The sequence below is a fragment of the Papio anubis genome, chromosome 15 (genome assembly GCF_008728515.1).
Source record: "Papio anubis isolate 15944 chromosome 15, Panubis1.0, whole genome shotgun sequence".
Taxonomy (NCBI): domain Eukaryota; kingdom Metazoa; phylum Chordata; class Mammalia; order Primates; family Cercopithecidae; genus Papio; species Papio anubis.
In genome coordinates, this window is record NC_044990.1 from 19,386,977 (window position 1) to 19,642,665 (window position 255,689).

Sequence of the window (255,689 nt, forward strand, 5' to 3'; positions counted from 1 at the left end):
TAAAAAATCTACCAACAAAGAAAAGCCCAGATGGAGCCACAGCTGAATTCTACCAGATGTAGAAATAACTGGTACCGGTTCTAGTGAAACTATTCCAAAGAATTGAGAATGAGGGGCTCCTCCCTAATTCACTCTATGAAGCCAGTATCAGCCTAATACCAAAATCTGGCAAAGACACACACAGAAATAAAACTTCAGGCCAATTACTCTGATGAACACAGACACAAAAATTCTTTTTTTTTTTTTTTTTTTTGAGACGGAGTCTCGCGCTGTCGCCCAGGCTGGAGTGCAGTGGCGCGATCTCGGCTCACTGCAAGCTCCGCCTCCCGGGTTCACGCCATTCTCCTGCCTCAGCCTCCTGAGTAGCTGGGACTACAGGCGCCCACCACCGCGCCCGGCTAATTTTTTTTTGTATTTTTAGTAGAGACGGGGTTTCACTGTGGTCTCGATCTCCTGACCTTGTGATCCGCCCGCCTCGGCCTCCCAAAGTGCTGGGATTACAGGCGTGAGCCACCGCGCCCGGCCACAAAAATTCTTAATACTAGGAAACAGAATCCAGCACATCAGTAAGTTAATACACCACAATCAAGAAGGCTTCAGTCCAGGGATGCAAGGCTGGTTCAACATATGCAAATAGGCTGGGCACGGTGGCTCAGACCTGTAATCCAAGCACTCTGGGAGGCCAAGGCGGGCAGATCACGAGGTCAGGAGATCGAGACCATCCTGGCTAACACAGTGAAACCCCATCTCTACCAAATATACAAAAAAAAAAAAAAAAAATTAGCCAGGCGTGGTGGCAGGCACCTGTAGTCCCAGCTACTCGGGAGGCTGAGGCAGGAGAATGGCGTGGACCCAGGAGGCGGAGCTTGCAGTGAGCCGAGATCGCACTACTGCACTCCAGCCTGGGTGACAGAGCGAGACTCCGTGTCAAAAAAAAAAAAAAAAAAGCAAATAAATAAATGTGATTCACCACATAAACAGGACTAAAAGCCGAAACCACATGATCATCTCGATAGATGCGGAAACAGCTTTTGATAAAATCCAACATCCCTTCACATTAAAAACCTCAACGGATTAGGTATCAAAGGAACATACCTCAAAATAGTAAGAGCCATCTATGACAAAGCCACAGCCACCAACCTACTGAATGAGCAAAAGCTGGAACCAATCCCCATGGGAAATGAAACAAGACAATGATGCCCACTCTCACCACTCCTATTCAACATAGTACTGGAAGTCCTACCCAGAGCACTCAGTCAGGAGAAAGAAAGAAAGGCATCCAAATAGCAAAAAGAAAAAGTCAAACTATCTCTCTTTGCTGATGATATTATCTATATTCAGAAAACCCTGAAGACTGCCAAAAGGCTACTAGAACTGGTAAACAACTTTAGCAAAGTTTCAGGATAAAAAAAAATCAATGTACAAAAATCAACAGCATTTCTATACACCAATAATGTCCAGGCTGAGAGTCAAATCAAGAACAGAATCCCATTTACAGTAGCCACAAAGAAAACGAAATACCTAGGAATACAGCTAACAAAGGATGTGAAAGATCTCTACAAGAACCACAAAACACTGCTGAAAGAAATCAGAGATAACAATTAAATGGAAAAACATTCCATGCTCATGGACTGGAAGAATCAGTATCACTCAAATGGCCATACTGCCCAAAGCAGTTTACAGATTCAGTGCTATTTCTATCAAACTACCAATGTCATTCTTCACAGAATTAGAAAAATGTATTCTAAAATTCATATGAAAGCAAAAGAGAGCCTGAATAGCCAAAGCAAATCTGAGCAAAAAGGGCAAAGCCAGAGGCTTCAAACTATAACACTATAGTAGCCCAAACAGCAATGGTACTGGTACAAAAGCAGACACAGACCAATGGAACAGGATAGAAAACCCAGAATCAAGCCTTACACTTACAACCATCTGATCTTTGACAAGGCTGACAAAAACAAGCAATGGGGGAAGGACTCCCTAGTCAATAAATGGTGCTGGGGTAACTGGCTGGCTATATGCAGAATAATGACACTGGACCCATACCTTTCATCATATACAGAAATAAACTGGAGATAGATTAAAGATTTAAATGTAAGACCTCAAATGATAAAAATCCTAGAAGAAAACCTCAGAAATACCCTTCTTGACATTGGCCTTGGCAAATAATTTTCAACTAAGTCCCCAAAAGCAATTGCAATAAAAACAGATTGACAAGTGGGACCTAATAAAACTAAAGATTTTCTGCACAGCAAGATAAATGATTGACAGAGTAAACAGACAACCTACAGAACAGGAGAAAACATTTGCAAACTATGCATCCAACAAAGGTCTAATATCCATATAAGGAACTTACAGAAAATCAACATGCAGAAACCAAATAACTCCATTTAAAAAATGGGTAAAGAACATGAACACATACTTCCCAAAAGAAGACATACAAGTGACCAATGAACATATGAAAAAATGCTTCATGTCACTAATCGTCAGAGAAATGCAAATCAAAACCACAATGAGATACCCTCTCACACTAGTCAGAATGGCTATTAATAAAAAGTCAAAAACAACAGATGCTGGCAAGGCTACAGAGAAAAGGGAATGTTTATGCATTGTTGGTGGGCATCTAAATTAGTTCAGCCACTGTGGAAAGCAGTCTGGAGACTTCTCAAAGAACTTAACAGAGCTACCATTTGACCCAGTAATCTCATTATTGGGTATATACCCAATGGAAAAAAGATCATTCTACCGAAAGACACGCACACTGATATGTTCATTGCTGTGCTATTTACAATAGCAAAGATGTGGAAGCTGTGCTATTCACAATAGCAAAGATACGGAATCAACCTACGTGCCCATCAGTGGTGGACTGGATAAAGAAAATGTGGTACATATACACGATGGAATTCTACGCAGCCACAAAAATGAGCGAAATCATGTCTTTTGCAGCAGCATAGCTGGAGCTGGAGGCCATTATCCTAAGCAAATTAATAAAGGGACAGAAAACCACATAACACATGTTCTCACTCATAAGAGCTAAATAACAGGTACTCTTGGACATAAATATGGGAACAATAGACACTGTGGACTACTCGAGGGGGATGGAGAGGAGTGCAGGTTGAAAAACTACCTATTGGGTACTATGCTTACTACCAGGGTATGATATACTGATGTGACAAACTTGCACACATACCCCCATGTTTAAAATTAAAGTCTTAAAACATAAGTATCATTCTGATATGTTTCTTGAGTTGTTCAAATAATCATTCATTTTGCATTCTAAGAAAGCAATACCCAAAGAGGTCTTAAACAAGTTTTCTTTGAGTAAGCAAAAGCAGAATAGTGTAACAACTCATGATTTCCAGAAATTTTGGTGGGTCTTGGAGGTTTGGGGAAGAGAAACCTTAATGGTAATCTTATTTCAGAAAGCGAAATTCTTAAAATAAAAAAGGGGGTTTCTTTTCTTCCTGTATTGCTAGTATTCAAAGACAGATCTTACTCTTCCCTGAGCCAGCTAAGTATTTTCCTCCCTATTCACCTAAACCCAGGACATAATCTGCCCTCTGTAGATTACTGCTGTGTGAATTTTAAATGAAATAGTCCTATGTTGTGCCTACACATGTTTCTGTAATATGAATGGCAGGGTATAATAATAATAATAACATGAAGGGAATTTGAAAGCATGTTATATGATCTTTTTTTTTTTTTTTTTCCTCAAAGTGGGAACCAGATTAGCAGGAGTAAGAACATAAGCCTTTAGTTGGGCTGCTGCCCTGGCAGTTGGAACCTTTCTTGGAATATTTAGAGGAGAAAAAATCACCTGCAGCTAGGCTGCGCACCAGCCTCGTGGGGCTCTTGGCTCCTGGCAGGTTGCTGCCTTCCATGCCCACCATGGCTCGGGGCTCTACTTTTTTTTTTTTTTTGAGACGGAGTCTCGCTGTGTCTCCCAGGCTGGAGTGCAGTGGTGTGATCTCGGCTCACTGCAAGCTCCGCCTCCCGGGTTCACGCCATTCTCCCGCCTCAGCCTCCCAAGTAGCTGGGACTACAGGCGCCCGCTACCACGCCCGGCTAATTTTTTGTATTTTTAGTAGAGACGGGGTTTCACCGTGTTAGCCAGGATAGTCTCGATCTCCTGACCTCGTGATCCACCCGCCTCGGCCTCCCAAAGTGCTGGGATTACAGGCTTGAGCCACCGCGCCCGGCGAGGCTCTACTCTCATCTGCGCCACTCTGGTACCCGCAGCCCTTATATATTCTATTTCCACTCAAAAATAAAAAAGCTCCTATGGCAAACTCCAGATATTGAGCTGCTGAGGTGGGTGGTCCGAATGGTTAGTGTGTTGGTTACAAAGTTGTTATGCTGGAGTGGTTTGCCTTGAACTCTCAAACCCTATATTTTTGTGAACTGCTTCTTTTTTTAGTGCCTTCTGTAGAGTGCAAAGTTTTTCAGGAATGAGTATATCGTGTTTTAGCAGTGACCCTTGTCTTATTAGTTGCTACCTTTCATTTCCTGATGAATTCATCTTGGTCTAGATTGTTGAGAGCCTTGTCCATAAAAGGAAAATCATTCAAATAAGATTAATTTCAATAAAGCCAAAATAGAACTTTTTCAAGGACAATCATGGCCTGAAGATACAGTGGCAATGAAGGTACTTTGAATAAAGTAACACCCACAGGCTGGGCATGGTGGTTCATGCCTGTAATCCCAACACTTTGGGAGACTGAGGCAGGCAGATTGCTTGAGTTCAGGAATTCGAGACCAGCCTGGGCAACAGGACGAAACTTCATCTCTACTAAAAATACAAAAATTAGCCGGGTGTGGTGACGTGTGCCTATAGTCCCAGCTACTCGGGAGGCTGGAGGTGGGAGAATCACCTGAGCCTGGGAGGTCGAGGCTGCAGTGAACCAAGATCACACCACTGCACTCCAATCTTGACAACCAGAGTGAGACCTTGTCTCAAAAATAAAAAATAAAAATAAAAAATGTGTTTTAAAAAAGTAGCACCCAGCACCAAAGAGGAAATAATAATGATTTCCCATAGACATAAGGCTAACCAGTGTTTATAATGAAAAGATTACCTCCCTTCAGAGTTCCCCCATTCCCCCAAGCTCAGGTGAAGTTAGTTGTGAGCAGGAGTAGTGGATTTCAAAATAATACACCTAGATTACTCTAAGAACAAATATTTCTTTTGATTCACTTACAATTTTATACAAAAGCAGAAGTTACCGAAGATTATTTATCCTTCATATTTTTTACCACGATCTTCTTACCCCAACCCCCATGTCTGTGTATAATTAAAGGAAGCTTGTTAAGTAAGCTACTCATTTCGGGCTTGGAATGAGAGAAAAGAGTGTGCGCTGGGAGTTGGGGGACTGCCTGTGTGAAGCATTTCTCTCTTCTGGATTTAAAACTTAGTCTTTGCTGCCAATCTGTTAACAGACAGTTTGTAAATGAAGTAGAAGAAAAAAATATAAATTAGCTTTCTAATAAATGTGAAATTACGAATGTGAAACAAAGCAGGGAATAAATACTTGACCAAAAGTATGTAAGTGGGTGTTGGGGAATCACAATTTTTAAATATCTCAATTATTTTGATATGAAAGTTCTATTTCAACGTTCTTCAGAATGATGCCTAATGTTCCTGCATACTGTGTTCCAGATTTATATAAATACAAGATAGAAACTGTGAAGTATATGCCTTCAAAAAAGAAAAAAAAAAGACATTTTATCTATATATATTTAATAGCTTTATCAAGAACATATGTAAACCTATATAAATATAGATATACCATCAAGGAAGATTTAGAACATATAACTATGTGGCAGGGGTTGGAAAGAACATAATTCTTTCCCAGAAGGGGAAGGGGGAACTACACTTAATCAGATACCAGCTACAACATAACTATAAGTCATTTCTAATAAAAAAAAAAATCTCTACTGCAAATTCTGGTGGGTAAATTTTCCATGTCTTTTGTTCATGTGGATTATCCAATTCCTTTCTTTGTGGTTTAAGCCTAAGAATAGAAAAAAAAATTATTACATTTTTATATTGGGGCTAACTGAAAAGCCATGCAGTTGGGTGCTCTTGTTACAGCTTGAAGAAATAAGAAAAGAACCTTACCATGAATAGAACCTCAGCCCCTTTTTTGTGTCTCATTTGGCTCCAGCAACACATCAGTAACTGACTCTTTTTTTTTCTTTTGAGACCGAGTCTTGCTTTCTTGCCAGGCTGGAGTGCAGTGGCCTGATCTCAGCTCACTGCAACCTCCTACTCCCTGGTTCAAGAGATTCTGCCTCAGCCTCCTGAGTAGCTGGGAGTACAGGCACTCGCCACCACACCCAGCTAATTTTTGTATTTTTTAGCAGAGACAGGATTTCACCATGCTGGCCAGGATGGTCTTGATCTCCTGACCTCATGATCCACCTGCCTCAGCCTCCCAAAGTGCTGGGATTACAGGCGTGAGTCACCGTGCCCGGCTGCTGATTCTTTTTCTTTTTTTTGAGATGGAGTCTCCCTCTGTCGCCCAGGCTGGAGTGCAGTGCCGTGATCTCGGCTCACTGCAAGCTTCGCCTCCCGGGTTCAGGCCATTCTCCTGCCTCAGCCTCCTGAGTAGCTGGGACTACAGGTGCCCGCCACCACGCCCAGCTAATTTTGTTTTTGCATTTTTACTAGAGACGGGGTTTCACCATGTTAGCCAGGATGGTCTCGATCTCCTGACCTCGTGATCTGCCTGCCTTGGACTCCCAAAGTGCTGGGATTACAGGTGTGAGCCACCGCGCCTGGCCGCCTGGTCTCTGATTCTCTTAACATTGCTTTTTATGGAATTAATGACATTCAGGTTTAATAAAATATCTAAATTTCAAAAATCAGTCAGGCTAGGTATGAATGAAAACCCAGTAATAAAATACTATATCCCTTTAAATTTATGTGTGAGGTTGCAATTTTTTGAATTTTTACGATCAGACCTTGGAGATGACCTTGAGCAGTAGTATATAACTCCTACATGCTTAGCGTTCCAATAATAGAACACTAGGCATAAATTTGTTAACCCATTTATGCCTAATATTCTAAATGATAGAAGTTGGCATTTTTGGCTATAACAATCTCATAACAAAAACAGCTTTGCCAAGTAGTATGTAAATTTAAACGTTACAGAAATCTTTAGAAATTTATATAAAAGTGAGAATAAAAGTGATCTAACTTATTGCTGCTTCAAAATGAAAATGGTGTTTTAAAGGAAAAAAGCTATCCTTTAGCAAGAACCACTTTTGAGGAACAGCATCAAATGAAGCTCCACCCAGCTCTCCAGCATCAAACGAAGCTCCACCCAGCTCTCATTATTTGAGGGACTTTGCTCATGTTAGAAGAAAAAGTTTATTGTTTGTATACATTCAAGAAAAAAAATTGTAAAAAATTTCCATCAAATCCAAAGTTCACTCTATCAAAATCCATTAAACATATACACATTACAGGTGTGTAGACCACAGGTTTAATTTACCGCTGCCTTGCTGGACTTAAGGAGTTATTAGATCCAGTCCACATCTGAAGAAAAGATTAGCACTGGATGTAACAATAACTATCAATTCATGCCGCATATAATCATAGCCACTTCTTCAACTCTCACCTAAATCATTTAAAAAATATTTTCTCCTTTTGTATTGAAGAGTATGGTTGATTAGAAAAAAATCTCAATTTTTCACCACCACAGAACAAATGCTACTTATAGTGGATAACTTCTAGACTGAAAAATGAGTTTCCAAATATGGCAGAAGGTTTTTTTGGAACAATAATCTCCAAATCCAATTAATAATTTTTCAGAAAGTTTTCCCAATTCAGTTATTAGAAAGCCACATTTAAATGGGAGGTTATTACTTAATGATATTTTTTTAGCTGTAGTCCTTAATACTTATTGTGTCTTATAACTTCTCCTAGATATAAGTGTGTCAGTCAGCTTTTCAGCTAGCTGAAGCCTCCCTAGGTCCTGCCTTACTTTAGCACAAAATTTGGTGGTGGTGTGTCATTGGTAAATCAGCACCTACTAAGGACCTGACATATTGAAAGTACTGAGCAGACTCATATTGAACTTCTCTGGGAAGAATTTGCTATCACACTTAAGATCTGGTTATAATATTTTTGAACTCATAACACAGTCCTATGGCATGGACCTTGAGGATACTGCAACAGTGGGTCTCAAGAACAACTAACTGTATTTTTAAAATAACCAAATTAAGAGGAGTAAGGCAATGGTCAATGGTGGCTTGAGGAGTTTTTGCTTTCTATAAAGTTCTTGACAACCAGGAAAAGACTTGCCATTACACCTTATACATAGACATTGAAGATTAGGCTGTTTCTATAGGTTTACATTATATCCATATCTGTTATTTTGTATAAAAGATGTGTTAAACCAGAAGAAAAAAGGACAGTTGTCATAGTATTTAGGAAGATCCTAAAAAGAAAAAAAAAAAAATTTTTTTTTCAAAGTAAAACTGATACCAAGAACTAATCATTCCAAAGAAATTAAACTTCATTCCTTTATATATTTACCAAACAATTATAACCATTAAACACATAGCACTCTGCAGTCTATAACAATAAACTCAAAACACAAAGGAGGAGGCTTAAGAAAATGCTATTGCATTCTCTTGCTGTTTCTATCAAAATTTTCAATGCTAGATATTTAATTTAATATTAAATTAAAATGTAAATGCTGATATTTGAATCTAGTTTAGATAGTGCTAAACAGAATCTACTAAGGACCTATGCCTAAGGACCCAAGTATATTGTAGTGAATTCTTACAATTTTTTTGTTGCCTCAGCATCCCTTTTAAATATAAATTGGACTTTCTGATATCGGAAGCAGGGTTCAGTCACCCTCAGCAGTTTCCAGTTCACCTCCTCCCAGTTTCTCAATGTGACTGATCCTGTTAGCTACCTTATTCAACCTTCTCCTGGGGACTGCTTCATTATGGGACAGCTAGATATAACCTACTTGACTTACCCCACAGACCCCCATACTCCACATGAACCATGTGGATATAACAGTGACCACCTCTCAGTTACAACAGAGACTCATGGCTGCTTGCATTAAACCAAATTGGACCTCCCTGTAGGAAACCTGCTCAGATAGCACCTTACATCCTAATAAAGAATTCCACTCCCAGGCCCCTTCCTCTCTCTCGCTATTGATCCCCATTGAGCACAGGTCTCCTGGATGGCTCTCCCTTCCAGTTAGCCCTGCGAAGTGTGCTGCCCTCTTCTCTCTGGAATAAAAAAAACTGCTTCAGTTATTTGATGTGTTTTATTGTGCTGCCTTCTCTGTGTTTCACCCAACGGAGTCACCCAAACTTAATTCTCTTTCCAGTCAGTGCTCCGAGCTACTTGGGAGGCTGAAGTGGGAAGACTGCTTGAGTCCAGGAGGTTAAAGCTGCAGTTAGCTATGATCACGCCACTGCACTCCAGCCTGGGTGATAGAGTGAGACCCTGTCTCTTTTTTTTTTTTTTTTTTTTTTTTTTTTGAGACAGGGTCTCTTGTTGCCCAGGCTGGAGTGCAGTGGTGCAATCTCAGCTCACTGCAACCTCCGCCTCCCAGGTTCAAGCGAGTCTCCTGCCTCCGCCTCCCGAGTAGCTGAGATTACAGGCATGCGCCACCATGCCCAGCTGCTTTTGTATTTTTAGTAGAGACAGGGTTTCTCCATGTTGGTCAGGCTGGTCTTGAACCCCCGACCTCATGTGATCCGCCCGCCTCGGCCTCCCAAATTGCTGGGATTACAGGCATGATTACTTTTTTAATTTAAAAAAAGATGCAAAACAAAATGTAATCATTGCTATGCAGTAAAACATAACTTTGGTTTTTTTTTAGCATCTTGGCTTTTTGTGTGTGTATTTTGTATTTTTTGTATTTGATAATTAACATATGTAAATTTAGACATTTAGAAAATTTACAATTTAGAAAAAACAAATGAACAAAAATTATTCAAATTACATATGTTCTTTTAAAAAATTTTATTATAAATCTGATTTATTGTTTTTCTCCCCCTCCCTCTGTGGGATGACATCTATCATCTCCCTTTTTGGGAATTGTGGTAAAGCAAATCTTAAATAAAATCATTCAAAAGACCAGACAAGAACAATGGCAGAGGCTGTTTCTTGATTACTCACCAAAGAGAAAAATTGCACTTTCACATCATCATGCAGAGGCGGATAGTTGAATACATCAATTATTGCTCTATTTCAGTGTCATGAAATACCTGTGAATGAACACATGGAATTTAGAACTATAAACCTAACTAACGATAACAATGAAGTTTCTTTTCACTTATTATGACTTCCAATATTTATCAAGTACTTTTGGTCTCACAGCCCAATCACTACATGTATAAATAATTATTAATCTTTTCTAGTTGTAATACTGTTGTTTATGTGTGTGTGGGTGTGTTTGAGATAGAGTCTTACTGTCACCCAGGCTGAAGTGCAGGGGCATGATCTCAGCTCATTGCAACCTCTGCCTCCCAGGTTCGAGTGATTCCTGTGCCTCAGCCTCCTGAGTAGCTGGGACTATAGGCACATGCCACCACACCCAGCTAATTTTTGTATTTTTAGTAGACATGGGGTTTCACTATATTGGCCAGGCTGGTCTTGAACTCCTGGCCTCAAGTGATTTGCCCACCTGGGCCTCCCAAAGTGCTGGGATTACAGGCATGAGCCACTGCACTGGGCCTGTTGTTCACGTTTTTTAAATGCCAACATGTTTGAGGGTTATCATGAGGCACTTTTCTTTTTTTTTTTTTTTTTTTTTTGAGACAGAGTCTCGCTCTATCACCATGCTGAGTGCAATGGTGGGATCTCGGCTCACTGCAACCTCCACCTCCTGGGTTCAAGCCACTTTCCTGCCTCCACTTCGCGAGTAGCTGAGACTACAGGCATGCACCACCAGGCCGAACTAAGTTTTGTATTTTAAGTAGAGACCAGGTTTCACCATGTTGGCCAGGATGGTCTCGATCTCTTGACCTTGTGATCTGCCCATCTCGGCCTCCCAAAGTGCTGGGATTAGAGGCATGAGCCACCATGCTTGCCCATGAGGCACTGTTAAAAAGTGCCTCACTTTTAAAAAATATTGAATTTTCTATTAGACTTTAATCAATTAATTATTATAATTTAATGTGTGTCATTTGATGTTCATGCGTTAGGGCCTCTTTTGAGAATACATTAAGAAGCTCAACTTTAAAGCTAGCATTGACATTCAAAAAGCAATGTGTAACTCACCAAGGTTTTTTATTTTCTAAATTTAAAAAATAACAACAGGGGCCTGTAACACTTGGGCGGTGGGTCCACCCGCCCCTCCCGAGGGAGGGGGAGAGCGGGGTCCCTCTACTCATCATGTTTTATCAGAACTCTTGTGTTTGTCAATGGGATCTTTGGACTTGACCATTGCAGGTTGGTAGATGAAGTGACCAAAGATAGGTCAACTTTTGGAATGAATGACTTTGAAGCTATACTATTTCTTTGACTCACTCTCCTGTAAATAATGGCACCCACAATAAGAAAGGTCGAGGTCCTGTGAAAAACACAAAAGGAGGTACAGACTCCGTAGGTTTCTTCAGGGAGCTGTACACATAAGAAACAATAGTAGAATGGTATATAACTCAATCTGTATAATGAAGACTGGGTGTGCTGTTATGCACTATTGGGGGCTAGTTAACACGAGGTGCAGAATGCAAAAATTTCACTGAGGAGGTAAAAATTGAATTGGACATGAAACAGTTTAGATAGAGGAAGAAGGGCTCTGAAAATAGAATCTAGTCCATACAGAGGGAAAAAGACCAGCAATAATTCAAAATAGAAATTAGAAAAATAGGCTGGGCATGGTGGCTCACGTCTATAATCCCAACACTTTGGGAGGCCAAGACGGGCAGATCACCTGAGGTCGGCAGTTCGAGATCAGCCTGACCAACATGGAGAAACCCTGTCTCTACTAAAAATACAAAAATGAGCCAGACGTGGTGGCGCATGCCTGTAATCCCAGCTACTTGGGAGGCTGAGGCAGGAGAATCACTTGAACCCACGAGGTGGAGGTTGCAGTGAGCTGAGATTGCACCATTGTACTCCAGCCTGGGCAACAAGAGTGAAACTTCATCTCAAAAAAAGAAAAAGAAAAAAAGAAATCAGAAAAACAACAACAAAAAAGGTCAGGCAGTGTGGCTCATGCCAATAATCCTGGCACGTTGCAAGGCTGAGGTGGAAAGGCTGCTTGAGCCCAGGAGTTTGAGACCAGCCTGGGCAACATAGCAAGATCTGGGCTCTACAAAAAATAAAAGAATTGGGGGATTGCTTGAGTTTAGGAGGTCGAGGCTGCAGTGAGCCATGATCACACCACTGTGCTACAGCCTGGGTGACAGAATGAGACCCTGACTCAAGAAAAGAAAAAGAAAAGGAAGAAAGGAAGGAAAGAAAGAAATAACCAACTAACTAACTAAATAAATTAGAGTTGTGTTCCAAGAGCCAAAGAGGATGACCCAGTTTATTTGGAATGAAGTCTGTTGGTCAAACTACTGATGGAAAAAGCTCAGGTATTACATTAGGGCTATTACATCTTAAGAGCTCAAGAGTCAAAGAAATAAGAGTGAAGTTGTTGAAGAATATGGTGGGGCATTTCCTACGTGACAAAGATGCCTGATAATTATCACATATAACACTTATTTAGTGATTTATAGTTTACAAAGAAACTTCATATATATTATCTAATTTAATTCCCATAACACTTGAGATATGATATTTATTTTACAGATAAGGATGTTGGGCCAAAGGTGTGAACTGGCTCTGATCACGGGCACACAGTGTGTCTTCTGCTCTACCTACAACTTTTCACAATGAGAGAATATTCCAGGATGCATATTTGAGGATTCTATACATTGCATTATATAAGGAGAAAGAAAAGGTAAGGAGACCATTGTAGAAATCTAAGCATGAGCAAATGAGGTTCTGGACAGTTAGTGGCAGTGAGAACAGAAAGGAAGGAGAACACAGAAAAATTTCAAAGGCATAATCAGCAGGAATTGATAACTAACTGGATTTAGGGAGCCGAGGCAAAGAGAATCAAAGCACAAGGCCTGAGTCGGAGAATGCTGGTGCCATTTGCAGAAGCAGAGAAAGCTCATTGACAATTCAGACTGGCTAATGCATTTGAGTTGGAGTGGAAACTGTTCATGTTGTAGCTCCTGCATCTACAACTCAGTGGGTTCTCATAAACATCTGACCAGTAAATGAACAAATAATAGTTTAAGTAAGGGGAATGGGTCATTCTTCAACCAAGAATGAAGCATTTGCTAAGAACAGAAAGCCAAGGGTCAGGCCTGGGTGAATGCCCTCAGTTGAGAGAGGCCAAAAAAAGAGCAGGAGAGAGGGGGCGATGCAGAGAGGGAAGGAATAGGGTAACAGGAGAATCTGAGACAAAGGCCTGGGTAGGAAAAGTTTATGGTTATTAGACCCATGAAGGAAGCTTTCTTATTGTTTCAGAAAAGGTATATAGTTTTAGGCATTTCTTCATTGCAGCAAAACATTGACTACCAGATCCTTTTTGCTTTGGATAAAGAGACTCCTCCCCAGTTCATTCACTCTTGCATTATTTCTCATAGGGTCGTCCCACAGAACGTCTGACTTAGAATCACCTGGGACATTGCTAAGTCTGTAGATTCCTGGCCCCCATTCCAGATTTCCCGAATCACACTTTGGGGGTACAACCTAAGAATGTAAATCTTTACAAGCTCCTTGGTGGTTTTCATGCACACTAAAATTTTAGAATCAGTACTGTATAATTAAAGATAAAATGAACAACAAGAGAATATGGCTGTAAAGACCAGATATGTAAATTAAAATCCTTAACACATTCCTGGGAACATGCTCAGCATTTATGGAAAAGTGAAAGGCAAAGCAACACTGAACAGAAATAAATTCTGGAAAGGACCCTGAAAAAACTGTTTTGAACAAACAGGTTAATTTATCTCTGGTTTGCAACCAAACCCAGTGACACCAAGTTGGATGGTAACCAGAAAGCGTTATGGACTCTCTATGGTGAGTGATAGTTTAGGGAGGTGAATATTGCTGCTTTGACATTCAGCCTTAAAACAAACATCAGATTTTTTTCAATTCACATGCTTTCTCTTACCTAACAATTTCTTAAATAAGTACAGGAAAAGACAACCTTTTTCTCTATTACTATTTTGACTTTTAGATCATATCCATCATCTGCTCCAACACCTAAATGAAATTTAAAAGTTAGGTTGGTTAGCACGAAGATCAAAATGTCTCACCAATTAACATCATGGATGAAAAAGAGAAAAAGTTATCCAAGCTAACAATGTATCAGTAGTTACTATTTGGTCTTGCATGGATTTTGTCCTTGAAAGACAAGGCTTCAAGCCCAGTTCTGTCTCCTAAAGCAGATTTTATAAGTCTAGAGAGGAGAAAAAAAATTACATATAGTTCAGCTTTAAAGACTTAGAATCCCATCACTATATCTTTCCAGAAAAAATATCTAGGGAAGGTGGGCCGGGCACGGTGGCTCACACCACCATAATCCCAGTACTTTGGGAGGCCGAGGTGGATGGATTAGTTGAGGTCAGGAGTTCGAGACCAGCCTGGTCAACATGGTGAAACCCCATCTCTACTAAAAATAACAAAAATTAGCTGGGCATGGTGGCACGTGCCTGTAATCCCAGCTACTCAGGAGGCTGAGATAGGAGAATCACTTCAACCTAGGAGGTGGAGGTTGCAGTGAACCAAGACTGCACCACTGCACTCCAGCCTGGGTGACAGAGCAAGAGTCTGTCTCCAAAAAAAAAAAAAAAAAGGAAGGAAGGTGACTTGCAACCTTTCTTGCTAATATGTTGCTTTCTTCAGACTTCTAATCATGATTCTTAATAATAAATACTGTAGTCTAAACTACTTTGGCCCTACTTTTAGTTCCTATTGTAATCCCTATAAAAATATGTGATAGTTATATCCAAAAATTCCTGTGGTGTTCAGCATATATTTACAGAAAAAGGCTCTTTTGCCTTTCTTTTCAATTCAAATGACTCACTTCCTTTAGCATTTCCTCAAAGACTTGGTTTCTCAGCCAATTAACTCTTTATTGCTTTACTCTCAATTCTACATTTTTAATTTAAATATGCACAAAATTAAAGGTAGAGAATTAAAACAAATATTTTAATAAACTAGTGTATTAATTATTCTTGATTGCTCATTGTATGCTGTTTGTTTTCTTTTCATTTAATTTTGTTTTCACTAACACTATGCTATTAATTTGTCATTAGAAATCACAGTTTCTTGCCTCAGTTCCCTCTTTCCCATTCCAGGTGCAGAACTTCTTTCTATTGATGTCTACCAGAAATCAGTGAAATGTAGAACTAAATTCAGAAAGCTAAAAATACTAGGCTGTCTGTGTGGAAACCAGCATCCTGGCACCATGGCACCTATAACACCCAGCACTGGCACCACCTCAGGTCCACTAGCTGGCTGCTAGAAGAGGTTTGTTTTAGGGGTTCAGAAGCATCGCCTTCTCCCTGCTACCTCTCTGGCAGCGGGAGTGGTGAGACCCCCATCCCTTCCACACAGACACATCCTGCTTTTCCACCTCCCCTGAGTGTAAGCTGGGAGTGAGAGGGTTACAGATGGACGAGACAGGGGAAAGGGAGAGCCCAGGGTGATAAGAAAAAAATATGCCTCTGAAAGAAGGTGAGAAAATGATATGGTATGGAGACACCTGCACCAAGACAAGCTCTGAACTAGAGGTGGTTATGAGAAATAACTAGTCTTGAGGGCACATGGGTCCTCCTCCTCCCTCATCAGAGGCTCACTCTGCCCTGAAAAGTCCACCCTGGGTTGAGACCAGAGGAGCAACAAGAACAGGAGAGATGGGAAGGGGATGAAGTCCCCCAAAAGAAAAAGTGAAGAACATCTAAGGGCTGGCAATCAATGGACAATTGCAGGAGGAGGGGCATACATAAGGAGTTCATGTGTGAGGATATGTAAAAAGACAGATATGAGTTAGGATCATCTGTATATGTAACTATGAGCAAAAGCCTCCCAGAGCGGGAACATTGGCCCTCCTGCCCAATTCTCCAATTATACATAAAGCACTTACCATGAATTGAATAAATAATGAATGCTTTTATAAAAAGTATCCTTCTTGGAGGGAGATTCCAGTTGTAGATATGTTTCACTTGTGCAAAATATCCAACATATCTATTCTGAAAAGCAACAGAAGCCTCACTTGAAGTGGAGATGAAAAGTCTAAAGTCAGCATTCCTATATATATATATATATAAATATATATATATATATTTTTGTTTTGCATAAAGCTTTTTAAGGGAAGTAAGTAATTAAGGAAACATTTAATGGATGACATTATATAACTAGACATTTTGAGGGATGCTGCCTCACAACTATATACCTTGGGGGTAAAATACTGAATTAAGTTCTATGGGGAATTAAGAAGGATGGAGCCAGGTCTTGTTTATAGGCTGCTTACAGTTAAGAGGGCAACTAATCAGAACCAACAACAAAACAGTTACAGCATTATCAGTGTACAGATAGAAGCTTGGTTGTGACTGAGTTAGAGGAAGGTTTGTGGTTTGGTGAAGAGCAGCTTGCTGGGCATGAGAGAATGGTATATGTGAAAACTCAAGAGGAATACCTCCATATCTCAGTAGCAAATTTCATGTCATTCTCTTGTTCCTGACAGCTACAACTTCTTCACTTTCCATTTCCCCAATTCTGTTTTCACAAGTAAGCCCTGGAATTCTCTTAGCTTGGTCCTTTCCCTGGGGCAGGCCATTCACAACTGCTCTCCTTGAATCTTTCTTCAAGGTGTTGAAGAGCTCTGGTACTGAATCAACTGGTTCAGAATTCAAAAGTTGGCTGGGTGCTGTGGCTCACACCTGTAATTCCAATACTTTGGGAGGCTGACATGGGTAGATCACTTGAGGACAGGAGTTTGAGACCAGCCTGGCCAACAGGGTGAGACCCTATCTATACTAAAAATACAAAAATTAGCTGTGCGTGGTGATGGGCACCCGTAATCCCAACCACTTGGGAGGCTGAGGCAGGAGAATCGCTTAAACCCAAGAGGTCGAGATTGCAGTGAGCTGAGATTGCACCACTGCACACCAGTCTGGGCGACAGAGCAAGACTCTGTCTCAAAAAAAAAAAAAAAAGAATAAGTTCACAGACTATTCCTTACCCATTGGGAAATGCTCATTAAAGTAACTAACTGACATACTTTCCTTTAGAAAGGGCCAGTCATGAGGAAGGCTCATGAAAGTTCTTAAGAGTAGATGTAAGGCTGGGCACGGTGGCTCACGCCTGTAATCCCAGCACTTTGGGAGGCTGAGGCGGGCGGATAACAAGGTCAGGAGATCGAGACCACGGTGAAACCCCGTCTCTACTAAAAATACAAAAAATTAGCCGGGCACAGTGGTGGAGGCCTGTAGTCCCAGCTACTCAGGAGGCTGAGGCAAGAGAATGGCGTGAACCCGGGAGGCGGAGCTTACAGTGAGCCGAGATCGCGCCACTGCACTCCAGCCTGGGGGACAGAGCGAGACTCCATGTCAAAAAAAAAAAAGAGTAGATATAGTCAGTAGAATAGCCCCCAATGCAGGATCAGAATTTGATGGTGTCTGAGAATCACCAGCAGACACAGAGGGTACTCTGTCCTGAGGTCTTGCCAACACAGCTCTCAAACATGCAGCTGAGTCCCTGTGTTGCTTTCTCAGTGATTCAGAAGAGACTCAGTTGCAGCCTTTGGTGTGCTAGTTCTGGACTCAAGTTTGGGAAACTATGCATGACTGCAGAAGAAATGGGGATGGGGAGATGTGTGGGGAGAGGTGTTGAAGGAGCTCCATCTAGCATCCCCTTAGCTCCTGCCACCAGATTCTCCACCTTCCCCTAAAGGCTGTAGCCTACCAGGGCCCTCAAGCTGCTTGTGCTCCCATGCTTCCTTCTCCTAAACTTAAAACAACATGGACGTGTAGTAGAAATTAATACAATCAACACACAGGAGCCACTCACTAACAAACAAAGAAGATATTATGAGAAAAAGGTGGAAAGACGGGTAAGCCATGGACTTTGCCTTTAAAGGCGATACAGAAGTCACCACTTCAAATACCTAGAGAATAATGAAAAGTAATGTAGTCCCTAAGAGAAACACAAAGGGCTTAAAGAATTGAAAAAGCAAGACTACTTCAGGCTGAGAAGGGAAAGAGACTCCAGGAAAAGGGGCATGAGCAATGGCACAAGGGAATCACGTGTCCACAGGCTGGGAAACAGCACACAGCCTAAATGTGTTCAAGTGTGGGATGTGTGCATGCACACAGTGGAAGAAAAGGTTGGAAAAGTCAAACTGCGGCTTCTGAGTGCCAGGTTGAAACATTTAGCTTATTGCCATTGGCAGTGGGGACATAGTATGGATTCTGAGCATGGAAGTGGCATGATTAGGGCTGCACTTCAGTAAATTCACCTATTACTTTTAGCTTAGGGTCTATGACTGTCTTTGTTTTGCTTTGTGTTTGGCTGGGGCGTGGGAGAAAAGTATCAGTGGATAAGGTTGAGTTCTTTTGACCCAAACTAAGGGTTTAGGGCCAGTAGTTACAGTGTTCTTCTGACGGGGCCAAGAGTACTTACTCAGCTCCCACCACTGAAAGAAAAACTCATTTACAGCCACATCCAAATCTATTTAAGAATTCCCAACCCACTCTCACTTCGGTTTTAGGGGCAATACAGAAAAGGCACTATAAATGAGAAGCAGTGCACAGCAATGGCTTCAGGGTCTGACATCTAGATTTCAGTCCTTGGTTCAAAAGTTACTTTCTCTGAACCTCAGTTTTCTAATTTATAAGATGAGAATCATAGTAGTGGCTACTCATAGAGTTACTGAGAATACTAAACAAGCTGGTGAATATGTAACTCTTAGAATAGCTCAGCAAAGTCTAGAATGTTGTAAATGCTATAGGATAAACATCCTGGTTTCTTCAATAAACAAATTACAAGTAATAAAAAATGGTGAGAAATCCATGAACTTAGATTCTTAAAAGAGACTTAGGAGACAGAGCAACCAAATGAAATGTGTGGACCTTGTTTGAATTCTGGTTGAAACAAACTAAATTTTTAAAGATTTTAAGACAATTTTGGAAACAAACATGGACTACAAATTTGATATTAAGGATTTTTAAGGTGTAATATTTTTATATATGATAAAGAGTATTCAGGGGTTTTTGTTGTTGTTGTTAAGAGTCCTTAAATGTCATACTGAAATACCTGTGGGATAAAATGATCTGAGGACTGAAATTTCCTTTAAAACAACCCAGGTTTAGGGAAAGCAAGAGTAGAGAGTGGGGTTAGGGGTGTGAGTAGAGTGGGAAAAGAAAGGATGAAATGTGGCTGGTTGCAGGCTGAAATGACTTGCAGCAATGTGATGACTATATGGGGATATACTGTATGCTTCTCTGGACTTTTGTATATGATTAAACTTTTCCATAACAAATGTTTTTCTTTTTTCTTTTTTTTTAAAGGAGTTTCACTCTGTCACCCGGGTTGGAGTGCAGTGGCGCTATCTCAGCTCACTGCAACCTCTGCCTCCTGGGTTCAAGGGATTCTCCTGCCTCAGCCTCCTGAGTAGCTGGGATTACAGGCACCCGCCACTACGCCCAGCTAATTTTTGTATTTTCAGTAGAGACAGGGTTTCACCATGTTGGCCAGGATGGTCTCAAACTCCTGACCTCGTGATTCGCCCCACCTCGGCCTCCCAAACTGTTGGGATTACAGGCATGAGCCACTGTGCCCAGCCAACAAATGTTTTCAAAAAATAGAGTAACAGTGTATATTTCACATAGGTGTTATGGGTATTAAATGAGATATGTAAAGGTGCAATATTGTCTGATATATAAAGAGTTTTTGTAAAGTTTATTTCCCCTTTACTTTCTCTTTTAACATACACCTCCCCTACAACACACAGAAAAGACACACACACACACACACACACACACACACACACACACACACACACACAGAGGAGTCACCCAAAACAGTCTTTGTGATGTTCTGCAGGGTTGAACTGCCCAAGTAAGGGTTTGTGAAAGACTTGGATCTTTTTTATATTGAAATCAAAGGCTGGTGATTTTAGATAAACTTCAGGGTCCTGGAGCCTTAGGTATTGGACCTTCCTACTTTGGGAAAATAATCACCTCCTGAGCTCTGTAAACAATAACCAGTATAGCATAGAATTCAGGATGCTCTGAGGAGAAGCCAGAGCCCCCAGCCTGGGAAGCATGGCCCTCAGCCTCAGGGAGGGACAGAGGCCTGTCACAAGGTGCCCAAATGCTGCTGCCTGATCACCAAAGGAGAAGAGTCTAAAATGAAATCAAATAACAGGTGGCAATCTTAACCCACTGCCCTAAAAACACTCCCCTTTTAAAAAGGAAAACTTACCTGAGAAGGAGTTTCTACTCCCTGAAATTCAGTGCTGTTGGTTTTATCTGTTTGCCTTTCTCTAAAATAACACAGGCTTTCCTACAAAAAAGGGTCTAATCCAACCATGGTTCATCTACACTCTTTCCTTTCATATATTAGGTACCCTTAGTGTTTCTATGGCCACCTTCTTTCCTAAAGTCAGTGATTTTTTTTTTTTTTTGGTAGATTCTTGCTCTGTCACCCAGGCTGGAATGCGGTGGTAGGATCTTAGCTCACTACAACCTCTGCCTCCCAGGTTCAAGTGATTTTACTGCCTCAGTCTCCTGAGTAGCTGGGACTACCACCATGCCCAGTTAATTTTTTGTATTTTTAATAGAGATAGAGATTTTGCCGTGTTGGCCAGGCTGCTCTCGATCTTCTGACCTCAAGAGATCCGCCTGCCTCAGCCTCCCAAAGTGCTGTGATTACAGGCATGAGCCACCGTTCCCAGCTGCAGTGATCTTTGGGCAGAGGCTACCCAAAATAACAAATTTAACAAAGCCACATCAAGGACTTATCTCATTCAAGGATTCATAAATTCATAAAATTTTAGAGCTGGAAAGACCTTAGAAATCACTTGGTCCAACCCTTCTTTCCATATTACAAATGAGAACACTGAGACCAAAAGAAAACCAAGCAATCTGCCATGGAGATGCTGCAGCCAGTTAGAGGCAGGTCCCTGGTTCTCACTCTAGGGCTCTGGATCAATGGCTGTCAATGACTTTCAAAACCTTTATTTTTTAAGCTGCAATCCACATTAATAAACCTAGGAGACACACACACACACACACACACACACACACACACACACACACACACCCCTAATACTTAAACCTTTTGATATTTTCCATTCTGCTCTATTTACTTTTATTTTTAAAAGATGCTAGTCACAACCCAGTCACTTTATTTTACAACTCACTGATAAGTCATGATCCATAGCTTAAAAAACACCATCCTAGAACATCCATTTTCTAAATCTGTGTGTCTCAAATTAGAAAAATCAAAGATGGTGGAATTAGAGTGCTGGGCATTGTGCATAACCACCACTTCTTCCCTAGACTGTAGGCCAAACAACTCGAGCGGAGCTGCTGGAATGGTAGCATCTCAGCAAGAAAATGACAGAAAGAAAAATGACCGAGAACTCTACTTTAAGTAGAAACAGCCCACCTTGTCTTATCTGAAATTTCTAGAGGTCAGACTCCACATGTATTGACTAAGCAAAGATATTTACATTCAGGGGATGCTTTGAGTTGCAAAATGTTGCTTTTATCTATCTAAGAGTTGTGAGGATGGCCAAGGCTCTTTGGAGAATTTATCTAATTAAGCCTGATAATATTCTCACCAGGAAGGAAGAAGTCATGGTGAGAGACACGACTAGCTGGATTTCCTAAGTTGACTAAGAATTCCTAAGCGTAGCTGGGGAAGGTGACAGCGCCCACCTTTAAACATGGGGCTGGTAACTCAGCTCACATCCAACCCATCAGGTAGTAAAGGGAGCTCACTAAAATACCAATTAGACTAAAAGCAGGAGATAAAGAAATAGTCAATCATCTATCCCCTGAGAGCACAGCGGGAGGGACAATGATCGGGCTATAAACCAGGCATTCGAGCCAGCAGTGGCAACCCCCTTTGGGTCCCCTCCTATTGTATGGGAGCTCTGTTTTCACTCTATTAAATCTTGCAACTGCACACTCTTCTGGTTCGTGTTTGTTCCGGCTTGAGCTGAGCTTTCACTCACCATCTACCACTGCTGATTGCCCTCGTCCCAGACCCATTGCTGACTCCCACCTCTCTGGATCTGGCAGGGTGTCCTCTGCACTTCTGATCCATCCAGGTGCCCATTGCTGCTCCTGATTGGGCTAGAGGCTCGCCATTGTTCCTGCGCGGCTAAGTGCCCGGGTTCGTCCTAATCGAGTAGAACACTAGTCACTGGGTTCCATGGTTCTCTGTGACCCATGGCTTCTATAGCTATAACACTCACTGCATAGCCCAAGGTTCCATTACTTGGAATCCCTGAGGCCAAGAACCCCAGGTCAGAGAACAAAAGGCTTGCTGCCATCTTGGGAGTGGCCCGCCACCATCTTGGGAGTGGCCATCTTGAGAGTGGGCTGCCACCATCTTGGGAGCTCTAAGAACAAAGACCCACTGGTAACAATGGTACTAGCAGGAGTAAGAGCAGGGCCAGGTGAGGTGAGGGAAGCACTATGATTACTGAATGTTTTTGTATCTGTGTAACATGGCTTTACTCCCCTCACCTTAATCCGGCCCCATCAGGTCTTGTCTTTATTTAAAATGTTGATATTATATACATCACAGATTTTAGCATTAATTTTTATTGTTAAAATATTGCATTAAAAATTATTTATTTTAATGCAATTTTTAGCATTCCCTTAAATTTTGCACTTCATTGACCTTACTCTAGTCTTGGCCCAAAGAGATTCTTAAGTCAGCTACTAACTACTGCATGTTAAATAAGAAAATATCAAAAACAGGCTTTCTAAAAACTGCTTCTCCAATTAGTTTCACTAAGCACCATGACTAAATCATCTTAACATCCTACCAGTGATGTTTCAGAACTGGCAAACTCAGTCATCATAAGACAAAGTTTGTAGTAACATCCTTCATACCTTTGCAGTTAAAAATAGTTCAGAGGCAATAAGGAAGGCACAAACCACAGTTCCAGTTCTTCCTAGAAAAGAAATTAGTTCAAGGAACATACGTGGTATAAAAACACACTCAAAAATATTCAAGGAGTTCATTTTAAATTGATTTTCCTTCTTTTTTTGAGACAGAGTCTTGCTGTGTCACCCAGGCCAAAGTGCAGTGGTACAATCTCGGTTCACTGCAACCTCCACCTCACAGGTTAAAAATACGCAAATTACATTTACAGTAAAAATATTTCTCACCACCTCTCTACAAAAGGACACGATGAAGTTTTTACTAAATCTATAAGAAAGCAATAATTCATGTGTTTATAAGTTTTTTTGGATAATAGTAAAAAAGAAAAATTCCTTTAGTCAACTTGTTTAGTACACTAATATAACTGATTCCAAACTTGCACAAATATAGAAGAAGAAAAGATAACTTTATACCAGTCTATACACATGAATGTAGATTTAAAAATATACATATTTTCAAAATGAATTCAGCAATGTAGAAACACCATGTATCAACACCAAGTGCCATTTCTCTTAAAAATGCAACGATTTTTTTTCCAAGATGGCAGATTACAGGCTTTTAGCATGCCTCAGTCATTTGGAAATAGCAAGTTAGTACATAAAGATAAACTCTGTGAACTTTAATTTAAGAAAGAAAATGGCAATTCCCTGGAATTATGAAGGACACCCCAGATCCTGGGGAGGACAATGCAGCCCAAACAGCCCTCATTAGAGCATTCGACTGATAAAAGAGAGTGAAGCCTCAGTATGTGAGAGAGGCAGACAACATCCTTCTGTCTTACCTTTCCACTGGGGATTCAAGCAACTCGGGGATTCAAGCAACCTGGGGCTTCTCCCAAGCCCTGGAACTAATTTGAGGAGAGAGTTGGAGACTTTGTGAGGGAAAGACACACGGAAAAGCTGCAGGCATTTTCCCAAATCTGAACTGAGAGAAGGACAACATTGGGGGACTTTCCCCATCTGGCTCCACCCATGTTGTACCCCCAACGCCCCTACCCCTAAGGCTGAGGAGGGAGCTCAGATTAATGTATACTCTGGGAATCAAACCATTGCCTGAGGCAACAGAAAGCTCCACTCCATAAACAAGGATCAAGCATATAGCCAGCAGTACTGGCCACAGCCAGCTCTTACCCATGGTGCCATCTACTGGCTTGTAGGTCAAACCACACACCCAATATAAAACTTCGTGCATAGGGCTACAGAAGCAAAGCCAAAACATGCCATCTAGCATGCTCTATAGTCACACCCCCTAGGGAGGAGGGAAAGGGAAAGAAGAAGAAAGAAGGAGAAGAAGGAGCAGGAGGAGGAGGAAGAGGAAGAGGAGGAGGAGGAGGAAGAGGAGGAGGAGGAAGAAGAGGAGGAGGAAGAAGAAGAAGAAGAAGAAGAAGAAGAAGAAGAAGAAGAAGAAGAAGAAGAAGAAGAAATATAATAATAATATCATCATAGGAAAGGAAAGAAAAAAATTATACTCAAAGAAAAATAATTACAAAAACTAGAAGTGCTAGCATCTCCAGATGAGAAGGACGAGTGCAAGAATTCTGGCACCATGAGAAATCTGAATGTAGTGACACCACCAAAGGATCACACTAGCTCTCTGGCAATGCTTTCTACCAAAATGAAAACTCAGAAATGACAAAGAATTCAAAGCATGGGTTGCAAGAAAGCGCAATGAGATTCAAGGTTTAAATCAACAAAAAGAAACTTCTAAATCAACCCAGGAAATGAAGGAAGAGATAAACATCTTAATAAGAAATTAATCAGAACTTCTGGAATTAAAAAAACTCACTTAAGGAATTTCAAAATACAATTGAAAGCTTTTATCAATAGACTGGACCAAGTAGAAAACATAATTTCAGAGCTTGAAAACTGATCTATTGAACTAATGCAGTCAGACAAAAATAAAGAAAAAGATTTTTTAAAAGTGAAGAAAGGCTTTCAGAGATATGACATTATGTAAAGTGATCAAACCTACAAATTACTGGCATTCCGTAGAGAAAAGGAGAAAAAGAAAACAACCTGGAAAACATATTTGATGGAATAATTCAAGAAAATTTATTGACTCTTGCTAGAAAGGTAGACATCTAGGCACAATAAAGCCAGAGAGCACCTGCAAGATACTATAAAAAAATGAACATTACCAAGGCATATACCAGACTGTCCAAGGTCACCATTAAAGAAAAAATCCTAAAAGGCACTAGAGAAAAAGGCCACTTCACATACAAAGGGAGCCCCATCAGGATAAGAGCAGACTTCTCAGCAGAAACCTTACAAGCCAGGAGAGATTGGGGGGTCTATTTTCAGAATTCTTAAAGAAAATAAATTATAATCAAAAGATTCATATCCTTCCAAACTAGCTTCAGGAGTGAAGGAGAAAAAAAAACAAAAACAGTTTTCCAGAGAAGCAAGTGCCAAGAGAATTCATTACCACTAGACCACTCTTACAAGAGATGCCTAAGGGAGTTCTAAACATGGAAATGAAGGAATGATACCTGCTATATAACATACTTAAGTACATAGCACACAGACCCTATAAAACAACCACACAATAGAAAGTACAAAATACCAGCTAACAATTTCACGATAGGGTGAAAAGCTCACAGGTCAATATTAGCCTTGAATGGCAAATGGTTTAAAGACACCACTTAAAAGTCACAGAGTGGCAAGTTGGATTACAAAAACAAAAAAAAATAAAAAACAAAACCCATCTGTCTGCTGTCTTCAAGAGACCCATTTCACATGTAACAACACCATTACATTCAAAGTAAAGGGTTGAAGAAAGATCTATCACACAAACAAAACACAAAAAAGAGCAGGGGTCACTATTCCTAAAACCGATAAAACAGGCTTTAAGCCAACAATAGTAAAAAAGGACAAAAAAGGGCATTACATAATGATAAGGAATTCAATTCAACAAGAAGCCTTAACTCTCCTAAATATATATGCACCCAACATTGGCTCACCCAGGTTAATAAAACAGACACTTCTAGACCTGTGAAAACACTTAGCCACACAACAATAGTTAGGAAACTTCAACACCTACTGATAACATTACACAGATCATTAAGGCAGAAAACTAAAAAAGAAATTAACTTTGGACTTAAATTCAATACTTGACCAATTGTACCTAATAGAAACCTAAAGAACACTCCACCCATCAACCACAGAATATACATTCTTCTCATTTGCATACCAAACGTATTTCAAGATCAACCACATGTTCCACCATGAAGCAGGACTCAATAAATTTAAAAAAAAATTGAAATCATACCGATCATTCTTTTGGACCACAGTTGAATAAAAATAGAAACCAATACCAAGAAGATCTCTAAAAACAACACAATTACATGGAAATTAAACAACTTGCTCCTGAATGACTTTTGGGTAAACAATAAAATTAAGGCAGAAATAAAAAAATTCTTTGAGGAAGTTGGTTCTAAGATGGCCAAATAGGAACAGCTCCACTCTGCAGCTCCCAGCGTGACTGATACAGCAGACAGGTGAATTCTGCATTTCCAACTGAGGTACCTGGTTCATCTCACTAGGACTTGTCAGACAGTGAGTGCAGCCCACAGAGGGTGAGCCAAAACAGGGTTGGACATCACCTCACCTGGAAAGCACAAGGGGTCGGGGGATTTCCCTTTCCTAGCCAAGGGAAGCCGTGACAGACTGTACTGGGAAAATCGGGACACTGCCACCTAAATACTGCTTGCACTTTTCCAGTGGTTTTAGCAAACGGCACACCAGAAGATTATATCCCGCGTCTAGCTCAGCAGGTCCCATGCCCATGGAGACTTGCTCACTGCTAGCGCAGCAGTCTGAGATTGAACTGTGAGGCGGTATGCCTGGCTGAGGGAGGGGCGTCCACCATTGCTAAGGATTGAGTAGGTAAACAAAGCAAGTGGGAAACTCGAACTGGGTGGAACCCACCGCAGCTCAAGGAGGACCACCTGCCTCTGTAGACTTGACCTCTGGGGGAAGGGCATAGCTGAACAAAAGGCAGCAGAAGCTTCTGCAGACTTAAATGTCCCTATCTGACACCTCTGAAGACAGCAGTGGTTCTCCCAGAATAGTGTTTGAGCTCTGAGAATGAACAGACTGCCTCCTCAAGTGGGTCCCTGACCCCTGTGTAGCCTAATTTGGAGACAACTCCCAGTAGGGGCGAACTGACACCTCATACAGCTGGGTGCCCCTCCGAGATGAAGCTTCCAGAGGAAGGATGAGGCAGCAATATTTACTGTTCTGCAATATTTGCTGTTCTGCAGCCTCCACTGGTGATACCCAGGCAAACAGGGTCTGGAGTGGACCTCCAGCAAACTCCAACAGACCTGCAGCTGAGGGACCTGACTGTTAGGAGGAAAACTAACAAACAGAAAGGAATAGCATCAATATCAACAAAAAGGGCATCCACACCAAAACCCCATCTGTAGGTCACCATCATCAAAGACCAAAGGTAGCTAAAACCACAAAGATGAGGAGAATCCAGAGCAGAAAAGCTGAAAATTCTAAAAACCAGAGCACTCCTTCTCCTCCAAAGGATTGCAGCTCCTCACCAGCAACGGAACAAAGCTGGACGGAAAATGACTTTGATGAATTGACAGAAGTAGGCTTCAGAACGTTGGTAATAACAAAGTTCTCCAAAGTAAAGGAAGATGTTCACACCCATCGCAAGGAAGCTAAAAACCTTAAAAAAAGATTAGATGAATGGCTAACTAGAATAAACAGTGTAGAGAAGACCTTAAATGACCTGATGGAGCTGAAAACCATGGCGCGAGAACTATGTGACGCATGCACAAGCGTCAGCAGCCAATTCGATCAAGTGGAAGAAAGGGTATCAGTGATTGAAGATCAAATGAATGAAGAGAAGTTTAGAGAAAAAAAGAGTAAAAAGAAATGAACAAAGCCTCCAAGAAATATGGGACTATGTGAAAAGACAAAATCTAAGTTTGATTGGTGTACCTGAAAGTGAAAGGGAGAATGGAACCAAGTAAGAAAACACTTCAGGATATTATCCAGGAGAACTTCCCCAACTAGCAAGGCAGGCCAACATTCAAATTCAGGAAATACAGAGAACACCACAAAGATACTCCTCGAGAAGAGCAACCCCAAGAAACATAATTGTCAGATTCACCAAGGTTGAAATGAAGGAAAAAATGTTAAGGGCAGCCAGAGAGAAAGGTCAGGTTACCCACAAAGGGAAGCCCATCAGACTAGCAGCAGATTGCTTGGCGGAAACTCTATTAGCCAGAAGAGAGTGGGGGCCAATATTCAACATTCTTAAAGAAAAGAATTTTCAACCCAGAATTTCACATCCAGCCAAACTAAGCTTCATAAGTGAAGGACAGATAAAATCCTTTACAGATAAGCAAATGCTGACAGATTTTGTCACCACCAGGCCTGCCTTACAAGAGCTCCTGGAGGAAGCACTAAACACAGAAAGGAACAACTGGTACCAGCCACTACAAAAACATGCCAAACTGTAAAGACCATCAATACTAGGAAGAAACTGCATCAACTAATGGGCAAAATAATCAGCTAACGTCATAATGACAGGATAAAATTCACACATAACAATATTAACCTTAAATGTAAATGGGTTAAATGCCCCAGTTAAAAGACACAGATTGACAAACTGGATAAAGAGTCAAGACCCATCAGTGTGCTGTATTCAGGAGACCCATCTCACATGCAGAGACACACATAGGCTCAAAATAAAGGGGTGAAGGAAGATCTACCAAGCAAATGGAAAACAAAAAAAAAGCAGGGGTTGCAATCCTAGTCTCTGGTAAAACAGACTTTAAACTAACAAAGATCAAAAGAGACAAAGAAGGGCATTACATAATGGTAAAGGGATCAATTCAACAAGAAAAGCTAACTATCCTAAATATATATGCACTCAACATAGGAGCACCCAGATTAATAAAGCAAGTCCTTAGAGATCTACAAAGAGACTTAGACTCCCACACAATAATAATAGGAAAATTTAACATCCCACTGTCAATATTAGACACATCAGTGAGACAGAAGGTTAACAAGGATATCCAGGACTTGAACTCAGCTCTGGACCAAGCAGACTTAATAGACATCTACAGAACTCTCCACCCCATATCAACAGAATATACATTATTCTCAGCACAACATCGCGTTTATTCCAAAATTGACCACATAGTTGCAAGTAAAGTACTCCTCAGCAAACGTAAAAGAACAGAAATCACAACGAACTGTCTCTCAGACCACAGTGCAATCAAATTAGAATGCAGGGTTAAGAAACTCACTCAAAACTGCACAACTACATGGAAACTGAACAACCTGCTCCTGAATGACTACTGGGTAAATAACGAAATGAAGGCAGAAATACCAATGGTCTTTGAAACCAATGAGAACAAAGACACAACATACCAGAATCTCTGGGACATATTTAAAGCAGCATGTAGAGGGAAATTTATAGGACTAAATGCCCACAAGAGAAAGCAGGAAAGATATAAAATTGATACCCTAACATCACAATTAAAAGAACTAGAGAAGCAAGAGCAAACACATTCAAAAGCTAGCAGAAGGGAAGAAATAACTAAGATCAGAGCAAAACTGAAGGAGATAGAGACACAAAAAACCCTTCAAAAAAATCAATGAATCCAGGAGCTGGTTTTTTGAAAAGATCAACAAAATTGATAGACCACTAGCAAGACTAATAAAGAAGAAAAGAGAGAAGAATCAAATAGACGCAATAAAAAATGATTATCAAGGGGTTATCACCACCTCTCCCACAGAAATACAAATTACCATCAGAAAATACTATAAACACCTCTATGCAAATAAACTAGAAGATCTAGAAGAAATGGATAAATTCCTGGACACATACACCCTCCAAGACTAAACAGGAAGATGTCGAATTCCTGAATAGACTGATAACAGGCACTGAAATTGAGGCAATAATTAATAGCTTACCAACCAAAAAAAGTTCAGGACCAGACGGATTCACAGCCGAATTCTCAAGAGGTACAAAGAGGAGCTGGTACCATTCTTTCTGAAATTATTCCAATCAACAAAAAAAGAGGGAATCCTCCCCAACTCATTTTATGAGGCCAGCATCATACTGATACCAAAGCCTGGCAGAGACACACACACACAAAAAAGAGAATTTTAGACCAATATCCCGGATGAACATCGATGAGAAAATCCTCAATAAAATACTGGCAAACCGAATCCAGCAGCACATCAAAAAGCTTATCCACCATGATCAAGTGGGCTTCATCCCTGGGATGCAAGGCTGGTTCAACATACACAAATCAATAAACACAATCCATCATATAAACAGAATCAAAGACAAAAACCACATGATTATCTCAATAGATGCAGGAAATGCCTTCGACAAAATTCAACAGCCCTTCATGCTAAAAACTATAAACTAGGTATTGATGGACCTTATCTTAAAATAACAAAAGTTATTTATGACAAACCCACAGCCAATATCGCACTGAATGGGCAAAAACTGGAAGCATTCCCTTTGAAAACTGGCACAAGACAGGGATGCCCTCTCTCACCACTCCTATTCAACACAGTGTTGGAAGTTCTGACCAGGGCAATCAGGCAGGAGAAAGAAATAAAGGGTATTCAATTAGGAAAAGAGGAAGTCAAATTGTCCCTGTTCGCAGATGACATGATTGTATATTTAGAAAACCCCATCGTCTCAGCCCAAAATCTCCTTAAGCTGATAAGCAACTTCAGCAAAGTCTCAGGATACAAAATCAATGTGCAAAAATCACAAGCATTCTTATACACCAGTAACAGAGAAACAGAGAGCCAAATCATGAGTGAACTCCCATTCACAATAGCTTCAAAGAGAATAAAATACCTAGGAATCCAACTTACAAGGGATGTAAAGGACCTCTTCAAGGAGAACTACAAACCACTGCCCAGTGAAATAAAAGAGGACACAAACAAATGAAAGAACATACCATGCTCATGGATAGGAAGAATCAATATTGTGAAAATGGCCATACTGCCCAAGGTAATTTATAGATTCAATGCCGTCTCCATTAAGCTACCAATGACTTTCTTCACAGAATTGGAAAAAACTGCTTTAAAGTTCATATGGAACCAAAAAAGAGCCCGCATTGCCAAGACAATCCTAAGCCAAAAGAACAAAGCTGGAGGCATCACACTACCTGACTTCAAACTATACTACAAGGCTACAGTAACCAAAACAGCATGGTACTGGTACCAAAACAAAGATATAGACCAACGGAACAGAACAGAGCCCTCAGAAATCATACCACACATCTACAACCATCTGATCTTTGACAAACCTGACAAAAACAAGAAATGGGGAAAGGATTCCCTATTTAATAAATGGTGCTGGGTAAGTTGGCTAGCCATAAGTAGAAAGCTGAAACTGGATCCTTTCCTTACTCCTAATACGAAAATTAATTCAAGATGGATTAGAGACTTAAATATTAGACTTAAAACCATAAAAACCCTAGAAGAAAACCTAGGTAATACCATTCAGGACTTAGGCATGGGCAAGAACTTCATGTCTAAAACACCAAAAGCAACAGCTACAAAAGCCAAAATTGACAAATGGGATCTAATTAAACTAAAGAGCTTCTGCACAGCAAAAGAAACTACCATCAGAGTCAACAGGCAACCTACAGAATGGGAGAAAATTTTTGCAATCTGCTCATCTGACAAAGGGCTAATATCCAGAACCTACAAAGAACTTAAACAAATTTACAAGAAAAAAACAAACAACCCCATCAAAAAGTGGGCAAAGGATATGAACAGACACTTCTCAAAAGAAGACATTCATACAGCCAACAGACACATGAAAAAATGCTCATCATCACTCGCCATCAGAGAAATGCAAATCAAAACCACAATGAGATACCATCTCACACCAGTTAGAATGGCAATCATTAAAAAAATCAGGAAACGACAGGTGCTGGAGAGGATGTGGAGAAATAGGAACACTTTTACACTGTTGGTGGGACTGTAAACTAGTTCAACCATTGTGGAAAACAGTGTGGCGATTCCTCAAGGATCTAGAACTAGAAATACCATTTGACCCAGGCATCCCATTACTGGGTATATACCCAAAGGATTATAAACCATGCTGCTATAAGGACACATGCACATGTATGTTTATTGCAGTACTATTCACAATAGCAAAGACTTGGAATCAACCCAAATGTCCACCAGTGACAGACTGGATTAGGAAAACGTGGCACACGTTTCCACACCATGGAATACTATGCAGCCATAAAAAAGGGATGAGTTTGTGTCCTCTGTAGGGACATGGATGCAGCTGGAAACCATCATTCTCAGCAAACTATCTCAAGAACAAAAAACCAAACACCACATGTTCTCACTCATAGGTGGGAATAGAACAATGAGATCACTTGGACACAGGAAGGGGAACATCACACACCAGGGCCTATTGTGGGGCGGGGCCGGGGGGGAGGGATAGCATTAGGAGATATACCTAATGTAAATGATGAGTTAATGGGTGCAGCACTCCAACATGGCACATGTATACATATGTAACAAACCTGCACGTTGTGCACATGTACCCTAGAACTTAAAGTGTAATAATAATTTTTAAAATCCTCAACAAAATACTAACCAATTGAATCCAAAAGCATATCAAAAAGATATGATAGCAGGATCAAGTGGGATTTGTCCCAGAAATGCAAAGGTAGTTCAACATACACAAATCCACAAAGAGGACACATCACATCAACCGAATGAAGGACAAAAACCATATCATCATTTCAAGAGATCTAGAAAAAGCATTTGATAAAATTCAAAGTCTCTTCATGATAAAAACTCTCAACAAACTAGGTATTGAAGGAGCATATTAATACCTCAACATAATAAAGGCTACATATGACAAACCCACAGTTAACATCATACTAGCATAGCATTCAGCTTTTCCTCTAGGAACTGGAACAAGGCAAGGATGTCTATTTTCACCACTCATATTCAACACAGTACTGGAAGTCTTAGCCAGAGCAATCAGGCAATAGAAACAAGTAAAAGACATCCAAATTGGAAGAGAGGAAGTAGAACTGTCCCTCTTTGCAGATGACATGATCTTGTATCTAGAAAAACCTAAAGACTCCACAAAAAACTCCTAGATCTGATAAATAAGTTCAGTAAAGTTGTAGGATACAGCCGGGTGTGGTGGTTCACGCCTGTAATCCCAGCACTTTGGGAGTCCTAGGCAGGAAGATCACCTAAGGTCAGGAGTTCAAGACCAGCCTGACCAATACAGTGAAACCCCGTCTTAACTAAAAACATAAAAATTAGCCAGGCATGGTAGCATGTGTTTGTAGTCCCAGCTACTCAGGAGGCTGAGACAGGAGAAGCACTTGAACCCAGGAGGCGGAGGTTGCAATGGCAAAGAACAAAACCAGCCCACCCAACCCCGACCAAAGGGAAAAAAAAAAGACAAAAAAAAAAAAAAAAAAAAAAAAAAAGAAAAGAAAAAAGAAAAAAGTTGTAGTATGCAAAATCAACATACAAAAATCAGTCGCATTTCTATACACCAATAATAAACTAGCTGAGAAAGAAATCAAGAAGGAAATCCCACTTATAAGAGCTGAAAGAAAATAAAATACGTAGGAAATAAATTTAACCAAGTAGGTGAAAACCTCTACAAGGAAAACTACAGAACACTGATGAAAGAAATTGAAAAAGACTTAAAGAAATGGAAAGACAATCCATGCTCATGGATCAGAAAAAATTAATGCTGTTAAAATGACCATACAACCCAAAGCAATCTACAGATTCAATAAAATCTCTATCAAAATATCAACGTCATTTTTCACAGAAGTAGAAAAAATAATCCTAAAATTCATATGGAACCAAAAAAAAAATAGCTCAAATAGCCAAAGCAATCCTAAGTAAAAAGAAAGCTGGAGACATTATACTATCTGGCTTCAACATATATTACAATGCTCTAGTGATCAAAATAGCATGGTATTGGTATAAAAACAGGTATAACATGAAACAGAATAGAAAACTCAGAAATAGATCCATACATTTACAGCCAATTGATTTTCAACAAAGGTGTCAAGGACATTCATTGGGGAAAGGATATCTTCTTCAATAAATGGTGCTGGGAAAATTGGATGTCCATATGCAAAATAACATGACTAACCTCCTACCTTTCACTATATACAAAAATCAACTCAAGATGGATTAAAGACTTAAACACAAGGCCTGAAATCATAAAACTACTAGAAAAAAACAGGGGAAGTACTTAAGGACACTGGTCTAGGAAAAGATTTTATGGCTAAGACTTCAAAAGCACAGGCAACAAAAACAAAAGTAGACAAACTGAACTATATTAAACTAAAAAGCTTCTGCACATCAGAGGAAACAACACAGTGAAGAGACAACCTGTTGAATGGGAGAAAATACTTGCAAACTATTCATCCAACAAGGAATTAACATCCAGAATATACAAGGAACTCAAACACCTCAACAGTAAAAAATAATAATTCCATTTAAAAGTGGGCAAAGGGTCAGGCATGATGACTCTTTGGGAGGCTGATGCAGGTGGACCGCTTGAGCCCAGGAATTTGAGACCAGCCTGGGCAACAGAGCGAAACTCCATCTCTACCAAAAAAAAAAAAAAAGAAAATTAGGCTGGGACTGGTGGTTCATGCCTGTAATCTCAGCACTTGGGGAGGCCAAGATGGTATGATCGCTTGAGCCCAAGAGTTCAAGACCAGCCTGGGCAACATAGTGAGACCTCATCTCTACAAAAAATCAAAAAATGAGGTGGGAGGATCACTTGAGCCGAGGAGGTTGAGGCTACAATGAGCAGTGATTGTACCACTACACTCCCATCCCCTGTCTCAAAAACACACACACACACACACATACATAAATAAATAAAAACTTAGCTGGGCATAGTGGCACATGCCTGTGGTCTCAACTACTCTGGAGTTGAGGCAGGAGAATCATCTGAGCCCAGGAAGTGGAAGCTGCAATGACTCATGATTGCACCACTGCACTCCAGCCTGGGCAACAGAGCAAAACCCTGACTCCAATAAATAAATACATAAATAGTGGGCAAAGGACATAAATAGATATTTCTCCAAAGAAGACATACAGGTATATGAAAACATGCTCAATGTCATTAATCATAAGGGAAATGCACAATAAGGTATCATCTTCACACAGTGAGAATGGCTATGATTAAAAAGACAAAATAATAATGGATGTGGGTAAGGATGCAGAGAAAAGGGAACTCTTATGCACTGCTGGGTGGGAATGTAAATTAGTACAGTCACTGTGGAAAACAGTATGGAGATTTCTCAGGAAAATGAAAATAGAACTACCATACATTCCAGCAATGTCACTACTGGGTGTTTATCCAAAGGAAAGAAAACTAGTATATCGAAGGGATACCTGTACTTCCATGTTTACCACAGCACTATTCACAATAGCAAAAATATAGAATCAACTTAATGTCCATCAACAGACCAATAAATAAAGAAAATGTGGGCTGGGTGTGGTGGCTTACCCCTGCAATCCCAGCACTTTGGGTACTCAGGAGGCTGAGGCAGAGAATTGCTTGAACCTGGGAGGCAGAGACTGCCGGGAGCCGAGATCGCACCACTGCACTCCAGCCTGGCCAACAGAGCGAGTGAGACTCTGTCTTTAAAAAAAAAAAAAAAAAGGAAAATAAAACAAAATGCGGTATGTACACATACACACACACACACACACACACACACACACACACACAAAATCAAGTACTATTCAGCCATACATAAAAAAGAATGCAATCACGTCATTTGCAACAACGTGGATGGAACTGGAAGTCACTGTTACATGAAGTAAGCCTGGCACAGACAGACAAATATTGCATGTTATCACATACGTAGGAGCTAAAAAAGTTGATGATGGATACAGAGATACCAGAGGCTGGGAAGGGTGTGTGGGTTGGTATGGAAAAGTGGTTGGTTAATGCGGTTAGATAGAAAGAATAAGTTCTAATGTTCTATAGTAGACTAGGGTGCCTACAGTTAACAATGTATTGTGTATTTCAAAATGGCTATAAGACTTGAAATGTTCCCAACATATAGAAATGACAAACACTTAAAGTGACAGATACATTAAATACCTTGACTGATCATTACACATTCTATGCATGTAACAATATATCATGTGTACCCCATAAATACGTACAAATATTTGTTGTGTACCAATTAAAAATAAACAAAATTTAAAAAATAAAAATATGGTATCTCTACACAATGGAATATTATTCAGCATTAATACACTGCAAGTTGGATGAATCTTGAAAACATGCTACATGAAAGAAACAGTGCATAAAAGATCACAAATCGGGCTGAGCATGGTGGCTCACGCCTGTAATCTCAGCACTTTGGGAGATCGAGGCAGGCACATTGCTTGAGCTCAGGAGTTCCAGACCAGCCTGGGCAACTTGATGAAACCTGTCTCTACAAAAAATAATTAGGCAGGCGTGGCGGTGCACGCCTGTGGTCCCAGCTACTGGCTACTTACGAGGCTGATATAGGAGGATCACTTGAGCCTCTCCTGCTTGCTTCACTGAAGGCATCAGGCAGTTTCATGTCTGGGAAAAACTTCTCGAAGCAGCTCCTAGTAGGACTGGGTGCCCACATCCAGGATATGGCTCCTGTAGAGAGTTTGGAATACTTACCCCTCAATCTTGGGGGAGGAGCAGGGGCTGGCGCCATGAGGACTTACTGTCCTTCTGACCAGTCCTGATGTTTCCAAGGTATTGGGGTTTTCAGGACAGGATAAGACTGTTCTAAGGCCACAGTGTGGCAACTGCAGCAAGTCACAGGCCAAATCCTCAACTCTGGCACTGTCTAAAGCACCTTTCTTGGCCAGGTGCAGCATCTCATGCCTGTAATCCCAGCACTTTGCGTGGCTGCGGTGGGTGAATTACTGGAGGTTAGGAGTTCAAGAGTAGCCTGGCCAACATGGTGAAACCCTGTCTCTACTAAAAATACAAAAATTAGCTGAGTGTGTTGGCACATGCTTGTAATCCCAGCTACTTGGGAGGTTGATGCAGGAGAATAGCTTGAAACTGGGAGGCAGAGGTTGTAGTGAGCCAAGATTGCACCAGTACACTCCAGCCTAGGCGACACAGCAAGACTCCATCTCAAAAATAATAATAACAATAGTAATTTTAAAAATAAATAAATAAAAATAAAGTGCCTTTCTTGCCCATTCCACGTCTCACCACAACTCTATTAGGCAAGTATTAATGGCTCTCCATGGCTATAATAGAGGAAATCTGGGCCTTAGATTCCACCCTTCGCCCAAGGGCCTAGTGGAGGTTCAATATAACAGTAGTCAGTATTATTACTATCTTATTACCACTCTCTCTGTGAAATTCCAGCAAGGAGGGTTTCCGCATCTTGCTGGGGGCCAGTTCCTGAGCAGGGCTTCGAGCACCCACTCGAGGCAGTGGCGCAAGGGCCCGCGGGGGCTCTGAGGCTCTTCCTGGGTCTTGTGGGCCCTCACAAAAATGGCAGGGCATTGGAGCAAGCTCCTCAGGCTGTGCAGGCTGAAAGGTCCCTCGGACATCCAGAAAGCTCACCTGACCCTCACCAGTGAGGTTGGACCCCTACTCATATCTTGGGGAAACCATGGAGGTGGAATTCAGTTTCAACCAGTGAAGTCAACCAAAACGGCCATGCTGAAGCCTGAGCAGAGCTCCCGCCAGGCCCTGCTCTTGGTGCCAGGCTCACTGGGCAGTGCCTCCTCCCATAAGTCTCTCCTGTGGTTCCTTCATTCTGCTAAATGGTTAGTGAGCATCAAGCACATGCTGAACTGGGGACAGACAGTGAGCTGATACACATGGACTCTGACCTCCAAGAAGACAGATAAGCTAGCGAAAGTCACTATACAGTGTGAAAACTGCTAGAATGAAGAAAGGAAAGGACAAGGAGAGTCTCCTAGAGAGACACCTTTTTCAAAATAAAAGGGAGGGGCTGGGCACAATGTCTCACGCCTGTATTCCAGCAGTGGCGAGATTACTTGAGGTCAGGAGTTCGAAACCAGCCTGGCCAACATGGTGAAATACCGTCTCTACTAAAAATACAAAAATTGGGCATGGTGGCATGTGCCTGTAGTACCAGCTACTCAGAAGACTGACGCAGGAGAATCGCTTGAACCCAGAGGCAGAAGTTGCAGTGAGCAGAGATCACACTATTGTACTTCAGCCTGGGTGACAAGAGCGAAACTCCGTCTCAGATAAAAAGCTTTTTAAAAAACTAGTTTTAAAACATAAATCATTTTTATTGAAGTGTATTATATCATGCCCATAGTATTTAATTATTAAATTTGACTTTTATTTAAAAAAAGTATCACACTTAGATAAGCATATATAAGTAGAACATACATGGAGCTTATATTGTTGCGGGAATCAGGAGGATGAGAGACCTCAGGGAAAAGCAGGAGGATCTTTATTGAGTGCACTCAGACCCAGTGGATTAACATCCAAAAACTGGGCCTAAAACAAAGACAGGTCTTGGCTTTTATATACACTTCAAAAAGGGGGTGTGCTAGCTTGAACCAGGCTTACAGTGGCATGAAAGGAAGGATAGAGAGGCAGAACAACAGCAGTTAATCAAATTGTGACAGGTGAATCACTCAGGATTATACATGACCATTGCCAAGCAACCCACATGGCCGCTACCTAGGTTTTGCTCAAGAGCCTTGCACTGATTTCTCTCATGACCTTCGCTGTGGTGCCCAGACGGCTATAGTTCAGGCCTGCTCAGGCTTCTCATGACCTTCACTCCCCTGATTAGATAAAACAATACTTGAAGTCACTAGTTGCAGATAACAGGAATCTATAAACTCATACCATAAGAGAAAGGAAAATTTGTTTTTCTTCTCCCTATGTTAAGGGAGTGCTGGGAGAGTCTCCAGACTCCAGACAAACATTCCTTTGTGTCCTGGCTTCTTAGATAGTATTATCAAGACTTTTCCTGGGTGGGCTGTGCCTGTTGCTGCCTCTGGGATAAGTCAGCCTAATACAGGAAAGCTTATTTCTTTTTCTTTTTAATTTTATTTTTCTTTCTTTAATTTCCCACCTCAATATAGTAATTATATTTCTTTTTCTCTTTTTTCTTACACATTCTTAAATACAAGTCCTTTGTTTCTATAGGAGATATTCTCAAAGTGGGATGTGCATCTACGTCATGAAGCATAACAATTAAATAACATCCATACACCCATCACCTCATGCATAATGAAATATTTCTAGTCCTGTCAAAGCTACAGGACTGCTGGAATTTCTTCTTTGATTCGGTCCCCTTGCTTCACCACAGAGGTGACTACTCTTCTGAAGGTTATATTCATAACCCCTGTGCTTTTCTTTATAGTCTACATATATATCTATGTATAGAGAGGGGAGGTGTAGGTATAAATATACACATATCTAAAAATATATTATTTTGTCATATTTATTTTTAAGCTTTATAAAAATGGGTATCATGCTGAAGTGGTATTTACCTTGAAGCACACTGTGATCAAAAAAAAACAAAAAAAACAAAAAAAAAACAAACCACCATCACGCCCAGTGGTATAAGCATGGCTCACATAGCTCATTCTGGCATTTTGGGAGGCCGTGGCAGGAAGAGTTCAAGACTAGTTCTATAAAAAATGGGACCAGGAGTTCAAGACAAGCTCTACAAAAAATGAGACCCAGTCCCTACAAAAAATTTTAAAAATTAGCCAGGCACAGTAGCATATGCCTGTAGTCCCAGCTACTCAGGAGGCTAGGGGAGGATAATTGTGTGAGTACAGGAATTCAAGGCTGCAGTGAGTTGTGATCAGACTACTTTACTCCAGCCTAAGTGACAGAACGAGACCCTATCTTAAAGGACAGAAAAAGGGAGAGAGGCAAAGATGGCTGATTCAGAGCTGCTGTGGTCCATGGCGCTGATGGAAAAGAATGAAAACAGTGAGTGAATTCAGCACCTTCAACTGAAATATCCGGGTTCTCACATTGGGACTGACTAGGGAGATGGCTTGACCCACAGAGAATGAAGAAAAGCAGGGTGGGGCGATGGCCCACCTGGGAGCAGCATGGAGTCAAAGGAATCCTATCATGGTTAATACTGACTGTCTACTTTATTGGATTGAGGGATACAAAGTATTAATCCTGGGTGTGTCTGTGTGCGTGCTGCCAAAAGACATTAACATTTGAGTCAGTGGGCTGGGGAAGTCAGATCCACCCTTAATCTTGTGGTCACAATCTAATCAGCTTCCAGCAAATATAAAGCAGGCAGAAAAACATGAAAAAGACGAGATTAGCCTAGCCTCCCAGCCTACATCTTTCTCCCATGCTGGATGCTTCCTGCCGTTGAATGTTAGACTCCAAGTTCTTCAGTTTTGAGACTTGGACTGGCTCTCCTTGCTCCTCAGCTTGCAGATAGCCTAATATAGGACCTTGTGATTGTGTAAGTTAATACTTAATAAACTCATATATATATATATATATATATATATATATATATATATATAGTGAAACTTTCTATTCTGTTTTATCTTAATTACTGATTGCATGCAGCTAGCCTGTACCATGCTTGCTCAGCTTCAGTCACAACCTTTCAAGGTAAGACCCCCTTAGAGTGCAAAGTATAAAGGGACAGGGTTTTCCTCTCTTAGAGACTTGGTTTTAGGAGGCAAGTCTGCCAGCTCTGGCCAAATAAATCTATCCCCATTCTCAGCCTGGTGTCAGGGTTTTTTTTGTCCATGGCTCATCCTGCTACAGATCCAACTCTATGTTCCAGCTACCCCACTATCCCATACCCCTTAATATCCATTTCCAGCTGCCTGTTCTCCCAGATTTAACTGTTTATATAAATTAGAGAACTCAAACAGTTCAAGTATAGCATACCTCCTCATGGGTCACTCTCAACCTCATCCTTAGGGGCCCACTAGGACTTTAGTTATAGGTTTAGATGCAAACAGAGGTGTTGAGGGTGGCCTCTGAGGAGACTCAACATTATCTTGCCTGGCAACTGGCTCAGGGGAGGCCGTCACTGTTGCTGCAGGCAGCATAGGGTTCTATTATATATATAATAGAAAATATATATATTTTCTATTCTGTCCCTCTAAGAGAACCCTAATACAGATTAGATTCTGGTACTGGGAAGTATGGTTCAGAGGAACAGAGATATAAAAGGATGGAGTTCTTTTTATTTGGTTTGGGGGTCTCGGGGTTGTTGATTAATATAGTGGAGCCAAAATGCTAAAGGTCCTCTCTTCTAATAGTATGGAGAACACTGATAGTTTTTGGCGAAACTGTTTAGAGAGTTATACAAAATAAATGCATTTAATTCTCCTGATTCACCACTCGTGAGAGGCAAGGAGTTTAGTGACTCTATACATATCTTTGATGACCATATGTGGAGAATCCAAGAGACATAATGAAGCTGGTTGGTTGCTCCTAAGTTCAATGGACAAAGTGACAAAGACAGTAGTAGACTCAGAGTTCACCTCTCCTGGGTTCCAAGAAGCAGATAGAACCCCTCAAATCTGCTAAGACTGCCTGAATGAGAGTCTTATCTCACCCTTAGAGAAAGAGCTGAAATTGTGGAAAAGTGAATTGAAGCTCTTGTAGAGTGGCTGACCAGCAATGAAGATGCATGCAAGCCTCACAAATTAATCTACTATTAAAGTAGAGTCCATTGATCAGAAAAAGAATGGGACCGGCAACTTGGGGTGGGACATGTGGGGAAAGGACCCTGGTAAAGGGGGTTACGGGGACACTGGAGTTTATAAACTCTGATAAACCTTTTTGCCAGAAGGAACGGCTTACATCCCAGTGGTGGCAACAAAGCCTCCCCAATATACTACTATCAGCCTTTTCCACCTTTATCCGGGGAAAAGACCCTATGCCTGCAGCAACAGTGGCAAGCCTCCCTGAGCCAGTTGCCAGGCAAGAGATAATGTGGAGTCCTCCTCAGAGGCCACCCTCAACACCTCTGTTTGCATCTAAACCTATAACTAAAGTCCTAGTGGGCCCCTAAGGATGAGGGAGTTAAGAAGTGACATGAGAATTATACTGCTACTTAGACTATTTTGGGATTCTCTAATTTATAAGCAGCAATCCTATGGAGAACAGGCATGGAATGAATGTAAGGGTATAGGATAGTGGGCCTTTGAGTTGGATCATGGCAGGATGAGCCATGGACAAAACCCCTCAGACACCAAGGATTTAGGGAAGAATGCATTCTTTAGCCAGGAGGCGTCCAGCCAGACACTTCAAAACCAAAGCTCCCAAGAGAGAAAACCCTGTCCCTTTTAAGGGCTTACAATTCTAAGGGGGTCTACCTGAAAGGGTTGTGATCAATTGAGCAAGCATGGGGTACAGGCTGGGGCTGCATGCATCAGTAATTAAGACAAAACAGAACAGAAAGTTTCACAATGCTTCCTCATACAATGTCTAGAATCTATAGATAATACAAGCAGTTAGGTCAGGGGTTGAAATTTAACTACCAGACCAGGCCTGGTGTGCGGGGCCAGGCTGCCTGACTATTGATCTCATTTTTGCCTTTCTTTAACTTTTATTTCCTCTTTCTTTTTCTGAGGTATGAGACAATAAGAGGTGGTCTCCTTCCTCATTCCCCTCTTTGAGAATCTCACTTACTAGTGGGAGTTCTCACTTTCATCTTCACTACCTAGGTCTTCCTGCAAGACAGACTGATAATGATTCATGTAATACATTTGAGCCTTATCTGTACTTGCTAGTTTCACATTCCTTGAGGCTCAGCAAGTTCCTCCTTCACCTCCCTAGTGCAGCTGCAAAGTTACAAGGTTTATACAGAAACATGGTTTCCCAAGGATGTGGAATATGTAGTATAGATAAATGGAAAAGACTGATCAACTGCCTTTGTTCTTGCTTCTGTAAGTACGCTTCCTGCATCATGTAGCTTCCAGCCACTGACTGCTTAAAAGGTGGCTGCTTTCTTTGTCTGGGGCTCAGACTTTCCTGGACACTAGTCCTACTGAGTTAGGTGATCACCTTTTAATAAAGACCTTTCCTGAACTCACTCTGTTCGGTCTCTCCCATCTTTGATTGTCCCGCAACAATAATAACTATAAAACAGAAAGACTGCTTTAACTTGTTGCCCTATCCCAGTGACCTGATGAATACACTGGGAACAGTCCTCCATGCAGGGAAAATCAGTGAAAGTCCTTATTATATAAGACCAAATTTTAAGGAGAATAAGTCCCATGATAAGTTTCCTCATGCTTCAGCCATGCGTAGACGAGTCAGCTTCTGGGTGTAACAGGAGCAGGGCTTGTCGTCCTTCTCAGAGTCACTTTGCAGGGGTTATCTGGGCTTGGTCTCACCTCCCAGGTCTCAGAGGCTGCAGGTTTCACATGGCTGTGGTGGATCCAGGCTGGGATTCCTTCTATCTTTACAGCTGTGGGGGTGATCAAGATGACGGTCTGGGGTCTTTCCACCGTGGTTGCAAGGGGACTACATTCCAATCCTTGATCCACACTTGATCCCCTGGGGAAAAAGGATGAACTGGGGAGAATAAGCTGATGGGGCATCTCTCATTTACCCAGGATGAAATTGTTTGAGCAATTTCTCCTCAGGCCTGTAGCTGTCATTGTAACTCAATTTCACCTAGCTCTTGTGGAGTGTCTGGGAGTCCCTGTAGTATGGGAGGGGGTCTATGATACAATATTTTATAAGGGGAATATCCTATCCTTTTAGAAGGGGTACAGCTTATTTCAAACAATACCATCGGGAGAGCCTGTATCTATTTTAATCCTGTTTCCTGACACACTTTCCCTAAGCTATTCTTGATAGTCCGATTCATTTGCTCCACCTTTCCAGAACTTTGAGGTCAGGAGGCAGCATGCAGTTTCCATGTGATCCCTAATACCTTTGCTGTCTTCTGTACCAAGTCAGCCACAAATGCCTGCCCATTATCTGAGCCAATTCCTAAGAGCAGTTCAAATCTAGGAATAAGATCTCGAAGAAGCATACAGGTTGCTTCACAAGCTTTCTCAGTTCGTGTTGGATAAGCCTCCACTCACCCAGAGTAGATACACATGAGAACTAGTAAATACTTGTTACCTCCACACTCGGGCATTTCTGTGAAGTCCACCTGGAGATCTTCAACGGGAGCTGCTCCAAAAACTTGTATGCTGGGCAGAATGGCTGGACCCTGCCTCGTATTGAACTGTCGGCAGGTTACACACCACTGCGCCACTATTTTGGCAAGGGCTGACAAATGCGAGATGTAGAAGTACTGGTCTAACAACTTTTCAAGTGACTCCTGACCTAGACAGGTGGTTTCATGCACAGCCAGTACAACTGCTGCTCCCAGCAGCTGTGGCACAGCTACTTTCCTATCTGGTAACCAGATCCATCCTTCTTCCATCACCTGTCCTCCCTCTGCCTGTAGAAAGTCCTTTTCTTCTTTAGAATAAGTAGGTACAAGGTCAGGTGCTTGAGGGGGACTGTGACTGATGCCCAGTAGGGGGCAGATGCTGCTTTTTGAGCCTCTGAGTCACCTTGGGAGTTTCCCAAGGCAACTGAGGTGGAAGCTGGCTGGTGTCCTCTGCAGTGCATGACTGCCACCTTTTGAGGTTTCCACACTGCTTCTAATAATTCCAAGATTTCTTGCTGATATTTTATGTCCTTTCCCCTAGAGTTCAACAGGCCCTTTTCTTTATATAATGCTCCATGTACTTGGAGGATTAAAAAGGCATACCGGAAGTCAGTGTAAATGTTTACAGCCTTACCTTCACTGAGTGCTAAGGCCGGAATTAAAGCAATGAGCTCGGCTTTCTGGGCTGAGGTACCTTGAGGCAATGAGTTGGCCTGAATGACAGCGTCCAGGGTTACCACTGCCTATCCCGCACACCTTTCTCCTTGTGGTTTGACGAAGCTGCTCCTGTCCATGTACGGCTCCCAGTCCATTGATGCCCAAGGTGGGCCCCAGAGGTCAAGTCTGCTAGAGTAAACTGAGCCTAACACCTCTACACAGTTATGCTCGACAGGGCTCTCTGATACCGGGAGCAAGGTGGTGGGGTTCAGGGTGTTACAAACTTCAATGGTTATGCAGGGATTTTCACAGAGCAAGCTTTGGTACATTGTTAGTCTAGCATTCATTAGCCAATGATGTCCTTTGGTATTCATTAAAGTCACCACAGCATGGGGGGGCCTTCATGTTCAGGTTTTGCCCAAGAGTTAGTTTATCTGCTTCTTGTGCTAGCAGGGCAGTTACTGCTAAGGCCCTCAAACCCGGGGGTCAACCTTTAGAAACCCTCTCTAGTTGTTTAGAGAGGTGAGCCACTGGCCTTGGCCAGGGCCCCACAGTCTTGGTCAAAACCCTAACTGCCATTTTTTCTCTCTCTGACACATATAGTGTAAATGGCTTTGTCAGGTCAGGCAGACGCAGGGCTGGGGTTGACACAAGTTTTTCTTTTAACTCATGAAAAGCCTGTTGCTGTTGGGACCCCCATTCAAAAGGTTCCGTGTCACCCCCCTTTGTAACTTGGTACAGAGGTTTGGCCAGTACTGCAAAATTTGGGATCCATAACCTGCAGAACCCCACACAGCTCCTAAGAATTCTCTCACCTGCCTTCTGGTCTTAGGCTCTGGTAGGTTGCAAATGACCTGCTTTCTTTCTGATCCTAGGCTATGCTCCCCCTGTTGGATAGTAAATCCTAGGTAGCGTACCTGCTGTCTGCAGATCTGAGCTTTCTTCTTGGACACCTTATACTCACAGTCCTCCAGGTGCCAGAGCAGGGCATCTGTTCCTTTGGCGCACCCAGCTGCTGTGGGGTGTCCCAGCAGGAGGTCGTTGACATACTGGAGCAACACACAGCCTAGGTCTCTGGTGGGAAACTTTTGCAGGTCTCGAGCCAGGGTCTCCCTGAAGATAGTGAGGGAGTTCCCGAACCCTTGGGAAGCCGGGTCCAAGTGTACTAAGTGGTGACACCTGACCCCGGATCTTCCCACTGGAAAGCAAACAGTTTCTGGCTCTCAGGAGCTAGTCTGGTGCTAAAGAAAGTGTCCTTCAAGTCCAGGCAGGTGAACCAGCTGTCCTCAGCTGGTAGTAACCCTAACAACATGTATGGGTGAGGTACTGTTGGGTGCAAAGTCATTGTAGCTTGGTTAACCAAGTGCAAGTCCAGTACTGGTCTGTAATCCTTGGTTTATGGATAGAAAACAGGCAGCAGGGGCGTGCTGCAGGGAGACTTGACAGGGGGCTATAATTCCATAGGTCTTCAGGCGCTGGAGATGGATCTGGATACCTTCAAGAGCTTCTCTGGGTACTGGGTACTGTTTCTGCCTGACCGGCTGGGCCCCAGGCTTAACTTCTATGAGTACAGGGGCTTGGTTGACTGCTAGCCCTGGAGGATTATCTTCCACCCACACCCTTGGCCACTGCTTAGCTGGTACTTCAGGCATGTGCTACTATGCCCTGCTAATTTTTGTATTTGTGGTAGAGATGGGGTTTGACCATGTTGGCTAGGCTGGTCTTGAACTCTTTACCTCAAGTGATTGGCCCACTTTGGCCTCCCAAAGTGCTGGGATTACAAGAGTCAGCCACCATGCCTGGCCCTCTTTTCTTTATGAATTACCCAGTGTCTGGTATTCCTTTACAGCAAGGCAAGAACTAACACAATCCCACAGGACAAAATAAAGACCCATAAATCCATATGGACATAAATAAATGATTCAATAAATAAATGTATGAGAGAAGAGACACTTCTTCCTTACAGAATTCCAGTTAATCAATGTAGAAGGAATGAGTAAAATAAAAAATCCCCACTAGAACACCACAGTAGTAACTGTTGACAAGATCCACCAATGAATGCGAAAATCAGCAGGCAAAAGTTTGAGAAGAAACAGGATGCTAGCAGTCTCAAAGCATCACTCCAAGATGTCTGTCATTTACAGAGGGAGAAAAGTAACTTTACAGTAATGAAACGTGGGAGAGTCCACCTTAACCAAGTGATCGTGGTAAATATCACTAATAAGCCACGTTGTCATCCTGTACCCCTGATAGGAAATAACAAGAGCATTTCACCTTGTGATCTTCTTCCCCAAACCCCATCACTGTAGTCTAATCATGAGGAAAACATGGACAAATCCAAACTGAGGATCATTCTACAAAACACCTGGCCAGTACTCATCAAGAGTCCATGAAAGACAAGGAAATACAGAACAACTGTCACAGATTGAAGGAAACTGAGGGGACATAGAAACAAATGCAACATGGGATCTTAGATTATATCCTGGAATATTAAAAAGGCATGGTAGAGGGTGGGAGGGGATGGTGAAAATCAAAAGGCTATAGTTTAATTCATAGTATCGTATCATAGTTTAATTCATAGTATCATATCAAAGTTAATTTCCTCATTTTGATTATTGAACTACAGTTATATAAGTTTTTAACATCAGGGGAAACAAAGTGGTAGATATATGTGAACTCTGTAGTATTTCTTCAAATTTTCTGTGAGTCTAAAATTATTTCAGAAATAAAATAAATACACACGCATCCACAAAATACTAACTATGGAGAGGTGATAATGTGTTGATTAGCTTGATTTTGATGGTCATTTCACAATGCATGTGTATATCAACCATCGAATTGTACACCATATATAATTTTTATGTCAATAAATCTGTTAAAATATATAAAAATGAATGAATAAAATAAACAATAAATTAAAAATAAGAATAAGCTCCACCTGAAGCGCTACTTGCATAGTGCACATGGAAAACCACATCCTGCTGCTGCTGGCTGGAGGACTTGAACACCGTCCAGAATTTCCCCTAGCCCTGTGCAGCTCTTCATCTAAAATCATAACTACAAAATTGCTGGCAAGGTACTCTCCCTGGTCCTCAATTTTCCACACCTATAAAATGAAAGTGTTAGGAAAAAAGATATTATTCTTTCTCTTTTTTTTTTTTGAGATGGAGTCTCACTCTGTTGCCCAGGCTGGAGTACAGTGGCGCAGTCTCAGCTCACTGCAAGCTCTGCCTCCCGGGTTCATGCCATTCTCCTGCCTCAGCCTCCTGAGTAGCTGGGACTACAGGTGTCCGCCACCATGCCTGGCGTAGTTTTTGTAAAGACAGGGTTTCACTGTGTTAGCCAGGATGGTCTCGATCTCCTGACTTCGTGATCTGCCTGCCTCGGCCTCCCAAAGTGCTGGGATTACAAGTGTGAGCCACCGTGCCTGGCCTTTTTCTCAGTTTTGAAATTCTGTGCTTCGTGCTTCATAATTCTCAACTCTTCTTAGCTTCGCCTTCATTGGCAAGTTAAGCTAACAGCTTTGGTGTAGAAGTGACAGAGATTATATATACCAGTTTGGGGCTTAGTATGTCACCACATTAACCAAAGACAGTCAATGTATGTGGCAGAGGTAATTTGGTTCTTAGTTTTCTTTTTTGTTTTCCTTTTTTCTTTTTGAGACACAGTCTCACTCTGCCACCCAGGCTGGAGTGCAGTGATGTGATCCTGGCTCACTGCATCCTCCGCCTCTGCTTCAAGTGATTCTCCTGCCTCAGCCTCCCAAGTAGCCAGGATTACAGGCATGTGCCACCATGCCTGGCTAATTTTTGTATTTTTGGTAGAGACAGAGTTTCACCATGTTAGCCAGGCTGGTCTCGAACTCCTGACCTCAGGTGATCTGCCCGCCTCAGCCTCCCAAAGTGCAGAGATTACAGGTGTGAGCCACCGCACCTGGCCAGGTTCTTAGGTTTCAGTATCTCAAAAAGCTAATTAACGATCTTAATCTCATTTAAATCTCTTGATTTTATACACAGTAATAACAGTGAACACATGGTGAAATTCGGCTCATCTAACTCAGAAACTTCATTTCAGGACAATATTTCAAACGCCTTTCCCATCTAGGCACTTTTCAGTAGCAGATATGTGGCACACCTGACTCCCTTCACCTCCCTCTTAGTGAAGGTTTAGGGATTAGAGATGTCCTCAGAGCCAGAACTCATGGCCTAAATCACCAGTCCTTGCATTACTACAAACTCACCTAGAGCATAAAAGATCAATTCTCCTTATGCCCATTGTGATGCTGGAAACATTACTTCTCTCCTCAGTTGCTGTTTTTCACTTAGCATCTCATTTTGAAAATCTTTGTTTCTCTGTGGCCACTATGACATTTGCTCCACTGAGCTTTCTGGCTTTAATTTTTGTCCCCTCAATCAGTTCCAAACAGCCCTACTGAAGTAGTCCCAGAAACTCGCATTGCAATTCCACTCTTTAATGATTTCTCATCGAAATATTAACCAGCATCCAACATTCCTGCATTTGTGGTCATCTTGTCATTACATCTCGCTGACCTAAATGAAGAAATTCCTATTCCTTTTACTCCAGATTATCCATATAATTCTTCTTCAAAGCTATTCTTGGGATATACTGAGGAAAGTACTTCACTTTTGGAGTCTGCTGATCTAGGGTTTAAGTGCTGGCTGCACCACTGAGCAAATTTCAGAAAGGTGTTAAATTCCTATAAATGGGAATAATGTCTACTTTATAAGATGTTTCAAAAATTCAGTGATAATGTATGTGATATTCACAGCACAGAGTCAGTCTGTCCAGCAGGACCCTGCTACTGGTGGCTAAGAAGATGATGATAAGTACCTATGGGATGCCATGAACAGAGCAGTCACCTCTACTGACCTCAGCCACAAAACACTAGCCCTTCTAGCTTCCCTGGATCCTTTGTTAACTGTGCTTTTTTCTGGGATAGTATGTTTTCTCTATTTGGCTTGAGAACTGAACAATCCTTCAAAGGGTTGAAGTATCGTTATTATATGTATGGTCTGTGCTTTATCATACTAATTTTTTTTGGAGGCAGGGTCTCCCTGTCTTGTCCAGGCTGGAATGCAGTGGCATGATCACAGATCACCGTAGCCTTGAACTCATGGGCTCAAGTGATCCTCCTGTCTCAGCCTCCTGAGTATCTGGGACTATAGGCACACACCACCAGGTCTGGCTAATTTTTTTTTTAGAGATAGGGTCTCACTATGTTGCCCAGGCTGGTCTCAAACTCCTGGGCTCAAGTGATCCTCCCGTCTCGGCCTCTCAATGTGTTGAGATTACAGATGTAAGCCACCTTGCCCAGCCCTAAATTTTTTTTTCTTATGGTAAAATACACAAAAATGTACCATCCTAACCATGTTTAAGTGTGCAATTCAGTGGTGTGAAGTACATTCACATTGTTATGTAGCCATCACTACTATCCATCCCCTGAACTTTTAAAAAATCATCCCAACAGAAAGTCTATACCCATTAAACACTAACTCTCTATTCTCCCCTACCCGCAGCCCCTGGAAACTACTTTCTGTCTCTATGAATTTGCCTATTCTAGGTTCCTCACATACGTGGAATCATATATTTGTCCTTCTGTGACTGGCTTATTTCACTTAGTATAATGTTCTCAAGGTTTACCTATGTTGTAGCATATATAAGAATTGCACTTCTTTTTAAAGCTGAATCATAGTCCATTGTAAATATATACCTCATTTTGTTTATCCATTCATCCACAGATGAACATTTGGGTTGTTACCACATTTTGGCTATTGTGACTTTATCCTATTTTACATTCTGCAGCAATTTACATCTTTATTTTCAGAACTATTAAGTTTCCTCATATTAACAGTCACAGGAAGAGAGTCATGAAAGACTTTTATTTGATTTCATTTTTTGGCCATTTATTCTTTTTTTTTCTTTTGGCAGTCACAAAGACTGGGATTTCTAATTCTAGTTATGATAAGTAGACAATTTAAGCCATTTATTCTTTTTTCTGTTTCCTTTTCAAAAGAAGAATATAGTATTTTTATAAAATATGATGTCAGTTTGGTCTATTTTTATGTGTGTTAAGGAGAGCAATAATAGACAAAAGAACAACATTATAACGATTAGGTATTTCGTTTTTTTTAAAGAGTAGAAGATGGGGCAATAGATAGCCTGCCTCTTCTTTAACCAATCTGTTAACTGTTTAAGAAACTGACAACAAAGAATATGGCATATGGAGGCCAGAATGTTATTATTATTATGAACAAAGCTGATTTGGGAGAATGCAGCTTATCTCTACTTGCAGGCAGACGGCCATCTTAATTCTACACCCCGGAATTAAACAGGTCTCCCAGCCACTCACAGACAGGTCTCCTGCAGGGAAGGAAAGATTATCAACTGACAAACAGTCTGATTAAATTGCTTGTCTTTTATACCTGCTATGGTTTGAATGTGTCTCCTCCAAAACTTAGGTGTTGCTAATGTGATGGTATTAACAGGTGGGGCCTTTAAAAGGTGATTAGGCGACGAGGGCTCCTATCTTGTGAATGGGATTAGATGCCCTTATAAAAGGGCTTGAAAGAGGGAGTTCCTCCCTTTTTGTCTTTCTGCCTTCTGTTATGAGGACACAGCATTCTTCCCCCACTCCTCAAGATGCAACAGTCAAGCCGCCATCTTGGAAGCAAAAAGACCAGATAACTGAACCTGCCAGTGCCTTCATCTTGGACTTTCTGACTTCCAGACCTGTGAGGAAACAAATTCCTGTTCTTTATAAATTACCCAATCTGTGGTATTCTGTTACAGCATCTCAAAACAGACTAACACTTGCCCTCAACCCACCTCTCTGCCTTGGCACCCATCACACTGTGTAGCAATGAATCTTGGCCCATCTCTTCCCTATGAGCATGTTGCCTTCATTCATTCTTTCACTCACTCAACTGGTTTTATTGAGTGCCTATTTTGGGCCTAGCAATATGCTAAGTCTTACATTCAAGACCTCACAGAGGTGACAGAAACTGACACAACCCCTACCCTTGAGGAAAGCAGTATAGAAAATATCATAAAGGAGACAGAGTGTGGCATTAGACAATAAGAAGGGCGGAGTGACTTCACAAAGTGGGAGAAGGCTTTTCTTGGGAAGTCACATTTTTGATGATGCCTCAAGGTTAAGGAGAACTTCACCAATATATTATACTCTAGTGTCCAGTAGAGGCATTGTATGTAGCAGAGCTCAGTAAATGCTTAACAAATGAATGAATGAGTGATATATGTGAAAACACTTTATATGCAGTCAAAGTACCACACAGATGTTAACCATTATCAAATAGTTAATATGGAGAGATCTACTTTTATTCAGCTTCTCTGGAACACCCAAAAAGATATATGGCAGTGTCTGGAGACATTGTGAGTTGTCACAACTGGAGTTGAGGGGAGATGTGGTAATGGCATCTAGTGAGTAGAGACCATAGTTGCTACTAAACATCCTACAATATACACAGCAATCCCTCAAAATGTCAATAATGCCACTATTAAGAAATCTGATTCTAAAATAATTACTGCATTTACATGTGCATTCATCTGTTTTACAGTGGAGAAACATTTCACTGTATAAACATAATACAAAGAATGCTAACATTTTTGTATTCATTCATTCAACAAATAATTACTAAACACCTACTATAAGATGTCATAGTCCTCAAGACTGTGGCGGATTTTTATTTTATTTGTAGAGAAAAGGGGCTTGCTCTGTCTCCCAGGTTGGAGGGCGGTGGAAGGATCATAGCTCACTGCAGCCTTGAACTTCTAGACTCAAGTGATTCTCCAGTCTCAGCTTCCCAAGTAGCTGGGACTACAGACATGTGCCACCACTCCCAGCTAATTTTTCTAATTTTTGTAGAGACAGGGTCTCACTATGTTGCCCACGCTGGTCTGAAATTCCTGGCCTCAAGCCATTCTCCCACCTCGGCCTCCCAAAGTGCTAGGATTACAGGCATGAGCCACCACATGGATTTTTAAAATATTAAAGACACATCTTCGACCATCTGGAAGTATGTGAGATACTTTAAGAAAGTTACTAAGGTTCTATATAAATAAATGTGCTAAAAGCTCAGGAGAGACCACACCTGACTGTGAAGAGGAAAGGCTTTATACACCCCTAAGGGCTTTAGAGGGTAGAAGCATTTACAAGAGTGAAGGGGTGGGTCTCCAGAGGCACAGGGAATGGCAGAACTGGAGCACTGGGGTATGAAGACACTGCATCAGGGAGTATGGAGAAGCCCAATTTGCCTCACGTCCAGGACTTGACTTGAAAATAAAATCAAAGCAGTGAAAAATACAGATAAAAACAAGCAGAGCTAGGCACAGTAGCTCCACATGCAATCTATGCCTTTAGGAGGCCGAGGTGGGCTGATCACCTGAGGTGAGTTCCAGAGATAGCCCTGACCAGCATGGAGAAACCCCATCTCTACTAAAATACAAATTAGCTGGAAGCGTGGTGGGGCATGCCTGTAATCCCAGCTTCCTCAGGGAGCTAAGGAACCCAGGAGAATCCGCCCAGACCCGGGAGGTGGAGGTGCGGTGAGCCAAGATCTTGCCATTGCTCCAGCTAGGGCAACAAAGAGGCAAAACACTGTCTCAAAAAAAAAAAAAAAAAAAAAGAAGTTAAGAACTTCCAAATGCTAGACTAAGTTCACTTATTAAAATTAAAAATTAATAGTATCCTAATAGCATCTTTTACTCTAAAATCAGAACAGTCCCTAAGGTCTATCCTTACCCCTATACACACAATCACACAGCATTTATATCTCCCTTTTGTTTTCTTTATTCAAATAATGCTCTCACCTCTATTTTTAAGTGGCTAAAATCAGCATTTTTAATGCAAATATTAAAGTAAGCACTGTAACATTATATAAAACAGTTTAAGTGAATAATCGAATTAGAATGTTATATTCTAGTTTTTTCTATGAAAAGGATCATTAGTTTTGCAAAAAGAATTTAAAAAGCAAAAGGCAGACTTAACAAAAAGAGAAGCCCATTTACCCCTAGGTTCTTTGACTTCTTTTTATCAGATGATTATACCATCTGCCTTTAGCAAAAAAAAACTTTCAAAATTTGCACCTTAAAATACGCTAACAAAGTGCTAACATAGGGAAAACTGCCAACATTTTTAATCAGACATCAAGTGATGGTATATGTACATGGGGTACGTGGTCTCGAGTGTTTATTTTCTTTAGGAGCAAAGAAATGTAATTAACAATTGTTTTCATAATAAGAAAAATATGAAACCATGTCACTGGTATAAGGGTGGAGTATAGCATCTTTAGTGTAACTTACATGTTTAAACTCTACATACATAAAAACAAATATTTCATAAGAATCTCTAGAATTCCCTAACTATGATTTTTTTTTTGTTTTTTTTTTTTGAGACAGAGTCTCTGTCACCCAGGCTGGAGGGCAGTGGTGTGATCTCGGCTTACTGCAACCTCTGCCTCCCGGGTTCAAGTGATTCTCCTGCCTCAGTCTCCTGAGTAGCTAGGATTACAGGCATGAGCCACTATGCCCAGCTAATTTTTTATAAAACAATATACCACCAATATTTTCTCATACACGGTATTAAGTGATAGTACTCTGGTTACTTTGAAGTGTCACTTCTGGTATATTCATCAAAAGGAGACAGAAATCCAACAGCTGGCAATAACACAGCAACAGTTACTGAAAAGGACTGTTAATGTTATCTGAAAGATTAAAATTGCATCTTGCTCCTTTAATTTTCAACTCATCTAAAAGATGAGGGCCTGGAAAGTACTGTGTTCATCACCACACTAAACCTGGCCACAGGGCACCCTATATTCACACTTCATGTTCCTGTAACTATGTACACATTGTCTATAAAAAGTTCCTTGTTTCACCCGAAAAGCTGCACAGACTAGCATTCATATCTACTGAGAGCCTTCCTGACCTATGTAATTGTGTAGTATGAACAAAGACGCCTTTATAAAGCCAAAGGCCAAGCTAACAACAACCTGTTTCAGCTGAGACAAGCTGACCTCCACTTCTGAAATTATACTTAATCATTCACCAAAATAGCTGCATGTAATAAACCACTTAAAGCAGCGTTTTTTAAAAAAGGTAAAGGGGGCTGGGTGCAGTGGCTCACACCTGTAATCCTGGTACTTTGGGAGGCTGAAGTGGAAGGATCACTTGAGCCCAGGCAGTTGAGACTGCAATGAGCCATGACAGTGCCACTGTACTCCAGCATAGCCAACAGAGTAAGACCCCCAGCAAAAAAAAAAAAAAAAAAAAAAGGAAAAAAAGGAAAAGAAGGGAGGGGCTAATTTTCTATTAATTCCCTTTTACACTTAATTCACGTTCACTGCTTGTACTTTCAAATGTTTCAATGTTTTTAAAAATGAAGTTTTAAGTCTTGATTCTGGCAGATAGTTCTAGAATTGGCACTAGTACAATTCAGAGGTTTTTATTGCAACCATTAAGAAACGATCCTGTTTTCCTTTAACTCAAACACTTTAAAAGTTAACTTAAAACTTTGGTAGTTTGCTTGAATATTGTTCTCATATGTACCGGGAAGGCTCTCAAGATGTTAATATCCCAAAAGAGGATTCACAGATTATCAATAAGAATCCCTACTGTGGGGTCATTAGTTCCCAACATCATATGTATTACCATCCACCTCTGAAGTCTCCTCTGCATAGCACAGTTTACTTTTTTCCAATGAAAGAAACTTCAAAATTAAAGAGATGTCATTACTCTTAAGCAATCATGATATCCAGACACCACCATCTTAAATGGTAAGTAAGATCTCACTTACCACTACAGCTAACATGAAGGATCTTTCCCAGAGACTAAAGAGCTGGGGCAATTTATCGGCAAACTTTTGAGAACCATATACTTCAAGACTGTACTCATTAAATAATTGCTTCCCTGAGATTCAGAATGCAACCTTCCCAACATACTCTTACTGAGCTCTTTGCACATTTAATTGTTACATCAAATTCCTTTGTCTGATAATAGCTCAGTCTTCCTGAGCTCAATTGTTACATCTACCTTTGTTTTTAAACTAAAATCTTTTTATAATCATTTTTTAAACGCAAAAAATGGCAATGAAAGGAGAAGACCTCAGAGGTCTTCTCCCAAGTTTCTAACAGCTCATTTCAAATGTTTGTTGAGTACCTACTCTGAGCCAGAAACAGTGCTGGTACATAAGGACACAGCCTCTGATCTTCTTAAAGAAATTAATCAGAAGAGACATTCCCATAAGTAAAAACACTCCAATATGTGTCATGTGTAGTGATTGACCTGTGTATCAGGAAATAATGAGTTATCCTGAGGGAAACACGCTAAAATGTCATCAATGGTGAGTCTGAGTGATTACTTCCTAAGCTCCTTTATCTCTTCCAGATTTTCTATGATATGTTATAATATGCATTTACTGCTTTTACAGCCTGAATAAAAATCTAAATAACCAAAATAAAACAATAGGAATAGTACTAGTAACATTTATCGACTTTTATTATATACCCTGTGTGCTACATGCTTCACATACATTATCTCACTTAATAGAATCACCCTATTAAAAAAAGACTATTATTGATATTTTAGAGAAGAGGGAGCCAAAATATGAAATAATTTGCTGGAAATGTCTTTTCAGCTAGAATTTTTACTTATTTCCTCAGAAATAAGCAGGGGTTGAGACAAAAACAATCAGTTGCATAAACAGAAAGAATCGGAAATAGGTGCCATTTGTTGGATGTATAACCATAAGCAAGCAACTTAATCTCAGTGAGCCTCAGTTTCTCCTACTGTATTGTATTGTAAATGATTTAGTAGGCCCTAACTCATTTAGGGTTCTCAAGAATAAATGATATTATGTATAAAAAAAATCAAGAACCCTGTCTGGCAAATAACTGACGAGAGAATGCTAGTATCAGTATCTTCATCAGTATAATCAGCCAAAAAACCTGGACAAATTATTTAACATCTCTGGGTTCAGTTTCTCTACCTGTAAACTGGGGATAAAAATACCTACACCATGCAGTAACTATGAGAATTACATGAGATAATACACAGTACAGCGAAAAATTATGTAGAGTAAAATTCTTCTTTTAAAAATATATGAATATATATTACAAAATATATGAAAAGTAACAAGAATACATTCCAAGATCTACAATTTGTGGATCTTTATTTTTAACTAACCCAGTTAAAAAAAAATAAACAATTCTCACTGTTATTACCACCACTGTATGAAGCAAGACATTAAAACAACAATTTTGGCCGGGCGCAGTGGCTCACGCCTGTAATCCCAGCACTTTGGGAGGCCGAGGCGGGCGGATCACAAGGTCAGGAGATCAAGACCATCCTGGCTAACACGGTGAAACCCCATCTCTACTAAAAATACAAAAAATTAGCCAGGCATGGTGGCAGGTGCCTGTAGACCCAGCTACTTGGGAGGCTGAGGCAGGAGAATGGCATGAACCTGGGAGGTGGAGCTTGCAGTGAGCTGAGATCGCGCCACTGCACTCCAGTCTGGGAGACAGAGCAAGACTCAATCTCAAAAAAAAACAAAAAACCAGGAGCATCATGCCCAGATACCCCATTCCATTCCATTATCACCAGGATTCTCTAACATATATATAATCTTCTCTGAACATTAAAAAAAGGGATCCACTTTCAAACTTCAAAGTGAAGGGAAAAGGAGGGTATTTTGTTTCTAAGACATATATTTTTATTTCCCACAATTCCAGGCTTTCACATTTTGTATTGTTTAATACAGAAAAATTATTCTGACTAAAAATAGGAATACAACAACATTTCCACAAGGGCAAATTCACCCCAAAAGACTGAGAATTCTAATTCTTAAAGGGAATAAAAATTAATGCCAGGCACGGTGGCTCACGCCTGTAATCCCAAAATTTTGGGAGGCTGAGGCAGGTGGATCATGAGGTCAGGAGTTCGAGACCAGCCTGGTCAGCATGGTGAAACCCCATCTCTACTAAAAATATAAAAAATTAGCCGGGCATGGTGGCGGGCACCTGTAGTCCCAGCTACTCGGGAAGCTGAGGCAGGAGAATTGCTTGAACCCAGCAGGCAGAGGTTGCAGTGAGTCGAGATCACGCCACTGTTCTCCAGCCTGGAAAACAGAGTGTGACTCCGTCTCAAAAAAAAAATTTAATTTTTAAAATGACTATTTCACAATATAGGTGACACTAAAGTCACAATTCTGAGACTGTGACCAGAGAATAGTGTCATTAAATTAATAAAATGAAATAAAAATATTATAGTTTCTTAATTTCTAAAAAATTAATAGGCTAACATGAAAGGTGATATTCAGTAAAAGGTAGAAATAACTATCAGAGATACTGAAAAAATATGAATCCTGGCTTGGAAAAAGCATATTAAATACTATATTGTAAAATAGTTAAGAAATGCTATTTCATTAATTTCAAGGTTTTACCTCTTTCTCTTCCTACTTTCATTGCAAATTATACATCACTCAAATTAATAACACTTAACCACTGACTACACATGGATATGCAACATTCATTCAACCTTGAAGGTGGGAAAGAAGAGAATTCTCAAAAGCATAGAAATCACCCTTAATCACCCTTGTAGCTTAAAAGCTGCAAATTTTACAGAATCTCTAATACTAAGCAGATTCTCCCCAGCAAAATGCATCTTCTCTCAATTTACAAAGATTCAAGATATCTGAACAGTGAAATACAATCAAGATATCTGAATATATGCAAAACAAAATATTTTAGTACTGTTCTCTCTTAGTGTCCACAAAGTGAGCCTCAGTAACTCACAGATTTTATTTTCAGTATTCTAATACTGTCTCCCTCTACTGTATTAAAAAGGAAATTGAAAGATTTTTATCATTTATTTCCCTTCAGACATAATTAAGAAAAACTTCTTTCAATTTTTTCCCCAAATAGTTTTTAGAGTTAGTAATCTAACAAGAATATATTTGTGTGTGTGTGTGTGTATGTGTGTGTGTATATATATCTATAGATATATAGATATATATATGGAGATTCCAGGGTCAAGACAAGAAAAATAATCATCCTTTAGAACAAATCCTTAGAATCTAAGTTCTTCGATTCAAAACTTAGAAAAAACTAAGCAAAGATGCACTAGTTTGGCTGGGAGTCAGAAATGTATGTATGTCTCCTGGGCCAGGCTGAGCAATTTAGTTAACTAGGTAAACTTGGGGAAAGATTTAGAGTCCATTAATTTCAGATTTTTTCCACCTGCAAAACTAGGACTAAAAATACTCTGCCAATGTCTAACAGGACTAAAACTAGAACCCAATTTTGATTCATTCACTGAACTAAGCACCTGCTGCACAATACACACGGCAAGGGCTACCAAGTTTAGCAAACAAAAATACAATACAGAACATACTTATAAAATAAAAAATTAGGCCAGGTGTAATGGCTCATGCCCATAATCCCAACACTTTAGGAGGCCAAAGCGGGCAGATCACTTGAGGTCAGGAGTTCGAGTCCAGCCTGGCCAACATAGTGAAAACCCATCTCTACTAAAAATACAAAAATTAGCTGGGTGTGGTAGCGCATGCCTGTAATCCCAACTACTCAGGAGGCTGAGACAGGAGAATCGCTTGAACCAGAGAGGCAGAGGTTGCAGTGAGCCAAGATTGGGTCACTGCACTCCAGCCTGGGCGACATAGTGAGACTCTGTCTCAAAAAAAAAAATAAAATAAAAAAATAAAACATTCATTGTTTATCAGAAATACAAACTTAATTGAGCATGCTGTACTTTATCTGGGAACCCTAACTGGGGCACATACAAAAATACAAATAAGACATGCTTCTTATCCTCAAAGACTTACATAGGCATGAGGGATATGAAATGTATACATGAACTGCTATACAAGGAAGAAAAGTAGTTACTTAGCATTTAAAGAGGAAAGGGAAGAAAAGACAAATTGAGAACATAGTAAGTAGGATTGAAGAATAGTTAAAATCAACAAATGCAAGATTCAAAACAGAAAAAACAATGGGAGATGAGAGTGCTTAATTACATCCTCAATTCTAGCGACACAGACCTGTGTATTTACCGCACATGCTATTCTTCCACCAGTATATGAGATGGCTCAGTAATACAAGTTCTTAAGTCATTTATCATTTATTCACACTCAATGTGAATTACTTCCAATGGACCTGCATTAGCAATCTCTTGACAGACATACACCAAAAAAATCAAATTCATAAATTTCAGAACTACATCCCTTTCAAATCTACCTAGAGTTTTGTGCTTGATTACTCAAAACTATTTTATTAAGCAAATTCTACACTATGTGGATAGGACCAGAGACAGACCAAAATCCTGATAAGGGCTGGGCATGGTGGCTCACACCTATCATCTCAGCACTTTGGGAGGCCAAGGTGGGTGGATCACCTGAGGTCAGGACTTCGAGACCAGCTTGGCCAACATGGAGAAACCCCATCTCTACTAAAAATACAAAAATTAGCCAGGCGTGGTGGCATGTACCTATAACCCCAGCTACTCAGGAGGCTGAGGCAAGAGAATTACTTGAACCCGGGAGGTGGAGGTTGCAGTGAGCTGAGATCGTGCCACTGCACTCCAGCTTGGGCAACAAGAACGAAACTCTGTCTCAAAACAAACAAACAAACAAACAAAAATCTTGACAAGATTTCATCCCTTTTCTCACTTTCTATTGTCCCAAGCAGCTTTTCATAAATCTGCCTCATAATTAAACAGCTCTGTTCCTGACAATCTTTAAATAAATAAATAGGCAGATCCTTTTTAGCTAGATGCAAAAAACTACTTTACTTTACACTTCCTGCTCCAACCCTCTGAACCTGTCTCCTTTCTGAAGGCCCAGTTACCATTCTCCACGACACAGGCCAACCCTGATCCTATTCCACAATAGGAAACTTCACATGTCCTTAGAACTTCAAGTTAATAAATAGTAGTAACACAGTATGCTACAGGACTTTGTATAAAAGGTGCTTAGTAAGCCAGAGCCTGTAATCTGAAAGTGCTTTGGGAGACCAAGGCAGTGAGATCATAAAGTCAGAGTTTTTGAGACCAGTCCATTATGTGGTGAATCCATCTCTGCTGAAATATACTCTAAATCAATGGCCGGAGGGCATGGTGGTGGGCTCCTGTAGTCCCAGCTACTCAGAAGGCTGAGGCAGGAGAATCACTTGAACCCAGGAGGTGGAGGTTGCAGTGAGCTGGGGTTGCACCACTGTACTCCAGCCTGGACAACAGAGCAAGACTCTGTCTCAAAAATAAATAAATAAATAAAATATAAAAGGAGTAGTAATGGAAAAAGCCTGTCTATATCATGTATTCGCATTAACATCATTATACCTTCATATAATTTTACAGCTGAAAGGGTTCCAGAGCTCATTTGGTCCACGGACTTCCTTTCAAAGGCACTGAAAATTTAGTCATAGTCATTTGTACTTTCAGACTAAATTCACAGAGACAACAAAGATCAGAGTCAGATTTCTTGGGTTTTCAGTTTCTTTTCTGCTTTCTTACTAAAGCCACACACTATTATCTATCTATATATTTTTTAACTGAGGCAGAGTCTCACTCTGTTACCCAGGCTGGAGTGCACTGGTATAGGTCTGTGGCTGCAACCTGTTTCCCTGGAGGCTCGTGAGGATTTCTTCTGCTTCAGCCTCCCTAGACAAAGCGCTGGGATTACAGGTCACCACCACACCCGGCTAATTCTGTATTTTTAGTAGAATCTTGGTTTCACCATGTGGCCAGTGGTCTCTGGCTCCCTGACATAAGGTGATCCGGCAGCTAAAACCTCCCAAAGTGGGTTGGGGCATGAGCTACCGCGCCTGGCTATTATCTACATATTTTGAGTAACAGTTAAATATTATCTGAATATTAATTCTATTGTATATCTTTCTTTTTGAAAATATAAAGGAATCTAAAACTTAGTTACTTAAAGTGTAATTTAAATTATTCACTGTTCCCTCATAATAAAGTAACATAAAATTCAGCTTAATTAAAAAACAAAACAAAAAAGCAGATTCATCTTAATAGTAGTTTGTACTTTTTTTTTTTTTTTTTTTTTGAGATGGAGTCTCGCTCTGTCGCCCAGACTGGAGTGCAGTGGCATGATTTTGGGTCACTGCCACCTCCACCTCCCAGGCTCCAGGGATTCTCCCACCTCAGCTTCGTGAGTAGCTGGGATTGCAGGCACCCACCACCACACCTGGCTAATTTTTGTATTTTTAGTAGAGACAGGGTTTCACTATGTTGCCCAGCCTGGTCTTGAACTCCTGACCTCAACTGATCCTCCTGCGTCAGCCTCCCAAAGTGTTGGGATTACAGGTGTAAGTCACTGCACCCAGCCTAAAAAGCGTTTTAAAGAAATAGAACATATATTAGTAGGCTTGGTGCAGTGACAAGCAGCTGTAGTCCCAGCTACTTGGGAGGCTGAGATAGGAAAACTGCTTGAGCCCAGGAGTTCGAGGCTGCAGTGAGCTATGATGGCGCCACTGCACTCCAGCCTGCATAATAGAGCAAGACCCTGTCTTTAAAAAAAAAAAAAAAAAATTAAAAGTTACTCTATTCAATTCCACCGTAATTTTTAATAATTGAAAAGACTTGAAGGCCTTCATGTCCAAAACAATAAACATTACACTGAATTAGAGATAAACATTTCCAATTTTCCTTAACTTTTGTCTTAGCCTATCATAAAAAGCCCTACAAGTGATTCAAACTGTTGGACCTAAATAAATGTAATAAGGTTTTAGTAAGGAACAGATAAAATAATCATTTTGTTCATACTAAAATATACCAAATCAATTTTAACCACACAATAAATTCATTGAAATAGCCCAATAAATTTCATGACTAGAAACTTCTGTATCTATCAAAAATGATTTTATTTCACTTCCTAGAGGAACCGGTGCTTAAATGGAATTGCTTAATATTTAACTGACAGAGAGCTCATCCTGAGTCCTGACTTAAGTATATTTGGTACTTGAAATTTAACATAAGTAAATAAAAACATGAAGAATGAAAACTCTGGACGTACCATCTCAGATACTGAGCCTATTAAAACATAAAAAGGAAGCATTTTCAGGTGACAGTACATTTATAGGCAGTATATTTATATGATTTTTATTGTACAAACATACGGATTAAGCAAGCCAATTCTTCATACCTTTCAACTAAAGAAAAGTAGTTTCATTTTGCCTCCTGAATTCATTTTAGACTCCTTAGTCGTTTATTTTTTTGAGCTGGAGTCTCGTTCTGTCACCCAGGCTGGAGTGCAGTGGCATGATCTCGGCTCACTGCAGCCTCCGCCTCCGAGGTTCAAGCCATTCTCCTGCCTCAGCCTCCCGTGTACCTGGGACTATAGGCACGCACCACCACACCCAGCTAATTTTTGTATTTTTTTTTTTAGTAGAGATGGGGTTTTACGATGTTGGCCAGGATGGTCTTCACCTCCTGACCTCGTGATCCACCTGCCTCAACCTCCCAAAGTGATTACAGGTGTGAGCCACCGTGCCCAGCCTAGACTCCTTAGTAATTTCTTACTAAGAATATTAATTCTATTGTATATCTTTCTTTTTGAAAATATAAAGGAATCTAAAACTTAGTTACTTAAACTGTAATTTAAATTATTTACTGTTCCCTCATAATAAAGTAACATAAAATTCAGCTTAATTAAAAAAACAAAACAAAAAGCAGAGTCATCTTAATAGTAGTTTGTACTTTTTTTTTTTTTTGAGATAGAGTCTCGCTCTGTTGCCCATACAAGTAAATCCACCCAAATCTCCTTTTCAACATAAGAAGCTAGGCAAAACCAGTGTAATTTTGGAAGTCTATATTTAAGGAAACATGTATTATTTAAAATAAATTATAAAGGTAAAAACAAATTTGTTTAAACCAAAAAATTTCAAATGTTTACTTCTTTTTAAATTGAAATATCATGGGAGACCTACATACCATTCTGAGCTTCTCAACACCTTTTAATTCAGTCACTGACATTAAAATCTGCACCTAGAAAGAAAAAAAGATCACATCACTCATCTGCACAACCTATTAATTAGCAAATAATTATCAAATACTTACTGCATCCCAGGCACTGTTCTTGGCACTGGGGAGTCCGCAGTGAATAAAACCTGTCTTAACAGAAGTTAATGGCAAACTGTTATAGCTATAAATATACCCATAGTTTAACATTTAATTGTTCACCCTGAAACATTTTGGTTTTTTTAAATTAATTTTAACTACAGTCAACCTTACTAATTTCACAGATATAAATAATGTACATTTCCCTCAACCCCTCTGCCCTTAGAGAAGCTTCCTCATACACACAACAAAGTCAGAACTAAATCAGACTCCCAATATGCCATTAGTTAGGTTAGGGAGGAGGCTTGGTAACTGGGAGCTGAGTTGAGGCCCATAAGCCTGTCCCAGCCCCAGCTTGCTCTTCAATGCAGCTACCTATTCAGTCTACTATTCTCTCAGTGGCTTTATCTGTTACCATGCCTTTCCTACCAACAACGAGAAGCATCTTTAAATTCTGTAAAGTTTTGTCATATCTCCAAGCTACATGGCAGTCGAGAGGCTACAGGTGATAAATTATATACTTACAGATAATAGTGTAAATATATCCATAAACAACTTTTTCATCTCTGGGGATACAGAACAATGATTACATTTAAACACAGTGCATAGTAAAATAAGTTAAAAATATTGAAAGTACTCTAAATAAAAGCTTACTAATTCAAGATAACTGCAGGCAAGAGCAATCTAGAAATTTTAAATTAAAAATTTCTTAAAACAAAATTTTCCAATTTACTAATTTATAAAAGAAATACAACTACATGGGCCTTAATAAAAATTTTAAATACACTCTCACACACACACTATATTCTAGAGAAGAACTATTCCATCAAAATCCTAGCTTTGAATAACTTATTATTTTAAATAATTAGTAACTAAAACCAAGCAATCTGTCACACAGAGAGGGGAAAAGGTAATATTCTGAGTTACAAATTTTTTACCCTGTCTGATAAAACTAGAAGCATAAAAGTTTAACTTAAATTTTTCCTGGATTTAAATTTATAGATAAATTTGCTTTTCAGTGAAATATCCTCAATACCAATTTTACCAGGAGGCCTTCTTCTGAAGGCCACCTCTGAAATAATTAGAGAATAAATGTCAATGGCATGATATTAAGATTTTATTCGGCTGGGCGCAGTGGTTCATGTCTGTAATCCCAGCACTTTGGGAGCAGAGGCGGGCAGATCACGAGGTCAGGAGTTTGAGACCAGCCTGGCTAACATGGTAAAACTCCGTCTCTACTAAAGATACAAAAAATTAGCTGGGTGTGGTGCTGTGCACCTGTAATCCCAGCTACTCGGGAGGCTGAGGCAAGAGGATCACTTGAACCCAGGAGGCAGAGGTTGCAGTGAGCCAAGATTGTGCCATTGCACTCCAGCCTGGGCGACAGGGTGAGACTCCATGGAGAAAGAAAGAAAAGAAAGGAAAGAAAAGAAAAAAGAAAAGAGAGAGAGAGAAAGAAAGAAAACAAAAGACAAGGCAAGACAAGACAGATTATTCAAGAAAAGCATTTCGGGGCCAGGTGCAGTGGCTCATGTCTGTAATGCCAGCACTTTGGGAGGCCAAGGCAGTAGGATCACTTGAGGCCAGGAGTTCAGAGGCCAGTTTGGGCAGTGTAGCAAGACCTCGTCTCTACAAAAAAAAGTTTAACGAATTAGCTCAGTGTGGTGGCACATGCCTGTAGTCCCAGCTACTCAGGAGGCAGAGGCAGAAGGATGGCTTGAGCCCTGGAATTCAAGGCTGCAGTGAACTATGACGGTGCCATTGCACTCAAGCCCGGGTGACAGAGCAAGACTCTGCGCCCCCAGCCCCCAAAAAAAGAAAAACAAGAAAGGAATTTAGGTAGGAAACTTTTCTATTGCTCTTAAAAGTAATAGAACCTAGAAAGGTAGAGGATGAGGCCAGGCACAACGGCTCACACCTGTAACCCCAGCACTTTGGGAGGCCGAGGCAGGCGGATCGCTTGAGCCCAGGAGTTCAAGACCAGCCTTTGCAACATGGCAAAACCCTGTCTCTGAAAAAAAAAAAAAAAAAAGCAAAAATTAGTCAGATGTGGTGGCACGTACTTGTAGCCCCAGTTACTTGGGAGGCTGGAGTGGGTGGATCACTTGAGCCCAGGAGGAGGAGGGTGCAATGGCCTAAGACCGCACTATTGTACTCCAGCCTGGGCAACAGAGTGAGACCTTGTCTCAAAAAAAAAGAAAATGTAGAGGACGGTATGACTCGTGTTTTTTCAGGGTTTTCACATATGTATCAAGGCACTAGATAACTTGACTCTAGAATTTGCTAGGAGTGTAGATATGCTGTCTTGCTGACTGAATAGCCCTATTACTCACATGCCAAAACTGAAACTGGGATAAGCACATTTGAGAATAAGCCCTGTCACCCAGACCTTTCCTTTCCTAATTTGTAGCTTCCATTTGTGTAATCAGGCCTAAAATCTTTTTATTGAACAGATATACAGCAGAAAAGCAAACATTTAAAGCAGGACAGAGTAAGAATTTAACATATAATACGTAAGAGCAGAGTTTCTTAACTCAGCACTACTGACATTTTGAACCAGATACTTCTGTGTTGGGCAGGACTGTCCTGGGCATTAGAGGATATTTAGTAGCACCCCTGGTTTATATTCATTACATGTCAGTAGCTCATCCCCCATCCAACATTCATGATAACCAAAAATCTCTTCAAACATTGACTAAAGTTTCCTGGGAAACAAAATATTTCCAGTTAAGAACCACTGCTTTAGAGAATTGTGATAAAATTCTATCATAACATAAAGATAAAATAATAGTACAAGTAGGATTATGTAGTCTACAATTTTCTGGGATCACTCACAACCTCTTAGTATTTTTCCGATTTTAAAATTCTTGCTCTCACAATTTCTATATATGTATAGATATCCACACTGCTGTGATAATTTTCATATATTCCCCTAAAAAATACAACATTAAAAACTCACAATACTCTCAAAACTCTGTGTTTCTTCTGTACCCTCTCATAATTTATCGAAATATACACTTCATTCCTCTATAAAAACCTTATTGTTAAGATTTCCCATCTCAGCATTCTGGTTAACTTAAAATGAACAGACTTCTGACCAAGAAAGCAAATTAAACTTTCATTTCTCCATTAGAAAAAAACAAAGCCAGACTAAGTAGAGAGAGCATGTTAAGTGTTTCCATATAGTTTTTTTTACTTCTAATGGTAAGTTTATCTGTGGTTTAAATGCTAAAAGACTGATTTAACCAATTTTAAGTGATCTCATATCTGCAAACAATATGAAATGTAATTAAGATGAGAAAAATAGGTATTGGGTTTCTGTAATTAAGTTGAGATTAACACTAACAAAATTCAGCTTTGCTATTTAAGACAGAAATGGATACGTTTATAAAATTATAATGTAATACTTACTATCTAATTTTTGTCCTTCTATAAAAGTTTCTAGAGCAGCAGCATAGTTTTTTTAATGGTATTCACATATCCTGCATGAACATATTTAAAAATAACAAATTAACACACACACAAGATCTGGAAAATAGCCTTCTTTCTAAATAAAAACATCTTAGTATTTTCTATTGTTGAAAGAAAAAATTTATTTTAAGTATATGTTAGTATGCCAAGACACTTTCTAAAATACTATTAACATCTAGTACCATTTCCAATAAAATTCAATTTTAGAACTTACTTCAGAAGGAATTTCACTTTAATTGTACATACTTGCTTGTTCCAAAATATCATTATACAAAGGAATTAAAGCAGTTTCTTACTTAAAGAATAAAGTTACACTTATCAACAGAAACAAGATGGGATATAAAGCTAATAGATATAGAGCTTTCATAGCGTTAAATGTAGCCTATTCAGCTTGATTGAAGAATAGGATGTTCTCTAGTCAGTTAAATAGAGTAAATTCCAAATGATAAACAAAAAAGGAATGTGAAATCCATCAGTTTCATCTACACCTTGCAGTTATTTCAATCATCACTATATTAAAATATATTAAGTATAGATCTCCTATCACATACTAGGTTAACAAAATAATAGAACTGTAACTTTATATTTAAAGTTGAATCATACCTGCTATAAATACATACATACAGCATCAAGCTTACGTTGCCCTCTCTTATCCTCTATCAATAGCACACAACTCTAATAAAATGCAATTAAACATTCTGTTCAAAGCCAGATACAATCTAATAGATGGCTATAGCAACTGATCAAGAGTTAACATTAGAGAGATTAAAACTTTTTCACCCTGTGCAGTCACAACATGTAGGTGTGGTAGCTGGAAAAATAATTATGTAAGAGATTACACAACTAGGGAGATCAAGGACAAGCGCAGGAACACAGGAGCACTTTTATTTTCTGCCAACTGCCCACAAACTCTAGGGATTTTTCCATCTTAAATCGTAAAATTGTTTCAATAGCCACATGTGTCACTGACTTTGCTTTAACCTAGTAGCATAATTCTCACAAAGCAATGAATACAGATGCCCCTCAACTCACCTGGGGTTACATTCGATCAACAGAAAGAAAGTGTGGCTCCAACTAAGAGAGCAAAGAAGCTATAAGATGCTGCTTCAAGGGCCTCACTTTGTACCTTGCAGGCTGTTATAAGACATTTGGACCTTAGGTGCGATGGAAAGCCATGGAAAGTTCGTTGTTAGTAGGAGAGAGACATGGTCCAATTTACTCTTTTTAAATGTCATTCTGGTTGCTGTATGGTGAATACATAATAACAAATCAGGACTGGAAACGGAAACTTCTTAGAAAACTTCTACCTTAAGTCTAGGCTACAAAAGGATGTTAGCCACAGAGGTGATGAAGAGAAATATAAGGAGCTGGAATATATTAGAACCAGCAAGACTTGCCAATGCAGGATAAGATGAACTGAAGATCAATCCAGGGTTTTGGGCTTACTTAGATCTATACCTGGCACCCAGTAAGCACTCAGTGAAAAGTATTGATTTCTCTCCTTGCAGACATTTTTCTGCCTTTTCCCCAATCTCTAATTTGACCACATCTCCTTTGCCACAAAATATAAAAATGTTTGCCTCTCTAGTCTCAATCTTCTCAAAGCCACTAGTAACCCCTTATCAAATCCAGCAAGCTGAAAGGTAAGTTCTTTCAGCTTACCATTCTGTTTGCTTCTTAAAAACTAATGTTTTCTGGGTTGGGCACGGTGGTTCACACCTGTAATTCCAGCACTTTAGGAGGCCGAGATGGGTGGATCATCTGAGGTCAGAAGTTCAAGACCAGCCTGGCCAACATGGCAAAACCCCATCTCTACTAAAAACACAAAATTAGCCAGGCATGGTGTGCATGCCTGTAATCCCAGCTACTCAGGAGGCTGAGGCAGGAGAATCGCTTGAACCCAGGAGGCAGAGGTTGCAGTGAGCCGAGACTGTGCCATTGCATTTCAGCCTGAGTGACAAGAGCAAAACTCTGTCTCAAAAAATAAAAAAATGAAAAATAAATAAAAATTAAAAATCTAATGTTTTCCTTGGGCTCAGTACTTAGACTTCCTCCCCTTTAGAAACATTCTTTGACTCTTTAAGTGGTATCGGGGCTTCACATATGTCTTGAATCATCCTGATGACTCAAGTCTATCTTGAGAGCCTAAACAGTGCTCCCGTGCAGTATCAGCATTGTTTTCTCTAGACTTCACCCGAAATGTCCCAGAGGCAATTCACAGACAAATATTCAAAATCTAAAACTACTTCCTCTCTGCAAACCTATTCCCTCATGCTGAATGCAGTCTTTAAGTGCTATCATCCTAGGTGCCATTTAAGTGAAAGGCACCAATTCCTACTACATTCCGCCAGCCAGAAACTCGGGAGTCATCCCTTATATTCCAATCATCAAGTCCAGTGCATTTTACATAAAACAACTCCCCTCCATGCCCTCAATCACTGCCCTTCATGCAGATATTCATCTTTGACCGGGTCTGCACCACCATCTTCCTGCGATCCACTATCCCTTGTGACTCCTCCAATTCATTATCTACTCTGCTTTTAAAGTAGGTTTTGTAATTCAGAAAATTTCATTTCTTTCCTCCAAATTCTTCACAGATCTCCATGATCATATGATAAAAATGAAAACCATCTGCTGAGCTTTAATGCCTTTGATGGCCTGGCCTCTCTCCCCTTGTTTAGCCTTTATCTCCTGGCACTTGCCTCCTCACATTTTATGTTCTAATACTACTAACAACTTGTATTATTCCCAAAACAGAACAGTTATGTAGTCTTTGCCATGTGCCTGGCACTGTACTAAGCATACAATACAGGGTACCTCACTTATCCTCATAATAACCCTTTCAAGTAGGTCCTATTTGTTCCCATTTGACAGATGAGAAGTCTGCTCTGGAGTGATGACAGGAACCTTACCAAAGTTACACAGTTACCATGAAACCAGAATTTTGACCCAAGAGTCTCTGACTCCAGAGCCTGGACTCTTAACCACCACACACACTGGGCCTTGAACGATTCTCAAAATTCACATGTTTTTCCTCCCTACTGAATTTTGCAACCTCCTCTGTAAAGTTTTTTAACTCCCTCAGTCAGATTCTATTCTGCTATGCTCTTTTATACACAACACCATTACAGTAGTTACCTTATATTTTAATGATCTGTTGACTTGTCTTTCCACTAGACTGAAAACTCACTTATTGAAGTTTTTTCATCCTGAGAGTCCTGATTTCCACTACAACATTCACCACTTAATGTTCATTCTTCGTTGAACGAATGAAAAATGTGAAACAGCATATGTGATAAGAACAATTCCCCTTTATTCCTAATTGGATGACCTTATATAAAATATACACATTTTAACTCACATGATACCAAGTGACCTGAATCCCAAATGGCTGTTAAAGCAGCCCTTGGGAAAATCCAGGAGAAATACCCTCCCATTCATCATCAAGGTTTCAGCCCTACTTATCACTACCAATTATTTAATAATTTACATTGATCTGTTCATTTTTGTGAGGTCATCTCACAGTTTAAAAAGAACATTTCTTCTTAACACAGCTGGTTCTTATCATGATCATCCTCCCCACACCCAAGGTTTCTGATTAGGGGTCTGTGGTGGGTCCTGAGAATTTGCATTTCTAGGGCCAGGCACAGTGGCTCACGCCTGTAATCCCAGCACTTTGGGAGGCTGAGGGTAGTGGATCATTTGAGGCTAAGAGTTTGAGACCAGCCTGGCCAACACAGTGAAACCCCGTCTCTACTAAATCTATAAAAATCAGCTGGGTGTGGTTACACATGCCTGTAATCCCAGCTAATTGGGAAGCAGACACAGGAGAATTGCTTGAACCTGGGAGGTGGAGGTTGCAGTGAGCTGAGATTGCACCACTGCATTCCAGCCTGGGCGACAGAGCAAGACTCTGTCTCAAATAAATAAATAAATAATTTGCATTTCTAATATGTTGATGCTGCAGCTCAACTGGAGCCCATACCTTTGAGGACCACTGTTCTATAGCACTAGACTAAAATTTGGGAAACCTGTGTCCTGAGGTCCCCCTTCTGCCGTAACTGGTGTGTCTCTATGACAGATCATTTGGATTTACTTGGGTCTCAGTTTTCTTTTTAAGAAATGAGGTATCTTTATGTTGCCTAGGCTGGTCTTGAACTCCTGATCTCAAACTCCTAGTCTCATGTGATCCTCCCACCTCAGCCTCCCAAAGGGGTAAGATTACAGGCATGAGCCACCACACTCAGCCAGGTCTGCTTTCTTATGTACACTGTGAAAAGGAAGAGTAAGAAGTACTGGACTACATGAGTCATAAGGACATTTTTTAAAACAACGAAATCTCACTTTCTCACCCAGGCTGGAGTACAATGGTGTGATCTCGGCTCACTGCAACCTCCACCTCCCAGGTTCAAGCAATTCTCCTGCCTCAGCCTCCCAAGTAGCTGGGATTTCAGGCACCTGCCACCAGGGCCCAGCTAATTTTTTGTATTTTTAATAGAGACGGGGTTTCACTATGTTGGCCAGGCTGGTCTTAAACTTCTGACCTCAGGTGATCCACCCGCCTCGGCCTCCCAAAGTGCTGGGATTACAGGCGTGAGCCACCACACCTGGCCCATAAGGATTTTCAATGACAATTTGCACTTCTGATGAATTGCCAGGTGATCCTGATACTGCTGGTCCAAGAGCCACACATTAAAAACCAAGGTACTAGTGCTATCCACATGACTATTCTATGCAATTCTACTCCTAGGTATATATAATCAAAAGAAAGAAATGCATGTGTTCACCAGAATACACACAAGAGTACTCACAGAAGCTTTACTTATGCTAGCTAATAACTAGAAATAAACCAGATGTCCAATCAGAATAAACTGTGCTATACTTACATTCATACAACATATATTTATACAATTATGCAACGGAATACTACACAGCAATGCAAAAGAACTACTGCTTCACACAATATGGATGTATACTCATGTAATGATTAAAGCAAGAACAGACTGCCTACATTGAATAAAGCACCTACTATATGATTCTGTTTATGAGTCAATATCAAGCAAAACGAACTGATGGTGATGGAGGTGAAAACAGGAGTCAGCAGGACAGTAAGAAGAATTGCTGGCTGGGAAGGAGCATGAAGGAACTTTATGAATGGAGACGCTCTATATCTTGATCTGGGTGGTGTACACATAGGTAAAAACTCATCAAACTGTAGACTTAAAATTTGTGTTATTTACATGTATCATATATGCCTCAATAAAAAATTTGAAGCCAGGTGCAGTCACACCTGTAATCCCAGCACTTTGGGAGGCTGAGGCGGGCGGATCACCTGAGATCAGGAGTTTGAGACCAGCCTGGCCAACATGGCCAAACTCCATCTCTACTAAAAAGTACAAAAATTAGCCAGGTGTGGTGGTGTGCGCCTGTAATCCCAGCTACTTGGGAGGCTGAGGCAGGAGAATCACTTGAACCTGGGAGGCAGAGGTTGCAGTGAGCCGAGATTGTGAGACCCTGTCTCAAAAATAATAATAATAAGTAAAATAAGATGGAAAGTGACAATGAAGTTCATTATATTAATATTCTTTAAAAGCAACTTTTTTTTTTTTTTTTTGAGACAGAGTCTCACTCTGTCACCCAGGCTGGAGTGCAGTGTCATGATCTCAGCTCACTGCAACCTCCGCTTCCCAGGTTCAAGCGATTCTCCTGCCTCAGCCTCCCAAGTAGCTGCGATTTCAGGCACCTGCCACCATGGCCCAGCTAATTTTACAGACATGGGCCACTGCGCCCAGCCTAAAAGCAACTTTTATATAAACTGGATTTCCAAAGGAAGCACTAGGCCTAACATGACAATTAAGAAATGTAATTCAAAGTAATAGCTATCTAATATAAAAAATTATGGAGAAAAATTCTCACTGCTTCCTGTAACATTATCCCAAAACTGATCCCAGAAGCCTTATTGCTGGTATCTAAAGGTCTATATATTTAGATTCGAAAAACATACCTGGACCCTAAAAGGCCTTACAGGACCTGGCTCCTAGTTCCTGTCCAACCTTATCTCCTAATCAAATGGGCTCTCTAACAAAAAGGGCCTTTTTGCTGCTCCATATACAGACCCACTTCATTCCTACTTCAGGATCTCTGCACTGGCTCTTGGTCCTGCCTGGAATGTTCTTTCCCAGAGCTTCCAAGCTCATTCTCTTGTTCCTTCAGGTCTCTGCTCAACTATCACCTTAACAGAGGCTCTAGTACCCTGTGGCACATTTCTTATAAAAGCCATAGCTAGAAAAGATGCTGTCTTGCCTGAAATTGTTAACCTTACTTATGTTAGATCATAACAACAAAACAGGGTTTCCTTTTTTTCTGTGCTTTAAAGCAAAAAGAAACAGAACAAAAACCAAAAAAGATCTCCTGTTACAATTCTGTGACCCACAGCATCATTTATCTTTAGGCTCTTCTTTAACTCTTATTAACTCTTGCTCTTTTACATTCCTTTACAGCTTTATAGTTTGTCTTCACTACACACCTACGAGAAGTGATTTCTAGGTTAGCTGAGTATATAACTAAGACTAACCCATAGCAATCAGCGCCTTTGCACACAGCAACTCCTAAAAAATTTCTGATAAACAAATGAGTGAATAAAGAACTATGACAAGACATCTGGAAAGTTTCAGGGACGTGAGGGAGAAGGTTTTTGTTCCAGTAGACTGACATCATACCGACACTTTTATATAAGAATGGCAACAATGATTATCAAACGAAAAAATTAATTTTCATCGAGCCCAGAGTCCACTTTTCTCTTCTAGTCATAAACGCCATTAAAAAAAAAAAAAAAAATCCTTTCAGCCCAACTACAGATGCCAACCATGCTCCCAATAAATAAAGGAGGTTTTTCTCAGAAGCTTCAGGAATGCAGGAGTCTGGAAGTGGAAAGGGCAAGACAAGAGGAGTCTGAGGTAACGCGGCTACCGGGAGACAGAGAAAGGAGACAGAGAATCTCAACACTGGGGCCGAGACGCAGCATCCCTAGAGCCTGGGTGCCAATCAGGCGGTGCTGGCAGGAGGCGGGTCAGCCGGGAGTGGAGGCAGCAGAAAAGGCTCTCTCCCCTCTAACGCCGCCTGGGGGTCCCGGTCGATTAGAGCATCTGACAAGCTCTGGAAAAATCTGCCAGAAAAACGACTCCAGCAGAGCCCACTGACCAAGGAAAGGGGGATAAAATAAATAGCAAAGGGAAGGAAAAACACGCACCTCTGGGATGCTGCAGGTCCTGCTGCAGCCGCCGCCATCCCTCGTAGTCACTGTTGCTGCCGCCGGAGCTGCTACTACCGCGCTCAGAAATTCCGCCACTGCCCAAGGAGAAAACTTCTGCAGAAACACCAACCGAGCTTCCGTCCTAAGTAGCCAACCAGCAGCCACGCAGCGTGCTACTAGCGGGACGGGGAGGCGACCCGCGGGCGCGTGGCCGGCTGGGTCAGTGGAGGAGCGAGTTCTCCCAGCCGGCACCCTGGCCCGGGACCCGCGCTCACAGTCCCCGCCCCCTCGCAGCTATGGTTACGGAGGCCTGGGCCTACGGGTTCTCCCTCTTTTCCTCCGCGCCCACGCCCGCGGGCACTCGACAGAGCCTCCAGGAGTAGTATCTCAGATGCACTTTTGTAACACACCGTTCTCCTTCAGGAACGTGTACGGGCAGGGGCGTTTGCTTGTCCGTTAATAACAGAAGCTACAGGCCGGGCGTCGTGGCTCACGCCTATAATCCCAGCACTTTGGGAGGCCGAGACGGGTGGATCACGAGGTCAGGAGTTCAAGACCAGCCTGGCCAAGATGCTGAAACCCTGTCTACTAAAAATATAAAAACTAGCCGGGCGTAGTGGCACGCGCCTGTAATCCCAGCTACTCGGGAGGCTGAGGCAAGAGAATGCCTTGAACCCGGGCAGCAGAGGTTACAGTGGGTCAAGATTGTGCCACTGCACTCCTGCCTGGGCGACAGAGCGAGACTCTGTCTCAAAAATATAATAATAATAATAACACAAGCTACTTCAAGCTCCGTTTTCCCTAGATTTTATCATGGCTTTCGTCTCCGTGATGTCACTGGCGGCTGCGCGGTCTTTTCAGGGAACAGAGGGGCCTGGATGGCGCCTAGATTCCCGCGATCATTGCGCTGGGAATGGAAAAGGGCTGGGACTCGCTGGAAATCGTTCTGACCTAATAGCCTCTGGTTCCGGGGAGACGCGCCCGGCGCCCGCGTGCTATTCATTCCCTTCCTCATAACTCCACAGCTCAGGATTTTCTCTGGGTTTCCCAGATCAAGAAGGAAAACCTTTTCTATCCGAAAGCACTGAGGGGCGGAAGGTGGTCTGAAGTGATCTCAGGGCCGCTTTGTTTCCCACCCCAGTCGGTCAGGCCCTCCCTCAGCGCCCTTTGACCCATGCAGATCGGATGGGGAAAGGTGCTAGCGCGTTCCAGGGATGGGGGCAGATTGGGGAGCTGGAGGGAGTGGTCTTTATCTACCTTTATACCACTACCAAACTGTGTTAATTAATGTAGCTTTATAATAAGTCTCGAAGTCCTGTGACTTTATTCTCCCAAGATTGCTTTGGCTTATTCTAAGGCCATTGTATTTCTAGGTGAATTTTGGAATTAGTTTGTCAGTTTTTAAAAAAAACAAAACTGCTGGAATTTGTACTGGGCTTGCATTGGATCTGTAGATCTGTTTGGGGATAACTAGTATATTAACAATATTAAGTCCTTCAGTTCATTTAAGAGGCCGTTTATTTAAGGGCCTCTAATTTCTCCTGGCAATGTTTTGTAGATTGTACACGTATTTATACTTTAATGCAGCTGTGCTTGGATAGATTGCAGTATAGAGATCACACATATCTTTCATTAGATTTCCTCTTGAGTAGTGTTTTGAATGTGATGTTAAATAGCATTTGTTAAATATTCTCATTTGTTGTAAGACTACAGGAACGCTATTGATTTTTACATATTGATGTTATATTCAAGCATCTTGCTAAGTTCCCCTATTATTTGTAATACTGTGTAGAGTCTTTTGGAATTTATGTGATCACAATCTTGGAATCTGTGAATAAAGGTGGTTTAACTTCTCTGTTATCTTTATACCTTTTAGTTTTGTTACTGGCTAGTATGTCCACCATTGAATAGAAATAGTGATAATGGACTTCCTTGTCTTGGTTATAACATCAGGAGGAAAGCATTCAATATCAAGTGCTTTTTCTGCCTTTATTGAAATGTTCATATGTATTTTTTAATAATAATATGTTACTGTTATATAATAATTTAAAAATAATATTTTAAATAATGTTACAATGTAACCAATTACATTGGTTAATTTTCACATGTTATCTAAATGGCCAGTTGTCCTTCCGGATCCCCATTGATTCCAATTGCGATGGCACTATAGGAGAGGCGGAGCCCGCGAAGGAGATATAAGGTTTATTCAGGACTTACATACAGGGGTGGTCCAGTGGTGGTGGGCTGGCCAGGAGAACTGCTACTGTTCATAAAAAAGGCATGTAGTCTATACAGCATTTTCACTTAGCACCCTCCTTCTAGCAACATCCATTTAACCCAAAACAAAGGGCCCTGATCCACTGTACAGCCTGTGTTCCAAGAGATGGGGCACGGGTGTGGATGTCCCTCATAGATAAAGAGTGAATCTTAGTGTTGGCTACTCCTGGATTCCTTAGGCTAGGACTCCAAACACACTTAGAATAGGGTTATTTTCAGGTATGCTCCAGTTATGGCTCAGCCATACACCAAGGTGTGTATACCAGCCCCTGCCATGCATCAATATGCATATAAATACGAATAGTCTCTGAAAGGGCGAATTCCAAGATTGACGTATAGGCCCAATGTGAAAAGGTCTATATTAATAGCTATGTCATGGCCGGGCGCGGTGGCTCACGCCTGTAATCCCAGCATTTTGGGAGGTTGAGGTAGGTGGATCCCTTGAGGCCCGGAGTTGGAGACCAGCCTGGGCAACATGACAAAACCCCATCTCTACTAAAAACACAAAAATTAACTGGGCAGCTGTGGTGAGCACCTGTAATCCCAGCTACTAGGGAGTCTGAGGCACAAAATCGCTCTAACCTGGGAGGCGGAAGTTGCAGTGAGCAAGATGGCACCACTGCACTCCAACCTGGGCAACAGAGTCAGACTCTGTCTCAAAAAAAAAAATATATATATATATATATAGCTGTATCATGGACATTGAAATTATAACAAGATTCCAAAACTACCACCAGAATGACTTAAATTAAAAGGACTTCCAATACCAAGCATTGACAAGCAACTATATGTTTCACCCATTGTTGGTGAGCGTTTAAATTGGTTAATCATTTTGGAAAACTGTGTGTCACTGTATTAGTCTGTTCTTGCATTGCTATAAAGAAATACCTGAGACTGGGTAATTTGTAAAGAAAAAAATGTTTAATTGGCTCATGCTTCTGCAGACTGCACAAGAAGCATAGCAGCTTCTGCTTTTGGGGAGGCCTCAGGAAGCTTCTGATCATAGCAGAAGGCAAAGGTAGAGACGGTATCTTACGTGGCAGGAGCAAGAGCAAGTAGGGTGGGGGGAGGTGCCACACACTTTTAAACAACCAGATCTCCCAAGAACTCACTCACTGTTGCAAAGACAGTATTAAGGGGGATGGTACTTAATCATTCATAAGAAACCCACTCCCATGATCCAATTACCTCCCATCGGGCCCAACCTCCAACATTGGGGATTATAATTTGACATGAGGTTTGGGTGAGGACACATACCCAAACTATATCAGACACTATCTACTAAAGCTAGTTATACACAAACCATACTACCCAATAATCCTACCACTGGGCATATACCCGAGTATTTATGATCATATACAAGAATATTCATCGCAGCCTTATCCACAGTAGCAAAAACTGGAAATAATCGAAATGTCCTCAAATTGGATAAAAAAATTACATAGCAATGAATAAGAATGTACTACTACTATACACAACAATATGGATGCATCTTATATACATAAGTTGAGGTAAAGAGGCCAGAGTACATCATGATTCATTCCATTTATATGAAGATAAAAAACTGTAGTGAGAGGAATCATAAGGGAATCTCCTGGTTGTCAGGGAGCGTGGGGAGCACGGGCACGAAGAAACCTTCTTGGATGCAGGAAATGTTACATATCTTGATCTGGCTGGTAATCACAGAAGTGTATTGAGACATACAATTTTATCAAGTTATACACAAGATTTGTGCAGCCCGGGTGCAGTAGCTCATGCCTGTAATCTCAGCACTTTGGGAGGCCAAGGCAGAAAAATTGAGCCCAGGAGTTCAAGACCAGCCTGGGCGAGATAGGGAGAACTTGTCTGTACAAAAAATAAATAGAAAGCATTAGCCAAGCACGGTGGCGTGTGCCTCAGCTATTTGGGAGGCTGAGGCAGGAGGATCGCTTGAGCCCAGGAGGTTGAGGCTATGATCGTGCCACTGCACTCCAGCCTGGGCAACAGTGCGAGCCTCTTTCTCTTTAAAAAAACAACAGCAGCAACAACAACAACAACAAAAATTGTTCACTTTATTTTGATTTTGCAGACTAGTTTGGGGAGAAATGATATTTTTCCCTTGTATTGCCTTTTCCTGTCCATGAATACAATTGCTTGCTTCATTCATTCAGTTTCTCATATCTTTTAGTAAACTTTTATAATTTTCTCCATAAATTCTTGGCATCCGTTTATTGAAACCTTGGGAGGAAGGAGAGACAAATACTTAAGAAGTCATTGATGAAATATGTTTTCATATGCAAATGACACAACTAAATATGCCAATGTACTTCGCTTGGGTAATTTAAAGAAGGTGATGAATAACCATGCTGGATTAGGGGACATTTCTTGAAGGATAATTGGTCTTCAACTCGAAGAGTGAAAATATTTAGTCACTTATACTGTGTTACCTAACATCTACCTAACATCTATGAGAGGGATTATTTTCATTCATTTGAAAGAGAAAATCTTCCCAATCTAATGTTGAGGCCGTCCTTAAGTAAGTGTATTACACTTGATAATTTCCTTTCGAACTGAATCTAACAAGAATATCTTATTTGTATCTTTTTCACAATAAAGCTTTCCCAAAGAGAGGTTTATGAATATGTGCACCTTACAAAGTTATATATATGGATTTGTGCACTTTACAAAGTTATACTTTAATAAAATAGAAAAAAGATTTAAAGCAAAATCACTAATAATCAAAAATTAAAATGTAAAAAGCCATGACATTTACAGTAACATAAAAAATATTAAATACTGACAAGTAAATCTGACAAGACGTATGCAAGACCTGGGCACTGGAAACTATAAATCATTGCTGAAAGGAGTGAAAGAAGACTTGGGAGGCCGAGACGGGCGGATCATCTGAGGTCGGAAGTTCAAGACCAGCCTGACAAACATGGAGAAACCATGTCTCTACTGAAAATACAAAATTAGTCGGGCGTGGTGGCACATGCCTGTAATCCCAGCTATGCAGGAGGCTGAAGCAGGAGAATCACTTGAACCCGGTAGGCAGTGGTTGCGGTGAGCCAAGATCATTCCATTGCACTCCAGCCTGGGCAACAAGAGTGAAACTCCGTCTCAAAAAAATAAAAAAAAAAAAAAGAAAGAAAGAAAGAAAAGAAATTGACCGGGCGCGGTGGCTCATGCCCGTAATCCCAGCACTTTGGGAGGCCAAGGAGGGAGGATCCTGATGTCTGGAGATCGAGACCATCCTGGCTAACACGGTGAAACTCTGTCTCTACTAAAAAAAACAAAATATACAAAAAAATTAGCCGGGCGTGGTGGCGGGTGCCTGTAATTCCAGTTACCCGGGAGGCTGAGGCAGGAGAATGCCGTGAACCTGGGAAGTGGAGCTGGCAGTGAGCCGAGATCGTGCCACTGCACTCCAGCCTGGACTGTTGTCGGAGGAAGACTCTGTCTCAAAAAGAAAATTAAAGAAGACTGAAAAATGGAGAGCTCCTCCATTAGTCAAAAAGACCCAGTATTGTTGAGATCTTCCCAGACTGACCTATAGACTCAACATGATCCTAATCAAAATCCCAAGTGGGGCATGGTCATGCCTGTAATCTCAGCTACTGGGGGGTGAGGCAGGAGGCCAGAAGTTCGCTTGAGGCCAGGAGTCCGAGACCAGCCTAGGCAATATAATAAGACCCCATCTCTGAAATAAAATAAAACTAAAAATCCCAGAGGCTTTTGCCTTTTAGAAGTTGAGGGCCAGGCACGATGGCTCATGCTTGTAATCCCAGCATTTTGAGAGGCTGAGGTGGGCGGATCACCTGAGGTCAGGAGTTTGAGACCAGCCTGGGCAACATGGTGAAACCCCATCTCTACTCAAAATACAAAAATTAGCTGGCCGTAGTGGCAGGCACCTGTAATCCAGCTACTTGGGAGGCTAAGCCGGGAGAATCACTTGAACCCAGGAGGCAGAGGTTGCAGTGAGCTGAGATCATGCCATTGCACTCCAGCCTGGGCGATGGAGTGAGACTCTGTCTAAAAAAAAAAAAAAAAGAAAAGAAAAGAAAAAGAAAGAAAGGGCCGGGCGTGGTGGCTCACACCTGTTATCCCAGCACTTTGTGAGGCCGAGGCAGGCGGATCATGAGGTCGGGAGATCAAGACCATCCTGGCTAACACGGTGAAATCCCGTCTCTACTAAAAATACAAAAAAATTAGCCGGGCATGGTGGCGGGTGCCTGTAGTCCCAGCTACTCGGGAGGCTGAGGCAGGAGAATGGCGTAAACCCGGGAGGTGGAGCTTGCAGTGAGCAGAGATCGCACCACTGCACTCCAGCCTGGGCGACAGTGAGATCCATCTCAAAAAAAAAAAAAAAAAAAAGGAAGAAAGAAATGTACTCTAAGGCCCGGCGCAGTGACTCAAGCCTGTAATCAGCACCTTGGGAGGCTGAGGTGGGTGGATCACCTGAGGTCAGGAGTTTGAGACCAGCCTGGCCAATATGGTGAAACCCTGTCCCTACTAAAAATACAAAAATTAGCCGGGCGTGGTGGCGTGCACCTGTCTTCTCAGCTACTCGGGAGGCTAAGGCAGGAGAATCGCTTGAACCTAGGAGGTGGAGGTTGCAGTGGGCTGAGATGGTGCCACTGCACTCCAGCCTGGGCAACAGAGCAAAACTCTGTCTCAAAAAATAATAAAGAAAGAAGGAAGGGAAGGGGAAGGGCAAGGGGAAGGGGAAGGGCAAGGGCAAGGGCAAGGGGAGCCGCCTTAAGAATATTCTTCCCAGGGCTCATATCAGATGTGGCTGTTGAGGACAACACCAGGGAGCCACAGCCACCAGTTGACAAAGAAGGCTGCATATCATACCAGAGATCTTAGACATGAAGCTGGATAAGAGTATCCGGATGACACTCTGGCTGATTCTCTTTGGGAAATAAATACATTTTTCATATAAACATGAGCATGTTTTAGTGTATGTGTAGGAAGATGGACTTACATACATTAACAGTAGGATACTCATTCCTCCCTTCTTCCTTGCTGTGGAGCGCCAATTTTGATTCTCCAGCACATGACTAAGTGATTTGTGGTAATCCCACATGGCTGGCCAGCAATATGGTTTAGGAAGGGGTATATGACTCATGTAGTCAATGAGCCATGTGTGAGATGTCTGCTCAGGGCTTCCAGGAAAGGTCTCCTTATTGATAAACAGAAATACAGAATAAACTACTGCAGCTACCTTTAGCAAGAGCCATCCTGGAAGACCAAACCAATATCCCAAGGAAAGTGAAAGCAGAAGGATGGAGAAACCTGGTACCTCAATGTTACCACTGAGCTCCTGAATTAACCAACCCAGAAGCCTCCAAACTGCAGACTTTTTGTTTTGTATTATTTAATAATTTTGAGTTGGGTTTTTCTGTTTGTTTCTTGCAATTGAAAGCATCCTTATTCTAATCGATGTGATGTCTTGGAGAGTAGAACTTGATGATCAGGCTGGTGAGATAAAGAAAAGGTGAGACCACACAGGGCCTCAACTCTGTCTGAGATGAAAGAACCACTGAAGGACTGACATAATTAAATTGACGCTCCTATTGCACTGGGGAGAACAGATTGGAAAGGGATAAGGTGAAAACAGAACATAAGAACGATGACCTTTCGATAAAACTTGGGGGAACTCCAGTCTTTGAAAAAGTTTCTGGAACAACCCAAGGGGAACATTAGGAAATTATTATTCACATGGTAAAATGGGGAAATATTACAGAAGCAGAACGATAGGGGAGGTGAGCACTTCAGATTGGGCAAAACTGAAGGCAATAGAGAGTTTAAAGGAAATGTGAGTTACAAAAGGTTATCAATTGCTGGAGAGGTCCACGAACGGAAGGATCATGGAATTCGGCAATATAGAGATTGGTTACTCTTAGTGACCTCTGTAACAATGATTTCAGGGTAATGAGGCAAACGCAATACTACAGAGGGTTACAGCATAAATGGAAAGTGAAGAAGGCAGTAAGTTTATAGGTTAAGGACAGTGACAGTAGTATCCCAGGTCCTTCCTTAATAAACAATGTCGAGTCAATGATTTGGTGTGGAGAGGCCTAGCACAGACAGCCATGTCCTGTTCAGGAGTTGGAGACTAGGTTTTGTTAGGGCTAGAGAGAGTCAAGACATAATATAGTGACTGAGCCAATAGAAGTGGATGAGATTGTCAAAGAAGCATGTGCAGTGGGAAGAGATCCAAGAATGAAATCTTAAGAAATACTAGCACATAAGGGAGAGCTCCCTAGCTAATGTACCATGAATGGGTTATGGGTGTGCCCAAAATATTGATCCCTTTATTCTAAGTGGACGGTGAGAGCCACTGGCTGGTCACACGCAGCAGTATGCCGCTTCATTCATTAATCCCAGTGTGTCTCTGGAGGGTGGACATCATACTTTTTCAACTTTGTACAACGAGTTCCATGACTATGTAAAGCCATGCTTGATACCCTACCCAATAGGTGTTGGTTGAATGAATAAATGTAGAGCAACATCAAGGGATAAGCTTAAAAGAATAGGTTGGGGCTAGATCAGTGGTTCTTAAACTTCCAAGAGTACATTAAGATTACCTAGTGCTTTTCAAACTTGAATGTCTATATTATTCTGATTCATTAGGTCTGGAGCAGGGCCTGGAGTTCTGTATTTCTAAAATGTTTCCAGATGATGTTGCTGCTAATTTAGGGCTACTCTGTGTAGCAAGGAATATACAATACTAGTTAAAAATGCAAACTGTGCTGGGCACGGTGACTCACACCTGTAATCGCAGCACTTTGGGAGGCCGAGGCGGGTGGATCACCTGAGGTCAGGAGTTCGAGACCAGCCTGACCAATATGGTGAAACCCCGTCTCTACTACAAATACAAAAATCAGCAGGGCAAGGTGGCAGGCACCTGTAGTCCCAGCTACTTGGGAGGCTGAGACAGGAAGATTGCTTGAACCTGGGAGGCGGAGGTTGCAGTGAGCCGAGATTGTGCCACTGCACTCCAGCCTGGGCGACAGAACGAGACTGTCTCAGAAAAAAAAAAATGCAAATTGTACAGCTTTCCCATGAGATGCAAATTCAGTAAGTATGGAGTGGAACCAAAAATTTGCATTTTAAGGAAAACATCGGCAGGGTACAAGGGCTCACTCCTGTAATCTCAGCACTTTGGGAGGCTAAGCGGGGGGGCGGATCCTTGAGCCCAGGAGTTGGAGACCAGCCTAGGCAACATGGCAAAAAACCCTTTCTACAAAAATACAAGAAAAATTAGCCTGGCACTGTACGCACCTGTGATCCCAGCTACTCAGGAGGCTGAGGATCGCTTGAGCCCCAGGAAGCGGTGATTGCAGTAAGCCAAGATTGTGCCACTGCACTCCAGACTTAGTGACAGAGCGAGACACTGTCTCAAAGGAAAAAAAAAAAGGGTAACACTGAAATAGTTGGCCTAAGAACCCAGTTTGATGGAGGAATTTGAATGTTAAGCTAAGGATTTTGGACTTTATCCTACAAGTAGAAAGGTATTGAGGGTTTCCATATATGAACATTATGCATTCCTGAGGGATATTTTTATTTGATTTTTTTGAGACAGGGTCTCATTCTGTCACCCAGGCTGGAGTGTAGTGCTGTAATCACAGCTCACTACAGCCTCAGCCTCCCAGGCTCAAGAGATCTCCCACTTCAGCCTCCTGAAGAGCTGGGATTACAGGCTCTTGCCACCATGCACTGTGAATATTTTTACTTTTTCTGGAGATGGGGTCTCACTATGTTGCCCAAACTGCCAAGGGATATTTTAGAAAGACTATTCCGTAAGTAGGTGCATGATTGTGATACAATAAAAACATCTTATTTGGCTTTTATCCCTAGTTCCTGACACCCTAGCTTCTGAAACCCTTGGCATTTAGAAGGGATACGAGCATATTTTGTTATTCGTAACAAGCCCCTTTCAACCATACCTGAGTTTATGCTAATAAGGTGGACACTTCATGGGTCCCCAGATAGTTTCAGGATGGGAAATGATTTCCAGAGGAACCAACCATGTAATTAGAGTTGGAACTTTCAGTCCCATCCCCTGGGAGGGGAAAGGGTGTAGCAATTGAGTTCAATCACCAATGGCCAGTGATTTAATCAGGCATGGCTATGTAATAAAAGCTTCATTGGCCGGGCGCGGTGGCTCAAGCCTGTAATCCCAGCACTTTGGGAGGCCGAGACGGGTGGATCACGAGGTCAGGAGATCGAGACCATCCTGGCTAACACGGTGAAACCCCGTCTCCACTAAAAAATACAAAAAACTAGCCGGGTGAAGTGGCGGGCGCCTGTAGTCCCAGCTACTCGGGAGGCTGAGGCGGGAGAATGGCGTGAACCTGGGAGGCGGAGCTTGCAGTGAGCTGAGATCCGGCCACGGCACTCCAGCCTGGGCGACAGAGCAAGACTCCGTCTCAAAAAAAAAAAAAAAAAAGCTTCATTAAAAAACTCTTAAAATGTTGGTGTCTGGAGAACATCTAGGTTGGTAAACACTCTGAGGTGCTGGGTAGCTGGCACACCATGAGACGGGAGAGCAGCTCTGTTCACTTCGTCCCATTCATTGCTTTATGCATCTTTCATTTGGCTGTTCATGAGTTGTTATTTTTTATAATAAACTGACATCAATGTAAACCAGTAAATTGGCTCCCTGAGTTTTGTGTGCTCTTTTAGTAAATTATCCAACCTAAGCAGGTGGGGGTCATGGGAACCCCTGATTTATAGCCAGCTGGTCAGAAGTACAAGTGGAAACCTGGGACTTGCAATGGGCATCGGAAGGAGGGGCGGTTTTGAGAGACTAAGCCCCTTAACCTGTGGGGTCTGTGCTAACTCCAAGTGGTTAGGGTCAGAATTGAACTGAATTGTAGGACAAAGACACCCAGTTGGTATCAGAACTGGGAGTGGGTGTGAAAAAATCCCAAGCTTTTGTGTTAGAAGTGTGAATAAAAACAGTTCATGTTGACAAACTAAGAGTTCACAAGCAGGAAGTCACTTGGGAGGCTCTTGTTCACTGACCTATCTCCAGCACAGAGAATACTGCCTGCCACAAAATACACAATCATATATTAAGTGAATAAACTGTGGCAAGAATAACATAGAAAAGACTACAACTAGGATGGTAGCTATAGATACAAAAAAGGAATATATGGATACATAAGACATTCTAATGGGGGAAACACAGGTTCCTTAGTAGCTGATACTTAGTTCAAACCAAAAGACTAAGCTTTTGAAGTTTTAAGGTTCTTACTACATGACTTTCTTCTCCTTTTTTTTTGAACACAGGGTCTCCCTCTGTCACCTAAGCTGGAGTGCAGTGGCATGATCATGGCTCACTACAGCCTCCATCTCCCTGCCTCAAGGGATCCTCCTACCTTGGCCTCCCAAGTAGCTGGGACCACAGAAGTGCATCACTGCACCTGGCTAATTTTTTGAATTTTTGTAGAGATGATATCTCACTATGTTGCCCATGCTGGTCTTAAAACTCCTGGGCTCAAGTGATCCTCCCACCTTGGCCTCCCAAAGTGCTGAGATGACAGGCGACAGCCACCGCATCTGGGCTTCTTTTCCCATCTTTAAAATTTCAGTGTTCATGGTAATTGTACACTATTCCAATAACCTTAAATAATAGTGTCTCTAAAAATTCTTATACTATACCTTTTAAACTTAAAAAAAAATACACAATTTAAATGGTGTTACTATTATAAATAGAGTTTATCTGGTATCTCCTTTAAGGATAACTGACTCAAAAATAGTGCAAGATCCTTAATTTTCAAATAATCATTATGTACTGTATGCTACGGCTGGAATGTTTGTTTCCTCCAAAACTCATGTTGAAATTTAATTGCCAAAGTAAAGGTATTGGGAGGTGGAGCCTTTAAGCAGTGATTAGACCAGGAGGGCTCCACCTTCATGGATGGGTTTAATGCCTTCATAAAAAGGCTCACGCCTGTAATCCCAGCACTTTGGGAGGCCAAGGTGGGCAGATCACCTGAGGTTGTGAGTTCGAGACCAGCCTGACCAACACGGAGAAACGCCCGCCTCGACTAAAAATAGAAAATTAGCTGGGTGTGGTGGTGCATGCCTGTAATCGCAGCTACTTGGGAGGCTGAGGTAGGAGAATCACTTGGAACCGGGAGACAGAAGTTGAGGTGAGCCGAGATCACGCCATTGCACCCCAGCCTGGGCATCAAGAGCAAAACTCTGTCTCAAAATAAATAAATAAATAAATAAATAAATAAAAAGTATTTTGGAAGTGGAAGTGGGCTCTCTTTGCTTTTCTGTCTTTGCCATTTGAAGATGAAGCCTTCTTTCCCTCCAGAGGGCACGGTGTTCAGGCACTGTTTGGAATGAGAACTGCCAAACCTGCTGGTGCATTAATATTGGACTTTCCAGACTCCAGAACTATGGGCAAATAAATATCTGTTCATTTTAAATTACCCAGTCCCAGGTATTATGTTATAGCAGCAACAAAGAAGACGAACTAAGACACTGATATTCACTATGTGGTGAAAAACTATAAAACTAACTTATCTAGTTAAAAAGGTTTTATTTAACTGGATTTTGGTATACTAATATAATATTACACGGCCTTTAAAATCACATTTTGGAAGAACATTCACAAACATGAAAAAATGAGTAAGTGAAAGTTACTTCTTATTGGATTACAGAGACTTTAATTTTCATAAGAAAATTTTTCGATGTTTTCCAAGTTTAACTATTAACTGACCTAGTTTCTAAGTAGAAAACTTATTTTCAAAAGTGTGTTTAGGTGGGGCGTGGTGGCTTACACCTACAATCCCAGCACTTTGGGAGGCCAAGGCGAGCAGATCACCTGAGATCAGTTCAAGACCAGCCTGGCCAACATGGTGAAACCCCGTATCTACTAAAAATACAAAAAATTAGCTGGATGTGGTGGTGGGCACCTGTAATCCCAGCTACTTGAGAGGCAGGAAAATAGCTAGAACCTGGGAAGTGGAGGTTGCAGTGAGCCGAGATCATGCCACTATTCTCCAGCCTGGGCGACAGAGCTGAGACTCGGTCTCAAAAACAAAACAAAACGAAACAAAAGTGTGTTTAATATTATTGCTGGGAATATTTTATTGTTGTCTAATTTTTACAACTTAGTAATCCATTGTGTGATGTTTAGAAACTGCCATTTGGCCTGCTATAAAGGAAAAGTGAAAGGATGATATCCTGCAATTCTGACTAATGGAGTTTGTTTATTTATAAACATTAAGTAATGCTAATGTTCTAGCAATATTCTTTGTACACTTATTCTTTAAGAAACTTTTGCCTGAAAACAGAAACACTGAGAATTTTTATATGATTTATTTAATAATAAACCAATTAAAGATACAAAATTGTTTAGAGGATTCCAAAATTTAAATTTTTGTTTAAATACAAATTCACTCTGTAATATGAAAACATAACATTAGACCTCTAAACATAATGATTTCATCTACAAAAATTTCTGTTATACTAGAAAATTTGCAGAAGACAATTTTTTTGTGACATTAAATGTACATTATTTACAGTTGAAAAGTAATCTAAAAACATTTCATTTCAGAAACTTGGATATATATGTTATCTTTGTATGCAACCCCCCAAGTCCACCCCCAATAAAAAATGATCCAAAATATAAAGCAATTACGCTTTTATAACTGACTACTCAGCCAGATTAGCCCAAGGCTCAAGTTGCTTTCTTGGCCCTTAAGAAAGAGTCTTGACTCTCTCAAAATAGCAGTATTCTGTTTAGCACTTAGCAACACAAGTTTACTAATGGACCGCAAAGCACAGTGGCCTAAAGAGTTAGTAAACAAATTATTTAGGAAGAATTTATGGCAAATTTTACCCATCATAGATGAATAAATTTTGTTGGGTCACTTATTTCTCTGCAACATTTCAGCTATTCTTACATTAGGAAACAACCTGATAATGATTTAATTGACATAACTTGAAAATACAGGTATTAGAATTAAAAAGATTAGAACTAGAAGAGACAGTGGTGATCATCTAGTCTAGTCCAACACATCTCTTCCTTTTATGAGAAGAACTAAAGCCCAAAGAGGTCAAGATTACATAGCGAGTTAGTGGGAGTGCCATTCTTAGGCTGATGCTTTTACACTATCCTGCTTCTGAAACAGGGTCAGCCACACCACCAGCACCTCCAATTTTTCATGTTATTTTACATATTCATAGTTCTATATTATATAGTACAGCCAACTAAAGTCAATCTAAGTGACACCATAATTTTAACAAAGCATAAAATAGGTTTTTTGCATTTGAAAGAGTCAAGACTTAACTTATACAAGTGGAATGAAAATAGTTCCTATATAAATTTCCTGTTGCCTTCTATTTAAGTTCTGTATTTACAAAAGAATCAGAAAATCTAATACAATGTAAAATTAGAAAAGAAACTTTAAAAATGCTTATGATATAGCAACTGAAAAAAGAATCTCAAAAGAATGTCTTCATAGTGTAAAATGCCTGTTCCTTCACGACTGAATTCTGAAACATTTAGATAACAAAGAGAAACAGTTGAGTTTTTCTCCCTCATCTAACAAAATCAAAATTAACTCTATCTTTAACAATTACAAAATTAGAAACCTCCTTAGACTTTATCTTAGAATCAATCAGTTTGCATATAATTGAAAATGTTCAATTAACAAACAATCATCCATAAGCTTTGGTATATTAACTAAAAAGAGTTGGGTTCCAGCAGTTCGTTTTGTTTCATAGCTACCTGAGAAGTAAATCCATTGGAACTGGACACTACCATCACATAAGGCTGTGGCTGCTGCTCCGTTTTCTCAGTGTTCTCTTTCAAATGATCTTCAGATTCCTTTTTCTCTACTTCCTGTGTAAGAGTTTTTGTTTCTTGAGTTTTGATAACTGAAGTGATTACAGTGCCAGGTGGGTGAGCAACCAGCTGTGAACTGCGAGGAGAAAAGGTCACCACAGGTGCAGTAGCATTGAAGGATGGAGAGGAAGCCACACTGACGGTTCCATTGCAAATGGTCTGAACATTGCTAGTAAGGACCTGCTGAACCTGGGCAGGGCCCAAGACAATTGAAGGAGGAGAGCCTGCCTTTTGTGACTGTAGCATGACATTTTCTTTCAGTACTGTCATGGGCTGTGATGATGGAATGGCTTGCAAAATAAACTTCTGAGATCCAGTACCTGCCGATGGATCTGTGCTGGCTATAACTGTTGTGAGTGGCACTGTTTGGAGTGTTACTGTATGCAACTGCTGATTCCTAGGAGACACAACCACTGGAACTTGGGTTGGAGCCTGTATAGTCCTATTGAGATGATGAAATTAAAGTGAGACAATTAGCATATTCTACATCATTTAACACTTTAATACTTGAGAAGTCATTTTACAAAATACCAGTTGTATGTTTCAAAATGCTACTTCCCATATTTTCAACACAGCATGACCAACATCATGCCAGACTTTGTATTAAACACTACATACAGAGATGCCTAACACAAAACTCTCAGGCCATTAACTATGATACCAGCTGCTGAGTGCTACGGAAAAAAGGTCTGTACATAGGGTCACATTAACACAAATGAGGAGCTAATTTTGTTGGGGAAGGAGGAGGATGTTAAAATGCTTAGCAAGCGCTGGGTGTGTTGGCTCACGCCTGTAATCCCAGCACTTTGGGAGGCCGAGGCCGGTGGATCACGAGGTCAGGAGCTCGAGACCATCCTGGCTACATGGTGAAACTCCATCTCTACTAAAAATACAAAAAATTAGCTGGGCGAGGTGATGGGCGCCTGTAGTCCCAGCTACTTGGGAGGCTGAGGCAGGAGAATGGCGTGAACCCGGGGGGCGGAGCTTGCAGTGAGCAGAGTTCGCGCCACTGACTCCAGCCGGGGCAACAGAGCGAGACTCTGTCTTAAAATAAAAAAAAAAAAGTGCTTAGCAAGAAGTTTGCTTGAGCTTCTTAAAATTAGGAATTTAAAAGCAAATCTGTTTGATTCATTCCTGCTATTTTTTTTGAGATGAAGTTTCACTCTTGTTGCCCAGGCTAGAGTACAATGGCGTGATCTTGGCTCACTGTAACCTCCAACTCCTGGGTTCAAGCCATTCTCCTGTCAGCCTCCCGAGTAGCTGGGATTATAGTCATGTACTACCACGTCTGGCTAATTTTTGTATTTTTAATTGAGACCGGGTTTTTTGTGTTGGTCAGGCTGGTCTCAAAGTCCTGACCTCAGGTGAACCACCCGCCTTGGCCTCCCAAAGTGCTGGGCTTATAGGCATGAGCCACTGAGCCCGGCCTGCTATTTTAATACTTGAGAGATAATGTTATCAACATGCTCATCCGCAATAATTACGAAAATTCATATAATTGTACTCAACCTGTTTTTATATATAAAGGGGGAAGTGCTTAATTAACCTAAACAAAAAACCTACCTCAGTCTTAACCATATGACAGAATTCTTAGAATTTTAATAGCTCACATTTCATGTCATATTTAGATGAAACAAGCCATGATTATAATTAACCTGTCAGGGCTCTTGGACTGGCAGAGAAAATATGGCTAAGCTTTGGAAAAATACATAGAAGCATGTTTTAGCAGTTTTCCACATTCAAATAATTTTCTCAAATTTTGATCATAACGCTACAGTTTAACATAAAATCCTTTAATGCAAAATCTAGTTTGTGTAGGTTGTTAATCCCATTCATTGAAGAGAAAGTTACATAAATGATATTATGAGCCAATCTAATTTAAAAAGTTCACCGCTCTAAAATTTATAGTTATGGTTATTAATATAGTACAAAACAAATGTCGTTGAAAAATCTCAGCATCTGGATGTCAACTGTTTCTCTGAATTCTGTAAAATTATTTAATGAAAGATACCTGCTATTTCAAACAACTAACAGCTAGATTAGTCTCCATAAACCAAGCGTTACATATTACCACTAGATTATTAAAGCTACATTTTGAAAGTTAGTCATGCAGTCTGTTTCCCACATATGAGAAATAAAATAGTGGAGGAGAAAAACAAATTGGCTTGGTGGAAAGATGAAACAAAGACCCAGAGCAATTCAGCACAGGTTCAAAAGAAGTGGGAATCAAGGCACAGGATGACTAGAGCCGCCCATTCACACAGGATACGTACTACCAAACTTAGATGGCCACCCAAACTCTCTTGCCCATTTGATTCAGGGAAATCTGGGGTGAGATGGGAGTCTGGGTATAGTACCTGACGCTATAGCCAGATACCGTTTTTTGTTTGTTTGTTTGTTTGTTTTTGAGATGGAGTCTCACTCTGTCGCCCAGGCTGGAGTGCAATGGTGCGATCTCAGCTCACTGCAACCTCCACCTCCCAGGTTCAAGCAATTCTCTGCCTCAGCCTCCCGAGTAGCTGGGATTACAGGCACCCGCCACCATGCCCAGCTAATTTTTTTGTATTTTTAGTAGGGACAGGGTTTCACCACATTGGCCAGGCTGGTCTTGAATTCCTGACCTCATGATCCACCCACCTCGGCCTCCCAAAGTGCTGGGATTCTGGGCGTGAGCCACCACACCGAGCCCAGATACCATTTTAAAAAGTCCCAAGGGCTTCCCATGACAAGAGTTTACATAACATACGCATAGATATTTGGCATATATAGCACACAGATTATATCAATATGCATAACCTTATAATATGTATAACCTTGTCACCCTACAAATATTATTATCCCCATCTTACATATGAAAACACTGATGCACAAACAGGTTGTAACAGCTTGAATAAGGTGACCAATTAGAGAAGAGAGGCCATATGACTGCAGAGCCGATGTGCCGCTGAACCATTACAACAGACTGCTGCCACTTAAGTCCTGAGCAACTTCATCTTTAGTAAGTACTAAAGATAAGTATTTACTATTCTATCCTTAAACAACAGGCAGTTACAACTCTTCAATATACGCCTCTCTCATTCTTCTTTCCTTCTCTAAGGTATGACACAAGCAATAATATACTTGGAAATTTTCCATATTGCTAATCAGGGCTACCACTAGGACTTCGATGCTTCTGTTTAAATTAGAAAAAGATGTCATTTTCTTGGCCAGGCGTGGTGGCTCACGCCTGTAATTCCAGCACTTTGGGAGTCCAAGGTGGGTGGATCACGAGGTCCGGAGTTCAAGACCAGCCTGGCTAACATGATGAAACCCCATCTCTACTAAAAATACAAACACTAGCTGGGCATGGTGGCGCGTGCCTATAATCCCAGCTACTCGGGAGGCTGAAGCAGGAGTATTGCTTGAACCGGGAGCTGGGAGGCGAAGGTGGCAGTGAGCGAGATCGCGCCACTGCACTCCAGGCTGGGTTACACAGCAAGACTCAGTTTCAAAAAAAAAAAAAGTCCTTTTCTTTTAGACATCTGACTGCCATCCGTCACAAAATACATATACTTATCTATACTATCTACAATGCAAATATAGTGGCTTATTGGAACAAATTCTAAAACAATTTTCAATAATACAAATTCAGAGATTAAATAAAATATTATGAAGTATTTGCTAACCACAGAATTTTAAAATTACTTTTTTCTTAGTTAATGATTAAACTGTCTGGTTATATTATGTAATACAGATTCTGTTATAGCTGACTACTTTTAAAAAATCTCCTAAGCTGCTTGTAAACAACTGGAAAAATATTGGTAATTTACAATTTACCAAAATTTCTGAAACTAACACAGACCATACAACATTTAGCTTTTGTTGAGGATCTACTCAGGTGTCAGGTGTTGTTTAATTGCCACAGCCACACGGAAGGTTCAATATTATCATCTGTGCTTTATAGATAAGGAAACAGACTCAAAATAATTAACATGATTCAATTTCACATCTAATAACTGGCAAAGCCGAAGAACTGAAAAGATTTTTTTTTTTTTTTTTGAAACGGAGTCTCACCCCGTCACTTGGGCTGGAGTGCAGGGCACAATCTCAGCTCATTGCAACCTCCGCCTCCCAGGTTCAAGCGATTCTCCTGCCTCAGCCTCCCGAGTAGCTGGGATTACAGGCGCCCGCCACTACACCTAGCTAATTTTTTAAATTTTTAGTAGAGACAGGCTTTCACCATGTTGGCCAGGTTGGTCTCGAACTCCTAACCTCGTGATTCGCCCGCCTCGGCCTCCCAAAGTGCTGGGATTACAGGCATAAGCCACCGCACTCAGCTTCTATATGCTTTTAAGAGAACCTATACATTATACATTTTCACAGGATTATTTGTTTATTTACTTATTTGAGACGGAGTCTCACTCTGTTGCCCAGGCTGAAGTGCAGTGATGCCATCTTGGCTCACTGCAACCTCTGCCTCCTGGGTTCAAGTTATTCTCCTGCCTCAGCCTCCTGAGTAGCTGGGATTACAGGTGCCTGCCACCATGCCCAGCTAATTTTTGTATTTTTAGTAGAGACGGGGTTTTGCCCTATTGACCAGGCTGGTCTCAAACTCCCAACCTCAGGTGATCCACCTGCCTCAGCCTCCCAAAGTGTTGGGATTACAGGTGTGAGGCACTGCACCTGGCCAGGATAATTTATTTAAAAGATCCTAAGAAAAATTATTAATGCTTGGATAAATAAAAGTTATGCTAGGTAAAATGGCCTCCCATGTTTACCAAGGGGCAATTTTTCAGAAAATAGTTTACAAGCGGTTTTTCTGTTGTTGTTTCTTTGACTACCATGAAGCCAGAATCAAACTGGCTTCTTTTTGTAAATTTGTAAAAACTGAGCATATATACTGTACACCAATTAAGAAAAGCTTAATTGAATCAACATAGATGCATGCAATCACATGAAATAAAAATAAATGAGTGAAGGACAAAATTAAGATGTTGCTGCTTTACTGTAAATAACTGACAATTCCTGTGATTTATGTAAATCAGTAGGCAGTGTAGCAAGTCATTAACTTCACTGCTTGCAGCTAAACAACTTACATTAAAATACTATCTCACCATCTACTAGATGTGACCAAGTTCCCTGGTCTCTCCTTGCTTCAGTTTCCACATTTATAAAACGGGGATATTATCTATTCTTCATTGAGCTATGAGGATTCTATACCTCACTATACGTAAAGTGTATGAAATACAAAGATTGCTCTATAAGTGTCAGCTCTTGTTGTTATATTAATAATTTATCTAATTATATATATAATCATATACATTCCATCTTCTCTCAACCACAGGGAAAAAAGTTAAAAGCCTCTGATTTTATTAATAAGTCATCAAAAATCAAGAAAGATATAGCAAAGAGAAAAAAGAGTATAAACAAACAGAAAACAAATAATGCAAAATGCTATCAATTTGTGAATTTAGGTGGATAGTAAATACGTGTTCATAGTACTAGCTGAATTTTTCCATACTTTGAAATTTTTCAGAGTAAAAGGTTGGGTAATTACAAAAATGCAAACAAAAAATATAAGAAATAACAAAACCAGAACTTGTCCTAATAAAAAACCATTCTAGGCCAGGTGCAGTGGCTCACACTTATAATCCCAGCACTTCAGGAGGCCGAGGTGGTAGGATTGCTTGGTTGGTCTTGGTTCAAGACCAACTTGGGCAACAAAGTAAAACCCCATTTCTACAAAAAATTTAAAAATTAGCTGGACATGCCTGTAGTCCCAGCTGTAAGGAAGGCTGAGGTGGGAGGATTGCTTGAGTCCTGGCGGTAGGACGCAGTGAGCTACAATGGTATCATTACACTCCAGCCTAGGCAACAAAGCTAGCTAGACTTTGTCTCAAAAACAAAAAAACAACAAAACAAAACAAAACAAAAACCTACTCTACAATATCTACAATTTAGTATCTTTCAAAGGAAGAGTTTTTGTTTTGGGTTTATTCTCACAGTCTGAAAAGAATATTTTGAATACAGGTGCTAGCTGTGGCCATTATAGGTCTCCTATCAACACAAATACAAACAACAAACAGCCTAGCAACCAATGGGAGGAACCACACACTCCCAACTAGACACCCAGTCATCACATGTAACCCACAGGGCCTAAGGAAATATAAAACATTAAGGGAAGAATACAGACAGTAAGAGTTAAATAAGCACCCACTAAGCATTCCAAATCTGAAAATCTGAAATCCAAAACGTTCCAAAATATGAAACTTTTTGAGTGCCAATATGACGCTCAAAGGAAATACTCACTGGAGCATTTTGGATCTCAGATTTTTGGATTTGGGATGATGTGCTGGGTAAGTATAATGCAACGATTTAAAATCTGAAACAGTTCAAAATCCAAAATATTCCTGGTCCCAGGCATTTCGGATAAGGGTACTCAATATATACTCCTTTAAAAACAGTTAAAGATGTAGCAGCCAATTAAAAATTTAAAGGTCATCTTTGCACTCCTCGCAAATCAACTGAAGATTTAAGAGAATATTTTCACAAGGTCAAACATTTTAAATTGTCTATACAAAGAAGACTGAATCATCGAAGTCTGCCTTGATTCTAGGTAATGTTACCTTACTTCAAGATAAATTGAGCAAAACCTCCACATTTATATTCTGGAATATAAAAATGTAAGACTGAAGTTTGCTAATAAAAGTAATCAAATAGTAGTTTGTATTGGCTTTGAAAGGGCTGCTAGATTTTATTATAATTCATGTTCTAGAAATTCATGACAGTATAAACAGAAAAATGCTACAAATATCCATATAATTTTCTGCCTTCCTCCCATACCCCCATTCTAAATCAGCTGAGACTAGTCCCAAATTTCTGCTGCAGATCAGTCCAAGGCAGACAGGTTCTCTCAGTCAATTTGTTGTTTAGCATCTTTTCCTGGGGCTCTGAGGCAAATCTGATTTAACCAAAAAGGAAAAAACCAAAAAACAAAACAAAAAAAACCCCTACTTTTCTGACTTCTGCCACTCTAAAGGCCTGAAAAAGAGGACCTTAGATTCTTGGCCTCCCCTCCTATTTGAACTTTAGAATTGTTCCAAGATAGGATCTTCCAAGGAACAACATTTATTGCTTGGAACTCCATGCACTCTCAATGTCCTAATATGTCAATTCACGTTGAATTTTTGAAGCTTCTGACTTGGCCTGAATAAAGATTTGAAACCATTCCCTGGATTTTCTCACATCTAGATAACTTCTTATATGGATCAATCCAGTTATACAAAGGTATAGTGAACTATACTTAAACTGACAGAATGTCAGTAATGTCAAAATGTAAATAAAGGGACCAGTGGCATAATTAGAGGACTGACGTAATATATACTGCTCCTGAAAAATCTGGTAACCAAGAGTTCTAGCTTGAAATCTATATACTTTTATTTTCATTTCTGAATCCTGACCCACTTAACAAATAATGTCTCTGGTCAGAAACATATTGAAGTGATAAGCATCAGTAGTTTGGTTTTCTCACCTAATACTCTGAACAGAAGAATTTAATGTTTCATCCTGCATGGTACTGGTGGTTCTAGCTGCTTCTCCCTCTGGGACAGCCTGTACTGGCTGTACTACATGAACAGTCCGGAAGAGCTGGGTAGGATATGGAGACTGCGTGGGCTGCACTGTCCTCAAAACTTCCGATGGCTGTGCAACTTCCACAGGATCTTTGGGTTTTGCAGCTTTAGAATTCCCTGGTTTTAGAACTGTAGTGGCTCCTCCTTTTACCCCTGGACTTGAAGAGACTCTCGACCGGCTGGCTTGATTCCTATTTGAAGTGGCTGATGAAGATAGTGATGGATCTGAAGACTCTATGCTGGAACTTGGATCCTCATCATTTATATATATAAGATCTTTTGGCATTTCTTTAAACTGATACACCAGGCGCTGACCTTCCACTTTTGCCAGAATACCCCTTTGGTAATAGTACCTATTCAAAGCAGACAATTTCATCAATATTTTATTCAATCAAACATCAATTAAAATATTCAACAAAATCAAATTTCCCTAATCATAAACAAAACTTTAAAGTTGGAATCAAACTAATGAGAAAAGAATTTCTAAATAAAGGGCAGTTATTTCATATAAGATAAACATACATTTATGCACAGATAGAGATAAGTTCTTATTACCAACTAAATGTAAAACTAATGCTGATTGGGGGACTGTTGATAGAGTGTGTGAAATCTTTTGGTCTTTCATTTTTCTTCCTCTATCTTTCTGCTAACTTATTTACTTATTTATTTAGAGACAGAGTCTTGCTCTGTTGCCCAGGCTGGAGTGCAGTGGCATGATCACAGCTCACTGCAGCCTTGAACTCCTGGCCTTAAGCAATCTTTCCACCTCAGCCTCCCAAGTAGCTGGGACCACACGTGCATGCTACCATACGCGGCTAATTTTTGCATTGGCAGAGACTGGGTTTTGCCATGTTGCCCAGGCTGGTCTGGAACTCCCAGGCTGAAACAATGCTTCTTTCTCGGCCTCCCAAAATGCTGGGATTATAGAAGCGAGCCACCACACTCGGCCCCTTTCTGCCATCTTGCCAGGATCATCAAAACTACGAAAAGCCTCAATAAATTGTTTCTCCTCCGCAGCTTTCTAGAAATGTTCCTACTAGGCAAACTGTATCAGTTTAAATTTGATTCAGTAAATGTAATTGACTTTTGTGTATAAAATTTAATGATATGCAATAGAAGTGATCCAACTTTTTGTCATCTATTTTAATAAAATCAAGAACCTAAAAAATGTATGTTAAAAAATCCAAAAACTGTAATTAAAGAATTCTAGTTTAAGATTGCCAAATTAAATATCTATATCTATCCCCTAAGTCATTCAGATCATTATTTCCAATAAATCTCTCTCAAATACATGCATATCTTGAAAAATGACAGAGTCACCGAAAAATGAACTAAAAGTGAGCTTAAGAATAAAATGTTACACTTGTTCAAAGTTCTCATGATGTCTAGTAGTACTCTTGAAGCACTAATTTATTCTACCATAATAACTAACATAGCATACCTGCAATTCATGTTTGAGAATGCACCCTCTTTTTTTTTTGAGACAGGGTCTCACTCCGGTTGCCCAAGCTAGAGTTCAGTGGTGCAATCTCGATCACTGCAGCCTCAACCTCCCGGGCTCAGGTGATTCTCCCACCTCAGCCTGCCAAATAGCTGGGACCACAGGTGCACACCACCATGTCTGGCTAATTTTTTGTATTTTTAGTAGAGACAGGGTTTTGCCACATTGCCCAGGCTGGTCTTAAACTCCTGGACTCAAGCAATCCACCAGCCTCAGCCTTCCAAAGTGTAGGGATTACAGGCATGAGCTACCGCACCGGACTGAAAATGTACCCTCTTATTACGTACTTGCATTACCACTGTTGGTGCTTTGCTGAATTTAAGCTTGATATTTTTTTTTAGGATTCAGGAAATGATATTCTTAACACAATAAAATACCAAAACTTCGCATACCTGAGTGCTCTTCCCATGGTCTCATAATTCATGTCAGGTTTGTTTTTGTGCTTCCCCCACAACCTGGACACTGCTTTAGAATCCACCAATTTAAAAATGCCTTTCTCTCGCTGGGTCCACTTGATGTATTTAGGACAAGTAGCCTTGTCCTGGAGCAGTGCCAGTAAAAACTCCCAAAGATAAATTGTGTTTCCTGAAACAAAAACAATTTCTTTCTAAATGACCAAAATTTCATGTAAAAGAACATCACAAAAGACAACTAGAAGTCTTAGAAGTGCCATTCATATTTATACAAAAACATTACATAATTCAGTTAGTATTGGTGACATAATTTAGTTAGTATGGGTGATATAATGGTCATACTTTTCAGCATCTAATAAAGATCTTTTTATTAGTCCCATATAAAATATGTGAACAAAGCAATCTTGTCATAAGATTTGTGATGAATTAGGAGAAAGTACTTTGAGATAATTTTTTTCTGTCTCTTTGTGAACTCTCTCCTTTCAACAGTTGTTCTCTTTAGATTAGAGCCAGCAGGTCAGCCATAACAGTTTTCTTCAAATTTGGGCAACAGTTATAAAAATGCTTGAATTTCAAGACAACATGTTAAAGGGCCTATGAACTGAAAATCTAACCTGGTTAAATTCTTCCAAGAGTCTCATTATTACATGAAAAGAATAGATTATTTGGACAGGTAAGTGAAAATCACTCAAATGAGTTTCTTGGTCTACCTTATTATCAGTTTTCCTTTAAGAATTTGGCAAATGTATCTAATACACATGTGGCAGCAATAAGATCCATTGCAGTATATCAAGAGAGCTGGTGGTTTCTAGTTGTAACAGGCAGGCGCTATAAAGCAATCTGAGTGTTACTTGACCTATAAGCATTACACGGAAATTACAGCAGTACCCTTTCCATCTTTGTTTTTCTTCTTTACAGATATGTTTGGCGTAGTGGCTGGGGAATCTGGTCGTGGTGGTTTCGTTTTTCTCCCTGAAATAAAAACAGCTCTGCATAAATATTTGCCTTCAAAAGTGACAAAAAATGGACAATTCAGCTATTTGGTCAAGTGCCAAATGTTTTTATACATGGGTCACATATACTGGTCTCTTAAAATGCTGTTTGCTAAAAGGAAAACAACTTTAATAAAACTTGGACATTAATGCAGGTTAAACCATAAACACACTTATGTAAGAAATGATACCTCTGACACCTCAGTTTATATCTGTAAAAATGAAGTTAATTTAAAATACTATAGCTTGCCTTTGAAGTACCCATACTGGTAGCACTTTCTTAAACTTTTGGAGAATGCTTTTGACATTAGTAGAACATGGGCTCCAAAAATAAGCCACATAGCTCTGTCTGTCTATTGATTATACCAGCTTTTTAAGGTAGGAGAAGTGGATTTTTAGCTTTTTTCTCTATTAAATAATTTCTGTATACAGTTAGTTCTCAAGTATAAGAAACTTCCCAAACTCTAGAAATACAGAAAATATGTGAGGCAAAATTTTGGTGAACCACATAGTTAAATACTATCCTTCTGTGTATTTCTAAAAACATCTCATTTTTCTTTACCTTTCAATTCACAACAAACTTAATAGTTATCTTACCCGCCATCAATGTCTAAATAAGTCCATCCCAATAGTCTCAGAGTGGGGTCGATAAATTATTCTGAAGCCCTATTTGTGATCTTCTTTTGCCAAGTATCTAGAACCACGGCCTAGTAGCACCACTGCCTTGTATTTAGGTTTAGATCGTGATCGTGCTGTCTGAACATACTACCAATCTATAGGTGAGAAACAATGAAGAGTTACTACCTCCTACCCTTGAGGCTGCCACTCTGGTTTGGATTACTGTGGTGAATTCTAAGTAAATACAATATAGGGCAGGACAATAACTTAGAAAAGCAGAATTTTACAGCTAAAAAAAAAAATCACAAGGCCAGTGACAATCTATCCCCAGAAACGGAATAGGAAAACGCTTCTGAAGTCATTTGGGTGAATGAGAGGAAGGAAGGAAAGTGTCAAAAAGCCCACTCTTCAGTCTCTAAGATTGCCAAATGTATGTTAGTCAGCCAGGTATCTCGACGTCTGCAGAGAACCCTTCAGGAGACAGATTCTTCTGGCTGTGTTCATGATAACAAGTATCAGAAGCCAAGACTTCAGTAACTCCCACCTTATTTTATGCTATTAATATATACCAGCTTAAAAAAAAAAGATATCGTCTTTATTTCCACTACTTTCCTCCACTAGCTTTAGTCACAACAGATGCTGCCAGCAAAAACTCCCAACCCAGTATCCATCCTCTCCAACATCTTCCTAATCATTCAAGGTGGCAATGTACAAAGCTTCAGACGAATTATAGCTTGGTTATAGAATTTTTGGTTGACAGTGATTTCTTCTCAGCTCTTTGAAAATGTCTAATTCTTCCAGTCTCTCCTGGGAGCTTCTAAACTGCCAATCTAAAAAAAAAAAAATCAGTCCTCTTGAAGTAATGTAGTTTCTCCCTGGTTTGCTTCTTTTTTTTTTGGAGCAGGGAGAACTTGAAGAGAGGGCTTTGGTGTTCTGCATTTTTACCAACAACGCATTTAGGCCTAGATTTATTGTAGCTGACCCACTCAGGATTTACAATGCTGAGGATTAATGTGATTCTGGAAAATTCTTAGTTACTATCTCTCGAATATTGTCTCTTCCTCACTTTTCATATTCTCTGTTTCTGGAACTTTGATTAAACATGTAGACCTTTTCATTTAGTTCTCCATGTCTGTAACTCTTCCATATTTTTTAATTCACACCAAATCTACTGGAGTTTGCTAATTCTTTCTTAAGCAGTGACTAGTCTATGTTTTAATCCACACATTATGTTTTCAATTTCATTTCATTTTTTTGTTTTTGAGACAGAGTCTCACTCTGTCGCCCAGGCTGGAATGCAGTGGTGCGATCTTGGCTCACTGCAACCTCCGCCTCCTGGGTTCAAGCGATTCTCATGCCTTAGCCTCCCAAGTAGCTGGGATTACAGGCATGTACCACCATGCCTGGCTAATTTTTTTTCGTATTTTTAGTAGAGATTGGGTTTCACCATGTTGCTCTCGAATTCCAGACCTCAGGTCGTCTGCCCACCTCAGACGCCCAAAGTGCTGGGAATATAGGCATGAGCCGCTGAGCATGGCCCAATTTCATTTCTTATTTCTATAAATTCCATTTGGTTCTTTATCATACCAATAGTTTTTCAACATTAAGTAGAATATTAGTCTTTTATTTAAGCAGCTTTGTTGAGGTATAACTGACTTATAATAAACTACATATGTTTGGTGTTTATAATTTGACAAGTTGTGACTATGTATACTAAAACCACTACTACATTCAAAACAATGAATATATTCATCACCCCAAAAGTACTTTGTGCCCTTTTGTAATCCTTACATCTCGCTCTTCCTCACCCTGCCCAATCCACAGGCAACCACTTATCTGTTTCCTGTCATTATAGATTAGTTTGTAGTTTCTAGAGCTTTATATAAATATAAAACTGACCCTCAAACAAAACACAGCTTTGAACTGCACAGGTCCACTTATATAGGAATCTTTTTTCAAGAAAAATTACATCAAGTGTGCCTGTGTCTCCTGCCTCCCCTTCCACTTGCGCTACTCCTGAGACAGCAAGACCAAACTCTTTTTTTCCTCCTCCCTCCTCAGCCTAGCCAACATAAACACAACAAGCATAAAGACCTTTGGCCAGGCAGGGTGGCTCACACCTGTAATCCCAGCATTGTGGAAGGCCAAACCAGGAGGAATGCTTGAGCCTAGAAGTTTAAGACCAAGCTAGGCAACACAGCGAGACCCATCTCTACAAAACTAAAAATAAAAGGTTAGCTGGGTGTGGTGGGGCTCGCCTGTAGTCTCAGCTATTCAGGAGGCTGAGGTGGGAGGATCACTTGTGTCCAGGAGTTCCAAGTTGCACTGAGCTATGATCTTGCCATTGCACTCCAGCCTGGGTGACAGAGCAAGACCCTGTCTCAAAAAAAAAAAAAAAAAAAAAAAAAAAAAAAGACCTTTATTGATCCACATCTGCTTAATAAATAGTAAATATATTTTCTCTTCTTAATGATTTTCTTTCTTTCTTTTTTTTTTTTTGAGACAGAGTTTCACTCTTGTTACCCAGGCTGGAGTGCAATGGTGCGATCTTGGCTCACCACAACCTCCGTCTCCCAGGTTCAAGCAATTCTCCTGCCTCAGCCTCCCAAGTAGTTGGGATTACAGGCATGTGCCACCAGGCCTGGCTAATTTTGTATTTTTAGTAGAGACGGGGTTTCTGCATGTTGGTCAGGCTGGTCTCGAACTCCCAACCTCAAGTGATCTGCCCACCTTGGCCTCCCAAAGTGCTGGGATTATAGACATGAGCCACCACGCCTGGCCTATGACTTTCTTAATATTACATTTTCTCTTCCCTAACTTACTTTATTGTAAGAATACAGTATTTAATACATATAACATACAAAATATGTGTTAACTGACTGTTTATGTTACCAATAAGGCTTCCAGTTTCCAGTCAACAGTTGGTTATTAGTAGTTAACTTTTTGGGGAGTCAAAAGTTTTACATGGACTTTTGGCTGCAGAGGTTGACACCCCTAACCCCCACATTGTTTGGGGGTAAACTGTAGAAGCATATTTTTTCTTCTGGCTTCCTTCTCCTAGCACAATTATTTTGAGAGAACGAGACTCCATCTCAAAAAAAAAAAAAAAAAAAGACACACAAATGTTCTTAGCAGCATTATTTGTAGCTGCCCCAAATTGGAAACAACCCAAATACCATTAACTGCTGATTGGGTAAACAAATACTACATATTTAAGAAAAATTTGTATATAAATGGCCGGGCGTGGTGGCTCATCCATGTAATCCCAGCACTTGGGAGGTCAAGGCGGTGGATCACTTGAGGTCAGGAGTTCAAGACCAGCCTGGCCAACATGGTGAAACCTCGTCTCTACTAAAAATACAAAAATTAACCAGGTGTGGTGGCGCATGCCTTTAATCCCAGCTACCTGGGAGGCAGAGACAGGAGAATCACCTGAACCCAAGAGGTGGAAGATGCAGTGAGTTGAGATCAGCCATTTATGTACAAATTTTTCTATAAACACCATGAATCCTGGGTCTGTCTTAACCTGGGTTTACAACTAGATTTTAAACTACCACTGACATTAGGAATTGCCAGCCACGCAATTAACAAAGACATAGCCCCAGGGCTGTAACAACTATGGGGCACCAGGCAGAAGCTCTTACAGAATTGCTCAGGTGGGTTATACATTCAACCCAGGCCATACGAGATTTCCTCAGATAAAGCCCTGTTGAAGGTGAACTCACATTTTGGTATCACAGAATACATGAGGAAGACACTTTCTCATGAGTGAGAAGCAGCAGACATAGGAAACCCTAGGATTAGTTCTCTAAGAATCACACATAATAGAATCATTAAATAGAAACTTTACATAGTATGATTAGAGTTTTTAAAGCAAAAGAAAAAAAAACAGTGTCAAAGAATAAGGCTATTAAAAAAGACTAGGTGGGAACTTCCTCTTCTAGTCAAGATGGAATAACACAACATGGATTTATCTTCCCACCTGAAACAATTAAAAACACAGAAAAAATGTATGAAACAATGGTACGGAAGAAATTGGACATCGATCAACAAAAGTCAGTGATCCCCAAGAGACAGGAAATAAATGAGGCAAGTCCTATGATTGCCCCACCTTAATACATGAAGAAAAAATTTTTTGGAAAGTAATGTTTCTGAAAATATTCTGAAAAATATTTAATGTACACTTAACATGTGATCCAGCCATTCCACTACTAAGTATTTACCCAAAAGAAATTAAACCAGAATTTCTCTACTCAGAGGTCTGGCTGAATGGGACCCAAGCTTCCTTGACATCTGTCTGCGCCAATGGGTGGATTTTTTTCCCCCAAGAGGGTATATCCCTTCAAGGGTCCCAGTTGCATGCGGAGGTCTCTGTCCAATACCCCATCTTGCACAGTCCAACACAGAAACCTAAGCTTCTGCCTCAACATAAGCAATAAAATCAAAACCCTTGGTATATCCTTCTCAGCCCTTCTGAGCTGCTGCAGTGTCGGCTCCTGTTAACTATTTTTATTTTCCTCTTCATTTTCGGCTCTTGGAATTTCCCTGACTTTCACATGAACTTAGGTTACTGGGTGATGCTATTAATCAAGACATTATACTCAAAATACTAAGCAAGCATGAATAGAATCAGAAGGCAATAAAATGGAAAAGGTGTCAGACTTTAGAATGCAAGTGTGGTCCTAATTGGCAAAAATTAAAAATTCCCTTCAACACATCCTAACATACTCCTCTTCAGTTACTTACCTGCTGATTTCCAACCCATTGTATTTTTTCCAACTGGAGTCTTATACTGGAATCACTGGTACAGACCGGAGGCTTTCAAATAATAACCCCTGGGAAGAAAGCTGACTAGCTCTTACCCAAGGATGAAAGGGTTTAGATAGAAATCTGAGGCTTTAAAAAGTTGGAAAATCCCTTTTCTGTAAGATAGACCAAACATTTTAAAGTATAAAATAATTTAATTATTATAATTTTTTTTTGAGATGGAGCTTCCCTCTTGTTGCCCAGGCTAGAGTTCGATGGTGTGGTCTCAGCTCACTGCAACCTCCACCTCCTGGGTTCAAGTGATTCTCTTGCCTCAGCTTCCCAAGTAGCTGGGATTACAGGCATCACGCCTGGCTAATTTTTGTATTTTTAGTACAGACGGGGTTTCATCGTATTGGCCAGGCTGGTCTCAAACTTCTGACCTCAGGTTATCCGCCCACCTCCACCTCCCAAAGTGCTGGGATTAAAGGCGTGAGCCACCGTACCTGGCCCAATAATTTAATTTTTTTTAAAAGAAATGACTCTACTATGAAGGAATACCTCTTTTTCTTATTTATTTTTTATTTTCTTTTATTTTATTTCTTAGAGATAGGTTCTCACTCTGTTGCCCAGGCTAGAGTGCAGTGGCATGATCTTAGCTCTCTGAAACCTGTAACTCCTGAGCTCAAGGGATCCTCCACCTTGGCCTCCCAAGTATCTAGGACTACAGGTGCCCACCATGCCCGGCTACTTCTTAAAATTTTTTGTAGAGATGAGGTCTTGCTTTGTTGCCCAGGCTGGTCTCAAACTCCTGGCCTCAAGCAATCTTCTTGCCTCGGCCTCCTAAAGTGCTGGGATTACAGGCATGAATCTCCGTGCCTGGCCAAGAAATACCTCGTATTTCCATTTTGTGGCTTCAATATTTTTCTTACATAAGTTTTAACTGCTGTAGGGAAGAACTACGTAGAATAAAAACGATCTCTAGATTTTACATCAAGACTTGACTGTGTGCCCTAAATAAAGTAACCCACCTACCTTTTTTCCTCTTAGGCTGTTCTGGTGATGAGGCTCCCGGTGAGTCTGCGTATTTTTCTTGCACCTGCTGTGTTTCCATCACTTCAGGAATCCCATCTAATGTGACGGATACATGGGTGACTGGGGCAACAACCATGTCATCTTCAGGTGAACTGAATATATTATTATCTAATGAAAATAAAATCAGCTAATTATAGTCCACTGTGTATTATAAGTAAAAAACGATTGACAAAATTTCTTGTTTTTATTATGACTAGAAGATTAAAGTAGAAATAAAATCTTGAAATCTATTCCTGCTTTTAATTTCTTCTTCCCTAAATCAAATACCCTAAACCAGTCCAGGCGCAGCTGAGCTATTTCAATGTCTTTCTTACTTGACTTCCTATCACCAGTGTGTCTCGTTTCTCCTCTTGATTATTCACATTGCTGTGAGAGTTATTTTCTGAAACATAAGTCTGACCTGACCATACTCCTCTACACAAAAACTTTATACCTGGAAAATTAGGGGAAAAAAAAAACCTGACATATCTTTCCATAGTTCATAGGAAAAACAAAAAACAACATAAGCACAACCCATCTCTACAGCATGCCTTACAAAACTTCTGTAATCTAGTTCCAAACCTACCTTTCCAATCTCATTTCCCACCCACCATGAAGCTTACACTTCAACCACACCAAAACATCTTGATCTCAAAGATTTCATTCATTTTCTTTAACAGATCTGTGTCCTGTATGTTTACCTCTATTCCCTCCAGCTTGAATGACCGTTCTTGTCTCTTCGACCTATTAAAAGCTTATTGTTTATAGCCCACGTCAGAATACTCCTTTAATGAAGCCAGTCTCTGATATTCTCAGCTAGAATACTCACTGCTTCTAGAGCAATTTGCTATCACTCATGGCCTTTATTCTTGGCTTTGTAGTTATTTACATAAGTAACTGTCTTCAAAATTAAACTGTAAGCTTGAGGAAAGGAACAATATCTACTCATTTGTAGCTCATGTTATTGCCTAATTATTGCTGCTGTGAATATAGTAAATATTCAATAAATATTTTGGAATGATTTAGTAATAATTTACTTTATGAATTTGATTGTCAGAAAAGCCCAAAGGAGAATATGAAATTTAAAGCAGATCAATAATGTGGCAGTGAATTTTATGCCATGATGTGTTAGTAAAATTTTCAATAGCTTATTGCCTATTTGCTGATAAATAACTACAGAGATGACTAAATTATAATCATTTGGGCCCTTGATACCCGAATACTCTGATCAATACGTTAGGAGAAGAAATTCTGCATGATCTTCTATTTGGTAACTAATAAATTATATATTTTTTATTCCCAAAGGCTTCATTCTCAAATTAAAATGTCGCCTTTAACTCTACATTTTTGCAAAGGCATCCCAATTCCTACTATACCTTAAAATGTGATTGTAACAAAAAATATATAACATCATTTCTAATCTCTTGATTTTACTATCTAATAGAGAAAGATGGCAGGAGTGACTTAACGAAGTACATAAACATGAACAATCGTAACCATAACCACTCACTTATTCGTTTTTCATCCAGCATAGGGCCAGGAGAATCCATATTGAGGAGTGCCTCAGCAGCCTCAATAGTTTCAATTGTTTCATCCCCGTCATGACAAGAAGCTTCAACTGCAACACATTTAAAGAGAAAATTAAATTAGCCACAAGACATCTGTTACTCTGAACGTCATACACTGCTTATCTCTAGAACCAGAATACATCATTTAATATTTTAGTTTATATACATATAAACTATAAACACATAAAATTATACTAAACCTGGCCAGGGACAGTGACTCATTCCTGTAATCCTGCACTCTGGGAGGCCAAGGCAAGCAGATTGCTTGAGGTCAGGAGTCTGAGACTGGCCAACATGGAGAAACCCCGTTTCTATTAAAAATACAAAAAAATCAGCTGGGTGTGGTGGCATGCACCTGTAGTCCCAACTACTCAGGAGACTGAGACAGGAGAACTGCTTGAACCCAGAAGGTGGAGGCTGCAGTGAGCCGAGACTGAACCACTGCACTCCAGCCTGGGTGACAGAGCGAGACTCTGTTTCAAAAAAACCAAAAAACAAAAAAACATTAAAAAATCAATAGTTCCTTAATATTAAATAGCCAACCAGCATTCAAAAGTCCAATTGTGTTAAAAAATCATAAATGGTGGCAGCGCAAGGAAAGACAAGACAGTTTTTTTTTTTTTAAATCAAATTAAGTCTGCATATCGCAATTGACTGATACATTTCTGAGTTGCCATTCATCTGTCTAGCTTTTTTTACTTCGCAATTTATTTGTTGAAGAAATCAGGCTGTTTATTCATGTAGAATTTCCCAGTTTGGATTTTGCCAACTATATTCCTATTGTGTAGCTTAACATGTTTTTCTACACCCCCTCTAACTGAGTAGTCATATATGGAGGCTTGATGAAATTCAAGTGTAATTTTTTCTGGCAAGACTAAGAAACAATTTATGTATTTTGATGACAGCTCAAAATATAATCTAAGCCTCAAATTTCATAAAATCATTACATCCTTTTGGTTTTGCTTTTTTTTTTTTGAGACAAGGTCTTACCCTGTCTCCCAGGCCAGAGTGCAGTGGCTCAATTATAGCTCACTGCAACCATAAACTCCTAGGCTCAAGTAATCCTAGCACCTCAGCCTCCCGAGTAGCCAGGACTACAGGCTCAGGCCACCATGCCCAGCTAATTTTTAAAATTTTTTGTAGAGACAGGGTCCCGCTACATTGCTCACACTGGCCTTGAATTCCTGGGCTCAAGTGATCCTCCCTCCTCGGCCTCCCAAAGTTCTGGGATTACAGGTGTGAGCCACTGCATCTGGTCAAATTTTTTATTATGAAAATTTTAAACAAAATAAAAAAATTGTGAGTATAGTATATACAATGAATCCCCATGTGCCCATTCCCAGCTTCAACTATTATCACCAAATAGCCAATCTTCTTTCAACCATACCCCACTCACTGCCCCCGAGTCCTTACCCTCTGTACAGGATTATTTTGAAGGAATCTAAGATACCATATTTTATCTCTAAATACCTCAGCATGTGTATCTAAAAGATGTCTAACACAATACTACTATCATATCTTAAATATACTAACAATAATTTTTTTTTTTTTTTTTTGAGACAAAGTTTCGCTCTTGTTGCCCAGGCTGGAGTGCAATGGCGTGATCTTGGCTAACCGCAACGTCTGCCTTCCAGATTCAAGAGATTCTCTTGCCTCAGCCTCCGGAGTAGCTGGGATTACAGGCATGCGCCACCATGCCCAGCTAATTCTGTATTTTCAGTAGAGACGGGATTTCTCCATGTTGGTCAGGCGGGTCTCGAACTCTCAACCTCAGGTGATCCACCCGCCTCGGCCTCTCAAAGTGCTGGGATTACAGGTGTCAGCCACCCAGCCCACAGTAATTCTTTAATACCATCTATTACTGGCTGAATGGTATCCCCCAAAATTCTATGTTGACATGCTAACCCACAGTACCTCAGAATGTCTTTAAAGAGATAACTGAGTTAAAATGAGGTTATTAGTGTAGGCCCTAATCCAATATGGTTAGTGTCCCTCTAAGATGAAATATGAACACAGTCAGGTACAAAAGGGAAGACCATGGGAAGACACTGGAAGACAGTCACCTATAAGTCCAGAAAGAAGCCTCAGAAGGAACTAACCCTACCAATACCTTGATCTCAGACTTCTAGCTTCCAGAACCGTGAGAAAATCAATGTCTCATTTGAGCCACCAGTCTGTGGTACTTTCTTATGGCAGTCCTAGCAAACTAACACATCATCTGAAGTGCCACCTAACACATGTAAGAACAAAAATGTCCTATCCTTATTCTTTCTTCCCCTAGAGCTTCTCAAAGGCTACCCGTCATACCCATTGTGGAATAAGGAAGATTACGAGGTTCTTCCCTTTTTTATGACATTGCTCAGAAAAGGATGGAAGAGTTAAAAAGTTTTGGTAAGTTGGGAGGTAAGGGAAAGGGAAGAAAAAACGCAAAGAGAGAATCTGGTTTTCAAGCTCTGGCTTGCCTTCTAGACCCATTCCACATCAGTTCTATTTTCTAGGAAAAAACCTGTCTACATCTTGTCATCTGCTGTCTTCAGGTCTAAATGCAAGGGAGTGACGCACTGAAGGGAAGAGGCAATTCCTTCTCCTAAAGATCTAATACCTGCTTTTCTAGATTCAGTGTCCTCTCTGAGGGCTAATGCCTTCCCTGATGACTAGAACTAGGAAGAAATACTCCTTCCAGAAAGACAGTGGTCCTCAACTTGCAAAGACTGTAGCCTTACCCTAAGGCTTTAAAAGTTACATCAGAATACACTGCTACACCCCCACTAACTACAAGCCAGATACATGCATAGTGGTGTTTCTTCTGTTACACAAACAGATCAGAGAGCAATGAACAGAAACTTCTAACCTCATTAGTCTAATTCCCTTACTGGTAAAGGAGAAGTAACTCTAGATTCAACAAAAAACTTTTATTGGTTTGTTCTGAACAAAAAATGTGAATATATGCAAAAAATGCTTTGTAAAAAAAAGAGAGTGATATGGTTTGGATTTGTCCTTGCCCAAATCTCATGTTGAATTTTAAACCCCAATGTTGGAGGAGAAGCCTGGTGGGAGGTGACTGGATCGTGGGGGTGGATTTTCCACTTGCTGTTCTCATGATGGTGAATGAATTCTCATGAGATCTGGTGGTTTGAAAGTGGGTAGTACCCCCTACCACCCTGCTTTCTGTTCCTCCTGCTCCAGCGATGTAGGATGTGTCTGCTTCCCCTTCGCCTCCCACCATGACTGTAAGCTTCCTGAGGTCTCCCCAGCCATGCTTCCTGTACAGCCTGCACAACCATGAGCCAATTAAACCTCTTTTCTTTATACGTATTACCCAGTCTCAGGTAGTTCTTTATAGCAGTGTGAGAAGTGACACAAACAGAGGACAATACAAAGATGAGGTATTGACAACCAATGTTATCAGTGGGGCCTCTCCCCCACCAGATGGATACAGTCATTCTACCTTTCCCCTGATTTAAAATGTTACTGTATCATATGTTAACTTCCTAAATAGATCAGAACTTGCATTTAGACTTACTATTCAGTTCTAAGGCATTGTGCTATATGCTAAGGTAAAGCTGAGAACAAGGCAGCCCCAGTACTTGCCACTATGAAATCTACAGATATACCTTGTCATGCCTATTTCTGATAAACTTTCTTTTACAAATAAAGATGCAAATATTTGCTTCCAAATAGTTTTCTCAAATATCCACAACATCCCTGGCCAAGATATAGGAATGTAAATGAATAGAAAGAGAAAGCATGTACCAGTTTCTAAGTGATGAAAGTATTATTACTACAATCTCACATTTATGTAGCCTAATCTTCAAGTTTAAAATATCTTACTAGTTCGGACTGAACCAGAAAAGAAATCTATAAATACCAGGACCTTATCATACATTTGGGTCATGGCCCACCATTATGCTTCCTGTGGCAGTGGTAAGAAAAGAACATTCCTCTCTCTTTCCCTACAAAACAACTCATTTTATTCACAGGAATATGGAGGAAGGCATATAAGAAAGTACTCAGTGAGCTGGGTGGGGTGGTGCATGACTGTTGTCCCAGTTATTCAGGAGGCTGAGGCAGGAGGATCACTTGAGCCCAGGAGTCCAAGTCTAGGCTGGGCAATACAGTAAGACTCCATCTCTTTAAAAAAAAAAAAAAAAAAAAAAAAAAAGGTGCTCAGTGAAGACTTGATGAATTGAGTAGGTTTGGTTCCTTTTACATGCCTCTTATTTTGTCACATTCATCTCAATATATTTAAGAAAGGAGAAATGGGAGATGAGAAACAGTACTAAAACCAGCAGATGAAACAGAAAACGTAAATTTCTTCTCCATGTAGGGCTCTAGCTTCTGAAGGTAATACAGTTCAAAACCAAGTTAGGGGCGTTTTATGCCCCACAAAGTCAGGATGAGGACACTGCCTAACGCTGTGCTGCAGCAAAGTCCTACTGGATGGAGACACACGCACCTGTAAGGGTGATGTCATCATCATCATCGTCTATGATTTCCTCTTCAGCAACATCCAGTGAACTCTCAGTAATCATGTCATTGGGCTCTTCCACACAGGCTAGACCGGCATAACTATTGAGAATATCAGCACCAGGAACATGTTCCACAATTACAGCAGGAAAAATAGCTGGATCGCCAAGCTGAGGGGTTAGGAAAAGGTAAATGAAAACAAAGGGTTAACACAGTTTTGCTTTTGTTAAATACTGCTCAAAACTATTTTATACTAGCCATCAATTTAATTTTTAGATTATTAGGCTGTATCCCTACAATCCTTCTAGGCATTAGGAAATTTCTGTCTATTAAAACCAAATAATGGCATTAAAATTTAAAAATGAAAGCCAGGCGCAGTGACTCACGCCTGTAATCCCAGCACTCTGGGAGGCCGAGGTGGGCAGATGGCGAGGTCAGGAGATCAAGACCATCCTGGCTAACATGGTGAAACCCCGTCTCTACTAAAAATACAAAAATTAGCTGGGCCATGGTGGCACACGCCTTAATCCCAGCTACTAGGGAGGCTGAGGCAGGAGAATCATTTGAACCTGGGAGGTGGAGGCTGCAGTGAGCCGAGATTGTGCCACTGCACTCCAGCCTGGGTAACAGAGTGAGACTCCATCTCAAAAATAATAATAATAATAATAATAATAATAATAATAATAATGCCATTAATGGATATGCATAGACCAAGAAGTGACATAAAAATAAAATGTTAATTAAATAAAATCTCCTGGGTTCAAGCTATCTTCTCAAATGTAAGAAAAAGTTCCTGCTCATAGATAATATAATGCCAGGCCCTTACTATCTTCCTTAAGTAAGTCTGTTATATTCAAAATATTATTTATGATTTCATTACAACTAAGCCTCCATCTTTTAAAATTAATGTTTATTGAACTACCCACTGAGGTTAGACATTACTTCTGTCATAAGAATTTAATTACCCGAATTAAATATATATCATAGGTGCTAAACAGATAATATCCTTGCCTTCGACAACGCTATGTTCTGAAATTTATGGTTAATAATCCTGAAACACATTTGGATCGTTTTATTTCAAAATATTTCTTCCTGTTTCAGAAAAGAGGAAGCTAGCTAGAAAAGTAACTGGCTCTTCAAATAGTAAAACAAATTTTAAAACAGAAACTAGGAGGCTCAAAAATTATACTATAGAAGCCAGGCACGGTGGCATGTGCCTGTAGTCCCAGCTACCTAGAAGGCTGAAACAGGAGGATGCCTTGAGCCCAGGAGTTCAAGGCTATACTGTGCTACAATCACATCTGTGAATAGCTACTGCACTTCAGCCTGGGCAACATGGCAAAACCCTGTCACAAAAAAAAAAAAAAAAAAAAAAAAAAAGAAAGAAAAAAATTATACTGTAACTCACACAAATACACTTCACACACCTTAGAGAAAATATATAAAATGTCCAAAGCAAAGTGTAGCTAGTCTTCCCTTTTCCTTTTTTGACAGGTAAACTGTAGACATGCAATCCCACCTAGCATGAACATGCATTTGTTAAAACACTTTTCCTTTTCTTCTAAGAGCTCAATTAAGCTCCTGGTCTTCTCAAGGTTTAGTCCAGAGTTAAGCACTTTTATGCTGCAAAAACCCTATGTACAAGGTAGGAACAAAGCTCATCACTTCATCCACTGATAAGTCAGAGACAGGCGTGTAAAATGCAATTCACAGGAGCAGTTCTCACCCAAATGAAACCAAAGTATTCCTCCCTATCCAAATCTATTTGGCTCCTGCAGCTTGGGTAGAGTGTGCTAATGTGTACATAACAAGGGATACTTCCAAAATTTTGAATCTATACAGTTCTTGAGTTTTGGTTAGCCACAGATACTTGTTACTACTTTATTCCTTGTCCAGTTCTACTAACCGGTAATTACTGTATTCTCCAGAATTCTCCATTATAATCAATGTCACTTCTACCACAGTGCCCTTCCCAGAGGCAATCACTGCTACCAATTCTTTGTTCCATAACAGACAGTAAATGTAGAGTCAGGCATATGCTAAAATGCTTTAAACAATCATAAATTCAGTTTAAATTTAATAATTTTTAAACTACTTAATAAGAAAAATTTCAAACACACAAACGTCAAGAGAAAAAAAATGTTTCTTTTGAAGCAAAAAGTTTATTAAGAATGGTTTTGAAGTCTTTGGGATTAAAAAAAGAAAAAGAGTGGCCAGGCGTGGTGGCTCATGCCTGCAATCCCAGCATTTTGGGAGGCCAAGGCGGGCGGATCACTTGAGGTCAGGAGTTTGAGACCAGCCTGGTCAACACAGTGAAACCTTGTCTTTACTAAAAAAATACAAAAATTTAGCCAGGCATGGTGACGGGCACCTGCAATCCCAGCTACTTAGGAGGGTGAGGCAGGGGAATGGCTTGAACCTGAGAGGCGGAGGTTGCAGTGAACCAAGGTCGCACCACTGCACTCTGGTCTGGGTGAAGGAGACTCTGTCTCAAGAGAAAAAAATAAAAAAGAGAGAAGAATTAAAAGAGACACATGGTTCTGTGATATAGAAGGCAGCAACATGCAGCAGAAAAGAAAAACTGGGAACCAGGAGATCTAGGGCCTTCTCCAACCCTGATTTCATGACCTTATTTTCTGAACCTTTAAATGAATAAAGAGCACCAGTTGATCCCACACGTCCTTCCAGGTTTTGCTTTGTTAATATTTTGAATTCATGGATTCTACTGTCTGAGCTTATAACATTTCACAAGAAGAGATTATTCGCTCTCGTGCACTGAAATGGGAGAGGGAGTAGCATGCACTGTGGCCACATAGTTGCTGCCATTGCTATTAGCCAACATTTTTTGTACTTAATACGCACCAGTCATTTCGCACACTGCTTTACGTGAATTATCACTCTATTTAATCATCACAAAATGCTATGATGGAGACACATTTACACATGAGAAACCAGAGGCAAGGGAAATAATCTACTCCTAATCATAACACTAACTTGAATGGACTCCAGGGTCCATGTCCTTTACTTATACACTATTGTAGTCAGTTTCAAACATGGTAGATTTGTTCTGCTGGCATACTTACTTGGCTCTGTTTAGAAAACCAGAATAATTAAGGAGCTGTGTTTAAGGTAGAGGTATGATTTTCAGTATTATTTCCAAGGCTTCACCAATCAGTCTATAATAAAATTTCTTATGGGAATAGCCAGTTCCTCTTGATCAGCAGGGCACTTCCCATGATCACTCCTAATTTAGTCCTGCAGCCTTCTCCTGAGGTTCTTGCTCTTATCATGAAAAGCATGGTCCATAAACTGCTTTGTAAACTGGATTGACTAGTAACTGGCTAAAGTATGAGTCATCAAAAAGCTGTTCATCTCTAGTTTCCCCGGGGTGCTATTAATCCATATACAAGAAAAAGACCAACTTCAGATTTTCGTAAGAATATGAATAGTTAGGTGCTGGGCGCAGTGGCTCATGCCTGTCAAATCCCATGCACTATTGGGAGGCCGATGGTGGGTGGATCACGAGCTGCTGCAAGAGATCGTATGACCATCCTGGGTCTCTTAACATGGTAAATTTATTCTCTCACAGTCTCTGGAGGCTAAAAATACAAAAATCTAGCTGTTGGCATGGTGGCATGAGTTCCTATAGTCCCAGACTACTGCAGGAAGCATGAGGTCCAGGAGACTCACTTTGAACCCACAGATGGCTGGTCTTCATGTTTGCATGGGCTCTGTGTCCAAATCCAACTCCACTCACCTCCTGACCTTTTAATTGAGACAGGATGGAGTGCAGTGGCGCAATCTCAGCTCACCATAACCTCTGCCTCCCAGGCTCAAGTGATCCTCCCACCTCAGCCTCCCAAGTTGCTGTGACTATAGGCATGCACCATCACACCTGGCTAATTTTTGGATCTTTTGTACAGATGGGGTTTCTCCACGTTCCCCAGGCTGGTCTCGAATTCCTGAGCTAAAGCGATCCACCCAACTTGGCCTCCCAAAGTGTTGGGATTACAGGTGTGGGCCACCCAGCCCAAATTTCCCCTTTTTATAAGGACACCAGGTAGTGGAGTAAGGGCTCCTCTCTAATTAGTTACTCTCTAATTAGTAGTGTAACTTCTTACTAATTACATCTGCCATGACCCTATTTCCAATAACCAAATAAGGTTACACTCTGAGGTACTAGAGGTTAGAACTTCAATGTATGAATTGGCGTATGGGTGTGCACACGCACAATTCAACCAATAATAGGACTTAATTTAATTTAGTTTTAAGTCTATCATTTGACAATTTGTTCCCCCTGCCTGAAATAACTTCTATAAACTAGTCTTTTCATTGTTTCTAAACTGAGATTGGATATTACTCTTCAGGTTTCTTTGCTGAAGATCATCAAATCTTACCTATCTCAGTTTTTTCCACACCATTTCAAACAGACCCTTTCCCAAGATTTATTTAAAAGATGGACTTCAGGAAGAAGATAGCAGATATTCGTAAAATAGCCACACTCCTTAATAGTAAGCAATAAGATGTTACCTACTTTTAAGAAATGAAGGTGTTGGCCGGGCACAGTGGCTCACGCCTGTAATCCCAGCACTTTGGGAGGCGGAGGCGGGTGGATCACCTGAGGAGACCAGCCTGGCCAACATGGAGAAGCCTCGTCGCTACTAAAAAATAAAAAAATTAGCGGGGTGTGGTGGTGTGCACTTATAATCCTAGCTACTCAGGAGCCTGAGGCATGAGAGGCATGAACCTGGTAGGCAGAGGCCGCAATGAGCCAAGATTATGCCACTGGACTCCAGCCTGGGTGACTGAGCAAGACTTCATCTCAAAACTAAACGAAATGAAGGTTTCAATGTTTCTTTGATGACTTAACAAAAACATTACATTCCACTTGAGTGGCTGCTACTTTAAAAAACACTTCTAAAAACTCTCATCATTTAAATAATTAGATTAAGCATCTTTTCTATCTTTTATTTGCATCACAAAATCAAATTAAATTCTACTGGTGCTTATCAATTTTCGCTGTACAGTGGGAAACATTTAAGAATATCAATATTTGACCTCTCATGGGATAAAATAAATCAGACTATATAAGGGTGTGACCAGAGCCTGATATTAAAGCTCCCCAGGTGGGTCCAATTTGCATCCAGGCTTCAGGAGCACTGCTCTGAAGAATGACAACATTCAAAACTGCATTCCCTAAGTTGAGTTAGCTCTAATTATTCTTGCCAAGATCTGGGATATTAGTAATTCAAACAATTACATTTTTAAATTATTAGATCTTTTGCTATTCACTTGCAGACTATTTTCCCCTTTGGTTTTTGAACAGAACCAAAATAAACCACAAACCAAGGGGACAGGAGAGGGAAGATCTCCTGGAATTAAAATCTATCAAAGATCAGAGTTTCCAAAGCTTCAATATCTAGAAGCAAATTAAACTGCAGTGATAAAGTGATTTTCAATTGTTTCATAACTTTCTTGAACGTCTTAACAGCTCCAAAGAGATTTCCCCTTTCTATTAATTATAGATAAATTTAGGATATATGTTGAAAGCAAAATTTCAGCAAACATTTTTGCAGCAATAGTAAAATTCAAACCAAGTTTTAGCAGAAGAGAGTCACAGTTCCCCAAATTTCAACATTGTCCACGATATAGTTTCCACTTGTTGTGGTTGATCACGTATGTGGCAATACCATCAAGTTAAAAAGAGAAGGGGGCCGGGCGCGGTGGCTCAAGCCTGTAATCCCAGCACTTTGGGAGGCCGAGACGGGTGGATCACGAGGTCAGGAGATCGAGACCATCCTGGCTAACACGGTGAAACCCCGTCTCTATTAAAAAATAGAAAAAAAAATTAGCCGGGCGAGGTGGCCGGCGCCTGTAGTCCCAGCTACTCGGGAGGCTGAGGCAGGAGAATGGCGGGAATCCGGGAGGCGGAGCTTGCAGTGAGCCGAGATGGCGCCACTGCACTCCAGCCTGGGCGACACAGCGAGACTCCGTCTCAAAAAAAAAAAAAAAAAAAAGGAAGGAAAGTGCCCAATGTAAGCAGGGCAATATGTGACTCCCTAACTAGGCTTGCTTGTTCCATATACCACAATCCAATGTGGATCCATGTCCTATGTGGATATTTCAGAAACCATGAATCATTATTCCAACTTTATTAATAATTCTGTTCATCAGGTTTTTGGGTATCAAAAAGCACAAGAACTTTCATATAACTTGTTTACCAAGTTTCTCTAATAGCAGAACTCAATCTCGTATATGGTGATTTTGAAACATCCCATGAAAATTCTCTCTAAAATAGCTTAAAACGAAATACCTACAAAATATTTTCCCAAAACAAAAAGCAAGTTAAATTTAGTCTTTAGCATTTTTCCAAAGCAGACACTACTTTTTAAAGCCAGGTGCAAAATGAGCACACCTTCAAGTAGTTCACGCAATATCTTTGCATCGAGGCAAGAAAACACCAAGAGGGGTCTGGTGCCTTATTGCTCCCATAGTCTTCAATAGCTCCCCTGACCCCAAAGCCTCTCCAATAAGCATACAAATTAAACACTGCACTTGCTATGAAAACACATCTTTGACACAAATTCCTGTGCCCAGACTTCGAATCAGGCTGAGGCCCCAAAGCCTTATCCTATGAAGACACTGCTTTGAGGACCTCTGAATTATTCTTGAAATCACTTCCTTTTACATTTGATTTAAAAAAACAAAAACCCAGCACCTCACTCCATTACAACACGACCTGGCAATACTTTACCATGCAGCAAATGCACTACATACACACATGGTGAACAGGGTGCAACAGTAAAAACGCAAGTTCTTATTTAAGATAGGACTCCACCATGCCTGGGTATCTGAGCTCGGGCAAGTTATCCAGCCTCTCTAAGCTTTACTTTCTACGTCTATCCAAAATAAGAATAATAATATATTCTAGAATTGTTGTAAGAATAATGTGTAATTAAATCACTTGTGATAATGCATGGCTTCTAGTAAGCAATAAATAAAATTTTTTGATGATTAAAGCCCTTCAACATTTGATACGGATAGAAATAAACACTCTCAAAAACTGACTTACTACAATCTCACATGGACAGGCATGGTTTTGTTTTTATTTTTTGAGACAGCGTCTTGCTCTGTTGCCTCGCTGGAGTGCAGTGGCGTGATCACAGCTCACTGCATCTGTGAACTCCCAGGCTCATGCAATCCTCCCGCCTCAGCCTCCCAAGTAGTTGGGACTATAGGCGTGTGCCACCATGTGTGGCTAATTTTTTTTTTTTTTTTTTTTTTTTTAGAGAGGAGGTCTTTCTATGTTGCCCAGGCTGGTCTCAAACTCCTAGGCTCAAGCAATCCTCTCCTGCCTCGGCCTTCCAAAGTACTGGGATTACAGGTGTGAGCCACCATGCCTGACCCCTTTTGTTTATTATTTTTTGCTTTATTATTTCTTTTGCTTTCTTTAACCTTTGTTGGGATTTGATTTTGTTTTATTTTTAAGGAGAATAGTCTTTTCAAAATATTGGTGAACAAACCTTAACCATCACACTTAGCAACAACATTTAGTTTCAACTAAAAGCAAATGTTGATACATACGTGTGGTTCACTTCGTGAAATTCATAAACTGTATGCTTATTACTTATGTATATTTTTTTGTATTTATGCTACACTTCAATAAGAAGTTTAAAAAGCTTCTTATTTTTTATATCAGGTCCATCTGATAGGAGAAACAAAACTTCAAAACATCTTCAAAATACTATGATGGTATTCCTTCATTACCTCATATAAACCATGATAAAATTAAAGGAAATCTCTGCACACAGTACATATACATGGATAAACACACACAAAAAATTAGGGTGACTGGTGAACAAAATGAAAAGTTGAAATCCTTTCAGCAAATCCCCATGGCACATTTTTAAGAATTATCTTTGGGAATAAATAATACAAAACATATTTGTATTCCAAGAGTATAAAACGTCATTGCTTCCTTTCCATATAGTGCCCCTCCCCAATGGCTTCCATTATTACTAAATTCCAAAGTGTATTTTAAATGATTTCAGGAATTGATGTATTACACAAAACAAGCTAGGATTGTGCAATAGATCTCCAAGGCCCAGTACGAAGTTTTCTGTGAAGAATTCTTGACAGCCAAATTCTCCACATACTTTAAAAAAATCTGCCACTAAAACAGCTCCAAATATTTCTGTTGATTAACTCAAGCTCCCTGTAAACACTTTCTATCTATATCTATATCTATATCTATACATATATATATATTTTTTAAGACAGGGTCTTGCTCTGTTGCTCAGGCTGGAGAGCAGTGGCACAATCACAGCTCATTGCAGCCTTAACCTCTGGTGCTCAAGCAATCTTTCCACCTCAGCGACATGAATAGCTGGGACAACAAGCATGTGCCACCACACCCAGCTAATTTTTGTGTTTTTTGTAGAGATGGGGTTTTGTCATGTTGTCCAGGCTGGTCTCAAACTCCTGGGCTTAAGTTATCCATCCGCCTCAGCCTCCCAAAGTGCTGGGATTACAAACGTGAGCCACTGCACCCAGGGTCCTATTCTGTATTATAAAATAAAAAGTAGTTTTAGCAACCAGGTAGAAAAGTCTATGTAGTTGTAGTATCCACTGCTCAACACATTGGTCTAAATTATAAGAACATCATAGTTTTACTCACTACAGGTGTAGTACCTGAGTCTAGTTCTTAAAAGTGTAATACATAAATGTATTTGCGAAAAAGTAAAAAATCACACTAATCCTAGATATAATCAGTGTAAAAGACAATTTACTTAACAGTCTTTCATATTCTCTTTTTCCTTTATGGTTCTTTTTCTCTCTTATACCTTAGCATAATGGTTAAGAGTTTGGGCTTTCTCAGGTCAGTCAATTTCAATACAAGTGGCACTTTACAGTTGTGTGTTTCTGGGTAACATGCATTCCTTCAACCTCTTTTGAGATTCCTCATTATACATGTTTTCCTTACTTGTAAAATGGGGATAACAAGAGTTGTCACACCATACAGGCTTTTAAACATGAAAATACAAATTGCATATCACGTGCAGGGCCTGGCAAGGGTAAGAGACGATAAATGTTCATCAATTATTAAACAACATATCAATTCTTAGATTAGACCATTGTTTATATGTGTGTATGCACATTCTGCCAGGTTTTGGTATCAGTTTGTTATGTCAGTTTTGTAAAAATGAATTAGGAAACTCTCTCTGAACTGAAACTGTTTAAATTAGTTCATTAAATTTTTAAGACAGGGCCTCTGTCAGTAAGACTCCTGGCTAGAGTGCAGTGGCACAATCATGGCTCACTGTAGCCTCTACCTCCTAGGCTTGAGATCCTCCCACTTCTGCTTCCCAAGTAGCTGAGATCAGAGGTACAGGCTGCCGCACCATGCTAATTTTTAAATTCTTCTGTAGAGATAGAGTCTTACTATGTCGTCCAGGCTGGTAAAGTTAAAAATAACTCACCCACGAAACTATCTGGGCCTACTGGTTTTGTGTATGTGGGGATTGTTCCCTGGCAATTTCCTCAGTTTCTTTCATTGTTACTGGCACATTTTCAAGGAAAAAAAAATCTACATTATTACCATTCCAAAAACTTAAAATATTTCAATGCATTAGTTCAAATGATATATCAAATCCCTATACTGTTCTGCATTATCCCATCATCCCTTAAAATATAAACAAATCAAGTATTGTCAAGATTAATGAGAAAATTAATGAATAGTTAAAAGACAAATTATCCTCCAGTTGATACTCTAAAAGAGTATTAGTAAATCAGAACTGGAATCTAGACTTATTTAGTAATTCAGCTAGGTTACTTTGAACAGTAATTACTCTGGATGCCTTTGTAACCCTGCCTTACAAATCTATCATAGGTGAAAGATTCTAATACAAGTCTCTGGTTACTTAGTAATAAATTCAAGATAATATTATACTATAGAAAACGGGAAGAATATGATCTCTATCATACAGTGACTTGTAAGAATCCAAGCGTATACAGAAAAGACTGTAAACTACAAAGAGCTGTACAAGATGTTAGGCAGTGTTATCTTTACATTGTATTCAAGACTAAGGCAAGTAATGTTTTCTTGGCAAAAAGGTTAACATCCAAAGATTAATATCCGTGCCAAGAAAACATACTTGTCTCTATTAGCCTCCTCATTTCCCAATGGCGTTTGTTCTCCAATATCCTAATTTTTATGTATTATGTACCTGCTATAAATGTCACATAGATAAACATGTGGTTTAATTAAGGGGAAAAAATAATTCAAGTGTCTGGTCATTGACATAGTCAAAATGCTTTGAACTACAAAAACTTACTACAGCGCTGTGTAAAAAGTGTTCTCTAGGCTCTGTCTTTGGGAGTTCTTCAATATAATAAACTATAAAATAGAATACAGTGGTACCCCTAATGTGGTGATGATGGAAGCAGCTACTATGTTAAGACATCATATGGCTTTATCCACTTACTCCCCACAGCAACACTAGGCTATATATTATTGACACTTACTAGTCAACCAGCCAGGAAAAGCTGAAATCCGAACCCAGGCAATGTGACTCCAGAGTCCACAAGTTTAACCACTACCAGTACAGGATCCTATAGATAAACTACTTAGAATGTATTACTAAGTCATAATGAAAGTCTCATCTCAATTAACACTTGGATAAAAAAATCTATATTACATATAGATTGATAGTTATCTTCCAAATGATCACTGTATTAGACCTACAACTGAAACAAGTTTGTTTTACTGTTCTTTTTTTTTTTTTTTTTTTGAGACAGGGTCTCACTCTGTCACCCAGGCTACAGTGCAGTGGCAGGATCACAACTCACTGCAGCCCCCACCTCCCAGGCTCAAGTGATCTTCCCACCTCAGTCTCCTGAGTAGATGGGACCACAGGCAGGTAGGTACCAAAACACTCCGCTATTTTTTTTAAATAGAAACAGGGTCCCCCTATGTTACCCAGGCTAGTCTCAAACTCCTGGGCTCAAGTGATCTTACCACCTTGGCTTCCCAAAGCGTTGTGATTACAGGCGTGAGCCACTGCGCCTGGCCAGTGTTCGAGTGTTTCTGAAAGAATCCTGGCTTCTCTCTTGCATAGCACCATCAAAAACATAAAGGTCTAAGTAAAATCGTCTTTTCTCCAGAATTCCCCAAGATAATGTATGAAATTCCATTGCAAATCCTTGTGGAGTTGTTTTTTTAACAAAGTCTAATCCTAATATAACTGTGTCATGACAATTGGCTTTCTTTAGTCTTTGCCTAGATTTCTCTTTTTGTAGCTAGGATAAATTACAATTTGGCCATACATCTCAAAAAGTAAGAGTCAATGGGATGATCTGTTTTCTTATTGGAATGTCCACTTTGAAAGCTTAATAGTATTGGTGGGTTGTTGTGTGTGGGTATATGTAAACAGAATCAGTTATGAGGTAAACAAACCGGTAGATTTTTTGGGGGGGCGGGTATAGTAAATATTAACCATGTTTAAATGTTTACTTACAAAACTTACAAACTAAGTAGATTAATAAACATCAGAGTAGTCACTACCAGATTGGTAAGTGTTTTAAACATGCAGATTCCATATAACTCAAATAATTTACATAAAATCATAAAGGGGCAATTTCTACTACAAAAAGACGGACTTTGACAAGAATCTTATACAGCATGTACACAGCAAAGAATAAAATGAGGCAAGGCATCCTTGAATATAGGCAGTTTAGCTCCAACAGAGCCTGTCCCAGAATGGAAGATCCATGCTACCTGCTCATAGGTATGGGAGAAATCAGTGGTACTCCAAAACAACTGAACAACGCCAAGGCAAACTATGTCAAAACAAATGTTAAAGGGAAATGCTCCCTTACAGCATAAGTCTATCAGATTTTTAAAATCCTAAGTCACAAGTTTATTGGCTTATTCTAGAATCAAGCCAGATATTCTGGATTATCAAAGGAAAAATGTGACAACAGAACAAAACAATCTGAATGAATTTGTGTAACTGGAACGCAAGTCACAAAAATCACTTTCATCACTCACTTACCAATTGGGTAATAGAGATTATCCAGTGTAAGACAAGAGCTATTAAAGCTTTTTCTTGATTTATCTCAGATCATTAATATGAGAACTGCGGGACCAACAGCAACTGCTACATTTATTGACGACTTCCATGTGCCATGCTATAGGTAAATGCATTGCACAAACATTTAATGCTCATAACCTTGGGAAGTAATTCTGTTATTTTTGGTGAAAGAAATAAAGCTCAGTGGTATTTAAAAACTTGTCTAAAGTCACACAGCTAGAGCCAGGTTCCCAAATTGATGTTTTTTTTTTTTTTTTTTTTTTTTTTAATGCCATATCACACAGACTCTTGACTGACAAACATCAGTTTTCATGATTAAATGTTATGTCAAAGTTTAGGCAATGGACTGAACACACACTGATCAATCACTGTTTAAAAAATCATCTCCCACATAAGTCTTTAAATAATAAATTATTTCTGAATGTGTGCATTGAGGTAGGAAAGGGGAGGGAGGAGATTACAGATAGCTGGGCTTCCCAGTAGCTCCTTTCCAACAGAACAATGGAAGTTTGTTCTAAATGTTCTTGTTTTTATTTTGCATATGCCACAAAATAAAGTACAATGGAGAAAATGCAGAAATCACGTAAAACCACAAAATATAATAAATCATTAAACTGTCACCTAAAAGATCATCTTTTAGGAGGGAAACTTCTTTCCTAACTTTAATCTTTGCATATCATCCTGCTAATAAGTTTCCTGGTCTCATATCTTCAGTACTTTCTCTCAACATTACGCTAAGTGGGAACAGAGTAAATGGGTCAGCTTAGAAAGGTTTACCAGTCAAAATATTATAATGTAGCACTTCTAATAACAATTCCTTAGCAATTTTCCAAAAGAAGAATTGCTCTAATATTGAGAATTTTGGTTACTATTTCTGAAACACACACACACACAATTATTTTCATCAGTACTCTTTAAATATGTTGAAAATGACCCTCTTTTTTAAAAAAGGCCAGTAACACTGTTTATATAACTGCCTATCTTTTATGTGCTATGTGTTCACTGAAATGGAAAGGAGACAAAAATTTTCAAGATCACATAGCAAAACTAAGACACATCAAAGGTGTCAGATGTTAGGGGGAATTTTTTTTTTTAAAGTTATATTTAGAAGCAACAGAGGTGCTAATTTCCTTTTTTTACCCAGCAAGGATATTCCAGGTGATTGAGTATTTTCTGGGAGAAGTTGCCAACTCTATTTCCGACAAGAAACTGACCAAAACAAACCTCATTTTAAAAAGTGTTCTTTGAAAACGTGTACAGAAGGGATAAATAAAATGTGGTATATCCATATGATAAAATATTATTCAGTAATAAAAAGAATGGAGTAATGATATATGGCACAACACAGATGAACCTTAATAACAGGATGCCAAAGTAAAAGAAGCTGGTCGCAAGATAGCACATATTCTATGATTCCATTTACTATATGTAATTGCCCAGAATAGGCAAACATACAGAGACAGAAAGTAGATTAGTAGTTCCCAGGGGCTAGGAAGAGTGGGGAAGAATAGGTCATGACTACTAACAGGTACAGATTTCCCTTTGAGGTGATAAACATGTCCTAAAATTGATTATGGAGATAAACACACAATTCTGTATAAATTAAAAACCATTGATTTGTACACTTTAAGTAGATGGATTATATGGTATGTGAATTACATTGCAATAAAACTGTTTTTTTTAAAAAAGGTACATACACAGGTATGCCAGGCATAGGAACCATCTACCTGTAATTATACTAACAAATTAGCTATAATTACTTTTTTACTAAAATCATAAATACAGAATATAATAATTCTTCCATATTTTAAACTACTTTTCACCACTTACATGTTGCAGTGGCTAGCATTATTCAATTAGTGGTTAAAGGCACAGGCTGGGTTACAATTTCTAGCTTTATCACTTAGTAGCTATGAAATTACAGGTAAGTTGCTTCCCTTCTCTGAGCCTCACATGACTCTTTTGTAGTGAGAATTAGGAGCAACTACTTCTTAGGATTGTTAATTATTAAACAGGATAATCCCTGTAAAGCACAGTGCATGGGGCAAGATGCTCAGTAAACACTAGATACTAAAATTCACCACTGAACGTTTCTGGAGCCCATCTGGTCCATGTTCTACCCTATACAATGATCTCATCTTACTCATTTCAGGACGTTATCCCTGGGCCTCTGTGGGATGGCTAGGGGGCCGTTAAAGGAAGATTTTGCAAAAAAGGGTAATAAGTTCCTACTCTCCACACTGACTCCTCTTTTGTAACAATTATCAGCTTCCTTGCTGCCAAGAATGGGCAAAGAGATAAGCCAAATGTTAGACCACAGGCAGGGTTGTCCCTTCACTTAACCTGAAGAGGGCCTCAGCCCTTATGCAAAGTCAGATATCCCCCAGAAGGCAATCAGGCTTGTACCTGGGGGCTCTAAGACATAACTCCTTTGATAAAGACTTTTCCAAGTATACTGAAAAGAAATAAGCAACCTTTGTATGTTAGTTTCACAAATGGCCAAGCTTTTAGTGAATTTCTTAAGTTTGATATGACAAGATTTAAAGAGAAGGCAACCAAAGCAGATAGAATCTGGAATTTTAGGTAAATAACAGAGGATGCACTGAGTCCATGTACAAATCAGTAGCAACACTCCAGCTTCCTGCCCTTCACATCATTGGTGCTGAGTAAGTTACACATTAAACACTATCAACTCATTCCTTCTGCCTTACTTTATGAGGTACACCTAATCTCTGACCTCACAGAATCTTGCTATTTCAGTTGAAGAAATGGCAGGTTGGTGTTACCCTCTTACGTACAGGAAATGGTATATAAGGAAAAAGGAAAGCTCTATATGAATGTTAGTTTCTCTGATTTTTCTTTTTTGGAAAAACAATTTTAATATACAACAGAGTAGAGGGAAAAATAAAAGCATCCACATGCCCATAACCAGATTTAATAAATGTGAACAACTGTCATTTAACGCATTTTATTTATTTACAATTTCAATGACAATCTTTAAAAGTTACTTGAAGTGTTTTTCACTAAATGTACAACAGAACAGTTCTAAATACTTTAGAAAAAAGATTCCATGAACATCTGTTTCTGGTCTTAGAACTGTAGTGACATGGCTACATTGTCCCTGCACCAAATGAGAATGTGGACAATAGATTCCGGGAAAATGTATTCTGCAGTCAAGAGAGCTGTGCGCAAAGCATCACCCTGTCAACATTCAGAGATCTTCTGATATGATCAGGACCATAACCATGACTGAACACATATACATCCCAGATCATCTAGCAACAGGTAAGTTTTATCTATTTTACAGAAGAGATAACTTATTCAACAGATTTTTTTTTCTTTCCCTGAGACGGAGTCTCTCTGTCGCCCAGGCTGGAGTGCTCTAAACTTAAAATATTTCAATGCATTAGTTCAAATGATATATCAAATCCCTATACTGTTCTGCATTATCCCATCATCCCTTAAAATATAAACAAACAAATCAAGTATTGTCAAGATTAATGAGAAAATTAATGAATAGTTAAAAGACAAATTATCCTCCAGTTGATACTCTAAAAGAGTATTAGTAAATCAGAACTGGAATCTAGACTTATTTAGTAATTCAGCTAAGTTACTTTGAACAGTAATTACTCTGGATGCCTTTGTAACCCTGCCCTACAAATCTATCATAGGTGAAAGATTCTAATACAGGTCTCTGGTTACTTAGTAATAAATTCAAGATAACATTATACTATAGAAAACGGGAAGAATATGATCTCTATCATACAGTGACTTGTAAGAATCCAAGCATATACAGAAAAGACTGTAAACTACAAAGAGCTGTACAAGATGTTAGGCAGTGTTATCTTTACATTGTATTCAAGACTTAAATGCCTATTACTAAGTGACATTTGCCCAAACTCGTAAAATGTACACCATCACAAGTGAACCCTAATGTAAACTATGAACTTCAAGTGACAAAGTGTCAGTGCAGGTTCATCGGCTGTAACAAGTGCACTGCTCTGGTGCAGGTGCTGATTAGCGAGAAGCTGATAATGGGAAGGTTATGCATGTGCAGGGGCAGGAGGTATATGGGAAATATTTGTACTTTCCTCTCAATTTTACTGTGAATCTAAAATGGCTCTAAAAAATAAAGTCTTTTTTTTTTTTTTTAAGTATAGCTCCAACACAATTTTTTTTTCTTTCTTTTTTTTTTTTTTTGAGACGGAGTCTTGCTCTGTTGCCCAGGCTGGAGTGCAGTGGCCGGATCTCAGCTCACTGCAAGCTCCGCCTCCCGGGTTCACGCCATTCTCCTGCCTCAGCCTCCCGAGTAGCTGGGACTACAGGCGCTGCCACCACGCCCGGCTAGTTTTTTGTATTTTTAGTAGAGACCGGGTTTCACTGTGTTAGCCAGGATGGTCTCGATCTCCTGACCTTGTGATCCGTCCATCTCGGCCTCCCAAAGTGCTGGGATTACAGGCATGAGCCACCACGCCCGGCCGCCTGGCTAGTTTTTTGTATTTTTTTAGTAGAGACGGGGTGTCACCGTGTTAGCCAGGATGGTCTCGATCTCCTGACCTCGTGATCCGCCCGCCTCGGCCTCCCAAAGTGCTGGGATTACAGGCGTGAGCCACGGCGCCCGGCTATTCAACAGATTTTAAAAATGAAAAAAAAAAAATCCTTAAGAGGACTCAATGATATTAAAGGCTTTGGTAATATTAAGGGGAAAAAAGACAATCTCTTACTTCAAATAATTTAGCACTTATTTCAAAAAAATTAGTAAAGTATATATGAAAATGTAACATGGCAAACGTGAGACTGATAATAAGCAACACAGAAATAACAGGATAAAGTTGTTAATTCTTGAAGGAATTATTTTAGGATGAGTTCCTAGAAAAAGTATGTTTTGTTCTAAAATCTTTAAAGATTATTAGACTTCAATATGCAACAGGTACGAATGTGGGAGATCATTTCTGAGCAAACAGTGGGGAAGCAGGAAAGCATTCTGGAAAATTACATAGTGTGAAACAGTCAGGCACACTGTGAAAAGCTTCTAACCGTAAGTTAAGATGTTTGGACTGATAATGAAGTCAAGATAATCTGTTAAAAGTTTTGGTACACTCTGCTGCTCTAGAACACCTCCTCTTATTCATCTGTCAGATAAACTAGATCCTCCTTTGAGATCCAGTTCAACTTCCATGATGAAGCATTCTCAAAGTTGTAGTGCAATGATCCATTCTCAGTATCCAGAGCACTTTGCATTTATCTCTGTTACACTGAATAGTGCTTCCCAAACACTGCATGAAAAAAAATCACTGGGTAGCTTGTATAAAAGACAGCAAGGAAGTGTTATTCTTTTTTTTTTTTTTTTTTGAGACGGAGTTTCACTCTTGTTGCCCAGGCTGGAGTGCAATGGTGGGACCTCAGCTCATCTCCCGGGTTCAAGCAATTCTCCTGCCTCAGCCTCCCGAGTGGCTGGGATTACAGGCATGCATCACCACACCCGGCTAACTTTGTATATTTAGTAGAAATGGGGCTTTCTCCATGTTGGTCAGGCTGGTCTCAAACTCCCGCCCTCACGTGATCCGCCCACCTCCGCCTCCTAAAGTGCTGGGATTACAGGCGTGAGCCACCACGCCCAGCACTGTTACTCTTTAACCTCCAGGAATTAGCAGTCAGAGGAAGCCAATTTACACCCTAGAGAGGAAAGTGCTGAGACTACCTTCTTATATTGTGATGAGAGTCTAGAAAAATTTGTTGTTCCACATGTTCACTTTTTCCATGTCACCAAACTTCTCTCTAGTGACTTAAGTCTATTAAACATAAATATGATTTGCCAGAAATTCTACTTTTAAAACCAACAACTGAAAAAAACACACAGTGTTTTTTTTTTTCATATAATACATCAAAATTATAAAAAGCATTGAACTACCGGCTGTTCTTCATTAAATTAACCCCTGGACCATTTAAGTAAATAGTTCTCCTTCTCTTTAGAAACTTGTATCCACAGACTTCTGCTTGCTTTTTATTCTCATACATTCACCATGCTAACACACTTGTTAAGATCAAACCAAAGCACCACTGCATAAAAGGATATTGCACTCAATCCTGATGGGGTTGCTCTCCCACAGAAGTGCTTCATTCTCAGCTACAAATATTCCCAGTTTAGAACAGACAGCAAGAACAGTTTTAAACTGTCAGCATCAACAGCATTGACATTTCCTTTCCAACACCCCCGCCATGACCCCTGCCATCTCCACTCAAGAGTGCCAAGCAATTCTGAAAAATAGGAACTGAATAAGGGAAGATGATCAAAATGCTGGCAACCACATTAATAGTATCAGTTTCTTTAGACTAATATATTTATAACCTAGACCATAACTGAAAATGAAAAATATATTCTAATCTGGTGCCTTCAAACAGTGATTTTATAAACAGTCAAAATTCTGGAATACATTCTTTTAAAAGTAATAAATACTTTTTAACTTTAAAAAGTTAAAACCCCACCGGGTTTTAATGTACTTTACAAGCTAACTCTAAAAATCATTCAAAATCCTATTCTAATTTCGGGGGAGGAGCTCATCCTATCGGATATCAAATCTATAAAATGATTCTAATGAAAACAATGTGATACTGGCACAATACAAAAACAGTTCAATGAAGGAGAATACACTAGGAAGTTCAAAACTGAAGCCTGTACATATGGTAATTTAGTATTAACAAAGGTGGCAGTTTAAGTGTGAAAAACATAAAACATTCAATAAATGGCGAAGGGCTAACGCCACTATTTGTGGGAATGGGGGAGGAATCTTCAAATCATGAATACCTCACATCATACAAAAATAAACTGCAGAGGGACTGAGGAGCTAAGCATTTAAAAGATACTAGAAGAAAATGTAGGCCGGGCGCAGTGGCTCATGCCTGAAATCCCAGCACTTTGGGAGGCCGAGGCAGGCAGATCCCGAGGTCAAGAGATGGAGACCATCCTGGCCAACATGGTGAAAGCCTGTCTTTACTAAAAATACAAAAATTAGCTGGGTGTGGTGGCGCATGCCTGCAGTCCCAGCTACTTGGGAGGCTGAGGCAGGAGAATCGCTTGAACCTGGGAGGCGGAGGTTGCAGTGAGTGGAGATCATGCCATGGCACTCCAGCCTAGGTGACAAGGTGAGACTCTATCTCAAAAAAAAAAGAAAAAAGAAAATGTAAAGAGAGTATATGCTAATTTTAGGAGTGATAGGAGTGAAGAAAATTTTCCTAAGCAGAAGGCAAGAAAAGCCCCCAAAACTAATATTATTAGTTTGTAATACTGATATATTTTGTTAAAAATATTTAAAATTTCTATACAGCACAAGGTATCACATTGTTAAAAGACAATACTAGACTGGGAGAAAATATCAATGATTCTAATGTAATAACCATAATATTTAAAGAATTTCCACTGGGCAAAAGGATATATTAATAAGTAAATCAAAGAAAACTCTAGTTGACAATAAATAAAATTTACAAATAATAAACCACCTCACCACTAGTAGTCAAGAAAATGCAAATTAAAATAGTAAAATGTCATTTCCACCCTAAAGACTGGCCAAAAAAAAAAAAAAGGACTTCTGTTGATAATGGTTTGGGAAATACCCTATTAGTAGTAGTAGAAACTAACACAGCCCCTCTTCCCTTCCCCGCCCAACTTTTATTCTAGATTCAGGGGGTATATGTGTGCAGTTTGTTACACAGGTATATTGCTTGTTGCATGGGTGAGGCTGAGATTTGAGGTATGATTGATCCCATCACCCAGGCAGTGAGCACACACCCAATAGTTAGCTTTTCAACCCTTGCCCGATTCCCCCTCCTTCCCCCATCTAGTAGTCCCCAGTGTCTACTGTTTCTATCTTTATGTCCATGTTACACAGCCTTTTAAAAGAATTATTTGTATTTATGTTTTTAGTAAGCTCAGTAATTGTTTTTAATAACCCTACAGATATAATCACGTAAGTGTACAAAGACTACACACACACAGACACACACACACATAATGACAAAATTATAGTGCTCAGTAAATATAAGCTATGAGCCAGACACAGTTCTAAGAGCTTTGGAAACATCAAGTCATTTAATTCTCACAGCAATCCTATAATTTAGGTTCTATTATTTTCATCCCCATTTTGCAGATGAGGAAACCAAGGCACAGAAAGGTTGAGTAACTTGCCCAAAGTCACAGACACAGTAAGCAGTGGAGCCAGGATTCAACCCAGGCATTTCAACTTCAGTACCTGAGCTCTTAACCACCGCTACTACTAGGTAGATCTACTGCCTTCCAAACAAGGATGTTCATTGCAATATTGTACATCATAGCAAAATACTGGTAGCAGCCATGATCAGGAACTGTAAAATAAATAATGGGCTGCTCATGATGTAAAATAGTAAATGATGCAGAATCAATATATACACAAATATTTATAATACATTAAGTGAAAACAAATGAGACACAAAAAAGATTTAGCATAACTTCATTTGTGTCTTAGAAGCAACCTCTGCAGTTTTATATATATGTATGTTCATTTGTTCAGACATTTTTCTAAAAAATTACACACAAAATATTAATACTTAATACTAGTTTCTTCTGGGAAGGAGAACAAGATTAGGAGTAAGGGTGAAGAGAGATTTTTCACTAGTTATTTTACATATCTTTGTATTAGATGACTTCTTTTATTAATATAAATGGCACGTTATTGCTTTTCTATTAAAAACAAATTAAGCTAATAAGCAAACAGCGAGGTAGAGCCCCAGGTTAGATAAGATGCTAATATCACCAACAGCACTGGATCTACCCTCCTGCAAAGCAGTTAAATTTGCTATGCTGATGGCCACAGACTGAAGACGCCAAAACTCACGAAGAGTTTTAAACATTTTGATGCTGATTATAACACAGTAAGATTCTCACACATTATTGCAAGAATATATAAAACATCATTAGTAAGAATCAAACTGGCTGAGTTCAAATTGCAGCTCTACTACTTACTGGCTGTATGATTCCAGGAAAGTGACTTAACCTCTTGATATCTCAATTTTCTCATTATAAAATGGGGATTAGTATTTACCTTATATGGTTAATACTTATAAAATCCTTATAATACCTGCACATAGATTCATTTTGTTAAACAAAAATAACTTAAGAAAATACATATATGTACATGCTGATGTTAACCTAACAGTACCATCTCCCTTTCCAAAAACATAAATAACCTCTGCAAAACAAAGTGTATCATATATAGTAAGTGTGTAAGTGTTGTTTTGCAAAACATTTTTTTAGGCTATACAGACACATATATGAATATGGTACCATAATGTAAAATTCACTTCTCATGTTCCAAAGAGTATCAAATCCACTATAACTAGAGCATATTAGTGAGTGGCTTAGGGCTTTGTCCTCTGCTGCTACATCCCAAGATCAAACCTCACCACATCAAGCCTGGCATCTATCACAGCATCTTTCATTTAAGAGGGCTGCAGAGTAAACACACAGTTTCAAACCTTAATATGTGCACAAACATCCTGTCTTAAACCAAATTCAAAACACCTTTCGTCCTAAAATATCTTTTCTGTTGTCTCTAGATTAAATCCATATCACCATTAATATACTTTTAGTCAAGACCAAGCAATCCTCTCCCTGAACCTTTTTTCCTCTCTAGCCAAAGCTCACCCTGATGTTAAGGCAACTTAATCCAAATCCTCACCTTTTGTAGGTTTATTTATAAACTTTTTGTTCTGTCACTTCAATGGACAACACAGCTAAAAAAATTTTTAATTTTATAAAAATCATTAAATTCACTCTGCCAAAAGTAAGAATTTTATTATTTGCAGTAACTATGTTTCCAGAATAAAGGCATTACATATTATAATTGGCCTATTAAAATTAGGTGTTTAGTATTAGGCTTATTTCAGTAATAAATCAACTTTAGGCTGGTTCTCAAAATATTTTTCCTAGTACCCTGCCTGAATCTCTCCAACATGTACACTAATTCTCCCATATCATGTCTTACATTCCCTATATAACTTGTTTAAAATGAAGTTAACTATAAAGTCCCAAGAAACTCTAGCCTCGTTGCAGTTCTTTTGTGTGTGTGTGTGTGTGTTGTGGGGAAAGGGGAAGGAGACTAAAATTAATCTTAGATCCTTTACTCAGTATCTCCTAGATCTTTTTTATATACTGAAAACAGTAATTTGCACATCTTATATAAATTCACTGAAAGCCGATTTAGAAATTCTTCAGTTCAATTCCCTCATTCTGCAGATGATGAAATCTAGATCTAGAGAAGTTAAGTAACTTCCTCAGAGTCACATGCTTTGGACTGAAATGATGTATGATTATGGACCGCTAACGTTGTCTCATCTACTTGAAGAAGTAGCCCACGATTACAAACATTAATTAACCACATGCATTAAAAGGTAGTATATTCTCTAGAACTTTTCAAAGTACTTAAAAATAATTACTTAAGGCATTTAGTGTTAAGTAATTTTACACTAAATTTTACATTTTACAGAAAAACAAGCTAAACCCAAAAGTTTTACTTCCTTGTTACCATATCAAAGCTAAGGATAAGATGTATTCTTAATGAATTAACTGGTGCTTAAAACACAGTATCGTTATTTCCTCCAAATATTTCATTTATAAATTTTCACTTTTAATAAAGTTTCTCTTATTGTCTTTTAAAGGAAGTAATTTTCTGATATGAATAGAAAAATCATAATAAAATCATTAAAATGAAATTTTCTCCGGATCTCATACCTGTCGTTCATCCTCCATGACGTTACTAGCAAATTCAAATACTAGGTCGTTCTGTTGGACAACAGCGGCCATAATAAAGCATTCCCCTTAGATCCACATGAGAAAAATTCCAAACAGATTCATGTATCAGGCAGCAAAATCCAGTGACTGATTTGGGTAAAAAACCCTCAGCTCTGTCTGTGGAGTTACTGTACAACCAAGTTTTCTTCAGGGAAGGTGCTTCAATTTTCCTGGTTCGTTGATATTCTAGTCAAATTCAGACAATTTTCCTGAAATTTTTCTTCTCTCAAGCTTCTTGGCCTAAAAAACAAAAACTTAGATTAGTTATGAAAAAGCAATCAGCCACTCAGGATATAATAACTGATAGGGTGGTATCGCCAAAGCATTTTTTTTATTATTAACGTTTTAAAATAAAATTGACATGACTAACGAACATATGCTCTTTTTAAAAAGTTACATATTTTCTTTGAAGAGTTTACTCCTGCTAAGATCATCTCTCAGTACTGAAAATTATGGCTCTCTCCCCCACTCTACAGTTAAACTACTGTTAAAGTACTCAATATTAAAAAAAAAAAAAAAGGTCAAAAACCCCAGCAATAATGAGGGTTGTAATCGCAATAAAGGATATATAAACAATTTCCTTCTTTTCACCAACTCAGCAAAGCACACACACAGAAACTGCTACCCCATGAGTAATTTCATAACATATATATTTTCACCTTTAATAGAGGATTTATATAAGGATTTAAAATCGAATACATTTAAAGTTTAGTAAGAACTATTTTTAAATCTGTTAAAAATAAGCAGAAATTAAAGCCCACTCTTTCTGTTCCTTAAAAAGCCTTCTGATAAGTAAAATGTTTTAAAAATTACCATGCTTAAGCCTGTCTTCAGTGGCTTCTTTTTTAATGCACTGAAATGTATCCTTATCTCTAGCATAGGCTTGCAAGCAACAGGAAGGAAACAGCACTTGACCACGTCATGGCAAATTAGAACATGCAAAGAGCTGCACTTTACAATAGCAGAAAAACAGAAACGCAACTTAGCAGTGAAAACAATTTCACAGCAAAAGGAGAAAGGCTTTTAAAATGTCTGCCAAAAATGTTTGCCTATTTAAAAAAAAAAGTTATCAATACTAACAAAAGGAAAAAATTCTTCAGGTGTTTAGCACAATCTTATTACATTTTCATCAAATGATTATGGCCATAAATGTGGCATAAAAAGAAAGATATAAAAATAATCACATTAAATAACATCTAGTTCTTTGAAATAGCATTTGCAGTTTTAATACAAACACTTTAAAACAGAAGTTGACTCCAAGGAAAGGATGGCCAATAATTTCCTAATAATTTTAAAGAGATAAGTCTGGGGATGAAGCTGACCTGGTGAATCAGTTTCCCTGAAAACATAAATCCAGCTAGTACGTGCTAGCCAAATCCCTTAATCGACTTCCTAATTTCTGTAAAGCCAAGTCCCTGTGTGTTCTGGGCTTTAAGGGCCATCATGGATGACTGTGATTTTCCTAGCAGGAACTCAAAATAAAGTAAGAAATAAGAATTCAATTCAAGATGACATTTCTACTCACTACACTAAATTCCAACCCAGCAAATTTCCCACTCTCATCCACTCCCTTTTAACAGGAAGTTTAACTCCAACACTGGGAAAGTATTTTTAGCACATTCAGGTGGTTTTTGAGCAATGTACCGTATCTAGAAGAGGAAAAAAAAGTGTTTTGATCTAAATTGATCACAGATAGATATATTTGGTCTTGTACTTATTATTATTTATAATACCTTTTTCCTTAATTATCCAACCAAATTCCCTATAGCAGACCTGCCTTATGTTCCTCCACACAAACTATTCAATCTTGCCTCTTTTCTCAACTTCTGTTATTTCCCATGCTTGCAACACACCCCCCTTCAACTTGCCAGCATTCAATCCCATCTTTTCCATTCAGTGCTCAAGCCCCATTTATTTCACAAAGCCTCCCAACATCTATGCCTCAAACTGTAAGGACTGCTCCTTTCAAAAACACAGCAATTACTGTCTGTAGAACCAATTTAGCATTAATTGTAGTACATTGTCTCACATTTGAAAACTGTGTTCCCTTAATTCAACTGAATACATGTTTGAGTGCCAATTATTTGCAAGGCAATGTGCCAGTCACCAAGACAATTGCAGCAAAACCTCTTCTGAGGAAATAACCATTGTCTAAAATTTCTTCTGTACCTCCCAAACCTGTGTGCCCACAGTGATGACAAAAAGGATTATATTAATGACAAATACTGTTTTAAATATCTTATCAGGCCAGGCATGGTGGCTTACACCTGTAACACCAGAATTTGGGGGGCTGGTGGGGAAGGAGTCACTTGAGACTAAGAGTTCAAGACCAGCCGGGGCAACATAGCAAGACCTCGTCTTTACAAAAAATAAAAAATTAGCTGGCTGTGTTGGTGTGTGTGCATTTGTGATCCTAGCTACTCAGGAGGCTGAGGCAGGAGGATCGCTTGAGCTCAGGAGTTCAAGGCTGTAGTGAGCCATGATTGCCACTGCACTCCAGCTTGTATTACAGAATAAGACTCTGTGTTCAATAAATAAATATCATTAGATATTTAAGCTATTTCTACAAATATCCTTTATTTAAAAAAGAATAACTGACGTACTCCTGATAAAGAGGAAACTATTATCATAAGTTTGAAAAACCAGAGTAAGAAAATATAACCAGAATCAAGGGATGTTTGCTGATACAGAAGTTTCTCTGTAAAAGATTAGGTTCCAGAAGGCTATTTCAAAATCCATTTGTTCATAAATGCAAAATGACATTGTGCCAATGGCCAGTGTGAATACATCTAGGTAGATTTAAGTTTCACTTTCTTTTCCACTGCTATCATGTACCTTTTCGTATCAGCACTTCCACACTGCTACTGTGCTTTAAACAGTTGTCTTTCAGAAATCTAAAAAATCAGGATAAGTAATCAACATACCCACACCTTATAGTACACACTAACAACCAACAGTAATATATCAAAACTGAAATGGCTTCCCACAATCACTAAGCCACTTATTGCGGCAGAAAAAGACACATTTGCTCAGGCATGTCGTTTTTGCTTATTTCTATAGAGAAGTTCATAAACCAAAAATGTGTAAGTAAAGAAAACCATTTTACTGGCTTAATCATGTCTTTGATGCTCTGTCATCTTTCCTGCTCCTCTTCCTCTCCCCTGTGTACTTATATACCCTATGGTATCAACGTGATTCTTGAGAATACATTTTCTGATACCTGATCCAGAGGGAGCACCCAGAGACATCAAAGATTCTTACAATCTTTGATAACAAAGCCCAGGTATCTTACATTTCTTTTAGTAATAGACAAGACTGAAGATCTAAATCAATGATTCCATTTTTGATTAGTAAATTGGGGTGGTCAAGTTCTCACAGTCTACAAGCAAAACAGAACTAAAACTAGAATTTTTGTTTCCTAAATCAGGACTTAAGCTATAACATAGAGCCGGGCCTCTAAAATCCACCAAAGTCCTTTCTGCTATAACAGTTTATAACAGATTAAGTAAATGCATATATCAAAAAATTTTTAAATCTTCATCTCTAGGTTCAGCTTTTGAGCTCCAAATCCAGCCACTAAACTATCAGACAAATATACATTAGTGCCCCTTGAAGTCAGTGTGTAAAAAACCTGTCTAAAACTAAATGCATCATCTAATTCCTCAAATATGCTTAGATGGAAAAAAAATATGGCCACTCAGAAAAAAGGTTTCTGTTCTAACCCAACAAATTGAAAGGTCCTTAATTATCTGTTATAGCTAGGAAGGACTTTGCTGTATTAATAGTTCTCAAACATGCTTTTTCAAAGTGTCAGTCTTTATAAAGTAACAAGAAAAAATATAAGTGAAACTACTTCTTCATCACACAGACATAAGCAGTCAACTTATTTGCACAGTTTTCAGAGGGTATCCAGGCAGACATCTACGAGATAATAAAAAAATCTCAGGCCGGCTCAGATGTCTCCTAATTGGGGCAAGACCATATTCTTATTCTCCAAGGAGACATGCTACAGGAATACTTAGCAACAAGGTTCCTAACCTCTCATCCCTAAGATAAGCTTTGGAGTTCAGGTAAAATGGTAACACAAAGCAGTTCAGAGAACAGGCTCTGGAGTCAGACTGCTTGGGTGGCAATCCTCTGCAGTGTGACCTTGGATCAGTTACTTGTTTGGTGTCTCAGTCTCCTCTTTCCGTAAAATAGGTATCAGTCTCAAGTTTCCTCCTTCTGTAAAATGGGTGAAGTAAGTAATACAAAAACCTAGAGCTGTTGTGTAGATGCAAAAATGCATGTGCAGAATACTTGGCACATAACATGCACTGAGTTAACATGAGCTTCTTTAGCACTGTAAGTATATGCAAGAGATATGTGACAGGTGCATGCTAGGTAACTAATAATTCCTTAAGTCTCATTTCTGTACTCCCTGGAGGTCTCCATTACCACAGCTATTCGCCAGACTCCAAAAAAAAAAAAACATTATAGCCCATTATCAACAAAAGTATAATTCTATTCCAGTGCTTAAAAGTTTGGCGTTTTTTTAACAAATCCTGGTGCTTCAAGGCTAGGACTTCACTCTGTCTGGCAAACTTCCCTAACACAGAGTCCCATTATGCCTCATTCCAAACAAAATGACTTCACTGATGGTGAACACAATACCCTCAGCCACACTACTAGCTACTATAACCAATTCAAATAGTTACTTGTTTATTATAGAAGATTTTAGGTACTAAAAAGACATATGATAGTCAAAATTGATCAATGATTGAATGTAAATTTAAGATTCCTTCAGAAAGGTTTTTAGACACAAGGATATTAAACCCATGAATTCATAAATATATTTTTAGAAAATCATTGCTCTCCTTTTAAGGTACTATGGTACCAAATGCTTATGGTGAAAATTAATAACTAGTGCGGTGCCATGGCTCATACCTGTATCCCAGCACTTTGGGAGGCTGAGGCGGGTAAATTACCTGAGGTCAGGAGTTTGAGACCAGCCTGACCACATGGCGAAACCCCATCCCTACCAAAAATACAAGAAAATTAGCCGGGCATGGTGGTGAGCACCTGTAATCCCAGCTACTTGGGAGGCTGATGCAAGAGAATTGCTTGAACCCGGGAGGAGGAAGTTGTGGTGAGCCAAGGCGCACCACTGTACTCTACCCTGGGCAACAGAGCAAGACTCCATCTCAAAAAAAAAAAAGAAAACTAATATATAAAGAGAATCAATCAAACAAGCAAAAAGGTTTTAGATCGGACAATTCTGGGATAAAGAAGGTGAAATATTCCAGCTTAAAGGAATGAGGTGCTTGAATGACTTCTCCAATAAAGTATGTAATTCAGACTGTGTGTCTGTTTATATACATATGCTATGTTTGTAGGTTGGCAGTATCTAAAAAACTGGAATGCTACAGTAACTCTAGATACCAAGTAACTGAACAGAAAGAACTTTCACAAGATGTGGTAACCTAACGAAGGGCTCTTTTCAATATATACAGATAGCCATGATAAGAAATGCAGTATTTGGAAAAACCATTAGAAAAAATATAACAGAAATGAAAGAAAACAGAGTAAGAAAGTGAGAGAAGAGAAGTTATACAAAGTAGAAATGAGAAGCAAGCAATAAATCCATAATCTGTAATGAATGAATTCCTGTGGGATGGACCATAGTTTGGCCTTTTAAAAAATCTGTTTTCCGCCGGGTGCGGTGGCTCAAGCCTGTAATCCCAGCACTTTGGGAGGCCAAGACGGGCGGATCACGAGGTCAGGATATCCAGATCATCTTGGCTGACACGGTGAAACCCCGTCTCTACTAAAAAATACAAAAAACTAGCCGGGTGAGGTGGCAGGCGTCTATAGTCCGAGCTACTCGGGAGGCTGAGGCAGGAGAACGGTGTGAACCCGGGAGGCGGAGCTCGCAGTGAGCTGAGATCCGGCCACTGCACTCCAGCCTGGGCGACAGAGCGAGATTCCCCCTCAAAAAAAAACAAAAACAAACAAACAAAAAAAAACTGTTTTATATTGTAATACAGTAGAATGCTCTATACTAGCTCCCAGCAGATATGAAGTCAGTGGTATGAAGATAAATTGCACACAGTCTTCCAAAGATTGCCAAGTCTCAGTCTAAAAAGTGTGAAATCACAGGATATTAGAGCTGAAAAAGATCTAAGGATTACCTAGGACAACACATTCACCGAAAAGATAAGGAATTTAGGCCTAGAACATTCTGATGTGTCCAAGGACACACAGTTAGTTAGTGGCAAAGAAAGCAAGAAAAAGCCCAGATTTCCTACTGGTATCTTTGTATCTATATTAATAGAACTTCATTAATATTTTTTCCATAGCAAAATATCTGGAAAAATAAGAAATCCTCTAGACAAATACTTAGCAAAAGTACCTTACCATACCCCAGTACAACTGTCAATTAAAATGCTTTTATATATTATGCAACCTCTTGATACTCGGGATAAATCATTTTCAACCATAATTTTAACTGAAACAACTGGTGCAGGGGGTTTGTAGATTTCCCTATTTACTGCTTTAAATCTTAAAGTTTTACTATCATTATCTCCCAAGTTTACTACATCATATCACCTTGCCTTACATTTTCACTCAGCCTAAAAAGTAAAAAGCAAACATGTATAGCCTTTTTAGAAGGCTACCACAACTTAGTAACTCATTAGAAGACTTCAAAATAGATTTATACTGACATTTTTCTTTCTAGTTATTTTCTTTCTTTTTGAGACACAGTCTTGCTCTATCGCTCACGCTGGAGTGCCGTGGCACGATCTTGGCTCACTGCCACTTCTGCCAGGGTTCAAGTGATTCTCATGCCTCAGCCTCCCAAGTAGCTGGGACTACAGGTGTGCACCACCACGTCTGGCTAATTTTTGTAATTTCAGTAGAGGTGGTGTCTCACTATGTTGCCCAAGCTGGTCTTGAACTCCTGAGCTCGAGTGATCTGCCCACCTCAGCCTCCCAAAGTGCTGGGATTACAGGCATGAGTCACTGTGCCTAGCCTTTCTAGTTATTTTAAATACAGTATCGCTAGAATTTACATTAAAATATGTGAATATGGAAAAAACAAAAAAGAAACATCCCAAAACGTAGGTATAGTTAAGTAACCAGATTTGAACTTTCCCAAAAAATAGTCATACTTTCTCAGTTCCTGCTTTCTCTAAACCAGGTACTCTACACACAAAATTGAAGGAAAAAAAAAAACAAGTTAATGTCACAAGGCAAACAAATCATTTCATTGCACTCAGTGTTCTCATAATTGAAAAAGAAAATGTTTCTATATCCCAACCTTTCATTTAATTTTTTTCAAATATTCAACAAATTTAAGAAAGTTGAGAAAACGTTTAAAACTACATTTTTGCAATCTAAACAGGTACCATGTATTTACTATGAATATATTTTAGGTAGCTATGCAAGATAGCTACGTAAAATTAAGCACTTTTATTTTTTAATTAATTTTTTTCATTGTTGAATTCTTTATTAATTCAAAACATTTTAAGTCAGTGTAATGCATATGCATTTTACAATAACATCCATAGATTTCCACAGTATAGTAAAATGAAAACAGCTCTATTTTGATTTACTTTGAAAACTCAAAGAAAGCTACCTAGTTTGAGACTTCTGAATTTTACATTACTGTTATGCTCAAATTCTACTACATGGTGAAAATCCTAGTATTTTCCAGAAGTATGTTATTGTACATAGGTAAAATGATAAAATTGATTCTAGGAAAGGGAAATTAAAAAAAACAAAAACTTAAATTGGAGGAAACATAATCTGGATTATCTATTCAATTTATGAGTACCCACTGTTATTCTGGTATTGCAAAATAACCAAGTGTGGTGCCTCTTAAGCTGTATTCATGCATTCAAAACTTCTTTATTGTCCACTAATAAATACTGGTGGAGCACAATATATGGATATAGATTAAGTATGATGAACATGGTAGTAAAAAATTATACACATTCGATACATCATTTTACAAAACTAGACACATTATTTAGCAAACATTTAAAAATCACATACAAGAAACATATTTATGACAAATTGGTTAAAGCCGGCGGGAAATACATCAGGCCTTTTACATTATTTCAATATTCAGTGTTCATTGGTTAGTGGAGGGCAGTATAGAAATGCACTAAGCAAAATGGCCAGTTTAAATTTAAGTTACCTCTTATGACAATTAGTAAAACTAAGATATTTAATGTTGAAAATATATGGAGGACTATTGTAATTATTTACGCAGATAGTTCAAGGGAAAAATTCACTTTCACTTCTCTTAGGTGAATATTCAGGCTAAGACTTTTGGAGTTTTATTTTTCTGCTTTACTGTATTTTCTTTATAGCATTTATTAGTAATCACTTAATGGAACCTAATATGAGGGTTGAAGAATCTGCTCAGAATTTGTTTAGCTCAGTGTAAATGTCCAGAAAATTTACCTTCAATATAATCTCTTTAAAAATGTATTACTTCAGCCAGGTGCAGTGGCTCAAACTTGTAATCCCAGCACTTTGGGAGGCTGAGGCAGGTGGAATGCCTGAGCTCAGGAGTTCGAGACCAGCCTGGGCAACAGAGTAAAATCCTGTCTCTAATAAAAATACAAAAATTAGCTGGGCTTGGTAGCATGTGCCTATAGTCCCAGCTACTCAGGAGGCTAAAGCAGGAGAATCGCTTGAACCCGGGAGACGGAGGTTGCGGTGAGATTGCGTCACTGCACTCCAGCCTGGAGACAGAGCAAGACTCCATCTCAAAAACAAACAAACAAACAAAAAAGTGTTACTTTACAATGGAGAAACATAATAGATGCTAACTCAGGTAAGTGATCAAGGTTAACACCAACAGCTAAGAGTAGCCTAAAGTTTGAGAAACTGTCACAGCTAAGAGGAATCCTGATGATGGCATGTACCTTTGATATCACGTGATAAGCATGGCACTTTATCTTTGTGTTCTTCCAAAAACCAAACCCATGTCTAGTCATGAGAAAAACATCATGAAATGAAAGAAAAGAGAGGGACATTCCACAAAATACCAGTTTATTTCTCAAAATTGTCATCAAAAACAAGGAAAGTTTCAGAAACTGTCACAACTAAGAGAAGCCTAAGGAAACATAACAACTAAATGCGATGTGGTATCCTGAATGGGATCCTGGGACAGAAAATGGACATTCGGTTAAAAACTAAGGAAATCTGAATAAAGTATGAACTTAATGACCAATATTGGTTCATTAATTTTGACAGATGTCCCACAGATCTCTATGGGTATTTGCAGTTTTTCTGTAAATATAAAACTACTCTAAAATTAAAGGTTTCGTGGACACATTACTATTTAAAATTTTATTTTTATTTTAAACATTTTTATTTTTTCTTAGAGTCAGGGTCTCACTTTGTTGCACAGACAGGTCTGGAACTCCTGGGCTCAAGTGATCCTCTCACCTTAGCCTCCCAAAGTGCTGGGGTTACAGGCGTGAGCCACCATGCCCGGCCCATTACTACCTTTTATTAAGTTTTTATTTTCACTGTAAAATTGTTAAAGAAAATCATAGTACCTTAATATTAAAAAGTATTTTCGAATTGTCAATCTCTTATATCTTAGTCTTAGGCCTATAACTCATTTATATATTTAGCAAATAACTTGGTATTACTTCTGTCCTTGGGAATGTTGAGTTTCAAATGATTTATCTTATTTAAACTTTAATTTTAACCTACAATTGTATATCTATCTCTCTATCTCTCTCTCTATCTATCTATCTATCTATGTCATTCAGAAACATTTCTATAGATTTGAGGTGATGGTGAACTGAAAGAAGTGATTTGGGATCACACGCAAAGCAATAACACTGATACAGTGTTCCATCTTAAAATATGATTGTATGTTTTGATGAATAGCTACATCAGATGTTTAATGTATGTTTTGGAAAAAATAGGGGAAAGTGCATTAAAATGACATTTAAAACAAGCATAAAATAACTATTGAGTTGAAGAACTTTGATAAAATAACGTCATATTTTATTCTTTCCATGTTTGTTTTATTCAATGCTCATAGCCATCCTGATAATTAAGTATATTTGTCATTTGCAGATGAGAAAATGAACTCAGAGAAGATAAATGATTTGCCCAAAGTCACCTGAGACAGAAATGTAACTCGAAATAAAATTTGTAATTTTAAGTTCCTGATGTGTTTACACTATGCTCCCTAAGTGCATCTGTGGACACACATTTCCTTTAGTAAGCACTGTATGTGGCATTCTTTTAATACAGCAATAAGAGCTAGATCTTTAGAAAGGAAATGTATCTAAGCTTAGGACAGAAACACAATCTGTTTATTATTCTAAAATGTTTATTTCTAACTGTTTAAAAGCTGTAATGCAGTGATAGCAGTTAGGTATAAGTCAACAGTTTTAAAATCCTAAAATTTCTGAAATGAGATTTAATATGAGAAATAATGAAGGAAGAATGAATTTCACATTGCACATATGACATATTTTAAAATATTACATTTGGTTATTGTCATCAATGCTTGATAGTGTTCCTTTTCCCATTCGTCTGAAGAGCTTTTGTCATAGGAATAAAATCAGTTCCCAAACTGGGACCTTCTATCAGTTGGGGCAGTATTTCGCCTTTTGTAGTATTTTCATTAGAGTCAAAGTCTTGAACATCCCCTTGAATTCATCTGAAACGGTGTCACTTGAGGCTGGAGAGGACTATACCTGTGAAGATTAGGATCCAACAGATTTCTATTGATCACCTCTCTAACTCGAGAATTCTCTAACTCGAGAATCAAGACTGACCTCTTTTGGTGATAGTATAGAAATGTAATCTTCATTTATCATTCTAGCCTTCTCTCTTTTCTTTGATTACTTTTTTGTTCTGTTCTTTCTTTAAGTCTTCACAGGCAAGCCAGAAAAGTAGGTTCTCTTCGTTGTATTCTGTTCAGAGGAACTCTCTGAAAAGGTGTCTTCCTGCTGGGGCCTTCATCATCCTGTCAAAACTTTGAGACCAGGGCAAGACTTCCTCTGCAGTGGGGTTTTGGCATTCCTCTAAGACCTGGATACTCTCCGCTTTTGTAGTGTGTGTGGTTATTCCTGTATTTTCCCCTCTTTCTTCATTCCTAACAGTGAGGCAGGAGCAGCTGAAACAACAGCACCAATGAAAGCAACAGATGTTGCTGAGCCTTTGGTTTCCAGGTGCCTGAGACACAGCAGGTGTTCCTTCATTTTGGGACTGCTGCCTTTTTCACATTTCAGCTACTTCAGGACCCAATTGGCCAGCTGCCTGGAGGTGTGGGCAGCGCACTGATGGGTCCGGGGTAGCAGGGCTGGGCGGCTCGGTCCTCTAGTGGAGCTGGTTTGCTACTATCCGCCCAACTTAAGCACCCAGCGGGTGAGGAGCTAATTTATATTTATTTTTTAGAGACAGGGTCTCATTGTTGCCCAGGCTGGAGTGCGGTGGCATGATCCTTGCTCACTATGGCCTCAAACTCCTGGCCTCAAGCGATCCTCCTGCTTCAGCGTTCTGAGTAGCTGGGGCTATAGGTATGTACTACCATACCTGGGTAATTTTTTATAATTTCTTTTGTAGAGAAAGGGTCTCACCATCTTGTCGAAGCTGATCTTAAACTTCTGAGCTCAAGCAATCCTCCCACCTAGGCCTCCCAAAGTGCTGGGATTATAGGCATGAACCACTGCACCTGGCCGGGTTCTTTAATTTAAATTAGGCATTTTTTAATTGAGGGGGAGTAAGCAGAGGGAAGTGCCCAGGATGTTATCAAAAGTATAGTTTTATTTCGATGTAAATAAATCACAAATCGATGTTTTTTTGTATAGGATGTCTCAATCAAACTTCTGGTGACTTAAACAAACCTGAAACAGGTTTTGGCAACTTGATCAAGGTCACCTTAGCTTCAACCATGCTAATAATAAAAATATATATATATATATATGATGAAACTAAACAGACTGATTTCTCTATGTATTTGCCTTTTTGCTGACAACCAGGTGAACAGTTCCAGGACTCTGAAGGCAGGGCCACAATTACTCACTACCCAAACCTGAAATTCCAGTTCTTTCACATAGTTCTTCACTTCCCATCATTGGCCACTTGGGCTAACCTGGTATCAGAATACATTGATACCAACCAGGGCAGCATTTATAGCACCCTGCAAAACAGCCAAACAGACTGAATACCTAGACCTGTCCATACCTGTGGTCTCAAGTTTAACTCTTTTTTTGAGCATGTTCTGAAAACAAAGAGAATTCAAAATCAAAAGAGAAATATCAGCCAGGTGTAGTGGCTCATGCCTATAATCCCAGGACTTTGGGAAGCCCAGGAGGGCAGATTACTTGAGGTCAGGACTTCAAGACCAGCCTGGCCTACATGGTGAAACCTCTTCTCTACTAAAAATACAAAAATTACCCAGGTGTGTTGGGGGAATGCCTGTAATCCCAGGTACTTGGAGGCTAAGGCACGAGAATCACTTGAACCCGGGAGGTAGAGATTGCAGTGAGCTGAGATGGCACCACTGCCCTCCAGCCTGGGTGACAGAGCAAGATTCAGTCTCAAAATTAATGAAATCAACAAACAAGAGAAATATCTAACAGTTACGAGATACTGTTTTAATTCTGTTCATTAAAAAGAAAACATAAACATGCTAAAACATCTTTATCAGCAAAACCTGTTCAGGCAGTTAAAAAATTTCTCTCTCCAACAAGCAAGATTTAACTTGCAAGGAAATTGTTTCATTTCTGTGACCCTTTATTCTCCCAGTTAATATTTTCATTTTCTTAGAAAAGACATGCTCTAGTGCACTGGTTCCCCCATCTAAGAATACAGCAGATTCCCATTAGTAACTGTTTCATGCTGGCACTGATTGGGGGTGAAAAGCCAGGGATATGTTGTTTCAAAGTTCCTCAGGAGATTTTGCTACATGACACGCCTCCCCCACCTCCAATTCCTACACAGCATAACTCTCTTCTGGTAGAAACTGTATTCTCTTATAAGAAGTTTCACTCTTACAGGGAGGCACACCAACAACTGAAAGCAAGATTTAAAGGTCATCTAAATCACTTCATGCTCATTATTAGGTGATATGCTCTTTCACATATTTATTTGATCGGCCCTTACTACCTCTGTTCTAGCCCCACTCCAGTGGCTCTTCAGCCTGGAGTAGAAGTCATTCAGCAAAAGTGAAAATATGATCAACTTACTTCTCTGACAAGTAATTAATAGCTTCCATCGCCTACAGGCAAAACTCCAAATCTACTAACAATGCTAAAATAGCTCCTCGTGATGTGGAAGGTATGAGGAAATGGTAGTCAGATTTGTAAGACAGGATGTCTGAATACCTGCACTGGAGAAGTGAATGGAAATATTCTATGGATCAAGCTTAAAAGTACACCTATAACCTACAGTAATCAAGACAGTGAGGTACCGGTGAAAAGAACAAAATAGATCAATCAAACAGAAGAGAGAGCACGGATAATGGCACCACATAAATATAGTCAACCATCTTTGTCAAAGGACACAGGCAATACAATTTAAAAAAGACAGTTTTTCAACCAACAGTGGTAGAAAAACTGGATATCCACATAGAAAAATAATAATAATCTAGACACAGACCTTATACTCTTCACAAATATTAACTCAAAATGGATCGCACACCTAATATATAACATAGGATAAAAATCTAGATGAACATGGGTTTGGTGATGACTTTTTATAGATACCAAATGCAGGACTCATCAAAGAAAGAATTTGTAAGCTGAACTTCATTAAAATTAAAAATTTTTGCTCTGTGAAAGACAATGTCAAGAGAATGAAAAGACAAACCACATTGTTATCTAAAATATGCAAGGACCTCTCAAAACTCAGAGAAAATAGCCTGATTTTAAAACGGGCCAAAGACCTTAACAGACACCTCAGCAAAGAAGGTATACAGATTAGCATACGAAAAGAAGCCCCACGACATATGTCATTGGGGAAATGCAAACTAAAATGACAATGAGGTGCCACCACAAACCTATTAGAATGGCCAAAATCCAGAACACTGACAACACCAAAAGCTGGCAAGGATGTGGAACAACAGGAATTCTCATTCACTGCTGGTAGGAATGGAAAATGGTACACTTTGGAAGACAGTCTGGCAGTCTCTTACAAAACTAAACACACTCTTACACCAGAGCTGTGCTCCCTGGTATTTACCCGAAGGAAGTAAAAACTTATGTCCACACAAAACCTGCACGTGGATGTTTATAGCAGCTTTATTCATAACTGCCAAAACTTGTAAGCAACCAAGATGTCCTTCAGTAGGTGAATTAACAAACTGTAGTGCATCCACATAATGAAATATTATTCAGCACTAAAGAGAAATAAGCTATCAAGCCACAAAAAGACATGTGGAAACTTAAATGCCTATTACTAAGGACATTTACCCAAACTCAGAAAATGGCCACACCATCGCCAAGTGAATTTAATGTAAACTATGAACTTCGCGACAAAGCGTCAGTGCAGGTTCATCGGTTGTAACAAGTGCACTGCTCTGGTGCAGGTGCTGATTAGCGCAGTTGATAATGGAAGGTTATGCATGTGCAGGGGCAGGAGGTATATGGAAATATTTGTACTTTCCCTCAATTTTACTGTGAATCTAAATGGCTCTAAAAATAAAGTCTTTTTTTAGCAGCTCCAACACAATTTTTTTTTTTTCTTTTCTTTTTTGAGACGGAGTCTCGCCCAGCCCAGGGCTGGAGTGCAGGGCGCTGATTGCTCACTGCAAGCTCCGGCCTCGGTTTACTGCCACGACTCGTCTCTAGCCTCCAGAGTAGTTAGACTACAGGCCCCACACCTCAATCCGTTGTTTTTTCGTATTTTTTAGGTAGAGACGGGTTTCACCCTGGCTAGCCAGGATGGTCTCGGATCTCCTGACCTCGCGATCCAATCTGCCTCGCCTCCCAAAGTGCTGGGATTACAGGCTTGAGCCACCGCGCCCGGCCTCCAACACAATTTTAATACTCTTCACTATCATCTCAAAAACAACATTCCAGCATTTCTGCATTTTATAGTTCCCCCACTTCCCCATCCCACTATTAAAGAAGTCGAAGTCAGCCCTGCCTTAATCCCACCAAGAACCCAATATATACAACCTCTTTCCAGGCTTTCTGTCTGTACTCACTGCCACTGAATCCAGACCTTTCCAACTATTCTCTGACAATCACAACCTTTTGTTCCTGTGACATTTTAGGATCCTCTTTCAAGTCACAGTGCAACCATGTTTAAGGACGTAATCTCCAGGGAAATAAACATTTCCATCTTTTCCCAAGTTACCAACACATTTGAGACTTTAAGATTCCTTGTGCACAAAACTTCCTGCTCCCCATGTGTGTGTGAAAAAAAACCCTGAATGATCTGTTTTCACAGCCTTCCAATTCTTTCTTCTTTCATTTATTATTTCACCTTTTTTTTCTTGGACGAGTTCACTCTGTTGCCCAGGCTGAGTGCAGTGGCACAATCTCGCCCACTGCAACCTCCACCAGGTTCGCGTGATTCTGCCTCTGCCTCCCTAATAACTGGGACTACAGGCACCAGCCACCAGGCAGGGGCTAATTTCTTGTATTTTTAGTAGAGATGACGCTTCACCATATTGGCCAGGTTGGTCTCGAACTCCTGACCTTATAATCCACCTGCCTCGGCCTCCCAAAGTGCTGGAATTACAGGTGTGAGCCACCGCATCTAAATATCTTTTTCTTTATTTTAAGAGATGGGGTCTTACATAGTCTCTTTAGTTGAAATCTCAACCTTAGGCTCAGCAAGCCTTCATTCCTTGGCCTCCCAGCAAGCTGGGATTACAGAGCCACCACGCCCAATATCCTCTTTTCTTCTTTAAATTACATAAAACGATTTTAAATCAGCTTGGATATCATCAAAAGAGTTCTGATGTTTCATGTCAGGATCTTTAAAATGAGATTCTTCCTACAATCATCTTTGCAACTGTCTGGCAATCAGCTAAGTTTCTAAACTCAAATGAACCCAAAAAACAAGAAGCAGGCCGGGGGCAGTGGCTCATGCACATAATCCCAGCACTTTGGGAGGCCAAGGTGGTCAGATCACTTGAGCCCAGGAGTTTGAGATCAGCCTGGGCAAAAAGGTGAAACCTCATCTCTACAAAAATACAAAAATTAGCTGGGTGTGGTGGTGTGAGCCTGCAGTCTCAGCTTACTCGTGAGGTTGAGGCGGGAGGATCACTTCAGCCCAGGAGGTGGAGGTTGCAGTGAGATGAGATAGCATCACTGTACTCCAGCAGGGAAGACAGAGAGACCCTGTCTCAAAAAAACAAAACAAAAGAAGCAGCAAAACCACAAGATGAGAAATGAAAATATGGAAGGCCATGGGCTTAGTACTGTAAGATATATACAGTCATTTGCCATATAACATTCTGGTGAACAATGGAGCAGATAAACAACAGTAGTCCCGTAAGATGACAATACCGTGTTTTTACTGTACCTTTTCTATGTTTGTTTAAATACACAAATACTTGCCATTGTGTTAAAATTACCTATATTATTCAGTACAGTAACATACTATACAGGTTTGTACCTTAGGAGCAACAGGCTATACCATATAGCCTAGGTGTGCAGTAGGCTATACCATCTTGGTTTGTGTAGGTACATTCTGTGATTTTTCGCAAAAGGACGAAATCACCTAATGATTCATTTCTCAGAATGTATCCCAGTCATTAACTGATGTATGCCTGTATTTGGTATTTACAAATTATACATTAACTTTATATTTAACTGTTGTACAAATCTTAGATAGAAGCAAACTTTAAATACAATTAGTAAGTAAAACATATACAGAATAAAGATTTAGACCTTCACCATTCATAATAAAATTTCTCAATCAATTTTTAAATCAGTTGAATCCATTACGGTTACTGTTAACTAAAGTGCATCAAATACCCTGGCATTCGGTTTTCTTTAAAAAGAAACTGTTTTATGGAGGCCAAGGCAGGCAGATCACTTGAGGCCAGGAGTTCAAGACCAGCCTGGCCAACATGGTGAAATCCTATAAAAAATACAAAAATGAGCCGTGCATGGTGGCGCACACATGTAGTCCCAGGTACTCGGAAAGCTGAGGCACTTCAGCCTGGGCGACAGAGCAAGACGCTGTCTCAAAAACAAACAAACAAAAAGGAATAGTTTAGTTATGCTTATGTGATGCATCCAGAACTAATCAAAAGATCCCAAATATCTAATTTTAGAGGCACCTGTGCTATTATTGATGGAGTTTGTGGTAAAATGCTGTTAAGTATTTATTCAATTTCCCCTAGGCTCAGCACTGTGGAAAATATATAAAGATAATGCATGGCCCTTGTTCCCATGAAACTTACTATCTAGTGCAGAAAACAAGACCAAGAAAAGCAACTAAATGCCACAAGGTTGTATTAAGTGCTAATAAAGCTGGTCAGTATTGCAGTATTTTAGAAGAGGAGATGGTCAAACAGGTAAAGAAAACACTTCACAGATAATGTGGGAACTAAACTGAACCTCAGAAGGAAGGCAGGAGTTGGAGAGACTAAAGGGGAAAGGAAAAGATAGTAAAATACATCGTATGTGTGCGTGCATGCATATGTGAATGCCGACATAAAAGAACGCAGAGACTCAAAAATGACCAAAGTTTAGAGCTAGTTAACAGCCTGATAAGAGCTAAGAGTTCACAATGGGAAATAGAAAGTCAGGCAGTAAAATTTAGGCATGATTTGAGAAGAAGTAAAAAAGTTCCTGGAGGTTATCAAACTGGGCTGCAACAGCAGACGATGGTCTATGACTACAAAGCCCAATGCAAGTCATGTAAGTGGGATGTGGCAACCACCATCCAAAAACGATGAGGACCGTTTAAACAGACATTCCACAGCTTGACTGCTACATTGAAAACTTCCCATCACCAATGTGTATACTGCCCTCCTTAAATTCTTCATTAATTACTTAAAATAGAGATTCTCAACCGTGGTTTTTATTCTGCTCAGGGTGTGGCAAAACTCTTTAAATCACTTAATTTACTCTATGTTTTTGTTCTTCACCTAAGAATTGGAAGAGGGGAGAAATAGGAAAATAAGATTTTCAAAAACGTACAACTACTTACCACATAATCTTTCTTATTATTCAATTGAACATCAAAACTACCCATCATTCACTTGAACACCAGTATAACTTTGAAATATATGAACTGTTGCATCTTTGGATGACTGTATCTTGTCAGTATTAAGTATTTTGAATAGATGATGCTGACTTAGTTATTCAATGAAGAAAGATGTGACATAAATAACAGATCCACCTTTCTTCGTCACCGAAATAGAGACTGCTATCACCAGCATTCACAAAATCTTCATTTTCTTACAAGGTGACATTCAGAAGATGCTTCTGTAAAAATAATTAGTTGACCAAATGAGGCTGCATTGAACCTGGCTTTTTTTTTTTTTTTTTGAGATAGAGTCTCACTCTGTTTGCCAGGCTAAAGCACAGTATCACTATCTACAGCAATTCTCCTGCTGCCTCAGCCTCTGGAGTAGCTGGCACTACAGGCATGCCACCACGCCCGGCTAATTTTTGTATTTTAAGTAGAGACAGAGTTTCGCCACATTGGCCAGGCTGGTCTTGAACTCCTGACCTTAACTGATCCGCTTGCCTTGGCCTCCCAAAGTGCTGGGATTACAGGCGTGAACCACCACGCCAGGCCGAACCTGAGTCTTTATTAGAGGTGTTTTCTGCTTTACAGCTTTGTTGTACTCTTGGGAAGTTCAAGAATTCAAAGTTGTCTCAGTAGATGTAATGGGCACTTACCAGATTAAAAAAAAAATACTTTACTATAAAGACACATCCAGGAATTGTACAGTATCACAATAAGGTTTATTTATATTATTTGCTAGCAATACCTAATGTCTAGTAAGTTCTTTGTGGTTTCCAAAGTAAAGCATATACAGTATACTGCTTTTTATTTAATCCTTAAACATCTCTAATAACTACTGAAATCTCTGCATAGATACAAAAATCTGACATGTCCTCAAGGAGAGTAGGAAAGAGATGATAATAATAAATCATAAAATAAATAATTAGATATAACTCAAAGAAATCTACAGATTCAATGCAATCCGTGCAATCTGTATCAACATACCAATGACATTCTTCACAGAAATAGGAAAAATACTTTCTTTTTTCTTTTTTTCCTGAGACAGAGTCTCACTCTGTCGTCCAGGCTAGAGTGCAATGGCGCAGTCTTGGCTCACTGCAACCTCCACCTCCTGGGTTCAAGTGATTCTCCTGCCTCAGCCTCCCAAATAGCTGGGATTACGGGTGCCTACCACCACGCCAGGCTAATTTTTGTATTTTTAGTAGAGATGGGGTTTCACCATGTTGGCCAGGCTGGTCTTAAACTCGTGACCTCGTGATCCACCCACCTCGGCCTGCCAAAGTGCTGGGATTACAGGCGTGAGCCACTGTGTCTGGCCAACATTTTTTTTTATTATTATAATTTATATGGAGGCTGGGCATGGTGGCTCGTGCCTGTAATCCAGATGCCGGCACTTTGAGATGCCAAGATTTTTGTGGTTCCACAAAAGATCTCAAATAGCAAATAACAAAGCTGGAAGTACCAAACTACAAGTCTTCAAAATATACTATAAAGCTATTATAACCAAAATAGCATGATTGGCATAAGAACAGACATACAATGTGCGAGACCCTGTTCTAAGTGCTGGGAATACAGCAGTGAACAAACCAACCAAAATTTCTGCCCTTATAGGACTTAGCATCAAGTGATCTTAATCACAACATTCTGTTCCCCTCAAAATATTCTGCTTTAAAAATGTGAAGCCAGGTGCAGTGGCATGCTCCCATAGCAGGAGGCTGAAGCAGGAAGACCACTCCAGCCCAACAGTTCAAGTTCGCCGTGCACTGTGATCACACCTATAGACAGCCACTTACTCCAGCCGGGGCAAAACAGCAAGACCTTGTTTCAAAGAAAAGAAAAAAAAAAGGGGGATTGTCAGGCAATATAGGCTGTTATCTCAAAACCCATTAATAGAAACTTCTGTCTCTCTTGTTCAATATCTAACTCCTAGTTACAATCCAACCCCTGACAACTGGACACAGAAAATGTGACGTCTCCTACACTAAGTCGGGGAATAAGAGTTGTGGGAAGAAGTTTTTTACCTTTCAGAGACAATCTGCGAGTATATAAGGTGAGGGAAAGGGAAAATCTGGGGAGGAAACAGGTACGGATAAATCCGAAAGGAGACTGTTCCAGGTAAAGCTGATTTACTTAGGGGCAACCTCAAAGCCTTCATTTGATTTAATTTGACTTTGAGCCAACTGAAATGTGACAAACAAAAGTGTACTGGGATTTTAAAAAAACATCCCCTTTATAAATAGAAATACCTTGGAGAAGAAGAAATAATTCTTTCTATATTGTCTTTTCCTATATATTAATAGTAGATGGCCTGCAGAAATCATGTCAGGCCCAGGTGCAGCGGCTCATGCCTGTAATCCCAGCACTTTGGGAGGCCAAGGTGGGTAGATCATCTGAGGCCAGGAGTTCAAGACCAGCCTGAGCAACAAGGCAAGAACCCATCTCTACACAAATTAAAAATTAGATGGGCATGGTGGCATGAGCTGGTGGTCCCAGCTACTTTGGAGGCTGAGGTGAGAGCCATGATGCCGCCACTACACTCCACAGAGCAAGACCTTATCTAAAAAGAACAAAAAAAGGCAAGTCCCATCTCGAATCAATCAATCAATCAATTAATCAGTGTTGTCTATATTCTTTTGGACAAGCACTCTTTAGGGACCTATCTGCCAGGCACTTGTGGGTAAGGGAAAAGGGTAGGAAAGCAACAGGTAGCAAAGAAGACTTTCCCTACAGATGATCACAATTTATCAACTAAGCAAATGCAAATCACAGTAATATGTATGCTATAGCAGAAGTGGGCAAAATTCATTCTCTCATGTAATTCAGTAATTATTTACTATGTCCTCTCTCTAAAGATTATAAGCTACTTGAAAACAAAAGACATAATAAATTTTTCTATGTGTTATTAATAAACACAATTTAAAAGTACAGTGTGTGTTAAAAAGTCAAGCTAGGTCAAGATCAAAGGACATTTTATTTTATTAATTTTTACTTACTAAAATTCTTCATTGAGACAGTAAAAGATTAGTGTTTTCATATGTTTGTTTTAGCATTCTATAGAGTTTCACATGATGCATGCATGCGCTTCCCAGAACCAACTGGTGGTAAGCCAAGCTTCACTGACTATCCTCAAAGGGACATACATAACATGTATTTTTCTGATTCAAACTCAGAAATTCATCAACATCCCCCAACAAACAGCATAAAAAAGGGAGGTCTCACATTAAAAGGACACTCAAAAACCCTATAAACTATTTTCCACATGTCTACCTAAGTTTTAATAAACAAAATAACTATTTGGTTCTTCTAAAACTCCTTAAAAATTAAACTCATATAGCTTCATAATTTTTCCTTCAATCTTTAAAAGTTAAATCCTTAAATCTGACTTTGATCATTTAGATTTATTGTTTAAAAAGATATAGTAACTTCTATCAATTTTCGGCTAGAAAAACTGTTAATATATAAACTTTATAAGACATTCCTAGAATGGCCAGATCTAAGCTAAAGTTCTATTTGCGAAATTTATTGCTCTGTTGACAAGACAACTGCAATTTATAACCCTCCAATCACTGAGGCACAAAAAACTTGGTGACAACAGAAAATAATACAGGGAAAGGCAAAAAGTAATAAAGAGAATTATTATTCCCATTTATTCAGTGGAGATATCAGGACCACAATGAAGGGCTAGACATTTTTTCCAGATTAAAGCCAAAAGTAAGAGATTTTTTATGCTTAGCAATCTAAAATAATTAAGCTCTTCAGCTACATTTTTTAATGGACCAATATGTTATCTCCACTTTTAACTAGGATGAAAACACTAATAATTTCACTAGGATATCTCATTTCCATAAACAGCAAAAACGAACTGGGGGTGGGTGGAGCTCAAGTAGGAAATAACTTTTAAAGTAAAATTATCTTAGAAATAAACCATAAAGGCAACTTGTAGAAAAGATCCACATTATAGTTATTTAACCAGCTTATAATTCTAGAAAAAAGAAAATAAATATCAGGTACATACTTATTCCCCCAACAAGTATTTATGAAATCTACTATATGCTATTTACTGGGTATACAAAAATAAAGACAAATAAGATATGATCCTTGTCCCAAAGTGGTTCAACATCTAAAAAGAAAAAATGTAAACAGATAACTACAAAACAATGTAAATAAACAAGTCAACCAAAAGATGATAGAATAGAGAGGGGTAAATACCTGTGAGAACCTGAAAAAACTTCATAAGTGACATGTGGGCTATTTCTTTAGAAATAAGTAACATCTATTTTTCCCAAGGAGAGAACATGAGAGGAAAGGGGGTAGGGGATATTCTAGGAAAAATAAGCAAAGGTGACCCTAAAAGTTAAAATCACTGAGAAATAGGTAGAATAGTAATTTAATGAAAACAAACCTTTTCCCTAACATTAGGGATACCGGATCTAGCATCAGACCACCTGCATTCAAGTTGTAGTTGAATGCCATTTACTAACTGTATTTTCTTAGATAAGTCAACCTCTATAACTTTCCATTTCATTTTTCATCTTGAAGTTGTACCAAGTAAGAATTTACTTTGTAAGCTACAAAATGCTTTGAAAGTTTTACAGAATCCTGATACACTAATACATAAAAGTTAATAATTAGATACTAAAATTTCAAGATCAAAATATTAGCCTAACATTTCACAGTGAATTTATGCCATATATATGAATTCAAATGCCAATTTTTTATTGCCTAAAAAATGTCACAAAAGTAAATACCTTTTAAATATGTAAAAGATATATGTTCCTACTAGGTGCTGTAGTAAACATCTAATTACCACCACATGATGCATACAATCCATATAGTACCAAAGAAGCCTACAATGTCCTTCGAATCAACAAGTGACAGAAGTTTAATGAAACTAGCTTTATGCTTAACTGGTCTCCCCAGTGGCAAATTAAAGCAGCAATTGTACATCTGTGTCTCTGTTCCTCTCATCGTGGTTTAACTGACAGGAAGCAGAGAGTAAGATATGGCACACAAATGTCAAGTATTTCCTGCCTTCTCTGTTACATCTTTATGTCTTGTTTTATAAATAGTCCAATAGTTTGTGTGAAAATATATCAAAGTACAGTAGCAGAAACATATAAATGGTGAAGAGTGTTTATACAAACAGAGCCAATAAAAAAGTATTTTGGTCTTGGGATCTAAGACTCAATATGCATGCAAAGACTCATTTATAGTCTTCTGAAGAAGTATTCTTAGGAGCAAACACCACACAAATTAAGATTTGAAAACCACAATGACTGAGTAAAAAACCAAGTGTCTAAACAACAGAACAGGCCCTTAAACTATTTTACCCAACTGTTTACACGAGTAACACTTGACCACCTTGATATATGACCCCCCACAACCCCTGCTATACCTATCAAAAAAAAAAAAAAACTACCACAAAGAAACAAAAAAACCTTTAAGCAACTGACTATCAACAAAGCAGGACTGATAACTTGCATCTTTCATCTTCGGTCATTTTTACCATGGCTTCTTATCAGCACTCTCCTGGATTACAATTTGTAACCCCCAACCAAACTATCTCTACTCCCTTCTCACTTCCTGTATATCCCAAACTTGGCTCATGTTATTTATTCATATATATTCAACTATATACAACCAACTAGAACTCTGTTCTCCATAGGTGAATCCTGCCTGCTTCAAGTCATGTTAACCAAACTTCCAGTTAATTATAACTAAGGGGTGCGCATTTTTCATCATGCCAAGCTGCCTCCCAAATTAATAATCCTTAAAAATGAATTCAATTTATTACTCACATGATTCATATTCTGTATCATAAACTTGGGCAAAATGCAGCTATCTTATCCATTCATACTGGTCAATATTTACTTATGCTATAATAAGCATAAGTTGCCACAATTACAATTTCACCAGGGTTTAGTGCTATTCCATTCTAGGTCAATGTCCAAAACCACTCTTCATATTTTACTGCACAGAAGTCCATCTTGAGCTTCCTGTGACCTCTCTTCCCTAAACAGAACTTAACGTATACCTAATAATCACCTGTAAGCATGGTAGTAGACTCCTGAAGTAACATTTCTTAAATGAGTGGCTTTGAAAAACAATTTCATTTTTACCCAGTATTTTTCAACCAGAAGGATCTAGCTCATTCTTTATAGGAGTCTAAGAGTTATTAGTGCCTTCCTAGCACATCTTTAGTATATCTCTGCTCTCACTGGTAAATGTATTAGCTAAATTGTCCCCAGTATCTAGGGAATAAGGAGTAAGTGCTCCATGAACCATGAAGGAAAAATGAAGGAAGAAGAACATCCATTTCCTTACACATTAGCTCCCCTCCCCTATCCTCTGGCTCTGATGCTTAGTGAAATAACCCTAAGGGTTGGGGGGGGGGGGCAGCGGGTGGGACGAGGAGGGAGTGGGGGAGTCTCAGAGCAGCTGCGGAGAACCTAGTGTCCATCACCTACCCAACAATCAAACACAGTTAACCATGTGTAACTGTTCTGTTCTACCAAGGGCAGATAAGCATTACATCTTCCTTTCAGTTTATTCTTAAGACTAAAAGGTTGTAAATTATCCTATAACAATACGCAAGTTTTTCTCTGATCTACAGATCAAAAGGATCAGGCACGATGTTCAGTTTGCAACGAAAACATTTTGAATAAAATAATTTACACAATATACCATATGTCTAAATACAAACTTTTTAAGTTGCCCTTCAAACTAAAACACATGTAACATTAATTCCAATGAATTATTCAAACTTAAATCTAACATCTTATTTTTCCTTATAATTTAGTACATACATTTTGTATAGTATATTTTAAAACTTTATATACACAGCATGCTGTATATATTCTTCCAGCACACTTTAACAAGTTTATCTAAGACATACAATTTTGAATAAACACAATGGCTATTTGGAAAGGAATTTTAAACATCAAACCCTCCCTAGAACTTGGTACTTAGGAAAATATTAAACCTTACTCAAGACAAGTCATGATTATTATTAGGCTTCCATTATAACAAAGAGAAATACCTCAAATGCACAAAGCAGCCAATCTTCAATGATGCCGCTCACAAAAAGGGTTCCTCCCTGCTGCAGAGCACAGATAATACACCTCAGGAACGCCCTGTGTGGAGGTCTTAGCAGGAAGCCCAAGGGACTCAACAGTAGCCTTCTAACCTGCTTATAACTCATTTCTTTAATTCAGTCTGAAGCTAAATAATATGCAGCAACTGAAAGCTCTCTCAATTAAGAACACAACGGGAAAATGTAAATCAGAAAATGCCTAAAGAGAAATTGAGTCTACTGGAGGAATTTCATTTGAAGGCACATTCCACATATTATTATTATTATAAAGTATCTAGAAATGATTGATACCACTGCCAATTCCTTTTACTGTAAAAATAAAATTGCTGTACAAACATCCCTTAGCCTACTGGAGAAGACAGTAACTGCCACCTTCTGCCTTTCAACTTCCCTTTTCTTAATCACAAAGGCATCAACTAAATGGAAGCACTGAGGCTCAGAACCAACGCCTTTATTTTCTTTGAAGAATGCTGATTTCCTCATTAGAGAGGTGCCAAAAACAGAAAAATATTGTGTTATAACCTTATATTTAACATAAACTTTAATAAAATTATATTTCTGCCATATAACATTTATTTAATCCACCCCTAATTTTTAGACATTTGTATTATTTCTAATGTTGCTCTATTAACAGTGATTCACAAAATGTAATCCTCAGACCCACAAAGGATCCAGAGACCCTTTCAGGGGGCTCCTGAGATCACAACTCTTTTCATAATAATGGCAAGGTATTATTCGGCTTTTCCACTGTGTTGACACTTGCCCTGATGATGCAAAAGCAAAAGAGGATGAAACTGCAAGTGTCTCTGCCCTGACCAAGGCTGCACCCTCAAGCCACGAGTCTACTCCTTACCACTGGGCACTCACATTTTAAAAAGGTGACTTCACTTAAGAATGTCTTTGAAGAAGAGTAACAACTATTTTCTTGAATCTCAACCATTAAATACATGTTTTTAATATTCTGAGTGATAAAATGGGAGGTACAAATAAAGTACTACTTCTGGCATAAACAGAAATAGCATTGTTGTCTTGAGAAAAAGCATTTACGCTATTATTCTTCGATGTGTGAGCTTAAAACTAGCTGCTGCTTTCATGAATGTAATTTTTACTTAAAAGAAGTAATTATTATTCAGAATTGGATATCTGGCAGAAATTTTTCCAAAACTGAATAAAGCATGCCCATCACGTCAAGGAAAACAACAGCAATTGTCACCAATTATAAAATGCAAGCTTTCAATTGAAAATCAGAATTTTAGAAAACTTGTATCTACTGCTTTGACTCTGTTGGCTTCTCAATGCATTTAAAAGGCTTTTCCAATGAGACTGGTGTGATTCTGATACTATGTCAACATTTGCAATACACAAATGACTCATGCATGATGTTACAAAATCTTGCTTAGGTTAAAAAAAAAATCAATCCATTCAAAGTACAAGACAGACCCATGGATGTTAATGTTACAGGGGACAAAAAGTTCATTCATAGGTTTTCAGAATCTCATTGTTCTAACCTTTAAAAAACTAGCATTTGTTGATGAGCTTTGGTGTAGTATCAAAGAATATCCACAATTATCTGAAGTGGACATTAAAATACATCTACTTTTTGCAACTAGACATCTGTGTGAGGCCGAATTTTCTTCATATTCTTCAACTAAAGCAACATATTCTAACAGATTTCATGCAAAAGCAGATATGAGAATATAGCTGTCTTCTGTGAAGTCAAAGATAAAAGATTTACACCCTTCTCGGTACAGCTTTTGTTTTGGAAAACATATTTGTCTTTTTTTGCACTGTGTTTTTTCAAAAAAAGCAGGGTCCTGCTATGTTGCCCAGGTTGGACTTGAACTCCTGGGCTCAAACAATCCTCCTGCCTCAGGTTCTCAAGTAGCTGGGCTTGGGTCACTGTACCTGGCTCAAACTTGTCCTTCATAACAATAATTATGTTAACATGTAATGGGCGTATTATTTGTAAATAAATACATTAATATTTTTCAAGTTTCTGTTTTAATTTCTAACACTGGTTAATATTGGTAAATGTAACCCACATGAACCAAAGCTCTTTGGGAGCCTCAATTTTAATAGTATAAAGATGATACAAAGAGCATGAAGCTTGGGGGAAAAAAAAGTGTAAGGTTTGAGAACTGCTACACAATCACAGGATATGATTCAAATATCCTTATAACTGAATCTTTGGTCCCATCCTTAAATTTTCTACCAAGAACTAAATTCTATCAAAAGAAACATAGACTTTCCAAGCATTTGACATCATAATGCCAACTGTCCTGCAGAAGATTTTTTCAGTTTATACTGTTAGCAACAGAACACCTGCATGGACATTTAATGTCATTTGCAACGACCCACAATACTTAAACTATTGTCAATATGATGGATAAAAACACAGGGGGGTTATTTGACTTTAATTTGCATTCCTTTGCTACAAAGTTTAATACATTTTAATTTTAAAGGTAATAATTTAATATACTTCCCAATTTTAAAGAATTGGTTATTCTTTGTGGAAAGGGCTAGGAGACACAAGTAAATAAATGGTAAAGGTGACAGTCTATGATTTTTCTCATTGGGAAAAAAAAAACTTCAAATTAATGTTTTTACTCTAGTTGTTTGGTTTAGAAAGCTTGTGTTTGTTTAACTTCAATTTAATAATGTAAAACTCTAAGAATGATATTTAAATTACTAGTTGCAATAGTGCAGCAGTTCTCAAACTTTTTGGTGTCAAGATCCCTTTATGTTCTTAAAATTTATTGAGGACCACAAAGAGCTTTTGTTTTCCTAGGTCATATTTATCAATATATGTTTTTTACTTAAAGGATATTATTATTTATTATATGCCCCTTTAAAGGAGTCTTTTCTCAGAATAGCATATTGAAAAAAAACTCTGGGAATTTTTCCTTGATTAAAAATAATGGTGTTAAACATACATGCTTTGGGCCAAGCATGGTGGCTCATGCCTGTAATCCCAACATTTTGGGAGGCCAAGGTAAGAGGATCGATTGAGCCCAGGAGTTTGTAACGGTAACAACAAAAACCACTAAAGATTCAGGAATTGCTATCATTACAGTAAGAATTCTAAGGAAGCTACATGAAACACTGATCAGGAAGCAAGATGAAACACTGAATATGCCAGTAAATCTGGTTAGATGCAACAATCTACTAGCTACTTAAACATTCATGGATGTTAATACTATACTAATTATTTTATGAACGTTTTTGTTTTGAAATGTGTTTTTGAAAAATATTTGAATGTGGGATAATTCTGAAGATGAAACCTAACTAAATTACTTCTAGGTAACTAAAGCTCCAATTTGTTAATGGATCTCAACTGGAAATTACTATTTATCCATCTAGAAGTATGCCTAGATCTTCTTAGTTATTTGCGACAGACACACAGTCTTATAACACTTACATCTGAATCTACCCAATCCCTTTCACTGAAATAGGCAGTTAACTTTTTTTTTTTGAGACAGGGTCTTACTTTGTTGCCCAGGTTGGAGTATAGTGGCACGAACATGCCTTACTGAAGCCTTGACCTCCTGGGTTCAAGTGATCCTCCCACCTCAGTTCCCCAAGTGGCTGGGACTATAGTCATGCACCACTATGCCCGGCTTATTTTTGTATTTTTAGTAGAGACAGGGTTTCATCATGTTTTGCAAGCTGGTTTCAAACTCCTGGGCCCAAGTGATCCAGCTGCCTTGGCCTCCCAAAGCGCTGGGATTACAGACTTGATTGAGCCACCGTGCCTGACCCCATTTTTAAGTGATGCAGAGTTTTCATTTTTTTGAGAGACGAGGGTCTCACTATGTTGCCCAGGTCTCAAACTCCCGGGGTCATGCATTCCTTCAACCTCAAGTTCCCAAGTAGCTGGGACTACAGGTGCATCTCAGTGCCCCTGGCTCTGATGCAAAGTTTATTTGCCACTTTGTTTTAAGTCAACTTTTACTACCAGTCAAATTAAATATTATTCCTCAAGATACTTACAATGTGAGGCAAAAATAAACTACAGCTTACAGATAAAAATGTATTATGAGGCCAGGCGCAGCAGCTCACACCTGTAATCCCAGCACTGGGCAGAGCAAGGTAGGTGGATCACTTGAGGTCAGGAATTCAAGACCAGCCTGGCAAAACCTCGTCCCTACTTAAAAAAAAAAAAAAAAGATAAATTAGCTGGGTGCCGTGGTGGGCACCTGTAATCTCAGCTACTTGGGAGGCTGAGGCAGGAGAATCACTTGAACCCAGCAGCCAGAGGTTGCAGTGAGCTGAGATTGTGCCACTGCTCTCCAGCCTGGGCGACAGAGCAAGACTCCATCTCAAAAAAAAAAAAGAAAAAAGAAAAAAAAAAGAGTATTATGAAACAGTTAAACCAAAGAGGATTCATCTATCTACCACCTAGCTTTATATTTTACCATAGCTTGTTTCTGGTTTTTTGGGCTTTTTTTTGTTTTGTTTTTAAGAAAAAAAGGTCATCGACAGTTAAAGCCTCCTCTAATATCCCTCTCCAATCTCATTTCATCCCTTCTTGGACTATTCTAAGTTTGATTTTATTTTCTTCTCTCTGTTTTAAGAGACAGGTTCGTGTTTTGTCACCCAGGCTGAAGCGCAGTGGTACAATCACATTTCACTGCAGCATTAACTCCTGGGCCCAAGCAATCCTCCTGCCTCAGCTTCTCAAAGTAGCTGGAGCTATAGAAGTGTGACACCACACCTGGCTAATTAAAAAAAAATTTTTTTTTTCTACTTGTAGAGACAGGGTCTTGCTATGTTGCCCAGGTTGGTCTCGAATTCCTGGCCTCAAGTGATCCTCCCACTTAGGCTTTCCAAAGTGCTCAAATTACAGGCATAAGCTACAGTGCCCACTCATCAACTATTCTAAAATTGATATCTTCCCTATTATGTATTTGTATAACTTTACTACATGTATATCAATATAGTAGGATTGCTTTTATATGCGTAATTGGGAACAAGTATTTATTAAAATTTTTTTTATTCAAAATTATGTTTGAAATAATTTAATTCTAGTTAAGAAATGACAAGCATACTGAACTGTTTTAGGGGTCAAATATATTGTTGTCTACAGCTTACTCTGTAATGCATCAACTGCCCATCTGTTTAGGGTCCTGGTGGATTTTACACCCCAGGGCAATACACCATAGAAAGATTCTGAATGGGTTAGAAGTCATCATTGGCAGGTATCTGATCCTAGGAAAGATAATGAAGATCTCTAAATCACATTAAACTATCTATACTCTGCAAAGCCTTCACATCCCTCAATGTGAAGATACTGCTCTAGAGAACTTCTACATTTATGTTCCAGAGAACCATGTACAAGTGTTCCCAAGCTGAAAATAATCTAATGCCATCAACAAGAAAGAATAAATACATTCTGGTATAGACAAACAATGGAATACTATATTGCAATGAAAAGTAAGATAAGTCACAAAGCTGAATGAAAGAAGCAAAGTCACTACAGAATATATGGTGTGACTCAGGTGTATAAAGTTCAAAGAGGTAAAACTATAAAGAAAAGATTATCACAAAAGTCAGGATAGTAGTTATTTTTTAAAGGAAACAAACACGAATAGGAGTGAGGGCCTTCTAGGGTAATAGACATACTCTATATTTCTTAACACGGGTTGTTTCTGAAAATACTTATAAATATGAGGCAAAACTTTAAATAACATTACAAAATGTTTACCCATGTTGTAACACTTTACAATTTTATTTAAACTCTATATCTTTTATATATTCTCCTACTTGTGCATTTCATTTTTAAAGAAAAAATAATGAATTGCCCCATTACAATACTAAACTCTCATTTAGTATTTTGTTATAAAAAATAAGATGTATATAAATTGTTAAATCACTTCATTTTAATAGTTTTATTATAAAATTTTATAGCTTTACTATTTATAGGATTGTTTTCTAAACCCAGAAACTAATTTTATTTAATTATATTTAGATTTTTAAAATTGCACTATGTAACAGCACAGACATAATGATCACTATATGACTGGGCATCTATCATGTAGATACTGCAGCATGTAAAGTCACACTGGTGCCTGCTACTTTGAAGAGCTTCTAATATACAGAGTAGAACACAGGAAGAGGACAAATCACATGAAAACACAAACTTAAAAAATAAAAACAACTTCTCTCAGTGGTTACCTTTGGACAGCAGGACTGAGAGTGAGAAGGGGTAGAGGAGGGAGGCTCCTTTTCATTATAGACCTATGAATTAAATTTTGAATGGTGTGCATATATCACTTTTGATAGCTTTTAATATAAAAATTGTTAAACCAATCTTCATACAAACTATGGAAGGCAAGAGGGCTCTGACAATGAGGATGATGTTAATACCTGGAAGAGAAGGAATCAAAACGTTTCTGCATAGAAATTTGTACATCTGAAGCTTATCTGCATAATTTCTCCCTCTCTGTCAACAAAGCAAATAGCACACAATGAGTTATTTTTCTCATATAATAACTTAAGGTGCTTAGAACCATGACCAGAAAAGACATGTGTAGTATTGCTCAACAGCCACTTTTATTATAGTATACAGCTCATTTGACAAGACACAAAAAACTCTCTTGTAGGTTCTCCATACTAATGGAAGAAAAATTGTTCAGATAGTTGGAAACCGTCCTAATCATTGGAGTTGACTCAATAATATTACTAACTTAATTTCAACCATTTATATGAAGCAGCTCTTAAGTAAAGGAGCAAAACATGCTGGTTAATTTGTGAAAGCAATGATTATCTTCAAACAATTCAACTGAGGGGACTTTTCTTCTCATTTATACAAGTCAGTGAATACCGAACAATGTCCCATTAGGTGAGATGGAATGTTAGGCAGACCTACAAATATGCAATCAAAGATGCAGTTAAATATCTGAAGAAGCTTCAAAACTCATATCCAAGCATTACAGGGTTAAAAAAAGTTACTTCCTCCCAGACTCAAACAAGTACATACTATCACACTGGTCTTCAAGTCGCCCCTGCCCCCCATAAAAAAAAAAGAAAGAAAAGAAAAATATTACAAATAATAATAATGTATTTCCCAAGAGAGCAGAGCTTTCAAAAAGCTGTAAATGCCACCCTAAATCAGTAAGGGGGTGTTTTTCCTAAAGCCCCAGGAATAAGAGGATGGAGAGGGAAACCAAGAAGCAACAACTGGAACCAAAACAACTAACGCTGAAAGAGTTCACTGAGAAATAAAAAATAGGTTAATTTCATTAAAAAACAAAGATTACTTTATTTATTATGGTCAATATGGCAGTAGGCTGCGGGGGTGGATCAGAGAAAAGGAAAGAGGGATAGCCGCATGGCTGAACAACATATAGCACAACAAAAAAATGGACTAGAGAAAGGGAAAACTGGGATGGGAAAGGAGCCTAAATGGGTTCCAACACTGATAAAAAAGTACCCTAGTTGCTTTCCTTCCTTACTAGAGGCTATGGGCTTCAAAACAGCATTGCTGCCTAAAACCTCACATATTTAAATGCAAAACAGCTAATTCCTCTTCATAGCCTTAAACCTGTAAACTCTCTTTCTGAAAGTGTGGCATATAAGCACCTACATCATAATCATTTAGGGTACACAGGAAAAAATGCTGATTGTTTAAGCAAATCCTAGGCCTAATGAATCAGAATTTCTGAGTTAAAGCTGGGTGATTCTTTGTTACACCAAAGGTTGACAATTACAGCTTTAAAGGTAATACTATCAGATAGTATTACCTACAACACGCAGACACCAGTCAGAGATTAAGCTGAGGGCCAAGTGCTTTTTAAAGATGTGCCATCTTTAACTTCAGCAAGATGGCCAACTGAATTTGTCACATAAGATGGCAAAAAAGAGTAGCCAAAGGTTTATTACAGCAAATAATACCTCTCTACTCATATGTGCTTGGTACTTTGTGAAAGGTTGAAAAAGGCAGAAAAAACAGAATAAAACCTCTCTCCTCTCAAACAGCATATATTCTTATTTTTACTGAAGACGCTCTTCTTAACATAGTAAATGCTATTCAACCTTCAACATTCATCATTCCTTCAAGATAAACTCTCCTGAGTATTCTTTCAGTCATCTTTTATCTCTAGGCAATCTGAACCTGAATTTACCTAGTCAGTGGTTGGTCCCATTCTTTACTTCACTTGTTAACAAGCCCTGTTTTCCCAACAAGAATTTAAGTTTATGAGGATAAAGTCCATGTTCCTAGCCTTTTGTGCTTTTTGTTGTTTAGAACAATGATGGCCACACTGTGGACGATTTCACACTGAATTGAGGGCACTCAGACATTTAGGAGATTCAGCAGTTATGCATAAACTATTAAAAATCCAAATTTCAAACCTAGAGATTGTCCAACCACCCCAATAAAACATACCAAAAAGTTAACAGACAAAAGATTTTGTAGATACCAAACAATTCTCTTATTTCAAAGGAGGAGGAGAAGATGTAACAAAGATAAAATGAGATTAACTACCTTATAATAAGGTCAAATTTAAGATAAGTGTAATGTGAAAGCTTAGACACCTCTGGATTTTGTAAATTCACACACAGAGTTTTACAAATACACATACTTTAGTACAACAAGGTATCACATTAAACAATATTTGCCCTCCTAAAAGAATATGAGGTAAGGACGGGCACGGTGGCTTGTGCCTGTAATCATAGCACTTTGGGAGGCCGAGGCGAGTGGATCACCCAAGGTCGGGAGTTCAGGACCAGCCTAACCAAAACGGAGGAACCCTGTCTCTACTAAAAATACAAAAGTGGCCGGGCGTGGTGGCGCATGCCCGTAATCCCAGCTACTTGGGAGGCTGAGGCAGGAGAATTGCTTGCACCTGGGAGGCAGAAGTTGCGATGAGCCGAGATTGTGCCATTGCACTCCAGCCGGGGCAACAAGAGTGAAACTCCGTCTCAAAAAAAAAAAAAAAAATGAGGTAAAACTAAAGCAGAAATAAAACTGTCTTTGTATCTAGAAGCTCAAATTAAATTCTCAACTCTTTATATTTCCGTCTAAAGCCATCTTAAAATAAGCAATGTCATGAACAAAAAAATTCTAACGGTGAAAAACAAAAAGTTGTTGTAGAAATAAAATGAATGCATCATCTTTCTGATGAAAAAGAAAACTAACTACATTTTCAAAATCACTGGTTGATCCATTTGGTTGCAACTTATCACCAAGATTATCACCAAACATCTTAATTAAGGTTTTATTTACTCTTAAGGAAACACAGAGCATTTCAAACAAAGCATCACTTGTTGTGCACTGGCACGAGCAGTTCCAGACTGGGAAGCCATGAGGCACTGCATGACCTCCAGCAAATCACAGGACCTCTGTGGGCCACTGTTTCTTCATCTACAAAAGTGAGGCAGTTGGACAATCTTCGGTCACTTACAGCACTGAAGTTCTATAAATCAGTAATTCTAAATTTCATTCTGATGGCTCAGTTCAAACTTACATTCAATCTTATGGAAGGAAAAACATGGAGAGGGAACTACTGAATAAATTTTTCTGGTCTTTTCTTGGTTCTCTTTTTTTTCCCCCTTCTCCCTTCTCCTTGAAGCTCCACTTCAGTCCTTATCACATAAGAAAATATATAAACAATATCTATTTTACTTAAACTGTACCAGCTTCTTAAATTTAAGAAACCAATTTCCTCTACTTTTCTTTAATAAATAAGATCTTAATTATGCCGCTTATTTGTGTGCCTCTTGATTTTTCTCTTATGGATCACCACCTTAAAAAAAAATTTAAAAAAAAAATAGAAAAGTCTTCATTAGATTTTTCACACAGACCAGACTAGAGGTAAATACAGCTTTTGCTTACTCAAAGGCTGACTAAACCAGCAATATACAAACAAAGATGATAGCAAATGGCTCAGATGAATTGGTAAAATGTCCGCTGTGTCTTTCTTGTAAGACCGCAAAATTGAGATGTTAATATCAACAATCCTTACAAAAGAGTAAGAAATAATAACTGATTGCCTTTCTGTCTTCCCTGTAATCTGACAGGCCTTCAAGCACTTAGAAAGTGCATAGCAAATTCTCAAAGAACTAGCTAAGTATCATTTTGGTCAACAAGAAATGATTTGGCAAGTTTTATATCCAAAAACTCTATTTTTTGGAATCACTGCATATTCCAATTTTTATCTTCATAAATATGTTTCAGAAATAAAATACTACTGCACTCAGCCTTACAGAGCACCTAGGACTTTAAGGCACAGCAGGATGTATACTTACCAGCCAAAATCTCGTAACTACAATGACAAGTACTTCAGGAAAAGACTGAGCAATCTTTTCATTTACAGAAGGTTTTTTATTCAAAGCAAGCAAATTTTAAGTACAGTGATACAGAAGGAAGGCCAATACTCATCACTTTTTCTTTTTACACAAAATTGAAATAACCACGTTTCCTCAGAAGACAGCTTTACCTCTAAGGTTGTTACTTAGAACAAGTTTCCAGTGTGAATTACAAAACTTCATTTTTTTCCTAATAGTAAATGAATCATGCTCGTCTTTCTTCCTCTTTATTTAATATTCACTTTTACTTGTTATCTAAATAATCTAATATTCATTTTTACTTATTATCTAAATAATCATTCACTTTACTTAAACTTCTATTGGGTTTCCAAAATGAAATGTGTAATAAAATTTCATTAACTTTAAAAACAGAGAGGGAGGAAAAAAAAAAAAAACCGTAACAGTCAATGAGCAACACCTTATGACTGAGTTGTCCCAAAACTTCACCCTTAGCTAAAATGCCAAAACAAAGCCACTGCCCCTGGATTGTTAACATCCATATCACACAGGAATAATACGGTTTACTTAATTATAACTTCAACTACCCCAAAAAATACAATTAGATTCTTTAAATTAAAATTTGACCTTAGTTTGCTTTGTGGTACTTAAACACAAACAAACAAACAAACAAAAAACCTCTTTTATTCTTAAATTACATAGAAAAAAAAATCACAAAGACATATAAAATGCTTTAACAAGAAGATCTAAAACCTTCCAGAATTTCAGTGCTTTGTTTCCTCCTAGCAATTAAGTTCAATCAGGCATGTGACTGACCACACACATTTTATCAGAGTTAAAGAACACATTCAGCCATGTTCTTCCACAGGTAAGAACCACCCTGTTTATCAGCTCAAGAAACAGCCAGAAGCAAACATACAAAATCGTAACAAGTTACCTTCAAGTATTCTTTCTCTATCGTCTTTTGGGCTTGAAAATAAAAAGCAATCCGACAAGTTTTAGCTGTTAAAATGGCTCCTGTAGATTGGGGAAGTGGTGTCTGTGCTTCAGCTTATGAGTCATACATGAAACCAAGTGTTTCTAAGGGAGGCACGCCCATGTTGCTGTGGACCCAATTATTCTGCTAGGTCAAACATGCAAATCTGCAGGTAAAAACGGTATAGGAAAGTGGGGAAGAAGAGGCAAGGTGCAAGATCTACCTTGATTAGACCATTACTGAGCTCATATTAATTGCCATAATTTAAAACTAACAATAAAAGAGAGTAAGAATCTACAAGAGAGCAAAATTAAAAACTATATATTGTTTTAAAATATAAAAATCTCAATTTTTAAAAGTTACTTTACTGTACCAAATAAAACTATGAAATGAATAAAGTGTGAAAGGGGATGGAAGGGAGATAGCAAACTCGGTGGCTCCTAATGTAACAATGGACTGGTGAGTATAATCTGGCTACTCATTAACCCTTTTATGAAAGAGCTATATTGCTGCGTAGTCTGGAAAGGCTAGCAAACTACAAAGGCACATGCAGATCTATAAGTTCACTAAACAGATAAAATCCACTAGAAAATTCAAAGTTCAGTGGAAAAATAAGTGTGAATTAAACTGGTTTACAGACTTTTTAAAAACCCATACCCCAATGTTAGAAAGTAATTTAGAGTCCAACAAAGCAAAATGATTTTAAATAAACTGCAAGCTCGATAAAACCCTTTTTAAAAATTATCGGTACGATCATAGTTCATAACTCTGCTACTTCCAAATGATAGCCACAGTTTGATTTACCTTTCAAGCAAAACGTTCTATGTGTATTTCAAGCCTCTTGTGCCAGGCACCCTGCTACAGCTCCGCTGCACTTGTGGCAAGGCCAGCCTAAGGGGACAACTGTGGCCAGCGAAGCTCTGCCTTCCAAGTCAGAATACATCTGACAAAGTGCCCAAAGCACTGAAATATTACTACACTTACTTATCCTGGCCTCTGGGTGAATATACTTATTAATTTATTCTAAGAGCTTAAATTAATCAAAATGGCTTGAAAGCACTAAGTACTTCCAAAGCGCTTGAAATGATAAATGCAGCTCAATAGACAGCCTTCGTCCTGGTATCTTACAAAAAGTAAATAGGATTTAGCAAGGTTTGCTCCCTTTAGTTAATGAGTTGGGAGTTTATTCTGGCTTACCAGAGGCATAGATGAGAGCACAAGCTGTCACTAACTTAGGAACTTTACAAAATGCTGCAAAACTGCAACGATTGTGAACCGACTTTCTGCCTATTAAGTGCCTATTTATTTCTTACACTGAACGTTGCTTGGTTTATCTTTTTACTGAAAAATAATCTCCATGGTTTTACAAACTGTTAATTAAAAATTTGTTAAAAAGAAATATAGATCATGTTTTCTCCCGTCAAATGTCATATTTAGCTTACTTTAGCTCACTTACACAAAATGACTATTCAGAGCCCATGCACCAAGAAACAAGGTCCACTGAGCAGTCACGGGAGATTCACTTGTTCACTGGAAAGTTCCCCCCAAGTAATTTTCCATATCTGAAATTTATTTTAGATAATATTAATGTAAACCTAACAATGTGATTATCTTCTTTTGGCTAATTAGAAATAAAAATTGTAACAGGTAAAAGAGGGGAACAGTATTATAAAAGGATGTCAGAAAAAGTGAAAGAGCTGATAATGACATAAAAAAAAACCCACCTTATAAAACTAAAAATAAATATAACTTTAAAAGTATTCCATATGAAGCCATTATATAAGGTCAATAAGTTGTAATATTCCCTAAGTATATTACCATACACTAAGTGTCTCCAAGTCAGCATTAGTGTAAGACAGGCCTTCGAAAGCCAAAGTGGGTAACATCAAGTGTGTGAGATGTTTTATGAAGAACAGATACCTAAAAGGATAAGCTTCTGCTATTGAGAAAATCCATTTATATAAAGCACCCCATTACTTAATAATGGCAAATATTCCAAATATAATTTAAAAGAAGCACTCTGGCCACCAGTAATGTGAAGAGAATTAAAGGAAAAATAATTATATACCTCTCCAACAGAAACAAATATCTTAGCTGTTCCTAAGGAGATGACTCCAGAGCTGCCATTACAAGATATTATCCCTTTGCCCAGGAGTGTCCCTATTAGCATTATTCTATCACCTACAGGAACTGGATCCTTGTTCTATTCACAGCCCCAATAAGTCAATCTCTGCATATGAGAGTATCAAAGAAAAAGAAAAGACAAACAGTTTGACACACGTTCTAGTCAATCTATTTGGGTTTGAATCCCAGCTCTGCTACCTATTAGCTATGTAATCTTGGGCAGTTACTTAACAATCCTGCATCATAACTTATTTATCTATTATTTAGCCTAATAGTATCTACCACACAGAGTATGAAGATTAAAATAAGTCCACATACTGCTATCCAGACTACATAAAGCACTTTCACAACTCAAAAACAGGAAAACAACCCAGTTTTTTCAATAGTCAAATCTGAATAGACACGTCACTAAAGAAGTGACACAGATGGCAAAAAAGTACATGAAAATATTTTAACATCAATACTCAATATAGGGAAATGCAAATTAATGTGACAATACCACAACAAAACAAAACAAAAACCACCGATAATACCAAGTATTGATGAGAACATGGAGCAACTACAACTCTCATATATTGCTGGTGGGAATGCAAAAGTTTAGCCACTCTGGAAGATAGTTTAGTGGTTTCTATAAACATACACTTACCACATGATCTAGTAATCCCCTTCCTAGGCATTTACCCAAGAGAAATGAAGATACATGTCTATTTTTAAACTTCTATGCAAATATATATAGCAGTTTTATCATTCACCAAATATTGAAAACTCAAATAATGTCCAGCAATGGGTGAATGGATAAATCCATGTAATGGAATGGTATAATATATCCATATAATGGAACGCTACTCAGCAACAAAAAAAGGTCTGAATTTCTGATATATGTGACAACATGGATGAACCTAAAAGCATTAGGCTGAACAAAATAAGACTGACTCTATGACTCTGTATGATTCCATTTATATGTGACATAATGGAAAAGGCAAAACAAAAGGCACAGAAATCCTATCAGTGCTAGGGGCTGGAAATGAGGGGAGGGGATTGACTACAAAGGAAGACAAGGAACTGTTATAGGGCGATGGAAACATTCTGTATCTTGATTGTGGTACTGGTATATGACTTATGTACATTGTCAAAATTCATAGAGCTATAAAACTAAACAGGGCAAATTGTACTGCATATAAACCATACCTCAATAAAACTGACTTTAAAAAAAAAGAAATCTAGGCCAGGCACGTTGGCTCATGCCTGTAATCCCAGCACTTTGGGAGGCCAAGGCAGGCGGATCACTGAAATTCAGGAGTCCAAGACCACGCTGGCCAACATGGCGAAACCATCTCTACTAAAAATACAGGTATTAGCCAGGTGTGGTGGCAGATACCTGTAATCTCAGCTACTTGGGAGGCTGAGGCAGGAGAATTGCTTGAACCTGGGAGGCAGAGGTTGCAGTGAGCCAAGATTGCACCATTGCACTCCAGCCTTGGTGACTGAGCAAGACTGTGTCAAACCCCCATGTTCTGTAACAAATCTCCAAGTTCTGCACATGTACCCCAAAACAGAAAGAAAGAAAGAAAGAGAGACAGAGACAGAGAGAGAGAGAGAGAAAGAGAAAGAAAGAGAGAGAGAGAAAGAGAGAGAGAAAGAGAAAGAAAGAAAAGAAAAAGAAAAAGAAAAAAAGAAAAAGGAAAGGAAAGGAAGAGAAAGAAAAGAAATCTCGTTTAGGTATATGAAATGTACATACTGTGGATATGTTTATTTCTAAAATTAGATATGGATCAAGTCAGTATATATCTTACTATAAAGCTTTCATGGCTGCTCCTGGAATTGTCAACATGTATATTTAAACTATTAGCTGAGAGAGATTGAGTCAACTGAATGAATTTAAATGCCAACTAAATTTCAGATACTATTTATTTCCTCCACTGAAACAGAATTTATAAAAAGAATTTATTGTGCTAGAGCTTATTTTTCCTTTTTATCATTACCTCTTCTCTTTGAACTCAAATCTGAAAACTTCTAGTACAAAAATATAGAATACTCTAATTTCCATATCTAGGAAACTTGGGCTAAAAAAAGCTTTGTTTGAAACCATCCCATAGGTTGGAAGCTAACATGCTATCACTATCAGAGATGGAAAAAGAAAAGATCACACCATTAACATGGCAAATGATCAAAATCAATGTTTCCCACTATTTAAATAGAAAAATAAAATTTAAAAGACTGAGATTGTTACAAATCTTTCAATCAAGCAGAATTTATTTTGTTGATGTTAATGCCTCTCAAAAGTATAATCCCAGGTTCCAAGAATTGTGCAGAATTTCTACATGTGAGCTTAAACGTAAAACATAGTTAATTTTCTATGCTCTATCACTAGCTTTGTTAAACCAAATCCTCTTTCCCACTTCTGCACGGACAGGTAACTAGGTGGTACATTTTACTACCCTCCAAAAGTGGTCCTCTGAGACAACAGTCTATGTATTTTCAGGAGCTTATCAAAGGCAAAAGGGGCCATGGCTTTTGTCTACACTATATTCTCATCACCTAGGACAGGGCCCAAAACTCAGCAGAAACTCAGACATGAATGAGTGACTTTCCTAAAACTGCTCACTGAGGGGAAAAATGTAGTATATCAGGATTTTAGTAAACATTGAAATATCTTTAAAGACATGACTTGGCCCCTATGACTTGATATAGATCAATTCAAGGTTCTATTGCAGGTATTATTCTGGGTGTTACCGTTTCCTCTGATATTAAAAATAACCAAGAACTGATGGTATGATTATATTCTTTATAAAGCTCCCAGGTAATAGGCTGACTGCAATCTCAAGTTGTTTGTATAGAGATATTTTATCTCTCATAATTAAATTTTAAATTCAATATTAAAAATAATGTATCTTTTACTTCAGGAGCCTGTAACCAGGAATGCACCCCTTAAAGGAACTTCATGAAGACACATGCCAACTCCTGGAAATGGATTCAGTAGTACAGGTGGAGGTCAGGCTTATGAGAACCACTGCTGTTTTTGTTTGTTTGTTTTGGGGGGCGGGGGACAGTTGTTTTTGTTTTTTGAGACAGAGTCTTGCTCTGTCACCCAGGCCGGAGTGCAGTGACAGGACCTTGGCACCTCAGCTTATGGCAATTTCCGCCTCCCAGGCGATCCTCCCACCTCAGCCTCCTGAGTAGCTGGGACTACAGGTGTGCACCACAATGTCTGGCTAATTTTTGTATTTTTTGTAGAGGCAGGGTTTTGCCATGTTGCCAAGGCTGGTCTCAAACTCCTGAGCTCAAGTGATTTGCCTGCCTTAGCCTCCCAAGGTGCTGGGATTACAGGCGTGAACAACCACACACGGCCACCACTGCTCTGTTTCTATGTAGCCCCGGCATCTATCTAGTTACTGTTCTTCACACAGCAGTCACTCAAAGACATTTGCTAACCTACTATTCAATAATCTCTAAATGTTGCAGAGAGGAAATCTAATTTTTATACTGAGTTTAGAATGAAACTTAAGCTCCTCCTTTGCTACTCTTCAGGTAAAAGAGTACTCATCATATCACAGAAAAATAATATCACAGTCTCCTCCTGTTTCTCTACCACCAACTGCCTACTTTAAATTCACCTATCACTCTGCCATTAGAGAAGTCTTCCTTAAGAACAACTCCGAGAGTGAAATGATTATCACTTACGGCCCAAAAAACAAAAAGAAATAAAAATAACTGACTTCTTAGAGGCAAAATTAAAAGCCAGACTATTACGGTGTTCAAGGCTTTCACAATCTGACTTTTAATTTCCCTGACTTTTCCAGCCCTATCTTCCTGACTCCCCCTCACTCCCCAGCCCCTGACAGCTGTACGGAAATTTCCTGAATTGTCCAATTCCTATTTGTCTCACTTCCTTGTAACTCTTCCCTGGGCCTGAAAAGCACTTGCCTTATTTCCCATCCTGTCCCCGACCTCTGCCTAATGAACATCCATCCATCAAGTCTCAATTTCAATGCCTCCTTTGCAGAAGAATTTCCTCAACAGCCCCACTTACAATTACTGTGAGAACTGATCATCGCAGAACTGGAAGAGACCTTAGAGATACTTTATCCAGTCCAGTGGTTTCTAAAGTTTTTACTTAAGCAGCTGAATTCTTATAAAGCCTTCAAGGAACCTTGACACTCCATACATTTAAGTCTTCACTGTAGGAAAGCTTAAAACACGAATCCAATCCAATCTCACTTTAAAAATAGAGATAAGAGGTCTGTACCAAGTGACTTCCCAATGTCAAGTTAGTGACTGATTTGAGGGACTCTGTCATTCATTTAACAAATATTTACTCAGCACTTACTATGTGCCAGGTACTGTTCTAGCCCCTTGCTATACAGCAAACAAAAGAGACACACTCATGATAAATAAACCCTATTCGGCCTATGCAGAAGACAGATGAATCTAGGAGAATCATGGTGGATTCTCATAAGCTTAACCAAGTGGTGACTCCATTTGCAGCTGCTGTACCAGATATGAGTTCATTCTTTAGCCTCAACACATCTCCTGGTATTTGTTATATACAGCTATCAATCTGGCAAATGCCTTTTTCCCCCATACCTGTCCATGAGGCCCACCAGAAGCAGTTTCCTTTCAAATGGCAAGGCCAAAAATACCTTCACTGTCCTAACTCAGGGATATATCAACCCCCTAGCCCTATGTTATAATTTAGTTCACAGGGATCTTGATCACCTTTCCCCTCAAGGTAACGTATTAGTCCATTATATCAATGACATTATGCTCGCTGGACCTAATGAGCAACGAGTAGCAACTACTCTAGGTTTAATGATAACACATCGCATGTCAGAGGCTGGGAAATAAATCTGACTAAAATTCAAGGGCCTTCTATTTCAGTGTAATGTCTAGGGGTCTATTGGTGTGAGGCATATCATGATATCTCTTCTAGGGTAAAGGATAAATTGTTGCATCTGGCCACCCCTACTACCAAGAAAAAGGCACAATACTTAAGTCGTTTATTTAGATTTTGGAGGCAACACATTCCTCATTTAAGTGTTACTCCAGCCCAACTACCAAGTGACCAGAAAAGCTGCTAGTTTTGAGTGGGACCCAGAATAGAAGGCTCTGTAACAAATCTGTAACAAATCTGCTCTGCAAGCTGCTCTGCCACTTGGGCCTATGACTCAGGAGATCCAATGGTACTTGAGGTATCAGCAGTTGGCAGGCCTCTCTCTATAGGTGAATCACAGCACAGGCCTGTAGGATTTTGGAGCAAGACCTTGCCATCATCTGCAGGTAACACTTCCCTTTTGAGAGACAGCTCTTGACCTGCTCCTGGATCTTAGTAGAAACTGAACATTCACCACGGGCCACCAAGTTATGCAATCTACTTGTCTATCATGAAGTGGGTGTTACCTGACCCACTCGAAGCCACAAGGCTGGGCGTGCATAGCACCATTCCATCATCAAACCGAGGTAACATATATGTGATTGGGCCTGCGTAGGTCCTAAAGGCAGAAGTTACATGAAATGGCCCAAATGCCCATGGTTCCTGGTGCTATACTATCTTTTCTCACCCAGATTGTACCTCTGGCCTCATGAGGAATATTCTACAATCAGCTGACAGAGCCTTGTTTACAGATGGTTCTGCATGATATGCGAGCACCACCCAAAAGCGGACAGCTGCAGTGCTACAGCCCTTTTTCTGGAACATCCAGTCATGAAATCTTCCCAGTCGGCAGAACTTACGGCAGCACACCCAGTTGTGCACTTTGCTGTGAAGGAGAAATGGCCAGATGTGTGATTATACATCAATGCATGGGCTATTGACAATGGTTTGACAGGATGCTCAGGGACTTCGAAGGAACATAACTAGAAAATTGGTGACAAAGAAATTTGGGGCAGAAGAGATCTCTCCTAACTGGGCAACAGACGTGAAGATATTTGTCTCATGTGAATACTCACCAAAGGGTGACCTTAGCTGGGGGGGCGGGGAGGGCTTTAATAATCAAGCGGATAGCATGACCTGTTTTGTGGATACCAGTCAGCCATTTTCCCCAGCCACCTGTCATTGCCCAGGGGGCTAATCCTGGACATGGTGGCAGGGATGGAGGTTATTCACTGGCTCAGCAACATGGATTTCCACTCACTACAGCTCACCTGGGTATAGCCATGGCTGAGTGCCCAATCTGCCAGCAGCAGAGACCAGCAAAGAGCCCCCAGTATGGCACCATTCCCTGGGGTGATCAGCCAGCTACCTGGTGGCCGGTTGACTACGTTAGGCTGCTTCCATCACAGAAGGAGCAGCAGTTTGTTCTTACTGCAACAGACACTAGATACAAATGTGCCTTTCCTACATGCAATGCTTCTCCCAAAACTACCATCCATGGACTCACAGAACGCCTTATCTACCATCACGGCATTCTACACAGCACTGCTTCCGTCCATGGAACTTATCTCAGTCACAAAAGTGGGGTAATGGGCTCAAGCTCATGGAATTCATTGGTCTTACCATGTTCCCTGCCATCCTGAAGCAGCCAGCTTGACAGGATGTTGAAATGGACCTTAGACGATGCAGTTACAGTGCCAGCTAGGTGATAATACCTTGCAGGTCTGGTGCTAGGTTCTCTAGAAGGCTGTATACATTCTGAGTTAGCATCCACCACATGGTACTGTTTTTCCCATAGCCAGGATTCAATATTCCTTGTTTCCTGAACCAAGGAATACAAATAGGAATGGCACTACTCACCATTACCCACTAGCAAAATTTTTGCTTCCTGTTCCCATAACTTTATGCTCTGTTGGCCTAGAAGTCTTAGTCCAGAGAGAGAGGAATACTTCCACCAGGAAACACAACAATGATTCCGTGGAACTGGAGTCAAAACTACCATCCAGCATCTTTGGGCTCCTCATGCCTCTGAGTCAATGTAGCTGGGGGTGATTAATCTAAACTAGGAATGGGAAGCTGGACTACTAACTCACAGTGCAGGTAAAGAAGAGCATATCTGGAATACAGGAGATCCCTTGGGGCATCGCTTAGTATTATCATGCCTGTAAATAAGTCGACGGGAAACGAAAACAACCCAATCCAGGAAGGTCTACTAATAGCCCAAACCCTTTAAGAATGAAGACCCCACCAAATAAAGAACCACGACCAGCTAAGGCGTTTGCTGAAGGCAAAGAGAATACACAATGTGTAGTACAGGAAGGTAGTTATCAACGCCAGCTATAACCACCTGACCAGTTGGGGAAATGAGGATTTTAACTGTCGTGACTATGTTCTCTCTATTTTCTTCAGAATACGTTTGTGTGTATATACACATAGATATAACAAAGCAAATATCTTTGTGTTCTTTCCTCTTACTCCTTTACTACGTAACATAAGATGTATTTACTTTATGTCAGTATTTAAGTATTGTTAATTTATTTTTTATCTTTTTGAGACGGAGTCTCACTATGCTGCCCAGGCTGGAGTGAAGTGGCACGATCTCAGCTCCCTGGAACCTCTGCCTCCCAGGTTCAAGCGATTCTTATGCCTCAGCCTCCCGAGTAGCTGGGACTAAAAGTGCGTGCCACCACACCTGGCTAATTTTTCTATTTTTATTATTGTGTTTTTAGAGACGGGGTTTCAGCATATTGACCAGGCTGGTCTCAAACTCCTGACCTCATGATCCGCCCACCTCGGCCTCCCAAAGTGCTGGGATTACAGGTGTGAGCCACCATGCCTGGCCAAGTATTGTTAATTTTACATCATATAATTAAATTGTGGGATATAAGAGGAGAACAACATTCAAGAGCTTTACCTCCTCTTCTGGGGAGAAATCAGTGCATTTTCAGTTGTATGCAGGGTAGTTTTATCATTTTAGGCAGAACTACAATTTCGCAATTGTCTCTATTTGGAGATTAAGTATGGTTTAAGGAGATGCACATGGGTGCCACATGGGTGCCAAGTTGACAAGGGGTGGACTTGTGATGGTTAATTTCGGATGTCAACTTAACTGAATTAAGGGATACCCAGATAACTGGTACAGTATTATTTTTGAGTATGTCTGTGAGGGTGAGGGTGTTTCCAGAGAGACTGGCATTTCTTTTTTATTTTTTTGAAACAGAGTCTTGTTCTGTAGCCCAGGCCTGAATACAGTAGCCTGATCACAGCCTCAACCTCCCAGGCTCAGGTGATCCTCCCACCTCAGCCTCCCGAATAGCTGGGACTACAGGCATGCATCACCATGCCTGGCTAATTTTTATATTTTCTGGAGAGACAAGGTTTTGCCATGTTGCCCAGGCTGGTCCTAAATTCCTGGGCTCAAGTGATCCACCCGCCTCAGCCTCCCAAAGTGCAAGGATCACAGGTGTGAGCCAAAGTGCCCAGGGAGATTAGCATTTCCATCAGTGGACTCCATAAGGAAGATCTGCCCTCATCCAATGTGGGTAGGCACCATCAATTCACTAAGGACCTGGATAGAAAGGTGAATTCTCTCTTTCTTGGAGCCGGGGCACCCCCCTTCTCCAGCAACTGGAAAGATCGCAGTTACCAAAACTGAGATAGGAAAGAGGACAAATGGCAATGGTTTGAGGTAGAGGAATATCAGAGTTCAATTCTGAACACATTAAGCTTCAGATGCTCATTAGTTACCAGACTAGAGACACCAAATGAGATATGCAGTCCTGGAGTTGAATATAAAGTCCTAAAGCCCAGGTTAGAGGTGTGGGCTAGAGATCATAAACTTGGGAATAACTAACATACATATCTGTTTATATTTATATTACATTAACATGTATATAATATTAAAGCTATAGGTTAGAAAAGTAACAATGACAGATTCTTGGGACACTCCGTCATTTAGAAGTATGAGGCATCATTAAGAAAGATGAGGCATAACTAACAAAGAAGGCTAAAAGGAGTACTCAGAAATGTAGGAAAAAAACAAGGCATGTGTGTTTCCAAGAATAAGGAATGAGCAACTGTGCCAAATGCTGATGGCAGATCAAGTTAGATAAGGTCTGAGAAAAAAACGACAGTTGAATTTGGCAACATGGAGGTCACTGTTGTTTTGAAAGGAAAGTTTTCACGGTACAGCAAAGGTAAAAACAAATACAAAAAACTGATTAGAAAAAGTTTAGGAGAGAATAAGAGATGAAAAACTGAAAACAGAAAGTAATTTTGGGTCAGGTGTGGTGGCTCACATCTGTAAATCCAACATTTTGGGAGACTAAAGTAGGAGGATCACTTGAGCCCAGAAATTTAAAAGCAGCCTGGGTAACACAGTGAGAACCTGTCTCTACAAAAAATAAAAACAAATAAAAATTAGCCAGACTTGGCGGTATGTGCCTGTGGTCCCAGCTACTGGGAAGACTGAGGTGGGAAGATTGCTTAAACCCAGGCGATTGAGGCTGCAGTGAACCATGATCATGCCACTGTACTCCAGCCTGGGTAGGAGTGAGACTCTGTCTCGCACACATAAAAATAAAGTAATTTTGTTGTGAAAGGGTAAAGATAAAGCTTTTTTGATTTGGGTTTTTTGTTTGTTTGTTTTTGGTGGGGGGGGGCGGGGAGGTGACGCCTTTTTAAGAAAAGTTGTATCTGGCCAGGCATGGTGGCTCATGCCTGTAATCCTAGCACTTTGGGGAGCTGAAGCAGGTGAATCACTTGAGCCTAGAAGTTCAACAGTAGCCTGGGCAACATGATGAAACCCCACTTCTACAAAAAAATAAAAGAAATGAGCCAGGGGCCGGGCGCGGTGGCTCACGCCTGTAATCCCAGCACTTTGGGAGGCCGAGACGGGCGGATCACAAGGTCAGGAGATCGAGACCAGTGAAACCCCGCTCTACTAAAAATACAAAAATTAGCCGGGCGCTGTGGTGGGCTCTGTAGTCCCAGCTACCAGGAGGCTGGAGGCAGGAGAATGGCGAACCCGGAGGCGGAGTTGCAGTGAGCCGGGAGATCGCCACTGCACTCCAGCCTGGCGAGCAAAGGCCAGACTCCCCAAAAAAAAAAAAAAAAAAAAAAAAAAAAAAAAGAAATGAGCCAGGCATGCTGGTGGACATTGACCGGAATCAGACCCAGTGATAGATGGGAGGATCACCTGAAGCCAAGAGGTTGAAGCTGCAGTAAGCCATAATGGTATCATTGCTCTCCAGCCTGGGTGAAAGAGTAAGACCCTATTTCCAAAAAAAAAAAAAAAAAAAAGAAATAAAGAAAAAGAAAAAGAAAAGAAGTACCTTTACTATCTAGAACATGCCATTTTGTATTACTGTCAATTTTGTACAAGTCTGTTTCTACACTGATAAGCCAGCAATGTATCTGAGAGCAGGAACTGTATCATGCAGCTTCTACAACTAACTGTAAGTGTGGACAAGTTATTTCACACTACTATGGGATTTCAGTTTTTTTTGTAAAATATTGGGACAATCTAGAGAGTTGATAATTTTGAAGATCCATTCTAGTTCTGACATTTGATTTTATATATAGCCTCTCCAAGTTCTTAGAATAGTATCTATAGAACTGAGAACAAAAAATCAAACTGAGGCTACACTTAAAACAAGTCTCCTTGGCCAGGCGCAGTGGCTCACGCCTGCAATCCCAGCACTTTGGGAAGCCGAGGTGGGTGGATCATGAGGTCGGGAGTTCAAAACCAGCCTGGCCAAAATGGTGAAACTCCGTCTCTACTAAAAATACAAAAAAATTAGTCAGGCGTGGTGGTGAGCGCCTGTAATCCCAGCTACTAGTGAGGCTGAGGCAGAGAATTGCTTGAACCCAGGAGGCAGAGGTTGCAGCGAGCCAAGATCACGCCACTGCACTCCAGCCTGAGCAACAGAGCAAGACTCCATCTCAAAAAAAAAAAAAAAAAATCAAGTCTCCTCATCCAATTGTTATAAAATTTGCTAAGGTAACACGTAAAGTTAACAGGTACCCAGAATAACATAGAAGTTTTATAAAATCCACGAAAATTTAATTATACATATTATGCTTCACTAATAAAATGTAGAAATATGGCCGGGAAGGGTGGCTCACGCCTGTAATCCCAGCACTTTGGGAGGCTGAGGCGGGCAGATCACGAGGTCAGGAGACAGAGACCATCCTGGCTAACACATGAAACCCCGTCTCTACTAAAAAAAACAAAAAACAAAAAAAATTAGCCGGGCGTGGTGGCGGACGCCTGTAGTCCCAGCCACTCGGGAGGCTGAGGCAGGAGAACGGCATGAACCCAGGAGGCGGAGCTTGCAGTGAGCCAACATCACGCCACTGCACTCTAGCCTGGGCAACAGAGGAAGACTCTGTCTCCAAAAAAAAAAAAAAAAAGCAGAAATACCACCCTAACATTCTAGAAACATTCTTTTTATCTTATAGCAGTAGGATATTTCAGCAAATGGGCTGTTAGCACACAAGTTCAAAAACGATCATCTTAAATACACCAAAATTTCAGTTCTTAAAATAAAAAAGACAACTACCTTTGCCATTAGTAAAATTTAAAGTAATATCATAGAGAGCAACCCTCTTATTTTAAAGTAGGCTGATTTAGAATGCCTGTCTATTTTTATTTGATATTTATTTACTTACTTTTTTTTTTTTTTTTTTGAGACAGAGTTTCTTGCCCAGGCTGGAGTGCAATGGCGCAATCTCGGCTCACTGCAACCTCCACCTCCTGGGTTCGAGTGATTCTCCTGCCTCAGTCTCCCAAGTAGCTGGGATTACAGGCATGTACCACCACGCCCAGCTAATTTTTGCATTTTTAGTAGAGACAGGGTTTTACCATGTTGGCCAGGCTGGTCTTGAACTCCTGACCTCAAGTGATCCGCCTGCCTCAGCCTCCTAAAGTGCTGGGATTACAGGCGTGAGCCACTGCACCCAGTGATATTTATTAACTATCTGTAAAACAAAGATTCTATTTATAAGGAGATTAAGAAAAAACAGGGCCAGGTACAGTGTCTCATGCCTGTAATCCCAGCACTGAGGTGAGAGGATCACTTGAGGCCAGGAGTTCAAGACCAGCCTGGGCAACACAGTGAGACCCTATCTCTACAAAAAATAAAACAATTAGCCCGGTATGGTGGTGCAAGCCTGTAGTCCCAGCTACTCAGGAGGCTGAGGCAGAAGATTCTCCTGAGCCCAGGAGTTTGAGGTCATAATGAGCTACAGTTGTACCACTGCACCCACCCTGGGTGAGAGAGCAAGACCTTGTTTCTAAAAAAAAACACAAGAAAGAAAAGAAAAAACTTAGTATTATGGTTACAATTCTCATAAATAGAAGCACTCAATGTTAAATGTTAAGTCATAATGTCCTACGGACTGATGACTGACTTGGCTTAACCTTTTGCTTTAGGCCTGAATCACAGAACCCTTAGCTCCCAAAATGATTTTAAAAAATTACCCCTGCTATTATTACTTTTGCTCTTTGGTAAAAGACAAAACAAATATAAAGAGAAAAGAAAGGGAATTTTAGGACACATTAAAAAAATGTGAACTTTAACTTCTCTTAGTTACACTTCTGGTCATAACAGAAATGAGGAAACTAACATTAGCAACTAGCCGTGTAGCCTCATGATTAAGAATATGGGGTTTGGAGTGGGTGACCCAGGCTGAGTCCTAATTCTACTACTGACTAGTTGTATAATGTAGAGCTACTTAAACTCTCTAAGCCTCTGTTTTCACATCTGTGAAAGGGACAGTTAAAATCCTTATTTCACAAAATAATTCACTTAAATTACTTGTTATAGTGCCAGGACACATAGTATGTTCTCAAATACATAACGAAAAGAGGCAGATAAACAAGCTGTAGTACATCCATACTTAGCAATAAAATGGAGCTAACTATTGATAAATACAACTTAGATGACAATCAAAAGCGTTATGCTGAGTGAAAAAAGCCAGGGTCAAAGGGTTACATACTGCAGGAGTCCTCAACCCCAAGGCAGGCGAGCATCACCACCTGAGCTCCGCCTCCTGTCAGAGCAGCCAGAGAATTAGATTCTTATAGGAGAGGAAACCCTACTGTGAACTGTGCATGCAAAGTATCTAGGTTACGCGCTCCTTATGAGAATCTAATGCCCAGTGATTTGGGGTGGAACAGTTTCATCCTGAAACCATCCCACCCACTTCTGTGGAAAAATTGTCTTCCATGAAACTGGTCCCTGGTGCCAAAAAGGTTGGGGACCACTGAATACTGTATGATTCCATTTACGTAACACTTCTTGAAGAGACAAAACTACATTGATGGAGAACAGATCAGTGGTTGCCAGGGATATAGATTGGGGGGAGGGTGTGACTACTGAGAGAGCATGAGGATTTTGGGAAGTGATGAATTGTTCTACATCCTGATTACGGTGATGGTTACACAAACCTAGACGTGTCAAAATTCACAGAGCTGTACATAAAAAAGTCAACTTTAATTTATGATAATTTGAAAAATAAAATGAAATTTTAAAAAACCTCCAGTAGCCCCAAAACTCATTAATTCAGTCCATAATCACAAGAAAACAAGAGACACAATCAAATTGAGGAACATTCTACAAAATACCTGACTGTTACTCTTCCAGACTGTCAAGGTCAAAAAGGAGATTTGAGGGGAGAAGAGAGATAACAATTAAGTGCAGTGTGGTATATCTCGGACTAGATCCTGGAACGCAAAAGGATATTAGTGGAAAAGCTGAGAAAATCCTAATAGTCTATAGTTAATAGCACTGTACCAATGTTTCTTAGTTTTGATCACTATACTATGACTGCATAAGATGGTAACATCAGTGGACACTGGATAAAGAATATACAGGACCTCTTTGTGCTATTTAAGAAACTCTTTTCTAAACTTAAAGTCATTTCAAAATAAGTTTAAAAAAAATGCCAGCATCTTTAAGAAAGAGTAAAGTCTGTAATAATTTCATAAAGCAAAAATACATTTCTTTCAAAAACAAACTGATGCCATCATGCATACTTTGATTAAAATGGTTTTACCTATATTAAGATTATATGTTATCTGAAAGTGATAAAACAGACTCCACCATATATTATGCGACTTATTAGCCATACTCATTGCCAGCATACATGCTTATAACTTTTACAATTCTATCATTTGATTTCCCAATTCAAGAATAATTTATTTTTAAAGGAATGTCTCAAATACTACCCCTTAATATTCCTTTTGGGGGAAAAAAAAAAAAGAAAAAAAAAACCTTCACTAGTCTATCAGCACCCACAGAATAAATTCCAATACAAAACATTTATCCATCTTGACTTCAGTCTACCTTACTATGCCTTACCTCTAGGCATTCCACCCCCCAGCATGTACTCCACAATCTGGCTCTGTCCTGTTTAAGTAAAGTGTATACTTTTCAAATATTTCTTAGACTCTATAGGAGATATTATTTATTTATTTATATTTTTTGAGACACAGTCTCACTCTGTCACACAGGCTAGAATGCAGTGGCACGATCTAGGCTCACTGCAACCTCTGCCTCCCAGGTTCAAGGGATCCTCCTACCTCAGCCTCCTGAGTACCTGGCAGCTGCATGCCATTACACCTGGCTAATTTTTGTATTTTTAGTAAAGACAAAGTTTCACCATGTTGCCCAGTTTTAACTCCTGACCTTAAGGAATTCGCCTGTCTGGGCCTCCCAAAGTGCTGGGGTTATAGCCTTTTCTTTGAGACAAGGTCTCCATCTGTCACCCAGGCAGGAGTGCAGTGGTGCAAACAGCTTACTGCAGCCTTCATCTCCAGGGCTCAAGTGATCTTCTCACCTCAGCCTCCCGAACAGCTGGGATTATGGGCACACCACCACACCCAGCTAATTTTTTAATATTTTGTAGTGACAGGATACCACTGTTACCCCAGCTAGTCTCAAATTCTGGGCTCAAGCAATCCTCCCACCTCAGCCTGCTAAAGTGCTGGGATTACAGGCGTGAACTACCACGCCCAGCCGAAGATATTTTTTAATTCAAGTTTTTCCTTTAAAAAAAAAAAAAGAACCCGAATTGGCACCCTGTCACACACTGCAACCCCAACTACAACTACTATTCATTTTCACTCCCTGCTTTTCACAGCCCAACTTCCTCAAAAGATGTGTATATACTGTCCTTACCTACTCTATTTCTTCATCTCCCACTCATTCTTCAACCCAGCCTAATCTAACTTAATCCTGCCCCTATTATGCCACTAAATCTAACTAAAGTCAATGACCTCCCAGGGCTAAATCCAATTAACACTTTCAGAACTTGTTGTGTTAGGCCTATCACTTTAAACACTTCTTTGGCTTCTCTGATAACACTCTCACCTGATTTTGCCTCAATTCTGGACAGCTCTTTCTCAGTTTTCTCTGCCCCACCTCCTCACCACTTACCCCTGGAGGTCCTAAAAGCTCAAAGTCTTCTTACTCCAGACTCTCCCAAGACAAATAGCAATTTCTAGGGCTTCAAACTACCAAGTCACAGTATCAAGGTGAAAATCACTTATCCTCAATTACCGTTGACAATTCCCTTAAGTTCACCCTTTAAGTACACTTTACCATATGAACAGCCCACAATGGCAGCCAATATACAATCCCATTCAACATTCAAACACCATAGTAAACAGGTAGCTTATACTTAAAGACCAAGGGTACCAAAAAGTACATCATTTTTCTTGTTCCTATGCCATTCCACCTCCATAATCCCTCATTTAAAACCCATCAATATCTGCCCACTCTGCTGAAGATAAAAATCAAAATATTTAACATGGCCTAGAATGTCATATTATTTGATACCTTGCAGCCTTATCTCCCATCACATCTTACTTTCTACATTACTGCTCTCCAGGCCTTTCATTTCCCAAAGTATACCCTTTCTTCCTTGCAGAGCATTTGCAAAATGCTACTCCCTCAATCTACTCTGTCTTCCCTTTTCTCCCTTTCTCTTATATAAGGCTTAGTCATCCTTTGGGTCTCTACAGAAACATCATGTCCTTAGGGAAGCCTTCTCAATCCAGCCCTTCCCCACAACTTGCTAGGGGTCTCCCTGCCATGCATGTACACTTAAGCACACTTTTTACTTGTTCAATCAATGTCTGTCTCTCCCACTAAACTGTAAGCTTCATGAGGAGCTTGTCAGGTTTTATCATTGTTTTATCCTAGCACCTAACACTCACATATTGGTGAAATAAGAAACTGCATCATTACAGATGCTCTTTACACTCATAAATAATGAGCATACAGTATCCAAATACAAATTGAAATCTGCTTTTTAAAATTATTTAATTGGGGTAAAGTAGAACAAAATGTATCATCTTAATCATTTTTAAGTACACAGTTCAATAGTCTTTAGTACATTCACATTGTGGTGCAACAAAACTCTTTTCATTTTTCAAAGCTGAAACTCTGTATCCATTAAACAGTAACCCTCCATTCTCCCTTACCCGCAGTTCCTGGCAACCACCATTCTACTTAAGTCTCTGTGAGACTATTCTAGATACCTCATATAAGGTGAATCATGTAGTACTATCTTCTTCGTGACTGGCTTATTTCACTTAGCATAATGTCCTCAAGGTTACGTAGCATGTGTCAGAATTTCCTTCCTTTTTAAGGCTGAATCACATTTCATTGTATGTACACAACATACTTTATTTAACCATTCATCCACTGATTGATCCTTGGGTTGTTTCTACCTTTTGGTAACATAATAAGTATTTATTATTGTAATGTTGCTAAGAACAACGGTGTACAAATATCTCTGAGACCCTGTTTTCAATTATTTTGAGTATATATCAAGAAGTAGAATTGCTGGATGATAATTCTCTTTCAAAAAAAAATTTTTTTTTGAGACAGAGTCTTGCTCTATTGCCCAGTCTGGAGTGCAGTGGCACAATCTCGGTTCACTGCAACCTCCGCCTCCCAGGTTGAAGTGATTCTTCTGCTTCAGCCTCCCAAGTAGCTGAGACTACAGGTACCCGCCACTACACCCGGCTAATTTTTGTATTTTTAGTAGAGACGGGGTTTCACCATATTGGCCAGGCTGGTCTCGAACTCCTGACCTCGTGATCCACCCGCCTCAGCCTCCCAAAGTCCTGGGATTACAGGCGTGAGCCACTGCGCCTGGCCTCTTTCAAATTTTTTAGAAAGTGCCATCCTGTTTTCCATTATGGCCAGACCATTTTACATCCCCACCAACACAGGCATTCTTGTACAAGAGTTTCAATTTTTTCACATCCTTGCCAATACCTGTTATATTCTGTTTTGTTTTGTTTTAGTAGGACCCATTCTAATGAGTATCAGGTTGTGACTGCTTTCACATAAACTTTATGTGCCTTCATTTTCATACAAATTTGTGGCAAAAAGCCCTCTAAAAATATGTTCCATAAACAGATAACCTTCTAGAAGGTAATGGCAATGCAAAAGAAAAAACAGTTTTTCAAAGTCGCATTTTAAGGGACAGTAACATTGTAGTTCATTTTATGCCATTGAAATGGCATAAAAACAAAGGAAAAAAAAAGGAAAGGCATTCCCACTCATATCTGAAATTCTCTGATGAAACCTGCCTGCATGGAGCTCCGAATTCCTTAAGCAAGCTTATGTTTTGCCTCCCTTCAGGATACTCCTCCTTCACTACCGCCCCCAATTCATGCACCGGGACACCTTCTCCCATTCTCTTTGCCTGTGGCTGTACCTTTCCTTTCTATTTCAGCTCTGTGCACCTTGGCATTAGAGTGTATCAATGATAAACACAGATGTTTGAACAGCAGGGGTAAAATGAATCCCATCACAACCTTGAAAAGTTGAATTAAATGTTTGATTAAAACTGAAAATGAAACACACACACACACACACACACACACACACACACACACAACCTGAAAACAGATAAAAAAGCTTCATATAGGCCGGGCGCGGTGGCTCAAGCCTGTAATCCCAGCACTTTGGGAGGCCGAGGCGGGTGGATCACGAGGTCAGGAGATCGAGACCATCCTGGCTAACATGGTGAAACCCCGTCTCTACTAAAAATACAAAAAACTAGCCGGGCGTGGTGGCGGGCGCCTGTAGTCCCACCTACTCGGAGGCTGAGGCGGGAGAATGGCGTGAACCTGGGAGGCGGAGCTTGCAGTGAGCCGAGATCGCACCACTGCACTCCAGCCTGGGTGACACAGCGTGAGACTCCATCTCAAAAAAAAAAAAAGCTTCATATAGAGCAATATATCAACACATCCTAAATCAGAAATGTATCTTAGTCTCTGGACTCTAAATTCAAAAAACTTTAAGTAATAAGATTAAACTACAAATAAATATTTAAGACAATCTAGAATGATTCTCTGGATCAAAAAGTCACTAGGCTAGACACCTTCCCACAAATTTAAAATAAAGCACAAAAATCTTTTAAATCAAAGGTTATGTATTCAATAGTGATTAGTCTGCATCCAAAAATAAAAGATGTTTTCAAGTTTGCATACACACAAAATTTATAGAATAGTTGTTACTGCTTTTTCAAAGTTCAAGTCATCTATATTAGAAGTACTTTTCTTTTTCTTTTTTTTTTTTTTTTTGAGACAGAGTCTCACTCAGTCTTTTGCCCAGGCTAGAGTGCAATGGCGTCATATTGACTCACTGCAACCTCCACTTTCCAGGTTCAAGTGATTCTCCTGACCGGCCCTCCAAGTAGCTGAGATTACAGGTATGCACCACCATGCCCAGCTAATTTTTGTATTTTTAGTAGAGATGGGGTTTCATCATGTTGGCCAGGCTGGTCTCGAACTCCTGACCTCAAGTGATTCACCCACCTCAGCCTCCCCAAGTGCTGGGATTACAGGCGTGAGACACTGCACCTGGCCAGAATTACTTTTCAAAGAAGAAAATGTTTTAGTATTTACATTTGTGAAAATGAACTCAGGAGTCAACACTTCCATTAATCTTGAAATAGTAACCATTATAGCATAAAAATATAGAAAGATATTGTGTGATAAAGTTTCTTAAGTGTTGGTTAAATATTAAACTAAAAATGTATTTACATAAGTTCATTGTCATTTATAGTTTTAAAAAGGATATCATAGCAAAACCATTAAAGAAGGTTAGAAAACAAATATATCTTCAAGTTTACTGACTCTTCATTCAATACCTAGGTGAAGAGTAACTAGATCACCAAGTATTCTGAAAGTTACTTTCCTTGGCCGGGCACAGTAGCTCACACCTGTAATCCCAGCACTTTAGAAGGCCAAGGCGGGAGGATCACTTGAACCCAGCATTTAGAGTTTGCAGTGAGCCATGATCATCACACAGCACTCCAGCCTGGGAGACAGAGAGACTCCCTGTCTCAATAAATAAATAAATGAGTCAATACTTAAAAATAAAGTTAAGAAAGTAAGTTACTTGTCTTAAACTGTATCTAAATAATACTAACCTAATCTAAATAATTTAAATTATATGGCAATTTACCTTGTAGACCTACATAAACATGTGCACTTTCATCATAGTCTACTTCACTTACAATTACACAGTGCTGTTTGTAGAATATAAGATATACATGTTAGCAAAAAATAATTTTGAAAAGTTACCCACAACTCCATATATTTACTTTGAAAAGGTTAAATAAAACCAAACACTTAAAGTTTATTGCATTTGTCAAACTACATTTTTCAGAAGAACTGTCTCAGAGAAATATTTAAATAATGAAAATCACCAGGCACAGTGGCTCACATCTGTAATCTCAGCACTTTGGGAGGCTGAGGCAGGAGGATCACTTGAGGACAAGAGTTCAAGACCAGCCTGGCCAATACAGTGAAATCCCATCTCTACTAAAACTACAAAAATTAGCCGGACATGGTGATGCATGCCTGTAATCCTAGCTACTTATGAGGCTGAGGCATGAGAATTGCTTGAACCCAGGAGGCGGAGCTTGCAGTGAGCCAAGATCATGCTACTGCACTCCAGCCTGGGTAACAGAGTGAGACTCCGACTCAAAAAAAAAAAAAAAAATTAAGATCATTAACATTATAGTTGACCATTAGTACATTACCAAAATGTAAGGTCCTTATGGTGAAGTATCAGGTCCCTATGGTGAAGCATCAGTGGCAAGGGGGTCAATCAATGATTCATCTGTTCTCCTCAGTGTGGATATCACCTTCTTAATGAAGGCACAATTGCTGACCTCAGAAGGCTGCTTCAGCCCACTTCTGCTTTACTGGTGACACAAATTTCAAGCCCTAAATGGCTATCCCACCCCTTCTGACACCTCTGGGAATTCAAGTGTGTAAGACATTCATAACATTATTGGCTGTAAACAGCTCATCTCTTGGGAAAGTTTTATTTGGTCATGAGTCCAAAACTGAAACATTTCCTGAGCTGCAGTGAGCAAATAAGTATTTCACAATCACCATTTTATTTTGATTCAAGGTAGTTTATGAAACTACCAAAATAGTATAATTTGTGAGCAGAGTGTCCTTCTAAATAAGTAGCATAATATAACCTAAACTCATTTGTATAAATACAATTAAGGCAATCCGTCCAAAACAGAGAGAACTTTTAACAACTAAAACCAAATCCACAAAAAAACAAGGCAAGAAGGCCACTTTCACTTAGCCAAAAAAGGGTATGGTGGGATGTTTGATATATTTCTCAAAAAATACAACTCTCAAGGATAATACCATATGTCTTATAAAATGGGATGAAAAAAATCAGTACAACAAAAGCGACAAAAGACTATTTCACAACAGGCCTACATGCCACAATATTTTTAAAAATCAATCCTTTCACATGAAATTTCTGGAGCAAAGAAGTACCATCTAAAAAGCATTCTTGAATCATTGCAGCTTTCTAAAACTACTGGTTCCATTTTAGATTCCCTTTATTTAAAAGCCTCAGAAAAAGTTCAGAGAACAAACTAATTTCAAGCTTTCTATTTCATGAGCATCACTGCGCGCACCAACGTGGAAGAACCAAAGCCAGTTCTAAAACAGTAAATCACAAATGAATGAAACTTTAATTCTTGATGGTTTTAGTCTTGATATTTTGTCCACAGGGTGGCAGTCTCATAGTATTAACTTGTTCATGGAGTCAATGCACAATTTCAGAGTTCAAAAGCCACAGACACATGCAGGTATGCAATAAATTTACTAGCTGGCCAATGCTAAGAGTAAAAACTGCCAGTCCCCTCCAATAAAATCTGTGCTTCATAACTTCTCTATTTCTGTTAGAAATATTTACTTTCTGAAGTCGTAGATTTTTCCTTCAGTGTTATCTCTTGTATCTGATCCTTTCTATTCTGCTGCCACCACCCTATTTAGGGAGAGAGTAGAAGCAAGGAGAGCTGTTAGGAGATTATTATTGGACTGCTAGAAGTCTGTTACCTTTGTCAAGGCCTAATGGAGAGGGAACAAGAAAGGGACAGTAGAGACAGAGACCACAGATATAATCCTTCCATCCTCCAGTTCAACCTGCACGTTACTACCAAATTCGTTTCATTAAAACATTGCTCGTATTACCAGAAATCTCTTTCCCTAACTAAACTCCTTAGCTCCAAATCCAGGGGGCTTCCAAAATCTCCTTGTCAAGGGTCTTCGTAAAATAAACTTTGTTTTGCTTTATACAGACTTTGCCACTTCTTGATTTTCATTCATTCATTCAAATGTTCTCTGAATGTTTACCAGGTGCCAAGCCCTGCTTCAAGTCTGATGATACAGAGGAAAACAAGTCAAAGCCCCTGCCTCCAAAGTTACACTCCTGACAGTACAGTCTATGAGCTGGAGGAGGATATGTCCCTAGACACTTCCAGCTCTCTGCAGGTGAGAGGTATGGTTCTTCCTAAGTATGAGCCATTGGAGGCACACTAGGCATCGGGAGGATAGTAAAAACACATTTTCCACTACAGACCCTAATCTATTTTCACACCCATTCTTATCCTACTGGCAACCTCAGCTCCGTTAAAATGTGCTAGTAACTGTTGGTGTATCTCTGCTCCTGCTTGCTTCCTCTCAATGCCTTGTCCCCGTCCCTGTCTCTACTAGCAAAAGCCTAACCAGCCTTCAAAGTTTACCTCGAATGCTGCCTCCCACAGGAGGCCTTTCCTTATTCCCCTCACACAAACTCAGATGTGGATTTTGAACACCATCAAACACTTATGATCCCTGGCTTAGTCCCCTCTGAGCATGTATCACACTATGTATTATATCATAGTTATCTGTATACTTATCTAACCTCCTCCATCAGTTATTTACTGAGCACTTGCCACATCTGTGGAACTAACTAGGAGCTGAAGTTTCCCCACTAAATTACTCCATTATTATTTTAATTTTCATTTTCTAGAGAGAGGGTCTCACCCTGTTGTCCAGGCTAGAGTTCAGTGGTGCGATCACAGCTCACTGCAGCCTCAACCCCCCAGGGTTCAAGCAATCCTACCACCTCAGCCTCCTGAGGAGCTGGGACTCCAGGCATGCACCACCACACCAGCTAATTTTTGTATTTTTTTTCTGTAGAGATGAAGTTTCACCATGTTGCCCAGGCTGCTATTATTTTAAAACAGATAATATCCAAATGATAAATGTAAAATCTAGAGATCAAATATTCTATTTGGTTTTTATTGCTTCAATCTTTTTTAAGAGGTTGGTTGACATAAAACTTACATACCATGAAGTTTACCTATTTAAAGTGTACAATTCAACATTATTTAGTGCATTTATAGAGTTATAGAGCTATCACTGTAATCTATTTTAGGACTTTCAATCACCCTAAATTTACTATCCACATTGGCAGTCACCTCACCCCAAACTTCCCTATCCCCTCTAATCTAAGGCAACCACTAATCTACCCTCTTTCTCTATAGATTTGCCTCTTTTGGATATTTCATATAAATGGAATAAAAATGTGGTCTTTCATTCCTGGCTCCTTAGTGTAATGTTCTTGTGATTGAGTACCTCATCCCTTTTTATTCCCAAATAGTCCACTATGTGGATACACTACCTTTTACCTATTCACCCTATTCACTCATCAGCTGAGGGACATTCAGGTTGTTTCTACTTTTTGCTTATGAATAATGCTGCTATAAACATTTGTGTACAAGGTTTGGTGTGGGCATGTTTTCATTTCTACTGGGTACATACCTAGGAGTGGAAACACTGGGTCATATGGTAACTGTTTAACATTTTGAGGAACTGCTGAACTGTTTTCCAAAGCAACTGCACCATTCTACATTTCCAGCAGCACCGTATGAGGGTTCCAACTTCTTTACTATTGTTTGAATCTTTACTACATACAGAACAAGAACGATCTCATTATATGATATCCTTGCCTTCAGGGAACTTATATTGACAGAATAAGACAAGAAATAAACAGAAACAAATAAACAGGTCAGTTTCAGATACTAAGAAAATGAAAAAAAAAAGTCATAAAGTAACCAGAAAGTAACCAAGGAAGAGGGATCTCAAGCTAAGGTGGTCAGAACAGATGTCTCTGAGAAGGTAATGCTGACCTGAGATGTGCAGAGCTAGAGGGGGAACATTCCAGGCAAAGGAAAAAGGCAAGTAACGAAACTCCGAGACAAGTATAAGTTTGGCATGGCAAAAAGGAAGCCTTCGTAGCCAAGATACAATGAAGTGGTAGATAAGGTAGGACCTGAGGTTACGAGGGTAGGGTCCAGATTATGTTGGACCTCCGAGACCATGATAAGGTCTTCAGATTTTAGCTGAAATGCAGTAATTGTTTTAAAATCCCATCTACTTCTTTAAATACCAGCGTTCATCTCGGCAAACATTTACTGAACTTTCACGTCTTTTTTTTTTTTTTTTAAGAGACAAGGTCTTCGGGTCCTGCTCTGTCACCTGGAGTGTAGTGGCGCCATCACAGCTCTCTGCAGCCTTGAACTCCTGGGCTCAATGGAGCCTCCCACCTTAGGCTTGCAAGTAGCTAGGACTACAGGCATGTGGCATCACACCTGGCTAATTTTTTTACATTTTATTTTTGTAGAGACAGGCTCTTGTTATGTTGTCCAGGCTCTCTCACTTTTTTTTCTTTTTTTTTTTTTTCCCCTGAGGTGGAGTCTGGCTCTGTCTCCAAGGCTGGAGTGCAGTGACATGATCCTGAGATCCTGGCTTACTGCAATCTCTGCCTCCAGGGCTCAAGCGATCTTCTCACCTCGGCCTCCTGAATAGCTGATACAGGTGCAGCGTGTGCCACGACGCCTGGCTAATTTTTGGTATTTTTGGTAGAGATGTGATTTCGCCATGTTGATCCGCCTGCCTCAGCCTCCCAAAGTGTAGGATTACAGGCATGAGCCACCACACCCTGCCTCTTTCATATATCTTCTAATTACACCTAACAGTAGCAAATATTAAAGAGGTTATTTGGGTAAATCAACAGCACTCAGTGTCACTAATTTATGGCCCAAGAGAGAGCTCCTAAAATATGCCTGCCAATGGCACAAGTGTAAGAATGAATCCTCACAAATTGATCACCTAGCCTTAACCAATTTAAAATACATGTCTTACTGACAGTAACGAGGAGCTGTCTTCGAATACCAAGTTCACTTTCAACAAAGCAAGACATTCTCATACTTTAAACCTAGATTTCATTCCTATAAAATGAATTCTAATTAACTGATTGCTTTTCTCCATTCTATTAATTACAAATTAATATTCAACTCCTAAACATAAAATCTACAGACACAAAACATTCCACGTTTCTTTATTGCTTGAATCTTTTAAAACAAGAATTTTTCACATGCCACTGCTATCTTTGGGTTTTCCAAGAGACAGAAATGGTTTAAAAATTTTTTGTGACATAAAATGTCACTCCTTGATAAAAGAACCTGTTACCTACTCAAAATTTTATCAAGTTAAAATTCCTTTCTACATTCCCAGCTTGATCTCCCATGGCCCTCCCTGCAGGCACTCTGTGCTCCTGCCAAACCGACTACTTGCCAGCCTCATACTTGTTCCCCCTACCTCAGCTTTATGATTCACATTCCCCAACAGGAGAAATCCAACCAGTTCTTCAAGGTCCACTCTCCCCTCTAGGTTTCTTCTCCAATTCTCTCCCTAGAGCAGAACCGATTCCTCACCTGTTACTCCAGTAGCACTTCTACAACTCAGACGTTGCCTTACCACATTCTATGTAACGCACAACTACACGAAAGATAAATCTGTGTTTTATACAGAGATGATCCAACTACTTTCTTTGTGTTTGCCCCCAGGTATACAGTACAACTATTTGCAATTACCGAGTGCACAGTTGAAAATAACATCCATTTTAGCACCATTTAGTACAATGTGGTAAACTCATGACAAAATGCAAGGTCAATGCCTGGCATGGTGGCTCACGCCTGTAATCCTAGCACCTAGCACTTTGAGAGGCCGAGGCAGGTGGATCACCTCAGGTCAGGGGTTTGAGACCAGCCTGGCCAACATAGTGAAACTCTGTCTCTACTCAAAATACAAAAATTAGCCATGTGTGGTGGCGGGTGCCTGTAGTCCCAGCTACTTGGGAGGCTGAGGCACAAGAATAGCTTGAATCTGGGAGGCGGAGGTTGCAGTGAGCTGAGATCACGCCAGCCTGGGTTACAGAGGGAGACTGTCTCAAAAAAAAAAAAAAAAAAAAAAAGGTCAAAACTTAAGGCCTCTCTGGGGACAATTAAGGCAGAGCTATCCGAGTTATCTTTCCTTCTTTCCAAATTTTCAACTACTGTATAATTCTTTAGTAACTGCTTCTTAATGACACACTATTACTTATTTAAATGAAACTTCCACTTTCATTATCTATTCAAGAATCACTCAACAATTCTTGTAACTCTATTTAAAATTTGTGAGTGATATGTGCTATCAAAAATGTATGCCTCTAAAGCCAGAGAACAGAGAAGCTGAAAAGTCTCATCACACAGCTAATCACAGAAACCAAAATATTATTCCATTCAGTATTCTATCCACTAGCTAACATGAAGAACCCAAACATCAGTAAATCCAAAAGCATCTGGTGGTGCTTGGTATGTAGCAAATACACAAATATTTGAATTAATGAAGATGATTTAAAATACTTAGGCTTTTTCTTTTTTTTTAAACAAGGTAAGCCTAACTAATCCTTAATCACGCAGATCACATTAACAAATTTACTGTGCAGTTAAAGCTACAAAATAGTCTGGGAACACACATACTAACAACCAAAACATCTGCTCTCAGTAATGGCACTGACTAGAAACTCATCTCCAAGAGTCACTTTTTCCTTCTTCGTTTGTTCCCGGAGGCCCAATAGACTAAACATTATAGCTCACCCTATTTTCTAATTTCAGCTTGCATTTAAGATAACGCTTTTGTTTCATTTACAGCTCACATGAGGCTGACACAGCTGCCCCTTCTTTGTAATAAACACAGGGCTTCTATATTTAAAAATACAGTGAAACGTTGTTTTAACGTCCCCTCCCCAGTCTCTAGCTAATTTTCTCTTTCCGAAGCCCCATCTCCACCCCAAGATGTGTTGTTCTTGTTGTTGTTTTTAATCAAGTTTTTTTTTTTTTAAATCAACGGCGCTCAAAATGTTAGACCCTTTAGAAAGTCGATTTACTTATTTAAAGCCATCTCATCATAGTGGTATTTTTCTTCTCCACAGCTTGTGGTGTTTATAAAGGGAAAGAAAAAAGATTCTCGTTCCCAAAGGCCTTTTTTCGAGGGTACTTTCCGTGACCGCGACCAGCACCCCTAATGTCAAGTTGGGACGACCTCGCGGGCCGGCCTCGCGCTTGCACGGGCGCCGCGGGTGGAGACGCGAGCGCACACGCGGCGGAAAGGGGCGCCGGGCGGCTCCGCTGCCGGGAAAGCGCGCCCCCGGGGAGGGCGCGGAAAGCACAGTGTGTTCCGTGGGGCCTGGCAAATACCCTGTGGCCAGAGGACCACTAGAGGTATCGGCCGGGGCGCGGGCTCCGCGGCGCCCAGGGCAGGGGGCCAGCTCGTCCCGCATCGGAAGAGTCGCAAGGGCGGCCGAAGAGGGTGTGGGCCGGCGGGGGGCGCTGGGAGGAGATAACGCAAGGCCAGAGTTAATCATCACCTCCCGGGCGTCTGGAAAACTACGGGCCGGAGGGGCGGGGGAACAGCCCTGGGGAAAGTGAAACTCCCTCCGGGTCCACCAGCCCTGCGAGCCGGAGGCGGGAGGGAGAAGGACCCGGAGCGCATTCCCTTCTCCAGCAGGCACCGTGGGGCACTCGCCACTCTGAAAGCCACAGCCCAGCTACTGGCGCCACTAACTACAGTAATGCTCATTTTCTACAAACTCACCCAGACAGGGGGACAAGAAAGGAACCAGAACACAAGATTTAAAAAGTGAGCCCTCCAAACCGATAGTTTAAAAAAAGGAAAAAGGGGAAAAAATAAAAAGCAGCTTTCCCATACCGGGAGTCGAACCCGGGCCGCCTGGGTGAAAACCAGGAATCCTAACCGCTAGACCATATGGGAAGTGCTGCTGTAAAGAACTGCCTTGACCCACCTGACAAGCGTAAGCGCCTCTGCCTCCTTGGCCTCCGCTCGCCACCGCCGTCGCCGCCGCCGCCCACGCGCTCCCGGAGCTAGGGAACAAGCGCAGTCCGAGCGCGCGGGCGTCGCGGGGGAGAGGAGGGGCGGGGCGGGGCCGCTCCGTCAGAGCAAAGTTTGAGGCGAAGCCTAGCGACTCGCGGCCCCGGACCCCGCAGTTTCACCTCTTTTTTTAAACTCCGCCAGAGGACCCTGACCCACAGGTCCCGGTTGCTCTGCTGGTCAAAGTGCCTGCGGACTAGTTGGCAAAGTTGAGAGCGGCGACTTCTCTGGGAACAGCTGTTTGCGTTCGGGGCGGAGGCGGCGCGCGAGCTCCTTGGCCTGGAGCCAGCGAGTCTAGAAGGAGGGTGGAGGTTCTGGGTCCCAAAGGAGGACACAGAGACGGCGGGATGGCGCAGGGGTTTGAGGCTTGAGATCCCGTCCTTCAGCTCAGGTCCCGTCGCGCTTTTGCCCCTTCCCGGTGACCTCAACTCCTTTATACCGACCCCACCTCTTTGGAGCCGGGAGTACCGCCCCTGTAGGGGGAGGGGAGAGGAGGCGATTTCGAACGCGGATTGGATCGTCTGGGCACCCGTAGTTGGGAACGGCGGAACGCTGGTCCCTGGGACTAAGGAAGGTGTCTGGGTAGGAGCGAGGTTCGGGTGGGCCTCGGGCGGCTGGATGAGCCCGACTCGTCCCGCTGAGAAAGCGCGAGTCTGAGTGGAACCCTGGACGACTTGCAGAGCGGCTGGCGCAGTCATGTGAGTTGGGTCTCAGGCCCTGAACAACGAGGTGTTGTTTCTCTGGGCGGCCCCTTCTCGCCCGGGTCTTCCCCTCCTCTCCTCCCTCCCTTCGGCCGGGGGCGTGACGGATGCGTTCTTAACTCGCTCGGGACCGGCCCCAGACCTGCAGGGCCGGTTCTCAGGGCGGGGTAGAAATGTTACCCCGCCGAGCGCCCTGGGGTATGGGGCACGGGCTCTAGGGGGAGGCCGGCGGCCGGTTCAGGGGGCGGATTGGACGGCCGCGGGTGAAGCGACGCAGTGCTCTCTCCACGACGCTGTCGGGGGTCGCAAGCGTCCCTTTGGGCTCCGAAGCCCCTGAACCCTGGGGTATTGTGAAACTAGGGCTGGGCTGCGGCCTCCCCCGCCCACTGGAAGCGGCCAGCCCTGGATAGCGTAATGATTTTTTTTTTTGGTCGGCCGTCTACGAAGTCCCACGGCTTTTCCAATTCTCTCTTGCTTTGAGGCTCAAGAACAGTTTGTTTTAACTGATAGTCTCGGAGGAACTGCAGTCTTCCCCCAGAGTAGTCTTGTATGTTTTTCTTTTGGTGGGAATAACTTGATTTAAGGCAAACTTTATGAGTTTCCTCAGGTCTCCATTACATCAACCTCCCCCAAAGCCAGAAAGGACAAATGTTGTCTAAGATGTTCCTTAGTTTTTCATAACGATGACGGTAACAAGTGAGGAATTTTTGAAAGCCATCTTATTGAAGGGAATTTTGTAGTGAATTAGGTACAGACTTTTCCTGCTCTGCTGGCAACAGAATTTCAATTGACTGCTGCAACCAGATAAACAATAAAAAACGGCTGTATATAACAATACAAGATTTAGTAGTAGGGGCATGTATTTCAAAATTTAAAAAATGTAAAGCATGCAAAATTTTACCTTTTTAAGTTTTACATGAGCTTAGCCTTGTTTTCTCCCTTTTTCAGGGCGGACTACTGGAAGTCACAGCCAAAGAAATTCTGTGATTACTGCAAGTGCTGGATAGCAGACAATAGGCCTGTATGATAATTCCGCTATTAGAGATTCTAATAATAATTGTGTTGAATGAAGTACTTTTTTATGTAAACTCAGTTTACAAAGCACTTTTATGCACATTGCTCTTGCATTTTAAAAACATCCAAAGATTTCTGTTTTCTCAGTCCCCTATGAAAGCTGTGAGCCTTCTTCCTTTTCATCAACCTAACTTTGATTATGTATTAAGTGAAATTATTTCTCTGTGGCCTTTAGGGAAATGGGCAATGAGTAGGTCATCTCATTCATGTTTATGAAGCACCTACATTATAACAATAGTGTTCATAGTACTGTCATACACAAAGAATTGTGGAAAGCCTTTAAAATATAAAAGCAACATTTTAGTTTTTCTTGTATATTTTCTGCTCTAGAAATAATCAAGTGTATTTAATGCAGAGTTGTATATCTTTAGATGCTTAAATTTGAAAGAACACCATTATTCCCTTTCTCATGAAACAAAGTAACAACTCTGTTAGGTATGTTGTTAGTCTGTCTCATAGTTGAGATCCAGTGTTGAAGATGTAAAGCAAAAAGCACACCACTGATTTTTCTCCCTTCTTGCCTGTCAAAATGCTATGTACCTACCACATAAACACTAAGGTATCTATTAAATGTATTTTATGTTGATACCCTTTTTACTTGGCAAAGTTGGATGCACAAAGAATAGTAGTCTCGTATTTTAATGCTGTGGATTTCTTCTGTAGACGTTTATTTACTGTTATCTGCAGGGTGTTTAGGATTTGGATTTTTTTTGATGTTTTGGTCTTTTTGGATAGTTGCTAAAGTTCTTGACTCTTTTATTTTACCTGGGCTATCGTTATAAATAAATACCATGAATTTTTAAAATCACACAAATCACTTAAAGTCTCTCTTTCTTGGAGGTACCTAGGCTGTAAAATGAATTTTGTGAATTATCTAGAGTAAGTAATCCCTTCCAGTGTAGGATTGGTAATACACATTGATTTAACCTTTAATTAGTAACAAAGTTAATTTAATTTTGAATGGTCCTTTAATATTGTATTCTTTGTGTAGTGTAATCAACCTTAGGAAACCCAGTGTATGAAAAACAGGAGGATTATCTGCTTTACAAAGTCACACTTTAAAGATGAATTCACGGTAGTAGTTTAGAATAGCTCAGTTAATGCATCATATAAGATTTGATTGACAGAACTTATTTTGCAGAGCTTGCCAGGAATTTCTTACTGCATTTAACTAGAAACTTGTAATTTAGGGAGCATTTCTGATTGTTTAAATGGATAATTGCGCTCACTCACCCGCCCCTGTCCCCAGTCATCCAGTTGCCATCACTCCCCATAGGTTATCATTTTTTTTTCATTTTCTTGCCTATCCTTCCATTGTTTCTACATGCATGTAGACACAAGTTCTTCTTCCAGCATACGTAAAAGGTAATGTACTGTATGTATTGTTCTGAACTATAGTTTTTAAAAATTGAACAGTATGTAACTGGAGCTCTCTTTGTATCTATACGTGAAGAGCTTCTTTTTCTCTGTTACTGCAGCCTATGAGAATGTACCGTAGTTTAGCCAATCAGTCCCCTAGAGATGGATACTGTATTGTTATTGCAAACAGTGCTGCAGTCATTAAGCTTGTATATATCATGATTTTGTACATGTGCAGGTATATCTATAGAATAAATTACCAGAAATGAAATTGCTGTGTCAAAGGGTAAATGTATTTGTAGTCTTGATGTTGCCAAATTATCTTCCATAGAAGTTGTACATTTTGAACCATTACCACATTGTAGAAAAGCGTTTGTTTATAATTTAGGAGGAATCTTAAAATACGTACTTTTCTCCTAATTTTGAGGAATAAAGCAATAAAATAATTGTTCTCTATGTCCCTCCTTACGACAAATAGAGCAATAAAATTCTAAAGGCTTTTGATGTTGAAAGTTGTTTAAAAATCTTTTGGCTTCATGTCGTGTTTGAGTCCTCATTACAATCATAGTCACTAGATTAGTCATCAAGGGTACCTTGTATTTTTCTCCATTAATAAGGTCATCATGGTTTATTTTAAGAACCAAAGGAAACCTAGTCAGAGGACATAATAATAAAACAATGTCGTTCCCTAGCATCATTTGATTAAAAGGGCCAGTTTGCATTAAATTTATGTTTTCATCTTTTCTGCCATTCATTTTAATTTTAATTTTCTCATGTTTATGAGAAAATTGTTTATGTTTACTATGAATTTTATGATGTTTATGTAGTTTTCTTTTGTATTTTCTCTTTTTTCATTTTCAAGAGTGTTGAATTTCATGAAAGAGGAAAGAATCATAAGGAAAATGTGGCAAAAAGGATCAGTGAGGTAATTTAGATTGTTTCTTTGCTAATTTTTCTATGCAAATGTCAGTCCTTTATCTCACTTTCACTGTTATGTATGTCTTACATAGATTAAACAGAAAAGCCTGGATAAGGCAAAGGAAGAAGAAAAGGCATCAAAGGAGTTTGCTGCAATGGAGGCAGCTGCCCTGAAAGCATACCAAGAGGATTTGAAAAGGCTTGGCTTAGAATCAGGTGAAAAAAAAAAAAGCAGCCAGCATGTTTTAAAAGTAACATCAGAGGTCATGCTAAGTAAGCTTTGATTGTTTCCATAAAGAGGTTATAAACTCAGTATACTCTCAGTGCTTTTATTATGCATCATGGCCCTGTTTAGACTATGGAAGTTTGTTCATGCCCTTTTGTTGTACTTTTAATGTTTTATCTTTTAACACCTTCATTCATAGCAGCCGTACTACTTTGGTAATCCTAGCTCTATCCTAGGTAAGTGGTTCATTTCAGAGACACTTTGAGGTTTTTAGGTATTCTAGTTATTTGGCTAAAAGACACTCTGCATTTAAAAAGAGGCCCTGCATTATAATTATAATTCACTGTGTCCATATGGTGAAAATTATGAGTCTTGTATATTTATATGGGTGATTATGTAATGAATTAACCTTTTGTGGACAATTTGCAGATTTTACTACTAGAAGGAAGTTCCAGGTGAAAGACATTATTTAACTAAACTGTGTTTATCTTGTCATTGAATTTAGGCTTTAAACTGGGAAGGTTTTGTGAATAATTCTTCCATATCAAATCGATTTTCCTTAAGCCAAGCATATAGCAGATCTCAGTTGATCTTACGTACTGGTTGCAGTCATCAACATGTGATGGTATTCCTCTAATAAAAACAGCTTTCAATTAAGGTTTTAAGCAGAGTACCAGTTAAGCTAATTGGCATTGTGTTCATTAAATAAGAACAGTTGTAGCCAGACTTTAAAAATGTTATCCTGGACATTGGTAATTAAAAGGTGGGAAAGTTGTTTGGTTCCTTGAGGATAAAGCCATATGTTCATTTTGAAAGGAAAAAGGATTTAGGCATTTCTGGAGAATTAGGAGTAGGTGAAAGTCCAACTATTATCAATCATATGCATTGAGAGATTCCATTATGCTGCCCTTTGAGCAAATAAATTTTACCATTTTATATTTAAATGGATTTTTCCTATTAAATATTATCATTGCCTTGTTTTTCCAAATAGGATATATATGCCTTTAAACATACAAAAATGCAGTACAAAGAAAAGAGATTTTGAAAACTCACTAACTGTTAAGACCTTTTGCAGACCTCTTCTTTTTTTTTTTTTTTTTTGAGACAGAGTTTCGCTCTTTTTGCCCAGGCTGGAGTGCAATGGCGCGATCTCGGCTCACTGCAACCTCCGCCTCCCGGGTTCAAGCAATTCTCCTGCCTCAGCCTCCCGAGTAGCTGGAATTACAGGCATGTGCCACCACCCTGGCTAATTTTGTATTTTTAGTAGAGACGGGGTTTCTCCATGTTGGTCAGGCTGGTCTTGAACTCCCGACCTCAGGTGATCCACCTGCCTCGGCCTCCCAAAGTGCTGGGATTACAAGCGTGAGCCACCGCGCCTGGCTGCAGACCTCTTCTTTAGATCTTTTTTTAAATTACATATTTTGTGCTGTGGTCTATTTGCCGGTTTTATTTTTTCTCTCAATGATATATCAAATGTATCTTTTCTTTTAAATAATTAGGGAGATAATATCATTTTTATATGGTAGTTAGGAGCAGACTTTGGAGTCAAACAATTTCCTCTTGTTAGTTATAATTTTAGATTATTAAAACTAAGTGACATTATGGTATAAATTGCTTATTATGTGACCACACATAACAAATGTTGAATAAATGGTAGCCACTGTTATTTTGTCTCTGTACTATAATTTATTTAATCTTTTCCTGGTTAACATTTAGGTTGCTTAGCGTTTTTCACTAAGATGCATTAAGCATCTTTATGCATGTATCTTTTTACACTTATTTGTCTCTGTAGATTCAGTTTCTAGAAGTTACATTACAGTATCAAAGTGTAAATATATTTTATATTGATAGTTAATACCACATTGTCTCCAGAAATGGACTGATTTACATTTTCACTAGAACAAAAATAAGTTTACTAACCCGTTTTAGGAGTAACTAGCCAATCCTTTGGAAAGTAAAGACATTGAAAACTATTTTTCTCTCTTTTTTTTTGAAGACAGGTCTCGCTCTGTCACCTGGCTGGAGTGCAGTGGCACAATCATGGCTCACTGTAGCCTTGACCTCCCCGGCTTCAGTGGTCCTTCCACCTCAGCTCGCCACCAGTCCCAGCTATTTTTTGGTGGAGACAGGGTCTTGCCATGTTGCCCAGGCTGATCTGGAACTCCTGGCCTCAAGCAATCCACCTGCCTGGGCTTCCCAAAGTGCTGGGATTACAAGTGTGAGCCACCATCCCCCACCAAAACTACCCATTTTTTCAAACCAATGTAAATACCTGATCCATCAAACTAATGCTGGATTTGGTCATTCTTTTCAGTACTTACCGATCTTCTGCAAAACAACAGAAAAACATTTCTTTGAATATTAGCAAAAGTAAATGTTAATTGGCTGGGTGCTGTGGCTCATGCCTGTAATCCCAGCAGTTTAGGAGGCCAGAGTGGGAGGATTGCTTGAGCCCAGGAGTTCAAGACCAACCTAGCAAGATGGTGAGACCCCACCTCTGCTACGATATAAAAATAAAAAATTAACTGGGTGTGGTGGTACGCACCTGTAGTCCCAGCTACTTGGGATGCTAAAGTGGGAGGATTGCTTGAGCTGAGGAGTTCAAGGCTACTATAGTGGGCTTTGATTGCACCACTGCACTCCAGCCTGGACAACATAAGAAAAAAAAGTGAAAGTTATCTGAATTGTCTTTGTAATTGTTGTCCATTTTTCTATTAGAATGTTTGATTCATAAAGGATCTTTGTTAGGAATATTAACCCCTTGCTATATTTATTGTAAATATTTTTTCATTTGTTTTATATTTTTTTTATTTTTGTCATACAGAATATCTTAATTTTTGTGTAGTCAAATTTAACATTATTTTACTTTGTGTTCTTTTTGTAACTATCTTTGACCTAGTATTTAATAAAAAAGCGGGAAGAGAGCAGGGAGTGGGAAACAGCTTTGCTTTTTTCCCAAATAATTAACCAGTTAATCTAAAAACTTTCTTTTTAAACATGCTTTCTTTATTTCCATTTTTATTATTTTATTTTTATAGATTTAGGGGGAACAAGTGCAGATTTCTCATATGCATATATTGCATAGTGATGGAATCTGGACTTTTAGTATACCCATCGCCCGAATAGTGAACATTCTACCCAATAGGTAATTTGAAAACCTCTTTTTTTAATGATCTGTCTTTTATCCTCTTGATATGAAATACCAGCCAACCTGAAGTTGGCCCTGTATCTGGACTATTCTGTTTCAATTATGTACTTGCCTATTTCTATGTCAGTTCCACACTGCTGGCTGTATTTTTAACCCATAGTTTTAGAATAAGTTTTAATAGCTGGTAGAACTAAATTCTCCTTTTCTTTTTATTACAATTTTCCTGCCCTTACATGTTTATTTTTCCGAATGAACTTTATAATAATGTGTCAAGTTCTCAAAAGAATCTTAGGTTTTTGATTGAAATAACGTTAATGTTTTATGCCAACAACAATAAAAAATAGTAGTTAACTATGGCTGCTTTACCCTTCTCTCATCTCTTTAGAAATTTTGGAGCCAAGCATAACACCAGTAACCAGCACTATCCCACCCACCTCTACATCAAATCAACAGAAAGAAAAGAAAGAAAAGAAAAGAAAAAAAGATCCTTCAAAGGGCAGATGGGTAGAAGGCATAACCTCTGAGGGTTACCACTACTATTATGATCTTATCTCAGGAGGTAAGTCATTTAGGCATAAAACTGGTAAAGAACAGTGTCACTAGTAGAATAGAACAATTTATTTTATGTTAGGATTTGTATCTAATATTGGAACATTTTTCATTTTTGCCCCAAAGGTAAGAAAATTATGTGCCCTTTAAAAAGGTACCTTTCTCATAGTGACTAAGTGTGATACTTAGTCAAAGCCTTTAATAATGACTTTCTTACAAATAAACTATAGCTTTATATTTTCTCAGCAGTAACTTCTGTAAGTATAAACTAAATGGAAATAAAGAATTTTGCATAGAAATAAGGAATCTGAAATCCACTTCACAAATTATAGGGGTACTTGAAATAAAATATTCTACAGTAGAGATTTTCTTTTGGGAGCCAGTAACTGATTTCTTTTTTGTGTAGCTGCCTTGATTGATTTGATATTATTACTGAAAAATGGCATTGTGTATTTTACTGGAAACTGATACCCAACAGAAAAATACACAGTGCCAAGGCCAGGTGTGGTGACTCACGCCTGTGATCCTAGCACTTTGTGGGGCCAAGGCGGGTGGATCACTTGAGGTCAGGAGTTCAAGACCAGCCTGACCAACATGGTGAAACCCCGTCTCTACTAAAAATACAAAATTAGGCCAGGCGCAGTGGCTCACACCTGTAATCCCAGCACTTTGGGAGGCTGAGACGGGCAGATCACGAGGTCAGGAGATCGAGACCATCCTAGCTAACGTGGTGAAACCCTATCTCTACTAAAGATACAAAAACTTAGCCGGACGTGGTGGCGGGTGCCTGTAGTCCCACCTACATGGGAGACTGAGGCAGGAGAATGGTGTGAACCTGGGAGGCGGAGCTTGCAGTGAGCTGAGATTGGGCCACTGAACCCAGGAGGCGGAGCTTGCAGTGAGCGGAGATTGGGCCACTGTACTCCATCCACAGAGCGAGACTCCCTCTCAAAAAAAAAAAAAAAAAAAGCCGAGCGTGATGGTGCATGCCTGTAATCCCAGATATTTGGGAGGCTGAGGGAGGAGAATCGATTGAACCCAGGAGGTGGAGGTTGCAGTGAGCCGAGATCACACCATTTTACTCCTGTCTGGGCAACAAGAGCGAAAGTCCATCTCAAAAAAAAAAGAAAAGAAAAAAAAAATACACAGTGTCATTTTACAGTAACAATATCAAAAGCATCTTTTTGTTTTTCCTAAAAACTAAATGTATTTAGGGTTTTTACTCCATATATATTTTGGAATAAATTAATACACTTATTCTACATTTACAGAGCATCTTACTCTCCAGAGTCATAAAATTTAGTGACAGAAACAAGCTTGATACAAGGAGGAATTTTAAAGTGCTGTAATAGAAGTGTAATTAAGATTATATGGGAACTCATAATAATGTTGAATTCATTGTGATTATGTAGCTTTGAGAGATTATCATAGGAGTTACTTTAGAGCTGATCTCTAAATTAAGATAAGGACGTCAGGAATGATGCCTTACTCACCATTTTATCCCTAGCACCTAACTTAGTGCCTGGCATAGTGCAGACACTCTGTGTTTTGATTAAAGAAGACTTCAGTAGATTATTCAGAGGTACAGAATCCAGACAGAACAATATGAACTGCAAAAAAGGTTTGAAAGTACTGGAAAATAGTGGTCGAGGTAAAACATGCAGTTGTTTGAAGACATCTTAGTAGAGTTAGACTGGAAGGTAAACTGGGGCCATATTATGGAGGGCTGAGAGAATGATGGCGCCATTTACTTAGATATGAGATACAGGAACCAAAAATAAGTTTAATGGGGACAATAATGAATTAGATATGTTGGATATGTTGAATTTGAGGTACCTACAGAATATTCATATGACAACTTTTGGTAGCTGATTGATGGTTACAGTGTGGAGTTGAGCAAAATTGAGTCTGGGGATGTAGATAATATGTTAACCTTTAGGAGTATATGAGATCACAAGCAGAGAGAATAGAGCAAGAAGTAAAGAAGGTGAGTGTTACATATATTAAAGGAATGGATAGAAGAAAAGCCAGCAAAAGAAGGTTAAGAATGCTAGGAAGGTAGGAAATAAGATCAGAGAGTTAATCATGAAGAAATCCTTGGGCTAACAATCTTACTGTAATGACTGTTATCATTAGGATCATAATTACCTTTGGACTATGTAGAAAATTAATCTGTTAGAGTTTGCACTGAGCTTTAAGTGACATGCATATTGTAGTTTAGCAATGAAGATACCATAAATGATGATGTGCTAGCTATTAGAAGTCTTTGTCAAATTCCCTTAGAAACTATTCTTTCTTTTCTCCCTTCAATGTTTATTGCTTGCTTCTTTTTTTCAAATGCTACTTTATATTCTCTTCCTCTCCATGATACATGTTTTTAATTTCTGCATACTAGTTGTTCCTCTTCTGAGTCCTTACTCAATTTATCTCTTAATCTCCCTTGCCCCAAGATATCAAAAGGCCTTTGAAACTTATGAAACCTGAATTCTATGAAACCTTTATGAGAAGCCCTGCCTGGCTCTAAAATTCCTGTGGAAGTTCCAGTAACTTCTAATCCCTTGTTCTGTCCTTTCTTCTTGGTTACATAGCATTCACATAGATTCTCTGTACTGGGGTGTATGTTCTGTTTTATTTTTCAAATATGTTTTAAACTGTAGACCTGTAGTGTTTTGTACATAATGACTGTAAGTTTTGTCCAAATTTTTTGGAAAGTGTTTTTTTAAAGCAAAAACATTTTATAAATGCAATATATTTTGCTTTAAGCATCTCAGTGGGAGAAACCTGAAGGATTTCAAGGAAACTTAAAAAAGGTAACTGAAGCATATTCATAGTGTTTTTGTTTTATTCTTTAAAGTGATTGGTTTCTTGGGGTTTTGTAGAGGTTTGTTAAAGCAACTTTACTTACAAATACTCCACTCCCTCCACCCCGAAACTGTGTCCTTTTTTTTTTCCCATAATGCTTTTGTTAGAAGGTTGAATGGAGATGAAATAGTGGTATCTGGCCGGGCGCAGTGGCTCACACCTGTAATCCCAGCACTTTGGGAGGCTGAGGCGGGTGGATCACGAGGTCAGGAGTTAAAGATCAGCCTGGTCAAGATGGTGAAACCCCATCTCTACTAAAAACTACAAAAAAATTAGCCAGGCGGGGTGGCAGGTGCCTGTCATCCCAGCTACTCAGAAGGCTGAGGCAGGGGAATCGGTTGGACCCGGGGTGGCAGAGGTTACAGTGAGCCGAGATCGCACCACTGCACGCCAGCCTGGATAACAAAGTAAGACTCTGCCTCAAAAAAAAAAAAAAAAAAGTACTGATATCTATCCAAAAACAGCATTCAGGGCAAATATTAGTTGGTTTGCAGTCAGTTGCCATTCACATGTCACTGTCCATTTGGAAAGAACTGTTCCTGGCTTTCAAAGGTGAGACATTCACTCCTTGAAAGTTGGTTCATTATTAGCAAAAACCAAGCTTCCTGGCCATGATTAGTACTACCACCCCTAATGCCCAGGTATATTAGTCAGTTCTTGCATTGCTATAAAGAAATACTTCTGAAACTAGGTAATTTATCAAGAAAAGAGGTTTAATTGACTCACAGTTAAACGCAGGCTATACAGGAGGCTTGGTGGCATAAGCTTCTGCAGAGGCTTCAGGAAACTTAAAATCATAGCAGAAGGCTAAGGGAAAACAGTCACATCTTACGTGGCCAGACCAAGGGAGCAAGGGGTTAGCCGGGAGGTGCCACACACTTTTCAATGACCAGATCTCAGGGGAACTTGCTCACTATTTCGACAGCAGCACCAAAGGTGGATGGTGTTGAAACCATGAGAAACCACCCCTGTGATGCAGTCATCTCCCACAAGGCCCCATCTCCAACATGGAGGATTACAATTCTATATGCGATTTGGGTGGGGATGCAGATCGAGATATCACCAGGTGTCAGGAGGAGAGGCAAGGGTGGCTGACTCTGTCTGAGTTATTCAATAGAAATTCATCATGGTTATCCTCAGTTTATGCTGGGTTTTTTCCTCCTATTAGACAGCAGTGAAGACCGTTTGGGTAGAAGGTTTAAGTGAAGATGGTTTTACCTATTATTATAATACAGAAACAGGAGGTAAGTATTACCTTTGATTATCTTAAGTATTTAAAATTGTACGTGGAACTGCTTATTGGCCTGCTGGTTAATCATCTGAACTTGGAAATTTTAGTATATGATAAACATTTGTATAGCAAACATGAGTTATTTTTTGTAAATTAAAAACAATACAGTAGAAAAGCAAAAAGATTTCTATTCATGTTATATTGTGCTGTTCACCAATGTTATTCTGAGTTGATACTGCATTCACAAACTTAAAAATAGAATCATTTTAGCTTTCTCTGATATTACTATTTTTATAATTATTTTAGAAATACAGTCATTACAGCCGGGCGTGGTGGCTCAAGCCTGTAATCCCAGCACTTTGGGAAGCCGAGACGGGCGGATCACGAGGTCAGGAGATTGAGACCATCCTGGCGAACCCGGGAAACCCCGTCTCTACTAAAAAAAAAAACACAAAAAACTAGCCGGGCGCGGTGGCGGCGCCTGTAGTCCCAGATACTTGGGAGGCTGAGGCAGGAGAATGACGTGAACCCGGGAGGCAGAGCTTGCAGTGAGCCGAGATCGCGCCACTGCACTCCAGCCGGGGGACAGAGCGAGACTCCGTCTCAAAAAAAAAAAAAAAAAAAAAATTACAGTCATTACCTTGGAAAGTAGCTTAGAGATCATCTAGCCCAACTTGCCTTTTCCTTTTAAAAAATAAAACTGTGGCTGGGCACAGTGGCGCATGCCTGTAATCCCAGCACTTTGGGAGGCTGAGACAGGTGGATCACCTGAGGTCAGGAGTTAAGCAACCAGCCTGACTAACATGGTGAAACCCCGTCTCTATTAAATACAAAGAAATTAGCTGGGTGTGGTGGCGCATACCTGTAATCTGAGCTACTTGGGAGGCTGAGACAGGAGAATCTTGTACCTGGGAAGTGGAGGTTGCAGTGAGCCGAGATCGCACCATTGTACTCCAGCCTGGGCAACAAGAGCAAAAGTCTATCTCAAAAACAAACAAAAAAGTAGGCCGGGTGCAGTGACTCACGCCTATAAGCCCAGCACTTTGGAAGGCCAAGGCGGGCGGATCACCTGAGGTCAGGAGTTCGAGACTAGCCTGACCAACATGGTGAAACCCCTTCTCTAGTAAAAAATTACCCAGGCATGGTGGTGGGCACCTGTAGTCCCAGCTACTTGGGAGGCTGAGGCAGAGAATCACTTGAACCCAGGAGGCAGAGGTTGCAGTGAGCCAAGATCGCACCACTGCACTCCAGCTTGGGTGACAGAGCAAGACTGTCTCAAAATAAAATAAAAAATAAAACAATCTATTTAGTAGTGTCTAACAAATTAGTAAAAGTGAAAATTTAAAAATGTGTCAGTTGCATAAATACTTATGAAGCATGCATAAATACTAATTGTTATCTAAAACTTTAATGTTTCATCTAATTTAACATAAACTGCTATAACATTAATGTGACTTTAGGAGAGGTTTGTTTTTGTTTTTTTAATTCTGTTATCATTAGCTCATTGCATAGCATTAAATCTTTTAGGAAGAAAAGGCCCTTTTAACCTCCAAGTAGATATTTAACCTGCCCAGTTACAGCAATGTTTATATTCCAGTACAATTGAAGGTTGGGATTTTTATACATATAAAATAGTATAGTGATATAATGTAGCTTTAGAGTTAGACAGATCTGAGTTCAATGCACAGCTTCTTTCCTTACCAGTGATGTGACTGTGGGCAAGTCACTGAGCCTATAGTCACTCTTCAGTGAAGTAGAATAAACATATGTGCTCTGTAAGGTCATGAATGTCGTATGTCATAAAATTCCATGAATGTCGTATGTCATAAAATTCCAATAACAGTGCTTGGCACACAGTAGGTGCTTAATTACTTGTTGAACTGGCGCGGCAGCTCACACTTGTAGTCCCAGACCTTTGGGAAGTCGAGGCAGGCAGATCAGTTGAGGTCAGGAACTCACGACCAGCCTGGGCAACATGGTGAAATCCCGTCTCTACTAAAAATACAAAAATTAGTTGGGCATGGTGGCACTTGCATGTGATCCCAGCTACTCAGGAGGCTGAAGCAGGAGAATCGCTTGAATCTTGGAGGCGGAGGTTGCACTGAACTGAGATCATGCCAAGTAAATAAGTAAAAATAAAATAATTTCTTGAAAGTCATATTGTTACTTGTGTGAAATGTGGATAAGGAAAAGTAATGTTTTTCATTAACCCTGCCAAGAACTCTGTATTAATTAAGGTACCATATATATTGATTTGCCTTGAATGATTACAGTTTATTCCTGGACCAGAATAATTATTAACAGCAGCCCCTTTCACTCTTAAGACTCTCCCAGTTGAAAATAGGTAATTAATTACGAGGTAATTAGAAATATTACTGTTTGCTAAAAACCCAATGAACCACTGGATGGCAGTAGAGTTAGTCAATTGAGATTCCCACTGCTGCCCCCCCACCACCAAACCACCATATAAAAATGAGAACTTAATACTCAGTGCTTCACAATATAATTTCACTCGATGAAAATCTTAGGAATTTTTTTTTTTTTTTTTAAATTGAGACAGGGTCTTGCTCTGTAGCCCAGGCTGGAGTGCAGTGACATGATCATGATTCACTGCAGCCTCTATTTCCTGGGCTCAAGCAGTCTTCCCACCTCAGCCTCCTGAGTAGCGGGGACTGCAGGAACATGGCATGATGCCTGCTAACTTTTTAATTTTTTTTAGAGACAGGGTCTTGCTATGTTTCCCAGGCTGGTCTCAAACTTCTGGGTTCAAGCAATCCTCCTACCTCGCTTTTTCAAAGTGTTGGGATTACAGGCATAAGCCACCACACTGGGACCAGGAAAATAAATCTCTGTGATAAGTTTCAGGAAATCTCTTGTTTGCTCATTATCAGTATGTTTCCTGAAATTGGTGTCAGATAAATTGTGAACCGTTAGAAATCTCACCCCGTTCTTAGGTCTCTCATTCCATTGGAGTTATAGTTTATACATCTAGTAAATCCAGGCTGTTTGAAGTCAATTTCTGAAAGATACAAGAGTAAGAGGTTTGGGAACTCTATTATCTTCTTGATCAAGAGATAATATGAAATTAACATACAGTATTGTCATTTAATAGTGTAAGTGATAGAGGTTATGTTGAAATTACATCTGAATAGAATTAATAACTAAATAACCTGACTTTAAAATGTGTTGAACAGAATCCAGATGGGAGAAACCTGATGATTTCATTCCACACACTAGTGATCTGACTTCTAGTAAGGTCAATGAAAATTCACTTGGCACCCTAGATGAATCCAAATCATCAGATTCGCATAGTGATTCTGATGGGGAACAGGAAGCAGAAGAAGGAGAGGTCTCTACGGAGACGCAGAAACCAAAAATAAAGTTTAAGGTAGGTTTTTTATTTTTACTCTTCACATCAATTTTTTTTTTTTTTTTTTTTTTTTTTTTTGAGATGGAGTCTTGCTCTGTCGCCCAGGCTGGAGTATCTCGGCTCACTGCAACCTCCACCTCCCGGGTTCAAGTGATTCTCCTGCCTCAGCCTCCCGAGTAGCTGGGACTACAGGCGCGTGCCACCACACCCAGCTAATTTTTTGTATTGTTAGTAGAGACAAGGTTTCACCGTGTTAATAACCAGGACGGTCTCAAATCTCCTGACCTCATGATCTACTCACCTCAGCCTCCCAAAGTGCTGGGATTACAGGCGTGAGCCACCACACCCAGCTGATACCAATTTTTGAAAAGCTCTACAGACCTTAAGTCTTCTGATAGAACATAGAAATTAAGACATATTTTGGCAAGTGGATAAATAAAACTGGAAACAGGAGCCCATGAGTCAAAGCAGAGAAGACACATTATTAGCATTGAGCAATGGTTGCAATTGTTGGCCTGAGAAATGTAGGAAAATTGAAAAATTCCTACATACCTAAGCTACACCTAGGATCTTGTCATTGCCTACAGTTTCTCTACCAACTTCACAAATCTTGATGGAACTTAGAGTAAGGGTTATGTCCAGTTTACAGAGGAGCAGCAGCAAAGCCTTCGTTGTAGTTACCATCTCACAATGATTATAGCCAGCCAGATTTAGGTAATCTGGTATCCAACTTAGGATAGAAATAATTAATTTCTGTCATCAAAATTAATGTATTCCAACAACAACAACAACAAAAAATACAGAACCCTGCTGAACATAGATGCAAACATCTTCAGCAAAATACTGGCAAACTGAATCTAACAGTACATCAGAAAGATTAATACACCATGATAAAGGGATGCTTTATTCCAGGGATGAAAGGATGGTTCAAAGTATGCAAATCAATAAATGTGATTTACCATATAAACAGAATTAAAAACAACCATATAATCAGCTCAATAGATAAAAAGCATTTATTAAAATTCAGCATCCTTTCATGATAAAAACCTTCAGCAAACTAGGCACAGAAGGAACATACCTTATAATAATTAAATAATAAAAGCCATATATGAGGCCAGACACTGGCTTATGCCTGTAATCCCAGAACTTTGGGAGGCTGAGGCAGGAGAATCGATTGAATCTGGGAGGCGGAGTTTGCAGTGAGCTGATATCGTGCCACTACACTCCATCCTGGTGACAGACCGAGACTCTGTCTCAAAAAAAAAAAAAAGCTGTATATGATAAACACACAGCCAATGTTATACTGAATGGGGAAGCATTGAAAGTATTCTTCTTAAGAACTGAAACAAAGCAAGGATGCTCACTTTAACCACTGCTTTTCGACATAATATTGGAAGTCCTAACCTGAGCAGTCACGCAAGAGAAAGAAAGAAGAGGCATCCAAATTGGGAAAGAGGAAGTCAGACTGTCTCTGTTTGCTGATTAAATGATCTTAGTACCTAGAAAACCCTAAAGAGCTCTCCAAAACACACCTGGATTTGGTAAGTGACTTCAGTCATGTTTCAGGATACAAAATCACTGTACAAAAATCAGTAGCATTTGCATATACCTGTATCTATACAATAATGGTAAAACTGAGAACCAAATAAAAAACTCAATCCCATTTGTGATAACTACAAAAAGAAAAAAAATCTAAAAATCTAGGAATACATTTAACCAAGGAAGTGAAAGATCACTACAAAGTGAACTACAAAACACTGATTGAAGAAATCGTAGATGATACACACAAAGAAAAAATATCTCATGCTTATGGGTTGGAAGAATCAATATCACTAAAATTACATACTGGCCAAACCAATCTATAGATTCAACACAATCCCTATCAAGTTACCAACCTCATTTTTCACAGAATTAGAAAAGCCAATTCTAAAATTCATGTGGAACCAAAAAAGAGTCTCAATAACCATAGCAGTCCTAAGCAAAAAGAACAAAGGTGGAGGCATCACATTACTAGACCTCAGACTCTACTCCAAGACTTTTGTAACCAAAACGGCACAGTACTGGTATAAAGATACACACAGATTGATGGAACAGAATAGAGAACCCGAAGTAAAGCCACATACCTACAACCAGCTGATCTTCAACAAAGTCAACAAAAATATACACTGGGGAAGGGATACCCCATTCAATAAATGATGCCGGGAAAACTGGCCAGTCATATGCAGAAGAATGAAACAGGACCCCTACCTCTCACCATGTACGAAAGTTAAGATGGATTAAAGACTTAAATGTTTAAAGATCTGAAACTATAAAAACCCTAGAAGGAGGCTAGGCATGGTGGCTCACGCCTGTAATCCCAGCACTTCGAGAGGCTGAGGTGAGCAGATAACCTGAGGTCGAGAGTTCAAGACCAGCCTGACCAACATGGAGAAACCCCATCTCTACTAAAAATAGAAAATTAGCTGGGCATCCTGGCACATGCCTGTAATCCCAGCTACTCGAGAGGCTGAGTCAGGAGAATCGCTTGAACCCAGGAGGTGGAGGTTGCAGTGAGCTAAGATCGCGCCATTGCACTCCATCCTGGGCAACAAGAGTGAAACTCTGTCTCAAAAAAAAAAAAAAATTCTAGAAGGAAATCTAGGAAAAACTAATCTGGTGATTGCCCTAAGCAAAGAATTTATGACAAAAGTCTTCAAAAGTAAACACAAAAACAAAAATAGACAAATGGGAGGGACTTAATTAAATTAAAAAGCTTATGCACAGCAAAAGAAACAATTAACAGAGTAAATAAATAGCCCATATATTGGGAAAAACTATTTGCAAACTATGCATCCAACGGACTAATATCCAGAATCCGCAAGGGACTCAACAAGAAAAAAACTCCATTGAAAAGGGGGAAAAGGACATGAACAGGCATTTTTCAAAAGACACACAGATGGCCAAAACACGTGAATAATGCTCAATATCGCTGATCGTCAGAGAAATGCAAATGAAAATCACAATGAGATACCATCTTATACCAGTCAGAAGGCTGTAATCAAAAAGTCAGAAAATGTCTGGATGCAGTGGCTCATGCCTGTAATCCCAACACTTTGGGAGGCTGAGGCTGTCAGATCATTTGAGATCAGGAGTTCAAGAGCAGCCTAATCAACATGGTGAAATTTCTTTTACTAAAAATGCAGAAGAAATTAGCCGAGTGTTGTGGCGCATGCCAGGAGAATTGCTTGAACCTGGGAGGCGGAGGTTGCAGTAAGCCAAGATCATGCCGTTGCACTCCAGCCTGGGTGACAGAGCGAGACTCCATCTCAAAAAAAAAAAAAAAAAAAAAAATTAAGAAAACAGATACTGGCAAGGATGCAGAGAAAAGGAAACACTTATACACTGTTACTGGGAATGTATGTTAGTATAACCTTTATAGAAAACATTTCTCAGAGAACTAGAAGCAGAACTGTTATTCAATCCAGCAGTCCCACTTCTGAGTATCTACCCAGAGGAAAAGAAATCATTAAATAAAGACACCTGCACTCATGTTTGTAGCAGCATTGTTCACAATAGCAAAATGTTGAAATCTATGTAAGTGTCCATCAGTGGAGAATTGGATAAAAAAATGTGTGTGTGTGTATATATATATATGTATACACACACACACAAACACACACACCATGGAATACTACTCAGCCATAAAAAATGAAATGATAGCTTTTGCAGCTATGTGAATGGAACTGGAGGCCATTAATCTAAGTGAAATAACTGAAAGGCAAATACTACATGTTCTCACTTACAAGTGGGAGTTAAACAATGGGCACACATGGACATACAGAATGGACTGATAGATAGTGGAGACCATAAAACGTGGGAGGGTGAGAGGGAGTTGAGTTGAAAATCTATCTATTGGGATTGTTCAGTATTCAGGTGATAGATACACTAAAAGCCCAGACTTTACCATGACATATACATGTAAGAAATCTGCATTTGTACCCCCTAATTATTTTTAAAAAGGTAAATTATACAAAAAGGGAAAAAATTACAAAATACAGATAGGCAAGGACAAACTCCCTATACTCTTGCCACCTCCCAGAAAAATTCAACAGAGGCACAATTATAAAGGGAGTCACTGTTGGATATGCAAGTAAAGTAAGAAAGCAGAAAAGAGGAGAAGTTAAGAGAACCCTGTTTATATGTCCTTAATTGTAGAATTTAAGACATTAAGGTGATGATTTAGGGAGCCTTTGTCATAGTATATCAACATTTCAGACATGGAAAACTTAAGCAGTAAAGTTCTATGTATATTTATTGTGTTATGTGCAAATTTAAATTGAGTTAGTGAATTATTTATAAATCTATAACAATACCTTTAAAAGCCTTAGTTAAAGTAATTTTATTTTCGTCCTGGTAGTTTTGCTTTAACTGTATTATTTCTTGGCTTTTACATTTCAGGAAAAAAATAAAAATAATGATGGAGGAAGTGACCCAGAAACACAGAAAGAAAAAAGTATTCAGAAACAGAATTCATTAGTTTCAAATGAAGAAAAATCCAAAACTTTTAAGAAATCAAACCCATATGGAGAATGGCAAGAAATTAAACAAGAGGTTGAGTCTCAGTAAGTACCTGGAGCTTTAATCTCACTGTTATTACAAGTGATTTTACATCCCAGTACTTCCCTAAATTGCAGTAAGTAATTTCAAGGATGCTGTGCTTATTAAAAGTATAGCTTGAGGCCAGGTGTGGTGGCTCACGCCTGTAATCCCAGCACTTTGGGAGGCTGAGGTGGGCGGATCACAAGGTCAAGAGATGAGACCATCCTGGCCAACATGGTGGAACCCTGTCTCTACTAAAAACAGAAAAATTAGCTGGGTGTGGTGGCATGTAGCTGTGATTCCAGCTACTCAGGAGGTGGAGGCAGGAGAATTGCTTGAACCCAGGAGGTGGAGGTTGCAGTGAGCTGAGATTGCGCCAGTGGACTCCAGCCTGGCAGCAGAGCAAGACTCCGTCTCAAAAAAGAAAAAAAATGTATAGCTTGGCCGGGTGAGGTAACTCACACCTGTAATCCCAGCACTTCAGGAGGCCAAGGCAAACAGATCACCTGAGGTCAGGAGTTTGAGACTAGCCTGGCCAACATGGCAAAACTTTCTCTCTACCAAAAAAAAAAACAACTTAGCAGGGAATAGCAGCACACATTGTGTTCCCAGCTACTTGAGAGGCTGAGGTAGGAGGATCACTTGAGCCCAGGAGGTTGAGACTACAGTGAGCCATGTTCACACCACTACACTCCAGCCTGGGCAACAGAGTAGGACCTTGTCTCAAAAAAAAAAAAAAACAGCCGGGTGCAGTAGCTCAAGCCTGTAATCCCAGCACTTTGGGAGGCCGAGATCGGCTGGATCACAGCACAGGAGATCGAGACCATCCTGGCTAACATGGTGAAACCCGTCTCTACTAAAAAATAATAAAAAACTAGCGGCACCTGTAGTCCCAGCTACTCTGGAGGCTGAGGCAGCAAACGGGAAGGCAGAGCTTGCAGCTGAGATCCGCCACTGCACCTGAGCCCAGGCGGCTGGTGAGCTGAAATTCGGCCTCAAAAAAAAAAAAAAAAAAAATTGTAAAAAGTAAATAGATAAACAAATATTGCAGCAACTCAAGTATTACTCAGCAAAGTACATTTCTATAGGATTCAGTGTTGCTATTTAGTTTTATAACTTAAAACAGCCTATGATAACTGACAGCAAAGAAGGTCCTTGATGGCCAGGCAGGTGCAGTGGCCCACACCTATAATCCCAGTACCTTAGGAGGCTAAGGCAGGAGGTTCACTTGAGCCCAGGAGTTGGAGGCTGCTGTGAGCTATGATGGCACTACTGCACTCCAGCCTGGGAGACAGAGCAAGACCCTGTCTTAAAAAGAAAAAATCCTCGGAATAGACTGCCTTCTGCAGAGCTCCATTCTCCAAGTAGGATGATATGTGTTTTTCAACAGGTTTTATGCTCTCAGCTACTTAGAGTTAAACATAACGATCTATCTGGTCCATGGTCCAAAATCTCATAGATGAGACTGATGGGTGTGATGTGACTAACTTGCTCTTTCACGGACCAGTTGACAATCTAGGGAGTACAGTACTGTGATAGGCTCTTTTTAATCAGGTACTGATATCAGGACCACTCAACTGATTATTTATAACTAATCATGTGGATGGTTGAAGGGCTAGTTCTTAGAAAAGGAGTGCTAGGCATACAGCTCCAGTCTTCTACACAAGGAAAATGAGATCTCAATTCACTGCAACCTCTGCCTCCCAGGCTGAAGTGATCCTCTCACCTCAGCCTCTCAAACAGCTAGGACTATAGGCACATGACACCATGCCCAGATAATTTTTGTATTTTTTGTAGCAGTGAGGTTTCGCTGTGTTACCCAGGCACATCTCGAAACTCCTGAGTTCAAGTGATCCTCCTGCCTCGGCCTCTCAAAGTGCTGGGATTACAAGCGTGGGCCATTGTGCCCAACCGCCTTATCCCTTTACTTGTACTGCTTATATATAAGCCCAAGCGTTTTCTTAGATAATGCATCCTTTGTGCAACAGGAATAAATGAATACATAGACCTTCTCCCGGCATTTATCGACCTGAATAAGTGCTCAATATCTTAAATAATATTGTAAAGTCAGTATTTTAAAGTAATTCCTGCTCCAAAATGAGCAACTTCTAATGTATTTTCATTAGAAAGCTGATCTTAGGGCATTGGTTATATGAAAGTGTTTGTCTTACCCTGTCAATTACTGGTTTTATTTTAACTCTTTATTTCCAGTGAGGAGGTAGATTTGGAACTTCCAAGCACTGAAAATGAGTATGTGTCAACTTCTGAAGCTGATGGTGGTGGAGAACCCAAAGTGGTATTTAAAGAAAAAACAGTCACTTGTCTTGGAGTTGTGGCAGAAGGAGTGGCCCCAGTCTTCAAAAAGAGAAGAACTGAAAATGGAAAATCTAGGAATTTAAGGCAACGAGGTGATGATCAATAGTTGCAGGAGAGCTTTTTGTATATGCTTTTAGGACAGAATGGAGACTTATATATCCAAAGTTTATCTGTGTTTGTTTGTAAGTACTTTGATGCTAAAAATTTAGATTTATTCTAAATGTATTTGATGTGAATTAAAATAAATATTTTTTCATGTGAAATTTATTTTGGTTCCTAAAATGGAAGCCTACCACATTGCATTGTAATACAGTGTATTATGTTCTGTGTCTAAAAATTGCTAATTAAGTCATAATTTAAGATGCTATGTATCTGTTATTTAAAACATGGAGAAACAGGGCCTTTATTCCATTGGTATTCATATGAACATATTTATCCTGCATTGAAAATGCATTACTTTTGCACATTGATGTTAACTGTTGTCCAAATAAGTATCAGAGTACATGAGAAGATTCACAGCCCAGTGATGATTTGGTTCTGAGGCTGATGTAAAAAATGAATGCATATTGGCTTACCTTACTCAATTTAAAGTCAAAAGCCAACAACCAGGAGCAGCTCAGGTACTTCAGAGGTGCTTAATAATGGAGTGAAAACTGGACCAGAGGTGGAAATGTATATTTGCCCCAGTTCACTTCAAAGCAGCAAACGTTTAAGCATTTTACTTTGAACCAGGCATTGTGTTAGGAATCCAGGGATAAAGATGAATGAAATGTATTTCTGTTCTTCAGTAGTTCACATTCTAGCATATTCCTTTTTTCGCCCAGTCATGCACTCTTTTTAGCAGCCTTATATGTACTAGAAAAGATTTTTTAAGGTTTATTTAAAGCTGTGTAGATGAAGACTTGATCTAAAATAGTATAAGGTCTCCGGCTTCAGTAAAAGTTTTTAGTGTTTACTTAAATTAGTAATTTATCACTTTCTGTCTGGTTAAAATGTCTTAAAAAGTAGAATTTTCTTATTTAATCCATTTAGTAGTTACCTCCTTTTTACTTTTCAAATTCACAAAATTATATTTCTCATAAATTGTATAGTATTTAACTTTTGATAGTTAATATTTGTCTTTTTAAGATTACTAGTGTACATGTAAAAAAATAGCTTATTAAAAACTTTGTCAAAGAATAAGTTAAGTATTGTTGTTATTCTAATTCCAGTCAGAATCAACTTAGCATTGGTGAGATAGTATTTGGAGATTTGTCTTTGCATTTTTTCAGTCTACTTTTTGGGTATCTTATGAATGTGAAAGCCTAAACTTTCCCCTTCATTAGGAAAAGATATTTTATAGTTCTTGATAGCCCATTCATCATCTAGCTGAGCAGTGCATTTTGGGGCTTCACTCTTCTCAGCTGGAAAAAATAATGGACTGTAAATGCAGTGCTCCTATACTTTACCCACATTTAGCTCTTAAAAAATACAAAATTGAAGGCATTTTTTAAATTAGACCTCGTGTAAACTTTCTCTTTGATGATTTTTAAAACAATCTCCTTTACTTTTGGAATTAGTATTCTCAAAAACTGAAAGCAAGGTAAATGTCCTTAAACAGTATGGTTTTAAGGATTGCTCAGAAAAGACTTGATAATAACAACAATATTTTAGTAAATCAAATCATGGAAAATAGTAATATTCCGTCTGCTTTGGAGGAATAGAGAACATAACAGCTTTTAACTTACTTGGATGTTTTTATAAGTGATATCATTTCTACTATTACCTTTCTATATTTATATATGTATATATAATATATATATACTTGTAGATCATGAAAGTAATTTTTTAATAAATATAAAAATCCAAATAATAGAGAAATAAGTTTTTAGGAAATCTCAGTAATCTCTCAACCCCTCTCCATGACCACTGTGGGGTTTTCCATTTTTCTCAACATAACTGGGTATATATGGGTAACCCTTATGACATCTGGACCTATGAGGTTCACTATCTGGATGAAACCATATTCAAAGAAACATCCAAACAACCAAAAGTAGTTTTTGTTTTTTTAATGAAGTTTTTTATATATTCCAAGAACTGTACTAGGGGAATCAACCCTACCAGATATTTATGTATTAAAAATCTGTAAGATACAATAAAGGCCGGGGATGGTGGCTCATGCCTGTAATCCCAGAACTTTGGAAGACCAAGGCAGGCAGATTGCTTGAGTCCAGGAGTTCGAGACCAGCCTGGGCAACAGGGCAAAACCCCATCTCTGCTACTAAAAATAGAAAAAGTTAGCTGGACTTGGTGGCATGCGCCTGTGGTCCTGGCTACTCAGGAGACTGAGGGAGAATCACCTGGTCCCAGGAAGTCAAGGCTACAGTGAGTCACGAACATGCCACTGCACTCCAGCCTGGGCCGCAAGAGGGAGACTCTTGCCTTAAAATACTTGCTCACATTTATGCACATTATGTATAAACTAGTTTTGTTTCTGGATTTATTTTATTATGCCAGTACCACACTGATTTAATTACTGTGTTTTTATAGTCTGTTTTAACTTCTGGTACAGCACATATCCTTATGTTACTTCATACTTGAACTACTTTTTCGAGATGTTCATAGTAAATATCCACTCATTATATCAAATAACTTTTTGTCAAGTTGTTTTCCCTGCTCCCCTCAAAAGAACTGTGATTTTGTGCTACATTTGAGTTGATAATAATTGCCATCTTTCTGACATTCATTCATCTTATCTCTCAACATGTGTTGTCTTTTCATTTAGTTATTTCATGTCTTTCTGAAGTTACGTAGTTTTCTCCATATGGGCCCCGCACATTTCTTGAAATGTAAGCTCCCAGGGCCAGGTGCAGTGGCTCACGCCAGTAATCCCAGCACTCCGGGAGGCCGAGGTGGCGGATCATGAGGTCAGGAGTTCGAGACCAGCCTGGCCAATATGGTGAAACCCCATCTCTACTAAAAATACAAAAATTAGCCAGGCATGATGGCACGTGCCTGTAGTCCCAACTACTCAGGAGGCTGAAGCATGAAAATCACTTGAACCCAGGAGGCGGAGGTTGCAGCAAGCCGAGAACATGCCACTGACTGACCTGGGTGACAGGGTGACTCCATCTCAGGGGGAAAAAAAAAAAGAAATGTAAGCTCCCTGAGGGCAAGAGCTTTGTTTTGTTCACTTAATTTCCTGTACTTTGATGTTTTGACATCTTGAAAAGCTTGTTGGCCTGGAAGTGGATACCTCTCCCAGGGCTAGTCCCTTCTTAGAGATAACTGAGGGCTCCCTAGAGCACTCTTTGTTATGCAAACCAACTAATCCCTAATCTATAGTCACACCCACCTGGTCTAATTCACACATCAGGCCAGTATTTCCTCTGCCCTAAATCATCCCAGGGCCAGATACCAGCCAACTAGAGACCACTCCTATAGCTAGCCCAAAGCCTGCCAGAATTATATTAGCCAATCCTAAACAGTTTACTTTGCCCTGCTTTGACTTTCCCATGGAAACCACAATGAAGGCTCTGGGCTAGACTTTCCCCGCTATCCTCTCTTACACTACCTAACCAAAACGTGGTGCTTCCTCTGAGGCCCTGCATGGCACATGATGACCCCTTCTTTAGGACCTGTGAGTATAATAAACTTCTTCCTTCCAAGCCTCAATCAATATCATCTCCTTCTGTGGCCAAACTAACTTTACCATACCATATCCAACATTTACATTCTTAGAACAGTATAAACTTATATAACCTCTTCAGAGAGCAATTTTTCAATAGGTCAAAATGTAAAAGCACCTATCTGTTGACCTTGCAATACCACTTGAAGAAATATTTCCTATAGATACTCTCACACATGTAAGAAATGACATGTAAGACTAATAAATGTGACATTATTTCCAAATCAGATTGGAAACAACCTTAAGGTCTATCAGGGCAAAACTGGTTAAATTAATTATGCTACATCTAGTCATTAATCATGCTACATCTAGTCAGTGCAATGGTGTACAGCTGTTAAAAGAAAGGAACTTTACAGGTACTTACATGGATTGATCTCCAGGATACATTGTTAGGTCAAAGAAGCAAAATCCAGAAAAGGAAAAATAGTGCATTGGTTAAATCAGAAGTTCTAGTACCAATCATTGCCATTTGCTACCTAATAGCTTGTAAGATTGGGCAAGTTATTCTATCTCTGTATGTCTTCCTTTTCTTATTTGTAAAACAGTAAGTGTACCTACCTCCCAGCTTTGTTTTAAGGAGTGAATGACTTAATGTGTATTTAAAGCACTGGTTTATAATGATACTAGCTAAGATTTTGAGTTGTTGCTATGTGACAGGCATTGTAACATAGCAACAACTCAAAATCTTGGTATCATTTGTGTAAAAAAAAAATAGACAAAACGTAAAATAAAAACACTAAACAGCATCTACTTTCTAGCCATTAGCACCGTGACTCGTTCCTTTTTCTCTTCCCAAACTCTCATCTTACACAACTCCAAAGGCCAATTATTGCAATTTAGATATTCTCTAAATAGCTTGATATTCTGTGTGGTTTCTTTTGTAAATCAAACAAAGCTCTTGATTTTTTATTCTCAGGCTAAAATAGCTTAAAATTAATTCACTGGAGATGGATGATGTGATGGTTATACAACAGTGTGAATGTACTTAATGTCACTCAACAGTACATTAAAAATTGTTAAGGCCAGGCACAGTGGCTCATGCCTGTAATCCCAGCATTTGGGAAGGCTGAGGTGGGAGAATCGCTTTAGCTTAGGAGTTCACAACCAGCCTGGGCAACATAGCAGGACCCTGTCCCTACCAAAAAACCCCCAAAATATATATATATATATAATTTTAATATATAAATATATATATAATATATAACATTTATATATAATATATAACGTGTTTATATAATATATAATATTTTTATATATTATATAAATATATATTTTTATATTTCATTTATTTAAATATAAATTAATTTATTTATTAATTTAATTTAATTTATATATAAATATATGAATATATAAAAATATATATTTATATAAATATATAAATATATTAAAATTAACATTGGATTAATATTGAGTTAATATTAAATATGTTTATATATACACACACACATATATCTTTATATATTTATATGCATGTATGTATATGCATAGTTAATTTGATGTATATTTTACCACCAAAAAAACAGCACTCAATTTGCACATTGTATTGTAAACATCACTTCTGCCTTACTAAATCATAAAAGAGCTTGTAGAAACTTATTTCTGCCAACCTCCTGTATTTATTCAATATTTTTTTGTTTGTTTTTGAGACAGGATCTCACTATCACCCAGGCCAGAGTATAGTGGCGTGATCAGAGCTCACTGCAACCTCGACCTGCTGGGCTCAAGTGATTTTCCTACCTCTGCCTCCCAAGTATCTGGGACTACAGGCATACAGGCATGCCACCACACCTGGCTGGTTCTTTTTTTTTTTTTTTTTTTTCTGTAGAGACGGGCATCTCACTATGTTGCCCAGGCTGGTCTTGAACTTCTGAGCTAAAGCGATCCTCCTGCCTCAGCCTCCAAAAATGCTAGGATTATGTGCATTAGCCACTGCACCCAGCCTAGTACTTTTTTTTTTTAATTGTAAATTCACTGGCCTAGTTTAAGCCATCTTCACTTCAAGCCGAGAATACTACTGCACTCCCAACTTTTGCTATTCTAGCTCATCCTTCACAGAACCAACGGAATAATCTTCCATGGTAAACCTCTGCAAATTTCCCTCCTCCACTAATCTCAATATTTCAAATCTATTAGCATTTAAGACTTTCATCTCATTTCTCAAAACAGGCTACTTATCTCTCTTTTAATTGGTTATTTCTATGTTGAAAACATTACATTCTTTTTTGTTTGTTTGTTTTTTGAGAGAAAGTCTCACTCTGTTGCCCAGGCTGGAGTGCAGTGGCGTGATCTCAGCTCACTGCAACCTCAGCCTCCCGGGTTCAAGCAATTCTCCTGCCCCAGCCTCCCAAGTAGCTGGGACTACAGGCATGCACCATCATGTTTGGCTAATTTTTGTATTTTTAGTAGAGACAGGGTTTCACCACGTTGGCCAGGCGGTTCTCAAACTCCTGACCTCTGAAAACATTACATTCTAATTATAGCAAACTTAGAAAATATTTTTTTAAAAGAAGGATGACATAAATGGGAATCATATATCCCCATTAACTGGTAAAATTCATCAGGGAGCATATGGTCTGGTGCTTTTTTTTTTTTTTTTGGAAGATTATTAATTATTGATTCAATTTCATTAATAGATACAGGCCTATTCAGAGGATCTATTTTGCATATAAGTTTTGGTAATTGGTGCCTCAAAGAATTGGTCCATTTCATCTAAGTTATCAAGTTTGTGTGCATAGAGTTGTTTATAATACTCCTTTATTGTTCTTTTAATGTCCATGGGTAGTAGTGATGACCTCTCTTTTATTTCTAATAAAATATTAGTAATTTGTTTCTTTTTTTATGGTTAGCTCGCATGAGCTTCATCAATTTGATTGAACTTTACAAAGAACAAACTTTGGTTTTGTAGACATGCTCTTGATTTCCTATTTTTAATTTCATTGATTTCTGCTCTAATTTTCTTCTATTCTTCTGCTTGTTTTAGGGTTCTATTGTTTCTCTAGTTCCTAAGTCAGAAGTTTAAATGATTGATTTTAGGTCTTTCCTTTTTTTCTAGCACATTCATTCAATGCTTTAAATTTCCCTTTAAGGACTGCTTTCACTGTATCCCACGAGTCTTAAGTTGTATTTTCATTTTTGTTTGATCCAGAACATTTTAAAATTTCTTGAGACTTCTTTTTTTACCCATGTGTTATTTAGAAGTTCCCAAATATTTGGGAATTTTCAGCTTTCTGTTAGGATTTCTAATGTAATTCCATTGTGATCTGAAAGCATGCTTTATATTATTTCTATTCTTTGAAATTTGTTAAGGTATGTTTCATAGCCCAGAATGTGGCATAGTTTGATAAATGTCCAATGTGAATTTGAGAATGTGTATTCTGCTGTTGTTAGATGAAGTACTTTAAAGTGACAATTAGATCCAGTTAACTGATGGTGCTATTCAGTTTAACTATGTTCTTATGATTTTCTGCCTGCTGGATCTGTCAGTTACTGATAGAGGGTATTGAAGTGCATTTTATATGAGTCCATTTGCTCTCCTCTCTTAGCATATCAATTATGCCTCATTTTAAAATTTCTTTTTTTTGAGAGAAGTCTCACTCTTGTCCCCCAGGTTTGAGTGCCATGGCTTTATCTCGGCTCACTGCAACCTCTGCCTCCTGGGTTCAAATGATTCTCCTGCCTCTGCCTCCCAAGTAGCTGGGATTAAGGCACCTGCCACCACGCCCAGCTAATTTTTGTATTTTTAATAGAGATAGGGTTTCACCATGTTGGCCAGGCTGGTCTCGAACTCCTGACCTCAGATGATCCACCCGCCTTGGCCTCCCAAAGTGCTGGGATTACAGGGGTGAGCCACTGCGCCCAGTCTTAAAATTTCTTTAGTGGTTACCTAGAGTTTTCAATCTAAATCAGCAAATCTAAATCCTTTTTCAAATATGTATACCACTTCACAATTCCTCCCATCTCTTAGAACATTGTTGCCATTGATTTAACTTATCCATACGTTAAAATCCGCTATTACATTGTTGCAATTACTGTGAACATTTGTCTGCTGTATCAATTAAGAATAATAAAAATAAAATAGTTTACCAGGTGCACTGTTCCCCACCAGTAGTCCCAGTTACTTGGGAAGCTGAGGCGGGATTGCTTCAGCCCAGATCAACAACAACCTGGGCGACAGAGTGAAAGTCCTACTCAGCTACTCAGGAGGCTGAGGCAGGAGAATCGTTTGACCCTGGGAGGCAGAGGTTGCAGTGAGCCAAGATCACGCCACTGTATTCCAGCCTGGATGACAGAGTGAGACTCTGTCTCAAAAATAAAATAAAATAAAATAAAAAGGAACAAAACAATGGCATTTACAGTAACCTGGATGGATCTGGAGTCCACTATTCTAAGTGAAGTAACTCAGGAATGGAAAATCAAATACCGTACTGTGTCTTCTCACTTATAAGTGGGAGCTAAGCTATGAGGACGCAAAGTCATAAGGATGATTTAATGGACTTTGGGGATTCAGTGGGGAAGGGTAGGAGGGGGATGAGGGATAACAGACTACACATTGGGTACAGTGCACTGCTTAGGTGATGGGTGCACCAAAATCTCTGAAGTAACCACTGAAGAACTCTCCATGTAACCAAACACCTGACCTGTTCCCCAAAAAAACTATTGAAAAAAAACATTTGAAAACGTATTTTACATTTATTCCTTCTCTGATATTCTTCCTATCTTTATGGTACATCCAAGTTCCTGACCTATATCATTTTTCCTCCCTTTTTTTTTTTTTTTTCCGAGATGGAGTCTTGCTCTGTCACCCAGGCTAGAGTGCAGTGGCATGATCTCAGCTCACTGCAACCCCGCCTCCTGGGTTCAAGCAATTCTTCTGCCTCAGCCTCCTGAGTAGCTGGGATTACAGGCACATGCCACCACGCCCAGCTAATTTTTGTATTTTTAGTAGAGACAGGGTTTCAACATATTGGCCAGGCTGGTCTCAAACTCCTGACCTCGTGATCCACCCGCCTCGGCCTCCCAAAGTGCTTGGATTATAGGCATAAGCCACTGCACCCGGCCATTTTTCCTCTCTTAAGAACTTCTTTTAAATGTTTCTTATAAGGCAGGTCTACTGTGAGAAATTCACTCAGTGTTTGTCTAAGAAAAATACTTCTTCACTTTATTTATTTTAGAGGCAAGGTCACTCTGTCATCAAGGCTGGAGTGCAGTGGTGCCATCATGGTTCACTGCAGCCTGGACCTCCCGGGCTCAAGCGATCCTCCCACCTCAGCTTCCCAGGTAGTTGGCACTACAGGTCCATGCCACCATGCCCAGCTAATTTTTTTGATTTTCAGTAGAGACAAGGTCTCGAACTACAGGGTTCAAGTGATCCCCCAACCTTGGCCTCCCAAAATGCTGGGATTACAGGAATAAGCTACCGTGCCTAGCCTCTCCTTCACTTTTGAAGGATATTTCTGCAAGACACTGTAAACCAAAAAGTATCTGAGACAGGTCTCAGTTTAGAAGTTTATTTTGCCAAGGTTAAGAATGTGCCTGGAAGAAACAAACACGGAACCACAGAAACAGTCTGTGGTGTATGCCTTTCTCCAAAGATGATTTTGAGGGCTTCAATATTTAAAGGGGAAAAGCAAGCTGGAGGGGAAAGAGGGAGGGTGTGATCACATTACTGAATCCACCTGTTGCAAGAGAAAAGGAGCAGGTAGGGGAATAGTCAATTATGTATTATTCATCACACACTCAGTAAATCGGCACTTTACATCAGATAAGGTGAACATAGAATAACTATCTGTGGAGATAATTTAACTTTTTTTTTTTTTTTTGAGACAGAGTCTTGCTCTGTCCCTGCTGGAGTGCAGTGGCGCAATCTCTGGTCACTGCAGCCTCCGCCTCCCAGGTCATACAAGGAGCTTCCAGGTCATATGTGGATTTAAGAGTTTTCTGATTAGCAATTGGTTGAAAGAGTTAAGTTATTGTCTGAAGACCTAGAACCAATGGAAGGGACTGTCTGGGTTAAGATAAGAATCATGAAGATCCGGGTTCCCATTACGCAGATAAAGCCTCTAGGTAGCAGGCTTCAGAGAGAATAGATTGTAAATGCTTCTTATCAGACTTTTTAAAAAGTGCCAGACTTTTAGTTGATTCTCTTCTGGATCAGGAAAAAGGCCTGGAAAGGAAAGAGGATGCTCTATAAAATGTAGTTTTTCCCCACAGAAGACAGCTTTGCAGGGCTATTTCAAGATATGACAAAGAAACATTTAGGGATTAAAATATTTTTATTTCCTTCTTTATTTGTTACGTGATGCCAGAATCAGGTTGGAAAGTAAGTCATGCTATAGAGGATTAAATAAAACCCCTGAGATGAGACTTTATGGTTTTTAAGGTGTGACTTCCCTGGCTCCTTAGATAGGAATTTGGGCAAGAGAAGAAAAAGGTCAGGCCAGGCATGGTGGCTCACGCCTGTAATCCCAGCACTTTGGAAGGCTGAGGCGGGTGGATCATTTGAGGTCAGGAGTTCGAGACCAACCTGGCCAACATGGTGAAACCCCCTCTCCACTAAAAATACAAAAAGTAGCCGCGTGCGGCGGTGCATACCTGTAATCCCAGCTACTCGGGAGGCAGAGACAGGAGAACTGCTTGAGTCCAGAGCAGAGGTTGCAGTGAGCCGTGATCGCGCCACTGCACTCCAGCCTGGGTGACAGAGCAAGACTCCGTTTCAAACAAAACAAAACAAAAAATCAAAAACAAACAAAAAAAAGAAAGCAAAAGAAAAAGGTCAGACTTTAGTCTTCAGTCCCATCTCTTGGCCAAAATCATTTTGTGGACTGCATGTGCAGGCCAGCAACCAGCAGGAGGTTCTATGGCAGAAGGTTCACTCCTAGAGTTGTCTGCTTGGGGGTAGTAGTTTCAATATTAGCGATCTGAATCATGGGAGAAGATACAGTCTGACCTGATATAAATAATACCTAACTGCTTAAGAGGCAAGACAGTCAGACACAGGGTTCAGTCCGAATAAACATCCCAGATCAGATCCATTTTGTGAGCTATCATGATCCAGGTCTTCAACTGTGTGTGTTTTCTTTTCTTTTCCTGTGTCTGGCATAACACTTACAGGGGATATATAATGATAATATAACAACAAGCATCATAAAAATGGTGAAGATTAGTCATCCAAGAGAGTTATAGACAGAATCAGAGGGCCATAAACAACCTAACCAGCCAAAAAGTCTCCTGCATGCATCATCATGCTTTTTGATCAGACTGACAATGTCTTTACCCTCCTTATTAAGGGCCACTTAAACCTTATAATAAATCTTATTTGAGGATCGTAGGACCAACATCAAATCAGAATCCAATAGATTTAATTTCTCTTCTGGCCAACTGGTCTCTGATATAGTTTAGGTATGTGTCTCCACCCAGATCTCATGTCAAATTGTGGTCCCCAGTGTTGGAGTTGGGGCATGCTGGGAGTTGACTGGGTAATGGGCGCGGATTTCCCCTTTATTGCTGTTCTTGTGCTAGTGAGTGAGTTACCATAAGACCTGCTTGTTTAAAAGTATGTAGCACCTCCTCTTCTATCTCTTCCTCCTGCTCTGGCCATGTAAGATGTGCCTGCTTCCCCTTCGCCTTCCACAATGATTGTAAATTTCTTGAGGCTTCCCCAACCATGCTTCCTGTACAGCCTGTGGAACAGTGAGCCAATTAAACCTCCTTTCTTTATTTTCTTTAAATTTATTTATTTATTTATTTATTTATTTAGAGAGTTTCACTCTTGTTGCCCAGGCTGAAGTGCAGTGGCACGATCTCGGCTCACTGCAACCTCTGTCTCCTGGGTTCGAGCGATTCTCCTGCCTCAGCCTCTTTAGTTGAGATTTCAGGTGCATGCCACCATGCCTGGCTAATTTTTGTATTTTTAGTACAGACGGGGTTTCACCATGTTGGCCAGGCTGGTATCGAAGTCCTGACCTCTGGTGATCCACCCACCTCAGCCTCCCACAGTGCTGGGATTACACATGTGCGCCACTGCGCCTGATCTAAACCTCCTTTTTTTTTTTTTAAATAAATTACCCAGTCTCAGGTATGTATTTATTTTTTGAGACAGAGTCTTGCTTTGTTACCCAGGCTGGAATGCAGTGGCATGATCTCAGCTCACTGAAGTCTCTGCCTCCTGGGTTCAAGCGGTACTCCTGCCTCAGCCTCCTGAGTAGCTGGGATTGCGGGCACTCAACACCATGCCCAGCTAAGTTTTGTATTTTTTTAGTAGAGACGGGGGTTGCACCATATTAGCCAGGCTGGCCTCGAACTCCTGAGTTCAAATGATCCACCTGCCTTGGCCTCCCAAAGTTCTGGGATTACAGGTGTGAGCCACTGTGCCCAGCCAGGTATTTCTTTACAGCAGTGTGAGAGTGGACTAATACAGTCTCCATAGGTATAACATCCTGAGGAGAGTATGAATCAAATTTGAGAAACATCTGGTCCTTAATGTCTAAATTGTCATAAGACTTGTTAATAGACAAATCGATTTCTCCCGCCACTTTTGTATTGCCCCACTGGTATTTGGCAGACAAAAGAAGGTTTTCTTACAGGAGAAGTCATATAATTCTATGGTGTCATTTTGTTATTCCTCTCAACAAAAACGGCCCTTTACATATACCAAATGTTATATCCCATGCAGATGGATATTAGTGGTGAAGTTTGGGAAAAATCAAGGCTTCAAGTGGTTTGAAGGCACTCTTTTTTTCTGTTCTCACAATCTGAGAGGGAGCTGGGATGCCATGTGTTACTGTTACAGGTAGTAAGAGACAGGCATGAGTGGGGCAGGAAAGGGATCTCCCCCACTCACCAGGAATGTCAGGTGATCATCAGTGATGGCTTGAAAATTATCACATTGCCTCTCTAAAATGATAATGTGGCAGCTGGCACCAGGGAGAGACAAGCTCCTGATATTCCACAGCTGCTACGGGAAAGTGTTAATCGAACGCAGGTGCCAGGGAGAGGCAACTTCCCGGTCATGCACATCAAAAGGCAAAATGGCGGAGTATGACCTTTAGGGACCCTCCACCGGAAAAGGAAAGAAAGCCTCGGATGGGCATGCGTACAACTTCCTAAACACGCTGCACGTGCTCACTTCCCAAGGGTAAAGAGGGCTCTGGGGACCATGGGAGCCATCCAAGGAGCACCAACCAGACGTCAGTGTAAGGAAAGGCTTCCTGGAGAAAGTGATGTCTAATCTGGAACCTGCAGAGTGAGTGGGCATTAGTGAGGTCACAGGGTGCAGTGAGAATAGGTCTGACGGGGAAGAAGAAACAGTGTATTTTCCGGAATCTGATTAGTATATCAAGTGTGAGGATGAAGGCTGAGGCAGGTGGATCCCTTGAGTCCAGGAATTTGAAACCAGCCTGAGCAACATGGTGAAACTGCATCTCTACAATAAATACATAAAGAATTAGCTGGGCGGTCGGGCATGGTGGCTCATGCCTGTAATCCCAGCACTTTGGGAGGCCGAGGTGGGCGGATTGCCTGAGGTCAGGAGTTCGAGACCAGCCTGGCCAACATGGTGAAACCCCATCTCCACTAAAAATACAAAAATTAGCTGGGCGCAGTAGCACGTGCCTGTAATCCCAGTTACTCAGGAGACTGAGGCTGGAGAATCACTTGAAACCAGGAGACAGAGGTGCAGTGAGCCAAGATCGTGCCACTGCACTCCAGCCTGGGAGACAGAGTGAGACTCGGTCTCAAAAAAAAAAAAAAAAGAATTAGCTGGGCATGGAGGCATGCATCTGTAGTCCCAGCTACTCAGGGAGCTGAGCTGGGAGGGAGGATTGCTTGAGCCTGAGGTGGAGAGGTTGCAGTGAGCGGAGACTGTGCCACTGCACTCCAGCCTGGGCAACAGAGCTGGGATCCGGTCAAAAAAAAAAAAAAAAAAAAAAACATGAGGATGAGTCAGAGGTGTAAAGGTGAGCCAGAAAGGCAAGCAGTGAAAATGTATAAAGAAATTTGTAAGCTATTTTAAGTAAATTGGACTTGTACCTGATTGCTATGGCCAGCCAATTAAAGATTTTAATCAGTGAAGAGACACGATCAGATTTGTATTTTATCAAGATCACTCTGGCTGCAACATAAAGCAGGGTCTAAAATATTTTTATTTTTGTTCTTTGGACATAGTTGGTGGTCTGGTAAAGCCTACAGATCCCATCTTGAATAATTATTCAAATGCCTAAAATAAAATGTGTAGGAATACACACAAAAAAATGAAATTAGCAAAATAATTTCATTCACAATAGTCTCAAAAAGAAGAAAATACTTGGGAATAAAAGAAGTATAAAATTCATACTCTTGGCTGCTCATGGTGGTTCACGCCTGTAATCCCAGCAATTTGGGAGGCCAACTGGGAGGACTATTGAGCCCAGGTGCTTGAGGCCAGCCTGGGCAACATAGTGGGACCTTATCTCTACCAAACAAACAAACAAACAAACTAGAAAGGTGTAGTGGCGTGCACCTGTAGTCCCAGCTACTCAGGAGGCTGAGGCAGGAGGATTGCCTAAGCCCAGGAGGTTAATGCTGCAGAGAGCCACGATTGTGCCACTGCACTCCAGCCTAGGTGACAGAGTGAGACCCTGTCTCAAATAAATAAATAAATAAAATTACTGCCCTGAAAATTACAAATTATTGTTGAAAGAAATTAAAGAATACCTAAATTAATGAAGAACAGACGACGTTCACGGATTGGAAGACGATGTTGTTAAAATGGAAATATTCCCCAAATCGATCTACATTCAAAATCCTAGTCGATCCTAAAATTCATATGGAAATGCAAGGGATGAAAAATAAGTCAAAATAATCCTGAAATAGAAGCACAAATTTAGAGAAGTTGCACTTCCTGATTTCAAACTTCTACAGTTACAGTAATCAAGACATTGTGGTGCTTGGGATAAGAGATAAGAGTAGACACATAAATTAGTGGAATAGAATTGAGACTTCAGAAATAAACTTTTATTTTTATGGTCAATTGAATTTTAACAAGGGTTCCAAGACCGTTCAATGGGGGAAAGAAGGCCGGGCGCGGTGGCTCAAGCCTGTAATCCCAAAGACCAGATAGCCCAGTGCGGATCACCTATGGGTCAGAAAGATCTAGACTAACCTTACAATATGGTGAAACCGCTCTACTAAAAATATGCCAAAACTAGCCGGGCATGGCTCGCAGTCTCAGCTACTGGGCAGCTCGAGGCGGGAGGTAACGGGCGCGGAACCCGGCGCGGAGTGCCGCAGTGAGGAGATCACGCCACTGCACCCAGCCTGGGAGAGATACAGCCAGACCGCCCCAAAAAATGGGGGAAAGAATAGTTTTTCAACAAATGGTCCTGGAACGACTAGGATATCTTACATGCAAAAAGAAATGAAGTTTGACTCCTTCATAACGCCATACATGGAAATTAACTCAAAATGAATCATAGACCTAAATGTAAGAGGTAAAACTAGAAAATGCAGGGAAGAAGATGTAGGAGAAAATCTCCATGACCTATGTTAGGGAAAGACATGACAATGGGCTATGTTGTATCTCCTACCTGTAATCCCAGCGCATTTGGAGGCCAAAGCAGGATGATTGCTTGATTGCTTGATGCCAGGAGTTTAAGACTAGCCTGAGCTACATGGTAAGAGCTTGTCTCTACATTTTTTTTTTTTTAATTAGCCTGGTGTGGTGGTGCATGACTGTAGACCTAGCTACTTGGGAGGCTGAGGCAGGAGGATCACATTAGCCCAGGACTCTGGAGTTACAGTGATCTATGATTGTGCCACTGCACTGTAGCCTGGGTGGCAGAGCAAGACACTATCTCATAAAAAAGAAAAAAAAATTAAAGTTAATAAAGGAGAGGCATGACACCAAAAGTACAAACAATGAAAGCAAAATATATTGGACTTCATCAAAATAAAAAATGTTTGTGCTTCAAAGAACACAATAAAGAAAGTGAAAATTCACAGTGTTTTAGTCTGCTGGGCCTGCCATAACAAAATGTCACAGACTGGATGGCCTAAATAACAGAAAGTTATTTCCTCACAGTTCTGGAAGCTGGAAGACCAAGACCAAGGCAGCAGCAGGTGTGGTTTCCTCTGAGGTCTTTCTCCTTGGCTTGCAGATGGCCCCCTTCTCTCTGTGCCCTCACATGGCCTTTCCTCTGTGCCAGTGCATTCCTGGTGTTTCTTGTGCATCCTAATGTCCTCTTCCTCCTCTTCTTTTTTTCGAAACAGAGTCTCGCTCTTTTGCCCAGGCTGGAGTGAAGTGGCGTGCTGCTTACTGCAACCTCTTCCCCGTCGGTTGAAGCAATTCTCCTGCCCCAGCCTCCTGAGTAGCTGGGATTTCAGGCACCCACCATCACACCCAACTAATTTTTGTGTTTTTAGTAGAGATGGGGTTTCAGGTTGGTCTTGAACTCCTGACCTCAGGTGATCCACCCGCCTTGGCCTCCCAAAGTGCTGGGATTACAGGGGTGAGCCACCATGCTTGGCCTCCTCTTCTTATAAGGACACCCTACTGGCTTCATTTTAATTTAATTTCCTCCTTAAAGGTATCTCCTAATACAGTCACATTTGCACTGGGGTTTAGGGTTTCCTTCATTTCCACCAAATGAAGATGTGTAAATTAAATATGGTGTATACATGCAATGGAATATTAGACCATACAAAGGAATGAAATGTTGATACATGCCAAAGCATAGATGAAACTTGAAAACATTATGCTAAGTAAAAGAAGCCAGATACAAAAGATCATATATTGTATGATATTCTATAATTCAACTTATATAAAATGTCTATAGAGACAAAGAGTAGATTGGTGGTTGCCTCAGTCTGAGGAAGAGGGGTGAAGCTGAGAAGAAATGGGAGGTGACTGCTAATGCGTACAGGATTTCTTTGAGAGTGATGAAAAGAATGTTTAATTGTCGTGATGGTTGTACAACTCTGTGAATATACAAAATATTGAACTATGTACTTTAAATGGGGAATTATATGATATGTCAACTGTATCTTAATAAAGCTATTAAAAATACATAGGATTACAAATCCAATTATTTTAAAACACAGTTTTCAAAAAAAATTTTTTTTTTTTTTTTTGAGATGGAGCCTCACTCTGTTGCCCAGGCTGGAGTGCAATGGCACGATCTCGGCTCACTGCAAACCTCTGCCTCCAAGCAATTCTCCTGCCTCAGCCTACTGAGTAGCTGGGATTATAGGTGCCCACCACCAGGCCTGGTTAATTTTTTTTGTATTTTTTTTTTAGTAGAGATGGGGTTTCAACATGTTGGCCAGGCTGTTCTCGAACTCCTGACCTCAGGTGATCTGCCTGCCTCAGCCTCCCAAAGTGCTGGGATTATAGACATGAGCCACCACGCCCAGCCTAAAATATTTTAAAAGCATAAGATAGTGTTGAGCTGGGTGTGGTGGCTCACGTCTGTAATCCCAGCACTTTGGGAGGCTGAGGCGGGTGGATCACCTGAGGTCAAGAGTTTGAGACCAGCCTGGCCAACATAGTGAAACCTCTTCTCTACTAAAAATACAAAAAATTAGCTGCACATGGTGGCAGGCACTTGTAATCCCAGCTACTAGGGAGGCTGAGCCAGGAGAATCGTTTGAACCTGGGAGGTGGAGGTTGCAATGAGCCAAGATTGCAACATTGCACTCCAGCCTGGGCAACAAGAGCGAAACTCTGTCTCAAAAAAAAAAAAAAAAAAAAAGGATAGTATTATATGTGCTTCTTTATACATAAGAAGATCTAGATCTAGCAGTAGGTCTTATCAATAATTATCAATAATTGCCATATTTCAGAGAACTAATGAATATAAATGATAATTTGAGATATTTGCAACAACTGCAACATGATATACAATATTTACTCCTTCCTTCCTTCCCTCCCTCCCTCCTTTCTTTCTTTCTTTCTTTCTTTCTTTCTTTCTTTCTTTCTTTCTTTAGTCATACTGCAGCCTCCGCCTCCGCCGCCCAGGTTCCAGAAATTCTCTTGCCTCAGCTTCCCAAGTGGGTGCCTGTAGCACCCACCACCATACCCAGCTAATTTTTGTATTTTTAGTGGAGATGGGGTTTCACCATGTTGGCCAGGTTGGTCTCGACTCCTGACTTCAAGTGATCCACCTGCCTCAGCCTCCCAAAGTGCTGGGATTACAGGTGTAAGCCACTGCGCCCAGACTTGAAATATTTATAATTTCTATCATTAGTAAAGTTACAGGTAGTGCTAATATTATTGTGGCTTATTGCTTACATTCATAAAAAGAAAATATTAAGTTTTAGTTATAGATTAGTGAAAATAAATATATATTTTTTTCTCAACAAAGTTCATGAGTCCTTTGAATTCTACCTACATACTTGGGTGTGTGTGGGGGGGTCTTCACACTCCAAGTGATAAACCCTGAATTAAAGAAGAAACCAGTTAGAAGGTTATTATAGAAGCCCAAGCCAGCATATATGTGGGCTGGCATGAAGACAGCAGGGATGGAGAAAAATGGGGAGCGTGTAGTTGTATTTTGGGAGCCAAGTAAGTAGAGTTTAGTGATGGAATGGATGTGGACAGTGAGGCGGATAGAGGGAAAGATGATGCCTGGGCTCCTGCCATGTACCTGAGTGGACCTCCATTACAACAGGAAGCATGGAAAGAGAAGCAGCTTCTGGGAAGTGAGACTAGGTGAGGAAAAAGAGATCTGTTTGGAATATGCTTAGCACAGGCAGAGCTGTGGAACAAGATAACTGGATATATGGTTCTGGAGCTCAGAAGAAAAGATGAACTAGAGATACAGATGTGGGAGTCATCAACATCAACCATGCTTGAATGCAGTGGCACAGAGAGAAGGAGAAATACAGAGAAAGAGGACGGCCAAAGCGGGAGCTAGAGGGTCAGAAATGTTCGAGGGAAGAGAAGATTGACTAGAAGGCAGAATAGATGTTGGAGACGGAGCAGAATCAGAGAAGAAGGAGGAAAGCCAGGAGGGTTGATTCCTAGCACCAGATAGATGCAGGGCTCACTTATAAAATTCTACAATAGTTTTATACACATAGTTTGTAACATACTGTGCTTTGGGATCCTATGATGCATACTTTTATAATGTGTGCTGTTATACTTACCAAGCTTAAAACTAAAATTTAAAAATAGGCCAGGCACGGTGGCTCACACCTGTAATTCCAGCACTTTGGAAGGCCGAGGAGGGCAGATTACTTGAGCTAGGGAGTTGGAGACCAGCCTGGGCAACATGGCGAAACTCCAGGTACCAAAAATACAAAAATATTAGCCAGGTGTGTGTGGTGGTGTGCACCTGTGGTCTCAGGTTCTCAGGAGGCTGAGGTGGAAGGATCGCTTGAGCTCAGGAGGTGGAGGTTGAAGTGAGCTGAGATCGCCTCACTGTACTCCAGTGACATGACAGAGTGAGACTCTGTCTCAATTTAAAAAAAAACAAAAAATTGCACTCTATTACTGATTCCAAGAAGCTATTTTCTCTTATTTCGTCTCTGACTTTTAAAAAACACAAAAAAGTCTTCATTTAAAAATTACCACTTGACAAATTATTTATTTTTATTGCGGTAAAATATAAATAACATAAAATTTATCATTTTTAATAAAATTTGTATTTATTCATTTATTTAGTTGTCTTAGAAATGGGGGTCTTGCTATGTTGCCTAGACTGAACTCGAACTCCCAGGCTCAAGCAATCCTCTCACCTTAGCCTCACGAGTAGCTGGGACCACACTGCACGCAACAATAAAATTGACCGTTTTAAATTGGCCCTTAAAATTGAGTGGCATTAACTATATTTACAGTGATATACAACAATCACTACTATTTCCAAAACATCTTTGTTACCGCAAACAGAAGATCTGTAACCATTTGAGGAGTAACTTTCCATTCCTCCCTATCCCCAGCCCCTGAAAACCTCTAATCTACTTTGTATCTATGAATTTGCCTATTCTAGATATTCATATAATTCATAACAATATTCATATAACTCCATTTCATACAAGTGGAATCATACAATATTTATCCTTTTGTGTCTGGCTTATTTCACCCAGCATGATGATTACAAGTGTTCTGCAGTGGGCAGGGCTAAGCAAACCTACCCCCAAAGTCTGAGAAAGCTGAGAGGCCAAGGAGGCTGATATAACCAGCTCCTCAGAAAGGAACATTTAATAGAGACTTAAAAACAGAAGCCACAGTCTCTAAGGGCAGCAAGACAAGATGGCGGATCCGTGTGCCATTCCTCACCAGACACAGGGCTTATGGTAAGGAAAGGGTATAGATGACTCAGAAGGGATGTAAAAGACAATTACTTACCGGTGGAATTTATAGTAAGTATAATAACATCAAGGTTGTTGACCTAATAGTAGGATTTATGGTAAGTACATGCTCTTACACAAGGAACAGTAGATAAAATAGAAATCTTAGAGGCATTCCAGGAATTGGGTTTAATCAGAAGTCCAGATGGTGCATTAGCATTCAAGATGGAATTGCTTTAGCCCCCACAACAAAGTTCACCCATGTTTTAGCATGTATCAGTACCTTATTTCTTTTTATAGCTGAATAATAGTCCATTGTGAACATATACCATGTTTTCTTTTTATTTATTTATTTATTTATTTATTTTTTGAGACAGACTCTTACTCCATCACCCAGGCTGGAGTGCAGTGAGTGGCACGATCTTGGCTCACTGCAACTTCCACCTCCCGGGTTCAAGTGATCCTCCTACCTCAGCCTCCTGAGTAGCTGGGACTACAGGCATGTGCCACCATACCCTGCTAATTTTTGTATTTTTTTGGTAGAGACAAGGTTTCACCATGTTGGGCAGGCTGGTCTCAAACTCCTGGCGTCACGTGATCCGCCTGCCTCGGCCTCCCAAAGTGCTGGGATTACTGCACCCAGCCCCATAAACACCACATTTTCTTTAGTTGTTACCATTTGATGGACACGGGGTTGTTTCCGTCTTTTGGCTATTGTGGTTTGCTGAAATGGGCATTGGAGTACTAGTATCTGAGTCCCTGTTTTCTTTTTTTTTTTTTTTTTAATTTATTTATTATTATTATACTGTAAGTTGTAGGGTACATGTGCATAACGTGCAGGTTTGTTACATATGTATACTTGTGCCTTGTTGGTGTGCTGCACCCATCAACTCGTCATTTACATCAGGTATAACTCCCAATGCAATCCCTCCCCTGAGTCCCTGTTTTCAATTATTTTGGGCATCTACTTAGGAGTGGAGTTGCCATATTAACATATGGTAATATTACGTTTAGCTTTTATACAATCTGCCAAACTGTTTGCCACTGCAGCTGCACTGTTTTACATTCCCCCCAACAACGTATGGGGGTTCTAATTCCTCACCAACACATGCTTTTTTCCTTTTATTATTATTACTGTGATCTTAGTAGGTACAAAGTGGTATTTCACTGTGGTTTCGATTTGTATTTCCTTAATGACTAATGATGAGTTGGGCATCTTTTCATGTGTTTCTTGGCCATTTGTATATCTTCTTTGGAGAAATAGACTATTAAATGAGTGTCCAATGTTATTTTTTCCACCTTCATTCTTCTTTTATTTATTTATTTATTTATTTTTGAGACGGAGTCTTGCTCAATCACCCAGACTGGAGTTCAGTGGCATGATCTTGGCTCACCGCAACCTCTGCCTCCAGGGTTCAAGCGATTCTCCCGCCTCTGCCTCCTGAGTAGCTGGGATTACAGACACGCATCACCACGCCCAGCTAATTTTTTTGTATTTTTAGTAGAAACGGGGTTTCACCGTGTTGGCCAGGCTGGTCTCAAACTCCTGACCTCGAGTGATCCACCTGCCTTGGCCTCCTAAAGTGTTGGGATTACAGGCATGAGCCACTGTGCCTGGCCTGCACCTTCATTCTCTCTCTCTTTTTTTCTTTTCTTTTCTTTCTTTTTTTGAGATGGGGTTTCGCTCTTGTTGCCCAGGCTGGAGTGCAGTAGCTTGATCCTGGCTCACTGCAACCTCCATCTCCTGGATTTAAGCGACTCTCCTGCCTCAGCCTCCCAAGTAGCTGGGATTACATGAAAGTGCCACCACCCCCAGCTAATTTTTTGTATTTGGTAGAGATGGGGTTTCACCATGTTGGTCAGGCTGGTCTTGAACTCCTGACCTCAGGTGATCCACCTGCCTCAGCCTTGCAAAGTGCTGGGATTACAGGGATGAGCTGCCGTGCCCAGCCCACCTTCCTTCTTTCGCATGTGAACATGCAGTTATCCCAGCCACCATCTGCTGAGGAGACTATTTTTCCCCACTGAATGCACTGGCGCTCTTACCAAAATCAACTGGCCACAGATCTATGGGTTTATTTCTGGACTAACAGTTCTAGTTTATTGGTCTACATGACACCTCTTATGACAGTAAGAGGTTATGCCAGTACCACAATATCTGGATTACTATAGTTTTGTAATGAGTTTTAATACAGGAAATGTGAGATTTTGTCTTTCATGAAGACTGGGCAACAAGAATATGCGGTGATCAGGGAAAACCAGAATGTATTTCGTCTGTCTGAAAGTTTTATTTTGGCCAGGCGCGGTGGCTCACGCCTGTAATCTCAGCACTTTGGGAGGCTGAGGTGGGCGGATCACGAGGTCAGGAGTTCGAGACCAGCCTGACCAACACTGTGAAACCGTGTCTCTACTAAAAATACAAAAAAAATTAGCCGGGCGTGGTGGCATGTGCCTGTAATCCCAGATACTCAGGAGGTCGAGGCAGGAGAATTGCTTGAACCCGGGAGTCAGAGGTTGCAGTAAGCTGAGACTGTGTCACTGCACTCCAGCCTGGACAACAGAGCGAGACTCCATCTCAAAAAATAAAAAAGAAACAAGAAAAGAAAGTTTTATTTTATTTATTGCTGGGACTGGAGTGCAGTGGTACAATCTTGGCTCACTGCAACCTCTGCCTCCTGAGTTCAAGTGATTCTTGTGCCTCAGCCTCCCGAGTAGCTGGGATTACAGCATGAGCCACCATGCTCTAGTAATTTTTGTATTTTTAGTAGAGACAGATTTCACTATGTTGGCCAGGCTGGTCTTGAACTCCTGACCTCAAGTGATCCACCCACCTCAGCCTCCCAAAGTGCTGGAATTACAGGCGTGAGCCACCACGCCTGGCCAAAAGTTGTATTTTGTAACTGTAAATTAATACATCGGTATTATGGCTTTTATATTTTTGATTCTTGATGGTTTGGTTTATATGATTCGGTACTTGAATCCAACCACATCAAGGTGTAGTAGCAACTGGATATCCAAACTTCTAAAGAAGAGAACTAGACCTGGGATACAGTGGCTGTCTGACAGGTAATCTTCCACAATCTGTGGGCTGGACACCTGATCCTCCTCTGGCAAACCTTCCATTTCCTTGGACCATTTTCAATCTCTAACGGTGAGCAGATATCTAGATTTAGCTGTCTCAAAGGTTTGACTTCTGACCTAGTGTTGTGTGGCATTCAGTGCTTATTTAAAAGAATAAAAAGAAATGGAATTTTCCAGAAGACTAAAATGAAGTTCTTACAAATACACAACTCAAAATAGCCAGGGGTTCTGACTTTGAAATCCGAAATCTTGATACCACTCTTTATACTGCCCCTTCTGATCTTTCACTTTGTCCTCTTGAGGGTGCCCCCAGTGCATATTCTTGAAGACGGCTGGATGTATTGAAGTGGATACTAGTTTTATAATGCCAAAACTGTCCAGCAAGTAAGCCAATTGCAATATAACTTCTTTTAGATAAGGTTATGTGACTGTTCACTGGTGAATATTGAATCTGGGTTGTGCCTGATTTTCTTTTTTTTTGAGATGGAGTCTTACTCTGTCACCCAGGCTTGAGTGCAGTAGCACGATCTCAGCTTACTGCAACCTCTGCCTCCCAGGTTTAAGCTATTCTCCTGCCTCAACCACCCGAGTAGTTGGGACTATACGCACCCGCTGCCACATCCGGCTAATTTTTGTATTTTTAGTAGAGACGGGGTTTCACCATATTGACCAGGCTGGTCTTGATCTCCTGACCTTGTGATCTGCCCGCCTCGGCCTCTCAAAGTGCTGGGATTACAGGCGTGAGCCACTGTACCCAGCCCGCCTGACTTTCTTTAATATGTATGACCCAAACCTACAGAAAAGAAAATTCCCCGTAGGGTATCTACCATTACAAAATAAACTCTGCCTTTTAAAAACTATATACATTATTGATGGATGGGCTCGGATAAGCCCTGTTAATTGAACTAATGATGAATGTTCTATGATAACCTAACCTAATTTAATAAAACCCTTCCGGCCAAGCATGGTGGCCCACACCTGTAGTCCCAGCTTGGGAGGCTGAGGGAGGAGGATCGCTTGAGTCCAGGAGTTCTGGGCGGTAGTGCGCTATGCTGATTGGGTGTCTGCACTAAGTTAGGCATCAATATGGTGATCTTGCAAGAGCAGGAGACCACCACATTACCCAAGGTGGAGTGAACTGGCCCAGCACGGAAATGGAGCAAGTCAAACCTCCCATGCTGATCATAGTGGAATCACACCTGTGAATAGCCACTGCACTCCAGCCTCGGCAACACGAGACCCCGTCTCCTAAAAAAAAAATTTAAAACAATTAGGCTCAGCATGAGAGCTCATACATGTGATCCCAGTACTTCAGCAAGCTGAGACAGTAGTTTGAGACCAGCCTGGGCAACATAGTGAGACCCTGTCTCTACCAAAAAAAAAAAAAAAAAAAAAACCCAACCAAGTTAGCTGGCTATGGTGGGCTGCACCTGTAGTTCCAGCTATTTGGGAGGCTGAGGTGAGAGGATCCCCTGAGTCCAGGAGTTCAAGCCTGCAGTGAGCTACGATTGTGCCACTGCACTCCAGCCTGGGCAACAGAGTGAGACTCTGTCTCTAAAAAAATTGTTTTAATTAATTAAAAAAAATTCTAAAAAATTCTTCTTAGTTCCTGCCCCTAAAATGTGAGTGAAGGGATGGGAGTGGGCAAGTACCTGATTTGGGGTCTTATTCAGAGCAAGTCTCAATTTTAGAAAACTATTACCATTTTGCTAATTTAACATGAACTTTAAGCAATAGGCAACTAGGAGAAAAAGAGGAAATGTTTAGGCTGTAACAGAGCTTTTTAGAGTTTGTTTTGCACCAATTACCTTTCAAAACTCCTTTAACAACTTGGACAGAAAACTTGACTAAATTCATGAGTGCTTGTGGAAAGTTGGAGAAACTTGCAGGAAACAATGTGTTGGGAGTGGAGGTGTGTGTCACACGGCTTTGTTTTTCCCCCTAGCTTTTATTGGTTTAAACAGATTTGGGTTTCCATTGTAATTCTCCACTATGTTCATAAAAGAGAAAAACATACAGTGTGAGAGAAATGTGATTTATAATAACATCATTATTCCATGATTAAAAACACTGTGTGTGTTTGGTTATCTGGTAGAATATGCGCATCAAAAACAACCTGTAGTTCTGGAAGCCTCTGGGTTGCTATAACAACCAGACAAAACAGTTTAATAATAGCTCTACTGCAAAGCTGGAAAATTGACAAAAAGATGAGGCTATAAATGCAGGTGTTTGTCATATAAATGTGAACAAGTACCAAACACATTTCTTTTAGTTTTATTTCTTCAACAAATATTCACTGAGTGCCAATGCCGCACTTGTTCCTATTGCTAGGAACTTTGAAAAAGATAAATATGGTCCATGCATTGATGGCATATACATTCTTCTTTTTTGGTGACAACAGGTGCACACCACATGCCTGGCTAATTTTGGGATTTTTAGTAGATACAGGGTTTTGCCACGTTGTCCAGGCTGGTCTCGAACTCCTGGACTCAAGCCATCCAATGCCTTGGCCTCCCAAAGTGCTGGGATTTACAGGCATGAACCACCGCGCCCAGCCTCATATATATTCTAATGGAGGAGACACATAATAAAGAATAAACAGATCGATAAACTGAATGCTTGCAGCATGAGAAGAGCCCTACCGTAAAGCAAGCAATGGGATCATGATACCGAAAAAGCACTAACTAGTGTAAAATATGGAGAAGAGTCCAGTCGTATCATATAAACAAAATCTTGTCTTCACCAGGACTCACACCTGTAATCCCAGCATTTTGGGAGGTAGAGGCAGGTGGACCACCTGAGGTCAGGAGTTGGAGACCAGCCTGGCTATGATGGGAAACGCCATCTCTACTAAAAATACAAAAATTTGCCGGCGTGGTGGTGTGTGTCTGTAATCCCAGCAACTTGGAAGGCTGAGGCAGGAGAATCACTTGAACCCAGGAGGTGGAGGTTGCAGTGAGCTGAGGTCGTGACACTGTACTCCATTCTAGGCAACAATGGCAAAACTCCGTCTCAAAAAAAAAAAAAAAGTTGTCTTTAAGTTTTTAATTTTAAGTTAAAAACTTTTAAGTGTAAATTAAAACTTTTAAGTTTAAACTAAACTGAACTGGGACTACAGGTGCGCACCACACACCTGGCTAATTTTTGTATTTTTAGTTGAGACAGGGTTTCGCCATGTTGGTCAGGCTGGTCTTGAACTCCTGACCTCAAGTGATCCACCTGCCTCAGCCACCCAAAGTGCTGGGATTACAGGCGTGAGCCACCACACCTGGCCCTACTTTTTGTTTTCTGAGAAAGGGTCTCACTCTGTCACCCAGGCTGGAGTGCAGTGGCATGATCACGGCTCTCACTGCAGCCTTGACCTTCTAGGCTTAAGTGATCCTCCCACCTCAGCCTCCCAAGTAGCTGGGACCACAGGCACATGCCACCATACCTGGTTAATTTTCCTATTTTTTGTAAAGGCAGGGTTTTACCAAGTTGCCCAGGTTGGTCTCAAACTCCTGGGCTCAAACCATTCACCCGCCTCGGCCTCCCAAACTGCTCGGATTATAGGCATGAGCCACTGCACCCAGCACCTTTAAGTTTATGGGAGATTAGTAGAAATGAAATATAGAATGGAGTCACATACTTGACAGAATTATCCAAAATGTTTTCTGAAAGTTGTTTTGAAGCTTTCACAAACCGAAAAAAAACGGCCCTATATGTATATATTGAGTAAAGCACAATCTACCTGAAATTAGTACAAGAAATGGGCAAGAAACTAAGTTTTGAATAAACTATTTTGGCTAATGGTCTGAACTTCAACAAAGGGGGAAATAAGTAGATTACATTCACACAGCACTGCAAAGATGATTCAGGCACAGAAAATGCTGGAATATTGCTAGATAGTCTAGTTAGCTCTAAGAAATTTCCAGTTTTCGGCCGGGTGTGGTGGCTCACACCTGTAATCCCAGCACTTTGGGAGGCCAAGGCAGGCAGATTATGAGGTCAGGAGTTCCAGACCAGGCTGGCTAACATAGTGAAACACCATCTCTACTAAAAATACAAAAATTAGCTGGGCATGGCGGCATGCACCTGTAGTCCCAGCTACTCGGGAGGCTGAGGCAGGAGAATCACTTGAACCCAGGAGGTGGAGGGTGTGGTGAGCTGAGATCACACTACTGCACTCCAGCCTGGGCAACAGAGTGAGACTCCACCTCAAAAAAAAACACAAATAAATAAATAAAAATAAATAAATAAAAAATAATAAAAATAGCCTTTCTCCACTATCCTACAAGGAGCAACGGCTGAATTCTAACTAGATACATGTCGATCCAGAATAGAGACTACCTCTCCCAGGCATCCCTGCAGCTAGATGTGGCCATGTCGTTAAGATCTGGCCAATTTCATGCGACCCGAAGCAATATGCACAATTTCCCTTACGGGGAGAGTCGTGCCCTCCCCTTCCCTTTCTTTCTTGATGGCTGGAATGTGGACATGAGGATGAACCACCTTGGACCGTGTGGGTCAGGGCAGCACCCTAAGTAAGGAGAGTAGAACAGGAAGACAGAAATGCCTGGGTCTCAGATGACTTTGTAGATTAGGATCCACATAACAGACTGGACTTTTATATAAGGAACTTATTTAAAGAACTAGGGAGTCTCAGCCTGGGCAACATAGATCTCTACTAAAAAAAAAAAAAAAAAAAAAATTAAGGGGGGATGGGGGCTCACGCCTGTAATCCCAGCACTTTGGGAGGCTGAGGTGGGCGGATCACCTGAGGTCAAGAGTTCAAGACCAGCCTGACCAACATGGAGAAACCCTGTCTCTACTAAAAATACAAAAGTAGCCGGGTGTGGTGGTGCATGCCTGTATCCCAGCTACTTAGAAGGCTGAGAGAGCAGAATCGCTTGAACCCAGGGGACAGAGACTGCGGTGAGCCGAGATGGCGCCATTGCACTCTAGCCTGGGCCACAAGAGCGAAACTCTGCCTCAAAAAAAAAAAAAATTAACTGAGCATGGTGGTGCATGCCTGTGGGCCAGCTACACGGAAGGCTGAGTTGGAAGGATCACTTGGGCCCAGGCGATCGAGGCTGCAGTGAGCTATGATCATGCCACTGCACTCCGGCCTGGGTGACAGAGACTCTGTATCTTAAAAAAGAAAAAAGAAAAGAATTATAGGGTCTCTATTACATACGACCAGCCTATGTGCTAACTAATGCATAAAGTGAGAGAAAACACTGTCCCAAGATATAGTCTCTGTATTATATATACATATATATATACAGACACACACATACATATTTCTCTGTATATAGAAAACGCCCTGTAAACATTGAGACTCTGGATTAGGCTGTGTTTGAAGCGACTGCTGTTGCCAGATTTTCTCATTAGGATAGGCAAAAAGATCCTATTTTGTTTTCTTAAGATTATCTAAATTAAGGTTCTGTTGCTTATAATTGAGATTCCTGACTCCTCTCCTTTAAGGCATATTCGTTTTAGAAGAATATTTTGGCCCCACTTACATAAATCTGATTTGGCTAGTTTTCCAAGAATTAAGGATTAGTTTTCCCCAAAAGAATATTCCTGATTGAGACATAGCAGTTCCAAGCAGCAATTTTAGCTTTGGAGGTAAGAATGTAAAAGCTTGACTCTATTGGAGAAAGGTGGCTTCATACTGACTAGGGTTTTTTGTTGTTGTTTTTTATGAGACAGGGTCTTGCTCTGAAACCCAAGCTGGAGTGCAGTAGCATGATCACAGCTCACTGTAGCCTTGACCTCTAGGATTCAAGCAATCCTCCCACTGCAGCCTTCCAAGTAGGCATGTGCAACCACATTCAGCTAATTTTTTCCAAATGAATCATAGCCAGTTTGTTCCAGTTCTTCAAAATTTATACTCAATATGTTGTTTCTAAAATGTACATCACCTCTTTATATAATAGTTCTTTCTTTTCTTTCTTTCTCTCTCTTTCTTTCGAGTCTTGTTCTTGTCACCCAAGTTGGAGGTAATGATGATTTCAGCTTAACTGCAACCTCCTCACCCTGGATTCAAGTGATTCTCCTGCTCAGCCTCCCCGAGTAGCTGGGATTACAGGTGCCTGCCACCACGCTTTAGCTTAATTTTTGTATTTTTAGTAGAGATAGTTTCACCATGTTGGCTATTGTCTCAAACTCCTGACCTCAGGTGATTCACTCACCTTTGGCCTCCCCAAAGTGCTAGGATTACAGGTGTGAGCCACCGCATCCAGCCTATAGTTTTCTCATCTTTTCTTTACAGTTCTTCAGTAGAAGCCAGAATCTTGAGTTGCCCAGTTAGGAGCCTGTGACCTGCTATTCTGATTAAGTTTCTTTTCAATATTCATGGCCAACATTTGACTTCTAAAAGAAAAGCTTTTGGTCTTTTCAATCACTTGCTGATAGGGTGAGACTGCACTGTTATCCATGACCTAATTTAGAATCAATCTTGGCATCCAGTCTTACATGTCTAATCGAATTTATGGTCTACCTTTCAGCTTCTTCTAGAGTTATGTTTAGTTTGTCTGCCAACATGTTAATGCCAATATACTGGTAGCTGTGCTAGAAAGTCTCAGATACGAAGAGACAGGCATTATCAGTGAAATCCTCAAGACAGGCCACCAAGAAGTCATTCACAAACACTGATTCACATTCCCTCAGCTTTATCTGAGCCCCATCAAAGTCAAAGTTAACACATAAGCATTCAATAAATTCTGTAATTGGGTCTTTATATGTTTAAGACTCCTGTTGAATAACTTCGACTAGATCTTTCAGCACCTGCTGAAGTTTTTGAGCATCCTTCTTTGTTATAACTGCCGTGGTCAAACAGTGAGGAATGTGTGGACGCACTGTCTGAATTGCATTAAGATACTGTGGTTGGTAAAGGAAGAGATTAATAATATTATTGTGACCTTTGGGGTGACTGAAGAAAACAGAGACCAGTGAAAGAGCCATGTTCTCTGCTGAAGAGACTGGAGTGGAGAATTCACAGAATTATTCTCTATCTGTTGCTGGAACCTTCAATGCACTTGCAAGTGAAGCAAAACACAGCTAATCTGTAAATTAAGAATTCACCAACACTCTAAAAAAATAAAGATATTCTGCTGCTCCTGAGTAATTCCCACATTCATATTGGAATTTTGCCTATCTGTAGAGCTAATCTAAATATTCCTGCCTAAAGCCAAGCTGGTCTGCCAGGTAGTCAAACAGTATCCTACCATCCCTGGTTGGCTGCATTTGCCTTGTAGTTTCTGGATCTTCAAATATCTTCACAATTGATTCTCCTTCTGCCTGAGAAATGCTTTAAGTTTACTATAGGGAAAGCTGGCCTCTGAAATCTTAATGCAGACTTGGGATGCAGCCGTGGAAGACCTTACATGGTTAAAAGAGACCAGCCTGGCTGACATGGTGAAACACTGTCTCTACGAAAAATACAAAAATTAGCTGGGTGTAGTGGCAGGTGCCTACAATCCCAGCTATTCAGGAGGCTGAAGCAGGACAATTGCTTGAACCCGGGAGGCGGAGGGTGCAGTGAGTTGAGATTGCACCACTGAGTTCCAGCCTGGGAGACAGAGCAAGACTCTGTCTCAATAAAAATAAAAAAAAATAAAAATAATAAAGCCTTAGTTGGAATAAGGCTGGGCATGGTGGCTTATACATGTAATCCCAGCACTTTGGGAGGCTGAGGTGGGAGAATAAAACTTGAGGCCAGGAGTGTATTATTTCAACAAAAAATTTTTAAAAATTAGCTGGTAATGGTGGTGTGTGCCTGTAGTCCTAGTTACTCAGGAGGCTAAGGTGGGAGGATGGCTTGAGTCCAGGAGTTCAAGTTTACAGTGAGCTATGATTGTGCCACTGCACTCCAGCCTAGACAAAATAATGAGACTCTAATATGGTTTGTCTGTGTCCCCACCCAAATCTCGAATTGTAGCTCCCATAATTCCCACATGTCACAGGAGGGACCCAGTGGGAGGTAATTGAATCATGAGGGTGAGTCTATTCTGTGTTGTTCTCCTGACAGCGAATAAGTCTCATCAAATCTGATGGTTTTATATAGGGAGCTCCCCTGTACATGCTCTCTCTTGCCTGCCACCATGTAAGGTGTGACTTTTTTTTTTTTTGAGATGGAGTCTCACTGTGTTGCCCAGGCTGGAGTGCAGTGGCATGATCTCAGCTCATTGCAACCTCTGTCTCCTGGGTTCAAGTGATTCTCCTGCCTCAGCCTCCAGAGTAGCTGGGACTATAGGTGCCTGTCATCAAGCCCAGCTAATTTTTGTATTTTTTAGTAGAGATGGGGTTTTGCCATGTTGGCCAGGCTGGTCTCAAACTCCTGCTCTCACGTGATCCTGTCCACCTTGGCCTCCCAA

General features: G+C 39.8%; 2 protein-coding genes, 2 long non-coding RNA genes, 1 other non-coding gene and 2 pseudogenes across 14 annotated transcripts; 1 reads left to right on the forward strand and 6 right to left on the reverse strand.

Moving 5' to 3' along the window:
• Window positions 1–7,353: 7,353 nt before the first annotated feature.
• Window positions 7,354–75,372, reverse strand: LOC101019497. Of its 5 annotated transcripts, XR_004178674.1 has the most exons (8): window positions 74,827–75,372; window positions 67,518–67,588; window positions 63,981–64,672; window positions 36,712–36,844; window positions 16,137–16,242; window positions 14,160–14,251; window positions 10,157–10,245; window positions 7,354–9,258 (listed from the first exon to the last, which is right to left on the reverse strand). It is a non-coding gene; the product is annotated as an uncharacterized LOC101019497 (long non-coding RNA). The 5 variants fall into 5 exon arrangements; XR_001896779.3 differs by lacking the exon at window positions 14,160–14,251 and having other exon boundaries at window positions 74,827–75,370; XR_004178675.1 differs by lacking the exons at window positions 14,160–14,251; window positions 74,827–75,372 and adding an exon at window positions 68,181–69,354.
• A 3,788-nt stretch (window positions 75,373–79,160) lies between these two features.
• Window positions 79,161–83,940, reverse strand: LOC108582783. Its single transcript, XR_001896586.2, has 2 exons — window positions 82,073–83,940; window positions 79,161–79,323 (listed from the first exon to the last, which is right to left on the reverse strand). It is a non-coding gene; the product is annotated as an uncharacterized LOC108582783 (long non-coding RNA).
• Window positions 83,941–88,415: 4,475 nt separating this feature from the next.
• ELF1 (E74 like ETS transcription factor 1) lies at window positions 88,416–202,393 on the reverse strand. 6 transcript variants are annotated; one of them, XM_009191825.4, is made up of 9 exons: window positions 201,901–202,393; window positions 135,809–136,108; window positions 112,944–113,124; window positions 108,430–108,537; window positions 106,881–107,048; window positions 100,378–100,461; window positions 99,469–99,661; window positions 97,476–97,928; window positions 88,416–90,407 (listed from the first exon to the last, which is right to left on the reverse strand). In XM_009191825.4, exons 2-9 carry the CDS (start codon window positions 135,878–135,880, stop codon window positions 89,804–89,806), a joined length of 1,863 nt encoding a protein of 620 aa, XP_009190089.2. In that variant the 5' UTR covers window positions 135,881–136,108; window positions 201,901–202,393; the 3' UTR covers window positions 88,416–89,803. The 6 variants fall into 6 exon arrangements, with proteins under 6 accessions (XP_009190089.2, XP_009190087.2, XP_009190090.2 ...); XM_009191823.4 differs by lacking the exon at window positions 201,901–202,393 and adding an exon at window positions 172,351–172,634; XM_009191826.4 differs by lacking the exon at window positions 201,901–202,393 and adding an exon at window positions 161,094–162,909.
• Window positions 146,127–147,118, reverse strand: LOC103879193 (annotated as a pseudogene).
• On the reverse strand, window positions 201,798–201,869 carry TRNAE-UUC. Its single transcript has one exon. It is a non-coding gene; the product is annotated as a tRNA-Glu (tRNA).
• Window positions 202,394–202,517: 124 nt separating the features above from the next.
• On the forward strand, window positions 202,518–225,497 carry WBP4 (WW domain binding protein 4). The gene is made up of 10 exons (XM_003913804.4): window positions 202,518–202,684; window positions 203,636–203,708; window positions 205,983–206,045; window positions 206,131–206,254; window positions 209,798–209,971; window positions 212,725–212,771; window positions 213,992–214,067; window positions 217,249–217,442; window positions 221,862–222,025; window positions 224,214–225,497. Coding segments are annotated over exons 1-10 (1,128 nt in total). The 5' UTR covers window positions 202,518–202,682; the 3' UTR covers window positions 224,425–225,497.
• A 28,076-nt stretch (window positions 225,498–253,573) lies between these two features.
• On the reverse strand, window positions 253,574–254,625 carry LOC101026415 (annotated as a pseudogene).
• Between the last annotated feature and the right edge of the window lie 1,064 nt (window positions 254,626–255,689).

Bases quoted from the DNA above. Each gene is read 5' to 3' on its own strand.
- ELF1 (XM_009191825.4), bottom strand. From the start codon at position 135,880: ATGGCCGCTGTTGTCCAACAGAACGACCTAGTATTTGAATTTGCTAGT. The intron at 108,538-112,943 runs GTGCGTGTGTCT...AATGTGTTGCAG, and splicing joins TGATGACATCACCCTTACAG to TTGAAGCTTCTTGTCATGAC. The intron at 107,049-108,429 runs GTGAGTGGTTAT...TATTTTCATTAG, and splicing joins GCTGGATGAAAAACGAATAA to ATAATAATATATTCAGTTCA.
- WBP4 (XM_003913804.4), top strand. The intron at 203,709-205,982 runs GTATGATAATTC...TTCATTTTCAAG, and splicing joins GGATAGCAGACAATAGGCCT to AGTGTTGAATTTCATGAAAG. The intron at 222,026-224,213 runs GTAAGTACCTGG...CTTTATTTCCAG, and splicing joins AAACAAGAGGTTGAGTCTCA to TGAGGAGGTAGATTTGGAAC.